Source organism: Chaetodon auriga, chromosome 5 (genome assembly GCF_051107435.1).
Source record: "Chaetodon auriga isolate fChaAug3 chromosome 5, fChaAug3.hap1, whole genome shotgun sequence".
Taxonomy (NCBI): Eukaryota; Metazoa; Chordata; class Actinopteri; order Chaetodontiformes; family Chaetodontidae; genus Chaetodon; species Chaetodon auriga.
The window spans coordinates 5,244,103-5,487,895 of record NC_135078.1 but is presented as its reverse complement, the minus strand read 5'-3'; the positions used below and the strand labels follow the sequence as shown (position 1 = coordinate 5,487,895).

Genomic DNA, 243,793 nt, shown 5'->3' with positions numbered 1-243,793 from the left:
AGGTTTGTGCATGGTGGGCAAGAGGAAATCAGCTAGCATTCTACTGAATTTCATTGACAGTGCAAAAAAAGAGTAGATGGGAGAAAATGCTCATGAGAGCAGCGTTATATTGTTATAAGTTACTCACAATCATAGACATTTTTCAATAATTACGACACACAAGTCATGATAATGTGATATTTTGTTATATAATAGTTGCTAACATGCTGTCAGTGTCAATGTATCAACAGGTATAATGTTTAACATGTTTAGCATCCTACTTTAACATGTTAGCACGCTGACATTTGCTTATTTGCAATAAACATAAAGCACAGGTTTGGCTTGAATTCTTGCTTCCTACCATATCTGTGCATAGGCACACTACTTCTTGCACTGGCACTGGATGTAAAATGTAGAAGTTGAGACGAGGAACTTCCCAATATAGACATAAGCCAAATATTTAGACTGTCATTTACATGTGTTGCCACCGACAATCCATTGGGACCTTGATATTGTACTTTTAAACAAAGTAATAGACATCTTTGAGGCAGCGAGCAAGCTTTTCTCTCCTTTTCTGGAGAGCGGATTTGTTGCCCACAAATAAACACACTGGAACATAACGGAAATGACAGCGGCTAGTGGCCTGGATATCACTTTTATGAAATGCTTGCTCCTCAGGAAGGATACGCGAGGCATGAGGAGGGCGAGGGAGCTCTGAGGCTTTGTTTGCAGCTTGCATGGTGTGTATGAGTGTGTACATGAATGTATGTGATAGCAAGAGAGTGATAACGGATGAATATCAGCTGCAAAATCAAATATGTGTCAAAATGTGTATGAAGCCACACAATAACACACATATTGAAGTAATGATGTACGCAGACATGTTTGCAGAAGACAGTATGTTCATTCTTTCAGTTGTCTATGTGTACACAATGCTGCAAACCCTCACTGCATACTTAAAAGTTTTCTTTTTGATTGGCTCAACGGGCATGTCTACGACAGAGGAATAGATTTTATCCATAACTTAACTCCATTGTTTTGCAATGGTGAAAATAAGAGTAGGGGTGGAGGGATGCCCACACTCAATACCTACATAGGAAACAATGTGAGTGTCCTAATAAACTGCTGCTGAACACCTACTGAAATGCTATTAAAAGTTTTTCTTGGCTCATTTGAATAGATTTCCTGTCAGAGAAGACAAGGTGTGGAGGAGACATGAAGCAGCCCATTTACTTCTCACCAACTTTCACCACAGCTGCCTCATATATTTTTGTGAGTCCAGTGATCAATGAATGCAAAGCAGGGGTTATTATCTTTGTTTATATCTCATTTGTGCAAAATGAACATTGACAATCTTGAAATCCCTTCTGCCTATCTATGATTCCAAATCAATTTAATTAGTCCTCATCTTTTCATTAAATCCATCTCAGTGTATTTCAGGCTCTGGTTCACAGGATTTGGCCTTGTTCAGCTAACACAAAAAAAAAAAAATCCAAACTCATTTTCTGATTAGCTGATATGTGTGTGCTGAAGCAAATCGCCACTTGATGTGTAGCTGATAAAATGGTAATAGGCAAACAGACAAAAGGTATTTCAGTGACTCTGAAGTCATTAACTCTTATTTGATTTGGCAGGTTGAAGAGCACATTCTCAATTACAACACACAAAGAGGCTTGGCTGCGAGCAGCAGAAGGGCTGCTTGAACCCATAAATTAACACAAATCAAAACACTGAATATTACACTGCTCATCTGCTAAAACAGTCATCTTGTGCTTTGATTAAAAAGGTCAATCACTGGGGAGAACTGGGAAAGGACATCCATCTTAAGATGTCATCGAGGCCATAGATGCCATTGTCTAACTTTGTATTCTAACGTCTTCATTTCTTTGCAGCGCAATTAGAAGAATCAGGATAACTCTGTTACCAACAAGATCATTCATCTTGATCTAAGATAACTCTTGAAATAAATTAATTTCACAGTGCAATCGACTAAACCCTCACCCTGTTGGCAATGTGAAAAACACAATTAGGAATATAATTATGCAATGAGTAAGATTACATGACTTATTGGGACTGAATTTTGCAGTGACTGTAGGTGGACTGGAGAAGAGAAAGTTAGCTTTCTAATCAATGTCAAGACAAAGTTTTCTTATCGCTTTTTTTCTTACAGTTAAAGTCAGTATTCATAGAATTCTGACTTTGTGACTCTGTGTACATTGTTGGAGAAAGTTGAATTTATCTGATTTTGTTGTTTGCACAGCCCTGACCGCAGTGCCTACATGAACCAGCATGCATTGTGCACAAGTTCTTGACGTTACTTCGCTGTTTGGCTACAACACTTGAAAACGCAGCCAGGAAATGCTTGAGAGGTGCTTGAATTTGACACTGAAATTGGAATCGTCACACACAGTGTCCTTCTGACTGGCCAAAGGAAATCATCAACCATCCAGAACTAATGCTGTTTGCTACTTGACTTGAGGATTTGTTCTTGACTGGAATGCCCCCCCCACCCACCCACCCACCCACATACATACACACAGACACACACACACACACACACACACACACACACACACACACACACACACACATAGAGGTGGAGACGCGAAAATCCACGCTGAAACAGCCTGTAGTTCTTCTGAGAACCAATGACGTCTCTGGTTTGCAGAATAACAACAGATTTTCAAGCAGCACCTCAGAGACACACAGAACACTAAAAAACCTGTCGATGTTTATTACACTGTATGCTGAATTTTGATATAAGGTTGAAAAATCGGCAAAGTGATCCTTTAAAGTGTGGTCATATTAGCCCTTGAAAGAAACTGGTCCACAGGAAGTAATGTCACAGGTGGAACATGGGTACAAGATGAATACTGAGGCTTATGAGCGGAGGGTGCTTTGCATGCTCGTACTGGAGTGCGGTACAAAATGGCATAATGTTAGAATATTAATGACTTCTCCATCTCCAGACACAGTGCACCACTGTTTCTACCGGCCAAAGTTAAGCTGTGACCTGTGATTGGAGAGTTTTTGTGCTGAACAGAGATTGCATTGAAACTGGAAACATCCCTGTGTGTGTAAGTGCTGCAGGCTTCAGTTAAAGTCAATGAGACAAAATGGATTTTCACAGATATTGGTGCAAGTGCTAGTGGAACTGCATATCTAAAAGGTTCGCTGTGGAGTTTTCTTGCACACTAACAAAACTTATATATATTCCATATTATATTCTATATTCAGTGTTACTCACTGTAATGCATCGTGTGCATCCTTCATGTCTGTGTTGTCCAATACATTTTCTGCCTTCCTACATTTTGTATATATCATGCTCATGCATACATGTGGCATTCCTGCCAATGGTTTCACACTATTCCACTGATCTGCACACTGAGATAGGCTGCAATGTGCCAACAAAGGTAGGGAAGAAGACTACTAGCAGTAAACATGGCTGAGTAAAGCTGAATGTAAACATAACTTGTTTGTTTATAAGAAAATTCTACTTGGTTGGTCTGGTGACTTCATGTCTGTTCCCTGCATACCTCCTGCCATCATCACTCAGTGGAGGTCTAAACAACAAACGGTTATTTGGTTTGGGGTGAAAAATCTTGTAATGATTTGGCAGGTTGATCAGGGGATAAGTAGAAGGAATACTGCAGAGGTCAACAACCCAACTTGTTGGATAAAACAGTTATTATTCACTTGTACTGGAGGCTCTTTTGTCATCATTTACTAAAAAAACAAAACAAAAAAAGCCCACAGTGCTCTTGTGTGCCAGAGTTATATGAATAATCAATGTAGTGTAAATGATACATGTATTATAAACCACCGCATTAATTTGGAAAAAAATAATGACATCGGTCTAATTAGTGTATCTGTCAGTGATCCATGTCTTAACTACATCTTTCTAATTCTCATTTTGTGTATGTGAACGACCTTTGCTTACAAATCAAACAGCTGAATAGGAACATTTGAAATGGCTGATCATTATGGTGTTTGTTCTTCTGCACTCTTTCCTACTGTCTGTGGACTGAATGCAGTTGATTTTTTACAACTCCTTTGTGCAAGATGCTGACACGTGGAGCCAGCTGCTCATCTGCTGGCGAAGAAATCAGAGGCAACTGGAACAAGGGAAATTACTCTGACAGAACAATAAAAAGCTTGTGTTTTGACAAGGCTTCCAACGGAGATTTGACTTAACTCTGCACTAAAGAGACCTGCGTTTTCAACAGATTTGCAAAAACTGAGCGCAGATTACTAGAAAAGCTACTTCTGACAATGGGCAGAAGGAGAGAAAGAAAGACAAAAGAAAGAAAATTTGCATCTGTCATGTTGGGCAAGGGTCTGTGAGCAGGCAGAAGCCCTAACTGCTTTGGATGTGGAGAGAACAAGGAGATAACAAGAGCATGTAGGATGGATGAAAGTCAGCAGCCATGTGGCTTCAGTCTCAAGAAAAGTATGGTACTGAGGCTTCAGTTGGCTCGGGATCACAACAGTTTTATATCATACAATCCCAAACAATATAAAAGTCAAGGCAGTATCGAGTAAAAAAAAAGTCAACTTGAAGCAGTCTAATAAAATTCTTTCCAGTCCCATTAGGTGCAAAGTTGGCAAGTCCAAAACCAGTAGGGAAACACAGCAATAAGCCCAAAATGGCAAATGGCCAAACACACAGGCCAGACAGCACTGGTGAATCAGCAGGCATTAAATCTTGCTCAACAGAGGCCATTCTTACAACCAGCACCAAAAAGATGACTGTGTCTCTACTGCAGCTCAAACAGGAGGCAGGAGTGTGTTCCACTTCAACATGGGGCTGCTCAGCCGCATACACCCATGAGGATCACTGCGGTACAGCCACACACACTGAAGACAAAGAGACAGTTCTACCACATGTTCACCAGGCCTCAGACAAAGAGAGGCACTAATTAGCCACACCTGTCTTTATAAAGACAGGAAGCTCTGTCTAAACCCACCTAGAAGGGGCAGTGCTGTAAACCTAGATGCTGGCCCTCACACTTAACAGAGCTGATACACCCTAGACATTGTTTAAGGTAGCAAATACTCAATAACAGTCCAGCTGAATATGTAGGATGTGTGGCCTTATTTTCGTCTATATTAAGTCTTAGGTGGAAAATCCCAAACACGTAGCAGCTACTAGGCATAAAACAACAAAAAGGAGAAAGAGTTTTTTCAAATATCCACATGTGGGCCTGGATATGTGACAAATCCCAGCGCACAGAATCACATTTTCAGCGCAAGTGCTTGTTCCAAGGCCAACGCTAAAATATTTATGACAGGAGATTAACTGCGTTCTGTTTGTTTGACATTATAGCCCGGCTGACAAATCGTCTGTTATCTCAGTACAATTCTTAAACAATGAGGGAAGTGTTTTTATGAGCGACACACTGTGAAATGAATGATGAAGATCTGGATAGGCCTCACCCCCCCCACACACTGCCCCCACCCTTCTTCTCCCTCCTTGGCTTCTGCCTGATGGAGATGAGATGTGTAGGAGTCGTGGATGGAGCTTACATGATTCTAACACTGAACTGAATCCCCCTTTATTTAAAAATGGAGTGTTGCAGGTGGTTTGCAATAGGTGAGTTTGTATGTTTCAGCTCCAAACTTTGAATGTCAAAAGACAAAACTCTTGTTCTTGGTTCATCATGCAGACATGCTTTTGGAGGACATGTGAAACCCTGGTCTCTGGTGTGCTTCTGAAACATCCTTCCCCCTCACATTAATAGAATGTCACATTTCTAGAAATATGTTCCTAGTTACCAGAGTATATAAACCCATTTCGTATGGGACAGAGTTTACAAGAGGATATTTACAGCTATGAAAACTCCCAACAGTAGTAAAGATTTCCTGCCAGTGACCAAACCCAACAGCACAATATCATATTGGTGAAGAGGAAAAATGTATGGCATCTGAGAAAAAAGGAAAATATGTCTATGGATCCAGCATAATCATAAAAATTGCATACATCTACATTAATAGACCAATAGTAGACCAGGCAGTGTGAAACCTCACATCAGTACTCAGCACTGATTACTGTCAAACTTTTATCAAACATTCTACAATAGAACTTGAATTAAGACGGGAACCAAGCTAAATATAGAGTGACGTTACATCTTGAACACACATAAAGAACATGTTGGGGCAGGTGGTACTTTATCTTATGTGACTGATTGTGGTGACGTTACCTTACCTCTACGAGTTTCCTCAGGTTTGACATTGAGCATTTTGATGTTGACGGTATTTTCCCTTCAGGTAAACAAGCTTTACACTGTGCAGTAATGTCAGAGCCCCTTTCTGATAGCACAAGGAATATATAGTTGAATTTCAAGCACTGCATGGCGTTCATGTTGGACGACGCGGCTGCAGGCATGGCAGGCTCAGGTCACCTTGAGCAATGCAAACTGATTTGATTGGCAGTGCCAATTCAAACAGGAGAACCAATCAAAAATAACACTCAAAATTTGAGCACACACTGTCCATCCTACCCTTGATGGTGTTGTAACGTTGCCCAGAAATATTCCAAAAAAGGCATTCCGACAGAATGAATGCTATCTTATACATACAAGCTTTTTACAGAAAAGAATGTAATAGTTCTTTGGAATCACCCACATACACATAGACACAACTAGAATTTAAATAGAGATATTTGTCAGTAACTATAAAAAAATTACATTATTATTATTTGGTAATTGAATTACATTCTCGTCCTAACGTAAGTAGTTTCTCCCCAGCACTGTTCACTGTTAGCTTTGGACACCATGGTTGTTGCAGCACTAGCAAACTTATATCATAAGTATGTGATGAATAGATGACATCAAAAGTAAATCTGTGACTAACATTTCCATAAGAGACGAGAGCAAGCTGAGGCAATACTGAACATTATCTGCTGCTGGGTCATAGACAGGAAACTTAGCTTTTAGGTTGCTATATATCTGATAGTGTGACTACTTTTACACATAATCCTCATCCTCATATGTATATGGTGATAGTTTCTATTTCGTCTTTCTTTTATAAAACTGTCTTATGACTTATTGCTGAGCTGACCTGAATTCTTGTCCAACACATTTCATTTTACAATTGACCCTGTGTTAACCTACATATGACCAACAAAACTGAAACAGAACTGCAAACTGAAGCCACTTTCCAGCGTGCCTCTTGTAATCCAGATCAGGGCCTTCACCTCCCCTGCACTCAAACATGCTCATCACTTGACACCCATCTTCAGCAGCATCTTTTCCTGAATCTTTTCCTCACTCTGTTCCACTTGGCCTGCTCAGTCCTCTCTCTGTATTAACCTGAAACATAGAATTTTCTGAAAAACTTGCTGCCTTGGCCTTGAGTCTGCCACACATCTGCACTTATGGTACAATGTTAGACAAGATGGGATGACAGTCGGAGTAGTTTTGCCTTGAGTTAAATCATTTAAACACCAGTGGGGTGCACTCCACGGACTGGGTGTTGTTGCAGGAATTGAGACCTGAATGTGTTGCTCTGAAGGTCTGGCTGTCAGCACCACCTCATCTCGGCAGCTGTCAGGTTTTTGAGAGTCATATCACCTCGACATGTCAATCTGTCTCATTAGTGAAATTCTTCCCCTCTTTGAAATAATGACACAATCCAACAGGCTACTACAATCTACAAATTATTTTGCTCACTTTAATGCAATTGCAATCACCATTCTACTAAAGCTAAAGAATAGAGTTGCGTCCAGCCCATATTGCTAAAATTACAGTTGCTAATATTTAATGCACTGAAACATAGACAGCGAGTTAAAGACAATCATAGCCAACGTATATGAAGCATTATTCTAAATTTCATATGCTCTGGCAATGAGAGACTTCTCCTGAGGATTCTGTTGTCTGTTCTACCTGTACACTACGTGCTACACAGTAGACGGGTCATGAGGTGTGTGGGGGTCACAGAGTGGTTTATGCCTCCTTGCCCACCCAGAGAGGTATCCACATTTGAGCCTTCTCTGACTGTCTTGACTCAACTCAAACTGTTAGACATTGATGGCTTTATCTTTATTTGCGCCATCTCTTCAAAAATGAAATTGTTCCAGTTAAGATCCCAGTTACAGAAATCTTTTTGCTCAGCCCTTGATATTAACACCAGCCTCTGGTGGTTGGACAGCACCTGAGAAGCTTATATTTTTTTTGCAGACGTTTCCAAAATGTAGATTGATGAGGGAAAAATGAATTTAAATGATTTTAGCTTTAGGCTGCCATGCAGCTTAACAAAACGGGAAAAAAGACGCTTTCTGAGTTTTTGTAAACAATTGAGATGTGCATTTACAATAAAAGTGCTCCCAGAGATTTGTCTCCATTAAAGTGAAATAAAATACTTTTTGTACGGACAAGAGCAGTGTATAAAACCATAAAAGGTCATAGTTATGTGCATATGTCATACTTACAATGTCATCTTTGTAGGAGTGCATGAAGAGTTTTTTTGGGTGATGAATCATCTTCTTATGTTAATCTACAAACTGCTGTTCTTTTGCTGCCTATTCAGACAAAAGAAAAAAGAGTATTTCATACATATTTCAATCTTGACACACCATTTAAGCAGAACTTGCTCTTCCCTTGGTAATCAGAGTGAAATGGTCAAAGTCCACTTCTGTTGCTTTGCTTAAATTAGTAAATTGGTAGTTTCACACTGGATTTCACAGATGGATTGAAATCATCTAAAAATGTCCAAAACTCCATAACATTAGATTTATCACACTGACAACATTACATTACATCAAGGTATGAATTGACAAAATTCTGTTCAATAAACCCTCTGACACTAGACTACATCAAAATACGATTACCTGAAAACAGGCGGCATTCTGAGAGACATCACCTGAAAAGTTCCCTACGTAACTTTAAGTTCAGAGCAACACATTTTCCAGTGAGACATCACAACTCAGAATGTGCTCTACCAAACAGCTGAGAAAACCATTAAATGGTTAATGAATCAAATTTAGAGTGAAGGACTTCTGCTGAACACCTGATATCTGCAGCTGGCCTCACAAACCCAGGCCTGTGCCTTTTCTCTTCCCATTGAGCACTGTGTGATCCCTGGAATAACAATGCAAATGAACAAAAGAATCACCAAAATATGAGACCCGAGGGCTTCACATGACAGCAGTAGGAGGCCCCGTCTCAGGCAGTTTCTGCATACTTAAGTGCTGTGTTGCATTAGTCACAGTGGCAACTGTCAGCAGGCATGCTGCATTTACCTAAATCCACTGAAAGCTTTTCATTAATGTAATTTGCTTGGCATCAGTCGCTCCACTTCTATGAATTTATAATTGTATAAGGGGACAGCTGCTGTTTGCCATTCCTTTACCAGCCTTTTATCCTGGATGATTTCATATATGCAATTGTTGCTTTCATGAGGTATTCCATGTTTTTCATTGTGATAATGATCATTGGGAGGTACAATAAGTAAGATGAGCAAAAGCTGAATTTCAAGGAATCGCTTAACATGTTTGGAAAAATCCATTTGCTTTCTTACCGAGAGTTAAATGAGAAGATTGATGCAACTCTCATGACATTAGATTAAAGATGAAACTACTGCTGTAGCTGATTGTCTTAGCTTACCATAAAGACTGTAAGTAGGGGGAGCACAGCTAGTTTGGCTTCGTCTAACCAAAAGAAACTCCAGAGTCATAGTGCCTGGCCAAGAAATAGTCCAGAAATAGCACATAAACCTCCAAATAACCACATGTTGTTGTTGTTATTTGTATGGGTTAGATGCTTCCCCTTGTTTTCCAGTCTTTACGCTAAACTATAATAATCAGCTGCTGTCTGGTTTCACGCCATAATAATGGTTCTTAATAATAATTCCAGATGCAGAGTTGATATTTGAATTTTGCATCTTTTTTGGGCCATCGTTTTACTTGGGGAAGCTTCAGCGGTGCCTCTGAGTGTGCAGCACTTTGTCTTCCTGACACTTAGCTCTATTCTCTATCTGCGCCGCCATCTCTCCAGGGAATTCCTTCTGTTATTTGTCACTACTGTGTACACTGAGCCAAAAGTGCAGACAGTAACTCAACCGCTGTCAAACAGCAAATTGTTTTTCTTAAATTCCTTGAACAGCAGCAGTTTGCCATTTGCCCTTCATAGCATGAAAAACACCTCTATGGGTCTACAGGGAGCAAGGGTGGTGGCTGTAAATGTATATGGTGAATTAGTGGCTTGATTCTCATTGGACTGGGATATTACATTTAGTGCCCCATCTGTTACTTTACAACAAGGAACCTCTGATGTGGCAGCTCTGGACTGATGCATCTCTCTGGCTTTGCTAATGCTGGTCTGTGTGTCAGTGATCAGCTGAGAGTAATGATGACGTCTATTGATTGCTGTGTATCTCTGGGTTAAAAGATTACAGGACAAAGAACTTTAAAACAACCTCTTTTGATGGCAGTGAAACGTAATTTTATAATCTAAGAATGATCCTTGCTGTTCAAGAGCTGTGGATTGTGAGAGTTTGATTCATCACTTCCTGGTTGAGACAACACCACCTGACACCTTCATCCAGCCGAATCAAAGAAATAATTCAAAACGTCAGTGGAAATGTCAGGGCCAGGACATGTCTGTGGGAAGGTACTTTAGAGCAAAAGTCAAGGAATTGCCAAAGTCATTAGGATACTGGGCATTATATCAAACAACATGGCGGTGCAAGACATTTTATTAAAAGCCAGAAATGTCAACCGACTGATTTGGAGAAGTCAGCAGGATGCATCTTCTGTGGACTATGAAAACCTGTGCTACATTTCCTGGTAATGCATGCACAGCCTCCATATTTCATTTGAAAGTGAGGCAGGTCACACCAGAGGTTCCTCGGGTTGTTAAGTACTATCTTTCCACACCAGACCTGAGAGCTTCATTCTTTATTCAGGAAAGGAACCTCCATCATGCCGGAGGTGGACAGCACTGGCTGGCTGATGGCTGATATCTAATAAAGATGTCAATATCACCCTGTGATATCAGCAAATCTGAATATATATTGTTGTGGGAACAGTGTGTGGGTGGGTGTATGTGTGTGCATGTGTAGAGGAGTGCAGAGGGTTGTGGTGGTGCTCCTGGCTGGTTATTATGTCCTGGATGTGCGAGGCAGTGATGCTGATGACAGTGAAGTGAAATGATAGTCCTTCAGTTAGTCTCTGGAGAGACGCCTCCCAGGATCCAAGACCCCACTCAGCTCTCCACCACCTGCCTCAACTCACACACACACACACACACACACACACACACACACACACACACACACACACACACACACACACACACACACACACGCACACTTACACCATCATTAATGCTCAGACATACATACTAATCTCATACAAATACACACATATACGCATGTTTTTAAAACTAGTCTTCACTGCCTGAATGCCATCAGTGGCATCAGTGGATTCACTCACAGGGGGCGAAATACAACTGTGGAACTCTTCTTCGCACCAAACTTAAATTTGGTGAATCTGCTCCACGAATAGTTTGCTTTGTGAGACAGGAGTCGATTGTTCATATGTGTGTGATTTGAGGTTGTTAAATAAGTATATATATACATATATAGGGTGAGTGTGTTGCAGCAGGGTGGCCTTGTTCTCCTTTAGGCTGGCAGCGGATGGAGTAACTGCGGCGAATCAACGTATGCGCAAAAATCACACTATACGCTGATATACGCTGTTGTGCTAAACGTCACGGCTCTTCTTCTTCCGGAACACCCTCTTGCCATCTCAAATCACACACTGGGGCAGTATTATGCAGGTGTTGCTGGGTTCTGTGTGAAAAAGCAAAGCTCGTGTGATGACGGGCCTTCTTTCAAACCTGGCCCCACTCTGACACCCTTCAAATGTGGAAGAGCGATGGTTGAGGAAACTCACCATGTTCCGTCATGAGCTGCTGGCTTGCAGAGTGCTACCCAGGGACTGATGGAGCACCTGAGACGTGATAATCAGCCTTCATGAAAACTCACATTTTCTATCCCCTTACTTCCTCCTCCCTTGTTTTCCCAACATCTCTCTATCTCTCAGTCTGTAGTCCCTCCATCTTGTTTCTTGTCACTTGCTTCTCTCACTCTCTGAACTCGCACTCTCTCTCTTTTTCTCTTCTCACAGTATTTCTCCATCATGTCCCCTTCCACCAGCTCCCTCTCTCTTGCGTCAGTTGTCTGCTGGCTCCTCTCTTGTACTCCCCCCTCCTCTTCCTCTCTCAGTCCTTCAATCTCCTTTAGAGTTTCATGTTGTCATTAATAGTTTGGATCTCCTGCCATAATCTTACTTTGCTGCTCTCCTTTTGATATTCTGTCTACTCTAACTGTCCCTCGGTGCATTTGTTACGCAGCCTTGGCTGATAGCCAGGCACAGACATCCAATTACTGTCTAAATGCTGATCAGTGTCTAAGTTAACGATGGAACTTTTCAATAACAGGAATGGAATAGCCTTCGTAAATTATAAGATAGGTCAATGAAAAAGTTGGTGGCTGGCGTATGTCATCGGACAAAAGTATATATTCTCTGGTGTAATGGTTATGGATTTTAATGTCAAAGCAATGTCACTGGAGTCGGTGTTGACCTCTGTGGCTCACTCTTTATCTCTGCTTGAGACCAGCAGCTGCTGCTCGCTTAACACACTCAGAGCTCTGGCTAAACTGTCAGTGGTTGAGTTGCATTGTGGGTACTTGAGGTGCATGTTTATATTTTCAGTCATCAACTGCTGAAGTGGTGGAGTACCATTTTAACGTCAGCGTGTTTGAGAGGAAGTGGGGAAATAACACCAAGTTTATAGCCTGAGCTACTTGAGGCAGTCACATTCAGTTCACTGCAATACTCACGGAGCAAACTGTTCTCGCTGCAACATCCAATGAGTCTCCTTAATCACTGCAACGTGCTTACGCCTTCAGTGCTGTGCCCGCTCTTTTGCTGCATGCCTGCTGCCACACTGCTCACCTGTATTGCCTTTCAAAAGTGCCACTTCCGCTCCAGCGGTTCTCTCTGGGGGGATTTATCATTGTCAGTTTCCTTGTAGGGAGCCAAAGCACCAAATGTCAATGCTGTACATATTCTGCTGTCACAGAATAATCAGTTCCATGGGAGCTGGCTGGCTGAAATAACTTTACCATACTTTGCAGCACCATACAACCTGATTTCCATTTAATGCTTTCTACCTTTCTTACCTCCATTCAAAATATATGTTTATTTTTTGCCACATGGCTAAACTCTGCCCTAACACTCTGCTATGAACATTGATTTTAAACAATCGCACACCGGGTTTTGTACTTGTTCTCCCAACAATCCCACCTTCTGAGTAAAGTTTTAATGTGGAATATTAATATGGAATAAGGATAAAAATGTGGGAAGACATGAGGAGAAGCACAGATGGTGCTACCTTGAGGTTTGGGCTCCTCTGACAGACTTCAGACGTTTGCCCACTGAATTTCTCTCCACTGGTTTGGGAAATGACAGGAAGCAGTTGCAGTGCAGGGCTTAGCTTCCCAAAAGCTGACAGCAGCAGCAGACCTGACCTTTTATTAAAATCACACATTGGCTGTGGTGTATCTCTCATATGATTGGAGGTAATCCCCTGGTCCAGTGATCAGGGGAGGTTATTCAAGGGCCTTCCCATCACTCCAGTACATAAAGCCTGCAATAAAATGTCCCTCTCCATGTCCTAATGAGCTGCAGGCTTTCAGTGGAGACATTTACACTCCCAAGATGGACCGAACTCAGTTTTAGATGCTTTCATATCCTGCCAATAACACTATTCTAGGTGAAACACTGAATACGTTGGGGAAATAAAATGACTAAATGTAATCACATTAAACATTAACACAAAATCAAAATGAATCAGCAGCTTAAAGAACCATACTACTGGGTTTGCATGTTTCAGCTATTTTACTGTGCACTACATGTACAGCACCTTACATTTTTAATCCACTCTGCTGTGTTTTGGATATTTGAATGTGTTTTTTCGGCTTTACCAGGCAGCCGTTGGTTTTCATTCATTTCCAAATCAATTAGATTTAATGTGTTCAAAGTGGTCATTAAGCCTGCTTTAATTTTTGGAAATGTTACACGATAGATAAGATCTGACAGGGAAGACTTTTCAAATCAATCTGCTCTTAATGGGAAAGTTTGAGATTCATGGAAGGTGCTCAACTGCTTTTGTCAGTCAGATGAGAAGATTGACACCACTCTGATGTTTGTGCGCTTAATATGTTCCTTTGAACTACACCATCACATAAAGATGATTAAATGAATGTATGAAAGTAGATTTGAAGCTCACTGTGATGGATAACACAACCTGAGCAAGCTGAATCTGCTCATTGATTTTTATTTTGTATAGAAGTGACTGGAAACCAATGGCAAAATACACCAATCTCACAATCTCAAACGCATCAAAAATGCATTCAGAAAGTGTCAATTGGCCTTCAGCATTCTTTTCATGTAATTGTTGTGTTGATCAAATCTAATCTTACAGTCCCACATACGTGACTGGTATTAAAACTGAAGGAGAATTCAGGCCCATGAACTCAGCTAAGCTGCTCATTACGCATGCAGTGTGCTCTGTCTAAAGGGCCATTACAACACAGGACATGTTCTTATCTGACACAAGCAACACACTCAGCCTCTGTTGTTTTACGCCTGTTTAAACACACACTCATATACACTGCCTCCTGTCCTTGCTCATTCTTCCTCATCCTCCTCTGTCTCACGTCTGTGCACCCGTACTTGCAGGTCAGGACTCACAAAGGCAGAGAATGAGCAATGGTACATCTACAGAGAAAATTGTTTTTGGCCTTCTCCCTCTCTGATCATTACTGAAGCTGTACAGCACTTTCTGTGCCAGCTGCTTGTTTCCACCCCTTAGTCCCAACTGTTGTTTGATCTGGAGAAAAAAAATAAAATAAAAAATCCACACACTCCACTATTGTTGCTTGAAATGAACACACACCAGATGTGGTGAACTGTATATCAATACTGTAATTACTCTTTTTCTTTAATAGAATACATTAAAATTGATAACCTGGTTTCATCAAAGAGCACAGATAAAATCACTCACTGTACAGTAAATGTGACTTCACAAATGGCAGGTAACAATGGAGGCAGTAACACAGTCACCTCAGAGCAGTACTCACACTGAAAAGATACACAGGATTAACTCTTTTTTTTTCTTTTCAAATGGCTAAAGCATGATTGAATTGGAGAAACAGAGCCATTTAAAATGTTGTCTCAATCTAAATCTCTTTCAGTAATAAGGAAGCATGATAGAAAGCAGCAAAACATCAACACAGAAGTCAGACAGGCATACTTGGCTGTGTCTGAAAAGTGTCTGATAACTACATAGTGTTTCAGATTTATATCTCTAATCCAATTCGTCACATCCATGATCACATACTGCACAATGTCAGTCCACGCTGTATTCCAGCAAACTGGGCTTCAAGTGAAATGCTAACTGTGAGGTGAAAGTGCTGACTTTCAGCTTTAAGGGTATTTGAGGGATTTAAAAAACTGGGGAACAGAAGGAATTGTTGTCCTATATCCTTGGGGAACATGCATTCAAAGGGCTACAAGTTCTGTATGGTTGATTGTATCTGGATGTAATCACCATCAAATTAAAGCTGAGAGTCAGCATTTTAAAGGATAAGGCTGTGGTAAACTGTGTTTTTCTTCCTGTCATCAAATCCAGAGAAGTCAAAAAGTGCAAGAATACTTCCTGACTTCTCTAACGTGTCTGCGGCACTCAGTCAGCCTCAAGGTTATTTGTTCCAACTAACGATGCAAATCTTTAAATTCATTTAAATTCCAGCTGCAGGATGTGTGTGTAGCGTTACTTCAAGATAGACTAGAGTTTGTGTGTTCACTGTAATAAAGGAGCACATCACTCTGGGCAGTGGTGCGGCTCACTGATGCTCACTGTGTTTCTAATTCATTTGGCTTATTTCCACTGCATGTGTGGCTCAGCTCGGCTCGGCTCGGCTCGGTGCAACTCGACTCATTTGGAACCGCTCTTTTTTTTGTTTTCCATTGGTAAAGTTATGTGCTGAGCCAAAACTAAAAGGTGGAGTGCAGACCACTCATTGGTCACAGATAACTGTCAGCAGAATTATCATATGTGTGACATGGAGCGACCAGAGTCGTCTCATCGTCTGCACTTCGATGTAGGATTTCCCAAAGGCTTTCTTCAGCAGTGTTTTTGTCTTGCTGCCTTCAGCGTTTTCTGACTCTAAGTTTGCCTCCTTGCTGTGAATCAAGAACACCATCCTTTCCATAGCCTCAATTCTTCCTATGTTTGTGTGTTTTTGTCACATTAAGGATGATGTCAGCAGTTTCACGTGCCATCACTGTGACGATCAGCTAACGATCTTGCCTGCATTGAGGTAGTACAATCTGCAGTGGAAAATAAAATCTAGAAAAGTATCTGGTACTAAAAGCTCAGCTGTACCGCGTGGGGGAAATTAGGCTTTTGTTGGTTTTGGTCTTTCTATGGATTCATTTAGCCTGGATCTAAACCTCTGAATCACCAGCTACATCTCCTGCCAGATCTCCACTTGTTGGAGAGACAGTCGACCAATCAGAGTTTAGTAGAAAGGATTAAAAATGGGGACATCATCTTCCTGCTAAGCCTCCAGGAGCAATGCTGGGCTGCGAGGTGATTTTGGCTTGGCACATGATGCACACTACAGATTGTGAATGATAAGAATTTGATCGATTAGTTTTAATAATCAGCCATACTGGACAATTGCAGCAGATGGCTCAGCCATGCAAGCTCTATTTTTGCTGAAGTACTATACTACACATGCTATATGCAACCAAAAATGAGGACAGTGGCAGAAACCTGAAAACTTTCTTCTTGTGCCCAGTATAGAAATTTCTTTGGAATGAATTGGTGGAATGAGGTACATAGTTCTTATTACACATCCATGCCAGCAAGCCACCAAGCTATATCCATCAAAAGTAGCAACAGAAAAATTGTGACAAATGTGAATGAGATTGACACAATCGAATGCACGAGTACAGAGCACAAGCAAAACTGTCTGGATATTTAACACATGGTCACACTGACCCTCAACCGTCTGATGAAATTGAGGACATAATTACCAATAAAGCAAATCCAGCATGGCTTTTAAATGCCACTGCCAGAAGGCTAAAGTAAGGATAATGCTTGTAAAACTAATGACAGCAGAGGCTCACCCTATCTGGAAGAGAATTTCCCTTATGTGGCAGGTTCAGTAAAAGCAGTTTAGTTTTCAGACACAGCCAATAGCATGACGAGGAAGAGGTGCAGTATATGACCATTGGTAGTGGAACAGGCACTACTGTAAGAAGATGTCTCTTCATGGCACAGACTCGGCATCTTTCCCCAGAGTCCAAATTTTTCTCCCAAGACACACAGTCCCATGTGCTGTGATACTGTGCAGTACGTCTTTCCATGGATTCATTAATTTTACAACACAACACAGATACAGACATTTCAATATCACAGTTAAGAGAGAGATCTCTTTTCAGCTCATAATCAAAATGTCACATTCAGCAGTACAGTAGAATCACAAAAGAGACCACTGGAAAGGTTGGCATTTGTGCAGATGAAAACAAACAAACAAACAAACAAAAAAAAAACAGAGAATAGGTAGTTAGAGTATTTTCACAAAGCAACAATCTTTACATTGATTTTTTTTTTTATATTGCAGAGGCTGTTCCTGTTTACTGCTGTTTAGTTTAAATGTGCGAGTTGCTGGGGTTTTGGCCCTTGCAACTGAAAGAATTTATCTTCGTATACCGATGCACATGTCATTTACTTTGGATGAAGCATCATCTGTGTACACATTCTTGTAAATGACATCTATTTTTCTCAGAGAAGTGCACTATAAGTGATGGATCAGTGAATGCAAGGACATTGAACAAGTAGCTATGTGTGGCACTCTCTAAACTACTTAGGTCACTGTAGCAGATAAGTGCACCAATCTGTCACCTGCGCAAATATGCGTGTGTGTGTGTGTATGCCTGTGTATGTGTGTTTTTCGGCTGGCTGCCCTCTCCACTTCTTTGCTGTAATTAACATGATTGGAGAGCGAGGGATGGATAGAAACACAGGAAGAGATGGTGCTGATGAGGCTATTCACCCCGCTGTGTAGCCTGCCTGGCGTCTCTCCTCAGCAACAAGCTGGCATCTTTTGTCTCCATCGCTACCGCTCTCATCGGCGTGTTTGTGCGCGTGTGTTAGAGAGGCAGAGAGAAAGAGACAGCCTGCAGTACGCTCATTTGAGGGGCACTCACTGAACAAAGTTGATTACACATTAATTAAAGCCCCAGCATCTCGTTCAGCCGCTCCACTTGACCTGTCCAAGTGATGGGCGGATGAGGGAGCATACTCTGCATTCAGGACACAGGGTGTGGATTATCCCTGCTTGCTGTATTGGGATGCTGCGGTCAAATAAAAAAATAAGTAAAACGATAGTGAGATGATAAGATGGGTTTTTGGAGTGTACGTTAATAGTGCTCACTCCTGCATTCTTCACACTGGCTCAGACAGCTGATGCTACATTTTAATGGATACTCTGGATATGTTATAGAATAATAGGCCTAATTGAATTTGTTGTGCTCAGTTGGGAATCAAATTCCATAGGAGTTTTTCACCTAGTACTGACAATTCGCATGAAGATTAATTTCACTTTGACATGCTTGGTTAAACCCTGTTCATGTTGCTGAATCACATCCTCTGCCTGCAAGTGAAAAGGAAACTGTTGCTCTGCACTTCAAGCAAACACACGCAAACATTTGCATTACTATCCTTGTGAGGACCTTGAACAAATGAACCCGAACACAAGCCTAAACCTAATTCTCACCTAACTTCTCTGGCGAAGGCTTTCTGAGAAATCTGTGAGAAATCCACAAAATTTGGTTTTGCTTTCTTTTTTTTTTAACAATAGTTTCACCTCCTCAGGCCTTTAATGATTATTCAAATGAAAAATCAGCTCACAGCACATGCCTGATGAGATGATGGGTCACATGAGGACAACAATTTGCACAAGTGGGTTGTCAGTCATCACCAGACCCCAGCATGGCCGAGCTCGCACTGCATCTCCAGTGGGAGGGAGGATCCAGCGCTGTGGCTGGCTGTGTGAACGGACGGCAAGTTGCACGTTGAAACAAACTAAGCTGGATTCATAGCAGTTGATGTATGAGGTAAAAATTCTGCAACACTGCAGCAGTTAAGCAGTTAGTTATTGTAAAGCTGATGGTTTATGGTAAGCTTTGCAGTTACACACAGGAATGTGGCAGCATTGACTTCATGACTGACTGCTGCTGCGGTTGTCATTGTGACAAGCTGTGGTTAAAGCCTTGATCAGTCTATGCAGGCTGTACATGTGGGAATTGCTGGGATTATGACAATGGTAGTAGCTATGGCTGTGATGCATCAGTATTTAATATTGTACCACTAATAACATGCTGGTACAGTGAGCTGAAAAGGTTCTGTTACAACAGTGACAAACAAAGTCATTTGCACTGTTGTACACTTACTGTATGAGCTAATTTACTTTCAGGAGGACATGAAGACAAGGAGCATTTCCCTATCAAGCTCACTGACTCCAAATCATCACATCAGGGCAGGAGGCACTGAGAGTGCAGGTCTCGTTCATACTCTAATCAGATAACTATGCTCTAATGACATCAACCGCAATGCTGTCGTTCTCTGCCGGCTCACTCTCTTTGCGGCTGTGTGGTTAAAATGTAATGATACTGAGAAGGTCTGCTGTCTTTCTCATCCTCTCTCAATCCATCATTTGAGGCAGATTTGCATCTTTGAATGTCTCTGCTCTAAAAGCAAAAACAAGGTAAAGCATTGCTTGCTTGAGTGATAGAGTGTCACAGCTGCTGCCAGGAGAAGCTATGAGGGCATGTTTTTTTCATGCTTTTAAATAAATTGCACATTTGACTGGATTTGGAGATTTGAAAAATTAAAGCCTTTTTCTTCTTCTACTCAATGTAAATAATGGGATCCCACATGAACCCAATATTTTCTTCCAAAGTTAGTAATAGCTGTGGTTATTTCACAGCTGGATTTCAGTGAGCTCTCCTCGCTGATTTGAGGTGGGCAGGGCTCAAAGCTCCTGCACATCAATCAGGATTTAGCAGTGAGGGTTGTTTGCTTATTCTGCCAGGGTGCTGTCATTCAAATATGATCAAGCCCCACCCACACAGTCCTGCTGAAGCAGCTTAGCTGAGTTTGCAAGTGTTAAACTCAAACAGTGTTACCTATGGAATCAAAGTTGGATGACTGTTGCTTATTTCATTATGCAGGGTTGTAGTGGGCTCTGAGACAACACTTTTAGCATACACACTCTGCTAGGTTATAGAGGACACTTTGACACGTACTATACAATATTGTATGGAAATAAGCCTTCCTGCTAACACTTCAGCATAATGCAGGTGTTGTGTCTGTGCATTTCTAGTCATGAAGGTCATCAAGGCAGGTCCCATTTCTTAAAATACCAGCTCCCCAAAATCTGTTGCAAGGCTTTTGGTTGTCTTACTGCATTCAGGACATCAAAATTGGGAAATAGCATGAGATCTGGCTGTATTTATCAGGTGTTTACTCAGGATGTTACTGGTCAATCATATTAACTGGAGAATGGGAAAAGCCACAGTAAGCTGTAAATGATGAAAATCAGGTGTAAACACCAGTGTTTGTTCTTATTAGCACCCTGCATATTGTTATTCACAGAGTGTTTCTAATCACCAATTAAAAGCAAAGCTATTGGATGATTTGTTTTTCATATCATTATATTTTTAGCTTACAATTGTTTAGGGGAGTTGAATATGCCTCCATCTATCGTAATCTGCCTCATAAACATACAAAGATAAGCAGGAACAGGAGGGAAGCTGGTGGAAGGAGCAGAAATGAACTGAATACAAACACACACTTGGTACAAAATTCACTTCCCCCTCTGTCTTCACACACCTTTAGAAGAACAAGGTATTAAAGAATTAAAATAATTTACATAGAATGAAATATTTTATCCACATTTCTTTTTTATAGGACTGCCTTACAATAATATATTTGATCAATGATATGTCATTAAATGATATCACTACATTATATAATCATTTTCAAAATTCATGAATCTTAAAGGTATAACCACCTCACAAATGTGTTTCATAAATGCCAATTCAAAGTACTTGAATGAAAGTCCCATACTATTACACAACACAGTGTATGTTAATGTGTTTCCAGATCTATGAGTTTGATGTTCTCATCATTGAAATGACAACTTAGACATCAATTTCCCAAGCGCTCTGTAGGATGTATTGCTTTTACACTCCATGAAAATGTGGCGGTGACCAGTCGATTTTTTTTTTTTTATGTTCTCTAAAGTCTGTTGTCTGTGCTTCATTTTGTCTTTGCACTGAATGTGACCTCCTGTTGTCCCTGCACCATGTTTGTACTTACATGCTTCCTTGTAACCAACACAGTTTTTTCATGTCGTACTTGGTGAATACAGGGATATAACACTGATCGCCACTGTGATTCCATTAAGTCATGTTGCTTCACGTATCGTCTGCTCCTCAGGTTCATGTCAGCTGACACTGGAATTTATAACAACAGCTTTTGTGTGCTGAAAATAAACCAGGAGTCAGGAGGGGGGCCGTGGGGGTGTGTGTATGTGTGTCAGAGCAGCATGATTGGTGTCAACAGGTGATCACTCTTTGCATGTATGTGTATGTGTTGTGTATGAACGCTGCAAAGAAGATTCACCTTGAAACATTCATTAATCAAGAACTGAGTAGCATTTTTCACAAAACACATTGATAAAATGATAATAGTGAAAACTACTGAACTGATTTCCAATGCTTAACAACTGGAAAATGTTTCTCTAGATACTCTGTGTGTGTGTGTGTGTGTGTGTGTGTGTGTGTGTGTGTGTGTGTGTGTCAGCGTCTGATAGATTACAGCTTCACTGTCTGGTGGATGTGTGTAGTTAAAGCCTGTGTTTGTTCTGCAAACAGCAAAAATGTGAATCTTGAGGATTTAGTTATTAAGCTCACTGCAGGATATTTGTAGTAAAACATTCCAGCTTCCATTAATTAACTCCACTTCCGTTAAGAAATTATGAAGAAAAAAGAAAAAAGGTTTTTCATAACCAAATGAAACTTGTGGGAGTGCTGACAGCTTGACTAAGTGTATCCTGAGACAAGCGTAATATGCTTTCTCTAAAATCCCATGCCGAGCAGGTCGTTTTTTTAAACAGTGGTTTCTGTGCATACGCATGTGTATTTGTGTTTCCCACTGTGGGAGGTTAAGACTGTTTGTAACAGTGGGCTTCCGTAGCCCCTGTTACCTAACCTTCCATTTCCTGGACCCCAGCAGAGTGAGATGAATCTCCGCTCCCCTCACCCTTTTACAGACATTATGCTACGCAGCAAGGCACATCACTGCACATTAGAGAGCTACAGCTAACAGGCTGCCTGTGCACATTCGAGGCTGCGATGTCTACGAGCCCTTTAAACCTGATATTAACATGCATCTTGTATGACTGGATTACATGTGGGTGGAGCGACAGCATATAAAATGTAGATATCTGAAAGTACAAATACAAATACAAAGACAATGCACACAAACAGGCAACAATAAATGTAAGTGTGTACTGGAGATACATCTGTTAGGTAGAACTGTAATCCAGCCAAATCGCATTAAGACACAGAGTGCATGTTACTTCCAGGTGGACGGGTAGAGCAGCTAATGAGAGTTAGATAAATATTTCACAGTTTCAAAGTGGTGCCTTGCATTCAGATCATGACCCGGTGTCATGTGTCTGATAAAGGTGGGTGAGCAGGTTGCACAGGCAGGTAGTTAAGGGGACAGTTACTATTGTGAAACTGTATTGATTCTGTAGAACACTGGATCATTTCATCTGCTTTCCATTGCAGACTGAGCTCTAAGCTACACACCAGTGTTGTGTGGGTTTAGTGGTGTCACAGAGGCCTACATCTGGGATTGAGGTCTTAATTTGGGAAGTTTGGATTTTACCTTTCATTTGACGTTCGCTATTGCCTCTTCAGCATTTGAAGCATCTCTATGTTTCAAAGACGATGCTCTCAGCTTTTGAAGTCAATATTTAGCCAGATGAAAGCTGAAGTAGCTGCTGCCACCGTTTGCGGTGATTGCCAGATATTGTCAGCAACACCTGCAGGGGATCCTCAGAGCACTCCTTCAGCCAAACAGGCACTCGCCTTGCACATTGGATTGCTCGGGAAGTCCTGCTCAGGGAGATAGAGTTGGTATTCTGATCAGCTCGCACACACACACACACACACACACACACACACACACACACACACACACACACACACAGTCATACGTGAGAAGTTCAGAGTTTATGCTTTGTTGTTTTCCTTCTCTCCATCACCTGTGAGAGCCTTCCAGCTGGATTCACACATCTGTTTGTGGTTTAAACATGTGTCTTCTGGAGAGAGAGTTCTGCGAAAGTCAGGTTTACCCCATTAGAGGGGTAGAGACGTTTCTGAAAACCCGTGGTCTCCAAGCACTGTCTCTTTGCAGAGAACACCCCTGTTAAAATGAGAAGCTGCCGTGTTCACAGCATACTGGTCTCATGTTATAGCTCCACTCCACCAAAATAGACTGTGAAGTCACACAGCTTGTGTGATTGTGGATGTGTGAACCTTCATTCTACACTGAGAGAAGGCTGGTGTGACGAGCAGAAGCTGTGAAGATTGGAGGCGCTAGCGTCTGTTTCAGTTTGGCTTTTGAACTGTAATATGCTCATGTCGTTGAAGTGCTCGTCATCACTTTTTGGCACTGAGCAAACATTTCTAATGGCAGTTGATCATTAACTGTGAGCAGCATGAATACTTTATACAAGGGCACTGTGGGTGAAGACAGCGCTCAGTGACCAGGGACTTTGTCTCACTTGCAAATTACCTAACATGATGTTCCAGTGAGCACACTGGAAATGTATTCATCAAAAACTCAGCCACAGTCACTGCAGACAAAACTCACACATTCACGCTGTACTTTTGCAGGAATACACACAGGCAAAAGCAGCAATGTGAACAGTCAACTCACTCTCTCTCCCTGCTGTCCAGCAAAATGCCACCTATGTTCGACTTCTATTCCTGCAGGTTGTTACTGGAGTAGAAACTGGACGTCTCTGATACCGTTTTGGAGACGCTTCGGGACGATGACCCATTTGAGGCGAGATCCAGGGAGGAGCTGTGTGGTCTGGCTCCAACTGCAGCCCCGGTGGGCCCTGGTCCTGCTGTTGCCTTGACCTTGGACTGCTCCATGTCGTCCCCAACTTGGAGAACAGTGGACACGGTAGTCTCCATCCGGCTGGCCTTGTAAACACTTGTCTGGGTCTGAAGGTAGCGTGTGGACTTGAGTTCCAGTCCTTCGTAAGAGCCTCGAGGGACGCAAGGACAGCAGTGGAACGCTTGTTTAAAACCAGCACGAAACCTGTGCAAAAAAAAAAAAAAGAATTAGTATTTTCTTCCATTGTGGCAGCAAGGAGTAATTACAGGATCGTGGTAAATGCTAATAGCGCTAGTAAATGCAAGTTAGCAAACTGACAGTTTCTATCATAAGTTAGCTAGCATGTCCATCATAAGCTGTTAGTGTTACCAGATCAATAAAGACTGTAGCAGCTAAGTGTGAAGATGATCAAGGGTATGTTTGATTGCTTGTGAATTCGAAATCTGGTTTTTGGAAAGGCAAGGCAAGTTTATATGTATAGCACATCTCATACACAGAGGCAACTCAAGGTGCTTTACATAAAGCACATGGAGTTTAAACAACGCACAGGTAAGAGGAATAAAATAGCATAAAACTGCTTTTTCACATGAAGATAAGAAAGACACAGGTGACAGAGAGACTGACATTTTTTAGTGCGAAACTAACAGATAGTGCAGTTTCAATTAAAAGGCAGTCATGAAAATAAAAGTCTGCATTAACAGTTGGTGCAAATCTTAGATCACTGTTTGCTAACACATCAGCTATATCAACTTTCTAATGAAATTTGCCTTTACAGCTTGTTGCACTGCCCTCAACTGGACAAATCAATTGCAAAAATCAATTCATACAGGCTTAAAGGACAAGTGCAATATTTATCTTCTTATTATGAACAACATCAGATAAAATTCTTTAACATCCAACGACAACAGATGTTATAGATTTAAAAAACCCCACACATGGCTCACACTTTAGTAAAGGATTACTTTCAAAGAGCATGAGAAGGCCCACAATGTTAACTCCTCACTCACATTACCTGTCAATAGAGTGTCAGGGATAAAGATCACAGATGAGGTCAGGTGCACAGATATACTACTGTTTTTTACTGGCCTTGGACTGAAGACTTATAACCTAATTTTCATTTAAGTAATATTCTAACGTAAATAGCACACTTTTGGAGCAATGTTATTTAGCCCAGAAAAATAAAATCCCTGGACAGTGATCCTGAACCACATTGGTTACATATTCACCACCGCAACAGACACTTTAACACTGACTGATACAGAATTTGCATGCTGATTGAGAGTCATAAGTGGCTAATAGAGATGTAAACACAACAGGCAAAGACTGTGTGCAACTGAAGCATTGTAATGCTAATCAACACTAAATGTTGCATGTGACATTTGCGACTGACCTTTATTGAAAGGCTAATTTCACAAGCACTTGATGTTGGGCAGGTGTTGATTTTAGATGCTCAAATTAATTTCAAAATGTTGTATAGAAATGGCAAAAACCACAGAAGAAAGAGATGACAGATATAAGAATTGTGTGGCTGAGATGAAGGCATCACAAGACACACCTCACCTCAGTAAACACACGAACACACGCACAGCCGTACAAAGCCCAGACAGCGAGTGAGAGGTGAAGAATGGGCGAGAAGGAAAATGCTAATCACTGAGAGCAGGAGGGAGATGAGATGAGATAGATGGGAAGTAATCATTTGAATTTAAATCAGCTGAGCTGATAGAGACAAAAGCCTCTTGATATCCTTAACAGAATGATGACTAAACCTCCGCTCACTGTGGTCCAACCCACATATTTTCATTTTCAGGACTTTATGAACTTCAGAGGTGAAAACACCAAAGTGTGAAATCTCATTTCTCAAGTAACAGGTGGCTGCAATGGAAGACAATGGCTGATGGTTGGTAAAAGACAACAAGCAGAGTTGACCATCTGTCAAATCATCATCTTTAGATTCACTGACATTCTTCTAGACAGGAAGGATGCTAACAGTGTCACAGTCAGAGAGCAGGCTGTTGATGTTCACAGTGGTCTTCAGTCACTTTGAGAGATCGCTTTAAAAGTCTGAAGTTTATTCCAATTCAGTCCATGTGTGAAGCCTTTGAGGTGCAGAGTTTCTTTACAGACAAGTGATCTCAAAGTGAGCATAAGCAGCCTCTCCACAGTGGCAGCTGAGTTTTCAACAGCTAGTCACTAAGGCAGCACTGGAGGATGGGATATTGCTATTCGATGGGTTTAAATGCCTCTGTGTGTGTGTGTGTGTGTGTGTGTGTGTGTGTGTGTGTGTGATAGGCTGCAGCCCTGCAGGACAATATGATTGCTGCTAAACAAGAAAATAAATAAATAAATGAAAAAGGTGGTCATATTCCTGCTACCTATTTTGACAAAGGGCATAAACTGTATTGGACATATAGATATCTTTTGTCCTAGCGACAAAAAGGGAAACTGTCTTTTTGTGCCTTTTAAACATACATGAGTAAAGAATCACTAGTCAGTGGGCTAATTTGGAATTTTAATCAATGGATGATGAGATAATTCAGCTGATGAAGTTATGAATAGTGTAATGAAACACTGCACAAAATGAGGAAATTAATTAATGATAAGTGGTAAGTAATGATACTTTGGAAATTGTTTACAGGTACTGCAAATACTCAAATAAAAGCCTGTATTCAAATAATGACTGTTACCCAAATATCATCAACAACAACATGAGTAAAATCAGTTTGCTGCTCACAGCAGAGGGTTGTCCCAAACACAGACGCAAACTTCAGTGCAGAGACTTCATGTCTCCTCAGAAAGTGAAAATCCTCAGGACGTACATACAGTTCATAGAACTCGAACAGGGGGAGGTTGTTGTAGCCACCGAAGCTTTGAACTCATCGTTGATCTGCAGCTCAATGACTTCATGTTGTAGGTTGTCAGGCACATCAGCCGGTTCCACATTAAACGGCAAATATATTCAGTTCCTCTTGTTTACTGTCATGAAAGCTTCCACCAAACGCCTGAAAGAGTTTTCACTGTCAGCAGCATATTCAGATGTCATGGCAGCTTCTGTTCTTGCAGAGCGGGAACATGCACAGTGTTTCCTCTTTGCAGTTGCGCTTGCCACAGCTTTTCAGTTTTACTTTGGTGTTAGCAGCTCCACAGCAGCAACGAGGCGCTCCTTCACACAGTCTCCCTCTGAATGAGGTTTCAGCCTCTTAGCTATGAGCTCGCTCACCACAGGATTTGCCTGCAGAACACTGTCTCTGTCAGAATGTGGTCTGTGAAAGCTGCTTGTTGGAAACCCAAACTCCAGCTTTATCTATGTTTCAGGCTGGAATGATGCTCCAAATTGCCCGTTTTTAAACATAACCACTACGCGTGTGTTGTGTTCAGGGAACACCCGGAAAGATGTGGTAGTCTACTATTTCATATTATTTTCTTTCCCCACAGAAGAAAAGTATTTCTTGTCTTGAGACTTTACTTTATTTTCTGAGTTACTTTTTTGTATTCATGACTTGCCTTGCAGGTTTTATCAGAAGGTCTCGCAGCCCACAAAATTTTGAAACTTTTACATTGAAACTCACATTGGCCTGCACTGAGCTGTGTTTCCATTTGCTCTGTGTCAAATTAAAAGCGTACCAGAATAAGGAGGCATTATGCCATTACTATTGCTGGAAAGATTTACATGTGTGACATGTATGCAGGAAGTGTTATGTTTAACACCAAACATAACAATGAATGAATTATTGTGAAGTGTGCTGTATTTCTGTTGTTTCTGTGAAACAACACAGTAGCAAATTACTACATGTGCAAATCAAAGTTGGAGCAGATCATAAAACAGGGAGGCTTTGAACTAATATATGATCACATATAATGTCTCAGTGTCTAATAACTGCCAGGTTCACACTGAAGCCTTGTTCACTCTGCAGGTCAGGGAAATCCTGGAGACCTGACAGTAAATGAGTAATACATCAAAATAGTTGTGTGTGTGTGTGTGTGTGTGTGTGTGTGTGTGCGTGTGTGTGTGTGTGTATGTTTTGACTAACCTGTCGTTGAGGCAGCAGTAGATGATGGGGTTGTACATGGTGGAGCTCATGGCCAGCCACATGATGGCCAGGTAAAACTGCTGGATGAACCTTTCTTCAAATATGTCAGGAAAGAACTGGTGCAGCAGGAAGTAGACGTGGAAGGGCAGCCAGCAGATGGCAAATGTACACACCACCACGATCATCATCTTCACCACCTGATGGACATATGACAGCACCGTTTTGCCTTCAGTATTACTGTTCTGCTTCCACCTCCATTCTGTCCACTTGACTTTTCAGATTACATCAGACCGGCTGAAGGACTGTGGAATGACAAACTGGTATTTCCTATATACTGGAAAAAGGCTTCATGAAGCTAAAGATCTTACCGATTTTTGTTTATTGTCAAAGTGCCAGACATCTCAGTACAATGAACAAGGAAAAAAGTAAACTTGCTCCATAAAAATATGTATAATACATGTAAAACCAGTTCAGTTCCATCAGTCACAGCAGCTAGTGCTGTCAGTATCGTGCTTGTTTTAGTAATCTTTTGATGATGAGCCATGCTGCACTGCACTGATGGTCTCCTCTGAGGACTGAGCATTCACCTTTTCTTTCCTTTAACAAGCTTGTTAAAGTGGGCTTCACAAGTAGCAACAAATCTGTCTGTCCAGAAAAACTCAGCCGCTTTGAACTTTCTGTCGATCATAACGGAAATCTAAGGCACATATGGCACATCATTAGCGTTGTCAGTAACAGACAGTGCTCACTGACAATGAAATGAAAATAATGTACATGGACAGGCGTAACAGATCTGTAAGGCTGCCTCATTAGAGACAGAGGTGGGCCGGTGTCCTGCAGGGGTAGCATGATTCAGGAGGTCCAGCAATTAAAAAGGAAGGCTGAAACAGGTAAAAGAAAGGAAAAAGGAAATGGAGGCTTTCCTCTTTCAGAGAGTTTGTAGTGTGTTTTTTTTTTTTTTTTAATTGTTTTTAGAATTTCTGTTGACCACAGCTTTCTCCTACATGCAAGACCCCATTATAAATGTATGGCCAGCTGGAGAGAAGAGACTAAGTTTTGGAGGAAGTGAAGTTTTGATCTGATGGTAAATACAAGGATCACCAAAATTACAATAGGAAAAATCTGTCCTGGGGGAGACATGAAGAGTTGTTGAGACATCTCACCCATAATCACCTCATTGCCAAAGGGGACCTCTGTGGACCATGACTGTCTGTAAAATATTTCTCTCATATCATCCAGAAGTTGTTGAGATGTTTCAGTCTGAAGCAAAGTGATGGACCAGCTGCCTGAGCCACATTGCTATCCACTAGCATGGCTAAAAATAAATAAATGACCCAAAGCAAGACATAAAATGACAAAATACAGAAAGCTAAAGTAAACTAGGATGAAATTCAGTAAGTAGAGTCAACGACTATCAAACTAAATGTTCTCAGCCTGGCCTGCAGGGACTGATCTCAACAGCACGGAGACACCTTAGTAAATGTATTTGTGTAAAGCCTCATAGGATTCCCATTTCATGTTTGAGGGTCAGAAAGGTATGTTTCTGCAGCAGTCTTCATTAAGAGAGTGCTCTCTAAGGAACTGCAACACTGAAACTGTGAACACACCTGACAAGCAGGGGCCATGAAAGATGACTGAAAAAAGAAACCATCGCATGGAGGAGAGTTGATGGAGAAAACAGAAGATGACGAGTTTGCAGTGGGCTGAAAAGACAACACATAGGCTGCAAAATGACCAAAGAAGAGAGGATGAAAGGAGGGCCGGGATAAAGGTTCATGGTGCTTTGATGATAATTTCATCAGTGGAGGAAACGCAGGCAGACATGAACATTGCACCTGTTCAGGGCTGCAGTGTACACGCGTACACGTAGAGTAATCTGATTACAATAATAGTAATTGGTAATCAAAAATCTTTGGGCTGCTATCTAAAATGCAGGTTACCTTGCGTTTGGCAGTCAGCTGCTCCTTGTAGCGATCAGAGGAGTCTCCAGGGATCTCACTAGCCCAGAGAGTCAGTCCCACCACCAGATAAGCACAACCCATGACCAGCAGAGGAAGGAAGTAGAGCAGGATGGCCACACACACATAGTACCTAGAACAAGACATACATCCCATACCACATATAAATCATATACACTGACTGAAGCAGAGCTGCTGGAATCAGACTTTCAAAGATTAATAGAACTTTTGGTGGATGTTTTGCAATGCCGTAGCAGGAATGGCAGAGGTGTAACTGGTAACTTTATTTTATGGCTGCATTCCATCAGGGGTGTCAAACTCAATCGCTGCAGGCGCCATCTCAAAAAAATCTAAATTAATTTGCAGGCCAGACAAGCAGGGGAATAGCCAGAACTTTCCTACTGGGGTGACCAGGTCAGACACTGATTCTACTGGAGTGGCAAAGCATAGCTACTTCACAGGAAATGAAAGAATAATGAGCTACACTTGTGAAATCTCCTGTCACACCTCAGGTATCTAAGGTACACACCTCTGCGGATGTTACTCTTTCTGCAACAAAAAGAGTAGGTAGAGAAAAACTAGAAAAAGTAGGGGTGTCGGGGGGCCATGCTCCCCTAGGAATCTGTTTTTTAGATGCTGGTTTTGCACATGCTGGTTCACTGACTGAGAACCATAACATTGTTAACTGGCCATGCTTTTCCTACTATGACAAGTCAGAGTGTCTGACTCTGATTCTGAACATATGAAATCGTGAGTAAGCTAAATCCTAACGTGATTTTGGGTAACTGAAGAAACAACATTGGGGGTAAGGCTTTCAAAGTCAAAGTCAGTCAACTTTTTTTGTCAATTTCACAATATGTACAGGACATACAGAGGAACTCAAATACTGTTTTCACAGTCGCACAGTGGTTTCATGATAAACTTTCTGACAGCAGACATTTGATGATGTCATAGCAGGAACTGTTGTGTTATCAATGACATTAACACAGCTCTGTTCTATCCAAGTGTCCCAGTAATGACTGGTGCACAGCAGAAGATATTTTAGTCTTAACTGATTTTAAAAACATGGAAGTCCACATAATGACAGATTTAACCAATTTTTCATGTACTATTCATAAGAACAAACATTAGACATTAGAGAAGCAGTCGTACATACACATATACATATATACAGTACATATACATATATATGTGTGTGTGTGTATACACAGACACACACACACACACACACACACATATATATATGATTGGAAATCGAGGAGACGCCGATCCAGTCGGTAACGTTAAGATTATGCCTGTAAACCTCTACACTACCTGATCATTCGGACAGATAATCTGTTCAGACTGGCATCGAATTGGGAGCGCCTCAAAAAGTTGGGAGGAATGAATCAGAAGATCTGTCCAATTATCCTCTAGTGTGCGTCCAGCATGACAGATTCACTGCATTTACATGCACTTGTACGCTCTGCTCACACACTGTTGTTTTCAATTACTTTGGCTGATTAAATGACCTCTATAGACCTCTATTCAGGTGGAGGTTGGGTGGTGCTATACAGGGAAAATGTGACGTCGCCAAACTCTATGTATTAATAAGAATGATAACAGGGTGAATTGTCCCACACAAACAACAACAATAAAACAACAGAAGGGCCAGAAGAGGTCTAACATGATAGATAGATAGATACTTTATTCATCCCTGAGAGAAATTCACAAGTTCCAGCATATTCCACAAATTTTGAGTAAAAGTAAAAGCACAGCAAGCAAGGAGTTAAAAGTTAAAGATAAAAAATGTAAAAATGTCTCCATGTCCAGTGAAATAGGACTAAAAGTACAGATGTCCAGTGCAAACAGAATTATAATTAAACATGTCCAGTGCAACAGAATTAAAGGTAAAAATGTCCAAACAGAAGTAAAATTGAAAATGTCCAATGCAACAGAAAGCAAGTTTAAATGTCAAGTGTTTAAATGAGTTTAATGAGATGTCCAGAGTTTAAATGTCGAGTGCAAACAGAATGCCAGTTAAGGTGCATGTTGAACAGAGTGTTGTACAGATATCATTGAGATCATTGAGGAATGTTGACATTAATGTTTAACGTTTCCCCCCCTGAGTGGAGTTAAAGAGCCGCATGGCGTGGGGGAGGAACGACTTCCTCAGTCTGTCAGTGGAGCAGGACAGTGACAGCAGCCTGAGTGGATGACTGAAATCATCTGTGTGGGCAGACTTTAGGTTTGCAGGGTCTTTAAGTGAGCAGGTTAGTCAACTTTCTCCAGTATGGCTGGCTATACATGGCTTTAGACAAACTTATGGATTATTGTTGGCATTAGATTTTAATGTTATGGACATTGCAGTTCAGATTCCTATGGATTCTTTTTAATAACTTTGTTTTTTTAATATAAAAAGTTTTCAATTAAGTTTGTCACATATAATCATAAGGTAATGTAGGCTTTTTGTTTCTTGTTTGAAATGAAATGTTTAAAGCTTGCTCTAATTTGTCTTATTCATACTGGTATATGTTTATATAGGTGTGTAGGTGTTGGTCCACATCTTCCTCATTTAAAAGGAGCTACGACAACTTTTATTTCACCTCATCAGGCTTCATGCGTCTTTCGGTTTAGTGCCATGTTTCAGAAATGTCGCCCGAGAATTGTCCTTGAATGAGTTTTCCATAAATTCCCTTTGAGACATAAGATCATATTTGTGCCTGATCAGCTCAGTGAAGAAATGTAATCAAATGGTAAAATAAACAGACAATACACAGAGGAAAAGCATCAAGAGCACATTATGGCAGATAGCAAATGCGCTTCAGAGCATTAAAATTGATTTCGAGTTTGCCAGCCACCAGGAGCCTTGCTAAACGTCATCCCTGTTGCAGAGAAGTAATCTGATAATGGAAGGGCAGTTAAGTGCTTCGTACAACAACAGAAGGAGACAATTAGGTAAAATGGTGCTTCACATTAGTGCTAAAAGAGCCAATACAGTAACTAAACTTTGAGGACACTTCCAGGCAGCACAACAAGCTGTAGTTGCAACATTGATGGATTATCACGTTATGAAGTTGATAGAATTTAGTTGCCTTTTTACACATGCAGCTATATAAGCATTATCCACAGTGCCGAACAGACCCCACTACAGTTTAATGTTTATCAAGTTACTCATTCGAGTCAGGGAATTAATTGTTATTCGTGTGTGTGACAGAGGACTGAGAAATAGTTTTGCATCATAACACGATTTAAGATATGAGGGATGGCAGTTAGACGCCTGCTTCAGTAAGTGTCCAGTGAATTTCAGGCCTTTATGAAATAATTAAATATGACAGTTTCAGTATTTAGCTAATGATTTGGCAATCTATCACAGACACAGCACATGAACCTGTTAAGTCCCCGTTCAGTGTGTGTGTGCTGGTTAATATGTAGAATGTCATTATATTTGTGTGTCATAGTCTGCGTATGTGTGTGTGTGTGTGTGTGTGTGTGTGTGTGTGTGTGTGTGTGTGTGAATTAGTGTCCATTAAAATGTGGAAAATTGTATTATATCACTCTGAGCTGTGCAGAGGGAACACACAGTCTGTGTTCAGAGAGGGAAGACCCCCTGACTCCAGCATGCACACAGGGACAATCTGTTTTCCCCTCTGGGAACACTGCAGATGAGCCTGCAGACCATTTCCTTGGCAATTAACTACAATTATGTTAATCCCAATGAATACTCAGGAGCTTTCATCAGAGTAAAAATGACCACACACTGAGAAACACAGACACACAAACACACAGCGAGGAAAGTGTGTTTTAAAATCAAGGAAGAACATTGCATATATGACTCATATCAGAGCCTTAACGTTAAAGGCCTTACTGAGAAGTACATAAAATAAAAAAAACCTTCACTGTAGAGACGGCCAAAGCTAAAATAAGGGTAATGCAGGGAGGTCCGGTATGCAAAGTCGGTCAACAGTACTTATGGATTAGTATACGTAGTTTGGTTTGTGTTGCTTACAGAGGTAATAAACAAAATGTGACAAAACAACCATGGGTTTAATTTTCAGAACATGATAAATGTGCCTCTTAAGGCCTCTCTGTGGGAAATGAGTATTAAGTAGTCTGTTTTTCTGTAAGCTTGCACTCGACTCTTCTTCTTCTCAACTACTTCATCCAAGTCCAATAATTAGTATTGGATTGCCTCGACATGAAGAGGATATAAAAACAAAGAAAATCAATGAAGTCGACTGAATGTGCTTTTAAGGGCTTATTAGTTTGGACTCCAGGAAGGATTGTTTGCCTGTTTAAGGAAAGCTGTCTATAGCGCTTTACAGTCTACATTCATTCAACTTAAAGTCATGGTTTAGGAGATGTTCTGTCATTAACTTTATCGAATTTTGAAGGTTTGGTTTACAGACATTGCCCTGACAGTCCAAACAACAGACTTTACTCAGACCACCCTTAGTTTGAACAGTTCTTTTCATTGTCATTAATTGTAGATCCCTCTTATTATTTATTTTTTTTACTTTGTTTGCTTACTTGTACATATTACTGTCCCTGTGCTGCCGTAACAACAGAGTATTCCTGCTGGAGATCAATAAAGGTTTATGTTTCCTTACCTGCTCTCAGTGACTGCCTGATTAGACACACCCTCAGGTAGACGCCGGGCAGAGCTATGCAGGGGATGACATGATGTCACCAAACTTCATGTAACAATAAGAATGTCACAGTTGTAACTTGTGCTGCCTACAGAATTAGGGCACCCTTTGACTCTGCAGCAATGATGACTTTGTGAGTTTATTGCATGTCACACTGTGCGATATGGGCCTAACAAACTTGGATGGGTGTCTTATTGTACGATATCAATTGTCTAATTTGCATACAGGATTTACTATCAACTTATATTGCCAAGTACAGGTGTACACAAGTACAATTTTGACTAACAGGAAATTAGGCAATATGTGCAAAGACAACCATCAGCCAAAGTCTTTGGAATCCCACTGCCTGTTGAATGTCATAAAAATAAAATATTACATCTTTATCTTTTTGTTATATGTCTTTCTTGTGCGTGTGCGTGTGTGTCTGTGTGTGTGTTTCTGTATGTAGTTATGGGGGCGGGAGGGCTGGGTTTTCTTCTCTGTCGTTTTTAGCCTCTGTGAGGCACTTTGTGTTGCTTTTTAAGTATGAAAAGTGCCATATAAATAAATAAAGTTTGAAGTTTGAAGTTCTTGAGTTGTTGCCACCATGTCTTTCAGCTGTGGGCACCACCTCTTCTTCGTTTCCTTAGTGCATTGAATCTGCTGCACACATTTTTTTTTTTAACGTGCACAGTCACTTTTTGTGAGTATTTTTTAGCTTTTTCACTCTCTACCACATACTCAAAATTAACCTAAAATCTGTATGTAACTGGGACACAGCGATCATCGCTGGTGCTGCGCGTCAGTTCGCTGGAACAGCTCAGTGGAACCAGTCACCATTGATGTGAACAGTGACACCTTGGCTTTTTTCACCTTCTTTCTTTGCCACAAGTGCAGAAAAGAAATGCAGTAAAAGCTAATCTTGTCTTTAATTAAACCAAGAAGTGAAGCACTCTGCCACACCGGCATAATCAAACACGATTTAAAGTGTTAGCTGCAGCCAATGCGTGCAGGAGGCGTCACGCACGCTGCAGAGTGCGTTTACCACGAGGCTGAGGAAAATCAATTCAGAGAATACAGAAGCTGCTGCAATCCAATTACTAGCAGAAATGTGGTAAGCACACAAGTGCCCATAGGAGTAATGAGCTTAGAGGAAAACTCTTGAGTGAATCCTTTTGTTCATGTGTGAGTCTGGAGCAGCTGTGGTTGAGTGTGTTTCTCAAGAGCTCAGACTGAACAGGACTGACAACGTGCCGTGTATGACATCTGTTAATTGTTGAACGCAAGTTTGGAAATGTTAAATTTATCTTTTGCCGACTGTGTTTGGGATTTGTTGCCAGAGAGGTGCGAAATTGCCTGTAACAGCTTGCTAATTCCCTTGCATGGAAAAGAAGAGAGTGGAAACAGGCTTAAAAAAAAAGGACAACAGCTAGTCAACATTTGTAACAGAACACAACAGCCTTAAGAAGGCGGAGATCGGAAGGCCGGTTAATGTATCTCGCTCTCGTAAAAGCTAAAGGAATGCAATGACTCTCCAAACTGGGACGTTAAAAGAAGAGAAGCCATCAGACCCCATATTTCCATTCTTGGCTCTCTTGCAGCTGAAGCGTGTGTGTTATTTCTCAGCTCTCAGGCATCTTGCCTTCAGCAGAGCCGCTGTTATAAGCAAACCTATTTCCTTCCTTGAAAAAGCCATGTCAGCGTGACCTGCCAGGATCAGACTGTGGGCGGTCATCAGGGTCAGTTCTCTGAGACACAAAGAGGTCCACACCTTCCTCACTGTATTTCAACATTGCCGAAGAGCCACGTCTCTGCACGCATGACCTCCCTGACAAAAACGCTGAAAATGACACATGACACCAGATGGCGTCACTTTCTGAAGTGCCTCTTCCTCCTGACTCCTCCAGACACTGCATCACGAAGCAGGAGAGTAAATCATGCAGCGAGCTGATGGATTAATTTACATGATCCTCCTGATTTGCATGATTAAAGTGGCTTTGTAGGTGGTATGATGCTTGGTACCACATCCCGCACCACTGAACAAAAACAGTCTTCGCTCAGCTTTCGGCTCTTCACATTAAATCTGCTTTGATTCAATGTTGTATGACAATAAGACAAAACTTCCGAAGGGGGTGGATACTTGTTATAGGCACCGCATCCTGTAATTTGTTGTCATATTGATGGTTTTCATCTCATTTTCTCGAGTCAAAGAAGGACACACTGTCTGTACTCAGTTATTCTAATGTCTATTTTAATCCACAATTTAGTCCAAATGTTTAATTCATTCCAGTTGTACAGTTCTGTCATCACACACCTCTTTGTCTTTAATAACTCCACAAGCACAAGGCTGCTGCAGGTGTCGAGGTATTTTGAGAAACTCTTTATAGTTTGGAAGATTTGTCCTGTACTCACAGCAAAAGTAATCAAGTAGTAAACGTTGTGGAATTGTGACAGCTGAAAAAAATGTAGGTCAGGCTTTAGATCCATTATTCCCACATCTCACAACGGCCTCTCAATATGGTTTGGTATTTTTCACAATTTCAGATGTTTTTTTTTTTTTTCATGTGGTGTTAGGGGATGCTGCACATGCATTTCAACTGCAGAGAACAAATAATGAAAGGAAGCCAGTGTCTTGTGATGTTTCTGAGATTGGAAATATTTGTGTGGTTTTAAATGCTCTCTGTTGACCAATTTGTCACAGAGATGAAAAACGTGTCTGTGCCAACATTTGTAGACACACATTCCCAAGACCTCTGCTGTGCTGCTGTTGCTGCTCACAGACCAACACAATCAGCTACTATTGATGAAAAGCATCGAAGGACCAGAATACATATATAGGATTGCAGTCCTATTGAATTTTTATGATAGCGGCAGTTTCGGTCTCGGGCCTCACCATGGCCCGGTGCGTTTTTAGACCTCTACTCTTCGTTCATGCTCATTCTGCAGTTTGAAGAGCATTTTCACATGAAAAAGTCATTATAATATGTGCGCTAAGAACCAAGTGCCCACACAGGACCTTTCTCAAATGGCCATGAACATCTTTCTACTGACGGCCAAACTCTGTTACCTGATGCCATATTTTGGAGGGAGGTTGGGTTGCTTCACGTCATCAGCTTGTGTCTCTCATAATCATCGTTTTTTCCTTTGAAAATGTTTGCATTGTTCAAATCACATCTTACAACTGCCATGCACTCAACAACTGTATTATGCGCTTCTTCACAGATTAGTTTCTGCTACAGGTGCCTTCAGGTCTCTCCATTGGTCACGTGACCCTCACATTGCCGGTTCACAGCAGTCAGTCGACTCTCGTGAATGCACATGAGCACAATGCACAGCTGTACTGCTGCATGAACACAATTCCACAGTTACATGCCAATAAATATAGCAATGGAGGGACAGTACATTTGTTAGGCCTCAAGGTTACGCACACTGTGTTCTGGTGAAAAGTTCTGTGAATGTTCTGTGAACAAAAAATTTGTTTGCAAGATATCTTTGCAGGTTACTTCTAAGCCTGAAGATACTGTGAGCCTGACTCTAAACAGAAGGAGTTTTACTTGTTACTTGGCTGGAGGAAACTGAAAATACCCCTGTCTTATTGAAACAGATCTGGCTTATCTGATCATCCTGTTTGTGGAACAGCCATCAGATTCATGTCTTAATGAAATGAAACACTGCACTCTGGAGATCCAAACATACTCCAAAGAAAAAGGGTAACAGCAGCATTTCAGGAGTGAAGTAAATTCAACAGAGAATATGACATAAACGTGTATGTAACTCACATAGATTTTGAAGCTAAAATAAAGAATCTTTCCTTCATTTTCCTTCATCCAAGAAAGGAACTGAAAGCTGCACCTGTAAATTCATCTGAATGAATGATCTGAGATGACATGGATCTTTCCAGGAGTTTTCAATTTTTCTTCATTTACAACAAACTAACCATAGCTGAAGAATTACCTTATAAGAGCCCTTCTCCCTAAGCTCCAGCAGACCTTCATCTCCCATTGATGGATGACGCTTAAGGGAACAGAAGCTGTGCTATGTCACCTTACTGTCATACAGGCTAAATCAATACAACCTCACTCAACAAAGGCCACAGACTCATTGACGAATTATGCACAGTAACTTAAACTGTTTTAATTTCTAGGGCTGCTGCCTCTTCTCTTCCCCAGCGGACAAACATGGCTATGTTAAGCCAACAGTTTCAAACCTTGGTTTTAAGATGGACAGTGATTTTAGATTGGACCGGCAAATTAGTGCTGTAGTGAAGTCCAGCTTTTTCCAGATTAGGCAACTGGCAAAAATGAAGCCTTTTCTTGCACAACAGCACTTTGAAACAGTAATCCATGCCTTTATCACATCTCGGCTGGATTACTGTAATGCACTTTATTTTGGAGTCAGCCAGTCCTCCCTCGCGCGCCTCCAGCTGGTGCAAAACGCAGCTGCTCGCCTCTTAACTGGGGTGCGTAAGAGGGAGCACATCACTCCCATCCTAGCCTCCCTCCACTGGCTGCCTGTGCACTTTAGGGTCCATTTTAAGATTCTTTTATTTGTTTTTAAATCCTTACATGGTCTCGCCCCGCCCTACCTCTCTGAGCTCCTTCACCCCTATGCTCCTGCTCGGTGCTTCAGGTCAGCTGATCTACTGCTCCTGGAGGTACCGAGATCAAAAAGAAAGCTCAGAGGGGACAGAGCCTTCTCTGTGGCGGCCCCTAAATTATGGAGTGAGCTACCGTTGCTCATTAGACAAGCCCCATCACTGTCCACTTTTAAAACTCATCTTAAAACCCACTTTTATTCCTTGGCTTTCAACCCCACATGAGACTCTGCCTTGTTTTAGTGTTTTATGGGTTGCTTTTATTTATTGTTTTTGATTGTTTTAAAAACAATAAAACATTCATTTTAGTGTTTATTTCTGTTTTATTTTACTTATTTTATTGTTTTTATTGTTTTGTCTATTTATGTACAGCACTTTGTTTCAGCTGTGGCTGTTTTTAAAGTGCTATATAAATAAAGTTGAGTTGAGTTGAGTGTCAAATGTCTTTGTTTCTGGGCTGTTGTTTTGTGTGTGAATATGCAAGTGTGAATGTAATGTATGTACCAATGTTTTATACCGAACAAATATTTAATGCATGGAAACAAACAGGAGAGGCTAAGCCCTCAGTTCAATGTCATATCCTGAAATCTACTGTATCAATATCTATTCTGTGGTGTATGACTATTGAAATGCATGTTAATATCAGTAATTAAATTGTGGATCCGCCTGCTTATTTAAACCTTGTGTCAGTATTCATAATTAATGAATGTGTGTGTTGGGAGGAAGGGCAGCTGTTCTTTTGACTTTGTCTGCCAGCAGAGGCTGGTGAGTACTGGGGGTAACAGGACGCCTCGCTACACGCTGCCTTACTGGCACTAATCTCAGACTCATGTTGCGCAAAGCCCAATTTAGTGGAGAGAGATCACAGAGGACAAGGTGTGCTCAGTCTGTGATTTCCTCTGTGTGTGAGTGTGTATCTAACACTGTATGTGTACTCACTAACCGTATCTGTGTTCGTTGGTTCTCACTGCTTTCATGGTGTAATGTGGTGTGGGTTTACTGTTAAAATTAGATCTTGGATCAAGGTTTATTTCAGAGTAGAGGTTAAAAGGTTAGGGTGGACAGCATAGGTTAGGTTAGGGGTCATAGTATGGTAAGTCAATAAAAACCCCACTGAACAAGCTGCCACACATAACAGCTGATTGGTACCTCTGTGCTTATGCATATAACTTACCTTATGTAACACCTAACCATGTAGCTTTGCTGCCTAAATCTAGTCAAACTGACCATTTCACAACATGTATGGAAGCTCAATTATTACCATGTTGTCAGGTACTGTGGTGCCTGCAACAGACATACCTCTCTTGGGGTGACATTCTGTCCATGAGTGGAAGAACCTGGTCTGGTCTCATGTTAAGGTCGACTTGGCATCAAAGTGTTGATCTAGGTAGCAATGGATCTTGTGGGATGCCACCCAAACCATTAACACCTCCTGCACTGTGTAGCTGTGTCCATGCACCCGCATATTATGGAATCTACCATTGTGCTACTGAAGCTGGGAGCAGGATTCACCATATCAGACAGGCTTTTTACACTTGAGACAACCAGTTGATACCATTCAGTGTTATTTTGAATACTATTATGTGTGCAGTGACGTGCAAATATCATTTTTAGTCGACAGGAGCAAAATTTTAACAACTTTATATACTGTTGGGTAGTATGATCTATAACAATGCATCATATTTTGGAAGATGATCATCATGTAAAATCCTAATGTGACCATTAAAATAAAAAGTAGAATATCTGCCTTGAATAAAGCATCATAAAATGGAAATACTGGCTCTTAGTACTTCAATGGATGCAGTTAGTTACTACACAGGCTTGAAATGTTCATTGTGTGGTCTGGAATTAGCAGTTGTACTTCACATTGGAAATGTGATTTAGTGTTGTGAACTGGCGATTACTCGTTAGAGCCTCTCATTGTCTCTCATGTTTGTGTAAGAAGTGCTGCATCCCACACAGCCAATAAGTCTTCCCGTCTTCAAAAAGCCCAGCAACTCTCTAGCCATAGCGGCACACAAGCCTGAAGTGAATTGCCCCCTATGATTGTCATTTTCAAAGTTTGTTACCTCAATCTTAGTAATCAGTTGCATGCAACGCAAGTGAGGAATTGAAGTTGCTGTTGCAGGCTCCAGTATATACAGACATGCAAATGTAAAAGGAGTCACGTCAAATCAATGTCTGTAGCACATAACAATACGAGCTGACCAAGGTCCTTAACAAACAAGGAGGGCATGGGAGGGTTCCTAATCTTCTGCTCACTGTGTCTTTCTGCGCATAGAACAGTTATCTATGTAAAGGTGTCTCTTATGAGACCTTATTTACTAATTCCCACTGACTGTGAAGGCAGCAGACAGGCCATCAGAAAGGGTGTAGACTGTGACGGACAAAGCCCGGAAAGAAAGACTTGTGGGATCTGACCCGGGGTCAGCCTTAATCAGATGTGTCATTTACAGCTTCAGCAGCTGAGCTCGATGACTGCTGCGTTCTCACTCAGCTCCTGTGTGTCACTGATTACAGTTTCATTAAAAAAGTAATAAGTGCAGCAGGCATCCCATCATGAACAACGAAATTGCCGTCGCACCGCTCATAACAAACTATATTTCCATGGAGAAATGTGACAGAGGCAGTAGAAGGGAAAGGCAATAGCAGGCTGGCAGCAGAGCAGGGTAAACACTGCGGCTGATGAGCTGAGAGGTTGCCATCAGCAGAGCTGTGATCAGAGCCGTGTTGCTGTGTGTCTGAGTGCTTGCATATGTGCGTCATTGCGTGGGCGCTTCTCTGTGTTCACTGAACGAGGATTGTGTGTGCATTTGTGGAAGCGTACCTGTGTTTGTGCCTTCATGTGTGTCGCCCAGTTCTGCCAGTGGGATTACAAAAAGACAAATGTAAGAAATTGGAGGTTACTGGGGTGGTGCAAAGTGTGAATAAATCAATTCCAGGCATGCAGAGTTTATCCTTTTTTTGCTAGCTGCATTTGCAGCTTCAGAAGTTTTTGCAGAACAGCAAGGATTCAGTGCGTGAGGATTAACACCTGCATCTGTGCAGCAACACACGCCCCTTTGATTGGAGATCATGGGGTGAGGGGAGATGAAATTGATAAAATCGGCAGCAGTGGCAGCTTTTGCACAAGCAATGCATAAATACAGTGTTAAAATGATTCACATTAATGTTTAGTCACTGGTATGATATGAGAGGCCTTTGGTTCTATTTTAGCAGCTCAAAGAAATATGATATCTGGAGCAAAGGTGACGAGTCAACCCTGAGTGCCACCGAGCTGCCAGACCAGGCTAACTGTGTGCCTGTAAATCATTCCTGTGCTCGTTTCAACCCTCTCTAACCTGTTGTATCACAGTAATTACGATGGTGTCTGACAAGCGTCTTGCCAAACCTCCATGGCGCTCAGAGTTTACAATGATTTGCAAAGAGTGGATGTTTGACTCTAGGAGGCTGTTTTCACATTCATCTGCTGACCTGTGCTCACCTGAAATCTGTCTTTAAGGGCATTATCAGTAGTTCTTTTGCTTTGCTCTAATTCAGGGACTAATTTGATTCCACTGTTGCATTTTCCCCTTAGTTTGTTTGTGTTCACATGGCAACGTTCAAGAGCGGTCCAGCAGCGTTAAACAAATGCATTGCATGAGCCAGTTTTTCTCTCATCAGTCAGAAATATTACAGGGAAAATCAGCTTCAAAACACTTCCTCCTCTTTGTTTATTTCTTCTTCATTATGGAGCTCCAGTTTCACGCTAATTGTCTTAATTTCCTTTATGTGGTTTATATGCCAGTGTTCATTAAATGAACAAAATATCCAGTTCCAAAAAGCATCTTGACTGAGACTAGAAAACAATGTCCTGATGCATCTCGTTAGAAGACATGGGGCCTCAAGAGCTCGCTGTTGGAGATGACGGGTGCTTACATCACACACTCGCACAGCGATTGTTCTCCAGACGGCACATCAGGTAAACCTGATTAGATGATCTTTAGTCATAAATCAATGCACAAGTCAGTTGTTTCAGATGGTACCTTTGATTGACTAGGAGTGGAGGCGAGCTGAGCTGAGACCACACTCTGTAGGGGGTCTTGGCCCACTTGTTTTGCCCCACATCGGAGAGTGATTGCTGTGTTCACGTATACCCAAACAAACTGAACGGGGGGGGGTTGCTTCAAAATAACTGTTGCAAAGGGAGCTCGGTGTGAATAGATCAGAATAAAGAAGCAGGATTTTATAACACCACAATGAACAGACTGCAGTGAAATAAGAGCAGTCTTTTGCCCAGAAGATAAACTTGAATGAACAATGTTTGCATAGTCATAGATTCTGTATGTTCAGTGAGGGAGAATGAGTAATGATGTAATTTAAGAATTTCTTACAAAGTGATTGAACTTTTGAACTTTTTTTGTGGAAAAAAACAAATCTGCCAGAAATGATTATTTGTGTCTTATTTATGTCTTTCAATCTGTCTGGAGGGAATCTTTAAAGAGTTGTGATATGTGGATTTATTGTGGGGGGGCCCCACCTCCTGAGGCAAAAATAGTTGAAAATATAATTCAGCTATTGTACTGTACTAAATTGCTAACTATGCTTCTTCTAAATGGCCCATTGGAGAGTGCACATAAAAAGATGAATCATAGAGATACAGGTTTCCTGCATGAAGGAAAATAACCCAAATCAAAGGAAGCAGAGGACAACGCTGTAAACTAAAGGAGAAGAGGAGTCGTTTAATACACAGCAGAAGATCAAACTTTGACCCTGCACACTAAGAAGACTAGTAAGAATAAAATCTCAGTGCTCCTCGTAGTTTAGAAATGTGCATTCGGTTCAGCTCTCTGGCTGAGCTCTTTAAATCTCTAATTGAAAGAAATGACAATTTACAGTCATGTCTGTATTTGGTTACTTAAGGGAATGATTAAACAGCCTCTTTTATCTATAAAATCAAGGCAAAATTACAAAGACGGACGGCTGCCTTTCAGCACACATCCTCAATCCACTGTAGCTTGATAAACAATTTAAGTCCGCCAGGTGGGCATACAGGTCTCTGTCCACATTACGCTCTTCATATAAATCAGATTCTGCTTTGGTGTTACACTTGAGACGAGGTTTGCCTGAGTGCTGTCAGACTCAAGGTTTTTATTTATACTGCTGGCTAAGAGAGAGAGTCAGAGAGAGTAAAGGCCATGGGAAGGTTAGTGAGCTAACATGAGCGTGAAAAAATGAGCTAAATGGGAATCATAGTTCTCATGTTAGACCTGAGGAGAACTGATTTATAAAGAATTGAGCAGGCTCAGGTGGAACTGAATGAGCCAAGGTTTATCCACTATTAGCAGTGATGACGCCGAACGTTGACGACTGAAACGTTTCTGATGGAAAGCTGAAAAGCAAAATTGTTAAAAACAATAAAAAGTGTGCTTGAACCTATTTATTCACACTTGCGCTGTCCTATTTGTTGCTCTGTAAAGCACTTGTTAAACTGCTGTTGAGAAGCATGCAGGTATTCCTCATCGTGGTAGTTGTAGTAATAGTAGGAATGCAAAATGAATGGCGGAGTGAGGCTTCAATCAAATCTAATTTCTTTTCTTCCCTATTCGTTTGCCTTTCAGCAGAGGATGAACACAAATGCCCTATGATGTGCATTCAATTTATTCACTACAAAGCACAAAAAGCTTCCGTGCTTTTCCCCCATGCTCTCTCATTTACACTGAATACAAACAGCATCCTCCTACATTTGCTGTCAATTCAAAAGTAATTAACAGCATTTGTTGACTGTTTGAATAGCTGTTCCAAAGAGACTCACATCTTTTTGAAGTCGCACACGCTGTACTCAGGCCAGTCGATGTAGCACACCACCCGGTCGGGGAGCTGGTCTGTGGTGGAGTAGTAGTACTGAGGGAAGGCCAGGAGCAGAGCCAGCACCCAGATCACTCCCACCACCACCTTGGTCTCTGTAGATGACATGCGCTGCTGCAGAGGGTGGATGATGGCCATGTACCTGCAGGGGTGAAGGGGAGAAGACAAAGGGAGAGGATGCTGAGCAACACCTGAGCCTTAACGTTAGTCATGCTAGTCACTGACATAATGCAGCTTGTATGATCACTCATTAATTAGCACTTTGCTAATCAGAAACATTTTTCATCAGCACTGATGCTGATGAAAAATGTTATGCATGTAAGTATGCATCAGTATCCATCTAAAATCTACACATAATTAGTGTCAACTGACGATTAGAAGAATAGTTTGAAATACGCTTATTCATGATTTTGTTGGGAGCTGGATGAGAATTGATATAATGCTCATTAGTGTATCTGTTCTGTTAAAATGAAGCTACAGCCGGAAAGTTCAGCTTAGCATAGATACTGGAAACAGCTAGCCTGGCTCTGTCCAAAGGTAGACTGCATCCAACCAAGACATAGTCCTGCACATAACCCCCCATGAATCCATAATTTTATCAATTTCACACTCTGGTTGTCAACACCTCAGATTAAAGGCAAGTGTCAGCCCTTCAACCGTATCGTCACTGTTTCGGTGCAGCACAAAGCTAACACAAGAAATTATGTGACTATCCAAATGTTTTCTCATCGCTTAAGAATGGTCTTTTCTGTGGTAGATATGAATATAGAATAAATTCATGTTATTCAAAGAAAGAGAATTTGTGTTTATTCAGTGTATTTTTACCATATGGTGTCCATTAACTGGTGTTCACATTTACTCACCTTGTGCATTATATCAGAGTAAAAAATATCGCATGCATAACGACTGCAGTCATTTAGATTCAAAAATGTGACCCCAATCTGTCACAGTAACTGTAGCTGTAGCAGAGTTGCCAGATTACTCATATAATGCTCAGAAATTGGTTTAAAGATTAAAAATACAAACCAAACTGCAGCTCACTGTAAATCATCTCTAAACGAGTGAATGAGTATGAAAGTGTGTTCAGTTGTTCACCTAGAGGCAGACTGGAGGAGAGGATTAAGAGTTGTACAGATGGAGGATTCATTGTTCAGCGTGTGATCACAAGTTATTTAGGTCCTTGTAGGGAAAGTGTAAAAAACGCTCATTTGTTTAAGAGTCATAAACTTAAAATAGAGCTCCTGATCTCACACTGCACACTGAACGACAACCTGCAGGATCTGCTCATTCACACACTTTCGCCCACGCACCTGCATGTCAAACATTTTAGAGGATCCTTCTTTTTCTAAGTGTAATAATCAAAGAACACAGTAAGCTTTGATTTGCCAAAAGTCACACCGATAAGAAAGACAAAGTTCCATGGATACATTTTTTTTGGATGTGCACATGCTCATAAAAGTGTGCTCTCTGGAGAAAAACTACTGGCATGAATAACATGACAAAGGCTGCTATGAAGGAGAATTCTCCTCAAACGATTCCCCTCACCATTTGAATAATCGTTTCACATTGTCATAATCATGCTCCTAATCGGACAGACGATGGAGCATTTAAAATAACTTAAAATGACCCCGGACATCATTAACGCTGAGCCTCGATAGGAAATTGGTTTAAAACACTTTTGCAGGCAGAATCCATTTCCCTTCAGTGAAATATAACACTTCAGAACATGTGGCGAAGGTCATTGCCACTTCACCTCATTTTTTTAACCCTATGCATTGATTTTTGACTGAAGTTCATCAGAGATTTAGTTGAAATGATTTACTTTGATTTAAATCTCTTAAACATTGTTTGTTCTTCCTAATTCTTCATTAACCCGGAAGCTATATTTATCCAACAAAGGGATTCAAAATCATTTCTCACATCTATACTTCATATATGAAAAACCCTGCACTCTAACATTATTATGGCAGACTGTATACACTCTGAATATGTGTACTGCATAATGTATATTCATTTCTACAGATCATTAACACCAGTGTTATTAATTTTTTTTGGCTCTCTTTTAAGCAAAACTCTCCAGTGAAAGCCGTTGTGAGCCAAAGAGGTCTAATTAAAGGCTTAATCCCACTAATAACCAAAATGAATCTGCTAAATGGACGCTCTCCTTCTAATTATATCAGAGACAAGAGGAGGCCTTTGAAATCAAACGCTCCCAGCGGTCTCCTGAAAAAGGGAGATCACGGCCTCGGCTTTGCTTTGGCTCAACTTCAGACAGTGCTAGCAGCCATGAGGCTTTTCTTCATGTAGGTGAGTCACAGTCGGGCCGTTGATGTCAGAATCAAACACACACCTGCAGAGGACAGCAGCCTGCTCGCTCACCAGCCCAAATCATCATCAACCCCTGCTGGCATGCAAGCATTGTCCTCAGATTTAATGCATCCTGGGAGTCAGACCAGACAACAATAGAGGTTTCATCACAGAATTCTTTCATCATTCGTCCACAATGATGCAAGAATCTCACCTGTTCACGTGGGTTCCATATGGAACCTAATGTCATTCCATTTGAGAGATGTGTTTCAGAAAAGGAACACAGACCCTGTTAGGATTTGCTTTTTGTCTTCTCCCAGTGTTTTCTCTTTCCCTTTTTCCCTTGTGTTCCCCTGTCTGTCTGAGACTGGGCGGGTCTTCCCTGTGTTCTGCTGCTCCGCCTAATTACCTGCACACCTGAGGTGTGTTAGAGCCTGAGTGCTGGCAGTACTTAGGAGAGGCTCTCTGGATTCGTCCTGATCTCCACCATGTGACCATCCTGTTCCTCCTGTGAGTAATCAACCAAGAAAACCTTTGACAGCCCTGCCATTTAGAACAGTCCTGGAGTTTTCCAGTGGATCTTTTGTTGCACTTTGGGATTTAATGCTTCTGTTTTTGCTCTTCGTTTCAGTGTTCTCAGTGTCCCGCTCGGTGTGTCTCTCAGCCTCAGTTAACAGCGTAGTTCTTTGTTATTTCCACTCAGTTTTGAGTGCGCCTTTTGTTCCTCCTTTTTGTAAATAAATTAATTTTTGTTTTTGTGACATTGCCTCTGTATTGGTCTGCTCATTTGAGTCCTGAAATATAACTTAATTAAAGAAAAACCTTAACAGACCCTTTGTTCAAAGTCAGAAGAATAACCTCATGAAACAGAAAGAAAAGAATCAAATATCTGCCTACCAGCACTTCTAAACGTCACTAATTAACATGTTATATCTTGTTTGTGTAGTACGTACAAAAACCAATGGGTAAACACAAACAAACACAGCAAGCAGGCAAATTCACAAAATGCTGAACAATTAGTTGAAAATAGTTAAATGAACAAAAGCGCAACAGGGAGATTCTGCTAAAACTGACTTTCCCCAGCTGAAAAGTCAGAACTCTGTCAGTCCACTCAGGGTTGTGGAGCTGCGTTCCAGAGTAATGTTTCTCTTACCTCACAAAGGATTTTCTAATGAGACTGGCTTGCAGAGAGCGCAGACAGTTTTATTTTAGCCATTAAAGCATTAAGGTTAATCTTCTGCAGCTGGTATAATCTGCTGCAAGTGATGTTTGTCATTTCAACTGGCAAAAACGACAGTCAGCACCAGCTAAAAAGAGCCTAAGAGTATTGGGTACTGGGTTTTGTGCTAAATCCTAATGGCACTGTGCTTATAGAGCTGCGGCTCTGACGGTGATTGCAGAGTTGGTGTTTCAGTTCCTGGCTCCTTCTGTCTACATGTCGAAGTGTCCTTAAGCAAGAACCCCTGAACCACTGAACCCCAAAATTACTCATCAGTTGTATGCGTGAATGTGTGAAGGACTTCTTCACAGCTCTAAAATAGTGGACCTGATCTCCAACAGATGTGTGGAAAACCAACCAGAACCTATAGGCAGCAGCATGATGATGATGAATTAAAATGCAGCCACGCTCGAAGAGAGCAGGAATATAACAATTTCTTAAGCATGAATGTAAAGTTATAGAAAATAACTCCAAAAATAATTTGTCTGATCACCAAGATTCTGTAGCCCACTGTGTGATAGATACACAGAAGACAGTAATTTTCCAGGCAGTATATTTGTATAAGCCTGAACTATTTTGTCCCGCAGTGATTATGGCGTACTTGCTGTAATGACTTTGCACATTTATGGCTTTATATAGGGTTGTCGCCAACTGGGGTGGGAACTTGATTTCATGGAACACCAAGGGGAAAATGAAAGTACTAGTTAAATAGCTAAGAACCCCTGAGGGGGGCAACAGTGGGAACCCAATTTTGAGTTAATGTGAAAAGCTTTAAGTTAGTTCTACCAAATACTATGAATTACTTGCAAGAGCTTTGTGACCATCTGCTGTGCACATCCAAACCCTGTCCCACTTGTCATCCAATTTCAACATGTTTCAGTTCATTTGCTGAGTTTGATTAACTTTACACCCGGCAAATAGGGGAAAATTTATACTCTAGCTCGTCCGGCGTTGCTCAATATGAACAGATGTTTTATTCGTTGTAGTCAACGTTTCTTCACACATTTAAAAGTGTCAGTGTCAGCACTGTAACGACGCTCTTGCAAAAATCTTTTGCATGCTTAGGCCTGTAGTTTATTTCTCATTCCATCCTGTATTCACTCCTCTCACTCACGATCACTCATAATTTCCTTGCTGTCATTTCCTTGATGTCTCAAGTCTCTTATTTGACACTTCTGGCCTGCCATCTGGAAGCCAAAGCTCCTATTTCTGCTCTGAGGATCAAACATTGAGGTGGGATCTGTGAGAAGCCATGAGCGAGGATATGCTAGAGCAGCCTTCAAAGGAAGTGTTTTACCAGCCAACTCACCCCCTTAATGGATGTCAGTTATTGATTGTACACTGCAGCTGACCGGACTCATCTGATTTCATCCCAAGGTGAAGGCAGATGACAGATTAAAGTCAACTGTATGTTGATATGGTAACATAACTTTAATTTCCCTTGAACATTTAACCTAATAAAATATTTCCAGTGTTCAAAACACAATCATATTCTGGGTTATTAAATAATGAATTCACAATCAGAATATCAATAAATACAAATGCAAATAAGAAATAAATAATATATATGCATTCTGCCAGTAGAAATGCCTCCTGTGCCTCTGAGCAGGACACTGTACATACTGGACTGTACTGTAAACACAGAATGAAGGTTGCTCTTCATGTGCAGGTGTTTGCCAAAAAGGTGACAGGCTACAGAGAGAAAACACTGCTGCTCTGACACTGATAAGTGTGTGTCTTTATTAGTATGAGCACAGTTCACGTATACAGACACAAATTCATCAGCCTCAACAGCTGTCTAAACTGACTGACAGCTGGTCCAGCTGTGATCAGCTGCCGCCATCATGAGAAACAGACGTGGCCTCACAGGAAAGGGTCTCATTGCTTTGAAGACATGCTTCCTCGTCTCTTCTTTCCCCACATTGTTTCCTGGTGTCTCTCCATGCATCCTCAGTGGGACGCACTAAAGGTACAGACACAGAGAATCCAGGGAGGATACATCTGAAAGCTCCACCTGGAGGATGACGTAGTGCCAGTTGTGTGGTGCTTAGTTTTGGCTTGTCCAACACGGTCACAAACTCGCCCTGTCGTATCCATCACAGTCACATAGGATCCATCAACTTGACATCCTTCAATGGATCCAGTGTATTTGTACCTTATGACACAAGTAAAACATGCAAATGTGGGAGACGTGGATACAATTTAAGAGACAAGGGATGTTCCCATTATCTGGTGTTGTCAATTGAGACATCAGCTGTTTTCATCAGCTGGTCAAATCTATCCAATAGCACAACGACACACCTTCACTGGAAGCCTTTCATCTTGCTGCTGTCTTTTTGAATGTGATTCTCTCTTTGTACCTGAGCGTGTTCATGCTGCTGCTATGCTGCTGTCATTTCAGTGCAAAGTGTTCCAAATGTCAAATCAGTTTCTCATTGTCGTAACAAGCTAATGTCCGACTCCTCAGCCTGAGAGGAGAAACGTCTCCTCTGCTCACGCACAGCTTCGTTTGCTGTTCCAGGACATTCTGCTACAGCTGTAATCAGCACCCTGATCACCACCATGCAGTCTCTGGCTAAATTCAAGCTATCCATGTATGCCTTCAGCCCTGGAAAATGCTTCAGCACCTGCTGCATCAGCATCCCTCATCGCTGCATGTCTCGTGTGCAGTTCAACAGTGCTTTACATCCAGTGCGTCAGCCTCTGAAGCTGCAGTTAAATGCAGACCACTGGTCAGTGAGACTATCACCAGTGAGTTCCTGGTAGCTTTCCACACCTGTTGTTACATTGTGATTGCAGAGGTCTGTACCAAACAAGCATGTTTCCTGATGTCGAGAGAGTATGATTTGTAGACTGGGACATCTCTGTAACAATGCTTCATTTATCCTGGTATGTTGTGACACATTTTAACTAAAAAAAAAAAAAAAAAAAAAAAATGCAATTTGCATGTTAAACTTGCATTTTCACAACCTTAAATTGCTACACTGCAAGCAGGGTATTGCTGTCCTCTAGCCATTGCTGGCTAAGCAGAAAAAAGTAGCTGTCCAGGTCAATACTGACCTAACACACAGCAGGGCGGGTTTTGTCTCTGTTTATTCATTCATGGTGCTGCTTTTAATCACTTAACCTCAACAATTTCTGTCTCGTGCTGTTTATTATGTCTCACCTCTAAGCAGATTATGCCATCTTTGTTTATTAAAGCATGGGCTATTTCATTCCTGCTTGATAAGTAAGCATTCTTTAGGGGAAATAACAGACTTTATTCTGAAGGGATTTATGTTGCTGCTGCTCAGGGCGATGCCCGTCTCCCTGTTGAATCTAAGCCCTGAAGGCTTTCTGACATGACTTAATTATCTTCTGTTATGATAAACAATTATCTTTACGTCATTCACTTGTCTCTCCTGACTGAAGTGTCCAAACAACCACTGCTGCAGCTGAGAGGTATTTCATTTTAAGGATTTATCAGCAGAGAACTCGGCTCGCCTGTGTTCCTCTGTCTTTAATTTCACATCTTGGAAAGGACACCTTTGAGACTGTGTTCTCCAGATATCTGTCTGTGGGCAATATCTGATTCCTCTCAGTACGATACCTTCTCACTAGGTGGCAGGCAGCATTGGTAGCTGGTGCTGGATTGCATGGGTGACATACACCTCCAATTATCCACAAAGAGCAACTAAACTGCCATGGCAATGCAGCGGTTCGATATAAACACCATGAGGCTGCTGCACTGTTTTCCAGAAGAGACGTGATTAAGAAGGAAGCAGCTAAAGCGGCAGATGAAATTGCCTGCCTTCAAGCCTGCCAGTGATTTTTTTCCCTTTTTTTTCACCTCAAAATTGCATTTGAAAGTAGGTTGTGGTAATTTGATCATGAATTTGTTTCCTCTGGTTTATTGGCTTCTCAGGGGGTTGTTGTTGTTTTGAAGAAGGTTAGGTGAAATTCCCATCAACAGTTGGGAGGAGATATGCCGGGGGAAGGTGGAAGAGCCTGGGGTGTGTGTGTGTGTGTGTGTGTGTGTGTGTGTGTGTGTGTGTGTGTATGCGTGTTGAGGGATGGGTAATTTGAAATGTTGTCACTGTTGTTTCCATTATTGCTGACATGCATACATATGACTCCTTTGGGCACCTCGGCCTCATCAATAACCAGCAGACACTCCTGTGTCATGGACAAAACCAATATCCACCTCCACCCCATAGCATCACCTCCTCCCTGAGTGTGTGTGTTTGTGTGGGCACACAGAAATGCTCTGGTTAAGCAGTGTGTGTCCACTGTGGAGCAAGATGAGCTTGCTTGTGGAGGTTAGCCTAATCTAATCTATGTGCTGGTGAAGGTGATAATACTAATAATACTACTGATAATAAGAAGAATAATACAAAGACTAGGGCTGTCCCAAGCCGATCCTGTAAATCAGTAACGTGGCAGATGTGGGCACATTTCAGTGGATTGGCTGTATTGGCTGAGATAAAGCTGATCTAAATCCTATCCTTCTCCTCTTGACTGTGTTTTGTCATCTCAGCCTGCTCGTCTTGCACTGTTGCTCTATTACCACAAACTGCTCTACACTGCAAGCAACTCACTGCATATAAGAGTGAAAATTACAGTATGGGAATGTGAAAAATGGTTTGCTTGCACTGGTGGTTGAATCTGTTCTGACATCCAGGTTGGCACAATATTTGTTAAACTCAGCAGGGAGCCTTGTGCAAATCATTCAGACGGCAGCTTCTCATTTTCAGCTGGCACTGATCGTCACTTTCACCAGTTAAAATGACAAATGACTCCGGCAGCAGGTCGTATCAACAGTCCCTAATTGACGTTAATTCCATGAGTAACTTGATGGTTGGACAAAATTAAACTTGGCTGTTGTCCAGTGTGTGTGTTCTCCCTGAGAGTGTGCACTCTGGCAAAGGTTGTTTCTGAGGTGGAGCGAGCATCACTGCGTAACACAGCTGTACCATTCTGAGTGTTTTTGTTCTGTAGCTCACACAACAGGATGAAAGTCTTCACCTACTGATTACTTTACATTAGTTTCAGGAGTTGCACTCTCCCAGTTAAACTTTCATTCATATCATATTGATAATTTAAGCTTATCAGTGTAATAGCTTTGAATCAGGTGTGTCTGGATGTGTTCTGTATTCGGTTGAGTTTTCTGTATTTGCAGTGTGCTTTTGTATTTGGTTACACTTTCTGTATTTGCAGCATTTTGTTTTCTAAATGTTGCACCTGTGTTGCCAAATTGATGAAGATGTTTTCTTCATTTGCTTGAGTTTTGTGTTTTCCTAAATTGCAGTGGAGTGAGCATTCACCGCCACCATAATTATCACTTCATTTTTTGTAAACAATTAAAACAACTGCTTAATGAGATCAAATAAGAACGCTAAATGAAAGAACATCACATCAGTAATAACTGGATCCACCAGTAGGCTAAGTGCCCTGGGACAAGGTACTACCAGTCTCAAAGCCATTTTTCAAACTCTAATCGGGGCTGTTTTTTCAGTGACAGGCGATGACAAGTGTTGATTAGAGTGCTGTTTATTCACTCAGAGGTGACATGGCTCTGAGGCAGCTGTTCAAAATTATCTACATGTGTGACACTGACTCTGATGGATGTGAATTTATAGAAGCACTGACGCTGTCTTTGGAAAGTGAAATTAACAGTGGAAATTTTGATGAGTTCTGGCTCACTTCAGGCAAGAAATCCTCCTGTAAAATGTCTTGTGTTTGCAGTGACCTGACCAGTAAGACAACAAACAGATTCAGCCTTAAAACAGCAGGGACAGAAACACAGAAACAACTCCATACCTCTGAAACACAGATTCCACCTTCATGTGGCACAATTACATGATACCATCAAGCATAATGTGAACACTGGAACTTAAACTGGATCTCAGACATCTGTGACATGAGTGCCAGTGAACTCAAGTTTCTGTTTGGCAGAAGGAGGCATTTCAAAATTTCTATTAAATGAAGAAATGCACATCTGCAACAAGAAAGGCTAAATCTAGTTATTATTAATACAAATTAAAATCCAGCAAAATCCTGGAAGGCAGTGAATTCTCTACAGCACAAATCGTCCCTCTGATTTCCTCCTCTCCCCACAGCTGATGAAATCAGACTATGAAGAGATTTGTGTAGCTTTAATAAACATTTAGCAACTGCTGGTAACGTGTTTGATCAAACCCTCTGTCCACTACTGATTCTGGAGCCCAGGTAATGTCAAGGCCTTCACGTCACAGCTGTTCTCTTGTGGTGGCCTGGCCCAATGCATTATGAGCTATATATGTAAAGAACTTGGTTGACATGGATAAACTTGATGCTGACTTTTTACAGCTTGCTGCACCAATGCATTTTTTAACTTTCACTTTTAACGACTGTTTATGTAACTCCTTTAAATGAAGGCAGTGGAGCAGTCCAAGTTAAAAACTGCAGGTCTATTTCTACATGATCATGCTGAGCAAAAAATTATATTATTATATTATTATTGTAATCTCTAATGAATAGTCCACTTAAATCATTCCTCTCAGTAAATTCTATTCTAAGCATTAACCAATCAAGTTTTAGAGAAAAGCAAAGCACTGTCACTGCCCACCCTTGTTTTAAATGACGTTATTTCAGCTTAGGATGGAGGGAAACCCTGTGCAGCTCCGTTTATTGATCTTTCAAAGGCATTCCCCACAGTCAATCATGCTTTGCTTTTAAAAAGGCTTGACAATATCAAATTTGATGAAATTGCTTATGAATGGTTTCAGAGTTACCTCATGGACAGAGACCAGTGTGTGACCATTGGAAATGTTAAATCAGAATTTGTGCAAATTGCAAAAGGTGTCCCACAGGGCTCTATCGTGGGGCCTGTTCTGTTCTCTTTATATTGATTCATATTTATGTCAATGATACTATTTTGTACTGCATTGCAGACAGTGTACATTCTGCTGTTAAGGTCCTTCAACACTGCTTTGCTGATTTGTAAATTGCAGGCAATAACAATAAATTAGTTCTTCTAAAATATAGTTTATGATAACCTGTATTAAGAATAGTGTAAATACTGAAAGAGTCCCAGAGTACTAGTGTCTTAGAATTTGGATCGAATAGAAGGTCACTTTTAAATATCATGTGACTGCACTGGTGAGCATATTAAGCAAAAAAAATGGTTGCTTCTATCAGAATAAATCACGTTTTCCTCCACACTGTAGAAAGTTTATTGCGGCAACTTTCCTGTCAGTCTCGGATTATGGGGACATCTTATGCACGAATGCTTCAACTCTGAAGTCCTTGGATGCTGTTCACTGCACAAGATTTATTACTTGAGATAATTATAATGCTCATCATTGTGAGCTGTATAAGGTTAGATTTAAGGTTCGATAGCCCTCTCCCTCTCTCTGGGGTGTGATAGATGCAGGATCTAATTTATTTATAAGGCCCTTACTGTTTTTTACTCCCTAACATGCCTTCTGCACTGTCTTTTAATATGGGGACTTTTCAAACAAGCTGAAATGATTGGATTACCTTGCAGGTGCTGGCTGCTCATACTGAACTTAGAAAATCCAGTTTTCTCATTGTTTAACATGGAGGACAATCTAAAATTTACCTCATTTTTGTCCTTGGGACAAGTTAAATTTTTCACCTCCAGCTGTTCGTGTTTGTAGTTGATTAATCTGCTTTAAATTTTAATTTCTTTATTTATTCCTAAGGTTTTATTATTTTAGTGGTTTGGCTTATCATTAATTTTACTTTTTCTTCACATTTTTAACTAAGCTTCCTATTAGTGTTTCTTGGTGTCTATCATCTTTTGTCTGTTTTTTACTTGGCTATATTGTAAATGAGGTCTTTACATTAATGTATGGATTTACAATTTGACTCTTGTTTAATTTTATATTACATGTTTCATATCTCTCTTTTAACATCTTGGGACCATGTTGGAAATAAATCATTTTTAAGTCCACCTGCTTCCTACATGCCCACTTATTTCATTTCCAGTTTTATGACACAGGCCTCCTGTTTTAAGAAGAAGTTTTAAGTCTCAAACCCCAGCGTGATGACATCATCTGGGCTATCTTTTACATTAGCATTAGTAAAATTTTCTGATTTGTACTATTTAATTGTGTCAGGACCACTGGTGCAAATTAACTGTTGAGCTAGCCATTTACACTGATGTTGTGAAATATCTACATGTTATTAAGTGTGAACTGTCATCTATTAATAACCAAATAGCCAATCTTTGGAAATGTCCCTTCAAAGTCACAGATCATATTACACAGCAGTTGTTATGGGCCTGTCATGATGGATTAACTGAGCTTGATGTGAAAATTGGTGGGATACCCTTGAAAGCTAGAGCAGGTAATAAGTAGGTATTTTAGAAGCATTTCTTCTTTGTGTAACAACAGCAATCAATAAATCAAATGCTCTGTGGAAAAAATCTGGTATCTGTGTCTGTTGCATGCCTGTAATAAACCCATGAAGTCATTTGACTCGGCCTGAATGAAATGATTGGATGGCCTGCCTTCCTGTGTGCACTCTGCCTGTGTGCTCATTGCACGTCTTCCACAAGGCTCTGCAGATGTATTGCTAAAGCTGTGTGGATCTGCAGTTTTCCCCTCCTTTTCCCCATTGTGTCTTTCTGTTTCCCTCTGTCTCCTGTTTTTCATGTTTGAGGATGTTTCACTGCAGGGCGTGGCTGACAGGTTGGGTCCAGCCTGCTCCTCTCCTGAGCATACCCACTCACAATTTGACAATCATGACTCACCTGCTGGCAGTACATAAGCACCTGTATTCCATCCAGTATTCTGCAGATCATCAGTTCATCTGTGTGGTAACGACTGAAACCTGAATATACCCCTAAGATTTTTTTAATCTCTGTTTTTCCTGTCTGCTCCTTGACTCTTTTTTGTTTTTGTTTTTTGTGCTCAAGTGCCTTATCCTTACCTCCATCTCCGTGCATGCCCTGTCTGTCTGCATCTACTGAAAGGATTAGATTCAACACTCGTCTGGCCTGTTCCTCCTCAGTCATCTCCGAGCTCTGTGATTCTTCTGGATTTGTCTGGTTGCACGTTCTCCATATATTCATTAAAGTCACCTACTTTTACTGGTCTCCTGTCTTCTCTGTCAGTGTGGCATTTTGGGTCCTTTAAATACCAAAACCTAACAACAGCTTTTGTGAGCTAGTTGGACAAGAATGGCAGAAAAAGTGCAGCTAAAATTTCCCACTACTAACATGCTGGCTGTGAGTCCTAACAGTAGCCATGTCCATTCATTATGATAATGTTAGGTGTTTTCTTACATGCACATAAGACATGAGGTAGTTGGATATGTTAGTGATGACAACGTTACACAGCCCAGTACTCACATCCCTGAGCTGACTGGAGCAGCGACAGCCTCTCATTCAGCAGCTAACCCAGTAACACAGAGCACACACCCACAGCAGTGAGCAGGAACTGCTGGACCGGATAACTGATCTGGACTGAAAAGCTGAAAGGTATGTTTGTGCATGTGTTTATATGATTGTGGCATTTAACAGAGTTTTTAATATATTTATTTAAAGATCATCACTCATCACTACTCCTCTCCCAGCGCTCTGTTGTGGAGTGCTCCTCTAGCTGGAGTCAGGCTGTGCACATTCATGTTTTCTGGGGAGTTGCTAAGGGGGGGGGGGGATTCTTCAGCTGGACACTTTCAATATCGACTTTGCTCTTGCTGGTTTCTCCAACATTACCAACTCCAGCTTTGACATGTTATCCCTTGGCAGATAGATAGATATCCCTTGGACTGGTACATTTTTGTTCCTCCATAAATAAATACATGTGCTTATGATAATGACAAAAACCTCAAAGCCACATGGGAAAATTTCACTCACAGTCAAAATGTTCATGATGGCAAATCAAAATTCCCATGCAGAGAACTGAGGTAAATTCCTTTTCCTGCACACATCTTTGCTGCTTAATCCATGCCACTGTGCTCCTGTCACATAATCCTTTTGTAGAGCGAAAATACATTCTTCCCATTTTTCATGCACAGAAGATGAGTTACAAAAAGAACCAGAAAGAGAAGTGTAGCAGAGGCCAGAATAACTTCCCACGATGATCCCTCTGGGGACAGCAGATGGAGGAGGGAGACGAAGGAAGTGGAAATTGGAGGAAGGAGGTGAGAGAGGTGGAGAGGCCACCATGGGCTGTCGTTGATATGCTGCACAGGAAGTCATCTGCTGCCGTGACCTGGTCTAACTGGGACAAGATGCCTGTGAGCTTCGGCTGCAGTAGGTGAATATAAATGGTCGAGCACTGAGAAGCTCATCTTTTCATTTGTTCCTCTGTGTGGCTGTGTGAGGGGCAGCTGAGGTCAGAGAGGAGCAAGTGGTCACAAAGCAGATTGTGATTACCTTGGTTAATGTGTAACACTCTTTATTCTCAGCTACTCCCACTAGACGGCACTGATATATATCATGAGTGTGACAGAGTGACATTCAGTGTGCTGCAGAGCAATGCCCTGGAGTAAAGTTATTTCCCAGAATGCATTTCAGTAGATGTGGAGATGGAGTGTCTTATAAGTTGCAATCTAGCCTATTAAGGTTACTGAAAGCATGCTTTACAAAGGGTTTACAAGTTGTTGTTGTTCTTCATGGGTAATCATCATTTACGAATACTTCATAGATCAATTATACACTATTCATAATAATAAGCAACTTTTGGTTTCCCAGCTTGCGGCAGGCTCATCACACTTGCTTTGTCTGTTTAGCTCTTAAATTCATTAGGTAGAGCCTCCAATGGAATACTTAACCTGTGTCCCTCTGGCTTATTAAACAGAAGAAAAATGTGACCCTTAATTAGTGAGTGTAATATTTGTAATACATCACTAATAGCTTATTATCGTTCAACCGCAGACATGTTGGCTTGCTAGGAAGTGAGAAGCTGTTGCTACTTTTTTGGTCCCAGAACAAGCTGTAAACACAACATTGTCATAAGCATCCACACACACACACACACACACACACACACACACACACACACACACACACACACAGCATGGTATGTTGCTGAAGTGATTAGTAGGGCATCAGTCCCTTTTTCAAACATGTGAAAATAAAATGCAAATTGTTCTACAGGCATAGTTTTCCTAAAGTTCCTGTTCCCGTTGTTGTTTAGCCCTCTGGCTCACTAGCTAGTATATTCTTTTTAATATTGTTAAAGGAGAGCTGTGTGAATCACTTCTGTGTGATGTCAGAACAGTCTCATCTGTGCTCAGACTGCTTCCTATGCACTGCGTAAATGCGCAAAAATACAGCTATTACCATCTTAGCAGGTTGCTTTCATCTGTGGCTTTATTATTTATATGTTCTCTAAATTGATTTCCTTTTTATGTGAATGCATGCCCCTTAGATTTCTTGGGTGCAACAGATGAGATTTGGCTCACTTCATAAAAAGTGGCAGCAGTGTGTAAGCTCATGTTGAAGTGAGTGAATAAGTGAGTGTCACTTTACCCTAATAAAAAATAAAATGAAGTCTTCAAATATTTTCATATATCAATTGGTAGAACATGGCGCCATTATTTTCTTTCCCCAACACCCCCGTTCTAAAGGACCAAACTGAACTGCAGGATATACATCCCTACTTCCTGGTCCCCATAATAACAGCATGGGAAACTGTCAGTGCATTCACAGGTTAAGGTACTGTAGAAATGGGAGAGAGGCTTTGATTGCACTGAGCAGCAGTGCTATCAGCTCTGTTTCCCCAAATCAGCTGATCCAAATGTTGCTGTTACTAGATCAGATAACATTATTCTAATTTCCCTTACTGTATATACATGATACATACATGTGCTAATTTGCATATAGGTCTCCTTCATCCTGTCCAATCAGCCTAATGAAGGGCATCTTTACTCAAATAGGCACTTGAAAATGCACATTTGCGCCTCCCCACCAGCTCCTTCTGAATGATCAGTGTCTGTAATTTCCAGCTGTCCTCTCAGAGTATACCAGGAATTGATCAGTTCAATCATTGGTAAAGAGTGAACACGAGGGAAAGTAATCATCAGTGATTCATACAAAGGGCCAAGAGCAGCTATCAGTGGCAGCCTCGTGGAAGACCGGAACTAAACGGAGGAGAAATTAGTCTCGCTAAATGAGACAATAATGAATTTCAGTCACATCCTTCCCACTGCACTGCACACATTGATAGATTGTAAGTATTAAAAATGTCTGTCAATCCACCCTCTAAACTCTGTAACCACTGGAAGCTGGAGCCTAGCCCTGGATGCCTCAGGCAAAAGGTGGAGAAATCTATGGTCAATTGCAGGGCCAATACTTTCACTCAACATTACAGTATTCACACATGCTATACAAGCTATTTACCACTTTCATTTGACTTGAGTCACATGTCTGTGGACCAGGGGAGAGTGGTTCACCTGTAAGGAGTTGAACCAGCTATTCCGGAGTTTTTAACTATTAAAGCAGGGGGCATGATTAATGTCTTAGCTAGTAAAGACTAAATTATGTGTAATTTTGCTGTCCAGTCAAAGGCAATCAAGTATCTAAATAGAAAGTCTTCCAACAAGACTAAGAATCAACAGCCATGTTAGCTGCTCTGTCAGGCTGTACTTAAATGCCACACAGACTAGCTCTTGCTAGTTGGCTACTAGATATTTACACAGCAAACTGCTGGAACTGTGGAGCAGTATTGAAAATACACATTAGCTCGCTAATATATAAACCATTTAGCTTGAAGAGTAACTATGGTTAATCCATCTGACTTCACACCAAATGGTGGTTTAAAATAATGTAATATACCTCAACTTACAAAACATTATAGGCATAACATAGCTACACGGGCTCATGACTGTTAGAGAGTGTAATCGGACATCCCCACTTCTTCTAAACCACATGAACACTTCTATCTCTGAAACACACTTATTCCTCAATGTCGGTACATTCACAAATGTTTTGAGATTAGCAGTTACATGTTGTATTTTGTTATGGCTTGAGGGATGGCACAGTCTGTCTTTTGCACCACTTTGGTCAAGACCAAAATATCTCAACAACTATTGAATTCGTTGTAATTGAGACTGAGATTTCACACATGTATACATTCATGGTCCCCAGAGGATGATGACTTTGGTGATTCCCTGACATTTCTTCAGCACCACCAGCGGGTTGACATTTTACTTTTTTATTAAAATATTTTGAAAACTATTTGCTAGATTGCCATGAAATTTGTTACAGGTATTCATGGAATCATAAGGACTCTGATGATCTGCTGAGTTTTCCTCTAGTGCCACCAGTGGATCAATGTTTTTACTTACCCAGTGAAATATCTCCACATCTGCAGAACGGATTTTGTTTTGACTGTTCTCAGATGCAGTATCCTACTTCCTATGGCAATCCCCTGATTTCTTCTCTAGAAAGACCATAAGATGATACGTTTATGGTTTGGAGTGCAATATCTCAATAACTATTTGTATGGATAGCCATGAAATTTTGGGAATACATTGATGTCCCCCTCACGACAAATTGTAACAAGTTCATTAATCCATTCACTTCCCCTCTGCCATCATCAGGCCAAAATGTTGATTTGTCAAAGACAAGACCAAGTACCTGCAAAACTAACTGACATTTCCGTCATCCTCAGCAGTAAGTGTGTTTATTGCTAATTAACAAATATTAGTTTCTAAACATCAGCACTGTTCTTGTGATCTCATTAGCATGAGTTTAAATTAAGCAGCTTTAAATCTCCTCTTTGTAAAGGCTTGTGATAAAACTACACTAAGTTTAAACTCAGGTGAGCGAGCCATAATCACCCTAATACTGGAGGATATGATTACCTTAAAAACTGAGCAACTTTTAATTCTTTGTAATTCCATTCATTTAAGTCTTTTCCCCACTAGATTTGTCAGATATTTTCAACAAACAAGCCATTCTTATACAAAATCCAATTTCATTAAAAGACAATCCAGCGTAAAACAAATAGAAAATTAGATTTGAACAGAGATTTTGTGAGCCTGGATGCGGTTCGGGTGAATATTTCAATAATGCTCTGTTTTTTTCTAACCTACTACATTAATACAATCAGCATCGGAGCGAGCGCACTGACATCAGCACTCAGGTATACGTCTGATCGATGGGTTGTGTGGTACACGAACACCATGGGAATGATTGCAGCAATTATGAAGATAAAAAAATGTCTTATCAGCAGCAGCACAGTGCCCCAACCCCCTGCAGAGCACCTGCAGATTTGATGTCTAGCAACTAATGGGAACTCTTCAGTTTGCCCAGGAAGTGGTGTATGAAAATGAATAAGTGAAACATTAACTGGTGAGAGATGGCTGCGAGTGATGGGTCACAGTCGGTGAATCTTTTCCTCACCTCCACCACCATCATCCTCTCCATTTTCAGAGATTTGGAAATACCTTTTCCTACCACAATCACAAAAAGAATGATGCTGTCCATGTGAATTTAATGCTTCTCTGGGTTTTTAATAACATCTTTGTGTTGCATGGACAGCAGTGAGGAGAAAAGAACCAGATTTCTACATCTCTTGCACAGCAAATTTGCCTGAATCACAAACTAACAATGAGCAGGTTTCTGACTGCCACAAGCTCTGGTGGTTTAACTTAATTTTGGAAAAGGTCATGGCTTTCCCAAAAGAGATATAATCTGAGGGATTACAGGCCATTATCTCTTGAGATGTCGAGGTATAAAACACACAGATGTTGCTGCAATCAGCTTGAGGCAGAATGGACACAGTTTTATGTGTTGTTACAGGAGGAAGTGGCTGTCCGAATCAAACAAATGGATGCATGTTTACCCCTGCACATGCAAACACAGAGGCAGGGGTGCGCACACGTATGTGCACCACACACTCGCACGGACATTCACGCTGTACTATACATATTTGCATAGAGACACACACAACCACACTGTACGTGCATACACACAACTGTGCACGCAGGGATGCATACATAGAAACAAATGAGACAACACACGCAGACACATACCCATGCTCAGGCACACGCACACACACACATACATCACAGTAGCACAGGCATTTTTATTCAGCCTCATTGTCAAGGAACCATCCAACAGACGAATAGGGTTTTTTCATGAATGCTCACTGAAAGGAAGAAAAGCTTTCGATTCACAGATAGAAATCTCCCAAACCTCACATTTACCCAGCGGAGTCCCTAAAGTACTGTAAAGTCTCTCGTGGGCAGATAAAACCTAACACAGATGACATTCGTTTTATTTTTTCTAGGATATGATCCAGAAGGCTATGAACCATTAACTGTAATTGTATGGGTGGGTTGTTCCACTCACTGAGCTACACAGAGCTTCCTTCAGCATATAAGATAAGAAGGGGTCCTCTGGAGAGCTCCAAATTACAGTTTTAACACACATTTCTCAACACTAAGTACACTTTCTCAAAGCTCATCAGACAGTCAGCAAGACAAAAGACAGTGTGAACTGATCTGTGGATCGCTTTGCTTCCATGTAAAATGCAATCAAATACCACATTTCTCAAAATCCATGAACGGGTTTCTCACTCAAACTCAGCCGCAGGATTTTTCTTATCTGACTCAAGGTTTAAAGACAGGGGGTGTCCTGTGCTGCAGCCTACTGATTACAAATGCCCTTGAGGCAAATTTGTGATTTGAGATATTGAGCTGTATAGATAAAATTGATTTGACTTGACTAGAGCTGTCTGAACAGCTTTGAAATGGTGAACTCAGTGTTTTGAGTATATGGGTGCATTTTAGAATAAAAGTTTTATTTGACATTTTTTGAAGCCCTTTTCAGTCAAAGAGCCCTCAACCTCAATGGTGGAGAGAAGCAAACTAATGCACAGCCTGTTCTTTATATCACCTGTTGGTGATTAAGGATTCAACATAAATTCTCTTTGATAGCAGTTTTGTTTTCTAGAATATTGCTCTAAACCTTATGAGTGGGCGAAGGGAATTCAGCAGTGTGGTGAGTGTAAAGTGATCCTATAACTTTTTTAGGTGCCACTGTAATATTCTCAAAATATTGATGCATTTTGGTTTCAAAAACTAAGGAGCAAATTGTAAAGAATTACGTTCAATCATTAATTAATAGTAGTTTTATTGTGCGTTTTTAATGAATTCTTAAATTCATGGTGAATGTGGTGGATTGGACAACATGAACCAAAGGCTTTCGGATCTTTTTCAGTAAAGGATGACTGGCCAGTCTTTCGCCATTTCAAATGTACTTATACAACAGAAACCCGTGGCTTACCTGTCCACAGCGATGGCAGTCATTGAGTAGATGCTGGCAAACACAGCCGCGATCGGAAAGAAGTTGTGGAAGCGGCAGTAGACTAGTCCGAAGTACCACTCGTTGTGCACGGCGTACGTGAAGTTGATCACCGTATTGAAGGCGGACATCGAGGCTTCGGCAAACGCCAGATTCAGGAGAAAATAGTTGGTGACGGTCCTCATACGTTTATGCGCCATGATAATCCAGATCACGGTAAGATTGCCTACCACGGACACAATAACTATACCACTGTACGCAATGGACCAGAGCACAATCCTCCAGACTGGCTGCACAAACTGGTTCCAGTACACCGTCCCGTTATTGGTGTCGTTGGAGCCGGTGGTCCAATTTGGCGCGTTGGTGGTATTAAATAAAGGATCCATTTTGCTGTATAAGACCGAAAGTCACACTGAAACTTCTGCTTATGAACTTAATTCATTACACAACAAAGTTAAAGATCCCGGTGCCAATTGCAGCTAAAAGTTTCACAAAACCTCTACCGCCGCACGCTCAGCTGGAAGTGTATATATTCTGCAGAATGCACACTTAAAGACTTTGCTGTCTAGGAAATAATAATTTCAGGGATTCCGTGTAAGTATGTGACATTTCGATATCAATCCATTAGTATCTGTTAATCGTAAACATTTATCGCTGTGCGTAAAAACGAAAACGCGCATTTTACGCGCCGCGCCGCGCAGGACAAGACCGAGTCTGCGTTCCTCTAACTGCTCGCACGTATCTGAGCTCTCTGCTCCGTCTCTCTCCCTCTGCAGCTCTGTGCTCTCCCTCTGCTCCTCTGCTCAAACTGAGCGGCTGCACACCAGCTTATGAAGCGAGCCGCTGCGCACCCGTCCAATAGGCAGTCCCTGTAATTATGATAAGAGATGAGTCCAGGTAAATAATTCATTCCATCCGACTCCGAACGTATGGGCACGTCAACAGGGTTGTCATGCCTAAATACCTCTTATCTGATTTCATTTGTTCACAATATCTTTGTAGGCAATAACAAACGGCACACAAGCAGGAGAATGCATGGACGAATTCAGACAAGCGCACAAGTGATAATAAACAGGCTAATAATAATGATAATATGGAAGTTGTGATAATAATAGAACTTGTTGTGGTATAGCAGCAGCAATGTCGTTTATCTAGAATGGATTTAATCTCCAGCTGACTGTGGTGTGTTATATGATGAGGAGCCACACAGAGTGAGTGTCCCTGTCTTCCCACTCACTGCCCCCTCTTGTGGACTCACAGACTGGTCTGTGTATTTGGAGGTCAGCTGTCTCATAGGATGCAACAAGCTGATGAAAAAGATCACTTGGCATAATTTAACATGCTTCAGAAGGCACATGTTTCACAGGAAAAGTTCTGTGTTATTATAATACTGTTATACCAAGTAATAATTGAATAATAACTGGAGTGAAGAGAAACAAGGTAATGTAAAGACTGTTTATGATACAGTGAACTGACTTATATTGAGTTTTTACTGATAATGTACCTTTAAAACATTTAATGACAGGGAGGCACAGCCTACACTGTCTGCACAATAAGCATGTCTGAACCACAACATCAGAAATTCCTCCTCAAAGTCTCCCCAGGAGTCTGCATTATTTTCTGGTTTGTAATACAAAGCTCCATATATTTTATCAGAGCTTTGCTTCAGGCTCCATTCTTCATATCTCCATTCACAGGGTTCTTCCCAGAAGATGTGAGAGGATGACTGAGGTCATTAAGAGGGCTACTTCCAGGCTTCTCATTGGACTCTTGTCAACACTAAAAGACTGGAGAGCGAAAAGTTGAATGAAACTCAACTCCTTTTATTTTAACTTAAAAACAAATATGTGTATGTTGTGTACGGATGCCAGTACATTGTACAGATTGCATTATGATCCAAACACACGGCAATCCAGACTACCGTCAGACGTGGTCAGGCAGATCCAAAACCCTCTCCTTATCCAGATAACGTATCTGGATACACATTGTGCTGTAATAGCAAGCGTAAATGGGGTCTTAATCTAGCTCCATGGTAAGGTCAAAATTTCAATCTAATACTTCAGTTTCTAACTAAATACCTGCATAAATAACAACATTCTCATCTGCCTCAGCTGTGCTTTGTGAATGTTAGCATGCTAACACTAGACTAAGATGATAAACATGATAAACATTATACCTGTTAAACATCAGCAATCTAGCATCTTTATTCTTGTTGAAACATCCTGTCTGCTAAATCAAAGAATATATTTGAAGAAATCTGAACCTATTAGGGCCGAACTTGAGTTGAATGCAACATACATAATACAACTTTTGCAGTTTTAAATTCTCTAGAGGCTGAAATTTACATCTACACATGTTTAGGTTTGAATAAAATGTAGTTTTTCGAATGTCTTCCTTTTTTTTCTGAGGGAAGAGTTCCCTGTGGGGCTACAGTGTTGACTGACTGCATGTTGACTCATTGAGATGCTCATAAGAGTTATATGTCCATGGGCTTTAACCCCATATGGCTAAGAAGACTGCTTTAGAAATAAAAAAAAAAAATAGGATGCTCAGAACACCCTGTGGCTTCCAAATGTGAAGAGGCTCTAATGCAGAGTTTCCCTACACCATTTTTACCAGAAAAAAAAATCTCAAAGAAATCCCATGAATAAAGTTACTACTTCACCAGGTTATATAGAGAGAGCCACACCAACAAAGATATACCATAAATAGGGAGAAGGTCAGTATAAATTCACTGTTCGAAGCGCTGCAGCCACATTATAATCCCATACAGAGAATAAGACACACTGGCTCCATTGGAATAATATTGGGAAAAGAACAAACAGAAGCTTTTTGTCGTGCACTGAGGCCATAATTTACTACATCACTGACAAAATGTAGAAAATCACACAATTCACATCTTTGACTCTTAAGCATTTTCTGCCTCTCTCTTCAGAGCTCTCCTATTTATTGCACTGCAGGCTACTGCTTTCATACAGGCTCGTTTTGTGTTCATGCCAAGTACCCAGAACGGCATGCACCTCTCCTAGGAGCCTTTTGTGGGTCTTGACTAAGGCTCATGTGGAAAAAGGGATAAAGTCACTATTTTTCATGTGAATACTGTCAGTAAATGAAGAATGAAAAAGGCAGATCGGCAGTCAGTCAGTCAGTCCATCCCTCCATCTGTGTGCTCAACACTTTCGTCTGGAGAGATGATATCTAAAAGCTCTTGACCAGATTGCTATGAAATTTCCTATAATTCATGGTCCTTAGGGTGGCCAAACCTTCTTTGATGATAGCATGTGGTCCCAATTTCAACCTTATACACAAGATTTGTAACAGTTATTGCAGACTAAACGATGCCTGCTATAATTTTCAAGAAGGAAAAGTTAAAAAAAAAGAAAAAAAAAATATTTGCATTGACTGTGTAATAGAAATGTCAGTGAGCTTATACACCATATTGGGGCTTGAGAAAGGGGTTTCACTGTCTAGAAATATCAAAAACTGTCTGGTGGATGTTCCTGTCTCTCCTGCAATTTTCTGCAAATGTCCGTTTTTCACATAATATCAGTGAACTGTATCCTGCGCCCTCAACAGTTCTTCAGTGACCCCAGCAACATACTAACCAAAAATGCTGTGCCCTTCAAAGACAATTAAATAATAGATGGTGTCCAGCCACGGCAGTTATGTCCCTACAACACAAGGACGTTGCTTTTCTCTTGGGACAAGCTTCGATCTTCTCTGGGCTGTCCTCTCCATCACATCTGTCAGGGCTCCATGATGGAGTCTAAACTGCTTGGAAGGTGAAGCAAAAGAGGTGAACGACACCAGCCTCTAGCACACATACTGATAAGATATTCATGTTCATTTCACCCTATTTCCAGCTGCATCCCAGGTGGACTGCACAGCTCCAGCCATGAAATTACCAGGTCAGTCACAATAACCTGTACGTCTGTGCCATCAATGCACCATGAGATACTGATTCCGAGTCCTGTACTTTTGCTAACACAGTGCACTTAAAATTTCTTACTCATGATGAAATTTGGCTGCAAATAAACATAGATGATTACCTGTAATTGTGTAAAATGTTAAGACTAACCCTACGAATATCAGCGTTGTACTGAAGAACCAGTTATCACCCCTAAAATGTACAGACGTTTTTACAAAGCCAGCACTAAAAGAGACTCCCCTTTGCCGGTTGTGGGTGGAGTTGTTTATTTCCCAAATGAAATCTATGTTTTTCTGAAAACAACTTTGTACATTTCCTGAAATGCTTGTGAACTTTCATTTAGTCCATGAAGACAGACAAAGCAAATTTGACCAAGAGGGAGTTGACATGTTAGAACCCTCCCAGATCCAGTCACAGAATATCATGTGGTGACCTGACGTGTGCCTCAGAGCAAAACAACCAGAAGGCCACCACACTAATGCAGTTTTATCCTTAATAAGAAAGCCGACGTTAAAATGAACTCGCACATTTCCTTACAAAACAGCTTGCCTTAACATTGTCAGGTATTTATTGTTCCTGCAAAATAACTTTAAGGGAATGCTTTCGTCTTATTATCATTCTGTTTTTAACATCTATGTAATGCCACACTCAGACGATGTTTGCTGACCCCTGCTCTCCCCCTTCAATTTGCCTGACAAGACGTTCATTTTCTCCTCACTGAATCAGTTGCCACTTACAATATTTCTTAATCTGTCAGACATATTAAGTGCTAACACAGCCATCTTCCCAACAAGGTCAGTGGACCAAATTACACTGAGGTCAAATCAATTCTGACCGCATCAGTATTTAATTTAAATCATCCAAACAGATTGTTATTACATGTCTGGGCCTTGTCAAGGACAATTCAATAATTAATTCTCCGTTTTCATTTCATTTTCATGTTTGACAGCACGTTATTATCACAAATGAAAACAAAGTTAAAATAAACAAATGAAGATTAACACTGAAAAATCATCTGTAGCGTATTTCAAAGTATTTCCTTTGCCTGTTTCGAATATGTGAAAGAGACTTACATAAAGGTTGTATTTTCTATTTATCAGACAAAATCCAAACTGGACTTGAATTTTTGAGACTACGTTAAGTGAATTATGACGAGTTCAATCAAAACATGCATACAACATACAGCAACTTTATTGCTGCTAAGGCACGATTCAGATGAATTTAAGGGGTTTGCTAGATCCAAACACAGCTAACAGAAAAACAAGTTAGTCTGAGGTGATGCAAATGAGAATGATTATGATGACAAGTTGTTTACTTCACCACTCCTGATGATATAATCCAGCCCAATCAGCATATCCCCAGACTGCTGAAATTTATTCAGCCATTTTGTTCCGTCTGTCATCAGGAATTGAAACTATTTCAGGAAAACGTGAGTCTATCATATCTGTTTTTACAAAGAAAAGCTGGTTTGTCTTTCGTTTCCAAAAGCTGTCATCACTGACAATGTGCATCCCTTCATGACTGCTGCCAGTTTCTCACCACCTACTGTTGTGGTAGACAGGAGCGTTGAATTAGTCTAAGGTGACTACAACACAGTAAAAGGGGCACGATATGACAGCTGTGTCTTTGTTATGAGAGGTCATAATGATGAACCTGTAGCTTTAAAATGGCTGTCAATCATTGAGCTGTGTATTTCATCACTATGAAACATCACTGGGCATTTTATGTTTTTATTACAGCGGAAAGTAGAGAGATGGCAGTGGAGGGAGAGATGGGAAGGGGTCCCCAAGCTGGACCCTTAACTGTGGACATGACAGTTCATGGTCGGCACCTTAACCTGTAGGCCACCAGGTGCCCCCTGCGACCTTCATTTTCAGTCAAGTTTAATGAGACTAAGAGCAAATACTCTTCAACCTTACAGTCAAGAGGGCATTCAAAACAGTCAGACATGTATGAACAAGCTATATTCAAGTCTGGCAGCAGCAGTGCTGTTTCTCTTGTTATTATATTACCCAGCAAAATTGGAATAAATGGAGGATAAATATAAGAAAATGTGCCTCAAAGGAATAGCGTTAAGAAGACGTGGAAGTAGATCAGTCTTAAACATAAGCACACACACATATTCACACAAAAAAACATACAGAAAATACAGAAACATGCACAGCCCGGGTGTAGGCAGCAAACGAGGAAAGTACACATATGCACATTTGTAGAGCGTCTTGTCAGAAGTGTTGAGAATGAATCATTTTGAATACAAACAAGAATATGGTTCTTTGCATTTGACTTAAAAGAGTGCTTTGGCATTACCACTGCTGTATAGCAGAACACTGCTGGACTGACAATTGACAGTTTTTTAAAAAGAAACAAGATAAAAGCAGCTGAACTACAGATATTATTTACTTTATTCCATGCCAAGTTCAGTGGGAGATTCAGGTGTGTTATGCTAGTAGCAGCTAATGTAGCCTGGAGCTACATGTCTGTCTTTATGTATATTACATTATTCTATCATTATCAGTGTATAAATAGAATATTACTGTTGCAAAATTCCAGCTCATCAAGTTCAGTGATTTGGTCTGTGCATTGCATGCTACACAGTCCTTTCAGCCTCCATCTATGCGGCAAAAATGCCCTCTTTGCTCCACTTGAGGAATATTGGAACAGCCTGAAGACTGTAGGATAGGGCGGTTATCACTGGTGCCATGACAGTATGCTCAAGGAAGTGTCAGAGGATATTGCAGTAAGGTGGTGGGATGCTCAAAATGAACTGGCATGTACGTGTTCACACCTGTTCTGAACGACTGCAGTTGAAAGTGGGATAAAAGACTGCCATCACAGACAGGGCCAAGATGAGGTGATTGTTAATGTCTGTGGATAACACACACTTTTAGACAGTCTTTCCTGGATGGCATTCATAGTCTTGTACTCTTGTGTACACACGAAGTGTCAGAAATAGTTGTGTAAAGAATGAAAAAAGAGATCTTGAGAGAGAAGTTCGAACCCTAATTTCTTCCCCACCTCTGCATAAGTGACCAATCACTGCATAAAGTGGGCATGATTGTTAGTTTCAGAAATAGTACCAATTCCAATGTTGGAACAATGTGGGGTGAGGAGGTTTTACACGCTGCTTGACCATATGACAAGCACTTCCGTTGCAGCACAATGACACCTGGAGCCATCATTAGTACCGAGTGCTTCCACTTACACTGCAAGTCCATTGCTTTTGCAAGAGCTGTTGAACAGAACCACAGTCCAGGGTGCCCACAGGTCTTACTCACTACAACAACAAACTGGCAGCTGTGTGTGGACCTGGATAGGCAGTTCAACTTCATTGAAACCTTTGCAACAACATCTCTGAGGTCCAGCTGTCAGAAGCCTCAAAACAAGAGATCAAAGACAGTGATAATCAAAAGGAAGACGGTCAGATATCAGGAGCTGTTAGAGCAGAGGCAGAGGAAAGGGTGGAGAGGTCACTACATACCTATAAAAGAAAGACTAAAGGGCATTGCTGGGTGCTCGCTCTGCAGGGAATTCACACTACTGGGCATCACAATGACTGCAAAACAGAAAGCCTTAAAGTCCAATTTGGAGGCTGCTGAGAGAGCCTCCAAATAGCCATGGATGGGAAATAGGAATCTGTGAAGTAGTGCTGCTGGGACACAAATCAGGGCCTGATCATCCCTATTAATGATAAATGCATGTACAAAGAGTTCATATTTATTTATTTTAATCACTGACTATATCAGCAGCACCTCTCCTATGGTCCGTTGATATTGAGTGACTATGTGTGTCATTCTGGCTTTGAAATTGCACCTTCTGACTGATTTTTTTTTTTTTTGGCACTTCCCACAACAGCAGTCAGTTGTTTGCCTCTCAGGTGAGGAAAAATTCATCTCACAGAGCCCGAAGTCATGACAGAAAGGAATAATCAAAGGGCTGCCACAATCCAGAGGTGGTTCTATACAACAAATCAATTCTGCATTGTTGTCTGTAAAGGGAGTAAAGTGATCCACTATATAAAATAGAGGAAATATACTAGCTTTGTCAAATTGGATGATGGATATGCATTATAGTATATAACTGCTTATTTGCATATATATATTAACATGATGGCAGTTTTCAGTCAGATTTTGGTTGAGATTATATCTGTCCCTCGCAGTTATAGTGAGCAAAAAAGGCAGTGGCTTGTGTGTATGTATGCGTGTGTGTGTGTGTGTGTGTGTGTGTGTGTGTGTGTGTGTGTGTGTCTGTGCGTGTGTGTGTGTGTGTGTGTGTGTGTGTGTGTGTGTGTGTGTGTGTGTGTGGTTTGGAGTGTGAGAAGGCAGAGGAAATGCTGGATTCAGATGACTTAACATGAGAAATGAGCTGGGTTTCTGAATTTAAACTCAATTCAGTCCATGCAAACTTCCTGCCAGTCTGGTGGATGATACTAGGAGTTCAGGGACATGAAAACATTTATGAATTCCAAATGTTATTTCTGACTTTTCCATTGATTGGCTTTCAGCAGCTTGGCCTAAATGTTGCCCTACCTCCAACTGAAAATATAAACTCAGGCATTTGTGAAAGATGTGAGACTCTGTGTGTTGCCTTTGATGAGCTGCTGCCATCCTAATGACCCTTAGAATGTGCACAGAAGGTTCACAGATTTAATTCCTCCCACAGAGATCAATGCCTATGATGATGATGATGATGATGATGATGATGATGATGATTTTGAATAGCCTTCAGAAAGTTGAGGTTTGGCAATGTGGTTCTTCCTGAGCACTGCATGATCATTCATTCCTTTCTTAGCGCACTTATTCCTGTTCGTAATCATAGGGGACTGGTTGGTTGAAAGTGGATGGTTGCATAATATTCTATTGATCCTTGTGGGGAAATTCTCTTTTTCATAGGGGATGTCAGATGTCAAATGTCAGGGTCAGCAACAGAACAGTGTCTTGCTCAAGGGGATATAACAAGTATAGATTGTTAGTTTTCACAGAAAGAGAATAACATCAGTTGAAGGACTCCAGTAATTGATTCAGTGTAACCTGATGACTGAGGTGACTCATAGCTTGCTCGTGCTTCTCCCAACGACACATGTAATGGAGTGTACAAAGCAGATGAGGTTGCATATCACCTGAAATTAAAATAATTCACCACAGCTACATAAATGTTACTGTACCTTTCGAGGCAGCTGGATTCGTGAGATCCCGTGAGCCCAGAGCTTGCCAGGCTTCAAGCTATGCGTTTGTGGGCAAACCACAGTTCAGACCAATCAGCGTCCTATGAGGAACCACTGGCAGCTACAGGCAGGCATTGCTTTGGTTTGAAAAAACAATGGTGGCTCTTGGAGAGGTTAATGTAGATGCTGCTGTAGCATCAGTTATATCAGAACTTGGGAGATCTGATTGGTTTAAGTTAGCTCATGATAGACATTGATAGACAGATGGTTCATCTAACCACCGGCCAAGTATATTTTCTTTTTTTTTTTTTTTTTTCCAAGTGCCTGCCCTTTTCCAAACAGTTTCCACACATGACTTCCCAGATGGTTCTGTGTAACAAACCATCTGATGTGTCAGGTTAGCATAAATGGACCTCCTGGACTGAGCAATTCAGGCGGAAGTAAAATGACTGATTCCAATAAAAAGAAGAACAGAAAACATCTTCTAAAGATGGGAATCTCAGAAGAATAAACACGTCTGCGGATAATCACTTGGGTGAGCACATGGCCAGCTTTCTAAGTGTGTAACCTATTTTTGAATGCATCAGTAATGTCATAAGCATGCCAAGTATATCCAACAAGTGGTGTCAACAACTGATGCAACTTGAAGCAAGAGGATTAGCTTTACACTGAGTCAACAAGTAATGCATTACAGTAACTCTTCGTAACTTACATCTGTATTTGCACTTTTTAAAAGCACTTTCGTCATTTACAGTTGCTACACTTTAAGAGAAAAGTAATATAGATAATTATTATTATTGTAACCTATTATTTTGTTACTACTATAGCCCAGTTTATTCAGAGGGTTCATTCAATTTCAATCCTATTTGATCATTTAAAAAAATGTGCTTCTCACAGTTTAAATGTAGGTTTTTTATCTCTCTGTCCACCAAAGTTCCACATCTGTTGTCCTATTTAGGGAGACTGATCTAGCATTTCAGTGTCAAAGCACAGGCTGTGTTTAAATGTTTAAACTTGTTTATACGCTTACAGATTTTAATATTTCTTCAACAGCAAAAACATAAATGTCACGTGTAAAAGCTGAAACTTAACACAAAATGTTGTTAAAAATTAACAGTAGCAGGTAAATCCAATTAAATAATGAGGATGTGTGCACTGCCCCTTTAAGACTGTAGTCAAAACAAAGCGTGGACTGGCCGGCCGCACGGAAGTGGTTTTGTTTCGGTGGTTACCAACATCAGTATGTGAGAAATGAGGGGTGCTACGTATTTAACAATCAGTTAGCCCTCTTAAAAGCGTTTTTCATTTCAGAAAAATATCTTATTTTCATTTATGTTATTTTCTTATCGCCTGAAATAAACGAAGGATAGCTAGCTAGCGTGTTAGCTAGCTTTACTAATACAGCAACCATGCCGCCCTACTCTGAACTGAGGAAAACCAACCACTTCTACTACTTCATCAAATTTACCTTAAATGTCTACTCAATGCTCTTCTCGGTAAGTTTCTCGTCCATTTATTGACATCAGCATTCCATGTGCCATAGTAAGTTTCTCTGAGCTGCAACAGTGTCTGCTAACGGTAGTAGCCGCGAACCACCCAATAGCAGTGAGTCGTCTCTCCAAACTTCATTTAAAACACTTGCATGTACCATCTGCACGTACACACTCATACATACTCATGTTTTGGAACATAATTTCAGGCATATTGCAAATCTATACAATCTACTCTACAATTCGGCATATACCTCAAACAACGGCCATCGCTCTTGTAATAGCAATTTCAATTTTAAATCACGGTTTCGTTTTAAACCGGTGAACTTCCACCTAAATAGCGTTACGGCGTGAAACGGGTTACAACCGAGTTTTTATTGAAATTATGTAAGAGGTGGCTGTAGTAACTAGAAATTAAGGTATGAATTTGGGTTACAGTTTTGTGTATTTGTTGTTAAGCAATGCAATATTAAGGTGCTCTATTTTCCAATGGGATTCGGTGTGGAATTCTGTGGATACAAGCTAGCAGGTGAATGGTTAGCTTACAAGATGGGACATTACCACTTCAGGCACAATGCATCCTGTTAGATTTTAATGTGTTGTTAATACATGGATTGTGAGCAATCTGCTAATAAGGCAACATCCTCAGGTATTACTAATTGTATTTCATATAGAAGCGATACACAGCCATCACTGGCTAGCCAACAGATCGGTGGTGCAGGGCGTTGGATCGGTTAAAGGGACGGTAATGTGGGTAAATAGTTTTGCCGACAGAAAATAAGAGCAGGCTGAAAGGCGGTTCATGTTATGATTAAGATGAACCGTACACTTACAGTATTTATGTATTGATAATTTATGCAGTTATACCTTTGATTCCTACCCACTTTACCATTTTAACAGTCGTATAGAGATAATATTATGCTAACTCAGGGTAAAAACATGCTAGGCATCTTAAGAACATGCAGGTAACAAACAGATATTTGGACAGATTTGGTCCAAAATAGCAAAGTGAGGTACAAATTCAAGCAAGGATAACATCTAGCTTGATATATTAGTTCTCCCAACACTTAATAATGCATTTTTATTTTAATAAGCTACACATAGCTAAGAAAATGCAAGGTAATAACTTTGCCAACCTTTGGAGAGTTTGTTTATGTGACGAGGCTCTTTAGCAGCTAAAGAAATGATTTACGCATGGACACAACTTTGGTCGGCTTTTTTTTTTGTTCATGTTGTTAAAGTGGTTGGGTTTTATTTGTGATCCAGCAGTCTCTTAAAAAGCTGGATGAGCCTTGCCAGGCCATTAAGAAGTAAAGATCCTCAGCCTTCACCACCTCACTTACCAACCCCTGTGCTTTTTCCAGCTTCATGCTTCCTCCATCTCACTCCTACACCACTTTCATCTCTGCGAACATTTTCGGAATAATGTTCAATTTGCACCACCACCAATCTGCCCGACTGTCTGTTTGTTGAATTTATACACCCTCAAGCACATTATTGAATAGGATTCCAAAACATCAGTAGTTTGAATCCATTAGCAGTCCAGAGTCCCTTTCATATGATCTGTCTGTGCTATCTCTCGCTTTTACTGCTGTGATATAGGACAGTGTGGCCCAGTGCAGCTCAGAAGCAAGCTCTTTTGCTCCAAGCTAACCGTGTAGACTTAATTAAGGCTATCTTTGCTGTTACAATGTTACGTTTGGTTAAATCAGGATTCTTATGACAGCAATAAAGCTGCAGGTGTGCAATGTGAATTACTCTGCCTGATCCAGTGGGATATGAATAGGTTTTTCTGAATACTCAGTGTTAGTTACAATCATATTACATAAGCAATTACATTTAGTATTGTATGAGAGTATTTAAACAGAATAATTGCTAGCTTCAGAAGCCACCCTTACTGTAAACCAGGCTGGGACATGCACAGTGTCGTGGTTAGGCTTTTTCCTGGGTCAGTGTGTCTTTGCACAGTGCTACTGTTGAGCAGTTGTTGGCACTGTCAGAACCCATTGGGATCGAGCTAACAAAGCCAGAGACTGCAACCCATCCTGTCTGTCCAATATCCTGGAATGACCGATAGTATGCTAGCAATTCCAGTTTATTTTTGTTTTGTTTTGTTTTTGCCAGCATGATATCAGACTCCTTTCTGCAAAGGCTGTCACTCATTCTTATCTTCATTATGCGGCAGGGGAAGGTAGGAAGGCTGACATTGGATGTTGGAACCAAGCCAAATGTATCTGCCAGTGGTTTATGGAGGGTTGTGAGCAGTAAATGGAGTTGAAGTAGATGGACCCTGCTCTTAAGGTAGATTGCCTGTGTTTCCAATTGAAAATCAATAGTAGACAAGCAAACACTGTGTTACTTCTGTTTTCGTAGCACTTGCATTAGTTAGATATAAACACAGGTGTGACACTCTTTTCATAATTTGTAATGTGCTCTGAAGATATTTTACAGTTTTCGCCGTGCACAAACGGGTGGACATGGATCATTTTGCTTATCATTTTAATGTAATCTTTATGACTGTCGTTCACTGTGAAGCACTGCATTCTAGCGCACTGATCAGGTAGATGCAAAGGTGGTAAAAGTGGTGAAAGTAACTAAGTACATTTACTCAAACCTATCCAATATTTCACAACAAAGCAAAGACTAGTGAAGAAAAAAAAAGAAAGATAAGACTTCATTTATCCCACACCAGAGAAATGAAAAAAACAAACAATCAACAGAAACAAAGTTTTGCTGCTTGCGTATCTTCTTTTCTGCCCCATTAATCTCATGACCAGATTTCTGTTGTGGCCCATTGGATGAGGCAGACACCAAGGTTGGGACCCACTGTACTAAACTGCATCACTATACATTACATAGTAAAAAGTAGCTCCACCTCTAACCAGCTCCAATAGAACAATGATTCTTAAACCTGCGGTCCAGAACTTTTGTCTCCCCCTTTTGCCAAGAAGAGAAATTACTGTCAACATGCTTACTACTGTACATGCCTACTTCAGTTGCTGTAGTCTACTCACTGTGGTTGTGATAATGCAGTCATGTTATGCCAGCACCACATATTTTTCTATTTTCTGTGGCCCTAATCATCCTTTCACATCTTGAAGCCTTTACGCAACATGATGTGAACACCAGGGCAGATTGTGCACCAGGAACAAAAGCATTTAAACCTGCCTGTAATGCCTGAAAGATCACTTATTTCAGGAATTCATGTGAGCACTGTGATGTGGTAATAATGACTCCTGAATCAACGCTTGAACAAGACATGATAGTGAGCTGTAAAATCAGGGTATGCTCGTAAGTATTACATAATACATACCCAAAATATCTGAACAGAACATTTCTGGCCATGTGTTACTGGTGCAACAATTTATTCAAATGAAAGAAGCCAGAAGTGGGCAAACTGATGCACTGATGTCATTGCCTCCCCCATCTTAATGGTGGTGTTAATCCCAATACAGTAAGACCAAAATCAAAAACGACAAGAGTCATGTGGCAAGAAATAAGTCATTAATCACGCTTTCAATTTCGCGTTGCTCTTATGTTTAAACAAATATAACTTTGTATTCCCTGGTGCCACCATGATGCCATCACAGGTTTGTTGCACATCCAATCCGGCATTTTGGACTTCTGCCACGGCCTGTCCCATCCTCTTCATTCACTGCATGATTTCACAGAGTGGGTACAGTTGCATTTTTTATGGACTGGAGCTTTGTCCTGCTTTAAGATGCAAAAATATCCACTTTCATTAGGCTTGATTTCAATGACACATTTCATTGTCTAATAAAAGTACAAATGATGTTTATGAGGCTTTCCCACACTAATGAAAGTAAAATTCTGATGGGAATGGTGATAGTTTCCTGAATTCCTGAAAGAATGTAAAAAAAAAAAAAAAAAAGTGATATGTTTTGGCTTTTATCAGTTGAAAATAAAATTGTCCATATCAGCCTTTAAACTTGTGTGTCAAACTGTTGTTTGGCTACCAAAACTGGTAGTAGAGTAGGGAAACTGACCAGCGACGTTCAGCACCAGAAGGTCTCTTCATATCCGTCCAAAACCAACTGTTACATTTTTATGATGCATATATTAACCCAGAATGGTCTCTTGAGATTGACATTTCATTTTCAAACAAGAGAGGAAATGGCATGATCATTAATAAAACAAGAAGCAGGAGGAAGGATAAAGGCAACAAAATGAAAGTGCTTAAAAACACAATTTTCTCAAGGAAATATATATTTAAGGAACTGTTTAGTGTCTGTTTCAATGTCCAAAAAGATGTATGAGATATAACACAGTATATAGCTCAAAAAACGAATCACTGTTCTTGATACTGAGGCTTTTCAAGGTTTTTTAGCTCATGAACCCCCTCTGTCTCGCTCTCTCTCCCTCCAGCTGATGGGTCTTTGTGTGCTGTGTGTGGGGGTGTACGCCGAAGTGGAAAGGCAGAAGAATCGAACCCTGGAGGGACTTTTCCTGGCTCCTGCTGTGGTGCTCATCCTGCTGGGCCTGGTGATGTTTACAGTGTCTGTGGTGGGCATGGTCGGATCCCTCAGGGACAACAAGACCCTGCTGCACATGGTAGGGAGAAAAGATGAGGAGGAGGGAGTGGAGCCAATCAGTTTAAAGTTTATTGTACACACACACACACACACACACACACACACACACACACAAACCATGAATAAAAACAGAATACAATCATTTGCAAACAAACCACAGTTTTACAAAGTGCTCCTGAGCTCATGTATTCATATCCTTTATACAATCATGTGTTCACAAAGTAGTGAACCTCTCTCCATCCTCGCTTGGGAACGAATGAGGCTTTCCAGGATGCTCCTTTCATACCCAACCATGATACTATCACCTTTTACCAATGAACCTGTTTAATGTTAATGTTTAATGTTCCAAACAGGTGTTTTTGGAGCATTCCACATCTTTCCCAGTCTTTAGTTGCTCCTGTCCAAACTTGTTTGAAACATGTTGCTGCATCAAATTCAGAATAAGCAAAAATCAATGAAGCTGATGAGGCATAACATTAAATATATTGTCTTTGTATTGTTTTCAATTAAGTGAATGTCAAAAAGGATCAGCAAATGATCACATTCTGTATTTATTTATCTGGGTAAGGGTGCCTCTACATACGTGTGTATATTTGTGTGTAAATACATAAATTACAAACACATCAAAACTTAAAAATATTGAGCGTGTTTAAAGTTTGCACAACAGCAGCCGCGGTGCATAACACAGTTTAGTCACTCAGATCACTCAGGATGCATCTTTTCCACCTCAAATGAAAAAGCACAGCTGTTGGTTTTGTCAGAGAAAAAGAGCTCTAAGGGAGCTTGGATATATTGTTTTGGTTGCCATGCAACAATCTAATTAGCCTGAGGAGAGGAAAAGGATGATCATTTCATACTGAGGAAGCCATAAAGTTAATGTTAATCACTGGGAAACATATACAGTCCATTATGTTCCTTCATGCACTGCTTCTTTCAGCACTGGTCACTTTAACTCAGCGACGTTTGCTCAGTTTGACTCCTTTTCTTGTTGGGATGTCTCAGTCATGCTGTTTTTTCGGCCCGGTCATTTAATATTGGGTATCTTCCCATATAGAGTTCAGTACAGTGCTCTTATTTGCCGAAATGACACAGCTGCCCAGTCCACACTCAAGCCACAGCCTGAAAATGATAGAACACTTTATTGTTCACAAGCTACTTAATTTAAATACTGAAGGTCCAGGTTGAAAATGATAAAGTTCATGTGTTCATATCAAGTGGGACAATGCTGCTAATAAGCATTAGCATCTGGTATTAAGTTAGCAAATCCATGTATTTTATAAACCTAAGCTACTCATGCAGGAGCACCCGTATGTTTTCACATTGGTATGCATTCATTTTCACTCGCATATGCAGTGAAGTGCTGCACTGTAGAGGTCGAATATGGAGGAGCTCTGCACACCCAGCGCGCTGTAGACTGCTTTTAGAGGACAGTAAAGGATCAGCATTTGATCAGGTTTATTTTATTTGAAATTGATCCATTAAAATAGTCCTGGATTGGCTCAGGACGTGTGCAGTTTATCAGTGTGCTGTGCTTTGTGTCTGTCGTATTGGAAAGGAGCAACTGTAATGTGGATTTGTATTTGATAGAAGTTTTCTGTGTGTGTTGTTGCGCCACAGCTGAATATTATGAATGTGTTATCTTTCTCTCTCTGCAGTTCCTCTGTGTTCTCTGTGTGCTGCTGCTTCTCCAGGCAATCGCGCTCACCACGGCTCTCATCTTTGAAAAGAAGGTATGTTTGTCTCTGTGTCACATGCTCACCTGCCCTTTACATTTTATTGTATTACGCGTCACTCATAGCCTCCAGCCAAAGTCAGGTCACAGTGACCACCTCTCCTCTGTGTTTCTGCCTCTCTCCTTTTCTTCTAGACGTCTGCCTTGTTTCAGAGTAGTATACGAGAAGGGATTAAACACTACTACGATGATCTGGACTTCAAAAACATCTTGGACTATGTGCAACAAAAGGTAGTATGATCACATGATGACAATATGACTAATAACTGTTAAAATAAGCTGTAAAATCTGGAGGGATTGTTTGATATTGTTGTGTTACAGAGGTGTTTGTCTGTCTGGGTGGACTGGGTAGAGCTGCACAATCAATGCAGGGAAGAACGTTGGCGACTGTTTGATTGTTGCAGCCTGCAGCTACTAAATCTGTCAAGAGAATAAATGAATAAATCCAAAGTACTGCGAGTGGATATTCTGGAAATGTTTCACGTGCTCTCATCTGAGTGGTATCAGCAGACCTGATGTCAGTGTTTCCGCAGCTGAGGCATATACTGTGCAGGCTCGGTGTCTTTGAACTTGAAGCTCAAAACAGATTTGCTGTAATGGATATGTGATCTTTGACCATGAGCTCGGAAAGTAGTCTCTTGCCTCTCAACTGCATACTGTGAGAACGTAGTTAGGAGCCTTTCCTTTCCTGTTTTCAACACCTCCATCAATAGTGAGCAAGAAATCCTGCTTCCTGTCTTGTGTCTGTCCTTTCTTTGGTTTTTTCCCCACCGCTTGTAGAAATGTCTGATCTGCACAGTCAGTGTGGTTTGTGGTGTAACAGCATGCAGCCAAAATGAGGCCATCACAGGGACAGAGATGTCCTTCAACAAACCGGACGCTTCATTGAATTTTCCCTGTGAAGAACTTTGAAATGGCAGCCTTTAATGGATTGTCAGAATCTCTGCAGTCTTCACCTGAGCGGCTGTTTTGACATCTCCACATCAGCTCGAGTGTGCTGTGTGTGAGAGGGCAGCGCGGTGAGTGAGCTGAGGCTCCACTGTGGAGCTGGAACAGGTGTGGGTCGTACAACAGAAGCTGCAACTCAGTGGGCTGTTTCATTGAAGAGACGAGCCTGCTCGGGTCATAACTGCCCTGTCTTTGTATCATCCTGTTTTCCAGTTTTCATGCTGTGGAGGAGACGAGTACAAGGACTGGGGAGTCAACCAGTACCATTTCTGCAATGGTACTGGCCCACTAGCTTGTGGGGTTCCATATACCTGCTGTGTTCGCCGCAAGGTGAGTGCTGGCAACACACACACACACACATTGAACAAACAGGCCAAATGCTTCCACACATCATCAAGGGAGGGAAAACTGATACTGTTTGATTTAACAGGGAAAATCCCTGCATATGCTTTGCTGCATTTGTGTTAGCATGGTCACCAAAACGTCTCGCATAATGAGGTGGTTATGGCTTTGTTACTGATTCAGAGTGAGCAGGTGATTTAAAAGTGGTTACCTTTGGGATTCATTTTAAAATCAGACGTGCAGACAGGCTTTTTGGCCGCTCTGAGTCAAACCATGATTTGTGTTTTGTCGTACCTGAGCTGTACCGTGCACCCAGCCGCCTCCTAGCGTGCTGCAGTGAGATGGGCATCATCATCATCATCATTCAGAGGTGACTCAGCAACGTGCTTCGGAGTAGATGCCAAACAAAATCGTAGCTTGAAAACTCATGATGATAAGTAGCTGGCTATCAACAAGAACGGCACAGTACAGGAGTAAACAGCACCACGGAGGCTTCGGCTTTTCAACTTTAACTTCAACTTCATTCATGAGCAGAATTAGCAGACATTAATACCATGTAATCTGGAAATGGGCCTGCTGCAGAAAGGCGTCCTGCTTTACCAAAGCAATGACAGACACTATCTACACAACACAGACGTAATTGATCAAGCGAGAGAAGCGTCTCGAACAGGAGACACGCTGTGATTCAAAGGTACATGGCCTTTGAAAGTTTCCTCTCTTTAAATGAAATGTTGGTCCCTCGTGGCCCCCTCCACTCTCCACACACCCGCTGTGACTGCTGTCCCTTCGCTCAAAGCACTGATACTGTCTCTGGAAGCAGTGGAGCAGTGCTGGAGAAACGAGTGGCAGACTCACACACACAGATAGAGGAGTTGATTAGAAAAGCTGAACATTGGCTTTTCTTTTCTTCATAGGGTTCTTGCTGTTATCAGGTCCTTCCTGTCATGGCTGCAGCCATTTTGCAAATGCTTAAGTTCACGCTCTGGCTGGCAGCGGACAGGAACACCCCCTTGTGTGGAGCATTACTCTCACGTATGTCTCCGTGGAGCGGTCTCTGGTCGCTTCAACTCATTTAAAGTCTCGTCTCTGACTCTCTCAATCTTCGCTCTTTGCACAGGTTGGAGAGGTTATCAACACTCTATGTGGCTACAAGACTCTGGATAAAGAGGTAAGAGGAACAACTATTGGATATAAAATATGTATGCCTGTGAGAATATTTCACATTTGGTCAGATACTGAATTGGTGACACTAATCTTGGGTGTCCACCTTGAAACTGGGGATTGTATAGATGACATATCGAGACATATATGAATCTGGACAGATATGGATGTCAACTACAGCCTGACTGGTAGGCTGCGATTCTAGTTTGGGAATTACATTACAGTAAGTAGCCCATGTTTAAAAACTGATGAGAACTGTGAATAATACCAGTAATTAACCATTAGAAGCAAAAAATGGAACATTCGTGAACAACTTGACTTCATTTATTTCATGTTGTGTCACCAGTCAGCGTTCAGTCAGTGGCACCATCATCATAACCCAATGAACAAAGAGCAGGTGTGACATCATCCCTGTTGAATAGGATGTTATTCATGTCTCATTTAGTGTTTTATGGCCATGAAGGAATATCCAGAGCAAAGCTGATCATCACAAGTTTTTCTGGCTTTTTATTGTCTCAAAGTCTTTTCCGTTAGGCTCCTTTATGCCCTGTTTCCTGGCCAGGGAAGTTCTTTTATGACTGAAAAACATTACTGACAGAATATTAAGTTAATTTACTGTCTAATTTCTTCATTTACAAACTTTAACAATCATGGTGCGTTGTTCCTAGATGGCAGGAAGTGGCAAACAGATTCTAATTGACTCTGGAGACCTCACAGAGACTGCAAATCAGTGAATAGCTGAAACGTAAATACCTTCCACTGTGTGTGACGACTTTGGACTGTTCGAACTTCACTGGTTCACCTTGCTAGGGTTTTTTGTTTTGTTTTTTAGCGGCAGTGGCTGTTCACTTTGAGTTTAAAACTGAGACTTTCCTCTTGTTGTCCTCCTCTGGTCTGTGTATCAGCGTGAAATCCTGCATGAGGTGATCCATGTGCGAGGCTGCATCCATGCAGTCAACCTCTGGATGAGTGACAACATTGGAATAACCATTGCACTCTGCTGCGCCATTGGGCTGCCTCAGGTAATTGAAAACTCAGCACCGACTCACTGAAACTGAACTGGGTTTAAAGCTTTCCAACCAAGTGCACTTCTCCTGATCTGTTAACTCCCCACTCTCTGCAAGCTAATTCACATTTTCAGCATTTCTTGGCAAATAATTCACATTTTCTATGCTGTATAAAAATCCTGATTTAGCAGTTACTTAAAAGCCCTGTAGCTCCACCCTCACCGCTGCTTTTTTGTTTATTGGTTTATTCAGAGTTTATTTATATTGAACATGTCACATGTCCAAATTGCACCAAAACTTTGCACTGCACGCCCTTTGTTCCATAGCAATACACCCACCAGGTGTGACGTAGATCAGATGAACGGTTCTGGAGATGTGTGAAGGACAGTCAGTGCATACATACATTCCTTCCTTGCTTTTGATCTGAATCCTCCAAATTAAAATGCTCACAGATCTTCCCATGCATACGTTTAGACTTGTCACAGCCCCCTTAAAGTCATTCCAGTAATTACTTTTCGAAAACAGCTGCATAAATGAAATTAGTTTCTTTCCAGCACCACTGCTCCAGAATAAATTGTAGCTCATACAAGGTGCGAGAAACTTAGTCCAATTAAATTAAACACCAACTGTTGCAGCCTTGGCGCCCTCACACCTCTGTTTTCTGGAAGAAAAGTCCAGTTTTCACCTTTTTTCCAGTCCTAATCTTGGTCAATCACAATCTTAGTTAACAGACATGATTCCATTCCTTATTTTCACTTCCAGAACCAGACGCTTTGAGAGTATCTGCTTTAACAAGGTCTCATGTCTCCCCGCAGCTGCTGGGCATCATCCTGAGCTGCGTCTTCTGGAACCTGCTGGTGGACATGAGCGAGTCGGCCGACATGGTGGACTTCAAGCTGAAGAAGGCGGAGGTTGAGTACAGTGAGCTGGACCTGGCCGGCGCCGGCTGGTGTATGTGCCTGCCGAGGGACGGCGGCTACCTGCCCGTCCCCGCCTCTGAACCCGATCTCGACCCCATTGACATTCACCTGGAGAAGCTCAAGAAGCAGCCACCTCGCACGCACGCTCAGCTCCGAGAGCTGCAGCAGTCCAGATCGGCCACTGGGCTTGACGAGGTAGACGTTGGCCGGAAGCAGAAAAGGGAACACTGAGTGGTCTTTTTGCCCTTTCTTGCCTTTTGGGTTTTTTGCCTTTTTTCTGTCATTGTGATCATTGCATTTGTTGGAGTTGTGTTGCACTACTTGATGGTTGAACCTGTCAGTCATTGGATGAAGAGAAATTCGGTCAGATAAAGGGATCATGAGTACTTTGGCACACTGTGGATGATTTTTTTACAACAAAAGTTGAAGGAACAAAATGCAACATTGGCTTTTTAATAAAAAAAAAAATCTTTTGTCTTGTTTGTGACAGTTGATATTCAAGGATTTATGGCATTACATCATATTTTATTTCATTTCTTTAGCCTTTGAAATTGAGCTGTGTCTCATGTGCTAAAGCTTACCTCAGGCTGTTTTGAAAATAGCCCAGTAGTCAGAGGACAGTACTATGTGGTGTATAAATTAATGGTAGCTTGAAAAGACGTTTTTCAGTGTCGGAGAAATAGGAATAGCCAAGTCTTGCGTGTAGCGTCTGTGACGGATGTATACAGTTTGTGTATTATTTGGTTTTTATTATGATTTTGATTTGATTTTGTGCAATCGGTGTACATTGTAAGACTGATAGTTGTGGAATAACATGGGATGCATGTTTTGTACTGTATATGAAGTAAGCTAAATGAAAAAATGAGAAAAAAAAACAGAAAAACTCGGTTTACATGTTAGGCTCTCATCAGGGGGGCTTCAGTCTATTCCATTTTTAACTAAACTTTTTATTCCATCTTTTAAAGGAACAACTAAAGGGATTATCCAGACGACATATCCAGTGAAAAGCTACTTATATGATGGTTTTTGTATCTAAGTTATGCACTGTTTTGAGCTTCCCCCTAGCTCCTGCCTTGTATCAGCACTACTGTTCTTGTTAATAAAGCTGAATTTGTCTACTGATTTTTGTGCTGAGTCTTTGTTATGGAGGATGTCGTATGTTTTTCCTTCTACCAGAGAGGATTACTTGACAGCTTCTCGCTCACGCTTGGTCAAACAAACTTACTCACTGTTTGTTCTTGAGCTCTAACAAATATATTGAATGCATTTCCTTTCTCATAGAACATTTTCCAAACTTATTTTAAAGTATTTTAAACCCAGCATGTTTAAATCCACGTTGACTAGCTTGCAGTCTTCTTCCCCACCTTTGTTGGCACATTGCTGCATATCTTGATGTTTAGAGCAGTGGAATAGTGTAAAACCATAGTGTGTATCACAGGGACCCACTCCAAAAAAAAAAAAAAAACCCATGAAACTTAATGGGTTTAAATCCCACCAAAAATTGTAAATGCTAATTTTTCTTAATCTATTGCCATTATTTTGTCATAAAAAAAGTAAAAACTGACACAAATCATAGAACACTCCTGCCCTCTAAAATACCACTCCTCAGGAGGTCAAACAACTGCTGTCATACTTTAAACTGGAACAGAAAATTTGCAGTATGAATACTGTGAAATCTCAAGTATGCAACAGCAACACGCACAAAAACGAACTAGACTTGCAGGTAAATGTATGGGGATCCAAACACTCGAGATCTTGCAGGTTAAGGTGCACTGACGCAGGGCGATCAGGAAGCCGAGCACGTCGCTGAATAAGGCTAAAGCAGGTGCTTTAACAGACTTCTCTTTCCAGGCTCAGACATCCTCCTGCAGGATGCACTGCCAGAATTTGATCCAATCACCAACTGAACTTTTACTGATAAGGTTTGACATTTTGGAAATGATGCTGATGTATATCTTGCCGATAGTTACAGTAGATTAGATGATTGATACGAATTTGGGGGAAGATAGTGGTGTCAGTCTTCTCATATGTCAGCAAGAGAGATAATTCCCAAAATGTCCAAAATTCTTCCTTTAAGTCTGATTTCTTCACCCAGACTTTTCTCAGTAAGTCATTCATTCATTCATTCATTCATCTTCTATACCCGCGTATCCCTTTTGGGGTTGCGGGGGGCTGGAGCCTATCCCAGCTAGCAATTGGCAAGAGGCGGGGTACACCCTGAACCGGTCGCCAGCCGATCGCAGGGCGACATAGACAGACACACAGACAGTCAACCATTCACACTCACACTCACATAGACAGACACACAGACAGTCAACCATTCACACTCACACTCACACCTATGGACAATTTAGAATCACCAATTATCACCTAATGAGCGGGAGGAAGCCGGACCCAGATAGACCGGGATGGACTCCACACACAGGGCAGAGCCCCCCAGTCCTCCGGGCCCAAGGAGTCCCCAGGACGACACCCCAGCGGGCAGGCCAGACACACCTCCCAGCGTGGAGGCCCCCCATGAGGAGACACTGGAGCTAAAACGTAAAAGACAATGGAATAAAAAGACCTGAAACCTAAAAGACAACAGAATAAGAGACCTAAGACCTAAAATAAAATCGAATAAAACGACCGAAAGGCTAAAGACAATAGGCTAGGATAAAACAGGTCTGAATTAAAAGAATAAAAGAAATCAATTAAAAGCCAAACTAAAAAGGTGAGTCTTGAGCCTCCTCTTAAAAACACCAACGGTCTCTGCGGTCCTGATGCCCTCCGGCAGGCTGTTCCAAAGCCTCGGACCATAATGGCTGAATGCCGCCTCCCCGTGGGTTTTGGTCCGAACCTTTGGAACAATTAAAAGGCCAGTGCCAGAGGACCTCAGGTTCCGCGAGGGCTGGTATGGTAAAAGCTGTTCAGACAAATAAGATGGCCCAAGACTGTTAAGACACTTAAAAACTAATAAAAGCACCTTAAAATCGATCCTGAAACACACGGGGAGCCAATGCAGCGATTCTAAAACTGGTGTAACGTACTCCCGCCCTCTGGTCCTCGTCAGCACACGTGCGGCTGAGTTCTGGAGTAATTGCAAGTTATAGATAGTCTTTTTGGGAAGACCAGAGAGCAGGGCATTACAATAATCTAGATGGCAAGAGATAAAAGCATGCATCAGTACCTCCGTGTTAGCCTGAGAGAGAAATGGGCGGACTCTGGCTATATTTTTAAGGTGGTAAAAACCTATCTTTGTTACATTTTTAATATGAGGAATAAAACTAAGCTCAGAGTCGAAAATGACGCCCAGGTTCTTAACGGATTGTGAGGGTGTAAAACCTTGTAGTTTTGGTAAAAGTGTCTCTCTCTTGCCTTCAGGACCAATAACTAAAACCTCCGTTTTATCCTGGTTGAGCTGTAGGAAGTTCTCTGCCATCCATGACTTGATGTCTAAAAAACAGTTTAAAAGGGTATCAATAGGCCCCGTGTCATCAGGAGACACGGCAATGTAAAGCTGTGTATCATCGGCATAACTGTGGAAACTGATGCCGTGTCTCCTGATGACATCCCCAAGGGGAAGCATGTAAAGATTAAGAAGTACTGGACCTAAAATTGACCCTCGGGGCACCCCACACTTCATTTCACGGGTTCCAGAGGAACATGCATCCAAACTTACATAGAAACAGCGGTCTGTGAGATATGAGTAAAACCAATTAAAAACAGTACCAGAGAGGCCCACCAGGTTTCTGAGTCTGTTTAATAAAATGTGGTGATCTACTGTATCAAAAGCAGCACTTAGATCCAGTAGCACCAGGACTGTGAGTTTTTGTGAGTCTGCGTTACACCTGATATCATTTAAAATCTTTAAAAGGGCTGTCTCGGTACTGTAGTTCACACTAAAACCAGACTGATATTTCTCTAAAATGTTATTAGTAGTTAAGAAATAACTTAGTTGGTTAAAGACCAGCTTTTCTAAAATCTTACTTAAAAAGGGTAAGTTGGATACAGGCCTGTAGTTATTAAAAATGCTGGGGTCTAAATTGCTCTTCTTCAGAAGGGGCCTTACCACTGCCGTTTTGAAGGCAGCAGGGAAGACTCCCGTCTGAAGAGAGCAATTCACTATATTTAAAATCTGTTCCTCGAAGAATCCATAAAATGTCTTAAAAAGTGATGTGGGAATTGGATCTAAAAGGCAGGTTGTTGGGTTTACCTGGGAGAAAACTCGACCAAGTGTCCTCGCATCAACCAGGGCAAAACTCTCCAGTGTTTCCTCGGATAAAATCGCCTGCCCAGGTGTGTTAAAAGTTACGTTCTGATGTGATAAAAGACTGGATCTGATATTGTCGATTTTACTTCTGAAGTGGTCTGCAAAGTCCTCGCAGAGGGCGTCTGTTGGTGACTCTCAGTTCTCTGTCTGGTTCTCTCAATACTTAAAAAGGCAATATTAAACACATTGATGAAGTGAGATAAATATGTAGATCCTTTTTAGGGCTGAATTTTCAGGAGGTTGCTCCTTTGACAAAAGCTGATCCCTCCCTGCTCCTTGCCCTGTTTCACATTCTGCCTGCTCCCTGAATGAGACACACCAGCCATGTTAACTCAGTTCCTAAGCAGTGCCTGAATGCACAGCTCTCTCCTGCAGGTCATCTCTCCTCATTCACTTCTCACCTCTCTGCCCCCCAAAACAAGATGGTGATTATGATCAAGAGACAACGGGTGGAATAATTAGGCCATGGCAAGGAGGTAAATTGTGTCAGCTAACAAAAGAAAACACTCAATGGCCTGAGTGCAGGATGTGCACACATCCAAACAAGCTGTAATTATAATAATATGGACATGAATGCTGTTGTTACGGTCAGCGGGGGACACACACGCAGAGACACGCACTCACACCATTTCCATACCTTATCTGTCAGGGAACAGGCTCTGGTATGTGGAGGCTCAGCATCAACATCACTTGTTGCAAAGAGTACATTTTATTGAGCTCAGATAATCATAGACAATTTCCAGGATTCTTCCTGGAAAATTGCTGAAATTACACTGAGCAGACACTGCAGCACCCAGCAGCACATATTGTCAACAACCAACAGCCATATGGTGGAGAGAGCAGCAGAACGACAGACAGATTATGTCATTTTGTTTTTGATCATTACATCTTTCCCACCATTGTCGTTCCCAGTATTAGTACTATCATGGTCAGAATGTGTTTCTTTTAATGGACGAGGGAGAGCAGAGTTCACGAAACACTAAGGTGTGTCTGAATTTCTGCTGCCAGTGACCAACGCAGACTAAATGCATCTATGACTGATGATAACCAAACTCCAGACTCAGTCACGTGCTCATATGAACACTGAAACCATTTTTGCTTGCTGTTATCAATCCTTGGAAACCTTATCATGCTTGAGTAAATGTACATAGTAACTCCACCGCTGATGCACAGTGCATATGAAGCAGCCCGCACAGCAGAGCAGATCCTGGTTCAGTGTCACATGAACACCTGTGGCGGAAGAAGTATTCAGAACACACTCACACATTACAAGTGAAAGTCCCACATTCAAAGTATTCAAGTAGAGAATTATTATTGGCAAAATATACTTAAGTATCAAAGTAAAAGTACACATTAGGCATCAGAGTGGCCCCTTTCAGAGGTAGAAGCATTCTCAAAGTATCTTAATTGCTTTAAATGCTGGTGGGTGGTTTAATCTACAACGATGCATCACACTTTATAAACTGATCCCATGTTTTGTATATGTAATTATGTATTCATATCACTGGTACCCATCTGCCAAGCATCAGTAATGCTGATGAGGTGAGACGAGGTGTGTGGACAGAGCCCAAAGGAGACTAAGACCCACCACAGCCACAGCCTAATTAACCTGCTGCTGTCTGGCAAGCGATACAGAAGTATCTGCTGCTTCACCACCAGAGTACAGAGCAGCTCCTTTCCTCAGGCTGTATCCAAAAACAATAGTTTTTGGTTCTGGGAGTAGCAAAAAGGGAGAATGAGAAATAAATTAACCTTGAAATACTAACTGTAGTTTGCAGATAAATTTTGTGATATATTGAGTAAAAGGCACAATATTTGCCACGCGAGTGGTGCAGAAGTATAAAGTAGCAGGACAGGAAAATACTCAAGTAAGTACAAGTACCTCAGAACTGTACTTATGTATAGTACTTTAGTAAATGTACTTACTTACTTTCCACTGCTGTTTTAAACACCGCAGTGCCACAGTCAGACTGGTGTTGAGGGAATAAATACAGTAAATTGCCCTCTCTTTAATCTCAGTTTTGTCATCATGGGATTTGTGAGATTCTGCTATTCCTATTGTCATTTTTTTGTCTTGAGCAAAGAACACGGTTGTGTCACTAACATCAGTGTGTGAGGTAACTTCATCTCTCTCTCTTAACATTAGCAGTGCCTGCGCCTGTGTGCTCTCTTGATTGAATTATCTACGTATTTGGCAACAGTTACATCAATCTGCAGTCAATTTCACACTGAACGCTCCATGCGCTGTGGCATAAAGAGACACACTTGATTCTTTTACCAGAAGCTTCTCCCTCGGGGCTATCAAGGCTACAGATTTCCAGCGCTAGATGGTTACACAGGGGCTTCTCATCATATGTATCCAATGTGTCTCATCCTCCTACTTAACCTTTTTATAGTTTCACAGCTGTTTACAGCAGCACCTCTTCAGATCTGCAGTCCCACTCCATTAGGTTTTAACAGACTACCTTTAATAACCTCTCTCAAGTCTTCTCCGCTCTGTGAGTTTGTACAATGTGAGGCGAGGCAATGGGTGGAGTATCATCGATACAATCAAATGCAAGGTTCAACCAGATCTAGTGCTAAGAGCTAGGAGTTTTTTAGGACCAAAAAGTCAGCCTCATTTCTCATTTTGACAAGTTAAAGATTTCCCACTCTCACATACTAACTGTTAGAAACCATCTGCTGTCTGTGCTCGGCAGATATAACAAGTCGTTTTGTAATGAAGTGTAATTTACCTCCTGGATGTCGCTTTCGTTGAATGTGATGTTTCTACCGCCATTACAGATACTGATTTTCTCCCTTTTGACGACACAGGGAGAAGTGTATCAGTTGCTGCTCTCAGTTAAAGATGAGTATGTGACCATGTAAATATATCTAAAAAAGACTGGCATAATGGCTACTACCCCTTTGTCAAAGCACATTATCATCAGCTGTTGTCTCATTATGATGGATTTCATGGATGGATTCCAATAACAAAGATGCCATCCACCTCAAATGTGAATCACTGGCTCACTAGCTGGACTGGCTTGTATTTTCTTCTATAATATGAACTATGATTGTCTATGTACTCATGAGCAAGGCAATGAAGCCCAGCCTGTGCTGAATATACAGAATCACTATCCTGCTTTATATGCTCATATTGGAAATATGCTTTGTGTCCCTTCAGGCTTGATGAATGGTCACCCATTTAACAGTCATTAAGGACACCGTGTGGATGAGTTAGGAGTGACAGTTTAATCCTCCCTGGAGAAATCATTTAACAATGGAACTGGAAAGACCATTTCCAACGATGTCACACATCTTTTAAATATCTCTACCTAAAGCTATAAAACAGAGAAGATTTCTCACATTTGCGGCCAACTAGCGGCCTAATGCTAATGATCATTTCAGAGATACCGGCATTCATTTGAGCCGCTGTTTGTGTTGTTTGGCGAGCAGACATTACTATTTGTCAGTGACCTTTATCTGATTTTGCCACCAAACTCTTCAGTTCAGCTGTGATGAGTTTGTCGTCTAAGTGCAGGATGTCACCATGTGGCCTTCAGTCTGCTGAGTGGTGACGAAGATCAATAACGATGATGCTCTTGCAGTGGTGGAAGGCTGAAAGGGTCAGCTGACACATATCACAAAAAGCATATTTTCCCCACTTACCACTGGTAGTATAGTCATGTAGATAGGTTTGGCTTTCAGATTATTTGTAATATTCTGGGAAATTTGGGAGTCACGTGTAGTGGACAGTGGAGGTCAGAGGTCTTTGCTCTGAGTTCAGTAAGGGATGAAGGCTGATAGGAGTGCCGCTGAATGATTTTTCTAAAATGGTCATATTCTATGATCATTATGAACATTAACCATCAGACTCTGTGAATGCTAACAGGAAACCGTTCTACCATTACTGATCCACCTCCATGTTAAACCCTTTTTCTCATAAAAAAAAAAGTATCCCAGAACATGTACAGTAATACTCACATGCCTAATGACAGCAGTCCCAGTGAGGCCACCCTGTCCTGAAAATAAGTAAGGCAGACCTGGATGAATGTTCTAGTGACTATCATAAGCCTAGAAATAAAAGGAGTGAAAGAGGAGCAAAAATAGAGGTTAATAGCTTGCACCAAACACAGAGCTGAGAGCTTTTTGGCTATCTCTAGACAAACTTGAATCAGGTAATACCTACAGCAGGTCATCATGTGCTTTTAAACTAAGCTGGCTGCAATCAGTCAGTCAGTCAGTCCACCACCTTGGTCCATGCTGAAATACCTCAATAACAACTGACTAGACTGAAATGAAAGTTTGAGCTGACTGTACATCTGGAGGATGAATTCACATAACTTTGGTGACTCCTTGAGTGTTGATAGAACCACATAGTTAAGTGAGAGCTATCTGACGGTCTGCCAAGACATTTGGTACAGACGTGCATGGTTCCAGAGGATGAACCCCAAAAACTTTTAAGAGCCCTTTGCTGTTTCTCTAGTGCCACCATGAGGTTGACATTTGTAGTTTTAAGTGAATCATTAACTACTGGAGGAATTGTTATGGAATTTGTTTCAGATATTTACGTGCCCCTCAAGAAGAGTTTTAATAACTTAAATGGTCTCCTAACTTTTCCCATAGCCCCATCATCAGGTCAAAATTTCTTAAGTGCTCAAACAACAATTCCCATTAGTATTCTGTGTTTAGTGGTAATGAGAAAACGTTGTTTTGCATTGTTAGTATTTTTCTAGGCTGACCTTAATATTAGCTGAAAGGATGCAAAGGTACAGGCTCACAGATGCATGGCTGTAGAAAACCAAAGAAAGAAAGTGTCCTAGAACATATATAGTAGCACTCACATGCTCAAGAGGTTAATAGCTGGCAACAAACATGGTGGACTGAAAGCTTGTTGGCTTTATTTAAACTGTAGGTATTTCTATACTCAGTGAATGCCTACGGTCCCCAGCCAGGAATGCCATCGTGTTCTTTTTGTAAATGCTTTGTTAGTCTCCAACAATACAGCTAAAAAGGTTTTGAAAAAGCCTGATGTAAAAACTGAACAGAACATCAAACATGGAGATCTTTGCTGATCAGATGCGGTTCATAATCACTCCGCTCTCCAGCTCCAAAATCCATTTTAAGTGTTTTTTTTTGTTTTTTTTTCCGCAGTGTTCTCATGAGCAGCCTCCTGTAACTTCCTATCCTTCATCACTTTTTCCACAATGCTATATATTGACCAGCTGCTGCAGAATATTGAGAGATTTTCTATTGGTGGTTGGTGTCAACCATACTCTGAAACAACTTCCTGCCTGGAGCTCTCTGCTGAGTCCTAGTTTGCCCATTATTGAACCAGTCACGAGAGAGAGAGAGACAGAACGAGAGCCAGTCAGTCAGACAGAAAGACAAATGGAAAGGAGTTTTCCTCTTTACTGAGTTTGTCCCATTCAATAGCTTGTTGCAGGTCCACTGGCATGTTTTCATTGACGCAACCCTACAAGCAGCAAAGGCCTTTTCTGCTTTCACTCAGTCCAACTGACAACTAATCCAGGTAGGCTGTCGGCTCCTGTTTTTTCTTTTCCTCTGTCTAACCAGTCATTCCATTTTCTAAGCCTGTTGAGTTAGAGGTGACATTTAGTTCCTCAACTTTTCCTTTGTGCCGTGTAAATGACAGAAACACAGTCTGTGATGTGTGGGGAAAACACTGATGGACGTGTAGGCACTTTGGAGAATTTTGGGCTCTCAAATATGAACAGCAGACTGATATTCCACTGATGTACAGTGACAGTGAGTCTCCATCTGTAAATTTCTAATATTTTCAGTAACAACAATAAGAGCCGGACACACACCTATTTTGTCATGATATTAGAGAAGATGTGATAGTTTTGCGTTTGTGGATTAAGGGTGAGGTTTGGAGGTTGTTTCCCTGCTTAAGAAATGCTGCAAAGTCCAGCAGTGAACAGAATCATATGACGACATCCTCTGTCGAGGGTTAATAAAGTTTGTTAAAGAAGCTTAAAAACTTCCTGAGCAGTTGATGAGACGCAGAGTAATTTCTTTAAACTTACTGAAGCATTAATGAGCACCACTTAGCCTCTAACGTCTCTCTCTCTGTATCTCCATACACACACACAGGCATACATGCACACATGCAATTTAATAGCTGCACATATATCAGAAGTACATTTTAACTAGCTGCACAAGATCTCAAACCTTTGAGGGACTGGGGTGTGTGTGTGTGTTTATACACACTACAGATTATAGCTATGCTAGTGTGATCTTGTTTAAGGAGTTTGTATTTTACATTGGTTAGTGTATCGCTTAGCAACTCTGCACGAATGAGCATGATTCGTACAAAAAAAAAGATTAATGCTCAGAACTGAATCACATCGCCTATTTTATGCTTAGAAGTAGTCAAATATTTGTCACTTTGGTGAAATAACATCAGGGTCTTCTGTAGATTTTCATTTCCTAGATTGTGTTCAGATGAGGCTGAAATTTTTACTGGTGTGAACAAAATGCCATAAAACATTGAACGAGGTAAATTATCCCACCAGACTAACTCGCTCGGCAGAATGACCCGGGGGGGGGGGTTTCAGAGTACCATGTGCATTTTGCCTGTTGGTATTTGCCAGACTTGTGGACATTTGTGTGCACACTGACAGAGCACATGAACACATTATTCTGTGCGCACGTGTACATGTTTATGTCTGAGAGTACGTTAGTGTGTGTGTGCATGTCTCTATTAAGCAGTGTGGGGGCTTTGGAGGCAGGGCGAGCCCATCGATCGGGCCGTGAGGGGGGCAGCCTGCAGCTCTCGCTCCAGCTGCCCACTGGGTGTGAAGGACACTGATGTGACAGCACTAATTACAGAGGCAGGAAGCCAGCGCTACAGACATTCACAGCAGCAGCTCAACTGGACTCCGCTGAGCAAAACCAGTCCTCCACCAGCCACTTTACACCTCTCATCCCTCCGGGGTTGATTGTGTTTCAAGTGTCAAGCCAAAATGAGATATTATCCATGCAGAGTGAAGTGAAAAGAAACACTGCTTTGCCTGACTTGCTAGGAAATAAGAAGCAAACTCTGCCGTGAAACAGGAATCAAACCCCCCCACAGCAACTTGGACTACTAAAAACAGTACTTTACTAATTTGATACAAATTAATTACCTTGGAATTTCAAAACAGATGAAACAGCAGTAGAAACTATTACATCGATCTCATTAAATTTCATGGTGTTATTTCTAACACTGGACATTTTTTAACTAATTAAGAGTCAATGTGAATCCAAATCTAAGGTTAGTTTTGCAGGACTAATTTCTGGTGATAGGACAGATGTCTTAGGTATGAAAATAAATTGGATATTTGTTCTGTGCTGGCAGATGTTTGTACCCTCTACTTCAGTACCAGACCAAGTACACCCAGCTCACTTTGATTTATATTGCTATATTAAAGCTAGCTGTAGATTTTTGTCCAGTTGAGAGCAGTGCAACATGTGAGAAACTTGACATATTACCACCATATAAAACAATGTGTTGCTTGTTAACATGTTGTGTGTCTGGCCACCTGACAAGTGTTCATTTCAAAAATCACTCTTCTTCACCAGCTCCTGCCAAAATAGCTCTTTAGCCGCTAAATGCTGCATTATGTTCACCAGGTAGCTTCGAACTGTGTCCGTCTGCTGCCTGAGCATACAGTAGGTCTATTAGAGCTTTTTTGATGATAACAGCTGCCTGATGCACAATACACGCACCTGTGGAATGTGAAGCTGTAAGACTGATTAGTGCAGCTTTAAGTTTACATCATTTTGTACTTAAGTTTGGTGATTTGCTAGGATGTGGCTCACATGAATGTGAGCAATAGACCTTGTTACAACAGACATTTTTCCATGTCATAGCAGGAAAAGCACAACTATGATTCATAATATTAATAACGACTGCATTCTGCAGCAAATAAGTATAATAACTTGAAAAGAGAGCTGGGCCACTTGACAATGACTCGCAGGGTTCTGCGATAGATTGATTGTGCATACTTGGGACACTTACTGGAACATTTAGCATTACTTACACCTGTGCTTTTCTTGCTGTGCCAAGACAAAAACTCAGCAGTGAAAAGGGTCTGTAGTTAGCTCAATACCATAACACTCAGAGTTAAAGTTAGTGGCTTAGAACTCCATTACTCAATATTTATTATTTAAGTACTTATTCAAATGACTGTGTAATTTGAGAGTGGGTCAGGCACTGTTTCATAGTTGCATATTTGGCTCAGGCAATGCACCAGTCCTGTTTCCAGCAGCAGCAGCAGCAGGCTGATTTTTTCAGGTAAAAGGTCCACTGCAGACTACCTGCCCAGCATCAAATGGCAGTGAGTTAGTGGCTAGCTGGTGAAGAAAGTTGAGGTCATCACGCTAAAATAAAATTAACAACACTTAAAGGAGACTGAATAATGGACCAGATTCATTTGGCAGCCAGAAACAAATATAAATGCTAATGTTGCTTGTTTTGAAGTTCTTCCCCTCCAGCAGCAAAAATTGATTAATGCAGCTTTGAATATTTTAGGCAACCAACCACGGCCTGTCAGACATGTTTCTTCCTGAAACTGAACAATATCATCCATGTGTTATCCAGCATTTTTTAGCTTTTTTTTAAACCACTTATAATCTCTATTTTTGTGGACACACTTATATCTTTGAAAAGTGGGAATAACAGTTTCATGTTGGGATAACCTGAACCACTGAAAAATAGCCAATCCACACAGGCCTGCATCACTATCTTATCTTACAATAACTTGAGCAAGTTTCACTTCCCATAAACACATTGGCTGATTCCAAATGGCTTCAAGCCCTCGTTTACAGGACTGTAAATAATACAGTGAATGCACGTATATACTCTCTCTAACCTCTCTCCAGCAAGAAAAGGGTGGCTTAAACATTGCTGGTGCCATCCAATGTGTGAAGTGGTGCCATCAGTGCGATAAGTTAGCCTCACATTTGTTTTAATTAAGCACATTTCCATCGACTTGGCCTCCCTGGTAATTATTTTCCCATTGATCTGCACTGTAACCCGACATGCAGGTCAGTGAACAGGAGCTGTTGCTGCTGCAGCTGCTGGAGGCTCGCATGCCAGAAATAGAGCAATCACACACACACACACACACACACACACACACACACACACACACACACATACACACACACGCACTTAAATCACTGAAACACACATGCACACGTGTGTAAAGAAATGACAACAATAATAGACATGTACAAGGACATGAAAAAGGACACATGGACATAGAGGGACATAGGTGAGTACACACACACACACACACACACACACTTTTACCATTTGAAATAATGGGCAAACTTGTCTCTCTTCCTCTTTACCAGGATGGAGCATGGAGACAGAGGAATGGGCGTCTCTCAACTTCGCTATGAGGATGAGGAGGGTGAGTGCGTGTGCTCATATGTGTGTGGTTTATGGTAGATCTATCATAGACTGGCCCTCTGCTAATAGAAGCAGGAAATTAAGTCATTACACCCACAAGACAGTTGATTCATCACCCTAACTTATAGTTAGTAATTTGTTTCTTTGTTTCCAATTTGTTCTGAGAGTTTGTGTGGGTGATTGCTGTTAATGGGCTGCAAATGAGGAGTGAAGATTGTGTGCCTATGTGTATTTATGAGTGTGTATTTGAGGGCTTGGGGAGACCTATAAGAATGCTTGTGTGCGTTCTTGTCTTCACACTAAGCTGCAAGTTTCTTTTCCCAAACATCCAATATTGGTTTGTGTTTCCCTGTTGTTTAGTTAGTCCTCATGGAGTTTTGTGTGCAATTACTTTTAAAACAACATCTTAATTGCCGGCAGATGATCAAACTCACATCATCCAGGACAAAACAGAGATAATCCAAGCCATACACTGAAATCACAGGAAAGCTACAGGACTGAGTGATTCTGAATAGACTTGATTTAATTTTATTTGGGACTGTGCCAGAGAATGCTGCTGTTGTTAATAAGCAAACATGATGTGAAACACAATTTATTTCGAGTTTGTTACAGTGATTTAACATTCATGAAGAAGATCCTCTGAGAATGAGGGGACTAATGAAATATCTCAATAGACATTCTGCCAGCGTCACTGGCTGTCAGTCAATTATTTTGGAGCTTTTCATGAAACATTTACTTTATTTGGAAAAATGTTGGTCTTATTAAAGTTTCTCCTTGAAGTAAATTGCCGTGGTACTCTGCTGGAACCCGTAGTGGTGATTCACTTTAAATGAATGTGTCCATTTGTGCAGTGTGGTGCATATTCATGTAACCATCCCGGAACCATCCGTATTTGTCCTCAGACCATCAGTCCATCTACATTGGCGTCCCAGTGCCTCGAGGATATCGACGCAAACGCAGGCGAAGGCGCTCTAGTCGTGAGGCTTCTGACATGGACAGGGACAGACGCTACAGCCACCATAGACACCGTGAGCCCGACCGCTACAGAGACATGGATATAGAGGACGGGCTGACGGATTCAAATGAGCAGAGTCTCCAAGACATCAGTCGCACAAGTAAGTCAGTGGCCTGATAGCCATAAAATGACAGAGGACATCAGAAAAGTCAAGAACCTCCTTAGACAGCTTTAACAGCGGTCTCATTAGGTCAGGCCTCATGGGAACTTGTCAGTTTTCACCTGTGTCTCTCTTCCTGCTGGGAAGGGTCATTACATCATAACACCACGGTTACATGACAGTAGCTAACAGGCTCAGAGCGAATTCAGTTAGTGTATTATCACAGTTTAGCTAACTAACATTAGTCTACTAACCTTAATCACACATGCATAAGAAGTCTCTTATAAATCTAACATAACATTAACAGAATTTGCATATAAATCAATGACTGAATTCACACAGAAACAAACTACTCCTTGAAAACGCATGAAACATGAGCTAATTATTGTTATTTTGAATTGTATTATTATTATTAAAGCTTTATTTACACAGATAATTCCCAGAAGATCACAAAAACAGCATTTCAGTGTTTCAAACTGCATACAAGTGAGCATATGCATTCATGCAGTGACCTGATGACCCTTCCTTCATTTATAGTTGCTTCCTTTGCAAGACTTAATTGTTTGAATCTCATTTCATGAGTCAACTTAAAGACAATTTTTTTTCCCTCCCCATAAGAACAGCGGGGTCTAATACTTGCAACAAAGGGGCCACCAGTCTTACATGTCACTGTTTACTCATGGTTTATCAGTAAAGCAGCTGCATAATGTCTTCTGTTACTGTGGAGCTTCCTCAAATGTGAGAAAATAACCTTGATGATGTGATTGTGATGTCATCAGGGTCATCTCAGCTTGAGCTGAGACGTGGTCTGTGGAGTTTGAAGACATATCTGTCTAGAGGGCAGTGACAGTCTAATTTAAAAGGCATTACTGTGTTGCTTTATGGGAAATGTAGGAGTTTTGGGGGCTTGACATGTACTACGAATTAAATGCTAGAATATCACAACCTCTGCTTTATTGATTTTGATCATTCTTTTAAAAATCTGCCTCTTGCAAGTCCTTCAAATTTATGGAGGTGTGAGGCTAAACTGCTGCAGTGCCCCTGTGACCAGCCAAACATTGACAGTGTGCTCCTATCCACCTGTCTTTCAGTTACACTTTATATAACACAGAAATCTGTGGCCGTAGAATAAAAGAAATGTGGCAAAAAATAGAGCAATGCCAGGGTTAGAAAATAAAAATTGAAGAAGATGATAAAGGATGTTTTTTTTTGTCAATTCTTACGTAAGGCTGCACTCTTTTGGACACAGCTCAAGTGAAGTCTGGTGTACGTAACATGTTTTCTGCACACAGCTGCAGGGTAACTTTTACTTTAAATACTTCATAAAAATGCTCTCCAAAAGATTGGCACAGACACAAACAGACTGTGTCATGTATAACAATTTTGTTTCACTCTCCTAGCTCATGCTTTTGATTTGATTTTGCTTGCTTCCAGCACTTTTAACAGTGAACAGCAGGAGTCTGAGACACAGCCTGAGAGTGTAGCTTCTGTTTCAGGTTGGAGTAATGAGCAGCCTGGCACAACACTTGTGCTTTGGCTTCAAAAGACTTTGGCTGGGAAAGTTGTCCACCTTACTAAATTGATGTGGTGCAATCAGTGGCAAGGCAGCAGAGGTGTTTACTTTGTCTGAACTGTACACACAAATACAGTCATTTGGAGCATGTGGGCCTCAGAGCATGAATATCAATGATGCGCATAGCGTCATTACCAGCAGGAGGATTATACCAGGGAAAATAAAGATGTACAAGACAACAATGGGAGAAAATGGTGTCCGGTGAGGGAAAGTGAATCATTTAGAGAGCATAGCAAGTAAAGTGAACTCTGCTGATTCTCATTCTGAGAGTGAGAATGAAATTAATTGGACTCTGGTCATTTTAGTAGCAAAAGAAGCTAATGAGTCTTCACTGGGCTCAGAGGAGTTAGTATACTAAATGGCAGCCTCTACATCAAACATGTAGTTAAAAAGGTGTCAATGCTCACAAATGTTGTATTTTGCTGATTCATTTTTTTCTATGGTTTTACATGATTTATGTCACCATCGCTTATCATTTAGGAGTAACGACAAATAAGTGGAATTCTCTGTTCTTTGCTGTCAATAAAGCACTTCAATATAATTGACCCACTCCATGTACAGTAATCACCATACAGCTCAGTCCATAGGTTAACAGCACAACGGTCAGCTGACAGCTCATTACCCTGCAGCACCATTCATGAACATGGCATTCAATTCAACCTCCATACCACACTGAATGAATGATGAATGGATTGTGAGTATGGTGGGCTCATGATTGAATACCTATAATCAGGTAGTTATGTGTGATCTGGATGTAGGCTTTAATGTTGCAGTCATTATCAATAGAGGACATATACAACAGCCTACATCTGGCTGTGAACAGGGTGCCAGCGAAAAGATATCTAGTTACAAATTGATTCATATTGGAGATCAATATTTACGTTCATAAGTAACCGGTCAGTTTGACTTGACCGCCCTTTTAAGGCAAAGGGACAGCCTGTTCCACTCCTAGAGAACCTGCAGGCTTACAATGCTGCAGCTCAGAGGTCACATAAAAGCCATGTAATTACTTTTTCTTTTCAACATTATATTTTGAAAGAGTTGTATAATCCTCAGGCCAGTAAAGCCTGTTAAAACTCCATAAATTCATATCACAAACTGTAAACGTGTCTAAAAGCTTCTTTCATTCCATCAAGTGTCTCCAGCAGCGGAGCGGCTACGTTACATCCTGAGTGAAGACGATGACATGCCCACGCCGACGCTCTTCACTGAGATGGACACTCTACAGCGAGAAGGAGACGAGCTGGAGTGGAAGGAGTCGGCCAGGTGGATGACTGCACTCGCAAACACGCACGCACAAACTCAGGCACAGCCCACTCACATGGCTGCTCAACAAATGATTCAGCCTCTCCAGAATACATATCAGTATCCACTGTTGTGCTGGTTAAGAAAAAAATGTTGTTTGTTACATCACTGAAAAGTAACTAGATTTCTTTACGTGTTACTTTGCCAAAAAGTAATTTGTTACTGGGATAAGTAACATTTTAGTTACTTTTTGAATGTCTACTTTGAGATGCTGTCATTGGTGATAGGGCTGTGTAATATGATCTCCTACCCCAGTATAGGTCATTTCATGAACAGATAAAGATACATATCATAATATAGCACCTTTTCTGTAAATGAATGAATAGTTTCTGTTTAATGACCACATGGAAAGGCCTATTTCTTATTATGTTTTAAATTCTGCACTCCACAACAAAAGATACTGCCTCATATTTGATTCTTTTTCTCCTTAAGACCTATATAACAAAATATGAAATATTAACATATAAGATACAAAAAGGTAAAAAGAAAATGCTTTTCAACCATAATTGCAAACTAAAAAAGCCCGTTCCTGAGTCTGGGCTTTGTTTTGAACACTCCACTGTACTTTTGAGGCTCTCATCCGTAGACTCTGCCTTTATGAGTCTTGTGTAGGTGGTAAAGAGGCTGCTGGTGTTTCAGCCTGTTATGGGGACCAAGTATGGTTTTCTGGTCCGTGTCAGACTTTTCACACCCAAACCACATCCATGCAACAGAGGAGGCCTGTTCGAGCTCCTTGTGTTGTCTTCGCTGGTTGGAGTCCTTCACCTGTTCTGAATTACCCTGTTCTCTGTCACTTTCACTCTTTTTTTTTTTATTTCCTGCTTGCAGTGCAGAATAAAGCAGAGCGTCGTCCAAATGACCAAGCGACCAAACATTTCCTCATCATGCATGCCTAGTGCTACACTGAGTAATTTAAGTTGTCTGTTCCAAAAAGCAGATGTGTCTGTAATGGTCCATTCATAACATGGTGTTTATTTTTGTGCTGGTTTGTAGTTGTAAGCATTAGTGACATGGCTGCTACACCTCTTGACTCCAGCTGTGTTTTACTACTATTAGTTAGTTCCTAATTACCATCAATAGTAATGGAAGTACTGTAATGCATTACTCCCAACACAGTCAGTATCAGACTGCACAGACCATCTTCACTGCAGACATTTGGACTCGTCAAACACAGGTGCAACATTCCATTTGGTTCAGTGTCCTAGCATTGAGTTGACTCAGAGGCATGGGATCGTGATGCAATTAAATGCAAGGGAGCCATGATTAATTTTATTAGTTCCACCTGTACTTTTCCTGTTTTGACAAAGTCTGCTGCAGAAAAGGCTGATGTTTTTATAGCTGCATGACTCATATCTCAAGTCCGATTCATTCAGAAACCGATTTTGTCAGATAGTTTGGATGAAATTTGATGTTTCAAGAATGGCTAACATGTTTATTAGCTTTAAAACTAGAAGTAGAGACCAAGGACAAGTCAGAAAATGGTGCATTTGTACAGTCAATTAACAATGCAGGAAGCACTATAAACCTTCTATTGCTCAGTGCACAGTATGATGCTAAATCCAGCCTCCGACCACACACTCTGAAGTGAAAGCCAGCTTGCCAGCCTGCAGAGGGGTAGAAGATCAAACTGAGAGATTGTGGTACTGGGAAAAGTCATACAAGTGATTGTTTGACACACGTAGCAATACGAGCCAGTGCACTGTTCCTCTGTGAGTGAACTAAGGCCTGTGCTTCTGTCCACACACACCCTGTGTCACACTCACACTGTATCATACCTGAGAGACCACAGAAATCTGCCGAGCTCACAGGATTCCCCACAGCTGTGTGTTCATCACCTGCTCCTTCTCTCTGTGCTGCTGCCAGGTGGGTGAAGTTCGAGGAGAAGGTGGAGGAGGGAGGAGAACGGTGGAGTAAACCGCACGTGTCCACGCTGTCCCTGCATAGTCTTTTTGAGCTCAGGACGTGTCTCCAGACGGGGACGGTGCTGCTGGACCTGGAGGGCTACTCACTGCCTCAGATAGTTGGTGAGATGTTCGAGATTCATTTCTTTTTCTGCTGTTTTCATGTCAGAATTCAGTAGTTACTGTTGATGTGTGTTCAGCCGCAGAGGCATTATTTTGTTAGCTTGTTACTTTACCTCCTCCCTAGTTAAGTGGTGAACTGCACAGGAAGTCAGCTGTTTTCTAGGTCATCCCAAATCTAAATACTTCAGAGCACTACAAATTTTGCTCCCTTCAAAGCCTCAAAGTGCAATATTGTTGTGAACATCCTTGCTCTTTATGCTCAGACTGGAAGTGACAAAGATCACAGCATTTTTAGTGAGTCATGACACACCTGTAGCTCAAATGAATCTAAATTTGATTTCACAGAGGTGTACCAGTTGACAGCTCTCTAAATGACTCCCCTAAGTTAATTAATTTTATTAGCTACAGCTGTTTTCCCCACTCTCCTCTGAGCTGAACCTAGAAACTGACAGAACAAACTTTATTAGCAAATGTAAGTATTGCCACAATTTGAACAATTTTCTTTTTCTTCTCAGCACTAAAATTTAGTCTATAGTCTAACAAAGATAATGCTGTTAATGTGCAATCATGTTGCTAGTTTTCAACTTGGCATGCATCCCAGTGTTTATCACATCAATTACCTTACCTCCGCTGACCGTATTCTACATTATACTATGTGTATCACTCTGCTGTCTACCCACTAAACCTGGGAGCCATTTGAGGCGCACCCTCAGAGCATGCTCTTAGAACTGCTCCATGTATGTATGGTAACAAGCTACAGTGCTACTATGTGGGAATGCTTTCAACACACTGGATCCATGGATATGTCAAATATCCTCATGTGAAATATAAATGTGTCCTTTCCCAGATGACATCATTGAGAGACAGATCGAGGAAGGCATGATATCTCCTGAGCTGAGAGAGAAGATCAGTTTTGTCCTGCTGAGGAAACATCGACACCAGACCAAGAAGCCAATCCACCGCTCGCTAGCCGACATCGGCAAATCCAGCTCTTCTACTAGTGAGCGTCCAGTTCTGTAGCTATCGGAAATGATCATCTAGTTCTATTTGAGAAAAATAAAAAGGATTCATAGGACCACTATTCCCTCTAGGATGAGAGTTGACTGACCTAAAGCACTGACAATCATCAGATCAGTTATCAGACACTGCTGTGTTTCTTTTTTTTACTCTAAATCATATCTATGATTAATGATTCTACATACAATGTTGGAAAGCATGTATTATGACATACCATCACATGAAATAAGACTCTGTCTCCCTGAGATATAGCAATTTCTTTATCAATCTTTGGTCCAAGAAATTTATTATGCATCTATTTGACTGACTTGGTAAATGAATGAACGCACTCCTGCAGTCAACACAGCTCATATCCTCCACAGGGGATGTATTAATGTTTGATGAGTTAATTACCGCCGTAGCATTTCCTCATCTCATCCGGGCAGGGAGCATACTGTTAGATAAATCATAAAGGATCACCTCCGACCGCTCTGCAACAGTTTGTGGTGGTTTCTGTTTTCCTTCCTCTGCCAGATCGGAATGCAGGGTCTCGAGGTGCTCCGGTGCCAGTGACCAACTTTAACCGATCCACAGAGGACCTGCGGATGAAGCAGCAGTCTGCCAACTATGGTCGCCTGCGTGAGTGTCTGTCACATGCATGGCTGTGCTTTACAGCCACACATCTCTCTCTCTCTCTGTCTGTCTGTCTCACTCTGTCTTTTTCAGAAAGTTTCACAATGTTTTGAGGGTCAGGGTTTGTTTTGTTTTGACCATTTCCAACATTTTGAACATTTTTTGGGCAGAAAATCCCCTGAAGCATAATTTAAATCATCAGAACTCTAAAACTAATTGACACCCAGTAGCTTTGACATAGACACACTTTTACACAGTGACTCCTATCACTGTGTGATGCTTTTTTGGCTAGATATTTGATATAAAAATCATGTATTGATTAGCTGTAGTCAGGAACAAATCTCTCTCTTATCGGAGGCATTTACTGCCCCATATCAAATCTATGTACTTGTTTACTCAACGGCAAGTATCAGCCAGATTGATCTGCTAAAGTGAACTATTCATACTGGGAATGATGGACTCAGCAACGATGACTGAAGCCCTTCATCAATTCGTCCCAAAGCAGACAAGGACATTTGCTTACTGACCTTGGCTTTTGAGAGTTCTCAAAATTCCATAGTTCTCATTCCCTTTTGGGTTAAAACACTACAACGTGTAACATGTAAGATGTTCTAACTGTTCTTGTTGTTTTGTACTCCAGGTCACGCCCAGAGTAGGAGTATGAATGATATTGCAGATACTCCCAGCACAGACCAGGTGACTCATTTCAATCTCCTCCACATCTTTGTACACAGCCCACTTAAGCATTAGACAGTGAAACTGAATGAGGTAATAAAAGATCACTTGACATTACAACCTCAAAATCAACATTTCTTCAAATGGGTGTGAAATGGGGGTAAATAATGGCCAAATTCATGTACCTATCTTTTTTAATAGCAAAACGTCTATTTATCTGCATGGAAGCTATCTCTGTAGTGTGTCCTCATTTTCCCCTGTGTCGTGTTCCATTATTGGTGAGATTACCTACGTCTCAGTAAGATGCTGTGTTGCATTGAATTGATGATCCTGTGGATTGGTGATAGCCAGCTCTGTCGTAAGTGTCACCAATCTTTCGTTGCAATTGCTAGCGAAGGTGACAGCTAGTGATAGAGGAAGCGTGTAAACACATAACTCACCTATTTGTGGGGCTGACGCAATAATGTGACTTAAACCCAGTGACACATGCTTAGACTGATGCAAGGACGTGCTGTTGGTGCTTGGAAAAGGATGCTGGGCTTTGAAACAGACAGGTCAGGATTATGCCATTCAAAGTGATTATGAATGAACAATAATAAATAAATGAGAATTGTTTGATGTCGGCTATGAATTTCATTTGTTAGTAAAACTGCGAGGACAAATTCTGGATATTCATTTTTAAGTACCCCAGTTTTAAGTGGTTGGCTGGATGTTCAAATTGTATTTAGAGGCCTACAGTGGGTCACATGTGACAATGGACAAGTGATAGTTTGTTTTAGTGTGCGTTTGTGTGTGTGTGTGTGTGTGTGTGTGTGTGCCACATTGTCTGTGTCAATATTGAGCTGGCACAGGGAAAAACATGGATCTCATCGTCCAGTCCTCGTGCTTGGCCCTCACATGTAGTCACAGATTGGGGATGTGGGGTATTGGCAAGGCTCTCCATTATTGAGTGTTATTGTGCTGCTGTCCAATTTCCTGCCACACCTTTACATGCAATCAGACAGGTCAGGTTAGCTTGCCGTCCCTCTTCCAGTCACAGCTGCGTCAGCCCACATTTGTTTTGCCTGTCTAGCTGCTGCTTCTTGGGGTATAGTGCTCATGGAAAAACACAGTGCTGTTATCTTGCAAACATGTGCTGACGCCCTGCCAGACTGATCTGAAGGTTTAGACAGACTGTTAGTAACTAATGATACGAAGGTGAGACTTTAATGATCCCTGTAGGACGATCCGGTCATTGCATCCACAAATGCTCAAAGAACACACATGACAATTATTTTCATGATCCACCAACTGGGCAGTTATTTGTTGGTTAAATGTTTTTTCTACAGAATGGCAGTAAACAGGGAAAAATCCCCATTGTAACTTCCCAAGTGCAGGTTTTATTCCTGCAGTATAGTCACTTAACAGAGACAATTAATTCATTATCTAAATAGTTTGCAATTAATTTCTGCCTGATTATTGCTGTTTTTAAAACATTAGAACACATATGACTCAAACTATGGAAAAGCAATAAATGTAATGAGAAAATAATCCTGCAGATCACAGAAGGAAAAAAAAGGAAACAAATTAGCTAAAACATGAATTTACCAAAAGCAAATGTGTGAAATGTGAATTATCCAATAGGAATGGCACAAACACTATTCATGAAAGATGTCTCAAAATGTTCTCCTTTTGCACTTTCTGTAGCTAAAAAATAAATTCATGAAGAAGATTCCCAGAGACGCAGAGGCGTCTAACGTCTTGGTGGGTGAAGTGGATTTCCTCAATAAACCCTTTGTAGCCTTTGTCCGCCTGGCCCAAGCTACAACACTCGGAGGTCTGACTGAGGTCCCTGTTCCCACCAGGTGAAATAATGTGCAATAATGTGTTTTTCGCTTCTTCATCTTCACTCAAAAAAGCCCAGCACCTCATATTTGTCTTATCCCCATCCAGATTCCTGTTTATTCTGTTGGGACCGCAAGGAAAGGCCAAGTCCTATAATGAGATCGGCCGAGCCATAGCAACGCTAATGGTGGATGATGTAAGTGTTTGTTTTGAAAATGTCTCTGTGACATGTCTTTATTAGACAGCACGTGCTCATGCTGACACTGTCTCAGTAAAGATGTGGGGACAGAATGTGCCATTTCCTGTAGCTGAGCTGGAGTTGAAGCTGAAATGTATGTGGCATGTGCTTCAGCCTGCCGATCCACTGGGATAGCCTGCTATTGTGTGTTAATTACATCTGGAAGTGATGCTGATTGCTAAGCATCAGTTAGGAGCGGGATTTCTGTTGGGATAATAAGTCACCCATGGTTTGATAATAACAGTGTTTTTCTTTCTCCCAAATGTAATTTTTGTTGTTTTAATTGCTTTCTATATCACTCAGCATACAGCCAAATGTGCTATGTCAATAGCAAGTAGTAAATATATTTTCTCTCAAATTGAATTCCATTAAGTCCACGCAAGAGCCACAGCACAAAAACAGTATGTCCATCAACCTTAATCAAACACTGACAGTAGGTTGATGGTTAGTAATCAAAGGCTGACCTCTGTTATAATCTTAGTAGGAGTTAAGTCTTCCCTGTTAGACCCCAACACCATCCTACCTGAGCTAAGTAAGATTCAAGAATTTTAAACTCTTCATTCTCTTTTAACATAACATCACACAATCTGCCAATGGACCTATGGACAACTTTAATTAAATTTAAATTTCACTGTAGCTACATTAGCTGTGTGACAGCAGTGTCAGTCTGAGGGTTGGTCCACTGTTGAGATCAGATTTTGTTCAGATCTTCACGGCGCCCAGAGGGTCAGTCCTAATGACGTTGGTGATCTCCTGACTTTACATCTAGCGCCACCAGCACAAATGACAATTGTGTCCCAACAACTATCCACACTCATGTCCTGTTCAGAACAAATACGTGTAGGGATAGCCAAAGTTAGCCCTCCATTTACCTACATTTAAATCTATCCAGGATTATGACTAAAGACCTGCAAAACTAATGACATTCCCATCAGCCTCAACTGTACTTAGTGCTATTTAGCAAATGTTAGCATGCTAACACGCAAAACTAAGGTGATGAACACTGTAAACATTATACAGCCTACAGCCATTAGAAATTTCAGTCTGCAGTCAAAAAGAAGCTCCATGTCATTTATTTGTGGTGACTGTGGAGGATGAGTGAAGGAGTCTCACAGCCTGAGGAAAGAAGCTGCTCTGTAGTGTAGCGGTACAGCAGCTGATACTTCTGTATTGCTTGTCAGAGAGCAGCAGCGTGAACACATTCAGTGATTGCTCTACAGACCCAAATCAAGCTAAACTGTTTGTGTGTGAGACATGTGGTCTGTGCAGCGTGCAGTGACCACTTATAAAACTAGAACTGGACCAATGCCCAAGTCATCGCCAATTAAATCAGCCCTTTGATTTTTTTTCTACATTATGCTCCTGTGCACTTCACTCACAGTGTTTCTAGGGCATGATTAGTGACTGACTGACAGTTGTTTTTGAACGTAGTCCAACTGGGGTCAAAACATCGATATGGCTTCCATAATTTATGTTTAACAAGTCTCCAGAGGCCATCAGAAAGGATGGGATTTCTAAGTCAAATCCCACTTATTAGAGCTACATACTGATCCCTATCACCATGATCTACAGCCATGAGATACGGTGAAATCCTCTCCCTCTATCTCTCTCCCCCACTCCCAGCTCTTCAGCGATGTAGCCTACAAGGCCAGAGATCGTGAGGACCTCATCGCTGGCATTGATGAGTTTTTGGATGAAGTGATTGTCCTTCCACCCGGAGAGTGGGATCCCAAAATCCGCATTGAGCCTCCCAAGAAAGTCCCCTCGGCTGACAAAAGGTTAGAGCTTTACCATCCACCTGAGTAATGCTCATTAAGCTCCCAGCTTCTTTGTCTGTGACACAATGAGCAACACACGTTCAGTGATTGTATGAAGTTGAACTTCTCCAAATCTTGTTTTGTAAAGATTTAGGATAACAGCAAAAAAACATTGTTTCCTGAATGAAATCCTGCAGTTCAAGCTTTATGCAGCTTTATGCTTCATACAATAATCCTCCATGTCAAGCACTGGCCAAAGCTCAGAGGGGTGAAAAGCCTCTGAAACAGCACTCACAACAACTTTAATATACAATATGTACTCCCATCTGTATCTTTCCTGCAGGAAGTCAGTGTTTTCCTTAAACGAGCTGGGGCAGATGAACGGTACAGCAGGAGGAGGAGGAGGCCTGGCTCAGGATGAAGAAATGCCAGAGCAACATGAGCTCGGAGAGGAATTGGCCTTCACTGGACGGTAGGTAGTCCAGTCCACATGGCAAACTGCTGAGAGGTTTGGATCATATTTAACCTGACTTTGGCATTTGGAAATTTGAATTTGAATTATCGGTAATCAACATTTGGCAAAGTAGGTACAAATTTAGCCCCAAAAGATGCCGATCGTCCCTAATGAGCACTTTAGCGAGGCATACAGAAATTAATGTGGTCAAATTGGCAGTGTTTGCTACTCGGTTTCAGCTGTGCCTGAAACAACAGAACCAATTAAACCAAATGTTCCACCCATTTGTTTTGCTTTACAGCAGGAAACATGGTATAAAAAAGATTCAAAATGTGGTTAGTACCAGTTGCATTGTGGAGATGAAAAAAAAAAAAATCAATCAATCTTGAATGTGTACGTTTCAACAGTGATCGAAGTCTATTTCATCTCAAAGCACAATGCAGAGGTGTCTTTTTTTAACGTTGCAGAAAAGAGACTCGAAAGTGACAAAAACTGATGTCTCACGCCTACATGTGTGTCTCGACCAAATTTTAAACCACTGTTAAAACATCCCATCCACCCCCACAAACTCCCCACTTTCCTGCTGCAGACAAAGTAATATGTGTTAAGCAGAGAACTCGAATGTGCGAAGCAGTCTAACCTCTCCATCTGTCTGTGCACAATAGCTTCTGTGGTGGTCTGTACCTGGACATAAAGCGGAAATTGCCGTGGGTACCTAGTGATTTCTATGAGGGTTTCCACATTCAGTCCATCTCCGCTGTGCTCTTCATCTACTTGGGCTGCATCACCAATGCCATCACCTTTGGTGGCCTGCTGGGAGACGCTACCGACAACTACCAGGTAAAAACAGAGTGGCAAACTCAGCAAACAGAACAAGTCGATTTGTAGTGGTCAATTTTTGTAAACTTGGTTTATCAACCGAATGTACACTTTAACCTAAGAGGGTTTAAATAAGAACAATATTCTTTCAAGATAATATTTGCATACAAACATTTTGCCACTGGTTTTGTTTGGGATAATCTCTTCATATGAAAAACCACCTTTCATTAAAAAAAAGAACATAATATTGCAATTGAAATTTAAAGGAGTAGTTTGTCACTTCGAGAAGATCAATACCCTCATTCTCATGTCTATCTGTTGCGTATACGCCTACAGCTAGCAGCTAATTAGCTTAGCTGAGCATTAAGACTGGAAACGGGGAAACAGCTAGCCTGGCTCTGTCCAAAAATAACGTAATCCATACAAAAGCAAGCTTTATGGTGGGGTTGTGTGTGGATATGTTTCCTGAATGGGAGCAGTATTCAGAGTGAGGTTCTCAGGCATCCAGCAGAGACTTAAGGAAATGGTTACCTCCAGCTGAGACATAGTCCAACTTAGAAAACCACAGCTTGTGCTTTTAAACAAATGAAATACAGTGTGTTAATGAATGAGCTCTGCAGGTGCTGGTAGGCAGATTTTCTTAGGCCAATGTAAGCTAATCAGCCAATAAGCTAATCAGCTGCCAGCTCTAGCTTCATATTTATTGCACAGTACAATTAAATTCATATGTATGAATGTAAAAGATTGTTTAAAAGATTCTGTATTTATTATGCATGTTCTGTTTTTAGTGTATGAGTGTCAGTGTATGAGTGGATAGATTATTGTTGCTGCCGAGTCACAGTCAAACTTGACATGGCTAGGAAGTCTACAGTGAACCAATCGTGAACACAGGCAAGAAGCAGGAGTAGATTAAGATCAACTGGTGTCAGCCCAGGAAGTTCAAGTGTAATTTGTGTGTCATATTTATCAGGTTAGATCAGATATATTTACAGTCGTATGTGCGTGCAGCTAGTTTGTCTTACGTTCAAGTGACACTGTTTTCCTGGTTTTAATTTTGTTTGCCCTGAATTGAATAATAACCAGTTCAGCATGTCAATCATCCCTATGTGTTTGCATATTAGAAGAAATGAGAAAAACTACAAGACATCTTCATTAATTCAATTTTAGTGCTCAGTCGTAAAACAGTGATGTCACTGACTCTCCAACGTGAACTTCTTGCCAGAGAGTGTCTGCCTTCATAAATATGTCTCAGGGTGCACCACACAGTGACAGTGGGACTATTTTTAGCTCCTTTAGGTTCCACATCACATCATGTCTCGCTTTTTCTATTTGTCCATTAATACCTTTACACCAACAGACACACACACACACACACACACACACACACACGCACACGCAGACCCACAAAGGAATCATTTCAGATAAGAGCATTGGCTGGCACTCATTCTCTGTCAAGTTGAATCACAACTTCTTGGGCCTTTTTTTAATGTCTCATGGACACACAAACACACACACACACACACACACACACACACACACACACACACACACACACTGTATTTTTGTTTCCCATGAACTTGGCCAGGGACTCTCCACCTGTGTGTACAATAACGCTCTTTCTCTGCTGCTCCTCTCCCAACAGGGCGTGATGGAGAGCTTCCTGGGTACAGCTCTGGCCGGCTCTGTCTTCTGCCTCTTCAGCGGTCAGCCCCTCATCATCCTCAGCTCCACTGGACCCATCCTCATCTTTGAAAAACTCCTGTTTGAATTCAGCAAGTGAGGTTCTTTACAGTCAAATAATCTTGCAATAGATAGAGTGCAGTGTGGATACTGTGGCGTGCAGTAGACACTGTCTTTAATGCCAATTAGAGGATTATTTTATAATCTCATTACGGAGGAAAACACAACTGAATCTACTGCTCAAGATTTTTCATGATTCTGTGCATGGCTTGCGTTCAACTCTCATGAGAGTGAAGAGATTAGTTTTAAAATGCAGCTCATGTAGCAGCTCTCAAAGTCTATACACGTCACTTATTCCAGCTTTTATTCCCTTCAGCCTTACATTTTTAAACAAATCTGCTGATGGTCTGCATCGCTCAGTGAATAACGGTCAAACTTCTGAAACCTTTTTACCATATCTGTATGCTCACTTTACAAGTACAGATACTTGCAGAAGCAGCATTAGATATGTTTGAGTGGATGCAGGAATGCCCTTCATCAATGCATCCATTATGCTTCTCTGGCTTCTCACTCCCAAAGGAACAATGGCATAGATTACATGGAGCTGCGCCTGTGGATCGGCATCCACTCCTGCCTGCAGTGTTTCATCCTGGTAGCTACAGATGCCAGTTACATCATCAAGTACATGACACGTTTCACTGAGGAGGGCTTCTCCAGCCTCATCTCCTTCATCTTCATCTCTGATGCCATCAAGAAGATGGTGGGCTCCTTCAAATATTACCCCATCAACACTGACTTCAAGCCCGACTATGTCACCGCGTACAAGTGTGAATGCCTGGCCCCAGACCCGAGTGAGTTCACCCCTTGGCTCAGGGAGGTACAGGGGGATTATCCACAAAGAGACAGTGACTACAAGATGCTCTTTTTGGGTTCAATAGACTGGTTCCCCAGGCAGGTTGTAGAGGAAAGTAAATGCACCTGTGTTCAGCTGACAGAGCCCTCAGAGTCATGCCTATTTTGCTTTCGGAAATTACATTAGGCAACATTACATTAGGCACTAATCAGCAGTTGTATCTTAAATAACCTTGTCAGTCCTAATAAAACGAACACATATATTTCACAGGATGTAAGACGACCTTTCTAAATCAGGTTCTCGGTCTCTGCGAGTTGATTTTTGTACAGTAGTGAAATACACACAAATCAATGGCTGCCAATCTAAAACTTTCAGGTATATACTGGGAAATGGTCAATGGTCAGTAGGTTAAAGCAGAAGCTGTCTATGCACAGAGTAGTTAGCCCCCCTCCAGGTGAAGCTGGACATTTCAATATTAGGTCTTTGGTCTTTTGTCTCTATGCTATAAAGCATCCCCCAGCTATTCTGTGTTTGTAGACATACAGAGTTTCTTGGCATTCATAAAGTCACACACACACAGGTGACTCTTACAGTGTTTTAGGTTGCCAATATACAACGTTTGGCCACATCAGGTTAAAGAAAAATGTTTTTGTGAGAGTAAAACACTGCAAAAACTCAGCTCTAAAAAACGAGAAAAAAGCAATACAATGGGGGAAATATTACTTAAAATAAGCAAAATTATCTGCCAACAAAACAGGAAAATTTCACTTACCAAGACTTTCAAAACAAAGTAGTACAGCCACACTAAAAACAAGCACATTTGTCAAAATCTGACTTTGATGAAGCTGTTTTGTTCTTGTCAGTGTCAATCAAACAGCTTTATGATTCTGGAAGTTCTAGTTTCAGGCATTAAGTTAGTCAGAACCAGTAATAAATCTCAGTAAGAAGTCATAATGAAATTAAGTGAAATTCTCTAACATAAAATCTGCCTGGTAAGAAGATAAAAAGAGAAGCACTTATTGCCTTGATTGAAGATCTTTTAACTCACAGTTTTGGATTTTATCTGTACTTGTTATTTCAGCCTGACAGCTACACGAGCTGCTGATATTACAGCGCTGTTTCCAAAAAAGTTAGGACTCTGTGTAAAACATGGATGAATAGACAAGAAATCATGTGTTCTCAAAGTGGTGAACTTTGCCTCTTCTTGTGAATTACTGAGTCTTTGGACGATGCTCCTTTCATACACAGTCATTACTAACCAGATAAAAAGGATTCTTTTCAAACATGACACTTTCAAAAATGCTCCAATGTGAGTAGCATATCAAATATCTGTCGACAGCAGCTGTCTATGTGATTATCAGGCTGGAGTAATCAACTTTAACTATTCTTTGTGGGGCGGCGTAGAAATGACAATAAACATTAAATTAGATTCCTTCATTCTTCACATTCCCACATGTTCACTCATGTGCTATCTGTTTTTGAAAATGGCAGTGATTTGCAGTATTTCCTGTCGACATTGATTTCTGTAACTGATTTGTCTCTTGTTTGTTTTCACCACGCACAAACAATTTGGCTGCCGTCTCTTGCAAGTGAGTACCTCTTTGTTTGTCTGCGCGGGCCTCAGAGTGCTCTCTAACATCCAACAGCTGGATTCTCATTATGTTTTTGTGTTTCTTTTTCTTTCCCTTCCGTTCTCCCCCTCGCCCCCTCTTCATTTTCTGTCTCATCGCCTCCCTGTCTCTGCCTGTCTCTCCCATTCATAAACAGTGGCTGCAATGATCTTCAATGGTTTAGTTCCAATGCCAGATAACAGCTCTAGTGTCTCTGGGGTAAGTACTTGTTTTCATTCAATTTTCATTGTTTGCCTCCATTTCGGTACATTGTGTTTTAAGTTGAATGTTTATAGGCTCAGGAACATTTCAGCATTTCCCAGAATGAATTACAGGATGTTTAAAAGCCCAAATGACAACGCTCAGTCACTATCGTCTCTGTTTGACAAAGAAGTGGCCTTGCTCTCCTCTTCCTCTCCTTTGTTTCTTACCATCCATCCCATCATCCTCTCTCATTCTCCTCCGTGGATTATTATTTCACATCTGTGGCGACAATTTTCTCTCTGTCTGCGTTTACATTTTCCTTTCGCGTCTTTGTCGACACACGTCACTCTTCATCTCTTCGTCCTCTCCTGTCTCCCCACCAATGCCACCCACCATCCCAGTTGAATGTGACAGCTCTGGACTGGAGCCAACTGAGCAAGAAGGAGTGTCTGAAGTACGGAGGCTCTCTGGTGGGAAAGTCCTGCAAGTACGTCCCCGACCTGGCCCTCATGTCCTTCATCCTCTTCTTCGGCACCTACTCCATGACCGTCTCCCTCAAGAAGTTCAAGTTCAGCCGCTACTTCCCCACCAAGGTGACAGATCTGTCTGGGTATCTTTTTAGATTCACAAAACTACAGAATGCTTTGCAGAATAAGTTACAGTCCAGTTAAAATCACCCTGTGTAGCCTTCATGTAAACAAAAAAGGTATGTTCACATTCACTAAACCCTTGTAATCGCTCGTTTCAGCCACCTGTTTGAGAGGATTTGTTCATTCACATAATCAGTGCGAGTTGCTTTGTGGGGCTACCTGCTCTGCTCCATTTGTGTCTCAGTTTTATTCATGAGAATGTTACACATAATATAAAGAAACTGCAGAGCTTCAAGTCCTGCTGCCCAAAATCAGCAGACAAAACTATAACAAATTCAGCAGTGTCAGTATCACGAGACCTGAAACAAACAGACAATATTACTATAGCTGCCAGTGATGTGCCAGTTAGTATGCTGCGACAGAAATAAAGAGGAAATGGTTGGACATGAAGTTCGATGCCAAAAAACTATTATAGCAAAGCGGTCCACAGATGAAAGGTCAAGGTTTTGTGACAGTCACAGAAATAAAGAACAGGATTTTACGCAGCAGGTCATGTTAGACTGACAGGTGTGACACTGCAGGATGTTCCCTAAAAGTGACCTGCGTGAAGACCCCGAGGCAACGGTGACAGCGAGAGGATTCTGCTGCTGCTGTGCTGCATTATGCCAATGAAACCACGAAATCAGAATGTTAACATAATTAGTTTTAACAGTGAATACATAAAGAAGAGGAGTTGTTGATTGTATATCCATGTTGGTGCAGTCCTCTGAGGTCCAACATGGCACCGCTGCTCACATCTGTCCTGTGTCTGATCTCTAATGGGAAGTGGATAGTCAAACAGACAGAAAGAAACAGATCTCTTCTTCCTCTTTCCACGCAGAAAGATGTTATTTTGACTCCACTGAAGGCAGACACACGTCAGCTTTTTCAGTATTTATAAGCTGCGTTCTATTAGACCTCGACTCTGCTCTCAGTTCTGCAAACAAATGGCTTCTTTCTCATTTGAGCTGTTTTGTTTCTGTTTGTCTGTGGCACCAGCTGAGGAAACTCATCAGTGACTTCTCCATCTTCATGTCCATCATGACGTTCGTGGGGCTGGATATGTTGATAGGACTCAAAACTCCCAAGCTGATCGTCCCCACAGAATTTAAGGTACAGCAAGTGGTTTTCAAACTCTGTTTTCGACACAAACCAAACCAAAGATGGCACTTGAATAAACAAGTATTGGTGGCCATTTACTGCTTTACCACTCTTATGTCAGCCCATTAAATAATGGCTGGAACCAAGAAACAGTCAACTTAGAATAGCACAAACACAGGAAGCAGCTAGCCTTGCTCTGTCCACAGGTCAAACAAATCTACCAACCTGCACCTTTAAACTTCAAGCTTGTGCTTTTAAGAACGAGTATTGCTTCACAACGTCTCGGTTGGGAGCAGTTATTTCCTGGACTCTTGCAACTTGTACATTGTTCATGGGGCAGGCAAAACATCAGAAACACCTCTCAATATAATGCAGTCCAGTTCAGCACGACTGCAAACTACAGCCTCAATAATAAACACAGTTAAATGAATAGTGTCAATGAAAACTGAACATATGGCTTAGCTTTTGTATTAGGTTGAATTAGATTTTACAGGTGTACCTCATAAAGTGGCCAGACTATAGCTGTTTCCCCTGCGTCCTGGCTGGAGCGTCATATTAAATGGATATGAGAGTGGTATCTACCTACCCACCTAACTTGCTACAACAAAGCAAATTTGTTGTAGTAAGTATTTCCCAAATGTGAAACAATTTTGATACTGATTGTAATCATCTTAGTCTTTCTCAAATGTTCATACTCCGCTGTGGAAATGAATTGCTCAGTTATTGTGAATCTCAATCCCAATCTCCCACTAGCCAACTCGGCCGGATCGTGGCTGGCTGGTGATGCCATTTGGTAAGAACCCGTGGTGGGTTTATCTGGCCAGCTTTGTCCCTGCCCTCCTCGTCACTATCCTCATCTTCATGGACCAACAGATCAGCGCAGTCATTGTTAACCGCAAGGAGAACAAACTGAAGGTAGGTGTGCAACTGCTATGCACTGCTTACCACTGCAGAATTAACAACTTCACGACTGAGTCACGGATGGACATTGGATTTGCATTTGAGTCGTCTTTCATCACATTGACGGCTGATACACATCTTTCAGAATTATTGTAAAATGGCACCTCTGATATGTTTCCCTTTGGTTGAATCAATTCATCAGTCAAATGTATTTTTTAAAGAAAAAAATATCACAGCCAGAGAAGCATTCCAAAGATAACAAAACATATTCCCATCCGTCCATTCATCCCAGCCTCTTACTGTGTTTATTAGCCTGATGTGTGTCTGCTTTCCCCGGCAGAAAGGCTGTGGCTACCACCTGGATCTGTTCTGGGTGGGCATCCTCATGGCCGCCTGCTCCTTCATGGGCCTGCCCTGGTACGTCGCCGCCACCGTCATCTCCATCGCCCACATTGACTCACTGAAGATGGAGAGTGAATCAAGCGCTCCTGGAGAGCAGCCTCAGTTCCTCGGGGTCAGGTTGGTCCACGCTGAAATAAAAAGCAAACTGTAACTTAATCCTTAATCTTTAGCCTGCCACCGGCAATATCACAGTGTGAGAGGAATGTCTCGCTAAGTCCTTTGAAGTTGAAATAGAAGGAAGCCTTGTGAAATTGACTTGACAGCCTCTTGTGTATATGTCATCAATGTCCAATATACAGAGAACAAAGAATGACAGGCATTTTGGTGTTTGCTCTCACTGGAGTCTCCATCTTCCTCGCTCCAATACTGAAGGTATGAAGTACACCGAGGATGAACTACATGTGTTTGCTCTGTTTTTTTTGTTTTTTTCTGTCCAGCATGACCAATACATGGTTTTGTTATGTGTGCTTGTAATCGGGGTTTTAATGGACGGCAAAGCCATCTAAAGTCAGGCTGCTCAGCACTCAGCACAAGACGAGATTAAACACACGCTTTCCTGAAAATATAACTGATTTTTCTTCATATTAGTGGTCTTTTTTTTATGATTTTCTACTCATGGTCAAGTTGATCCTCTTTGTTGTTCTTTCCACAACACAACTATAGAACCCCAATGGTAAGTGATCAAATAAATAACTGAGACATTATAGCTTTTTTTGATGGGATAAACTATATAAATGAATGGACAAATTGTGAAGAAATTATTCCAAATTACTACAATTGAACTTATTTTGATGAAATGTTTCTTAATTATTTCAGAATTCCATTGGAGTTTGCATTTATTTGATTGATTCAAAATGCCCATTTTCAAGTCTTTAGTGTCCATTTTTATTTTACTTTTGTCAATGGCAACTTTTATTTCATGTCACATTTCATGACAGGGGGACCTTCCCTGACCTCAGCCTCATGCCCATCTTAAGAAAGTAAATGCAGTCAGTTCGTCCTGTTAGCCAGAGCAACAGCAAAGCCAAAGTAATTCTGACTCAACCAGCTGGAGGCTGCAAATAGATACACTAACACAGTAACTAACCTCTTCTTTTACTGAGCTTAGAAAGGCTTAAAAGGGGATTATTATTGGCCATCAGTGTGAAAAGCCAGTGTTAAATGCAGCAGCTACATCCTCCATTCAGAGTATGTAGCTGCAACAGAGCAACATTTTGATGCTAAAGATCAAGACAGACAAACAACCTTGTAAAGAGCAAAACACGGCAGTTTCTCTCTGTAACAGGTGTAGGTAATAATCCAAGCTCACAGCACAGCTATGCTAGTTGGCTGACTACAGATAAGCAGCATGTACAACCTTGTTAAGATAAATAAAAGGAGAGGTTAGTTAGTGTGTTGTTGTGCTGTATTTGTTTACAGCAGCAGCTCGTCGGTTGATTCAGTCTAACTCTACCATGGTTGTCGCTCTTGCTAAGAGGATCTTACTCCCTAAACAAGGTAGCATTTAATGAGCTTGCCAGCTTAAGATGGACATGTTATTGGCTGAAAACTGGTGCTATGAAGTAAAGTGTGACATGAAATGAAAGATTCATTAGGAATGGTACTATGAAGTAAAAACTGACTTGAAAAAGAACATTTTGGAATAAAGATTTCTCTGTGTGGAATGAAAAATGAACCCCAGTAGAACTCATGAAAATGAGAATGATGAAGTAACATCGTTCTCCATAATAACAAGTTGTCTTCCTGCTGCTTGCAGTTCATCCCCATGCCTGTGCTGTACGGTGTCTTCCTCTACATGGGCGTAGCTTCCCTCAGTGGAATCCAGGTACGCCCGGTGCCAGCTGTTGATGTTGTTTATCATAAGAAATTATGTTATTGTGGATGAAAATCTTACTGCATTTTGACAGAAGGCGTTAAGTGGCTTATTTAAAGCTGCCAAGCAAAAAAACAAGCAGGCAGACAGGCAGACATGATCCTTACAGCCTGCAGAGGCAATGCAATCACATGGAAAAGAAAACTCTGGGGGATTTTGTTACAGGCTCCCAAAAAGTGCTAATTATTTAGAATGGAGAAAAAGATTTCAACCCCTGGGCTGAATATATAGACTGCACCCGTGGATGGCTGCACTCTCTGTGTCTCTTTCTAATAATGAAAATCTACACTTAACAATGGCAAAAACCTACATCTTGGGGCTTAGTAAGTTTGTGCTTGAGCAAGTGCTCCACACTTACTTTACTTCAACTCACTGCATAGGCAAGCTGAGCTGTGATGCATACAAATCCCCCAAAAACCATTTGGAATTAATCAGACGTGTACTGGAGGTCTGCATGTAATTAACCTGTGCCACTCAGATCTTTTGCTCTTCTCTTCCTCTTCTCATCATCCGTCACAGTTCTGGGACAGGATTAAATTGTACATGATGCCCTCCAAGCACCAGCCCGACTTCTCCTACCTCCGTCATGTTCCCCTGAGGAAGGTACACCTCTTCACACTGGTCCAGATCTCATGTCTGGCTGTGCTCTGGATCCTCAAATCCACCTTCTTGGCCATCATCTTCCCCGTTATGGTATGTGATAAAATGGCTTTTGATGAATCCTGAGTTGTTGTATCAATAGAAGGTTTTAACAGGTATCCTGTATGATCAGATCATGTGATGTATTTGTTGGCAAAAATGCTCAAAATCAAAGCTTTATCCAGGCGTCCAGGATGCTTTGAAGATGGTCCAGTAATCTTTGTTTTAGAGCTCTAGCCAGCATTTTTAATGGAATATCCATATCAAAAGTGATTGTTGGGATGTTAGTCAATGCAAAGAAAGACGACAGATGTTTAATGCCAGTTTTAAAGAGTGTAGATGTTAAAAGAGGAAGTGATCTGATTTCACTGTGTATACCACTGATTCATGTTAATGTCACTGACAAATGTCAGCCAGCTGAATGCTCTTCAGACCATTACTGGGGTATGAGATGAATGTTAATGGAAGTTAAAATGAGGCCTGTGTGTCTGTGTATCTCTGCGTCAAACCCACCAGATCCTGGGTCTGATGGTCGTCCGAAAGATGCTGGACATGGTCTTCTCCCAGCACGACCTGGCCTGGTTGGACGACCTCCTTCCTGAGAAAGAGAAGAAGAAGAAGGAGGACGATAAAAAGAAGGGCAAAGAGAAGGAGAAGAGGAAGCCCAAACAAGACGACAGCGAGGAAGAGGTGAGAAATGTGAGCTTCTGCTGCCCCCTGCTGGAACGACAGCTCATGACACAAGTTCCTGATGATATGTGTGTGTGTGTGTGTGTGTGTGTGTGTGTGTGTGTGTGTGTGTGTGTGTGTGTGTGTGTGCTTGCTTGCAGGACAAGTCCCACGCCTACTCCAACCACTCACCCAGCTCAGAGTCAGACTTGGATCGCAGGTACTGTGTCCTCAAACTGCACATCCCCTACAAAGATCTCATCTATCCTGATGTCGTACAGTCTCAGTGGGGAGCATACTGCCAGGCTGCTGCCACACACAGTGCTCTTTAACACACACACACACAGACACACACACACACACACACACACACGCACACACGCACACACACACAGACGTAGACAGATACCTTTTGTGGTCATATGTGCATGGGAAGATTTGGTCGAACACAGTCAATGTGCAGAAATTAAGGGGTCAGTTCACAAAAATGACAAAAAGAACATACATTTTCTCTACAGATAGTTAGCCATTAAGATAAGTTTAGTTTCACAGCAGGTGGATGCTGCAGTAGAGGTAGGGCCACAGTAAGCAAGTGGCAACACGGTTAGTGGTCAGGTGAGCCGTGTGGCGGCAGCCATGGCAGCCATGATTAAAGGGATGCTTTAGATATACAGCATGTTGCACAGTGAAGAGTATGCCACATGAGTGTGGCAGCAGCCTCGAGTTGACTGCCAGAAGGAGTTTGCAGGCTTTTCTTGATTTGCCCAGCTTTTGACATGATAACCTGTGACGTCTCCCAACACAGTGGAGGTGATGGGATTTTGTTAGTGGTGCTCTCAGCAATTAAAAAACACATTTAATTAATGAGCAGCAGCAGCTTTTTCCAGAAACAGTGTCCCTCCCTGTTATGCTATATAATCACACAGAACACACAGAAGAAAAACTATTGTTTATGGTGGAGCATGGAGGATAAATTGAGGAGCGTCACAGCTTGAGGAGCTCTGTAGTCTGACGGCTGCTTCTGTACTGCTGTCTCACCTGCGCTGGTGGCAGCAGAAATCCATGAAACAGGTGTTAAATACTACAACTCAAACATTCTGCATGGTTAGATACCACTACAGGTAAGTTGGAATATGTTTTTTGTAATTTGGGTGAACTGGCCCTTCAAAAATATGCCCCAAACTGTACATGTTTGTCTCCTCAGATAGTTCAATGATCACACACTAAGTTTAACCTGTTACTTCAACACTGTGTTGGTTATTTGCACATTAATTGATTGTTTTCTGACGCCCTCTGACGAGGAAATGCCCGTCATTGTCTCTTCATAATTCCTTCCGTCGATCATTTCCACACTTTTAGAACAAACGTAATCATAAACATGGTCACTTTGGTGGGTGGACATGTGCTTCCACACTCAGATTATTTCCACATAACATTGTCCTCATAGTCCAGCTCCCTCTCGTTGTCATGTTTGGGCTCTGTCTCCTCTCCATGCACTTTAAGGCAATGCAGATCATTGTTAGGTTATTACCTTTGTAATCCTGCTGCTACTCTTCATGTGCTAAATGTCTCACAGTACATGCACTCCGCTGCCCTTTGTACACACAGCTCAGTGTATTGTAATTCTTCTTTCATGTGTGTGTGTGTGTTGTTAGTTCTGAAACACTCTGAAAGGCAGTGACTGTGAGGTGAAGGCTGATGAAATGCATGCTGTTCAGTTTGCTGTGTCTCAGAGCCATTGGTCAGGGTTCTTTGTTAGAATAATGTACATGGAATTGAAATAGATGAATAAAAATAATGTGTGCTATATTAAGTCTGTCGTATATCTAGTACATGTAGAGGATTTATTGTAGGCCAATTCGTATAAAAGTGTATAATCATCCACATGCAACAAGCGTCATTGTTTTGGTTGTTTCTTTTTCCTCCATGTGCTGAATGTCTTTAGCAAATGTGTGATGCTCACACCTGCATGTGACCCGCAGCCTGACCCTCGCTTTTTGCTCTCTGAACGAGCCTCACCTGCATTGCAAGTGCAGCTGATGAGGCGTTGCTGGTACACCTTTCCTCAGTATGCTGAACATTTAACCACAAATACTTGTTTGACTTTGTTTTTCCTCCTTTGTGGGGGATTGATCATTTCACACATCACAAATTGCCCATCATGTCTGCATTGCTTTGAAAGAAGCATGGTTTGGAATTGACTTTTGATTATTGAATAATGTGAATTTCTTTTGTGAGATGTTTTCAAATGTGGATGTAGCTCAAGAAATTTGCTCTATTTGATTTTTTTGTAATGAAAGCTTTGTACCTGCCTTGAATGCATTTCTTTCACCAAACCCATTAGTTTTTTTTTGTTTTTTTTTTAATGATAGAGCTCTCAAATAAGATTTTGCTTCCAGTCATTTGTGAAGCACATAATATTCCAACATGTTCCATCCAAACAGTGCAAACGGTGTATGGTTAATGAGAACTGTAGCTTCATGTATGAACGATTGTCCATTTGGTTAAATTTAGTCATCAGTGTCTACATTTTTTATGTTCATTTTGAATTTTTAACTGTCTGCATTAAGTCAAGATATACTGTAGGTTGTATTCTCCTATTTTCACTAGTCACCTTGTATTTTCTTGATAATATAAAGGTCCTCTGCCTTTAAAAACAGTTAATTTGGCAATGAAACGGACGACCTGCTCCACGGCTAAAATACTATCGGACAAGTAGAGAAAATCTGCCTTGATCTTTGCTCCCCGTCTGAGAGTTAAAAGTGGGGTGAAGGTTTGCAAAGGGCCACAACTAACTGATCCCCATGTTCATGGTATAGAACTTTTCCCAGTCTCCATGCTCTCTATCCACCAGTCCCAGCCTTAACCAGAAGGCACTGTGTCCTCAGACAACCACTACAGCAGCTCATTTCACTCCTCAGTCCCATTTCTGCTGCTTGTCACTGACATGTGCTGCTGTTGTGTCTGTCTGGGGTCATGGCGCCACATGGCTGAGCTCCTACACCCTCCCTTCACCCCCTCAGTGTTTTTGGCCGTGGGTGTGTATGGTAACTGGAGCTTGCCCTTCCTCAGCATCACCCTCCACCTGAAGATCTCCTGCCCGTCGTCTCCGGCCATGCCCATGGGCCGAGGGATGGCCTGCCCCGTGCCGCAGGTCAAGATCGAGATGGAGTCGGACTACGACTCGGACCTTGACCACCACCGCCCTCGGGACATGAGCAGTGAGACCACGTTATAAAGCTGAGACTCGATGTCTTGTTGACAGGACTACGCACAAGTAGGGGTGGGCGGACTACTCGATGCAGCCAGTGCTGACCCAGGGACAGTGTAATGTGGCACAGACTGACGGCTGTGAACAGACACCTGAACAGACTGAAATGGGACTGATCCAATCAATACCACTGGACGAGTTTACGTCTCAGTGGCATCTGCTGTTAAATTGATGCATTTTTGACAGATTTTGCTTTAAATGATATATTAAATACTAAATTTATTTATTTACTTGTATGATGTAAATAGCCATAATAAGAGAGGAGATATTTATCTGTATGTGCTGTATAGGATAATATAATTGATGTGAAAATATTCATCTGAATACATAATAGCTACTATATATTGATACAGTATTATTAATTCAATTACTCCAGATCTAAGCTAATCGGTACAATGTGCATTATTGTACAATCATTTTACGCCAGCCTGTGTCTGCAGGCAATATGAAGACAAGCACCATTTTAGTAACATAACTATTTACCACGAGGTTGTGAAGTGTCCTATACAAAGCCATGCATTTACTGTATGTTTATTTGTGTTGTGGTGTTTGTTTGAATATGTTGTAGTGTGTCTCTGATCCCAGAGAATCACTCTCCTTTCCCTGTTCCCCTCCAGTCCAACACTCCATATTGGCACATTAACCTGGAACAAAAAGAAACAACCAAAAGGTCCTGATGTTCTGATGTTGCTGAAATGTATCGATTTATTCTGCAAAATGTAGCGTACAGGTTCATATTTGTGTTTTTACTGTCAAGGACTCTGTATGAGAACATAATTAGCTTCCACCACAACACTTCACGCATATGACAATCACAACAAATGCACGATGTTTATTCATGACTTGACAGATATGATTTATGTCATTAAAATTCCATTATTCCAGATTGTGTGGCGTGTCTTGCGTTGAACATCCCTCAAACAGAGAAATGTGTGATTTGGTGATGTCAAAATCGAAATATACACATCATCACAAATGGGTACTCCATTCTTCCTGATCTGGAACGCTGATTAATCACATTTCACAAAAACACTCAACACAGTCAGGCAGTGAGAAATATTACACAAACAAGCAGACGACACTGGCAGAGGAACGGTTTAATGTTAGCAGTGTTGACTTCTGGATTTCTGAACAAAAGCAGATGTCAGCAATCACTGAAAACATCGTGGGGAATGACAATGTACTGGATGTATTCGTAAGAGGGATACACTGATCTGATTCGCCCATGAACGCAAACACAGGCTATGTTTCCATTCACTGCCTCCCACCATAATGCATCGTGTGTGTCCTTGAGCTCTGAGAAACATCTTCAATTTATCCCCTTCCTTTTTTCAAAACAGCGTTTTGGAACATTCTGAATCCTGCAGCATTTACATCCATGTTTGCTAGCTTGTTGTCTTCTCTGCCTTTGTTGGTACAAGGCACCACCACCGACTGGTCAGCAGGAATGTTTGGCATTGCCTTTGTGCGTGCACGGTGCAGACAAAGCCGGGACCCACTTGTGAAATATTGCTTTGTGGTGCAACTAGAGGTCAAAAACTAGTAATGAAAGAATGGCACAGTGGTGTATCCTCAAGCTTTTAAACACTCTAATATTAAACTCTTTTGCACAAAGTGCAATACAGTAGTACTGTATGTAAAGATGGGGGCTTGACTAGTATGTTTCTTTTTAACTTAACTTTTATATTTGAGACAATAAAGTCATAAACATATTCATTACAAAGTGTGACAATACACTGAGTGTCTGTAAAACTGAGTTATACTACCATTACTATTATTAACTATACACACAATTAATATTCATCATTCCAATTTGGAATACAGTCAAAAAATAATTCATTCCATTTAACGGCTATCCAGTCACCCAGTGTGGTCCTGATTAACTAACATGATTAAACTGCAGCATATCTGTCCATTCAATCACATCACCTGACTGAAAATGTAAACTGAAGTCACCACCTGGGGACAGCAAAGCCGCAAAATCCAGAGGCTTTATTAAAGGCCAATGGCAGCTGGACGCGTCATGTCAGCAGACATGAGGTATTCGGCGAGTGTTTGGTGAACCCGTCAGCAAAGCCCTCTCCTTCCACCAGCGTCGGCCTCCTGCTGCACATGGGGCACAGTTTGTTGCGCTCCTGTGAGGCTCTCATCCAGATGATGAGGTTCCAGCGCTGGCCGGAGGAGATGGGCAGAGCCCCGTGCATGTGTTGGCCCCGGTGCAGGAGGCCCTCGGTCACCCTGTGTTCCACCTCTGAGCACTCCGTCTCACTTAAAGGCACCTGCCGGATGAGTACACACTCTGACTAGTCTTCATGGACAAATGCCATGTACACAGATTCCCCCCAACAACTGTACAGTGTAGATTTGTAACCACATCCTCACCTGTTTCATGTCTCCAAAATAAAGGTTTCCTTCCGTGAAATCCTTGCCCAGGGAAACATTGAGGGTGACCTCTGCATTGTCGTAGTGGTAGCTCAGATCCAGGTCTTCCTTCATGTCATATTTAACAACAAAGGCCTTGTGGCTGTCCAGGCAGCTCCCCCCACAGTCCGGGAACAGCAGGGAGGTGAGCGGGTGCAGGTAGTGCTCGCGGAGGGGCGTGATGAAGCCCTCGTCAAAGCCCAGTTCATTCAGGAGGATCTGGAACAGAGAGAAAATGAGAAGAACATCGTGAAAAAAGGACTTATGGATGACATGAAATGCAAGTTTAGATCCCTGAATACACATATGTAAGTCAGAGCTCTTTCATGGCTTCAACATTTTCGATCTTTAGAATTTAATTTAATCTCCATCCTGGCTGACAACAATAGAAGGCCAAGCATCCAAATCTCATGGTGCAGTAAAGATGAAACAGATGATTGAGCAGTGATGAAAAGGTGCTTTAAGGGGTTGAGGTGGATACTTTACCCCGTAATGGTTCATGGTGTTGGGTCTTCCTTTAGGGGCGGAGGACTGTTCAAAGTGCTCCAGCTCCTCCACCAGCTCCTCACAGAAGCTTTTCTCAAACACAGGGAAGCGATACACTCGTACCGCTTCAGAAGGAAGATGAGAATAAATTAAAGATGCTCCATGTGGCACTCTCATACGTCAACACTCTATATTGCTGTCTGACTGTGACAATGTGACGCCAAAAAATATACCCCATGTCAAAATCCTCATTAAGACCATTGTGAGACAAAGTATTAAGAAAATATATCCAGCATGCCTCACTTATGGGCACTCTCTGCCACCAAGATGACATGTAGGCAATTTGCAGCTCACCTGCCTCTTCCTCCAACAGGTCGAAGAGACCTCCGTCACTGGCGTCCCTGCTTCGACTGTACTCAACGATCTGCTTGAACTTTGGTGCGAGGTAGGACTCCTGAGGAGAGGTGGTGTGCAGGTGTGTCTCAGCGAGGTGTCAATGGCACATTATTAATGTCTCTGGGGCTGTAATTACCTGCAGATGGTAGACATGAGGATGGAGAGGCTGGTACGTGTCTCTTATGGCAGCAGCTCTCTCAGCAGACGTCACACCGAGACGTCTTCGCCTGTCCACTTCCTGTGAAATCTAGACACGGTAGTCAAACAGTTGGGTTACGGTATGGCAGAAATGTGGGGCTGTCTTCAACTGATAATCAGGCGAGTTACCTCATGATCACAGCTTCATTATCTTGAGTCATAACATGGTCAGCCCTTCTACCTGAGTCCTCTGCTGTTTCAGCTTGATTTTCTACTGGAGTGGATGGTCTCCATGATGAATCCAACAAGACAATCAGCTACATATATGTACAGACCAAATATTCACTTTCACTTTCAATTATGATAGTTTCTGATTCATTCTCTGTTGGCCAGCTAATCGATTATTCATCTAATTGCTTCTGGTCCATGACCGCATACTTCACGTGTAAAGTAGCATTATCAGGGAGATGATTGACAGGTTTATTTCACACATAAAGAGACCATCATGGCAGAGGAGGAGGGACTCTGACTAGTTGGGAGCACACACCCACCCACACACACGCAGTATTAACCCACACACACTCTTACCTTGTTGAGCACATCCTCAAACTGTTGCTCCGTCACGCAGCCAAGCTCCCTGAGCAGCTGTATGACCACACACACACACACACACACACACACACACACACACACACACACACACACACACACACACTGGTCAGCCATTAGCAAACATGTCACTCCAAACACTGTGTGTTTTAATAATGGAGCTAACGTCAGTGTCCACTCACTGCCTGATAGTCCAGGCTGAACTGCTGCTCCGACTCAAAGCGGACATGAAGCTTGTAGTCCTCCAGGAAAATGTTTTCAGTTGTGAAGCAGTTACAGATATAAAACTGAGGACTTCCGTCTTCCTCGTTTGTCATTACTACTCGTTTAAAAGAAAAATGTATACAAATATATAGAATATCACCAAGACTGTGACCTGACAAGCAACACAGCTACTACTATGTTAGCAGCAGCAAAACAAACACAACACTTCCGGTTCGAGGTCCTCAAAATTAAGCGTCATCTACACGAATTCAAAGTTAACTGTTAAACGCCATTATTTTCCCGGGTGAAAATCTAACATCCAACCATATCATCCTCATAGTAATGATACTAACCAACATACACAGAATACAGGAGGTGGTTGACGTTGCTGACTGACATGTAATCTATTACAAACCGTGTTCAGTGTTACCATTTATATCAGTAAGGGTGAGCAAAATAACACAAACACTTCTCTGTATAATGCAATACAACTGAATCAACAGCTCTCTGAAACAGTTTCAACAAAGACGGAACATTATAACCTTTATCACAGGGAGATTTAATGCAAAGCTGCTACTGGCGAATAAACCTCAGGAAAATGTGAATGTCAGTGAAAGTGTCGCATCCTTGTACAGTAGAAGGCGCTATACGGGTTTCACATTGGTTGGTATCCGCCTTAAGACACGAAGAAGAAGAGGATTTGTTTACGTCTGTCTTTTTTGTAAACGTACGCTTTCTCTTGGTATATCAAAAATACTTAGCCTTGCCTAATTATTGGTGATATTTAACCAGACGGTCACAGTATTATGATGCCAGCACATGGCTAGTTATCATAAGCTGTTAGCATCCAGTCGTTAGTAAACCAACGGTGCTAACATGCTAGCTTGTACATATTTGCTGCCACTTCACCAAAAAGTTGTTTTTCCGGCTCTTTAAAGCGACGTTAGCTGGGGTGGTGTCACTGTAGGGCATTCGTGCATTGTACCTCATTCTCATTGCAGAAGACACTTAATTTATGAGAAACAAGAACACTACGTCCGCTGTAGAAGAGGCTACCAGCAGCTACCTGCTCCTCATGTTAACTTTACTGTTGAGTTGGATGTTGTGTTCATGTTTTTGTGGTTAAGACGATCTTTTACACTGACGTCGATGAGGCTGTTTTACAACTTTGTCGTTTTTGTTCGCAGTCAGTGTTTTCATTTTGAACCACTCTCTACTTGTTTATATACTGAGTTATATTGTATTTTTACTATATGATTATAATATTATTATATAATATGTATTATAAATTATAATACATATTCTATAACTATATATTGAGTTATACTTAGTTATATTTTAACAAACTGCTGTTATTCTTGTTTATATATTTTGTTACATTTTTAAACAGTTGTTGTGTATATTTTGTGTTTGTCTGCATGTTTAAATTGTTACTGCAACAGAATAATTTATCCAAATCGGGATCAATAAAGAAAAAGACTCTCTGCCTGCCTGATTGCAGTGCTGGAAACTCAGCACATTTACTCAAGTATATTTAAGTACAACTTCAGGTACTTTACCTCCATTGTATTCTTTCTGCTTGTACCCTACATTTCAGGGAGGCATATTGTAGTTGTCACTCCACTTACAGCTACTTTTGTTTAAAACTATGACATATTGTTACAGATTAAACCAAACAACAGTATATGAAGAAGTTCAGACCTGCTACAACATGAAATGCTGCCGACATTGTCTCTGCAGGGCTGTATGAGAGGTGTCAGTTAAAGTGCACAACAGAGCTCTTATCATATGTGTCTCTGTGGGGTGATTAAGAAGAATACCTCTTTTGAGGTATTTCTTGAGGTAGTTCACACAGTTAAACACACAAGTAAAAATTTGCACATAGAGTTAAAAGACAATAAATATACACAGAGTTTAAGATGATTGGCAGTGATAGAAGTGAATTGTTGACTATTTGATGATGCAGGCTTGGAATGAGTGAAATATTTACACTGCTCATTCATTCAAAAGTCAAAGTCAAAAATCTTGTGTATAGAGCTGGTCCATTGTTCCACGGCCAGGATGAAAACCGTATTGTTCCTCCTGAATCCGAGGTTTGACTATCGGCCGGATCTCCAGTACCCTGAAATAGACTTTCCCAGGGAGGCTGAGGAGTGTGATCCCCTGATAGTTGGAAAACACCCTCTGGTCCCCCTTTTTAAACAGAGGGACCACCACCCCAGTCTGCCAGTCCAGAGGCACCGTCCCTGACTGCCACGCAATGTTGCAGAGCCATGTCAACCAGGACAGCCCAGCAACATCCAGTGACTTGAGGTACTCGAGGTACACCTGTTCTACCATCAGGCTTATAGGCAAGGACAGGTAAGCTACTAAGCATAAATGAGGTCATTAGGAGTAGATCCATACCTGTATTGATACACATACAGATACAGATGAAGCCCTAAAACACATTTTAATCTAAAACCTACAGCTCACAGGTGGATGTTACTTCACCTTAAAGATCAGCTCATCTTTCATTCACAGTTGGAGCTCAGTTTTAATCAAGTCAGGACTCATTCAACGCTGCATGAACACTGTAATAACTGGTTTAGCTTTAGGCACTGTGGTCACATGACCTTCACATGAAAACACACTCCTGACCTCTGACCTCTGTGACCCTCAGCAGAGACATTCAGACATATTATGGTTGTGAACCTGTGCGTGGCAGATTCTCCACGTGTGTTTTTCCTCCACAGAGGTCACAGCAGCTCATTCAAACAGTTCTTAGAGTTTATAGGGAGGGGAAATGCTGACACCTGGTGGACACATGTCGCCATTGCAGCTCGTCTAATCAGCTGTTCTGTGTGTGTTAGTGTCTCCAGAATAACAATGTACCAGTGGTGAGGCTCCCTGATGGATTCACCCAAAACCTGTGCTGTGTTGGACAGGCGTAAGTAACACACACACATCAATGCAGAGACACACACGAGTGAACACAGAGACTGAGTTTCAGTTTGCATCGTCACGCACACGCTTTCAACTGTCTGATGCGTTTGTCTGTCTCTCTTTACCTGTGTGGGAATGGAGAGCTGTTGGATGAGCTGTATGAATAACTTATTATAGAAAAACTTCATGGAAAAAAAATCTGATTTTATCAAAATATCAAAGGGAACAGTTTTGAAAGCCGTCATATTATTATTTAAACACTGGAAAACAGCATCAAGAAAAGGGAACAGCAGCCACATGTTGAAACAGGCCAACAGGCAACTGAGCAACATATACAGAATACAGGAGGTGGTTGACACTGCTGACTGACATGTAATCTATCACAAACCATATTTAGCAGTGAGGGTGAGCTAAATAACACAAACACTTCTCTGTATAGCGCAATACAACTGAATCAACAGCTCTCTGAATACACTCCGATAGGCATCTGTCTAATAGCACAGGTATTACCACAGTAATACGGATACTACTCCTGGGTGTATTATACAACCTTAAGCTCCTGTAATACACCCATGATGTGTGAGTATTATAAGTGTCCCTGTCAATATAATAACTGCACAATCTACATCAGTGATAATAGATGGAGAATGTGCCACTCCTGTAGTAGTACTGATCATTTCACTGACAAACTAGTAGCTGTACCTGTGAGGCCAGAAACACATTACTGACCATGATATGTATGTCAAGTTTCAAATGTTATACTACTGCTGTTGTATTGTTATTTGGTAAAGTCTTGACATTTCTAAGTGTGGTACGATTTAATAACATGATTTCCAATCCAGAGTGTACAGTTGTAATTGCCGTGACCACTTGTGGACGATAAAACACTCATTAGTCAAAGTTAAACATAATAGCATAATTTCACTTTCGGTCAAGAAATACAAAATAAAATTTTTAACTGGACAAAAATACCATAGATTTGTAGAAATTGCCCTTCCATTGACTGAGAGGAAGTGCCATTTGTTGTCCAGAAAGGGGCGCTAATACATAAAAATGGTTCCAAACCGGACAAATGCAAAGGAGAAGAAGAGAGAGAGCAACCGGAGCGTAGGAAAAGCAGAAGGTGGCGGAAATGGCGTCGCAGCGGGAGTCGGAGAGGGAATTTGAAACAGAAGACACGAGAGGATTTGAAAATAGAGAAAGAAGCAGCAATGAACTTTGTGGGCAGCGACACAAAGCGACGGGACTTTTAAGGGTCCACACGAGGTTTGACTTTTAAGAGGAATGACCAGAGAGTGTAGTGTTGACTGTGTGCTACAGGGTGACGCCGTGTTAGAGGGCTCTTTTCAGGAAGACGGACATGTTGCAGCAGTTTGTGGAGGAGTCAGACGATGTGAGAGATGTGGACGAATGGGTCTGGGTATAGAATTGACAGTGTCGTGAATGGGATGGCTTTGGGTGGACACCGTTATTAGTGTTGACTGTGGTGCTGTTACAAACCAGTAGGTGGCGGTAATTCAATTTAGGTTGATGCCAACCGCCATAAAAGTCTAGAAAAAGAAGAGAAGCCAGGCACACGCTATGTATCCTCGCCCTGTTGTGGTTTTGTTGTGGATTATGTGTCTTCGTTAGCAGCAGCTAGCGTTACTGTTAAATATGCCGGTTGACAGACATCATATGCATGTTTACTGAGGTGTGTAACCGCAGTCCGTTTTACTCATTTGTTAAGTCTAAACCAAAATGTTAAGCGTGGAGTCGTTGCAAGTGGCTGAGGAGGAGGTGGTTGAATCCAGCTCCAATAAACTCGGTGACATTTACACTTTCGTGGCGAAAGGCTGCTTTCCTCAGACGATGAATCCTTTACGGAAGAAGAATCTCAAAAGATACGCCCAGAAGTTTATCATCGACGGTAAGGGTCGTTTCAAGACATTCATTTATCAGTGGAAACACCTCTGAGAATGCATTGCTTTTCTGTAGCTCCAGTAGCCATCTGCTGGCATCACGAACTTCCATTTAAAAAACCTTCCAATTTGAATATATATATTGTTTTGTATCTTATAGGATATAACATAAGATATTGTATTCATCTGTATGAGACTGTAGAAAATTCGGCTCACTAACTGAGTGGTTCACGATAACCACAACTGTATATCAGGTATATTTCAACTTCTGAAATGATGAATGAAATATGGGAATAACACTCGATTATTTCTAAAAGTTTATATTCTCTGCAGACAAGAGGTGACTCTGAGTTATGTTCTATCTGTATGTCCATCTCTAAAGATAGGCAAGATAACAAGACAATGGTGTGCCATTCTCTCTGTATGCCACAAGTAATGAAGGAGTATTCAGAATACTAAAAGTGTGTCTGAGCCTGTTCCACCCATCAATCATATCTTCATTTCAGATGGCAAACTGTACTATGTGGGACCCAAGAAAGACGAGAAGAGGGAGGTGGTCATAGAGGCTGAGAGGAAGAGGCAGATCTTTCTTGACTGCCACTTTAATGACATCGGTCATCACCTGGGCCAAAAGAAGACTGTCCACAGGATACAGAGCAAGTACTACTGGCTGGGCATCATCAAGGACGTAGTTGATTGGGTACACACATTTTTATATATTCAGTGGACATCTCTGGGAAATATTGATAATACTGCCTAACCTTAAACACGACTTTTTGGTGTTTCAGATTAAAGTATGTGAGACCTGTCAGCACACAGAGAGGAATAAAAACCTGGCAAGGACTGTCCGGCCTATCAAAGTGGACGCACCGTGGGATATTGTCGGGATTGATGTTATAGGTTTTTACCTCACTTCAGTTCAGATGTTTTTCTTTCTGCTGTATGTTTTCTTTCCATACTTTCAGACCTGCTCTCTTTCTCCTCTGTTCACCAGGACCTTTCCCAGAGACCCAGCAAGGCAACACCAGTGTCATACTGCTCATCGATTACTTCAGTAAATGGCCAGAAGCTTTTCCAGTGCTAAAGACAGATGCTCTCTCTGTTGCAAGATGCATTTCCAAGTGCATATACAGGTGAAAACCTTCCACAGAATCTTTAAGTTTTACTGAGATTGAAACAAGGCGTTTACCAGTATCATCCACTGATGTATTTAGATGCAAGTTGTATGTGTCATTGTGTGCTCTGCATGAGCTCGTTTTCATGTTCCCCCAAACCAAATTATTTGGTGTCTTTGACAGAATTTTTAAGCCTGAAATTGAACTCATTCCTTTCTCTGTTCGATCAGGTTTGGTGCCCCTAAAACAATAGTTTGCACGCAGAATGCTGACGTCTGTGATGAGGTGAGATGTGAGTCACTAAGTTAGTTCAAATAGACAGGTCAGTCAAAGGATCAGAGTTCGTAGTACTGTTACGGCTCAGTAATATCAGTGCTCGTGCTCTCTAGGTGACAAAGCTGCTGTGTGAGAGGTGGAGCATCGTGCAGAAGGTTTCTCCTCTGGATCAACCTCAGCTCAACCCGCTCCACGACTGCACGAGTCCTTTACTGAAGGAAGCCATTCTGCAGATGGTGACGGAGAAGCACGGCGAATGGGACGACTTCCTGGACCCTGTGCTGTTTCTGTTTAGGACGTCCACCAACCCTACGACCAAGTTCACCCCTTATTCCCTCATGTTCAGCAGGAAAGCTAATTTACCAAATGAGGTCCAGACTCCACTGACAAGGAATACATTAAATAAATTCTCACAGTGTGGTTAGTTTCTGCTTGCTAATTTTATTTCCCTCCCTCTAGACGTCATTGAGCCTGCTGAATTATGACGACCAAGAGCAGGATATGTTTTCCACAAAGGAGAAGGCCTCGACGCATATGATGGCAATGCAGGAGCAGCAGAACTCCATGAAGCAGCTGGTAAGTCACGTTGATTTGTCTTGTGCTGTTACAGGGGGTTTTCTGGCATTTTGGGACTTTGTGGGTTTTGACAAAAGTTCAGTTGTGATGATTCTCGTTGCTGTGTATTTAAAGGTCCCATGAAATGACGTCGATAATTTGCTAGCGTGATACGTTTTCTATCGTTTATCATATCTGTCATTTAAGGTACAAACGCGGGTTTGTTAGAATGTTTTATTGTGAGGTCTTTTGAATCCCACAGCATGAGGTCACTGCTGAAGATGCAGTTTTAAGGAGCACTTAAATGGCTGAATGCATGAAATCTTAGAAGCTGCATTAACTAATTAATTTTATTTATTTTTGTTTACTTGAGGTAGAACGTGCTGAAAAACACTGACGTGTTATTACAGTATCAAGTTGTTGTGGTGAATATGTTCTCAAACAGCTGCCTGTTCATACATCAGGCAGCCACAGAGAAACTTAGCATTGGTTTGGAGTCATAGTTCTGGCCACCTGACGAATGTAAGTCCAATTTTCACTCTCTTTTTAGCTTTGTTTTCGGGCTTTTCCTGCTAAATGCTACCCGGTGTTCACCGGCTTGGCGCTCACTTTGTCTTCTTTCTCACTGAAGGCAGCTGTTAGGTTGGTGAGTGCTGATGATTGGCCAGAAAATCAAAACGCTGAGCTGCAGGAAGTGAAAAAGCTCCTGACGGTGTTTGAATGACACCTTTCACATTACACAGAGTTGTTTAATCCAATGTCAAAATAAAGAACATATTAAGTGCAGCTTTAACATTTTTCATTCATTCACTTATTAGCCACAACTCATAGTGTCATTTGTGAAATCAACCCGTATGTTGGGCTACAAGAATTGAGAGGAAAGGGCTTACCATAAATATGAATATTAAACCAAAAAAATCAGTATTGCAGCACACAGCAGGATACAAGGATATTATGATGTCCTGCTGTGTGCTGGAATACTGTTCTTTGTGTGTGTGTGTGTGTGTGTGTGTGTGTGTGTGTGTACTGTGGTTTACCCTGCACCAGCTGGCACCCAGGAGTGAATCACTGCCGTGCACATGGTGTTTTCAGCTTTTTTTTTTGGACAATGAATCATGACATGTTGGACACAATGTCGTCATGGTGATGTCTATGCAGCATCCCTGTGAGCACAGCCTATTACATGACAGGAACCTGATTCTTGTCACTGAATGATTGAAGTACAGACTCAACTCAGATATTTTCTTGTTTTTTTTTGTTATTTTATTTTTTTTATAACATCCCTTCTGTTTTATGTTTGACTATGTGTGTTTCCCTTCCAGGTGCTCGCCAATATGAACACAGCCTACAAACAAGAGAAGAAGAAGAACGCCAAACGGAGGACACATAATATGCCCTCAGTGACCTTTAAAATCACAGATCCTCTGTTCGGCACGGGAGACTCACCCTCCCCGAAAAAGCTTAAAGACAGTTTGTATTTGTCTTTTCCTGTTGAGACGGTGCTGGCCACCGAGCAAAGCGGCTCAGAGGACATAAAGACTGAGTTAGCGTATCACTTGGCTGAGTCTGACGTCCACTGAGGGGGACAGTGTGAAAAGACTGCAGAGAGGACTCATCGGTTGAGCACGTCTAAAGTTTTGGACAGAAAAGATGGAAATCCAGACATCAGTGAAACACGCTGCTGGCGTTGATGTTTCACGTGTAGATGAGCCTCACACTTAGAAACAGAATGCAAAGGCCAAAGACATGACAATAAGCACTGACGACATGAAGTGTTGAGCTTTCCCTTCAAAAGGCATTGTTGTTGAAAATGATGTGAACTTAGTTGTTTTCACTTTGTCATACAAAAGGTTTTCAGGTACGCTGCTTTAAAATAAAGGTGTCGCTTAATTTTTAAGCCCTGAGCATTTGTTAGTGTTAGTGTACTAAATTGATAATATGCAAGGAATTTGTTAAAGACATGAGCCCAATGCATTCGCAGTAACGGAGTGTGAGTTTCCAAATTCCAGCTAGCATAGTCAGTCCGTGTAGATAACACCAAGAGCCACTCCGTGTCACCGCCAGCATCGACGGCATACATACATGGGTTAGTGCAAACGAAAAGTTTTCTGAAAACGGACACGTGTGCATGCTGTTTGAAAACAGAGAGGGTCAAATGTCCGTTTATGAAAATAGCCGGCTATGTGTAAACTTAGTGTAAGTCAGCTGCTGCCTGTGGAAATGATGTGGATGAGAGCAGTGAGACTGAACCAAAAAAAACGATGCGCTGAAAGACACTTTGTTGAGATGAGGGGAACTGCAAAGCTGTGAGTTAATTCTCTTAAAGTTTGTCACTGCCATTGGTCACATTTCACAGTCGTTTGACCCATTGCCAGTATACAAAATATTGCTTATTGCAGCTTTAAAGTGGAGTGGGTGTAAGGTCTTGACATCAGCTTTAGATATTCCTAAGTCTAACAAACATCACATAGCTGTGTACTATTCTTTTAAATACATTAATTATTAATCTATATTACTCCTGTGGGAACATAAAATAGCCCTCTCTGTTTAATGCCCAGTGTGAGTTTTAGTGACAAACTGTCCAAACAGAAACGTTGTCCACAGATGTTGACCCATATTATAACTGGTTTGCAGCTGTGCTAATATACGAGGTTTTACAAAACACCACTTTGACTAAAAACAGTCCCCCCAGTGGAGATCGCTGACCGGTTTCTCCGCATTTTCTGGGGGGTTTTAACCTGCAGCTAGTGAACGCACCCTGAGGTGCCTAGTGGGAGGGGCCTCGGCACAATCACTTCCGCAGCAACAGAGGTAAGAGTAAATATTATAAGAGGAGTCTTTCTCTGCTCCCTCTTTCGAGTGGGATACATGTGGGAGCGCGTCTCTTCATTTTTGGGAGAGAAGGAAGTTTGAATGCGTACAGGGCCTCAGAGAGACATGGGAGCTTCATGACCTTTAAATCGCTCATTGACCAGGTCCTGAAGAAGACTCAGTCCAGTTCACACAGACCGCTATAACAAGCATACCGAGAGGACGCACGAAATTATAAAGAAGTGGACTTGGTCAAGTTTACTTTTGAAGATTTCAGGACACTCGGCTAGCTGGGTTGATTGTCAGTGTAAGTTGTCTTCGCTTTTTAATGTCACTGATATCATTGAAGACATTGGTGCAAAGTATTTACATATAATACTGACATCAATTTCAGTGGCTCCTCAGTTGTCCCAGTGAAGAGGCTAAAGACGACCAGCTGCTCGGCACATCACTACTCATTTGAAGTTTCCACTGCTACCTGGTTGGTGAATGAGTTACACTCAGTTCTGTCATGTAAATAATTAATATCACACACACACACACACAAAAAAAAAAAAAAAATCAAAAGTGTATATTACATGAAGCCGTCATGTGCATGCCTGCGGTCATTTCAGATAATGGTCCCTATCGTCGTTCGCGATTGTCAGATATCTTCAAAGTGTGACTCCTCTTTACAATAGACGATCTTTGACGCCGGCGGTCGCTCCAGTCTGTGGAGGTTGGGTCAATCCCGACTCATTCTCGCAAACTTACCTCAGCTTGAGACGTGAGTGCTGTCTCCAAGCAAGTAACGTTAGCCACCATATTTACGTTACAGTATATTCTGTTGTGAAGACAGAGATACTGTCGTGTATTATTTAATGTTCCCGTGCACAACTGGCTTTAATAACATGGAGGAATTTGAAACCTGACGCAACGCAGCTCACCACTTGGTAATTGCTTGCTAGCTAACTTAGCTAGCTAATGATGTGGTGGAAAGTGTTCAGCTGAGGAGCAGCCTTTCCTACAATCATTTACAACAAGTGACAGATTACCTCTTATTTATTATTTCGTATGACTACCTCATAGCCGAAGGCGACCGGAAGCTCATTCCTTCAAAATAAAAGTAAGTGTAAAGACAGACTTCTTGTTGGCGGAGTCATTTCTGCTAAATTCTGAATGATCTAAAAATAACCTAGAATGATTTTTGTAGTCTGAATCTGAATTTAAGGCTTTTAAAATTTAAAATGTGACCATATTACCTACATTTTAATCTATCTGGTAAAAACGTAGAGTGGTTAGACAGTGTTTGTTTTTACCTGTGACAGTTTAACATTGGCAGTACTTATCATAACTCTCTGTATAACTCTGTTCTAATTATCAGCATGGGCATCAAAGTAGCTGTGAGTTGCACTGTACTGTACATCCTCCTGGACGTGGCTGTCACCACTGTCTTATACATACATGGATCACACTTGAGCATATTCAGAGAGGACATCCTGAACTTTAACATCCTCCAGTCAGTGTTGGACCTCTGGGGGACTGTGCTGCCCAGAGCCTCCCTCCTGCTGGGAGCCACCATAGGAGTGTCATGGAATCGAGAAGATGGCCCATCGAGGGTTGCTAAACTCAGCACCCTCATCACAGTCATCTGTCTGATCATCTTCATCTACGCTACGGCGAAGCTGCTGATGTTGACTGAGCTGGGGCCTTTGACCCAGCAGCCCTGGTCCCTTAGCCTTATATGTTGGACCTGGGCCTCCTCTCTGGGTGTCATGCTGCTCTGGAGGCTGTTGGAGAAGGAGTCCAAACTGGGGAGCAATCACAGCAGCAGCAGTCGTGGAGGCGGAGGGCGCTCTGAGGACAGTGAAAAGCTGTTGGAGACAGCAGGTGATGAGGAGCAGGAGGCAAAGTGTGAGAGGAAGAAGACAGGAGGAGGGAAGGAGGAGGAGGAGAATACAAACTCTGGGGCAACGCTGGGACGTCTCCTGTCCTACTGCAGAAAGGATAGTTGCCTGCTGTCTGTTGCCACCCTCTTCCTCCTCATGGCTGCTGTGTGTGAGTGCCCTTCACATAGTCATATAAACCCATCCAATCAGAATGTGTCATCGCATCTATTGCGAAGGATTGCAACACACACGTGAAATAGGTCAGCAGAGTCTTTCAATGGCAATAAGTACTGAATCCATCACTTATGACGGCTTTACTCATTCCAGATTATGCAACACTTTTAGTATTGCTCTCATGAGGTGCAACTGAATGCAACAGCCAAACAACTAAAAAACAGCTAACTGTCAAAATTTGGTAATAGAAGGGTTTTATTTCCTTATTTTTATATCACTGACAAAAAAAAGACACAATTGGAGAACAGAGCAGAAGTAGAAGGACTTTATAGCACCTTACTGAAGATGCAGTGCATTTATCTGGCCAGTGTTTTCCAGTACGTATTACACAGTAACTCACATAATCAGCTTCAAGACAGTGCTCCAGAAAGTGTGGACTGAATACCAAAACAGGTCTGTGAAGTATCAGAAAATGAAGAAACACGGGCATCAAAACATCCAACAGCCCAAAGGGACTTCTTCAGAATAGTTTTCTTTGCCTCACAGTCCTAAACCCAAGGACATTTAGGTTATCGTTACATAAAACAAAGAAAAGCAGCACATCCTCATAACTAAAAAGCTGGAATCAGAGAATCTCAAAATTACTTCAAAGAAAAAAAAAAAGATTCTCAGATCAGTTTACAGTTAATTTTTTGATGATGAACTAACTGATTAATTGACTTATTGTTTCAGATCAACTCATCACCTGATTTTACTCACTAAGCTAGTTTTCACTAAGCATCTTGATCATTGATGACATGCAGGGAAGCTCATAACATGTATGAAAAGTCAGTTCCACTAACACTCAAAAGTATGTGGAGAGCGCTCTCACTCTATTCTGGTCTCTCACCTGCAGGTGATGTCTTTATACCTTACTACTATGGGAAAGCCATAGACAGCATTGTGGTTCACCAGAGCATGGATTATCTTGCTAAACCTGTGGCCACACTGACAGCGCTGGTCTTAGCCAGGTGAGTGTTTATGGGTGGTCTTCTGATGGTGAACTCAGTGGTGAGTGTGTGGTTGGGATGGAAGTCATCAGTGTGGGTCTGTGTCCATTTTCAAAAATACATAGGTGGCCTCAGAAACACTATAATTAAGATCAATATAATGTGATGGAGGCCTTTGTTTATATGAGAGTGTTGCTAATTGGGACTCTTAATAATAAAAAAAAGAATGTGTATAACAGTAATTACCATGTCTTGATAATTTTCCATTGTTGAACAATATGCAGAAGTGGGAAGGATCAGGAAAGAGAGTGTGATATGACATAATGATATATGACAAAGTGAGGATGTTGCATATGTCACATGTGGCAAACCAAAAAAAAAAAAAAAAAAGCACATGACACCTTTACCCTCTCCTCAGCTCAGTTGCAGCGGGTGTGCGTGGAGGAGTCTTCACCCTGACGTTTGCCAGGTTAAACCTGCGGCTCAGGAACCATCTTTTCAGATCTCTGATGAAGCAGGAAATTGCCTTTTTTGATGAAAACCATACAGGTGACATAGGAACACTACACATCCGCCCATCCTTCCATCTGCATTATTCATTTCTCCCTCTATGTAGGTCTGCTTTCAGAATGTTGTTAAATGCCTATATCACCCTGCAGGTGACATCCTTTCGCGTCTGTCGGCCGACACCACCCAAGTGAGCGACCTCATCTCCCAGAATGTCAACATCTTCCTGCGGAGCGCCATCAAGGGCACTGGCCACTTCATCTTCATGTGTGTAATATCCTGGAAGCTCACACTGGTGACCGTCATGGGGTTCCCTTTCATCGGCCTTGTCTCTAAACTTTATGGCAAATACTACAAGGTAAGGTTGTTTTGTTACTGCGTTGATTGTTTAAATTGTGTTCAGTTCACCTCTTTGTATTTCTTTTTTCTTTTTTTTTTTTTTTTTTCCAGAGATTAACCAAAGACGTGCAAACAACCCTTGCAGAGGCCAATAAAGTTGCAGAAGAAACCATTTCATCCATGAGGACAGTGCGGAGCTTTGCCAATGAGTGTGGGGAGGCTGACTCCTACTACGCCAAGCTTTTAGTCATGTTACAGCTCAACAAGAAACAAGCGCTGGCCTATGCTTGCTACATGTGGTCCAGTTCTGTAAGTACCAGCAGTTGCCCCGTCAAGTGTCCATGTAAAGCTCTCAAACTGTTTTGGAAAATGTTTTTGATTCGTTGATACCTGGGGGTTACAGTGTGGGCATCAATTGGGTTTGTGTGTGTTTTTCAGATCTCAGAGCTTGCTCTAGAGGTTGCAGTCATCTACTATGGGGGCCACCTTGTAGTAAGCGGTCACATCAGTGGTGGCATCTTGATATCTTTTTTCTTATACGTGCTTGAATTGGGAGAATGCCTTGAGGTATTTCATCTATTCATCTCTTTTATCATGTGTATATGAAAACACTTAGAAGACATTAATCCTCTAAACCGAGGCCATGTGTGGTTTGTCTTACAGAGTATAGCATCGGTGTACACAGGCCTCATGCAGGGAGTTGGAGCTGCTGAGAAGGTTTTCGAGTACCTGGACAAGGAACCCACACACCCAGCTGATGGCACAGAGGCTCCAGACACATGCGGCGGTCTGGTTGAATTTAAAGACATCACGTTTGCATACCCAACACGCCCTGACAATGATATTCTCAAGGTTTGTTCTGAGGTGCCACAGTGTGTTAATAAACTCTATAGAACACTTTTCAACACTATTCAAAGCTGAACGGGCAGCAGAGTATGGAGGTCAGGTCACTTCTGATTCACTCAGATAACACTGATACCGGATTAGACTGATACATTGGATATATTTGCTAAAGAAATCACTTCCTGAATCGGGGTGTTTTGCAGGGAGTGTCATTCACTCTGCGGCCAGGGGAGGTGACCGCCCTGGTGGGACCTTCAGGCAGTGGAAAGAGCTCCTGTGTGAGTCTGCTGGAAAACTTCTATCTTCCTCAGCAAGGCCAAGTGCTGCTGGATGGACAGCCAGTGCACTCCTTAAAGCACGACTACCTCCACTCCAAGGTCAGTCTGCATCAGTGTAAATGACTGAGTTCAACGTGTAGGAGAGGCTAGAACATGTCCTTTTAAAGGATAAGAATGGCATTATTCTTTATTTATTTTCAACAAATCTCATGAAAAAATCAAAACTAACGTGTCAGTATGTCTCTCAGTATTTTCAGCTTTCCCGACTACTCCTCTGTTTGAGCCTGCTGGTTCTTACTGAAGGTGTTGAATTCTAAGATCGGGTCACAAAAAATGCATTTCATTTCATTTCTGAACAGCTGAACACTAATTTTTAGCAGACATTGCCTATTTGTTCAGGACTATTTTTGGTTTTATTGTTAGTCGTGGTTTAATACACCTTGGGTGAGTATTCATGGGCAGCATGACGATGCATCAGACATGGACTCAAAATAAACTGTCACCTATTAGCCAGTGCAGCAGCGTGGCTAATTGATGTGTTTTTAATAGTTCTTGGACAACAATGGAGCTCTGTTTCACAGAAGAATAACCAGACTTTGCTACACACTATACTTGTTATTACAATCAGTTCACTGTTGGTAAAGGTCTATCACACATAAAGCCATCCATTTGTCATTTTGTGTCTGCAGGTTGCTCTTGTGGGCCAAGAGCCTGTGCTGTTTGCCCGGACGGTTGAGGAGAACATCACCTATGGCCTGACTGATACCTCCATGGAAGCTGTGATACAAGCTGCCACCAAGGCTAATGCTCATGACTTTATTACCAGCCTCCCTAAAGGCTATGAGACAAGTAATTACTATATGTGTTCATTTAGAAATCAGCCACTGATGTTGTTATAGTCATGAAAAAGGTAGATAAGCTTGGACGATCAGCCAGTGATTACCATAATGTGAACAAACACTACTGACAATTATTGCTCTGTTTTTATGGAACACACACACACATGACCACACGCATGACTAGATTGTAATGAGGGTTACATACACAAGTTACATCTCAGTTATTACTTTTTTGGAGGTGTTGGAGAGAAAGGCACCCAGTTGTCCGGGGGGCAGAAACAGCGAGTGGCCATCGCAAGAGCTCTCATCCGCAACCCTCGTGTTCTTATCCTGGACGAGGCGACCAGCGCCCTGGATGCAGAGAGCGAACACATTGTAAGTGAAAAGCTACATCTAGTAATGCCAAATGAAATCTGATGTTCAGGAGGCAGACAAAAGAAACAGTAATCCAGTAACACGGCCCTGTGATGAATGCTACATTAATGAACTTTTTTTTGTTTGTTGATTCATCTCAGTGATAGTGTTATCAGTCTCTGCTGTATCGATTACAGGTTCAGCACGCTCTTAACAACGTCATGAGGGAGCACACGGTGTTGGTGATCGCCCACCGGCTCAGCACAGTGGAGAAGGCAGACAACATCATCGTGGTCGACAGGGGCTGTGTGGTCGAGCAGGGGACTCACAGTCAGCTGATGGCCAGCGGGGGGCTGTACAACAAACTGGTGCAGAGGCAAGTCCAAGGCATTGAGATAGGGGCAGAGGTCCTCAACCCACCCCAAAAACTTAGCTGGAAGTCTGATGGTGGAAGGCAGCAGAGACGACAAAGCAGCAGCAGCGGCGGCAGTGAGTCTGAGTTCAACACGCAATACTGAGAAGGAACTGCAGTGTGGAAAAGGGATTGGACTGCTGAAGGTTTTTGAGGGTTTAAAGCATTTTAGGATACTTTGGGATTCAAACCATATGCACTGTAGAAAATACTCCGTACTGATATTCAGTAGCCTAAAGTCTAGCCAGGAGTATAAAGGTCCTTAAACAGAATTTAGACGGCAGGCTACTTAAAATACTCCAGGATCTTAAGATATTTTAATATGGAATTTGATGGAATTGCTGTGTCAGAATCTGTTCATGTTACGATGTACTTATAGACAAATTAAGTAGCATTAAGTTAAATCTATTGACTTGAATGTATCAAATCATATCAAAAGATGTGTTTCTTTTCAGAAATGAATGCTGCTCACTTATATCATTTGTAAGTCAGCGCTGTAATGACTCCAAAGACAAGACCGATGCCTTTGTCTGTTGAACCATAGAGATTTGTGATGTGTGTGTCTGTTGTGGGGGTAAATCAATGAATGACACGCCAGATACATAATGCTGTTCTATAAACTACTGTAAATGGAAATTGCATCTAATGAACACTAAAGAAATATACTGCATGTTGGCCTTTACGGAAACAAACAGGTTGGGTTTATACCAAATGCTGCATTTAATGTCTCCTTGTAAACCCCTTGTCAGTTTTTGGTAAAGATGAATTGTGAAACACTAGTAGTATTTTGAAGCATGTTTTCTCTACTAGCATCTCTGTGCTATCTCATTATTGGCATGAGTTGTTTGTCATTGCACAATGAAGATAAGGTATATATTTTAAACCAGAAGAGTGGCAAGCATTTCCAAATTTTGATCCTTTTGTCATTGATGTAGTGTTTTTTTCTGCCTACTGTTAAGCTAACCATTACTTTGAAGAAAAGATGGAATACCACAAACATTGTGTGCAGGAAGAATACACACACACACGCACACGCACACACACACACACACACACACACACACAGAATACATATTCCTGACAATATTCAGTTGTGTAGTTGTATGACATAGCGTGATAAGAACTAGCTGACAGTCGATTTTTTTAAGCGGTTATTTGCTACACCTATTGTTCAATTGACGCCCACTGTGGAGTTTTTTCCGGGAATTGCAATATTTCTGACAGCACGTGAAGGCAGCACCGGGCCTGTATCTCCTCTGACTACTTCCTGTGAGGGAAGCTCAGTCAGCTGTCACATTCTGAAAGGCGACAAGAGCGATCACAGGCGAGGAGAAGCACACAAGAAGAACGAAAATGTCTAGTTTTTCCAACAAGTTCAGCGCTTACACGATGGCTGAACTCAACGAGTTTCTGGAGAACGACGAAAAACTCACAGAAATGGTCCAGGAGATGGAGGAGGTATGTTCAGCTTCTCGCTTTTGCAGTGCAACGTTAGCTAATGACTCCTTTTTCTCGGTCACTGTTTTTTTTCCCCTCAACCCTTTGTTGTGCTTTCCCAACACACGCTCGGTACAGTCACTGAAATGGTTGCCTCGACTCCTGTGGAGGATTTGGTCGTAAATAAGTGTTAACAGAACTTCAGCGTGTCGAAACCTACAACAGGGACCAAAACGTTAACCTTGAGACGGAGCTCGCACGAGCATTGTCTGAAGTTTTAACACACGAGGATTCCCAGTTTGCGACATTGTTCCCAAAAAAACTGCACTTCCTCAGACAACAGACGCTCGCCCGTGTCCAGCAGTAAGCAGGAACAAGAATACATTTTAATGGCCAAACTAATGCTGAGTCATTTTCAGAAAACATTTAAATGTAAGCAACGGCCTAGCTTCGACTCTCTTTCCAGACAGGTCGTCATGCCAAACTCCGCTTACAAAACGGCCAATTTATGGCCGACATTTCTGCTGGCACAGGTAAAACGATTCCGGGGAAAACAGAACTCAACACCTAATCCAGGAAATGAATTATTAACCAGCTCAATATACACGCAGAACCATAAGCAGTACTCACGGCCATATAACAACAGAGATGTTGTTCGTATCAGTTGCTGTATTTATTGGATGGTGAATTAAATGCTGAATTCACCTGCCTATTTCTGCATTGGCCAGGTGAAGCGGATGTGAGGCATCTGGCAAAGTAACATGAATTGAAACTCAGAGTTGCTTTCTCTTGTCGAGACTCCGCGTCCTTGGCTCTGAGCTCAAAAATTCTGTCATTTCCAGTTAACGTGTACCTGCTTTGCTCTATATCATTTATCTACCCTTGTGATGATAAGCAGCTGATAACCCTAATTTTTTCCGTTCTCGGAGCGATTACAAACCATAGTCTGTACAAAGGTTTTCCACAGACAGAAATTTGCCATATCAGGGAGCGCAGACAGATCAGACCGGTTTTATATACAGGATTTGTGCTTCTGATCATTTCCAAGCTGCTGCTGCTGCTTTCCAAATGCTCATTTCCACTGTAGGCTTTAATCTACCTTAATGTCCTCCTGCTGAATCAGCTCCACCAGATCCCCGGTGGTTGCAAGAATTCTCCCACAGTATTCATTCTTGTTTTGTTTTTTGATGCAAACTCCTCAGGAAACACTTTCTTCCTCCCTTTCTTACCCTGCAGCTCGGACCTGTTCAGTAATTACAAACATAAGACACACATTTTCAGCAGACAGGGATTTTTCTTGTCTGTCGTCATAGCTCTGTGGCTTTCGCTCTCATTTAAGCTCATTTTGCGTTCCAGTGAGGACTCACTGCCTAAATTATAATGAAAGCCCCTCTTCTCAGACATGAGAAACCAGAAGCTACTATAGCTGGACTTAAGTGCATCAGATCCATTTCACGTCGCTTAAGCAAGAAGAATACAGTGACTTTGGATGAATGTTGCGTTGTCATCCGGCCATTCGTGTTGTCAGTCCTGTTTTTGATCCACACCCTCTGTGATTGTCTCCATGGTTTCATTTTCCTCTTCCCGTAGGTTACAGAGAGGGAGGGACTTGTTTACTGCAATGACACTGTAGTCGTTGGCACAAGTTAGTCATAAGACTATGGGAAAGATGGAAGAGACTGGCCAAGTAAAGACATGCCTGAGCCAAAGGTGGAACTGTCTGGGAAATTCTTTCTTAAGAATACACTGGATGGGAACAAAGGCAGTGGGTGTCATAAGGCGTGGAGAGAAACCTGAGAGTGCTGAGAAGCTCTGAGCGTACAGATGTAGTATACGGACACGAACCCTTCCTGAGATCGAGACACATGCTTCGCTGCAGGCAATGATTGTCTCATTTTGCAAAACACTCACTGAAGGCACCACGTGTTGCCTTTTAAATAATGCAAATAGTGCTATCATGCATTTGTTTAGATTCAGTGTATCCTGTTGTTGGTTTTTTTTCCATATGAATCGACCATAAATATGTTGGCCCATGTGTTGTTAAACTTGCCGGATCTTTTGAACAACATTTTTATGCAGCTTCCCTTTGAGTGTCCACTGGGCTAAAGTCAGTATGATCTTGATTTGTGGGTGACCCAGTTTTCTAATGTCCCCACACAATGCGTCAGCTCATTGAAGCTTTCTGTTGTACTTTACACTCTGAGCTAAATTAAGATTAAGATGAGCTGTTCCTTTTCTTCTTGAGTCCTTCACTAATCCAGGAATGGGTTTTACAGAGTGTGTGTGCTCTAGTAGAAGCTCTTTTGTATCAGTTTCTAACAGAACAGATCTTAAATGTCTTGGTACTTCACTCAGGGGCTGTTTAATTGGGGTAGATTGAACCGTTTTCGTGTTTTGCTAATGAGATTAATTATAGCTCCACAGATTTGAGGCTGATATTAATATCAGTGTTTGGGAATGAAAAAAAAAAATCTGAAACCAATGTATCTGTAAAATAACATGAATAAACCGTTCTGATTCACATCTTTTTAGATTTTTAAAGGATTGTGACTGAGATTGAGTACATCAGCGGGAAAATCAGCTTGTCATTGTTCTCTGGTGGACATTGGACAAACTATGAAACGCTCAGTTTCTAAATGATAGACCTCATCAGACCCGGTCTGGCATTTCTGAATTGAAATTTCTTTTCAGTTCTATGTCGACATGTATATGATATATTTGCAATCAGCCAATATCGGTCAACGTTTGTTGGTCTGCCGCTGATAAAAATATTTAGGGTGTCTCCACACGTCTCGTTTGGAGCAGTTGTTTTGAAAACCGTAGCGCTTCCTCTCAAAGGTCGCTTCGCTTGGCCATACATGAACACAGCAGTCGCACTCGCAGGTGGGGCCTGATGACACCTAATTTATTGTCCTGTAGTCTCCTTTGGCTCCTGATTGTCATAACACATGGTCGATTTGCATTCTAATAATGCTTCCAGTCAGTTATTTCATGGGTCCTGATGATGCAGGATGACAGTCGGCAGAACTGTCCAATCAGCGAGTCACCTGTCAGTCTGTGTAACTTGTTGTTTACCCGTCTTGGTTTGTAGTAAAAGTCAGTGTGAACAGGATCCAGACCAGAACTGAAATGCAATAATGCATCATTTTAGCGCTTGAATGGTAACACAGCAAACAAGCCTCATGTGTGAAAACACCCTGCAATACTTTTTTTGCCTGGAGTGGGGACTCAGGAGAACATCACATACTCACTATTCCAGTGCAGTTCTTCAGACATAGTTGCATTTCAGACTCACACTGCTTCCCGCTCATATAGAAACTCTGTATATAATTACAGGTTATTACTCTAGCTCTCCAAAATTCATGTCTGTGGTCCATCCCGACAGGCTTAACCTACATTTCCTGTGATTATTTCAGCCTGTATGGAGAGAATGGAGCGTTGCAGAGCATTTCCCCAGGCAAACAATTATGTGTTTGGTTTGACAGAACAAGCCTGCAGTTATGGATGCTATTTTAAAGGTCTGCTTCTTCAGCGGGCCACGATGAATGAGCAGATTGGGGCTTGCTAAAGGAAGCCTGGTCACCTCAGGATATGATGGTGCAAAGTGCAGTGGTAATAGACATATTTAGCTGCTTTTCCTGTCTGAAATGTTATTTTCCCCCTTCAGTCCAACAGCCAAACAAGGCCTGCCTCTGTCACTTTCAGAAACTATTCCATAATCACAACCACGCTGCAGTGTATTTTTAGTGTTTTCCTGCATGTCCTGGTTGTATTTGCAAGAACAGCATGTTGGTTGATGTGTGAAATGAGTCATTTGAGAGGCAGCAGGAGACACTTTTTTATGTATTCCTCCACAGTTCACAGTGTAGCATGTTGTTCCTCCCACCTGTCCTCATGGTTTCAGTTCAGACCGACAGTAATGGGGCACGCCATCCATTTTTACTGGGAGTTCTGTTTACCTGTAGCAAGGAGTATTACCTTTAAGTATTGCGGAGGTTTACAAAGCATTTCTGCAGCTTGGCCTGTACTAGGATCTGAAAGTCAGTCTCGACCTCTGTTGCATTTTGTGAGTCCCTCAGTTTTATGGAAGCTAGCGGCGCTACTTGCCCAGTGTGAAACACAGCAATCAAGGAAAACCTGGAAACAGAGATTTTTCACTGCAGACATTTTGACTTGTCACAGGAAAAATGCTCATTACCCCGATTTGGGATTGTTATTCCAAGACGATGACCTCCACTGCTGACCTCACAGTCACACCATTTAAGCCAGAATTAGCTTCTTTTGTCAAGTATTTGTAAACACTTGTCAACAAGTGAAATCAGGAACAAACTCTTTGAGTTGATTGGCAGAAGTCTAATCTAATTTTGATATCTGATTCATCTTTTGGTTATTTTTCAAGCAAAAAAATGCTGAAAAAATGCTAAATGTCTCTGCCAGTAATGGATGCTTTCGCAGCTGTTTTTTTTTTCCAGCAGTCTGTCGACGTTTCTGTAGCTGTTCACACCAAGCAGGAGATATTCATAGCTGTCAGAAATTTCAAATATCTCAGTTGTGGAATTACAGCTGGGAGGCTGATGTGAACACTTGTAATTACACCGTGAACAATACGACATGAATGCAGCAGAACCAGAAACGTTGACGGTGGGTGATAATGCTAAGTGTCCACAATGCAAATTCACAGCTCACTATAGAGCAGTGTTTCCCAACCTTTTTGAGCCACGGCACATATTTTACATTAGGAAAATCACTTGGCACACCACCAAACAAAAATGTAAAAAGTATATTTATTGAAATAATATGAAAATGTAGTCTCAATTTACTCAATTTGCTTACTCAGTGTGAAACCTGGGCCTGTTCAGTTGAACACAAAGCTGATATTCTTGCAGGAATTGAAGAAAGATTTCACCTGATTGGTGCTCTAAGCCTTAGAGCACCAATCTTCCACGGCACACCTGATGATTTCTCACAGCACACTTATGTGCCATGGCACAGTGGTTGGGGAAACACTGCTATAGATTCAACCACTGAGTGTCATATTGGGAGTGTGATTTTGGACACGCAACAGCAGGATCCAGGTACTGGCACGCCTGAATGGAATACAGCTATGATCAGTGTTATTGGATACACTTGTGGCTTTCCTCCTATGCCATATTAAAATATCTGTCCTGAAAAAGGTCTGTTGTTTCATGACACAGTAGCCATCATGCCTTATTTTCTTAATATAACCAGATAGGTCACACAAAAAAATTGTATTTTGTGTTTAAAATTTTAAAAAATGAGACGTATCACACTGCTGAAGTCAGATAATAACCAGTTGTAAAAGAGTTTTCTTTTAAAGCAAAAGTGTTAACTCTGACTGTGATTTTTCTTTCTAAACATGTGAAGAGGCTTGTGGGAGTTGTGTGAAAATGATTGTGATGATTCACACTTTGATCAGTTAATATTCACTGCTTTTTCTTTCTTTGCTACAAAGAATTCATGCAAACTGTAGACAGGGACTTCCCTCATGGTTGAATTTGAGTCTTACTGGATGTCAGGGAGAAGCCTGGCCTCTTTAGACTCTGGCTGCTGTGAGTTCTACATTGATGGAAGTGCAGAGGTTATACCATAAACACACTGCTGACATGTTGTCTTTTTTTCTTTCTAGATGCATGAAGTCCAGCAGAGCAAGGAGACCACACTGATCAGCAACCGAACCCTGGCAGAGCAAAACCTCGCCCTGCAGCCCAGACTGGAGCACAAGAAAGAGCAGCTGACCAAGCGTTACAGCTGTCTTCAGGAGAACTTTGAGGCCTATCAGCTTCGCAAGTCCACCTTAGGTACGGCAGCGGTACAACTTGCACATCTTCACCCCTTTTGATCTCCTTGACCTACTGGGTGACCCATTTCACTGACACCTTTGTACCATTTAAAAAAGACTGTAACTAACAATAATCTTCATTATCAGTTCATCTTGTTGATCACTTTCATCATTAATCAGTGAATTGCTTAGTCTGTACAACATCAGCTAATAGTTAGAAAACAAACATCATGGTTTCTAAGAACCTAAGATGATGTCTTCAGACGCGTTATTTTCTCTAAAAGTCCAAAACTCAAAGCTATTCAGCAGAGCTGCAATGAGTAGTCGATTAATCAATAGGTGGATTAATCATTTCAGCTCTACATTAATACCTGCGGTATGAAAACAGTGATAATAAAGAGACTTCAGGTGATCACCCTCAGTTTAAGAGTGAACCTTTCCATACAGCCGCTGTCGGAGGAAGCTGAGGTGCTGTGTTGTGTTTTCCCCCATGTTGTTTGTTCTTCTACTGCGTGACCTGTTCCACCAGTTCTCATGTTCCCCATCATTGACCAGAAGCCCTGCTGTCACACTGCTGCAGGAGTCGCTGTTGTTGAGCTCTGTTCCGGTCGAGCGAGTTCTAAATGTGATTTGCATCTCCACTAAGGACTCAGAGGGCTGTAATATCCCTTGCCGACACACCTTCACAGCACTTCCTGGTGTGTGAAGAAGACGGAGTGACGATACTTGTGACCTTGTTGACGCAGTGGTTGCCAAGCAGCCGTCTCAAAATAGCATGCCAGCCATTCACTACTCTAACAGCAGCGGACTCTAACAGCCTGCTGCTGTCATGTGTACGACACACACGAAGGTTGGCACGGACTTTGTAAGCTTCAAGTTTTGTAGTTTTTGTTCATATAAGGCCAAAATTGAAGTTACAGAGTTTAACTAATATTTACAGCAAAACAGGGCTGGACTAAACATTGGTTGGAACGTGTTTGGATATATTTTGCTCGTTGGTTTTTCATTGTTTCAGGCTTTCCAGTCTGAATTCCATACTCCTGTCTCTCATACAGTAGTCACTCCAGTGATGCAGCTCTGCAACTGTAGTCTTGTCTGTTGTCATCAAGCAGTGGCTTTTGCCAAATGTAGGTTACCCGGTGCCCCCCCTCACAGGCACACACACACACACACACACACACACCCACACACACACACACACAATTCCATGCACTAGCCGCCCTAGTTGTGGATTTGCAGAGCAGCTGGGGAAGGACAGCGATGCTCAGAGCTAAGAGAAGCGTCGCTGTTTGACCCAGATGAACGATCCGGCGTACAGTGCTTTGCTGTGTTGTTGTTTGCAAACTGTGACACCACCAGCACCTCCCTCCCCAACTCTTTCTCCTGGAAGTGTCTCTGCACCACACTTCACTGTTCGTTAGGCTCTGGAGGCCAAAATGGCAGGGCAGCCCCATCACCACCACCATGCACTGCCTCTGACAACGGCAGTCCACAGTGGGCCATTGTGCTGCCGGGCAAGCTGGTGTAAAACAGCCACAGTGGGTGGGAGGGAGTGGTGGATGATGGCAGCAGACAGGGAAGTTGGAAGGGTGGGAGAGAGAGAGAGAGAAAAGCAGTGAGGAAAGCCAAAACTCCCCCCTCAGATTCGCAGCAGAGGTCGATGTGGATTCATTTACTAAATGGCCGTCTGATGATCTCCAGGCTCAGACTGTGCGCTGGGCTCTCGGCAGGCCCTCTGCTTGGCCAGAGAATCACAGCTTTGTGTGGAGGAGTGCTGCTGATATGCCTGAGAGTGCGCCTTGTTATGGGAGAGTGAAACAGAAAGGAATGGGAATTCACCCTGGAAAAAGGGCTGTGTCAAGAATGAGGCCTCTGTCCTGGAATGTTTTTTATTCAATTTAAGCTCCACCAGTAAAATTTGGCAAACCAGCGTGAGATTTAGGCATCTGGTACCGGCAAATCAGAGATTACATATTTGATTACCAGTTCATTGGCCAATTTGACAGAAAATTTGGTCTTGCCAAAGTCCTAGAATCCCTCCAAAGCATTTTCTTTGCTTATTATTTGCCGTAGCCACCCAGTGTGGAAAGAATACAACAAGTTGTGTGAGTTCTTTTAATGTCAGGTCAGTGTGCTGACACGTTTAACAATAAATGTGGCTTAGCTGCTCTGTATGTAACATTAATCATCCCATTCTGTGATGTGAGGCAGAGTATGTGCCATCAGGGACCTTGTTCTTATGTCTGAGTCCAGCAAGCGAAGCATTACAGCGGTGACTGCAGCCAGTTTGACAGACTTGTTAACAGGTTGAACATTCAGGCGTGCAGCTAGTAATTTAAACCTTGTCTGACTGTAAAAGTGTTGATGCATATGAATACTTACAAGTAAGATTTCTTTAGATTTAGTTCTGGTTTTATTTTCTGCCCTTTTGTCAGACACAGGCAATACTCACTGTTCTATCAGTAAGTTCAGAGCAGGAAGTGAGTCTGGCCCTTCCACTCTTGGCGTGTTGTTGTCAAGGCTGTTTACAAGGCGTGTCACTGACATTTTAACTGCGGCCCTGCGTCTTTGATGCGCTTTATTGGTGCTTCCAATTGCGGATATCAGACTTAACAGTAACGGCAGAGTGAAAAACTAGAATTTCCTCCCGAGGGCTTCACAAAGTTTGCCCTCTTCTTCTTCTTCCTCTTAGAGAAAGGGTAGCCTGGCCAAGCCTTGTGTCAACACCTTGCTTTCATGTTTTCGTTTGCCTTTCACGCACAGTGTTGATAGGAGTTGGACAAACAGCGACAGAGAGCTGTACTCTGGCCATGCTTGAAGTCATGAGTTAAGGGCATACCAATGACACCCTTCGACAGATTGTGATGAACTCACTTTTGCTAGTCATGTATAATCCCCTTGATGGAGGTTCTCACTGCTAATTGGCATATGTCAGCATGCTATCATGCTAAACTAGCATGGTGAACATGGAGAACTGCTAAACATCAACATGTTTTTTTTTTTTTTCATTGTCAGCGTGTTAGCCCACTGACTTTAGCATTCAGCTCAGGCGCTAAGTACAACCTCACAGAGCTAAAGATATTCCACATCAGTGATGGAAATTTGAGTGCAGAAATGTTGTTACAGATTGTAAAAATCTAGGCTGACGTATGTTGCACTCAGTGTCCTCTGCATGAATCAGTCTAGATCTTTGTTCACTTGGTTGCTCTGTACAGAGGGAAGCCTCCAGCAGAGTGAGACTGGACTCTCTCCTGTAATTAGAGAGCCACTACATTGTGTCATCATCTGTTGAGTTGGGAGATGAAGGTGAGTTGACAGAGGTGTAGAGAAGCTCAGTAACTAGTGGTGTGTCAATTGCCAGTGTGCCACGAATGTGTGTGTAATTCCAGCTCCGGTTGGTGTTGACTTGCAGTCCTTCTTAGGAACACAAACAAAACAGGCTTCGTCCTTAGAGATACCAAGTTGGATTCAGTTGACTCAGTGGGGCTTTGCAAGTTCACAGCAAACAGAGAGGCGTTATGGTTGTTTGGACGTGCCAGTCACAGGCCCATGACTGGCAGATTTCACAGATCCCGCCTCAGCTGTGTGTGACAGGCGTATTCAAATCTGTTAACACGTTTGTTTCATTTTAAGGAAGGGGCTTCTTGGTTAATTTAGGCATGGATTACACTTAATCCACAATGCATCTGTGTTGCTTCGAGCCCTGTGTAAACAGTACACCGGTGTCTTGTGACTCAAATGTGTTGAAAAGATTGTGTAAAGGAGGTGATGAATTGTAGCTTTGTAACATTACAAATGTTGAAGCCCTGGTTTATGGGCAAATGGGCTCTTGTTACAAAAGCAATGAAAATGAGTAGAATAAGACTAGGTGTGGTGCGTATACGCATTATTACAATGAAATTATTATAATGAAAAAGTATAAAAGAATACTAACATTTATGCTTTTCCTTTGTCTTCTTATTTAACAGACCACAAGTCAGGAAATACCTCCCTGGACACTCTGCTGGCCCTACTGCAGGCGGAGGGAGCCAAAATAGAAGAGGAGACAGAGGTGAGCATTATATCGCTTTGTCCATGGATGACTCCATGTGTCCCTGTGACACCACGCAGTCATTCCTCTACCTGCTTTTCTAGTTGCTGATGTGCTGTCCTACAGAGGCTTCATTGTCCAAATCTAGGACGCCTGTAGACAGCAGAGTGGCTGACTAGCTGAGGTCACAGTTTTTGTCCGAGCAGTAGCTACCTGTCCCGTCAGTGCTTTCGAGCTGTCAATCAAACGATTCCATTTCTTCTTCCAAAATGTTTCAGCTAATGCTGCATCTATGCCATAAGAGAAACACTGCTAAGGCACTAACTGTGTTTGCTGATGGACCGCTGTTTCTTCAACCTCCTGAACTAATCAATCAGTTGTCAGAGTGGCTGGCAATTAATTTGATGGTTGAGAACTAATCGATTCATCATTGCAGCTCTAAATAGAGTCTGTCAGTGAAATTATGCCATTAAAGCCTCTGTTTCGCCGTGTGTCTTTAGTGCTGCACCACTGAGCGTCAGTGGCTCATCATCGAGATCCAGAGGATCTATAATCAATCTGCATTAATAATGAAGTTTTGATTGATGATTGATTGAGGCACGTGTATTTTCTGTTATGCTGAAACTGCAACAGTAAAAAAATCTAAGTTGAAACAAAATCATAATCTATAAGTTGCATTCAAGTGCTATTGAACCTAACATCTCATTTTCTGTAGTCATTCTTTATTTGACCTTCACGTTAAGTGCAGTCATGTCTTATTTCTTCCCGTATTGTATCTTCATTTATTTCTCTTCAGATAAGCCACTTGTTGAGGGCTCAAATAAAACAGTTTGGTTTAATTTTGGACAGGTGGACACAGAAGAGGCGAGATTTATCATTGTTCTTTGCATTTATGGACAGTTCCTACACATGCGTTTACATCTTGTTCCACGCATGTTTTGGTAAATGAAGCCCCAGATCACCTCATCAAAATAAATGTTTCATCAAAAAATAAGCAGATCATCTTTTTAAATGTTAATTCCCTCAGCAATGTATGGCTGTCTGGCTTTGTGATTTTCTCCCTTTAAGAATCTCTTTACGTCTTTGAACAGAATATGGCCGATTCGTTCCTGGATGGCGACATGACCCTGGAATCCTTCATTGATGCCTACCAGAACAACAGGAAGCTGGCTCACTTGAGAAGGGTGAAGATCGAGAAGCTGCAGGAGATGGTGCTGCAGGGCCAGCGGCTTCCCCAGGCGTCGGTGCCTACCTCACGATCTCAGGATGTGTCAGTGGCAGCCAGACCCTCGTCCTCCTCCCTCCTCACCGAGGCCGGCAGCGGCTCTTCCCCTGTCGCCCAGCCCAGGAGGAAACCTCCACCTCCTCCATCCCAGCCAGCCCCAATTCTAAATCCAACTCCAGCTCCGACCGCTGCCCCTCAGCCTTCTGCCTTCTACTCGGCATCGCCATACCCGCCAATTCCTCCAAGAACAGGCCAACCCTTCCCCAGTGTCTCCTCTGGCTACCCGAACCACTTTCTATCTCAGTACCCCCCTGCTTTGCCTCAGAGGCCCGCGCCTCGAATGGCCCCGCAGCCTGGGTTCATTATGCAGTAGATAAAAGCAGTTGCCACTCAGAGGACGCAGTGTGCGTGTCGTGGACCTTTCACTGCTGGAGCTCCTCTGAGAACAATTTTTCTACATCGTCGGCCTTCTTGGAATAAGACCAGTCTCAACACAAGAAGGCGGACCTCCGCTGGCTGGTCTGGTCACGTTCAGCTGAAGCAGACCTCCAATAATCTCTGTGGATTCGCGCTCACCTCTCACGCCCATCAACACTCCCAACAAAAAAAGACGTGACAAGATCAGCCTCGAGTCTCGCTAACCTGAGTCCTGTCTGTGGACGGGCCCGCTGCAGGCCTGTAGTGAAACAATCTGTGGGTCACTGAGCCGGGACCTGTCATTTATCAGCACTTTCTGTCTCCTGGCAGTGCCCATTAGTTTTCTGTCTCTCACCTCCCTTCAAACATGCTTTTACACGACACTAAAGTCTTTCAAATAAGGGTTGAATTAGTCATTTCCATCTGCAGCATACTAATTTAATGGTAATGTATATGCAAGCAAAGAGAGACCCTAATTACTGTGCAGTTTTGATGAAAATATTATTTCCCAGAATATATTCAGGCGAAACTGCATCTATGCTGTGATTTTTTTATATATAAAAATTCACAAGGTACATAGAAATATTTCAATTTCAGCATCTTTTTATGATATTATACTAATGGAGTTATGTTAATAATAGCCAGGATAGACTGATTAACATATGTAAAAGAGGGCTTTGGTTGGTGTATCTCCAATGTGTGAGAGCGTCTCATGAGAGTCCAGACCTGCCTGATTCAAGATGGCTGACTGTTGTACGTGGTCCATCTCGTGGCAGAAGTCGAAGGGAGCTGAAGGAGAGGATTAGTGGCTGAGCTATTGTAACAAAAGACGAGGCCCATAGAGCCTTTCCTGAAATGAAGGATTTATGTATAGCCATACAGTACACTCCTGGTGCGTGTTGTTTTCTGTGGGTTCCTGTTGTAATGCACTCCTTTATGATGTCCTTTGTCTTTCACGCCCTCAGTTGGGATTGGAGATGATGCCACCACTTCTGTGGATCTCATACATATGATTCTGTTTTCTGTCACACTGAGCACCAAAGACTTCCCACATCACTCTGTGTTCAAACTCTCTGCTGCAGTCTTTATGTAAATGAGACATTTAGTGAGGTAATCTATCATTGTTCCCAACATATCTATGTGATGTTGAGCTCTTTTGTAAACCTACAAGCCACATTTGTTCAAGAGGAACTTGCAAGATCAACCTGGCTTTGGGAGGAAGTTTTTCCTGGTGCGATAGAAATTCACTTTTTTCCTCCCCACTGCTGTCGCTGTGCACTGTTGAAGAGCCGCGAGTGCCTACACTTGAAGTGACGTTGATCACGTCCTGCTGACTACTCCATGTTTCTCTATGCTCAAGCTGTCGATGTTAGAATCCCCACCCCAGCCCCCAAACCTTCAAAGCTAAAACTGGCTGAACATTTGGTTTTCTCCCCCTGCTGCTGATTTCATGTTCCACCATAAAGTAGAAAAAGGCAGTGTGTGACTGTTGGTCTGTCAGGCTTTGCCTTATCTCTTGAGGCAGAGGGCCAGAATAGAGCGATACTGACCATGTGCCAGAGAGATAAGAGACACCCCCAGGCTGTGTGCCTAATGGTGCTTGTGCTTCTCTTCCACTCTTCCTCCAATATATTGAGGTTTTCCTGGGGTGAATTTTAGAGATTTTCGCATGTGTCGTTGCTGTTTTTTCCTTTTTCTTTTCCCAATCGGTAAAATAACAGGGCTCTGAAATGTTTTGTGTCATATCTTGGTGATAATACTTCACCTCAAGGCAATGAAGTGGACCACAGAATGGACAAAACATACTTGTCAGCAGGCAAAACTACAAATAGAAGGTAAAGCATCAACGCCTCAATGAACCAGCATTTCTAACAACTAACAAAGGATAATTCTTGTGTGCATGGCCTTTGCTCTTTGTGTTCATTCTGAAGATTCCTCTTTAATACTTTTTTTTTTCTTTTAGCTGTTGAGCTGCTTTTTGAACTGATCCTCTGTATCCATTGTTTTATATGTGACTGGTGATATTTTCAGTGTAATGTTGTAGGTATTTACTTATAATGAATGTTTAAGTGGAATTTAATGCTATTTTCAAGTTCAATAAATCTCAGATTTTTGTATCTGTTTTTATCCAGTCGCTTTATTATTCGACAGTGAACACATCGCCCTTCTCAGTTAATGTCTCACCAGACCCCAGCTGGCCTATGCAGCCCTGAGTCATAGGAACACACTGCTGTTGTGCACTGAGCTCCATGTTTTTGAAAATGAAACAAGACAGCCACCTAGTGTTCCTGGGTTGATAATGAATGAATGTTTTCTCAACAAACTTGAAAATCCAGTTTCATAGCATGGTGTTGTGAAAAGGTTAATAGCCATCATTTATAATAACTACTAAAAGTGTATCTAATACTTAGTGTAGTTATATCCAATATCAACAATAATACATTTCATGCTGATCTAGTGTTAAGTGCAAAACCGGTCCATGCACTTATGTATGTATAGAGACTTTAGAAATGCAACAGAGTACTTGAGTAACTGGTTCTCCTGAGTGATTGGTTTAAAAGCAATTGCCTGTGGCTCATACTGTCAAAAGTGATATAATTGGTAATGGATATGTTATGTCACTCAGTGCACGTTGCAGACTGGTTGTCTACTGCTATGTGATTTATTTTAATACGCTACATCAATTAAACATGCATGAAATAGCTTGAGGTTCTGAATGAATCCCTGCGTCCGCAATGTTGCATTAAGGTCCCACATAAAGGATGGAATATTGAGCCTTTACCATGGCAGAAAAACTTTCCGAATACTGATGTTACAGGTAAATCCAGTGAATTAGATGTATAGATTTAAAATACACAACAATGTGCATCTTCTAAACTAATTTTCCATAGCAGCATCGTCATTAACAGAGCGAAGACTTTAAAGGCACTCCCGAGGCACGCCCACTCCAACAGGGCCTTGTTTTAGAATGGGCGTGCCTTGTGTTTTGTTGGGACTAAACAAGCTTCAGACGGACTCACTTTGCACACATTGTTTCTTTGTTGTCATCGGACACCTTTTAATTGAATTTATCAAATCAAATGGAGTTAAGCGTAATTCTTTTCTTACGCTAGTTACGTATTCGAACTTTCAAGTCGACTGACTTGGGTCAAATCAGGAAAACTCATGGAACGTTCAGGGCAGGTAGGAAAATAATAATACCAAAACAATAAAAGCAAAAACTACAAAGATTATAGAAAATTGTGTAACACACTTGACACAGCACCTGCTTTAGAAGCTTTTCTCCAGTGCAGCAATATCTAGAGGCATTTGCCACCGTATATATTCACAAATGTGGGAGTAGCAGCAGCAGCAAAGTCTTGTCACTTCACAAAAAACGTTTGTGTTTTTAACGCACCCCTAAACCACGTGCTACGTTTCCATAGTCACGTCACATCGACTCCACCATGTTGTAGGAAATCCACTGCTGCTCCTCACTCTCTGTCAGATTACAGTTTAATCCGAGGAGGAAGATATACAGTCAGAACGGTGTCTGTGTCTTGGAGAGACTGTTGCTGTATACGCATACTAAACAAACGCGACTTAACGTGCTTCTCTCATTTTTCTACAAGAAACGGCCTGCACGAAGAAGATGAAACGCCTTTCTTCCGCGGCTGTCTTTGCCTGTCCGCCGACTTGCCAATACATTAAGATGTTAGCTGGCTAACTAGCTGAAGAAGAGTAACTAAATCGGATTAGCTGCTAACGGCAGCCTCCCTCTCGGTAATATCCAAGTAGTGCTTGTTGTACTTGACAACTATTACACAGCAGTAAACGGCCTCTGTTCTGTTTTTTAATGTTAATTAGATTCCTGCGTTTGTGTCAACATTACTTCTTTGTGCTGTAATTAGTCGCTGGAGTACATGTTGCTGCAGGCTAGCTAGGTTATTAGCCAGTCAGATCACAAGAGCTGGGGCTCCTTCGCTAGCTCATCTTTGCTTTTTGTTGGACAGAGCAAAGACAAAATTAGTGCCTCCAACCACAAAGTCAAGACGGAGCTGACGGCCACGCTGATGTGCTAGCTTGTCCTCGGGCTAGCTGGCAAGAGAGCTGCAGAAGACTTTATCCCAGAAATTAGCCCTCAAACGAAGCAAGGATGTCAGGAAAGGATAAAGAGAAAGACAAACAGGAGAAACAGTCCACAACGGAGCGGCTGATAAAAGGTGAGTCAATGTTACACGCGGACAGGACTCGCTTTAGAAATTCTGTGAGTGGCAGCTGACACACGGATTGAAAACCACCTGTAGCTTTTCTAATAACTTTGTCTAAGCCCCTTCCTGTCTAAAAGGCGTAGTATACATTGTTATTGTCGCAGGCAGTGGCCAGTGGGTATGTAGTAATATAATGTAAAAGTTATATATAGAGTGATTACTAATTTTTCTGTATATTCTACTGTAGTCATTTCCATATGGGCTTCTATGCCGTTTTACCAGGAGATGCTCAGATATCTGTGGATGAGAGTGATGAGAGGGCATCATTTTTTATGATCACCTTGGATAGAACTTCTTAAAGGTATTATTTCCATAGTTTTTCACTGGTATATATATATAACACACCACCTTATAACAGAAAGCAAAGGCAAGAAGTCCTATATCGGTGCCCAATCTCCTTGACATTTAGGATGGATGAAGTCTGAATTCATGAGGCTGTTACTCACTCATGGGAATACCCAAAGTCTGCTCAGGTTACCAGCAGAGCTTGACAAGATGGATTCCTTCACACTGAGGTTGTCATGGCTTGTTGGACAGACAGGACACCATTTGTTGTGTCTGCCCAAGATAGGACAGGCAGAGCCAAGTCTGATGTAGCTCCTACGGGAGAGAATCCAACCCCACCCCTGCTACCACCGCCACCACCTCCACCACCACCCGTACTACTTAATGCCAGCGCAGCCCACATCCCTGTCTGTCTGCAAGGGCACTGGGAGAGTGTCCTGCCAGGGGACTGGAATGCTGATGTGTGAGCCAGTAGGGAGAGGGTGAGTTAATTGTGGAAAGAATCTCCCCAGTGATGTTCCCAACATGGCCAGCCACATGGTGGAGAGAGAGAATATAACCGTGACAGGGAAGAAGAGACAAAGAGGAAATGTATACGGGGGTAAAGACAATTTCGCTTTAGGGTGGGACCTCAAACCAGTGTGGGTCCTGTATTAAAAGTCAGACAGTGGTTGTTGTTATCCACATAATGCATGGTTCCCTTTTGTTTGAGCACTTGGTTTTGTAAAATTGATTAAAAGCAATAAAAACACATAAAAATATTGCAGTCTATTTATGCAGAATTAAATGTCACTGTAGATGTATTCTTCAAAATCTGCATTAGTTGAGCCTTGGTTTATGCTGGTAGGCAGCCACAGTGATGTTTCCAGTGTAACCGGTAGCTGTAAGAGGGCTTAAGTGGTAGACTACCTAAGACTAAAGCTCTGCTCTGGTTGTGTAAGTCAGAAAGTGAAGCTCATCCACCGCTGAGTATTGCAGTTGACCTGGTAGCTCAGTAATTTGGTCATTTGATCTAATGTTTTCTCCTCAGGTGGTGCTGAACATACTGTACTCTAATAGTTGTATGGTACCATCTATACTTACTGAAGACATTGCTTGGCTGGTTTTTGAAATACCCATTGCTTGGTGTGACACAGATTCATGTCACCTTTGATGTGAGTGGAATTGTAGCCGTGTGTTAAATCCCATCTTCTGTGTCTGAAACAAAATCGGAGATATATGACGTATATAGAGACAGTATAGGGAGAATAAGCCGAGGCCTGGCTATTTAGCTTGTGAGGGTAATGCATTCACTGATAATTAGAGCAATCTGAAGTGCACTTCATGATTCATCCAGCCACAGTCGCCATTCATCTCTACCCAGCCGCATCTTTGTAATTCAATCCCCCTCTATTGTGTTGATTTTGAAACAATAGTGAACATATTCTAGACCCTGGCTCGTATCACTATCCACAACATTATCCTCGGTGGGTAGGACGGTAGATAGTAGTGTCTTTGTTTCTTGAGTCGTTTGTTGTCATGCCAGACAGTGTGGGTGTTGATGCAGTGCAGCAGTGGCCCAATGTGTGAGTGTGGTTTTGAAGAGTTCATCAAACATTAATGCTAATTAGGCCAGGCAGTCTCTAATAAGAAGCCAGTGTCAGGGCGGTGGCAGCTTATTATTTTTAACAAAACATTTTTCTTCATCGGGTAACGTGTCGGAAAAATGAGTGGCTCACTTCGCTTTGTCTGCACTGTTGTTTTCTTTCGCCGCACAGCGTCGTCTGTTTGGATTGAGTAATGCTGTTTACTGGCAGCCACAGATTCATTTGTATCTGTATTTGAACAGACTGGTCCAGCCTCGATTGTACAGGCAAACCGCCCAGAATTTATTATTATTGTTGTTATTATTATTCGAGGGCAGGGGGATCATTCCTGTTAAGTTGGTTGGAAGGAGCTTTCAGTTCTTTGGCATTGAGACCTGCTATTATTGTCCAGCACGGGTAATTACTGGCAGCCTCTGGGCAAATGCTCGTAAATTTGGTAAGCATGGCTGTTGCCTGAGATGTTTCACGGTCTGGTTATCTCTTGCCCATTATGTATCCTTTTCAGTGTCATCATTTTTTCACAGTCTGCTGTGTTCGTACTGGAGCCTTCCTTCACTTTGACAAGGCTTTTAAGTAAACATCCCCTGAATCTGGAAGCCCTTGCTAATAGAGGCTTTACCTAATCTGTTCTTAAGGCTCGTACCTCAGCTTACAGCTCTCTTCACGGCCATGCCTTGTAGGCCTGGGAGCACTTACTGTTTATTTATACCACACTGGTGAACGCATGACAGCTTGTCCTCGGCATAGACTAGCCAAGCTGGAACTGTGCTCTAGCTTTTCCATTGCAGGCCAGGCTATAGTCTGTGGCCTAACTAATGTCAATTACCTGCTGCTCCTGCACACAGTCAAACACCACCTGCAGTGCCACACAAGCAGCCTTTGATTTACTGCACCAGTAATACATTTAACAGGGTGTGTCAAATATTTCTTGAAAAAGCTACAAACACATCAGTGGGCCAGCTTCTAAACTAATATGTTCCTCAAGTCCAGGATGAGACACAGTCCTCAGTGAGAAATACATTGGCTACTTCTGCACTCAGGCACTGCATCACTGATTAGCAAATGCACCCACACACTAAAAACTCATTAACGCTTTTTTCACATTACACTTTGATTTCCTATGTGTGGGTGTGACAACATTCTCAGAATGCCTCTCTCTCCTCTTCTTCATTGCCCCTGGCGCAGCTTATCACATAAGTAGTGCTTATTTCCACAAGCTGATATATGTATTTATGTCACATTTGATGGCACGGGGTGTCTTGTGCACTGACCCGTGGATGGATTTGATCATATCAGGAGTCCAGGATGAAACCATCAGTACTCGTGTATACTGTGGCAGGGTTTTCTGCGGTTTTCATGCTCACTTTTTTAGCTGTGCAAAAGCAATAATTTATAGCAGTCGTATTACTTCTGCATTTGTCTATGTAATGTCTCTGCATGCCTTATAGACAGTGTTGAAAAACATACCCTACTAGCTTTACACAGTGCTTATTTGATGCCATAATGTATTTGATTTGTGCCTGGCCCATTATAAGGCGTACCAGCTTGTAATCCCTTTTACTTAACAAGCCCTAGAAGTGAGAGAGCTTGGATCACACTTTACTATTGTTTTGAACAAGTGCAGCTTAGTCGGCAACTGTCTGCTCCGGGAGTTTTATGAACTGGTGAAGCTGCTGCCAGTGTTAAAGCACTAATCAAAGTGGACAGCTTCGTGCAGTTGAATTTTAACTGGTGTGATAGTGATAGTTATACCACGTTTCATACCTTAACAGGCTGAGTTTTTCCTTTAGGGAATATCACTCTGTATCTGATGTCTTTACTTCACCACTGTCCTGCTGCTGAATCCTCTCTTCGATGGTGATAAATTTTGCAGTTTTAGATGCAGATGTCGGACACTTGACTGTTTTGATCACGACGCTCTCAGGTCTCACCCTAGAAAGCATTGACCTTTTGTGATAACGGTAAAAGGATTGTGTAGGTGGTATCGAGCAGATTACTGAGGGAGGGTGGGTCGAGTGAGGTGCAGCGTTCTTAGTGGCTGTCTTGCGCATCTCTTGCATTCCATTATCATGTAGGTTTATCATGAGGGCACCCCTCCTCCTGTGCCAGTATCTTCATCTCGGCTCAGTCGTTGCAAATGTCATCTCTCCTGATTACAACTTGAGCAAAGGCAGTCTGGAATGCAGAACATTTCTTCTGCTCCACGTTTCTTTCAGGGGTCACATCTTCTAGTATATGGTTTCAATTTGAATAAGCTACTTACAAACTGAATCTCTCAACAACCAAAAAGACATAATAATTTCAGATTTGTAAATAGCTCTAACTTATTTATTCTCATAGACAATGTCAATTTTGTTCTCCAACAGCTGTGCCATACCCTCCACAACATAAGCTGACTGTAAAAGAGCTCTTTGAAGATGGCAAGCCCAATGCTGAACTGCTCCGTAACCACCTCGTCAAAGAGGGCAGGGTGGAAGAGGACGTGGCTCTGAAGATCATCAATGACGGAGCCAACATTCTCCGCCAAGAGAAGTGCATGCTGGAAGTGGAGGCACCCATAACAGGTAGGCTGGCAGATGCTTGTTACGAGCCCACAAGAGACCACCTTGCCAGCAGGCCTGGACATCTCCTGACTTTCAGGTCTGGGTTTGCTGGTTGACACAGTAGCAAAGAGGGAGACCATCCGGCCAGGGCTCAAACTCTGTGGTGTATTTAACCACCGAATCACCGAATCACTGTCAGTACTAGCTGTGCTGTTTTGCTGCCAATGTATGAGATCACCCATGCAGGCTTGTCCACTATAGATTCTTCCAGAGCTACCCTGTTAGGTTTTTTGAAACTAACTTTTGAACACCAAATACATTAGTTATGCCAAGACAGCATAGTAAACACAGCACAACCGAGGCATTATTATGTCATTGCAACACAAACACTCTCTGTATTCTATAGCTTGAGAACATGCCACCATCACCTCTCTTTGCTATTGTCATCTGGTGGACAGAAGAGCTGGTCCTTGAAGTACAGCCTTTATTTTTATTTCTTATTTTGTATGGTTAAAACCTGAGCAGATGAAAAAAACTTCATACTGCGAATACTTTGACAGATGATGGGGTTTTTGCCGGGGTCTGTACCAAACAAGCATGTTCCCTTCACGTCTGGAGAATAGGATTTGTAGGCTGGGGCATCTCTGTAGCACACAATGCTTCATTTATACTGGCACGTTGTGACACATTTTTCCCTTTGTCCAAAAATTGGAGCACTTGCGTACACACTATTTTGTGTCTTTTTTTAGAGTATTGTTTGAAACAGAATGCTTCATCTCAAACAAGGATGTAATGTAGTTATAGTTTTGGTTCATCATTACTGAATCAAATCCTGATTTTACAAGAACAGTAAAATTTGGCCTATAATGGAATGGAAAACTGTTAATGTACAGAATGCTTTGAGGCTGCTAGTTACTAATAAATATAGAGGCTTCTTTTTGCTTTATCCAGACAGAGAAAACATTATTCTAAAATATCAGAATGCCTTGTAGTAGTTGTCACATATGTGAGAAACGAACTGTATTGTGTTTGTCTTTTGACAGTGTGTGGTGATGTCCATGGCCAATTCTTTGACCTTATGAAGCTGTTTGAAGTGGGAGGATCACCCAGTAACACACGGTATCTCTTCCTCGGTGACTACGTAGATCGAGGATACTTCAGTATTGAGGTAAGTTGTTATTTCTCAACATTGTATTAATTAGAAATGATTTATTGTACAGTTAAAGAAGGTTTGGGTTATATTGTGAAGAGGGCAGCTAGCGTTTTGAGTTCTGTTGTCAGTGAATACATTACACAGTGACAAAAATACAAATTAGGTGTTCAGGTTGGTTCACAGATGATTTGAGATGTGTGGGGCTGAACAGGCATCCATCACTCTTAACACTCCTTGGCTCATTTTACTGGAATACTGTTAAATGTGATTTTTGTCTTTTTAGCCTTTGCTTTGGAAGACTCATTATTTGTTACACAGACTATATTGTGAGGCTGTAACATTACAAAGACAGGAAGGGTAGAGCCAGGGGAGACAGTCCATGAGTTAATTGATTACAGATGGCATCGTTCTCTTGGATGGATCCAAAAATAAAAATAAAAAATGCTACAAGGGGCTGCTAAAAATACTTTGGCAGCTGATAATATACATGGGCCTGGGAAACACTTGCTCATTGAATATTGAGTGTTTCATGTATTGTTACAGTCCTTCAGTCTTGGTGTGTGATGGGTTAATAAGATGTCTTTATCTTAAGCTCCTTAGTTTGACCTTCGCTGCAGGTTTAAACAGTACTTCTGTCATAGAGTCGCATCATAATGTAACCTGACCTCCTGGTGTGGTCTTGGTTTGTGACACTCTGCTGCTTGTAGAATCTGCAGAATCTGTAACCAGGCTGTTGGTAGTTGTGTTGCATTGTGGGTAATGTCTGCACCAAGTTTTGACATGAAGAATGCTTGAAATAAAAAAAAAAAGAATGTCTGGTTCTGCTGCATTGATCTTGATCATTTTTGTTTTTACACTGCCCATTGAATGTCAAATCAGTGGAGTACTCTCTTAAGTTACATGAGATATTTTTGGTTAGGTAGTCCAGATTCATCCGTTGTGGTTTAGTTTATTATTAATTAATAACGTTAAGGAGGCGTAATGCCAATGTTGCACTGCACTGTGTTTTAGAAGCGGGCTGGATGTAAGAGTCAACAAAGCAGTGTGCTAACTTTGTGACCACCCTGTGGGGGATTTTGATGGGTGCTGGATAGAACACTGAGGTGGGTGAAATGTCACAGATGAAAGGAGCAGACTGAAACAGCATAGGGAACGATGGGCTGTGAGCTGATTTCGGGTTTGAATCCACTGAAGACCACAAGAACTGGCACTGAGATTTATCTCCCCATGTATAGAAAAGAGACACTTTAAGAACTCCCAACCCCAAAGAAATGAATGACACTGCTTGAAAAGCAGTTCAGCTTGTGTGAGCCACAGCACTTATCATTGTCACTTTAGAGCTCCTCCACTCTGCAGATGAAGCACAGGTGTGATCAGAGAGGAGTGCCTAGAGTATACATACTGCTGCCAGCACTTCATCATGTTGGTGTGCGTGCGTGCGTGTGTGCGTGTGTGCGTGTGTGTGTGTGTGTGTGTGTGTGTGTGTGTGTGTGTGTGTGTTTCAAGCGAGATTACCTTTTTATTTCCATCTTTGCCAGTTTCAAAATAGCAAAAATTGAAAAGGGCCCAAAACAAAAGTTTGGGCATCCTGCATGGTCAGTGTTTAGTGCCACCCCTTTTGGCAAGTATCACAGCTTGTTCAGTTTTTTGTCTTTGAGTTCTTGTTTGGGGGATTTTCTCCTATTCTTCGTTGCACGAAGCTTCTAGTTCTGTGAGATTCTTGAGCCATGCACTGTTTCTTTGAGGTATATCCATAGATTTTTGATTATTTTTAGGTTGGGGGACTGTGAGGGCCACAGCACATCCTTCAGCTTGTGCCTCTCAAGGTAGTTCACTGTGTATTTTGGTGGGTTTTAGACTCATTGTCGTTATCCTGTAGTAGAGGCAATCCTGTTTTCATCCTCAGCATTTTTGCAGACGGTGTTTGCGCAGACTCTGCTGGTATTTAATTGAATCCATTCTTCCCTCGACCAGTGAAATGGTCCCTGTGCCACTGGCTGCAACACAAGCCCAAAACATGATCAGTCCACCCCCTGCACCCTGTTTTCTCCAAACATACCTTTGCTCATTGTGGCCCAAAAATTCTATTTTAACTTCATCAGTCCACAGAACTTGTTTTCAGATCAGGCTTGTTTAAATGTTCTTTTGCAAACTTCTGACACTGAATGTTGTGCACCACCTCTCTAGAGTCTACTAAATCTTCATGAATGTTTCTAGCAATCCAATGAGCAGTTCTCTCAGAAAGGTTTCTTTGTCTTCCAAACCTCAAGATGTTTTGCTGTCTTCTTATAGCTTTGTGGGAATCAATTAGTTTGAGTTTCAGAGTGCTAGGCAGCTGCTTAGAGGAGGACATGGCTCCAGATTGTTGGGACAATATTTGAGGAGTCAGAGTATTTCTAAACTATTAAAATTTGCATCACCTGGCCTTTCCTAACAGTGATTGTGAACAAGCCATAGCACTATCAAGCTGATTAAGATCAGAGACTGTGGTAAGGGTTATCTGAGAGCTCAAATGCACTGTATACTATCTATCTATCTATCTATCTATCTATCTATCTATCTATCTATCTATATTTATATATATATATATATTTATATACATATGTGTGCGTGTGTGCATATATGACTAGAGCATGGCATCGTATGCGTGGAATGTATGGCGAATTCTCTCTGCATATCAGAGGAAGCAGCTTGGCCTGAATTGGTGATGTAAAGTCACCACCAAACAAAACAGAGCCTAAAATCCACAGATTCTTGCTGCTTGCTCTCACTAGCAGGACTGAAAATTCTCTGCATTTTAAGGGGAGGCCAAAGAGCTCACTTCAGGAACACACAAGACAGATATAGGAAAATGGATTTCTGGATGGGGTTGCCTTGGTAACATAAAGAGTCACTGTAGCCTCTTGACGTAGCATCTTACCTTTGCCGGCCAGTAATTTGCCAAAGTCTAAATTCAGTGCGTGTGAGCAATCTATTTCGTTCTCGAAGCTCCTCTTTATCTACTTAAATTCTCACTGATCCAGGAGGATGTGTCTGTGGCCTGTAAAGGGTGTGTTCAGACCAAACATGCAGTGAATTTCCGCCTCATGAAGTAAAGTGCATTTACCATCCAGTCATCCGTCAACATGGATAGAGAGACCAATTACAAAAACCTGACGGTGGAGGTCTACACCTTCACGGCTCGCTGCTGCAGACATGTTGAGAAGAGCGACAATAAATCCACATTTTAATCCCAAAAATCAAAAAACAACACTATGCAAAGCCCCGCAATATGTGCAGAGTTTTCACTCAAGTTGAATGTTTCCAACTTCAGGCAAGATATGAGGAAACTGTGATCCACTGTATCAAAGGCAGCTGAGAGGTCTAAAAGCATAAGAATAGCAGAATGCCCTGAATCAATGGCTAATAAAAAAAAGAAAAAACCTTTAAAAACCTTTAGTGCAGATTCAGTTCTGTGAAATGCTTTAAAACCAGACTGGAGAAACTCAAGAACACCATGTGAGTTAAAAAGAACTGCCGTTGACAGAGCACAACTTTTTCCGGAATTTTTGATAAAAAAGGAAGTTTAGAAATGGGCCTAAAGTTTGAGAGGACTGAGGTGTCCAGGTTAGGTTTTTTTGATCCGCGGTTCAACAACTGCATGTTTAAAATTAGTTGGAACAACCCCTGAGGCCAAACTGCTGTTTAGAATATACAATGTCCAACAGTCTCACAGATCTCTCACAGAAAGTGAGAGGGAACAACATCAGTGGGACAGGTAGAGGGTTTCATGTGACCAATAACCTCCATTAACTGGGAAAGAGACACAGGCTCAAACTGCTGAAAGACAGCAGAGGAAGTGACAGTAATGGAGGGGTCATAGGAAGGGGGAAAGATGTCTGCTCTGATGGTCATGACCTTATCATTAAAAAAGTGGAAGAATTTTTCACAGATTTCCGGGGACACAACAAGGGAAGCAGATGGGGGTATTGAGAATAAAAGGGGCGAGAGTGTCCAGGATGCTTTGGCAAGTGGAATAAAAACGTGAGGTTAATTCCTCTGTGTCTAGAAAGACGGTGGACTCAGAATGAGTGTCAACAGCACTTTAGAAAGTGGTGGAGAAATGAACGGAAGTGGAAGAGTTAAATTTACTACGGCGGCGAGCAGTAGAGGATGGATTAATAATATGACCAGGAAGAGAAACCTCAAATAAAACAGGCATGTGATCAGAAAAGACAGCATCGCACACTTCAATATTAAAGACAGGTAGACCACACGATAACACTAGATCTAGTGTATGGCCGTGCCCTTGAGTAAAACCTGTCACAGATTGAACAAGGTTAAAAGAGTCAATAAGGCTTAAAAAGTCTTTGACCAGCAGCTTAGTTGGACAGCAAACATGAATATTAAAATCTCTGACGATTAAGACCCTGTCAAATTTTGGCATAGCCAGCCAAGAAATTGGAGAAGTCGTTCAGGAAATCCTTATTATATTTGGGTGGTTGGTAAACCACAGCACATAGTACTGGGTGGGAGCAATCCCACTCAAACATACTTAATTCGAAGCTTGAGTAGTCTGACGACGGGTGCCTACAGTGAAACAGTTTCTTAAAAACAGTCGCTACTCCTCCTCAGCCGGTGGTTCTTGGTGAGGTTAAATATAAACAGCCTGGCAGCAAAAGTTCAGAAAATGAGCTCAACTCACCGACACTCAGCCAGGTCTCTGTAACAAACAGAAAATCCAATCCATGGGAGAAGAAATCATTCAGGATAAATGTCTTATTAGTTAGAGATCAGGCATTTACCTGGGCTATCCTGGTTGGAGCCGAGTTGACAGACATGTCGTCAGCCGTCTGGGGTGCCCGACCCAGCGGCCGAAGGCTCCGGGGATTCGGCCCACCTCTACGGAGGTGAGGTGAGCGAAGGCGGGGGATCAGGATCTCGTCATCTGGGCCGACAACAAGTACCAGCGAGGTATATACGGGATCCAGAGAGCGCCAGGAAACATAGCACCGATGATCCAATCCATATTCAGCCAGAATATGGTGGGGATTAGGTCCAGGACACAGTGCCAGGAGGAATTCTCACCAGCAAGCCACCGCACTTACCACGGCGTCTCTGACGCCTCCTCCGGGGCAGTGGAGCTGAAGCACAGCATAGCTGGCAGGTACATCTGATAAGAACTGAGGAAGAGCTTTCTGTCCATCCAAGTTGTATTTAACCAGATTATCTGTAGCAACTAGGATGTTCAGTAGTGCCTGCCTGGCAATCATAAACCAGTGTAGAGTTGGCATTTCTCGTGGTGAAAGACAAACACAACACAAACACAAACAGAGCTGACAGCAGCTGTGGGCAGGCCACACACACTGGCGCCATGACACCCTGTCCAACAAAGAAGAAAATCATATGTGTCGCCCAATGCGAATGACGCGAATTGACTTTGTATGTAATCACACCGTTCGAAAAACTCGCCTCGCATTTGGTCTGAACACTCCATTACTCTCCTTGCCCCAGCCTAGGCGCGATACACAGCAGGCACAGACTGAAGAGTGCGTCTGAGTTTGAGGTGAAGGTCGCCAGCACTCATGTCTGCCACACAAAGCTTTGTGCCATTTCCTTTGTCTGGCTCCCTCACTCCAGCCTCGAACACGGAGTGGCTGGCTAAAAGAGAGCAGAGGCTCTCATTAAAAGCCATGTCAGCCTCTAGTCACACCAAGCCGTGTCCCTTTCTCCACCTCCGCACGAGACATGGAGTCACACTGACAGCCCCCCTACACATTTACCTACACTTCACACTCCACTAGTCCTCCTGACAGTGGAAGTAAATACACAACCTTTTTTCTCACGTTGTCAGTAATGTGAATACACTCCTGCAGACTCTGGTTACCTTGGCATCTTGTTCCAGCGACTTAATAGCAGGCCATGGTTGGTGCATGTTAAAAGAGTGGGCTGAGAGTGGCAAGTGGCAGCTATTGAGCGGTGCCTTGTCTGAGCACTGAAGAGAAGCCAAGTTCATTTGGATTTTAAATGCTGGCCTGCTTTTCATAGAGCTTTTGTGAATTCAAATCTTTAAAATGCCACAGGAAAACATCCAGTTGCTTCTTAGATGAGGCGAGTTTGCGAAGGAAAAACACATTTTTCTGTGGCAGGCCAGAGGTAATTGTATCTGTGTTTGAAGCATATCACAGGAATTCATTTGCTTCCATTTTTTTAAAATCTCCTGCAGATAATACGAAGCATACCTGGCAGTTAAGCTAGCTCGCCTTGATCAAGGTCATTGTCAAACTAAAGCACAGACAAATAAAGCGGAGACAAGCGTGTGGGAGTATGTTTTTTTTATTATTTAAAAAGTTCCTGTAAGTGCAGTTATGTAAAAGGAGTGTGAACAGTGCGGCTCTGTAACAGCTTGGAGCAGAGTGTCTTGGTGGGCCACTCTGCGAGAGTCCAGTTAACACCTTTAAATGAGTTTTGAGCTCTGTGGTCGTTCTGCCGCAGATGACCGCGTCCACGCTGGAATGTATCTGCTCAACTCAACTCATGAGTCAATGTTTTTCCCCGCCTGCAGATCTCACTGTGATTGGCTACATTCTGTCCTCCTTGTGCTGAGTTGTAATACGACATTAGACCATCAGACAAACTTGAGATTGATGTGTGATAGCAGCAAAACATTTAGTTGGTTAATAGATAAGTTGCTTGACAGAAAACTTAAATTATTTTGATAATCAATCATTTCAGTCTCTTTTTTTTTTTCAAGCTTTTTTCTGTTTTATGTCATTGTGAACTGAATTTGTGAGATAGAATTTTAAAGATATCACTTTGGGCTATTTTTGACACTAAAGCAACCAATTCATCAGCAAAATAGCAGATTAATCACTAATGAATGATTGTTAGTTACAGTGTGTTATGTCCAAGAAGAAAGTGAGACAAGGATTGTCACATTATTTGAAATCCCAGAGATTCTGAGATGTGGTCAAACAGGAAACTGAAAACTGACTATACAAGCACTGTCAGAGTTAAAATTTTCAAGGTCTGTGCATAATCGTCAGTGCACATCTTTGACTTTTCCTTCTTCTCCCCTCCTGCCACATTTTCTCTCTCACTGTCTGTCCTCCCAGTGTGTTCTCTACCTCTGGTCACTCAAGATCAACCACCCCACCACACTCTTCCTCCTGCGTGGGAACCACGAGTGCCGGCACCTCACAGAGTACTTCACCTTCAAACAGGAATGTAAGTGCAGTGCTTCTCTCAACTACATGAAGGAAAGTCTAACGTGCACCAGTGCTCTTTGTACTTCCTCAGAGTGGCCTGTATCAGTCAGGTTTCAGATTTCAGTCAAAGCCTGGATATGATACTCACAGGATTGTTCTTGCAGTCATTGTTCCAGGTTAATTGATCATCCTTTTATTTCTACACACACAAAGCATAAATGAGGAGTTTAAAAAAAGTTGCATTGCTGTTTCCCTGCCAGAGAAGAAGTGTATGAGGTGACTGACTCCCCTTGATAAAATGACTAGCTTCCCTTAAGTAGGACATGTTTGTCACCCAGTGTCTGTAGAATCAGGAAGTCCTGTCACAAGATGTGGCAGTTTATCAGCCTGACAGACTCCGCAGAGGAGATGGAGCCTTTTCCTTTTCGTGCTGCAGACGATGAACTGCTCGAGCATAGAGAGCAGCCAGGCATGCTGCTGATGCTTCTCAGACAGTCAAACACACACACACACACACACGCTGATTTCAATCTGTGACAACTGAGTGTGTGAATTTGTCTGTCTGTATGTGTGCACATGCACGTGTGTCCGTGAGTGTGTGAAGCAGGTGTGGAGGCACTGTTATGCAGTCTCAAACAAAGACATTTTGGCAGACAGCAAAGACAACCTTGCCAGCTGCAAATAGATTTCACTCACTGCATCTCCCCCCACTCCCACCCACATACCACCTCAGCTGCACACACACACATACACACACACGAACTGTGTCACCACACACTGTGTCACCTCTCAGTTGTTTAGGTGGTGGTCTCTGGGGGCAGGGTGTAATCTTCCAGAATTCAATCTTTTTCCTTTTCACAATGAAAGCAGTTAAGAGCATGTTTGTGATCTGGGTGAGCAAATAAAGCAGTGGGGTAGGAAAACAAATCAATTCTTAGATGAAGCAAAGTCACTTGGAGAGGAGGGAAGAGTCTAACAAGCTTGTTGATGTTGTTTAAACACTGCTCAACTGAATCATTTCAGCACTGTGGAATCACATTGGATCCTATTGTAGATTTGTCCTTGAGATTAAGTGTTGAAGTTGAAGATGATTACAAGTGTGACCACAGCAGAGAAATTTGATCACTGCCCCTTTGACCATAACCTGCCTTGGCAGAGGGGTTACCTATAGAACACATCGTCTTAGAGCAAAAAACACTTCCAAACAGGTGTTTTTGGAGCGTTCCACATCGTTCCCTGTCTTTTGTTGCTCTTGTCCCAACTTGTTTGAAATGTATTGCTGCATCAAACGAAGTTGAATGGATGAATGAAGTTGATGAGTTCAAACATTAAATATATTGTCTTTGTGCTGTTTTCAATTGAGTTTATATCAAAACGGATCAGCAAGTTATCACTTTCTGTTTTATTTTTTTTTATGTGTTACACAGAATCTGGCTTGTATCTAGTCTCAGAGTAGCCTACACACTGGTGTACTGCAACACAACAAAATAAGAAACCACATAAATAATTCCATAATTACAAAAAAGAAAACTGATATTAATGATCAAAGAAAACTGAATTCAAATTTCCCTCAGGCCACATGATAAAACGATGCTCAGTTCAAGTCCAAAGCTTGAATCTACAGACATTTGTCGATGACCTGAATACAGCACTCACTTGGTGCTCGCGCATTGACGTGTTCAGTCTTTACCACCCACCTTGAACTGTCCTGCCTGTGTTCTGGCTGCTCCTGCCCTATAAGGAGTCCACTTCCTCCTGCCCTAATCTGACCCGCAGTGTTGTGCAAGCGACACTGCAGAAACTGCCTGGAAACGATCATCAGTCCCGCTGCTGGCAGAGGAGCTGTGCTACGTCTTCACAACACCTCTGACTGACCTTAATATCGCCTGAATAAGCAGACACAACAGAATGTTGGCCATTTGTGGCTATATTTTCGAAAAGAATTATAATTCTAAGAATTATTGTGATGTGAGAGAGCTACAAAAATTAACCGTGTTTTGTGCTGTGCCATGTGTTTGCTGCAGGTAAAATTAAATACTCTGAACGGGTGTATGACGCCTGTATGGAGGCCTTTGACTGCCTGCCTCTTGCTGCCCTGCTCAACCAACAGTTCCTGTGTGTGCATGGCGGACTCTCACCTGAAATCAACTGCCTAGATGACATAAGGAAAGTAAGTGATCAACCAGTGACCCAGGAAATTATGGTGAATCTCAAAAGTGAATACGCACTGTATATAAGCAGACATTTTCTCTGCTAAATGTGTGTCTGTGTTTTGGGCTCAACAGTTAGACAGGTTTAAAGAGCCTCCAGCATTTGGGCCAATGTGTGACCTGATTTGGGCTGACCCCGGTGAGGACTATGGCAGTGAAAAGACATCTGAACACTTCAACCACAACTCTGTCAGAGGCTGCTCTTACTTTTTCAGGTACTAGATAAAACTGTTGCCTTCATCAAACACAAACAAATACACCACTTTATTGTAATATAAACAATAGATTCTTTCAAACTGTGCACTGGTTTCTGACCAATCTCAGACAAATACAAAAATAATGATAATGATAAGAAAATCGAAAATAGGCTGCATCACACAGGTCAGAGGATGTAGCTTCACTTTTTTGTAGGTCAAACAGCTTTTTGAGGCACTTTCAAAAATGGCCCTCTCAAAACAGGTTAATGGAAAAAAACAGCGTGTTCAAAATAGGTTAACACATTAACTGTGGCTTTTACAAAATAGGTTAACTGCAAACAGCTTGATCAGAGTATATTCAATGAAAATAGGTTCAGAAATGGTCAACAGGCACACATCTTCATAGCACATACAATGGCTTATTTGGAATTCTGTATGTCAGCAGATACAAACTGCTTATTCAGAAAGAGCAGTCAGATATTTATCTGTAATGAAACAGAATACCAGCTGCACAGGCAAGCATGTCAACATGTTTATATCAGGAGGCATTTTTTGCTCCTGTCTTTCTAAACATTAAACAGTATATGGTGCCAAACTTACTATGATTCAGGTATTGATATGAGAACATCTTCATTTGTTTATTTGAGTACAAGTACTTTGGAACTGGTCTGCCACCTGATAGTACAAGAAATTGTGAGTCTGCTGGACTCTGAGTTGAGATGGACTTCATCAATTTCCCTGCAGCTTGTTGCAGCAGTTGTTCAAACTTAGCCTAGTTATAATGTGTTTACTAAAGGGAAATCTACACTTCACCAAATTAAAACATGTTTCACCAATTTATAAAGATGGAAATGTTGGTAGGTCCACCATTTCAACCAAATACCCATAAAACGAATGACTTTCCCATTAGCCTCAGCTGTACTTTGTGTTTAGTGCTAATTAGCAAATGTTAACATGCTAACAGGCTTAACCAACTAAATGGTTAAAATAGTAAACATTATACCTGCATGTTAGCATGCTGGTGTTAGCATTTAGTACTGCTGTGCCTAGCCGCAACTTAACAGAGCCGCTAGTGTGCTGTGGATTCTTGTTACACACATAAACAGTGTAACTTGCACAGCTGAATGAACTAACAAAGCTAACTTTAAGTTGCTAATATATTATAACCCGTGTACAGTAGAACAGGAGTAAAAGAGGTCATTAAAATGCTTAAAAGATTCAAATGCTGTTTACAGTATAAACTGGGAAGTTTGAAATTTACATTTCCTGTTCTGTTAAACTGAATGACCAAATCATTCCAGGTAACTTCGTAATATCAGATATTTTCCATTCCAAACACACATTTTTCTTTGTTTGCACATACAGTATAAATAAAACAAAGTCATACCTACATTTATACAGTATTTGCAGTTATGTTTAATATGTCATTTGGCCTCTTGAAGCTTGAGGTGCTGAGATGAGATGCCTTCCTGGTTGATTGTTGGTCATTTTTTTACTGGACAGTGCTGCAGATGTTTCCTCACATCTGAGTTACACCTCAAGATATATGATGCTACCAGATGTAGCAAATCGCTAGCTAATAGTTAGAAACTATGAAGGACTTTACAGACAGTCTTAACAATGCATTCAGGAATGGCTGGTTCAGCTGAATCCCACCTTGGTCTGAAGTTCACTGAAGTGGTAAACATCAGACATTGTTCATCTTGGCCTGATGGTGACCTGTGACATGTAGATTGCTCACTCATTTTTCTTGAGCATTAACTACAAAAGCAGTTAAAACCTTCAGGTACACGTATCCATCTGAGCTTGTCTGCTCTTGCCTTCTTCTGTCTGCTCTGGCTGGAGCCCCCAGCTTCTGGAGAGGCCAGCAGAGTCCTGGCTGTGGGTGCTCAGCATCTTTAAAGCCCTAGCTCCACAGGCCAGAGGTCATGGCGCGATGAAAATAAATCTGAAAGTATTTCCAAAGGCAAACAACAGTCAGCGAAGTCCTAAGTGGCCTCGTGCTGTTTTTGTAATGGTTTAAGTTTGAAGAAGCTTTGACCTCCACTGGTTTTAACTGTCTCTCTCTCCACTCTTTGTTCTCTTTGTAGTTACTCAGCAGTTTGTGACTTTTTGGTGAATAACAACTTGCTGTCGGTAATAAGAGCCCACGAAGCACAGGATGCGGGGTAAGCAGGGTTACAATTTTTGGATTCATTTCCAGCACATTATGATTTAGACTATGTGTGATGGGTTGTTTTGTTTGCGGCAGGTATCGGATGTACAGAAAAAGCCAGACCACAGGCTTCCCTTCATTAATCACAATCTTTTCAGCTCCAAATTACCTAGATGTGTACAACAACAAAGGTTTCTGTCTTTTTTTTCCCTCACTCTCATTGTTGAATTTCCATTTTTTTTTTCAGTCCTTGAATCTCTCCTCCCAATTCTTTCCCTCTGTCAATCCTAGCTGCTGTATTAAAATATGAGAACAACGTGATGAACATCCGACAGTTCAACTGCTCACCCCACCCTTACTGGTTGCCCAACTTTATGGATGTCTTCACATGGTCTTTGCCTTTCGTTGGAGAGAAAGGTATATTTGTTTTTTTTTAATTGGGAAAATGTGGACGGAGAGCCAAAAATAAAGCCTTCATTGCATTGCCTATGGTTCAGTGACTTTGTGGAATATGCAGACCCAGGCTTACCCGGAGACTGTCTTTCTCTGTGAAGTCATGGAATAAGAGTGAATTTTATAAATCATGCTGTTCAACAAGGTTTTGATCTGCAGCTATAGCTCACTCTGAACACAGCTGGTAGAATTTTAACACTAAGAGATGAATAAATAAACAATGAAATGTTTACTGGTAAGATGTTGCTTTTTACTTCTAAATCACTCAAAGGTTCAGGCTTTTTTTTTTTTTAAATCATAGATTGTGTTTCTGTTGTTGCATGTGTTTTGCATTCTGGGGACTTTCCAGCTAAAGGCTCTTATTGTATAAAAGCCTTTGTTTCTATAGTTGCCTAGAAAGCTGTTTATATTTAGGGAGAGCATTTAGACATACAGTAAATTACATACATTATACTCTTTAGACAGTTATGAACTGAAAGTCCACCTAATCACAAACATTTGAATTTATTGCTTCATGGAAATGTACTGTTCCAGATAGAGATAAACCAAAGTGAAGACAAATCCAGCCTCAGACATGTGTTTGGTACCAGTCTCAAGTTTTAGCTTGGCTTCTCTCCCCCACAGTGACGGAGATGCTGGTGAATGTTCTGAATATTTGCTCTGACGATGAGCTCATGTCAGAGGGAGATGACCTATATGAAGGTAAGCTTGAGAGAGCAAAAGATGCTGTCTTGCCAAATGTGATGCACACTGCCTGGCATGTTGTGTTTGGTGATCAGCGCTGTGCCTGTTGGTTCATTGAAGTTCTTAACTTGAGTTTTAATGTGCCATTTTGATTTGATATATCCCACAAAAGTTTGAATCAAACTTTGAATTAATCAAAATTCTGCATTCTCAGTGTACAGTGATGGAAGAAATACTGTTTGTTAGACACCATCCTGGCAAGAAAAAAAAATCTGGGAACAAAGGCGATTTTTTTCACATTTGTGTGATCATTTTGAAATTTAAGCATGCAGCTCAGCACTGAATATCAGCTACTGGTTGCTTCAGTCTAAAATTACACGCAGTAGATGTAGTAGATCTGCTCATCTCTGCACTGATCTGATTGGGTTGTAGATCTCTCTAGAATTCTCTCCGCTTCTGTTTTCGTATTCTGTAAATAGCATTTTCAGTTTAGTTCTTAATTTTGATGAATTGAAAATGAGTCCTGGCACACAATTAATTGACATGATGTTCCACATGCCTGATGTTAATGAAGGAGTTCTGCTCCCTGGAGTACAGCCGCTATGCTCTGAAATACACCATTAAACCCTCAATTCACCCTTTGTTCTCTTCCCACAAGGCTTTAATACCATATATTGTTCTTACTAAGTGCTAAGAAAGCCAGTAGCAAATGATATGAACAGCAGTATTGAATACTCAAGGTGGTATAATGAGTCTTAACCTTACATTCTGGATTTGTTCCAGGTGGAACCACAGCGATGCGTAAGGAGGTCATCAGGAACAAGATTCGCGCTGTGGGGAAAATGGCCCGTGTCTTCTCAGTGCTCAGGTCTGACCCTGTCATTAATACTCTGCCTGTGATGTGCCTCTTCCTTTTTCATGATAACACTCTGAATGGAAAAGGCTCCTGTACGTGTATATATGGATCACAATGAGCTCAGTGGCACGGGGGTCAAATTACCAAACTGAATCGCAGGTCACCGTGCGGCCAGGAAGATGATCGAGTGCTGCTGATATGAATGGAGTCAGTTGAGTGCACAATGAAAGCGTGTTTGAAAACACAATGTTGTTCTGCCAGGATTAACGAGCTGGCAAAAGATTAGTCATGATGCACCTAGACTGTATAATGACATTAGACATTATTCCAGATTAATGCTGTTGCTGCTACCTTGTCACACTGCTGCAAGGGGGCACGATGTGCAGCAGCCTGTCTTTCAGGCCACTGTATGTGGGTCAATGGTTTTGAAGGATTTCACAAACAGTGAAATGAAAAAGAAAAAGTGTAGATGTCATTTGGCTATACAGGTTTGTCAGGTTGGACTTCAATATTATTTGCCGAATTTTCAAAATGAACACATTGAATGAATATGCATACATCACATTTTCAAATACATTTTAAAAGCTATGCAGAATGCCTCATTTCCGTTGTTTACCCCAGTTTCTTTTGACTCAGTAGGAGAGAAGAAGATGGATAATATTAAAATTCATGTGTTAACACTACATGTGTTAACAATTGTAAGCGATCCTTAAAAATGTTGCTTCAGCTGCTAAAAATGACACAAGTTGTCACTGACCCACTTGCAGAACCAGGACACATGTTAGCAGTTTGGCTGCAGGCACTTAGAGCTGACAGTCCATCACTCTGTCAATACAGTGAGTGGGCACAGGTTAAATATCCAGTAATGACTGAACTCCTGACCTCTTGGTTACAGAACAGTCTCTTAACCACCAGGCGTTTGTGCTGCCTCCGTGCTTCCTGAAATGTAATCTGTGTGTGTGCCTGTGTTTTGTTTGTGGACTAGGGAGGAAAGCGAGAATGTATTAACACTCAAAGGCCTGACCCCAACTGGAACTCTTCCTCTGGGCGTGTTGTCAGGGGGAAAGCAGACCTTACAGACTGGTAAGTGAGTTTTATACTCAATAACCCTCTTCTTTGATTCCTCCTTGCTAACTGCCATTGAGCACCACCCACACCCTAGGGAGATTTCCTCATCCCTTGTCACCAATTGTGTGGGTTTTTTGTGCTGTGAGCAAACCTTTTATTTTTTTCTTCATGGCAAGAGGTGGTGTTCTATTGCTCCTCTAGCACATCAATACAGAAAAACACACAAGATTGTAGATAATTGCAAAGCAATAGCATTATTTTTATGCTTTTTCCTGTATTAGCCATACCTATAATGAAAGATGCATTGGTTATAGTGCACTGTATGGTCATAAAGCTGAAAATACACTTAAAATAAACAGTAAATATGTAGCTGAAGGAATTACCCAGTTAGCTTAGCTTAGCAAGACCGGAAACAGAGGGAAAACCGCTAGTCTCTTCCAAGGTAATAAAATCTGTCTACTAGCACTTCTAAAACTCACAAATTAACAAATTAATCTGTGAGTGAGTGTGTCCTGTGTTAATGGTGGCTATTTCTTGGCCAGGAGCACTAACTTTCTGAAATATCCACTGGCCGCCTCGCAACTGCTCCTGAATGGTAGCTGGTTTTTGTTACCTTTGTACACTCTGGCTAGCTGTCTCCCCCTAGGCTTTCCACTCAGATAAGCTAAACTGCTGCCAGCTCCAGCTCAGATTTACAGCATCTGTTGAACAATGAGTGGTATCAATTTTCCCATCTAATGCTCTGTAATAAGGAAAAGAAGAGTATTTCCCAAAATGTTCAAACCATAGCTAGCAATTAAGTGTTGTTTGTTTTTGCCAAAAGTAGATTTTTTTTCGATTGCAGAAAATATTCTTATCTTATCAATGATCAAGTGCTCCCTTCGTAACTCATGACTCTTCAGTGTTCACAAGAGTAACACAGGGACACGTCCAGTTCCAAAAGAGGCAAAGATTACAGTTCCTGTGTAGACACTACTCTCAGTTCCTGATGCAATACAGCATGATGATGTAAAATGCATCGACCCGTTGAACCAACTTGGTACAGAACACAAGATCGTTCTTCTTTGCAGTCTGTTTTCCTTGACTTGTGTACTTTGCTTGCACTTTTAATCATTATACCTACAAAAAATACAGCACCAAGAACTCCCTTCTCGCCGGGTCGCAAAAGGGCAGTGTGGGTGGAAGTGTTGGTAATATTTAACTGAAGTTGATGAGACAGCTTTAATAGAGTGTGTACACCAGAAAGTAATTTAACACTACACATATCACAGAATCCGTCCATCCCAGCACCGCCCTTACCATAAATGATTACTGGATATTATCTCCATTGGTAAAGCTAAAGCTGTTGTTCAGTTTAGAGACTAGCCTTCCCTAGTCCCTTTGAAGGGCTCTAGATCAATGACAGCGTGCCCACCTCAGGAAGCGCTGCCACCCCCTCTATGCAGCAGAAAGTTTTCAGGCTCTGGCTGGTCGGGGGGGTCAGCCTGTCACCTGGAAGTGTCCACTGACCCTCTGATCTAAAGGTCAGTGCCTGGCCTCGTCCGCCAGAGGACATGCTGGGAGTCACGCTTTGCCAGGCCGGAGGCTTACAGAAATTGCGGCGCAATCGAAGGAGAAACCACATGTTGGTGACCTTTTTGGAGAATGTCATTGTCCATGTCCGCTCCCCTAGCCACAGCTTTCAGATCAGCTGGGCCTCTTTGAACAAAGGGAGGGCAAGTGATAGTGTATTTTTGTCCATCCTTCTTGATTCCTCACTTTGTTTTTCTCGGTTCCACCTGTAGTTTTTGAAGCCACTGTACGACCGCTGGCACTGTTTGGAGGGGGTGCTGCTCACTGATCTTTGAAAACTGATTCCACCTAAGAGTATGCAACACCTCGCTAAAATAAGAGCAGACATCCAGTCCATGAATGAACCCCTCTCTGAGGACATTAGAGATTTAGCACAGTCGTTTTCCAACAACCAGAATTGTTTTGCCAATCTGGCTGCTGTGAGCTCTCATACATCTTGAGTGTGCATAACCATTTCTCTGAGAAATGAAATGTCATGCGCTCAGATGAGTGTCTACACTGAGAGATTGAATTAGATGATTCTTTACACCTGCACATCCAATAAAAAGAGAACATGGCTGTTTGGGTAATCAAATATGAAGAGTTCCAAAATGCCAAACATCCATTTTAAATGAGAAATATTAATCATGTAAAGTTCACCACTGAGCATTCCTAAACTCTGCTCAGTTATGATCACACGGACGTACAATTTGGATTGAACGTGTGTGTGATTAAGTGAGTGTGTGTGTGTTTGAAAGAACATCTGATTGCATGTTCACTGCAGCTTTGCCTTCATGTAAGGCTGCACTGCACAAATGCGTCGTCCTGCCTCGTCATTGTTACGCAGCTCGCCCCAGTCTTAGACTCTTAGTGCTCAGCCAAATCCCCCCTCAGCTCTCCACGCCTAAGTCCTCATGACCCTTTAACACCCGCACCATCTTAACTCTCCTGCAGGTTTCTTCCCTCTAACAATCTCACCCACTAACTAATGTGTTTTAATGAAGGTTTTACAGTTGCTTGAATTTTGCATCCATAATGTGCCATGGGTGTTGGCCTATATTCTGCCATCTGTTTCCCCTGTTTATTACACCCGGGTTTACAGTTTGATATTACTGTTGTATCTGCTGTCTCTGGCTGCCTTTGACGACTCCATTTTTTCCCCCCTTCCCTCAATTCCCATTAACATAGCTACGGTTGAGGCAGCTAAAGCAAAAGGTACGCATGGCTGTGGCTTAAATCTCATGTCTCTGTTTTGTGTGTGCCCCAACTTTAAAATTTCTACTTTTTGTCTTGGTTTTAATGTTCTTTTGTGTCCCCACTGTTTTTACATCACTGATTATTGCATTACTGTATATTACTTAATTGCTGGTTGCTCTTGCATTATCAAAATCTGTTGGACTTTTTAGTTACGGGGTGTCAGTCAAGCAATAAGAGAAACACAGATAAGATATGAAAAGACAAACATGAAATTGAATGAGAAGAAGCTTGTTTCAGACTAAAACTGGTACAACAAACATTGTTTTTTGGTGCAAAAATTAAATGAAATGCCCTATTAGAATGCCTTCAAAGAGGTGCATGTAAACAAGATTACTCTTTCCGGCCTTGGTTGAATCACGCTTGTCCGTGTACATCAGAAAAGTAAAGCCTATGCTACAAAAGAGGAAGTTATGTGTACCATGTGTGACCTGGCTTGACCCTTGTTGACAAGACTTTCCCGGCTGTGGTCACATTGGCTTTTCTTGCCAAGTGTGGCTCCCCACACAGAAAAGCCTGCTAAGACCTGGCTGAGATAAGACCAGGGACATCCCTGCCTGGGATATTTTCAGAAGCTAATCCTGTTACACTATTTGGCTGTTGTTACGCTGTCTGCCCCTTCTGGTTGATAGTGGAAGTAGCTTGAGCCATCACAGTCATTTATTTTATCAGATACATAAAATGTGAAAGGTTATGTCGGGGTGGCTGTGCTGCAGAGCACATCAACAGACGGGGAAGTAGAACTTAACAGACAAAGCAAAGTGGAAGTGCTGTCAGCCTGCATAACTTTAAGCAGTGGTTTCCAACCTTTTTTGACTGATCTGTCCCTGCATCCCCATCAGATATGCTCAAATACCCTCTCGCAGACCTAGTGTTGTTTTTGGCGGCTTGTTTTAATTTTAGTCTTAGTCTAGTCTTTGTGTCAAGCTGTCGTTTTAGTTTTTATTAGTTTTAGTCACATTCATCCTCTTTTTAGTCTAGTCAAGTTTCAGTCGACTAAAAGTCTGAGCATTTTAGTCTTATTTTAGTCAGAATTATCCGTGACTATTTTCGTCTAGTTTTAGTCGACGAAAACTGATGACATTTTAGTTTTAGTCAATGAAAATTGTATTTTAGTCTCTTTTTAGTAATGCAATTCTATTTAACCCAGTCAATAATATAATATAATATAATATATAATCAAGTATAAGTAACTAGTAATATAGACGAAGCCAAAATTTTCTTATAGCCAAACCCATTTCACAATTCAAACAAGGTTCACATTCCATTCTCGACGAACCCTCGCTGGCATGTTCTCTGTGTCAGTTGTCTGTCTTTAACGCTAACCTACCGCAGCTGCATCTTCTAAATAATGCCACGAGTGGGGATTTAGGAAGTGACGTTGCCTGCAACTGTGCATTGTGACCTGATGCAACCCCTGAAGTGAAACACAGGAAACACAAATACTGCATAATAATGATAACAATGCAACTAAATGAGACAAAGTAACGCTATAATATTTCGTCTTGTCTCGTTTTAGTCAACGAAAATGAAGAGACATTTTAGCAGAGTTTTTATATTGCAAACCACATTTTGTCTCGTTTTTATATGTGAACAATATTACATTATATATGTAATTATAGTTATTGTCGCATGACCAGCATTTACGTTGCATCTCTTCTCGTTTTCGTTATGTGATAAAGGTAAAGGTTAGTCTTAATTTTCGTTGATGAAGGCAACACTTCGCAGACTCCATCCATCATGCTCCAAATGTGTTCATTCCAGTTGATTTAAAAGTGCATTTGTTAGTGTTTTTTTCATACAGTTGAATCGTCAGGGATCAGATAGGTTTTATAATGTTTGCATTCATACTTCAACCACTTGAAGTGGCAGAACTTGGTCCCTTCAACCACCTGTTCCTTCATCTATCAATCTTAACAGTTTGTACATTACTTATAGCTAACTGCATTACCACCACTGCTAGCTAACTATTTCAATTGTTATCCATTGCTTTTAACTAATTATTTCGACTGACTAGCCCTGCTGTTAGCTTATTATTGTTTATCCATTACATTTATCCAATTATTTCAATTGTTTAGCCATTACTTTCAACTAAATATATAAAATGTTTGCACAATATGTCTAGCTATTTCAACTGATTACATTTACAGATTACATTTACCTGGTTAATGTTAGTCCATTAGGTTTAATGATATTATGTCACTTATCCGTTAGTTTTAGCTAATGCTTAAGCATTAGCCATTCGTTTTAGATAATTATTTAACTGTTATCCTTTGATTTTAGCTAAGTAGTTAAATCATATGCCTGTTACTTTGGGCTAACTAGCAACTTGTATGTTCGCGTGCTGACTAGTTTTCACACTCAGTCACAACACTTGGCTTCAAGGTATTACAAGTAGCACTGTGAGGCGCAGACTGTACAGTCCGTATAGCTAGGCTAGGTAGCTTGTGGTAATTGTGACAATGAATTACTAAAGATCAGCATCAAAGCAATTTTTAATTCTATCAGAGTGTTTATTTTTCTCCAAAACATAAATGAGTGAATAAACTTATTTGATCAAATCATAATCTTTATTTTTTCAAATGAATGGAGCTCCTCCACAGTCTTCCCATGCACCCCTTGGCAACTGCAGAAACCCCCTTTGGGGAACAAGTGTTCCTGGTTGGGAACCACTGACTTAAAATATGGTTAATTGAAATGAGCACCAGTGCTGCATGGTCACAGATATCTGGTTGTGCAAGAGTACCCTTGGGGACCTAGTTTCTAAGGCTGTAAATCCACCTAGAAAACCTTCACATCAGATTGTTCATTCTCTATAAACTTGATAACTTAAACGACTGAAGAGTGTGTCTGAACAGTACCTTACAAGTCTGCTTTTCATTTGCACACGTTTTCTGTCTGGTTTCCTTGGCTGTATCGGGATGTTACCGTAAGTGTACAGAGTGTGAGGTGTTTTATTGTTGTAGCTTGTCCCAGTGGTGTTTGAAGACTAGGAGTCATTGTTTACCTGTGCATGTGCTGTATTCACTGATCATCTCTACTGTACTAGGCTGATACTGTGCTCTGTGCTTATCAAATGAAACTTCACATAGAATCCACTTTGAGTGAAGAATATGGTTAACAGCAAATATTTTCAGGGACGGGAGCAGGCAAATTACTCAACTCCACTTTCTGATCATTTTCTCTCTGCTTTGTCCTCTGCCCTTCAGCCATTCAAGGCTTCTCTCCCACGCGGAAGATTCGTAACTTTGAGGAGGCACGCGGCCTGGACAGGATAAACGAGAGGATGCCTCCTCGCAAAGATGGCCAGCAGCCAGACGGCACGACAATCAATACCAACACCCCCAACAAGAACGGCACTGATGGATAGGCAACAAAAACTACACACTCCCGTCTACACACAACCCACACACATCAGAGCCCCCAGCCTCTCTCTCTCTCTCTCTCTCTCTCTCTCTCTCTCTCTCTCTCTCTCTCTCTCTCTCTCTCTCTCTCTCTCTCCCTCCCTCCCTCTCTCCGTCTGTCTCCTCTACTGAAACTGCCTGTCCATCTTCTGCTCACCCTCAGTCAGGCATGGAAAGAAGGCCACATTGCATTGCTGAGAAAATAACTTCCAGCTGCTGAGAAAAAAAAACATATGGTGTGTTATCTGGGGGAAACCCTAATCTTATTTATTAAAAATGAAATATATTAGATATATTATGTCATAGCAACAAATCATTGAGTCGAGACATTTCGCAGTTGTTCAAATGAAGTCCTAACTTATACATGTCAAAGTTACAAAGAACAGAATTTTCTAAATTTGAGTTGACGGTTAGATGAAGCCCTCGTTATCCAGGAGTTTTAGTCACTTTAAGGTTTTTTTATTGTCGTTCTCCATGTGTTTGGTAAGGGAAAATTTGAAGTACAGATACGATAGCCTCGACAGCCTCATGTGGCTCTTGCAAGGTTTGTGTCCAGAAATGTTTGGCACATGAGGTTATACGTACAGTGCAGTGTTTGCTTACGTGTGTCAGTTGAAAGATGAATTATCTATGTATTGAACTGAGAAAAAGAATAAGGGAAGTCAACTGTATCAGAACAATTATTGCAAATTAATATTTTATACTTAAAGCAGAAATTTAATCAAGACTTATAGTCTTATTTATACATTTTCCACAAACCTTTGATGAATGGACTTTTGTTCAGTATTTTGTTCTTCCTGTGTTATTATTTGTGAATGAAACGGTTCAAGTGAAGGATTAATGCTTCGTGTGCAATGATAGTTACTGTTGCTGGCTGTTCTGTGCTGGTTATAGCTTGTGTTCACTTGATGGCAACTAGGATGTTCTCGCTCCGCTAAACCAAAAAAGGGACACACAGTGCATCATGTCTTATTCTGTCACCACAGCCAGACCTGTCAGTACTCCCACGTCCTGCTTGGAGGCACCTCTTCTTCTCAAGCACCGGAGTAAAGCCAACCTCACTGGGGTTGAGCAGGTTGTGGCACAAGAAACCGAGACAAAAAGGACAAGTTTTTCTCTTCATTTGACATTTTGGACAGAGAGGACATATTTGCTCAGAAAGCAGAGGAACTGCTGGCCATATGTCCTCAGAACAGACTGATGTTCATTACTGCTTAGGAAACGTCAGTGTATTTAACAGCATTCTGTGGGTTTGAGTTGATGTTTTACTGTCAAAAATATGGGGTGTGCTTCTTGGGCTTTCCTTTGTTTCTAAAGCTGTATTAGTGTCTCCATCTACTGTTGATTATACAGAATGCAGATGTTTTTTGAATCGTGGTAAACGTGCGTATCAAATAAGGGAAGCATCTGACATTCAGTGAAATGACAGCACTTTGACGATGCTGTATCCAGACACAATGGACTGAGTCATTCCCCTCGGCAGGGATGATACTATAAAAGGTGCCGCTGCCACACTAACAGCTGTCTATTAAGGCCTGACAGTACTGTAATCATCTCAACCATGGCTGACTCATATATTATACAGTATATTATTTTCACAAGTCGTGGTCACACCAAGATGAAGACTATTAGCACTTGCTGAGGTTGCTGGTGTGTGTATGCTCAGCTCTCTTCTGGCCTCAGCACCTCCTCAGCACCTCCTCTCTTCTTCACAGGCACTCCCAACCCTTTAAGACCTGCTTTTACTCGGACACACAACCAACTCAACTGGTGCTTCGACACACCTGACTGTAATTCTTTCGTCTTTTTGTCACTCAAGAAAGGAGGAGGAAATAAGCTTTAAGATTTGCTATTTTCTTGTGAATATACCTTTTTTTTTTCTTTTTTTTTTTAATGAGGCATTTGTGCTCTTGTGCCATGCCACCTTGGCCACACATGTCAAGATCTGTATGTGTGTGTGTGCGTGGATGGTGAACTGAGTCAAGCCAGGAGATTTTCAATCACACACAATTAAAGATTAAATGTCTAATATTAATCTTCATATCTCTAAAATTTCCAAAATATTGTTGTTTGCTGTTATGTTCCGTAGACTTCTGGGGAAACTTCCTAAACATTAAGTATTTCGGTTTACATTCATAACTGTGATGTTCAATTTTTCTTTTTTTTTTTTTAAGATAAAGGCTTTATTGGGTGAGCCATACAGTATACTGACCTCCTGTTAGGTCCTATACATATCTTGCAGAATGTAAAAGATATTGTTCATTGAGACTCTTATCATAGCTGTAAACAGGGGTGAAAAAACATTACCGTACTTGTCATGCGAGGCCATGAAATCTTTTACGTAGATGTATCACTTGAAAGAAAAGAATAAAATTCAAATACAGTGTTTTATTTAACTCATCTTGGATGTTGCTTCTTGTTATTTCAGATCACTTTGGACTCCAAATAAAAGTTTCTGAATTTTAATGCCTTCTTTACAAAGTGATAATACTGGATGTCAGTGTTGTATTTACAGGTTGTTCCGCTGCCCCCAAGAAGACAAGACAAAACAAAACAAACAAAATCATAAATATTGCTGCAGCTTTCATATTCTTACAAATATGCAATTTAAATACATATATATATTTGCACATAATGCTTTTGTACAAAGGGTTTATTTCCTTTATGAATTTACATGAAGCATTTCTGTTTTAAAACTTTTTCAGTGACACATAGTCATCCTGGTGCTCCCAAACTGGATTATTGCAGTCCCTTCTCAGTCTGCCCCAATAAGTTGCTAAAGAATCCAGAACACTGGATCAGCATTCAGACAAAACCTAGGAGAAGAGACCATGTCTCTCCTGTATTAGCCTCTCTGCACTGTTTCTCTGTAAAATCCAGGATAGAATATGCAAACCTTACCTACAAAGCTTCAAGCTTTGAAGCTGTCAGGCACCATCATATCTTACAGAGCTCATAGTACCTCATTTCCCAACTAGAACACTGTGTTCTCAGAATGCAGACTAACGTATGGTTCCTAAAGTCTCCAAAAGCAGAATGGGACCCAGAGCCTTTAGTTATCAAGCTCCTCTCCTGTGGAACCATGTTCCAGTCTTAGTCCGGGGACAGACACCCTCTCTATGTTTAAGGGCTGGCTCAGGCTTGCCTTGGACCAGTTCCTAGTTATGGTGCTACAGGTGTAGACTGCTGTAGGACTTCCCATGATGCACCAAGCCTCTCTCTCCTCTCCATCTGTTTGCATTCGTGTTCCATTAACACGTCTTACTAACATGGCTTCTGTTATTATTATTAGTCACATTTCTATTCGAGAAGACTTCTGTTATATGTTATATAAATAAAACTGAATTCCATTAGAAGAGTCTGGACTTAATGCCTTGCACAAGGGCAAGCTGTCAAAATAAAGAGGAGCAATAATTCAGTCAAAGGCCTTCTGACCTTAAGATTACATCAGGTGTCCTCACTGTTCACTAATTACCAGTTTTGGTTAGCAATGCTGCAGCATGTACGCTGCTATTTTATGGCATGCAACATAAAAAAACATCTTCTTGCTCAGTACTGAACGTGAAACCTGGATATTGAGCTCACTAAATGTTATTTACATCCTGTACCTGTTCACTTAGTGAACTCACTTGAAACAAGCAACAAAATGAGAAGTGTGTGTGGCAAAATTCTATTTACATCAACCAAATTAGTGATAATAATGCAGTACGAACTGTCAGATGTTTTGGTTAGATATCAAACAGTGTGCTGATTGTAAATGAAAGGAAAGTACTGTGATCTCGAACCTGCAGCAGACAACATATATATTTGTCTTAACTCTGGATTCTGTCATGGTCTTTGTGTAACATACTGCATATAAATGTAACTGACCGGCCTTTCTAGAGTATAATAATCAGTGTTTGTGTTAGTCTGAAATCTTTAAGGTGGTATTTCTAACCCACGAAATTTTAGAAAATCACATTTTTTTGCAGTCACTGCAGTCACTGCATACTATTTGACATTGAATCCATCTTTATGGACTGAACAACACAACATGTACAAAAAGATATGGCTCACATTCAGGGCCAGAGCTGCGTCTGGTTGTACTAGCCCTAACCTTAAAGTATTAAAAAGTGCCTTAAAAAACTAAAAGTTCATCCCTGTAATCACACATCCTCCGTGCATAGCATGCAAGTAACAGTTTAAAGTCCAGTTTGTCCCTCCTGCGCTCCACACATCACTGCTACAAACACTGCATCGTGCCTCTGACAGCACGGTAGTGGAAAAGATCTGCAGAGGGGACAGTGGTGGCAGGATTGCCAGCAGCCTCTGGTTGGGGACAGTGGATAAAGGTGAAGCTCTGCAGGCTTCCTGACACTGGGTCAGACATCAGACCTTTGGTGGAAGTACTGGCCTCAGAGCCTACAGGACAAACCAAAAGCATGATTAATTGACTAAATTTTAAGGAATTGTCGACATTCTCTAGAATACACTAACTCGCTTTCTTGCTTTAACCTCTTCGGGTGTACAAAAATATAATTTTTGGACAGTCTGGCCATCCACACAGATAAGAGATTTTGCCCACAGGAGAAATGCAAAACTTAGGATGTCATCTGTGCATTTCGTCTGCAGCTTTAATAGAGAGGACAAACACGTGAAGAGCCAGCTGTTGATGGGCACATTTACCTGACGTGCAGCTATGTAGTTCTGGCCCACCGGTTTAGGTCTGTTCCCTGCGGGTGGTGGTGGAGGTGGAGCTCCTTTTGGCTTTGGCCTTCCAACCTAAAATTTGAAGTGTTGTCAGGAAATGAGTTGACAAGATATATCTCAATTCAATACCTGTAATACTTTATATTCCAACCCATTACCTGTCGCACTGCCATGGGTTGACTAGGGGCTGGCCTCATGTTTAGGCGGTGAGCAGACTGGTCCACTGCTGGCTGCTTCCTTTGGGTGTGTGTGCTGTTATATAAAGAGAGATTTAATCTGCTGGCTCTCAACGCTTCAAAGACGAGTTTAAGGTAACATAGTGGTGATGACTTACATTGGCAACATGGGACTTTGTCGTTTCTTCCAGATGAACCCAACCACACCAGCAACGATACCTAAAACCACTAGTATCACTGTCAGCACGATGGCAATAGTTGCTCCTGCAGAAATGGAACACACGTCAGATTTGTTTGGGTGCAGCTGTGCAACGCCAGTGATACAAATTCAATATTAGCTGTGCAGAGAGTAAACATTTTTTAATATGCTGTGTATGCTAATGAACAACTTCAGGGAGGCCTTACCAGGAGAAATGATGTTAAAGGCTCCATCCTTTGAGCTGCAGCCAGGAGGCATCCAACCAGGCTCACACTGACACTCACTCTTGTGATTGCACACCTGAGGAACACAAAAGATCAAACGCTCAGATCTGCTCTTCTTTCTGTTTCCAATATAAATGCATACGTATTTAACCTGCATTTTTTTATCTGACAGGGTCAACAAATTCGGTAATCCTCAGATATAACACCAGACAGGTATCTTAATTGTGTCTTTTTTAGCTTTTGTATGACATATGGACTTCCTTTTTGTTTTACTGTCAGCACATATTATTATTGTTTTTTCTGTTTTCTGTTTTCCTCAATTTAATGTGTTTTTCTTTATTGAGAAAATCTAATTTTACTGTTCATTGTTTGTGTTTTTTTTTGTTTGTTTTTTTTTGTTTTTTTGTGAGTTCTATTCAAAAGACCATTTGGGCTTTAAGTACTTTGAATCCTTCAGTGTAATACATTTGTAACCTAAATAACCAAAAAGCTAAAGTAAACTCTGAGCAGTGTTGGCATGTACTTACAGCATGGCCTGGGCATTTTGCTGAGCAGTTTGTGTTTCTGTAAGCTGTCTCGAGAGTCACACACTCATTCTGGCTGCACACCTTGAAAAAAAACATGTCAGTGACAAACACATTGTAGAGTTAGTGCTGCAACATTCGACATTCAGCTCAACAGGTGGATGTTGAAGTGACTGCAATCATGAACACAAAACACATTTTCAGAATGAGTGACTGTAAACAAAACAACTAAATAGAAACCGCAGCCTATTACCTTTCCATCCCCACATTTAGTCCCAGTGTCCACCTGACCATAGTCTTTGGTGTAGTCTTCAAAGAACGCTGCCTTGCAGTCACTGACCCTGACCATGCGGCCGTAGTTTGGGTTATCTTTACCATTGTGGCAGAACAGCTTCCCACAAAACTTGTCTCTGTAAAGAAAAGGTCCAGAGATATGCTCACATTCACTTCACAGTCAATATTCCAACGTATTGTGCAAATACAGCACTTCAAGAACATTTATTCTACCAAGAATACTAATAAGGTCCATTGCAGACTATGCTGCTGCAGTGCATGTTGCTGAGACTCACTCTCGCTGGCAGGGGATGAACCGGTCGTTTGAGGGACGCTTGCAGAAGGCATAGTATGTGCCTCGGGTGTTGTGATCATAGCAGGATGGACGGGCCTCGATAGCACCTGATGTCAGGAGAGGATTATGTCAGAATAGAACCCTTTATCTGTGTTTGGGGTCTTTTTAGACAGCAGGGTGGCTTTCTTTTCAAGCTGTGTAAAATAAAACAAAAAAACCCATGTATACTCACTTGCTCCATACATCTTGACACACTGGTTTGGCCTCTGTGGACACTGGCCATTGTAGCAGTACCCCAGGCCTCCATCACATGGGATGCCATTCACAGCAAACATATCCTCAGGACAGGTGGTGCTCTTCCCATCACAGTATTCAGCCAGATCGCACTCATCCTGGGCCCTGCGGCACTCCTTGGACCGAGGTGAGATCTGTGTGGACAGCATGTTCCATCAGATTACTTATCATGGCAGAGATTACTTAATGTTTACAAGTGTACTGCTCTGCAAAGCACTATCAAACTGCCTCATTGTAGCAACTGTGTCAAGCCTTACTTTAAAAATTCAAACGTTTTTCATTTCTAACGATTAACTGCTCGACTCAAGAAGCAAATTCAGTTGTCATTTGTAATACCTTAATTGTCCACTAGATGACTCTAGCAGATCAAATAACCACATCAAGTGTGCATTACCATTTTAATGAAGTCCCCTCTGGGCTTCTATAGTAAACCATGAAGGAAGATTTAATGGGAAGACAGCAGCATTTGCACAAAGCTAACTTAAGTCATTGCAGCAGTACGACAGCATTTCTTTTTTCAGATTTACTCACCTTGCAGTCTTCACAGCATTCGCCTTCGCCACACTGTGCTCCTTCTCTCAGGGTGCAGGTGGTGGCATTGCAGCATGGGTTGGTGCACTCCTGTAAAGACATCATAGAGGTAATGAAGCTGCTAATCCTAATGTTTATTGTTCATCCTTCTCTTTATTATGTCGTGTTAAACTTCCTCATGTTGTGTTCCCCTCAGGAAAGTTGTTCTAGATTTATTTTCAGCTGCATGCTTTCATTTTATTCATTTCCTTTTTGAAAACATGAAAACGCACATGAAAAAAACATATGATATAAGGTAAGGACAGTGGTGCATTACCATCCCTGGAAATCCTGGAAAAAACACAGATGAGTTTGTGTGTCTGCTGAATACCAGCAGAGGAAAGAAACAGGTCTGAACATATTCTCAGCTCTGCGTGACTCTCACTGGAACTTTAAACTTCTGAACACTGAGTTTCTCAATGAACATTACAAGTTAAAAGCTGCTTTCTGGTGCGTTCTGTGTCATTCAATTCAGTCCAACTTCATTGTCATTATATTTCTGTACAGTAAAACACAATGAAGATGATTTCAGTGCCATACAGTATATGCTGTGCGCAGTCAGTGGCTAGCTGAGGTCAACTGAATAGCAGCCTAATGAAAAAAAATGTTCTGTTTCAAGGATGTCGAGGCTCTTAGACAGCAATACTTTCCTTACCAAAGAGTTTAGAGATTTCATATGAGTTCACTGTGTTACTGCATCTGTATCTGCTTGCATTCACTTTGAAGAAGATACAAATAATTGTTCTGCTGCATGCCAGACAGCCTAATTATCCTATTACCCCTGGGCACCAAAACAAAGAGAGTCAAGATCAGACAAAGAAACCAAGGCGTTGAGTCTGACGCTTAAAAAGCAATGACCAAGAGGCAGATACTGAGTCAGGCGTGTCTTTTTCTTCTTCTGCACTTTGACCTTGCAGAGGAGGGTCAAGTTGGAGAGTAAGTCTCCTCCTGAGGAATCAGTGGAATATTACAAGGTGTAATTAGTCTTTGATGAGTGCTCGTTTGCTTCATTTACCTCCACGGAGCCGCAGTCACACTGCTCTCCTTTCTCCAGAAATCCATTCCCGCAGACTGAAGGAGCCACCACACTGTTGTAGTCTGGTACATCCAGCAAGCAGCTGGGGCTGCGGCTTGTCAGGTAGTTCTCGTAGTTGTTGCTGCTGCAGCTACTGAAAGTCCGAGGGACATCCCAGCTGAGGGAATAAACGACAACCGCGTTAACTCCAACATCACATCTATGAACTACAATTAAAAAAAAAGAAAGTTTTTGGAATGCTCCGACGCCTTGTCAGCTTCCTCTTCATTTCGCCTTTCGACAGATCCTCTCAGAAAATGTTTTGGGGTGAGTAGTGACGTCATTTTCAAGATTATTGAGCAGGAAGTGTCCTCTTGTTTCAACAAATCAGTATCAGTCCAGCTTGCACATTTAAGATACACCTTTTGATTGAGTCTTTTTAACAGCTTTTCTTACCTGAGTGCTGCAGCCATGATGCAGCTATCCCCAGAACAAGCACAAGCACTGGAGTCATCGTGGTTCATGCCCAGGTTATGGCCCATCTCATGAGCCAGTGTTGCTCCAACTGCAATGGCTCGGTCATTGTGATCCTGAGAGATGACAAACCTCCAATTATATGAGCAGAACTCTTTAAATTTAGGCCCTTTTTTCAGCTTTTTACAGTCATTGAAAGCAAGCTTGCACCAGTTTTTGCCTGCCAACTGGTGATAAAAACATTTCCCTCCAGCTTCCTGTTTCTTGATTTCCTGACCACTATCATGTTTAGGCTTTTCGTATGTGGTAAGAAAGAGCTCTATATTCCCATGACAGAGTCTAGACGTGGCCAAAAAATGTATTACTTCCTCTTTCAAGAAACAGCAGAAGGTTGGGATTTTGATTACTTATTGGTTATAAGAGAGCTTGGCTGGCAAAATAATGACATGTTAATGAATGGAGTTTTGACTGTTTTCTGATTGTAAAATAAACATGCAGAGGCAGGGAGCGTCACATTCACTTACCGAGACACAGATCCGCTTCAGTTTTTGCAGTTACTGAGATTTTGTCTGCCTTTGTCTCGTTACCCCTGCTACTGTCTGTGGTGAGAATGTCTGTGTGTGTGTGTGTGTGTGTGTGTGTATACATTTAGTTGAGGGTGTGTGTTAGTACATATGGAGGGTGGGAGGGTTGGGTTTTTGGTGTTGTTCTGTTTTTATTTATATTGTTTTTAACTCTTGTAAAGCACTTTGTGTTGCATTATGTATGAAAAGTGCTATATAAATAAAGTTTGATTTGATTTGATTTGATTTTACAATTACATGTAGGATAAACAAGTCTAAAGCTACAATATTGGTTCTGTGAGGCTGTACTCAATGTTGCTTTGAGCTAAAGACTAACAATGACACTAATATGCTGATCTTTAGTGTTTGCCATGCATTATACTTTGTTAGCATGCTAACATTTGCTATTTAGAGTAACCACAAAGCACAACTGAGGCTGGAATGAATGTCTGTTTTTGCAGGTATTTGATCATAAATCAAAGTAGTGGACAAATTCAAATGATGACCTCATGAAGAAAGCTGGAAGAAAAGTTTAAAATGTGTGTCTAAAATCTCATGTTGGGAGATTTGAGCTAATGCAAAAATGTTAAGTCACTTTATAACTTTGACACCTACAGATGAATAACTCAACTGTCATTTCAACACACAAGAACATCCCCTGTTATCAGAGCATGGATTGTAGAGGGACATGATTTTTGGTGGTCTGTGTGTCTCACATGAAGAGCTTACCTGTACCACTCCAACAGAGTGTCCTGAGCAAAGAGTCCCAATGAAAGCCAGTCCCACGGTTGCTCCTTCAAAGTCAATTCCACTGAAAGACAAGGACAATAGGAGAAACACTTAGACGGACATTGTGACAAAACCGCATCTGTTCATCCACCCACACAGTTCTCCATTTATACTCTAAACCACTGGTTCCCAGCGTGGGGGTCCTGTCCTCTACTAGGGGTCACTGACGCTTCGTGAGGGTCATGAGGCCTTTTTCATTTTAATGGGTGAAAGTGAACTTGAACAAATGAAGCATGTTCTAAAATGTTTTCTTTTGAATGTTTGTTGTGGGGAGGAGAGTTTTCTGTGGCATCAGCAGCTTTTGAACAGTTTAGGTTTTGAGCTGAACATCCAAACACATGATCAGTTCATTGAGACACAGCTGACACACCTCCTCCTCACGGCTGGAGTGATACAGACCGATGTTTAGCTGCTTCTGTTAATGCTCTCCGGATCTGACATTCAAATTCAATCGACAAATAAAGACGTCTGACACAACCGGACTGACGTGTTCCTTTGTGGAACCGTTGCTATACAGACTGAAATTTGACTTTGAAACACATTCAAACATTATTTGCGACATCAAATCTAGTGTTGAAAATGCATGCAAGCCCCACAAGCACGATGTGGAAACTTCCAGTTCATCAAGAACTGATGCACTGATGTGGTTAAACTTGTGAAATCATACATCACTGATGGTGCAGTTTTAAGACCTAAACCAGAACTCGCAACTTCCTCCTATGTAGGACGAAGAATAAGCTGAGACAGGGCCAACTAGCCCAAGAACAACAGTGAGTGGGAGAAAAAAAGAGAGCGGGAATCAGTATGTGAGGACCAACAGACTGAAAATGTAATTTTAAGAGATATTTTATTTCTTCGTATCATTTGAATGACTTAACTAGAGATTATTTGGTTCTATTGATACAGACTGTTCATACCTGATGAGATGTGCATTGTCATGCTTCTTCCTTTTAATCAGCTCAGAGTTTCTCCAATTCATGAAAGCATCCAGGTTGGCCCCAGCTGGAGGGGTCACAGAGATCAAGTCCCGATTGGACCAGATCTCCAACCCCACCAAAGCAATGAAGGTCCTAAGGGGCTTGTATGCCTGCAAGCAGCACCAGAAACAAACCATGACATCTACATTGTTCACTCCGGACAGAAAAGCAGAACAAATTATGTGGAAACACTGCAATCACTGCAAATACAGACATCACAAGAGAAGGAACAATACGGCTGTAACAGAACGGATATAATCCAGACACTGAACATTATTATGACACTCAAACTGTCATGGAATTTGCCCAGGAATAGAAATTCACTGACTCACCATGTTGACAAAGTTGACAACTTCAAAAATCCTCTTTCTCAGCTCGGTCTGATCTCGCTTCAGCTTCACGTACTGAAACATCATGAAGTCACGCTACAGCAGTCAGTCACATCCTATTTCTCAGCAGTCGATTCATAATAAACTAATCACATCCACGTGACTTATGATGATACCCTGAATATTACCCAAATAACTAGACAGTATGTGATTCTTGGCAAAAATAGCCCAACATGACTCGAGTTGCTGCACCACACAAGTCAAGTCTGGTCCTGTCACTCACCAAAAAGCAGCTGACTAAGATTAGCTGGAAATTGTTTCATTTTTTCTAAGCTTTCTGGTTTCACTGAAATTTTCCATGTGCATCTTACCTCACGGTTATCAGCAACAAGGAAGAGCTCGATGTATTTCTGTTGCTGGACAATGGATATACCCTGGAGGACAAAAGAATAGAGCACATAAAGCACATTAAGCTTTCAAGCTGCCAGATTTGTCCTTATCGAACACACTGGAGTGAATGATGTGTTGTTTTGTTTATGTGATGGCACACTGAACACCAGATAGCCACATAACCTAATGTGTGCACGATGTTGTGACAGCAGCGGTCTTACCCCTGATCTGGAGCGGCTGCGGCTTGTTGGGGGTTCAAAGTCGGTACTCCAGCTGGTGTTGGTGACGCCACACACCGCAGGTGTGGAGTTCTTCTCATTAAAAGTTGTCACAGCATGATCCCCCCCATCGCCACCAGACAGGGGCTCAATCAGGTACCTCTGGGCAGATGTTCTGAAGTAACCCCTAAACCAAGATCATGCCAGTTAGTATTTTCATTCTACAGACATTACATTGAGGCAGAAATAAACCCACTTGTTGACTCACACCTTACTGAGCTGAGCTACCTGTCAAACATACAATTCAGTACATGGAAAATGCGACACTTAAAGTCGGAATCTTCTCCTTTTCATTTGGATATTTGTGATATATGATCTGAGGCGGTCAGTAGGCTTGTTAGCTCGCTTATTGTAGCCACAGTATTATGGTGAATTTTCATTTGGAATATCAGCTAGGCTAACTATCAACCTGTTTGTACTAGATTGCAAGACTACTTGTAGTGAAGGGGGCTGCTCATAGTGATGAACCTGCAGAGATTTATTACTGACTCTATGGAGCGTTTTAGGCCTACTGTGTCTTTTAGCTCATAGTTTTGGTTTTGCGTCCTTCAGATTCATTGTTTTTGTTGACTGCCACCACTGTCATTTCCACTACCTGTCCAGCACCTAATGACAATTAGCCTGGTGATGACAGGTGAGCATTTTGCATCTTAAGTGCCAGATATTTCCCTCAGGAGTTGGTGGAGACCACAACAGGGCTGAAACGGGAGTGAATATTGGTCTCAAGAACCCTATTATCTTAATCCTCAAAACAACTTGAAAAACTGTAAAGTGAATACGAGATCCCATATGGGAGTGATTTCAGGAACCTTTAATGACAGTAAAGTTCAAGTGAGGATGGTTTGAGGGCTCACCTGAGTCCATCACAAGTGCTGATGCTCACAGATGATTCACTGTCATTCACAATCCTCCCATGATAGTAGCAGTGATCCTGATAAAGACATGAAGATGATGACCAGCTTATCAAATGAGAAAAAGCATCCTTTGAATCTGTTTATTTCTATCTAGCATATAATTGTTGAACAGTCAAAGACTGAAATGGAGTCCTAAGCCCTGTTTACACATACACGGATATTTTGAAAAACAGAGACATTTCCCTTTGTGCCCTTCGTTTACACGCAAACGGAGAATTTGCCTCTGATGCATTCTAAAAACTCCGGCCAGAGTGGAGATTTTGGAAAACTTCGGTTGCACGTTTGCGTGTAAACAGAGAAAAACAAAGAAAAACAGAGTTTTAGGTAGCCGAAGTCACATCATACGGCAGAACTTGCACCTGCGCCAAAAGTGGACCTATGTTTACGTTTTCATTTGGCTATGGTGATCATGGATGCATTCAGAGCAGCAGTTGCATTCATGTTGGTGCAAACCCTTTTCGTATGTTTACATTTGCAAAGACAGCTGCTCTATTATATCGAGGAGCAGAGACGAATGAGTGCTCGGAGGCCAGTCAGCGTCACCGCCAGTGTCGACGGTACGGGTTATTGTAAACGACAAGTTTTCTGAAAACAGACACGTGTGCACGATGTTATTTTTGAAAACGGAGAGGGTGAAATGTCCGTTTATGAAATAGCCGGCTACGTGTAAACGTAGCGTTAGAATCATTTTGAAACCATTCAAATGTGTTTCAGACGCTGCGTGTAGTCTGAGGTGGGTCATGTCTTCTCCTGTATGGAGAACTGAAACTTGTTGACAAAAGCAAACACTTACAATGTCATCAGGAGTTGTGGTAACTTGAGTGTCGTCTTCTCGGTAGTATGTCTCAGTGTAGTCTTTGCTGAGTAATTCACTGATGATGAAATGAAAATAAATGGTTTTCATGTCATACCATGTCACATAAAGTCTGTATTGTAATACACATCGACTGGTCTGTGATTTATTTGATCGTTTTGTGGATGTGTGGAAACACGTCAAATGTTCTTACTGAAGTTAACAGAGTTCAACTTTTATTTGCATGTGTAATATGAGACATGTCATAATATTGGGGAACAGCCACACGTTGTGTTGAAAAAAGAGGTGAAACCAGGAAATTACACTCAAACATTTCTTTAAACATTAACTCGATGCGTTACCATGATAACACCTGCTTTCAGGTATCAGGCATCAAGGTACAGTAAACCAGTTTTTCATTCATGTCTCCTCTGAGTGACAGCTGACTGTTCCTCCTCAACAAGTGATCAGGCTTTTAGAAATTCTTGAACACTGATTACCTTGAAAATTAGTTATATTTCCATCATGTATTTGTCTTTTTGTGCCTAATACTTAGGACAGAAATACCTTCAGAGAAATAAGAAAATACTTACTTATTTTTTTCAAGTTGCATTTCAATGTCTCTTCCTCCCACCGTCATTGCATACTTGAGAGTCTCTGGCCTGAAATTCTGTAGTGAAGAAAGGTTCTTTTTTTAGTAATTCCTCCTTATGTTCATAGCCTGTCTGTGAATGCAAAAGCTGCTGTTTGAAACTGACACTGAAATTAGAAAAAGAGAAAAATGTACCTCAGCGTGTCTTTTTCGGACCGTGTGAAGTCTGACAGGTCGAACCACTTCATAGTCCTTCGCCTCTTCAAACTCATGACTATGGCTTTCTGTGGAGATACAACACGCATCGTGTTACTTAGCATGAGAAAGAATATGCTCGAAACAAAAAACACATTGTTTGGTATTGCCTTCCAATCACAGGAAACATCTGTTTAAAAGAAGAACCACATAGAAAAGGTTAGAGAAAGATTGTCGAAGTTGAGCAAAACCAACACTGACATACAGTTTGTGGACTCTTGATGTCCTGGTTTTGACTCCTTTCCTGCATTTTTCACAAAGTGAAAACATAGTTAACTTTCTTTTGACATTGATAGCTCTCTGTGTCCTGCTTTTGGGTTCTAGTCCATTTATCCAGAGACACTGTAGACCCCATCTACATACAGAATGACCCCTACAGTTTGAGAAACTGTACGCCAGCGTATGGCTTATGCATGAAAGACAGAAAAACTATGAAACAGTCTGAAATCCCAAAGATATAAGCTTACTTTAAAAAAGAAAAAACAAAAAAAACAAAATAAAAATAAAAATACAAGAACTTAGCAAACTGATTCACAGTCTGGATCCTTTAGATGAAAGCTAGCTGCAGAGAAACTCTTCATTTATCACCCTTCATAGCAAATTAGAAATAAAATCAGGCAGATTAGTGCAAAGTTGTCTGCATGCCCGCTGGCGTTTCTGGCTGCAGCTCCAACACTTGGGCAACCAACCTGTACAGTAATTATAGGATTTTCTATTGGCTTTGTTTACCAACCCATGACACATTAATATGGAGTGAAAAGAGTATCAACACAGTACCTGAAGCTATGTCATGGCAACATATTATCAGTGAAGGGACCCTCTGATAGCCCTGTAAGCAGGAACACAGAGGGCTTTGTGAGCAGGAAAAAGTCTGTGTCTTTGTCATATAATGAACTGCGGATGGAGGGACAGGGAGGGACATGCCCCCTCACTTCTCAAGATCCTCTTTCTTCCCTTGTTACTTTTATACTTTCTCATTGATTTTCCAACCAGGATCTCTTTGATCATTGTTCTCTTACTGCTCTGTCACTATAGGCCAGACGATAGGAGGTCGTGATAAAAATATTGATATTCACTGAGTCACCTGTCAGTCATCACCCTGCAGTGCACTCAGAGCAGTGTAATGTGCAGATTTTCTGGACGTCACCTGTTAGATTACACACAGGCTGCTCTGCCTTGTTGGTGAAGGTGGTTGGGGCTGTAAACAGCCTGAAAGGAATATGTGCACCCGTTATTGAGAGAGTCAAAACCTTTACCGCTTGCTCAGCGTGTTTCTTGGATGAAAGGAAAAATGAATCTGTATTTTCACTCAAAGTCAAATAGATGTTTGAATACAACATGAATCAAAGGGAGCAAAGCACGGAGTTCCTCGTGACAAAGATGAGATGCAACGTTATCGTCTCTGTCAATGAAACGACATCAGTTTAAGTTGGATTAACAATACAGCAGAAATCAACAGAGAATTTTTACTTTTTACATTTTTTTGTTATACTCTCATTTATATGGAAATACAATGAATCATCATCATTTCTTATGTGCTAGATTGATGTAATGGTAACTATGAATACAGCAAGAATACTGATTTGATCATTTTTCTTAGTCAGAAAAAATGCTGAGGAAGGAATATTGATAGAGTATGTCCAAATTTCTTTTTTCTTTGTGTCTCATTCTGAAACCAAACCTGCATCTTTATAGTCATTTAAATTGCGTTTCCCATGATGACAGTTTTATTTCACTGTAATTGTGAAACTTGTCAATGAGATCTCTCAGTTGCAACTTCATTTTCAACTGTCTCCTACTTGCCAAATCAATAACACTGTAGGGAAACAAGTCCTACTCCATTTTTGTGCTCTCTGTACATTTCATCAGTTCCTCATTTTGACATTTGGAAATGTTCTATCTAAATTTGTGGGCATCTTCCACCTCAGCTTCACCGGACGTTGTCTCATCAACGTAAAGAAACCTTTTAGCCAAAGGTGGCACTTCCCAGTCACCGAAACAGGCTCGTAAAGGAAATGACTAAGCCATTCTGAGTCACGGTCACCTGTCGGCCAGGTACGCAGTAGCACCAGAGAGGGTGTTGACTGTGTTGTCAGCTCTGAAAAGTGTGTCACATCAGCAATGTGTTTCAGTAAGTCCCACTCATTTTGCTTGGCTTACGAGGCATTATCAGATGGTAAAGAGCGTGCTTACGATATAACAACAGCAATTATGTTGTTTCAGAGCAGGATAAAGGTCCACAGTCTCTCTGTTTGAACATTCGCTTTCTAATCATATGCTGCATAAGCAAATACATTAAGTCCAGTGTACATGTTGTCACAAAACGTTCTATTATCACTGTAAACATGGTTATCTCAGTCAGTAGATCAAACCTGTTTATAGGTAGAAACAGATATCAGTCAGTGTAAGTGCTCACACTGATGGAAATCACATGTGTAAAGTGTCTAAAGTCTTTAAAGAACACCCACATTCATTTTATCTACGCTACAATATATCATATCAGATTTGGTCAGCTGTTTTACAGCACTTTTTACTTATTGCCCTGGAGCAGAAACCCACAAGGTGAAGTGCTTTAGATAAAGCTAGGCTTTAGTTATTAATTAGCCACTGAGTTGAATGGAGGCAGCAGTATCCGGTGACTTACCTGAGGGCTTGAGCGAGGCATTTAGGATGAGGACCCACAATAGGAGTGTTGTCGTCATTGTCCAAGTGCAGACAGTCACTGTAACAGACCAGATCGGTGCTCTGATCGAGCTTTATGGGGTCTACCTGCATGCTGTGTTGCTGAACTTGTGAGGCCACACCTTCGCTGGCTCTGCTGGACCTGTCACAGCTACTTCCTCATTGATAACAAAGTTAGAGCACGTTCACAACCAGCCTGAGCACGCCCCTGCTTCTCAAAGAATGCAGGAAAAATACCGTCGACAGAGTTGTGGTCAAAGCTTGACTTGCAGTCTCCCACATTAAGCTTCATGACATACTTCCATGTCTTCCAGTCCTCAGGATTCATCAGCGGTCATTTAGACAAATAGATGATACACATTTTCTGAAAGTAGATTTCCTACTTTTTCTGTTGGATGAAATTTTACCCACTTCTTTTTTTGTTGCATAAAAGCCACAAATCAGCAGTTTGACTCATGCTGTGTTGTGGCTGGTTGACTCACAGTACTTAAGCCATATGGTAATTTCCACATACATCACTTGTCACACTGTTGTCACCACATCGTAAAGTTTCACACAGTTTGCCAAATAAAGACATTAAAGCTGAGCTCCATGTGCAGCCGTGTGGATGCTCCTCTCCCTGCCCCTCTGTCCCTCACCCACAGAACACATGCTTGGAGTCACAGCCGAGAGTGTCAGAAGACAATAAAGCCAATGTGGACGCTCCCTCAGCGGCAGACCGGGACAATTCAGGACACAGATCAGTGTGTGGCTCAGTAGGTGGAGCATGGTGGAGTTAAAGTAACATTGAGCAATAGTTTCATACAAATAAATTGTCAGGTTTGCTTTCTGTGGCCTATAACACATCAGTGATTATACTGACAGCCAGTTCATGCAGCTGTCTTTCTCTTAACAGTGTGTGCCTTGGTGGTTTCCTGGTGCAGTTTCAGGTGAATCATATTGTTAGCACTGAAAGCCCTCATGGGTCAATAGATAAAAAAGCAACACACACACACACACACACACACACACACACACACACAGAATCTCAACAGATGAGGAAGAAGATATAATCACTGAACACTCACTGGAACGAGAAATCAGCTCTGCCTGCTGAGAGCCACACTGTGTCATATGTGGGGTAAACGTTGGATGGTTGGATGAGTTCCATGTCAGACAGAATCCTGCTTCATTCACGTAAATCCTGCTAATAAACTGTTGTTTATGCAGTTTTATAATGCTCACTCATTTCATGATGCTCCACTCATCGAGGACATGACCTAACTGAACAATCGCCTCACTGTGAGCGTGGTGACCACACTGCACTCAAACCCAGTCTCTGGTTTTCCGGCTGTGCACTCTCATTGAAAACATGTCTAACATGAATTCAGAGCCTATGAAAATCTTACTACTAATACTGGTTCTTAATTTAGCGGGTTAGCATGCTAACATTTGCTAATCGGCACTGAACACCTGACAAAGTACAGCTGAGGCTGATGAGAAGTTATAAACTAAAGTTTTGGACTAATTATAAATTGTAATTTATGATGGCACCAAATAAAAAGAGTTTATTCATCCTGTGGAGGACATGAATCTCTTCCCAAATTTCATGGCAGTCCACCCAAAAAGATGGCTAGAGGAAAAGTCAGTGTATTCAAATGCCAAAGTCATTTGAATACACTTTCAGTGCACCATGACTGTCTGTGCCAAATTTGATTCGAATCATCCAGTGTTTGTCTAGATATTTGTACTTGTGTTCTAAACCTACAGGTGGGTCGACCAACCAAAAAAAACTGATGCTGCCGTCAATAGAGCCACGTCGGCTTTTTAAGAACCATTCAGATATCAGCATTTGAAAGCAGATGTAACACTGCCAATTCAAGTTATTGTTCAGCATTTGTGTGATGTTTTACAGTATGTGACATGTACTGCACATGATGCAATCCTGCTATGAGTGAGTCTTACACAGCCTCACACACATGAGTCTGAGCTCTCCCATGTGGTGAAATGTTGTAGAATGATAGTCTACATATATAAGACACTTGTCTTGTTGTGTGTATTATGGGAGTGGCTAATGTAATGTAATCTCAGTTGCTAGCCTCTAGCAGAAATCACACAGCTCCCTCTGGAGCCACAAAACACTTCATGCAACTTGTTTCAAATATATAGCAGTGCTCCTCAACAACTGCACCCAACTAAACGTTGATGTTTAAAGTTGCTGGAGTTCTCCTTTAACAAGAGCACAGAGTCAGTGACCAGGTTACAATCGTATTTTTCTTGAGCTGCACTTGCACCATCTATATGAAGTGACAGAGAGGATCTATAGCTGCTGTAGTTTTGCAATTTGTGCCACCTGCAGGCAGTGAAGATGTAGTGTTGTTTCTTATTTGCTCCCTGTGTGTGTGTGTGTGTGTGTCCCGATATTACTCATGTTGTGGGGACATAAAGGTTTGGCTAAGGTTAGATTTGGGTCAGGGTCAGGGTTCGGCAAGTGGTGGTTATGGTTATAGTTAGGGTCTCCAGGAAATGAATGTAAGTCTATGTAATGTCCCCTAAAGTGATGAAAACCTAATGTGTGTGTGTGTGTGTGTGTGTGTGTGTGTGTGTTTAAGGCTGCATGTATCATATTTGACACCTGCAAAAGGTTTGATGTTTTCCATCAACCTCAGGTCTAATCGGTGTGTAACAAAACAGAGCGGGCTGCCAGGTTGTGACTCAGTGCTGCTGAAAAAAGATTCATCAGCAGCGTGCTGTTCATGCGATATGCCTGTCCTTATGAAATAAATAAAACATTGCAGACAGTGTCTCAGTGTGCTGCACAGGCCCACAGCAGCAGTGGTTCCTGACCCAGCTCAGGCTCAGTCAAGGTGAAACTCCCTGACAGCGGTGGACAGGAACAAAGTACATTTACTTGAGTACTGTACATAAGTACATTTTTGGAGTATCTGTACATTACTTCAGTATAATCTTTTTTTGAGAAACTTGTGACTTTTAGTCCTCACAATTTGAAAGACAAATATTATACTTTTGACTCCACTAGATTTCTATGAAATTGCTGGCTTCATATTTATTGACTAATGTTCTTTTCTAAAATGTGGCTATACGTTGTGTTGGTCCCAGCAGAAAAACCGATCGAGGTAACTCCTCCTCCTACACCTGTCAGTCAAGTTCAAAGAGGTTGCTGCATTTTTTGAACTTAGAACTTGTGATGATGGCTGCAGGAGATCAAGATGATTCCTCACCAGCAGAGCATCGCGGCCACATCTGAAGTCTGAGGTTTTTGAAATGAAGAAAGAATAATTTCGTTTTAAATGCTCGCTCTGTCTAAAGGGCACAAACTTCATCACTGCCTATAAAAATTTACCATCCACAGAGAGAACGTAAACATTTGTTTAATTGCAGACAAATGAGTCAAATCAAATGAAATCTTTTCTTTTCCCGTCAAGTTGTCATATTGGGACTGAGTGTGAATCCCCTGCGGGCACATACCAACAGTTAGCCAACCGAAATGTTGAGTTAACAGCAGCAAACATCTGATTGTACAAGTGTTATATTCTACAGGCTCTATAAGCAGGTCAGTAGGTTGTTGGAGTCATTACATTCTTCAAATACAAGTCCAAGAAAACAAGCCTCTACGAGTCACATCTCAGGCTGCTCGCTTTACCTTAAAATGACTTAAAATATCTCATCACTGTGTAATATATGAAGGCTGGTTGTCAAGAGCAACAAGAAGTGATCGTTTGCTAAAGGTCTCCTGCAGAAGCTGCCTCAGTACATCACTTCTCAGGCCTGTTTAACTCTAGTTACCCCTCAATAATGAAGTAAATAATGAACTTGGAAGACTGCCATCCAGTACTTTGCACCTTAAATTTGAAATGAATTACAGAGGATTTTAACACTTGAATGTCTCACCCCACCGGCTGATTGACATGACTGTATCTACCTGTGATACCTGTGATTGTCTCTGATGCTGCACTTGCTTTTATTATGTGGTTATGATTGTTGTATGCATTTGTGCATTAGTTTTATCTGCCTATGTTTGTTCACCTGAGAAAATGAAGTTCACATGTCTCCTCAATCATTTCACACCAGCTCCACTGGCACAGTCAGAGCATTCTGGCAGGTCATGCTTTGATGCATGAGGAGAGGTATTATCAGTGATCCTCTCTGACCTTTACTGGTGACCACTGGGAACAACAACAACAACAACATTCATTTTCTTGGTGAACCTGTTTCCTGTTCTCCTGTGATATCTTGCCTCACTAGATGAAACTGGTGTTTTTATTGTTTGTTTATCCCCATGATGATGAAGATGATGATGGTAACGACGGTAATAAGGAAGCAGTAAGGAGTATGATAACAGTAACAAGAATCTAATTTAATCTTTATTAACCACGAAGGGAAAACTTGTTAAACAGTCATGTAGTCACTTCACAATTATATATGAAAATCCCCTAGTCTTAAAACACATCAAAGATAACACACAATCCATAAGAAACTCATTACAAATATGAAACAGCTACTGATATCAGTGAGCTCTTAACATGCAACCTGGAATAACTCAAAATCGGTAAAAGGTATCTAAATATTCCAGAGCCACAAAAATAGAAAAATAACTTCAAACTACAAGCTAGAATCAAACTGGAATTGAACTGCAAATTACACAAACAAAACTGTCCAAATGATCCAAGTGACATCATTTGAGGCAATTCATCAGATTTCACACAGCTCCCCCTGGAGGCGTAAAAGGCTTAATACAACTTTCCCCTTGGGCAGGAGTGCACCTGGAAATGGACTGTGGTGGAGCTGAGCCACATCTTTGACATGCATGCCACTTCAAAAGAAAGAAAATGCCATTAATGCCACTTAAAGAAGTGTTGACAATACAAAATGAAGCAGATAAACTACACTTGTGCACGTCTTATGTATGCCAACTGTGCTGGTTGTTTCATTTTGGGAAAGTTGCCTATACTTGAATGTAAACCTCAATGAGTGAAGAGGTGACATTAAAGTGAGGGTGAGTGAAACCAAATATTTCAGACTGCTGGTGAGGCCATCACAAAACCATAACCTCCTAATGATGACTTTTACATAACAGCACTCTATGATAATATGCACGCATTGTAAAGGAAAGACACCTCAGCTATGTATTTCATTTATTATTATCCTTCTCACTCTCATTTTAGAAGCAGATCTCGTAATGGAGGGCTGATTCATCAGTGACAGTTTGATGATGGTTTAATTAAGACTGACAAATATTTATATGAATATCTGGTGACCAGTAATGATCTCTCCCCGTAGCATGCACACATGAATCATCCCTCCGTGCCAGTTAAATCTTTTCTTGATCTCTGGTTTGCACTTCACAACATCACCACCAGAGAGCGACCTCTTCATTTCATAACCACCCAGCTGCAGTGAACCGAGCTGCCTGTAGGACTCTCACACAACATCAAGTTCACCAAAAGTCATCTGCTCTCACATGGAGTCCTTAAATCTATCTTAAATCATCTCATACGAGACAACAACATTTCTCACCCTTTGCTTGAAACAGTGTAAATATATTGAAATAGGTGTAAAATCGCACCACCATTATCAGCAAATCTGTGATTTGATCTCCAAACAGGTCATATTGTTCACTGTCTGTGTACAGTGTCTGCTCTGTCTGCCAGCTGCCACCCTCAGGGTTGATGTTGCTGCTGAACTTTCAGGCTGTGGGAGGACAGCTGGCTCGTGTAACTGGGTCTTCGTAGAAAAATGTGACTTTATTGACGGCACACACAGAAAGTCCAACAACGTAAATGGTGAGGCTGATGGAGTCCTGCCAGGGACACCGCAGTCTGTTCCACACCGCTGGGCTGACCTTGACGATCAGTGATGAATCAGGTTATATGATTTTCCGGTTTCGCTGTCGGCAAAGATCCATATCACACTGCTGCTGTGGAACAGCTAATTAAAATCAACCTTAATTTCCAAAAAATCTCCAGAGACCTCCAGAGTCTCCTGACTCACACCACCATGTAAAGCCAGTACAGGCCAAATCCCAGCTACTGGCATCTCAGCCTGAGAGAAATTGTTGTTAATGAACCCACTCTTTAAGCCTTATGGAGAGGAAGTGATTTAGAGATGCCTCTACATGTAGTTTACATTCCACTGTTTGCGCATCGGCTTATGTTTACATTTACAGCAGTTTTTAATTATTTAAACAGTTTAAACTATTTTTTTTTGGTTGCATATGTGCTATTCATGTAGTCTTGTGTAGGTGTGTGTAGCCTTAGTTGGCTTTGTGTAGCTTCTTGTGTTGTTCTATGCAGCACCAAGGTCGTGGAGGAGCGTGTCTTTTCCTCTGTGTACAGCTGTATAAGGTAGAAAAAGACAATAAATACAGTCTACAGTTACATATGCACATGGTCGTCTACAGGGTGGGACCTGACAGTGTATTAACACAAACAATATTCCTGGGTTTCTGTATGCACTTTAGCCTCCATGAGATTTAGCCCAATGATACTTTTATCTGGTTTTCATGGTCAAATACTCATTTAAATAAACATAGCAAAAGCTCAATGTAGAAATATAAAAAAAAAATAGTAAAAATCATGCCTTCAAAATATTACCTAAGTAAAAGTACAGAATACAGATGTATTATCATCAAATATAGCAAAGCTGTCAACAGCAAAAGTACAAATTACGTAGAATAAACTCTTTTAGAACTCTATATTATTATTTGTACAATGTAATTGGATTGATATTATCAATACATTGATATGTATTTTAATGTTGTAGCTGGTAGAAAAGAAGCTGATTTCTCAGATCCTTTCCTCCAGTAAAAGTAGCAATACAACAATGTAAAAATAATCTGTTAAAGTAAAAGTTCTGCATTTGAAATTCAAACTCGAGTAAAAGCGGAGAAGTGTGAGCAGCAAATTATTCTTAAAGTATCAAAAGTAACGCCTGACGCAAAGACATTTGTTTATCTTGTGCACATTATCACACAAGTTTTTACCTTGTACAACAGGGTAAAAAAGCTCTGAATTAAATCTATCAGATTTGTGAGTTATTATTACATAGTATTTATACATATGCAGCACTTTAATGTAACTGGTTGAGCTGGAGCTCATTTGCACTGTTTTATTAACTGTTGAATTGTTCAATGAACCCACAACAGTCGTATAACTCCCACAGGTGTTTCAGTTCTTTTGCCCAGTTTCCAGCTCTCTCACTCCTTTGTTGTGGGCCAAGTTAAATCTTAAATCAACACCTGGAGTCAAGGTGACCTCACATAAATCACTGCATAGCTTTGCACTCCAACCTGACCGGATGTAACTAACCACAATACCTGCAAACACCTGTGTGCTGGACCTTTAAGTTGTGATAATGCATCATATTTTACGTTATTTTACATTGTACAACCCTGATTCCAACAAAGGTGGGATGCTGTGTAATATGTAATTACAAACAGAATGCAGTCATTTGCAGACTAATTGTGTTTACCAATAATGGTTTTACAAAGTGTTCCTGAGTCCATGTAATAACATTCTTTATCCAATCATGTGTTCACAAAGTGGTGAACCTCTCTCCATCCTCGCTTGTGAACGACTGAACCTTTCCAAGATGCTCCTTTCATATCCAATCATGATACTATCACCTGTTACCAATCAACCTGTTTACCTGTGGAATGTTCCAAACAGGTGTTTTTGGAACATTCCACATCTTTCCCAGTCTTTAGTTGCTCCTGTCCCAACGTGTTTGAAACATGTTTATTCAGAATAAACAGATATTTATAAAGCCAATGATGTTGATGAGGACAAATATTAAATATATTGTCTTTGCACTGTTTTGCACAATTGAATTTATGTCAAAAAAGATTAGAAAACTCTGTTGATTATGCTTTACACAGTGTCCTAACTTTTTTGGAATCCGTGTTGTATACAAAATTAAAGAAACTAGTCATTATGGGTGTTAAGTAAATGTAGTGGAGTAAAAAAGTACAATATTTTATATTAGAATATATAGAAGTATAAAGTAAAATGAACTGAAAATACTCGAGGACACGTCTCAAAATTACACCTAAATGCAGTACAGTAAGTATATTTACTTCAGTAAGTACATTGACTTAAATGTAGTTACTTTCCACCACTGCTGGTGATGATTTAATGTATAACTTGTATAATATCATTTCAGATTATCATCATTCTGCAAACCTATATGTATATATAATAACTTTAACTATAACAAAGTAAGAGCAACAAAAGTTTTACAGTACAGAAGTATTTACAGTACCTGTTTCAGAATAGTATACAGCTTATTATTATAGTTTAATTATTATTATTAAAGTGTTCATCACTGTAATGTTGATGCTGGTAAAGGTGAAGTTGAAATGCTTTAAATCCTGATGAGCATCTTAATCTACAAAAATACATCATCATGTATTTGTGCGTTATGCTTTGTATTATTAGTCTTAAAGTTATCAAGTAAATGTAAAAACATATCAACGGAGAATAAGGTACAATGCTACATCTCTGCTGATGATATGACCTGATCATTTTTGGTTGTTATAAATAATAATGCAATGTCATCAATCAGGGCTCCGCTGATGAAAGCTGCTCTGGGTGGTTAAGCTGCAAATAACATGAAAAGCAGGGACTTTGCCTTACAGCTTAGGCTTTAGTGAAGTAACGTTCTGAGTTCTTGTCATCCAACATCGAATTCGCTCTGCAAAAACAGCAGAGACAAAAATAAAAACAAAAGGAAAATGAGTGGAAGCTCTCTTAAATCAGCATTTTCTCTTGCCTGGGTTTGTTGTAATCGCGTTGTAAATACGTAACACCACACATGCTGCATACATCTTTGTTATTCTTTGTTTTGACATGCTTGTGTGCAAATCATTCCAACACATTCCCCCTGTGGGCTTCACCTCTCAAATGGTTGAAAGTCTGTATATTTATGACCTGTCCTCCAGCCGTTCTGGGGTTGTTTTGTATCCTTGCCTTTTCTTTAGCTGTATAATAACACATCAGGAAAAATGATGTTTTCTTATTTCTACTTAATCTCAGCTGCAGAAATGTTGTTGACAGCTTGAAGATGAAGGCTCGAGCTGCATTAACTTACACACATGGCTGTCATTTATTTCTGCCACGTGCTGCTGCCCAAACTGGAGCATGAGGGATGATGCCTGCCCTGCTGTCCTTTCTACTGCCAAACACGGACTTAAAATCAGCACTCCTTTAGTTTCATGCTAGTTCTTAACCTTGTGACTCCATTTGTATTACAGTGTCTATGCAGCTTCCCTAATGCTGCAGAAATTGCGTGACTGTTGACCTAATTTGTGCCTTTCAATCTTTATCTCTCACGTGCACTCTGACTCCCCTCTGCTGCCCCCCTCTTTGTTGTTGTTGTTGTTGTTGTCACATATTTTATGTTGTGTTTCACGTGAGGTCAAGTGACCCCAGCTCAGATAAGGGATTTGCTTTTCCCCACTGATATTTGCTCTCTTGCCACCAGCTTCTCTATTATCTGCCTTGGACATGAATAGACCCTAGTGGTGAGCTAACTCATCCACAGGGCTGATTGCTCTTACTGACAGACCGGTTTGAACCAGCCTGAAGCTGAAATGAGCCGAGCTCTCAGTTCCATATCCAAGCGACCACAGTAAGCACTATTAAACCTCCCTGAGCTCACAGAATTTCCTAAATGACCAGCTGATAGACTTCCTCTTAGTCACTCTAGTTTCACTATTCAACACTAATAAATGTTACATAGGAGTCTTACTTTTTTGAATGTTCTATTGTGTGATTTTATTCATGTCTTATTAAATAGATCCACCTCGTGTAACTTGCCTTTGAGCTCTTTGTATTGTTTGGCAGCCCAGAAACTGGGATTGTCTCACAGGAAGAGTCTCTTAAAGTCACCCCCGACCTTTCAGACAGTACCACTGCAGGCTGATAAATGTCTAATGGCTGTAAATAAGCTGTGTTTTGCATAAGTGATGTTTTCCTCTCTGTCTCAGCAGCAGTCTCTGTGTGACTGAGGACGTCTCAGTCTGTCTGTCACGCCTTTCAATAGAGGATGACTCACTTTCATTCTTCCCATGTGTCTGGTTTAGATGGAGAGGTGTGGTGCCAAGTTCAAAGAAATGCCACTGCTTTCATGTGCTTTGGTCAGTTATTTGAAATGACACTTTCGAAAGCTCTTGTCAAACGACAGCAAGTAGGGGCAAGGTTCATGAAGGCGCATTCAAGCGCTTCAAATCAACAGTATAAGAAATGGCTCAATATTCTGGGAAAGTTGCTTAGAATTAGATGAGAATGTTGATACTACTCTTGTATCTGCCCATTCAATATGAAGCTACAGTTAGCAGCTGATTAGCTGAGCTTACCGATTGGAAAGCCAAAGCTAACTGCTAGCCTGGCTCAGACCCAAAGTTACAAATTTTGCCTGCGAGCACCTCTAAAGCTTACTAATTAATGTGCTATATTAAGATTAGAGTTTAAAATAAATGGAAGTTTTATATATGATAACCTTTGGACGCCAGGCCAGCTGTTTCGGCTGGTAGTGAACTTAACTGGTTGTTAGTTGTAGCTTAGCATACAGACATCAGAGTCGTATTAATCTTCTTATCCAACTCTCAGCAAGAAAGTGAGTAAGTATATTTTCCAAAAATGTTCCTTTAAATGTATTTCAACACTGCATCTAAATGTAGCCTCAGGCTACCTCTGCTTGAAATTTTTATTTTGTGCACTTCCGACCCCTTAAATTTATGCTAGCATCGCATTCATTAGGCTAAGTGTTTAGCTGGAAAGCAATATAAACCCCAGGCAAGACATGCGGGAACACTCAGCGTGACAGTTCCTCTCAAAGGGTGTATTCTCTTAGATTCATCAAGACTCCTGCCACAGATGACTTGTGCATCAATTCAGACTTGTGTGTTCCTGTCTCCGGTCTCTCCAATATGACCTTGCCCTCCCGCCACGATGAACAATGGGCCTGCTGTCGGCCGGCTCCAGCACTTTCCTTTACCTGGCGCTGGACCAAAGCCCATCAATTCATGTGCTTCCAATTGTACTGTTAACTTAATGTGGGGTCAGCACATTTGACCATCTCACATCTGTCCATTTATGTAGTAGTAGACTAGCACAAGACTGCGGTTGTACTCGAAATCTCCAAGTCTGTGAATCAGTGGAGTGAAACACAGGTTGGTGGAAGAAATGAAGCAAAAAGTAGAGATGAAGATGTTAAAATGTTGTTAGATGAAGTGACAGTTGAGGTTGTTCATGACACCTATATATTCTACAAACCAAATTGTGTGTAAAAACAGTGACGGTCTACAAATGAGCACCTACACACCTAATTTGGGAATATAAAATACCAAGTAATTGTACTGTCACCTTTTCTGGTGTGGAGCGTGAGACTCACCCAGGCTCCATGGAGATTGTTTCTCCCTCCGCTATAACAGGACGTTACAGTTCCTACAACACACTGAGTCACTGCTTGTTTGCTGGTGCAGTGTTATGGTGATCCTGGCATTATCCTCCCTGTCTCTCCACCTCCACCCACAAACTCGCTTGTTGCTCTCCACTGTATTACCATGGAGACAGTAAAGTATCTGAGCTCCTGCTAAGCTGTCAGCAGCAGCACACCCAGGGCTGCCTCAACCCGTGGAGGAGAGCGCTTTACTGTACTACGCTGCTCTGCAGGCTAGGCTAATGATAAACAGAGAGGGTAACAGTGTATGTGCTGTGTGGGGACGTGTGTGTTTTATAGCTGCTTTGATATCCATGCTGATCTGAGCTTTGAACTGTGTTGTTGTGTAGATCACACCTGATCTTTAACCATCAAGCCTCCATGATCAAGACCGTCATCATGTGTTTTCTGTGTATTTATAGCACTAAATTAAAGCACACACTGCTGTTTAACATGTTGTAGAGAATTACTTCAGACCAGGACGACTTACAAACAAGACGTGGAGCCATTCTAGTGGTTCTGTAAGGCTGTTTATCTTCTAGGGACCTGTAGCAAATCTTATGGTAATCCATCAAATAGTTGGATTCCTCCTGTGGGCAACATGAATGTCTGCACGACAAGTGTAGATGTCAAGCTATTTCACTTAATAAGAGAAAGATTTGACCTGTCGGTGGTCAATGGAATCTGGGGACCATGAATGTCTATACTAAACTTTATATTCAATTCAAAGGCTGGATTGGCTGACTTACTTTGCCATCCATTAAAATTGTTCCCACATCATCTATTAAGTTTTTAAGTATTTAAGATGTTGTGACGACATTGTGCTCATATAAAATAATATATGTGAAAGACCACAAAAAAGTAGCAAGCAAAAAGCTATGGGTGTATTAAGGGTAACATCAGAGCTTCAATAATCCACCAACCTGCAGGTGGGGAAGGAAGCCACAATGGTCTATACTCTCATTGACCCCCCCCCCCACCAAAACACAACCACTCTGTAGACCAGTGACCTTAATATGATCCACCTGATTCAGTGGGGCCTGGACATGCAGGCGCAGTTCAGGATCCTGACAGAGGAGCATCGCGTGGACAGATGTACAGTAGATTTGGCCTCAGGCTCCTGTGGTGCAGCCAGCCGTGAACCGAGCAGCAGTAGCCGGATTGAGCCGGTTCAGTGTAATGGTGCCTTGGTGGGCTCAGCACTCAGTCACTTAATCTGCATGCACAGCCTGGTCCCTGAGGGGGTGGTGGATCAAGTGAGAGAGGGAGAAGCAGAGGAAAGAGGAAACATGAACTCCGCTTTGCGTGCAAGCGTTACCGCTCGGCCTATTGTGGCTCTGATGCTGCTCACACCAGCAGGTTGTGAAATATGTACCACTCCACCCCGCCTCATTAAAAGAACCTGGTGATTCCTGTGAAGCCTTTGTGCAGCTTTCAAAACAATTAACTTTCTGTGTAAGAAATGAGCACAACATAAAAACAAAAGACATGGGTTGAATATTTTATGAGGCAGCTGTATAGCTCATACTTTAAATTAATTGCATTTTCTGAGTTGGTTTGATGATTACATTGTACGAAATTCAAGCCATGCTGGGTTTATAGTCCACTTGCAATGTGTCATGGTGCACTTCAAGTAAAATGTTACCCAATTTTACCCTTTTCTGGGAAATCTGACACTGATTAGCATTTTGCAGCTATTATTTCCAGCTCTTATTTACCATAATTGGCCCGCTTTTTATTGCCTCAACTGGACCCCCTGCTTCCACTTTGCCCTTGCAACTACAACAAATTCTCTAATACTATTGCTGTTTTTAAGTGAGTCAAAGCTTACCTGTTACCAACAGGCAATCACTCACCCACAGTGCCAGTTAAATTTGAGTGCCAGTTAAACATTAAAGTAATATTAATGTGCTTTTCAAAAACTTTGGAGACACACCACAAGGATCTGTATTCACGCACAAACACTAGTTCCCTAGAGACTTGCTCTCCCAAATGTCCTTCCTCTGCTGACGTTACATAAGCAGCCACTTGTTAAACAGACAGGCTGGGTGTTTGCTGCCTGTGATTCCAGTAAGGTCGTGCAGTCAGATATAAACACAGGCCTGAATAAAGACATGCATACTCTTGTAACCACAAAGCCTGTGGGGATTCATTATTCATCATTAGCAGTGGATGTTATCATGCTACATACTATAAGACGCCATGAGTCATTTAATTCAGTTTACAACTATTGAATGCTGTAACAGCTGTTAGTTTGTTTACATCTTTTACACCCAGCATAGAGTTGTTTTCTTTTTTTTTTTTTCTCATTATTGCACTTACTGAACTGCATATTTATGTTTCTTGGACCAGCAGATTCCCTTCTCATAAACTGAATCAATATTTACATCTTCCTCATATTGTATTCCTAATAAGGGCAAATCAATATAGCGTTCTTCTTCTTTTCTTTTTCCTTTAAACACTCATATGTCTGTGAACTCAGAGCTCAAAGTTTTACCAGAACTGTGAACCATCTAATGCTAAAACTGCCTCTGCTTCCCCAGTGTGTTGAATACTGAGACGTCGGGGGCATGTGCAGATTACACAAGGAGAACAGCAAACAGCAATTGAGGCATTTCCAAAAACACTGCATGTCCATTTAAGAGAAAAGTAAACACGCTGTAAATGAATTACAGTGGATGTAGTGACTACAAATGCTGTCATTCTGTCCTCACCCATGGCTTCAACAAGCACCACTGTTTGTTCAAAGGGTTCAAAGGGTTGACACATGATTGAGATTAAATTATGATTGTACTAAATGCATGTTGTAATGTTAGTATCTATAATGCTAATATCTATCTGTACTTATTTTGACTTTATAGAAAAGAGCAAAGGGAAAATGTAGATGATTCTGCAGCCTTTATGGCATAGTTTTGGGAAATAAACATATGCACAGATAGAGTGAATATGTGATACGCATATTCACTTGAGAAGACTGACAACACGCTCTTATCAGTGTGTGACGTAGGAAGCTACACCCAGCAGTTGGAAACACGGGGAAACAACAAACATGGCTTTGACAAAGGCTTTCGAGACGCCTTGCAGCATCTCTAAAGCTCACTGACAATATCTTGTTCTCCATCCATACAAAACCTGCTACAGTGTAAAAACAATAAGTTGTGGTTTACAAGGGGATTTGTGCTGGACTATTTAACAGCTAACTGTCTCCTGGCAATTGCTTCATATTTCTTTTCTGACAAGTTTTTAAGTTTTTATTGATATTTTAAGGGAGAGTTGGCACACGGCAGCAAGGAGACAATATCATTTCAGGGTTACAGGAGTAGATGCTATTACAGGACAAAAATAAATAGCAAATACAGAAGTGAGAGATTCAGTCTACAATAAAACAAACAGAAAATGCAATTAAATCGTTAATGGCAATTATTTAACACTTAATCATCAACTAGAATTTCATGATCATGATACTTGTACTTAAAGGATTTTTGGAGCTCCATCATTCAAACATAAAACAAACAGGACTGGACTGATTGGTGAGCCAAACCAATGGTCCAGGACTTTCATCACTTTGACCCAGAATAGTCTCACTAATGTACATTCTCACATAGAATGCAAGAAAGTTCCCATTTCCATTCTGCACCTCCAAAACAAACAATTCTGTAGCTTCATATTTACCAGAGAGATATAAGAGCAGTCTCCATCTTCTCCTCTAACTCCCGGCGAGGACGTGAATAAACATGTTTCATAAAAACTCAAGCTATTTCTTTATGCACAGAGGTTGCTTTTTACATTTTGGACTCTTACCTTTCTGGTTTAAATCCAATATTTATAATGTGCAGACCAACTGATAGTAGTTTTATGAGCCTTCTGTCTCCCAGCTCATGCATTAACCTGCCTAGTTATCAGTTAACAGTCTCTCTCCATCTTAGATAGAGAGTATTGGCTCAATTATGAATGTTGGGCTCCATATTAAACAGGGCAGGCTGTAAAACCATCTATGTCTGGCTACCTGGTGCATTATATAACCTTCCTGTGGTATCCCAAAGGGTGGGGTGACACAACAAGAAGTCAATTTTTGAGCCTTTCACAACCTATCCTCGATTTGGAGCTGAAAGACTTTGCAAGAGAGGATGACTGACACCTTCTTGTACCTGAACACATCTCATGCCAGGCTTCAAATAATCATTCTGGAGGTGCTCTCAGATACAGGTGTTATGACATTTTTTTTTTTTTTTTTTTACTGAAAGTGCAGTACACCCATAAACAAAGGCGAAGAGGAGGAAAACACAGCAAAACTGCTCTAGATAGATAACACTGAACATTGACCGTGTTATTTAATCAGGAGGGCTCCTCAGAATTGGTGCAAGCAAAGCACTCTTATCTGTGACCTGAACTCTATTTTAGGGCCATTTGGGAGTGTTGTTATGTAATTTAAGCTAAACGTTTAACATCTGTGGACGAAATCTTATCTTCAAGCCATACACGAGGGAGTTAAGTCTGCTGTCTCCTGAGAATTCCTCCCCATGTGGAAGACGATGACAGAACTTTGACCCCTGGTTAAATTTAGTGTCCCTTTTGTTGTGATAAAGTCTGAATGCTTGGTGTGGACAGGGGAGCAGGATCAGCAGTTCAAGGCTCAGGTTTCCGTCTACCCGTTGAAATCTCATTGTGCATTGCTCATCTCTCGAGGACAACTTTGGAGTCGCATTCATACCATTTCCACCAGCAGACACTTTTATTTGTGGAAATGCAGCGATTTTCTCCAGTCATAGCTGCCATGCTAGCTCGAGGCAGACAGGTATCCTGTTGCGACACATTGTTCACTCAGACCTGGAAAACAAAGCTGTCAGCAAGGATCTGGGTATTGTTTCACTTCAGGCTCAGCAAGGATCTTTGGTTTATTGTTCGTCGCAGCACACATACTCAGTGCCACATGCCGGGCATACTGTGCATGAACTCCATTCTGCAAGCCTCTGGTGGAATCCACTTCCTGAGCCACTCACATACGGCCATTGCTCCTGGCTGCCTTTTTTCCATGTAAGGGAGTAACTGGTGGTCACACTTTTCAAGGGGACAGTTTTTTAGGAAGGCATGAAAGTTACTCCACCATGAGATTGACACTCGATGTTGTTTATGAGAAGAGCCGAGTCACAAGGGGGAACTCCTTGCAGCCTTATCTACACAGATCAGCGAGGCTGTGTGGGCCACAAGTCAGCTCCAGTTGTAAACACACCTCACTAACCCCCTCATCTGAAGGCCAAAATATAAGCCAAATATTTTTAGAACTCAACTGGAGAAGGCAGATATAATCTCCTGTCGCAATTTTGGGTACAGAAAGCACACTTTCGGTAACCTACATGACTAAATAATGCTAAAAGGAAATTAATTACAGTGTGAATTTCACTTCAAAAAGTGTTTGTTTGAAGTCTTAACACAGTACTGTAGGTACTTTGTATATAAAAAAAATCATCAGCATATTGGAATTAAGACTATGTTTACATCAGCGGTTCAGCCAGTGTGCATGGATGTCCCAGCAGGAAAAGACCACTCATTCAGTAAACACACAGAGAACAGACTAACAATTTTATTTAGCTTAGTCTTGGTTTATAAACTGTTTCTCTACCCTGTTAACTGACTAGAATAACAAATCAACACTCACAAGTGAGTCAGATGAGCTGAGACATCGCATCTGTGTCCTACATATCACGTCCTTGGTAAAAACAACATGTCATTATACAGATATACCACATGTCATCATATATTATATATATTAATGTTGAATGTTTCCTTTCTGTTTATTACAAAGTAGACCAGTGGTGGAATGTACTGTGCTTAAGTATGCTTTTCAGGTGCTTCAACAAGTATTTTCTACTTCACTGCACATTTAGTCCTTCATATCTCACTCACCTCACCTATTCAGCTATAGTTACCTGTTGCGTTGCAGACAGATTTCACATTAAAAAAAATGCATTAGTTTATAATACACAACGCTTAACCCAACAGCACACACAGCAGACCTACTTGAATTTAGCACCACCTTGGGTAAAAGCAACAGTAAAAAGATGCTAACACATAATAATCCAGTAATATATTGCCTATGTACTAAACGTGTACAGCAGCCCTTCTTCCCCATAAGGAATACCTTTTTGTTTTTGTTGATTATACTTCTGAATGTTTATGGTCTTTCAGTACAGTTTTTAATACAAGACTTGTACTTGTAGAATGTTTACACTGTGATAATTCTACTGTTTCCTGAACTCAATCTAGTTCTTAAACGCATCATATCAGAGCAGCAACAGATATGGTGTTAGTCAAGTTGATTTATTGGTAAGTGTTGAACTGCTTATCAAGAATCTAGACAAACAGTTCAACAACAGCCATAAACTGAACTCTTGATTGATAACAAAGAGTCAAAGCAGTCACTCGAGTTCATTAGTGAAATCAATGTATGCCGAATTCATCAGGGACACCACTGGAATGCATCTTATGTGGTGTCACCATGAATTTGATCTGTGTCTCAGCACTAAGATCTAAGTTGCCTATTCGTTTACTTGAAGTGCCCATCAGAGAGATGGAGTGATACTTCACACAGCGGTTTCATCACACAGACTGTCGTGCGTATTTGGAGAGCAGCTGCGGCGGAGCGCTCCGGGAGAGGCGGCGCCTCTGTCTGCTTCACGACTGCTGATGTCACCGCAGGAAGAGCGAGCTCTATAAATACTCTCATCCTCAGCGGTCCAGCACTCACTCGATCAGCCGACAAAGCCTGGAGCTGCTCCTGCGAACCAGTGCGCACCGAACAACTCATCCTTGCCGAGTTGGAGGGCCACTCTTGGAGCAGAAACACAAGCCATCCAGCGGAGAAACAAAGAGACAAGATGTCGACCTACGTGTCCTCTGAATGCCGCCGCGTCAGCCCCTCGGTCCACGGCAACAAGTTTGACACGGCGCACCGCAAGAAGGCCGTGGCCAACATTTTCGATAACGTCAACCAGGACGCGCTGATGAGGCTCTTCCAGAAAACGGGCGACATGAAGGCGGAGGAGAGAGTGAGGAGCATCTTCTCCTACACCCAGGACCCGGAGGAGACGGCCCGGGCCCTGATGGCTCTGAAGCAGCGAAAGAAGGACAAGTTCCTCCAGATCGCGGGCATGGTCCGGCAGCTGCTCAAGATGCGCTGACTGTGTTTCCCCAGTCTTCTACCGTCTGTGTCTCTCTGTCGGCTCATGTGTGAGCCGAATGTGAAAACACTCCCAATATGACTGGGTTGCTGCCGCAGGTGCGGCTCACCTGTCGCCTGGAAAAGAGGAGAATGTGCAGCTGACCGCCTGGAGGAGAACATGCAGCAGTTGTCGCCTTCTGGACGGAGGCGTCAGCGGAGAGTCCCGCCCGGAGCGGATGGAGCAACATGCACTGTCTGGGAATATGAAGGGCAAACACGTCTTCCTTGAGACTAAAATTCATGAATGCATTCCTGTGGATGCCTGACTGAGAAGCAGCACCTTGTAGGTCTACAGGTGTAGCCTACATGACTATGTTGGTGATGGTGCACAGCTTCAATATAGTGCCGAAGAACCTGCCTGAATGCCTGTCCTGAAAACATGCCTTGTCTCAGTTTCACTTTGTTATATGAACACTACTCATTAGTGGCCACTAATGTGTTATTGTCAAAAAATGTTGGAGCACAATGATTTGCATTTGTGATATGTTCCTTTGTTTGTCATTTTTAATAAATTATTACATTCTATACAAAAGTTGAACCCTTCTATGTCCTTATTATACACGTCATATGCATGATGTTCATTTGTGTGGCATCAATGCCATTATTGGTCATCACATCAGCTCATGAGGTTTAGCTATGGCAGATTAATTTCTATTAGTTGAGGCTTAATTCAGATTCTATTATGTTGTTTTTAAGTACATGGGGCAGCTTGAGTGGCATTACAGTGGTGTTGACCTTTACCACTGAAGAATTAAGTCAAATTATGAGGATGGACTGTAAAAAAAAATGAAAAGAAGTCCATCTTCAGGTATTTTAAGGAAACAGTAGTGTTAGCATATCCAAGTGAAATAATATTCCAGTTCTGGCACAACACAGGACTTGTTTTTACAAAAACAGAAGGTGTGGATCCAAGATGAAATCGCTTGTCAACATTTTTTCAGCATTTTTACTCAAAAAAAAACAAAACAAAACAAAACAAAACACCTTAGCCATCTGCTGTCTAACAGCTGTGACCTTTGTGTTGGTCAAAAACAGGGAAACCCCTCAGGTGAAACAATCCAAGTCATCTATAGGAAAGTGATGTGTTGACCTCATCTCTGTGACATTAGGCAGCTCGTGTGTAGAATGTTGAGTCATGTAGATTTACATTTATTTCACGGTGAAAAAAAAAAATAGACACATGGTGAGCACATTTCTGCCTCTATTGTTCTTCATTCTGACGCAGCAGAGGGCATTCGAAGGGAATAGAATTACTCATGAGAGGATGTGGTTAACCTTCATTGGGTTTCCCCTCACAGGGCTGTACGCCTCCCAAGACCAGCGTGAACCAGTTTGGCTCAGTTTGGGCGGGGAAGGTGGGGGGTGGACGGCTTTCTCTGCGCAGCCTGTTTCTGCTGGAGTCTGTTTAATCATCCCTGCTCTCTAGATAAGAGCCTGTCTAAGTAGCATTACAGGGTTTAGATGGGTGGAGGCTTGCCTTCCTCACCCTCTGATTTTTCACGCTCAAGAAAGGCATAAACGACCCCTCCATTACTGCAACCCCCTTCTACATTTACACCCCATTTCGAAACCTTTTTGGTTTATTATGCAGTGTTTCATCAGTGGCTGGGTGTGTACGTAGGCTTAGCTGCAGACACACAGATCACTTGAGTGGATGCCTGCTAATCTGCTTGCTGTGATAGTTCCTCTACCGGCTCAATCCAGTTCCCTGGGTTGTTGTGCATGATGACATCTGACTGGAGGCACTCCTCACATGTGCTGCTGAGAGATATGGGAAGCTTGAGTATCAGTCACCCTGAGGTGCGGAACTCTCAGGTGAATAATCACCTGTGACTGGAAGAGGGAATGTTTGTGGGCTGAAGCCAGAAACAAATTGCTCTGTGCCGCAGACAGCCAGACGCTCTGAGTCTAATTTTAATCTTTAAACTCTCTCTACAGACAGCTTTTAAAGACGAGGTAGAAAAGGCTTCTCTGGACAGAATGAAATGTAAGAAAAAGGGAAAAATATGAAATAATGAAATTGACAATATATATAAAATGGAGATCAATTTAAAGCCAGGCTGTTTAAATCAATACATTTTGATGTTTTAATGACAAATGAGGTGTACAATGAAGGTGTTTGACAGATTTTACATACACCCATAAAAATGTATTATTTTAAATTTAGTGGGCACTTAACTTACACTGAAACAGCTAAAATGGCTATTTTTATAATAACCTTTTATGATAACCTAATGGCAATGTGAAAGGTGTCGCTCGTAATGATGAACCTACAGAGAATTATCAGCTGAGCTCCCCTCGGCTAGCCGATATTTGGCTCTTTTTCTTCAGAGGAAATCTGATGTTTTTAAAAGGAAGACAAGCATTTAACTTCATGACACTTTCTGAGAATATGCTCGATTTCCCCTGAATTAAACCTATGACTTCAGTCGAGGTCACAGAGGTTACAGGTCATCCACCTTTAAATTTACCACTTTATCGCAGTTTGTTAATCAAGCAGTCTATTTTTGCTCTGTTATCTCTCAGCTGTCCCTTTTGTTTGGCTCGTGTATGTCACACCAGGCAGCGTTTTTTATTGGCCCCCTTTTCCCTTTTAGGACAGTCCAATTGTTAATGAAAACAGGCTAAATATCCAAGGCAATTGTCTTGGCTGTCTTTGCTGTGTTGGCAGCGGTGTGCAGCATTGGACGCAGGCCTGTCCTCTCCCACCCTCTTCCTGCCTTTCATCAACCTTAGAGACGGTGAATGCTTTGATGTCAACAGACACTGTGGCAGACAGCCTTCGAGCCTGGAGGACAGTAACCACAGAAAGAGGAAGATGCAGGGTGGAGGTGTGTGTGTGTGGAGCGCAGGCAGAGGTACACAAAAAATTACATAAATGAGGACATCAGAAATAGTGTGTAAAACATAAAATTAGTGTTTAAAGAACAAAAATGCGTTCATTTATTTGACATGAAAATGAAAAATACTGACATATATAACAAATACAAGCGAAATGCAAATATCTTTGTCCCTTTCTTGGGATGTCTTTATATCTAGAAAAGGGTAGCTATAATTAAGGATGCTTAATACCAAGATGAAAGACCAGAATATTCAGAATTCTTCTGTGTCCTTGTGCTGTCTGTCTTCTGAAAAACATGAATATTGATAACAGAGTATAGGACCACACGCCCACAAAAGGATCCACGTCGTCCCAAACAAAGGGCAACGGCTACAGTTTCTGTCTGTAAGATCTGGCCTCCTCCTTGAAAGGTTAAACATTAATCTTTTTCTTGCGACTGCACCCAGCGGGGGTTGGACAGAGAAAGAGAAAGAAAGAGGTGAAATTGAGAGGCGCTAGGTTCATGATTACAGTGCAGGGAGTGGCAGTCAACTCGATTCCAGCGCAGACCGGTTCAAACCAAGGTCTGTGATGAGGAACTAAGCATGAGCTGTACACAGGCTTAGGATTAGTCAGCATTCGGCTGGAAGAGCCTGCCATAAAATCAACAGCGCTACATATAAGTCAATGTCTCATTGAAATAGTGTGAGCTGTCACACTTGGCTGGTCTCACATTAACAAAAAGTTCGTCTTAATTCTATATTTAGCCTGTTCTACCATAAAACAAGCCAAGCTGCTGGATCGCTCCTCAAAAAGGCAGCAGAGAGCGATCCAAAAAAAGAGCCGGTGACTAAAATGATTATATTCCCATTTATCAGACACTGACATTTGGTCACACTGCTTATTTTAAGAAGCTTTTTTAAAACAAGTGGGGGAGGATACCATCAGTAACCAAACAGCTGCTCAAATTTCTGCTTTGACAGATTACAAGCCACCAGTATCAATGCCAAAACACGGCATTGGTTTATAATATGAGAATAGATTTTAATGCTCTGCACAGGTTCTATATTTGTGGTGAAAACTGTGAGAGAAACAGAAGAAATGTGGTGTTCATTTTACAGACTAATGTACCAGGAATGAGCTTGCTCACATTTCAGTGGCTGGTGAAGCGCATGGCCCGATGACATTTCATCGTGTTCCGGCAAAAGTTGAGTCACACTGCTTGTGTGGCTAAGCATGGTGTTTGGGATTAAAATGAGTTGAGGTTTAGGCCTTAAGTGATATATTTTTTTTTCCTTAACAGATTTTAATGAGTAGAGATAGAACATGTGTGGCACTTATAACAAGCTATAATTATTGGGGTTGGTCTGTCTTTGAAAAGCACCGTACGACGTATGTACGACAGCGAAGGTATCAGGTGGATCTTCTGAGTACAGAGCCTCACTGGAACCTGGTGAACTTGCAGAGCAACACTTGTCAAGCCCCTACTGCTCGACTGAGTAATGACAGCAAAGTGAAAACAGAGCCTGTCGTGAATGACTGTTTGGTGTGCCACATTCAGATCCTTTATAATCCTCAAGCACCCTTCCCCTTAGCTCTGATTGACAAAGCTGCCTCCTTTCACGCAGAGTGTGTTTGATAGTTCAGCCCAAGGCACTGCCCTATTTTCTCCACCACGTGTCAAAGGCAGCTGGCTGACTGGCCGTTCAGGACAGAGCAAAGGTCAAGCAGTTATGGTGATGTAACAGCCATACAGGATACCCAGTCAAATAAGTGAGAAGAAGAAGAATGCAGGAAAAGAATGGGCACAGAGTGTCAGAGAGTTTTCCTTGAAGCGCCGGCGTGTCTGACTCACAGCTTTTCCCACTGGGGCCCCATGTGTGTAGTAGCATCATCCGGATTAGCTCATGATGGGAATACAAAAGAGACAGACTGAAAATGAAACACATTCCTCGCCGTCAAAGATGGACTCCTGGAATTTGGCACATTTGCAGTGTGTGATTGTCTTTGTGCAGATGTCATTCGCTGGGGAGCAGAGCTGCGCAGTCTGAGGGCCACCTTTGTTGTTTTTGGATGAGTCAGTGTATTGTGCAGGCTTGCCCTCGCTCTGGTGCGCAGTTTACTCAGGCCTCACATTAACACCACTGTACATGTTGCGTCACGGGTCTGCGTCGGAGGTGACCCCTGCGACCTGGACATCACCCACAGAGGGTTCACGCAGACACAATGACGCTTCACCAACATCCCAACCAAAACATTTGAAACATGGTGGCAGTTGAGGATCACACCTTGAATTGCGACAGCGGTGCATCCTGTCGCTGCAGCTGCTTCTCCATCTGACAAACATGGGATAGATGCAGATGGTGGGAAAATGCGACCTTATATGGTAGAGGTGGTGTTGTTCCAAGGAAAAGGAAGAGTTTCCATGTGGTGTGTTTGCAAATCAAATTCCTGTTCTTGCATTCTTTGATTGTACTTGATGTTTTTGAGGTTACACCAACTTTAAAGCTGCATTTGACAAGCAGTCTTTGTTAACAGACCCATCTTAAACTTTCATTAAGAGAGACTGCAGACCCACTTTGATGTGAAATGACGAATTAAAGCTCAAGTCTGGCAGTATACGCGTACACGAACTAAACTGCTTCTGGCATATTCCTCAAAGTACTGTCAAACACTCTGCTGTGAGTCTGTTTGTTCAGTGACCAAATGGTGAGAGCAACTTCTTCAAAACAAGAGGTAAACAAGCTAAAACCAATTTCACAGGATGGATGTAAACCAAAAGTATGAAGCTCAAAGGATGAAACATAAAAACATGAAACATAAAAAAGAGTCTGCAGCCATGCTAACAGTTGCTAACAGGCACACAATGACAATTAACATGCTATTATACAATTTTTTGATATGTTCTCCCTCTTAGCTCAACGTGTTTTTGCTGCAATAACTGATTTCTTTTTCATGCCTTGAGGGTAGCAGAAACAAGTGAAGGCAACATTGACATATTATCATAGATGATAGATGATACTTTGCAGACATTTGCTTATTTATGCAATAAGGAGTTACAGAGCAGCATTGTCATTCATTTGGAGTCATGTTTCTGGTCACCTGATGAATGTTACTCCAATGTTAACTGTTTTTGGTATCTACCATCTTCTCAGAGAAATAACTGGCTTTTTATCCACTAAATTCTCCACCATGTTAACCAGCCGGTCTCTAATTGTGTCTGTCTTCTGTTTGGGGCTGAGTAGCTCGTGTCCAGTGGATTTTTAAAGCTTTTTCACTGAAAAGAGTTGCCTGTCATTGTGGGTCAGAGTGCTAAACAATGACATGTAATTCACTATAGGGTCAATCCATGTCAAATCAGACATGGAGGTTTTTGTTAATATTTAAGATTTTATGTATCTGAAATTTACCAGCAAAAAATGAATTCTATGAAATAGTTTTGCTGAACTTCGAGAATTGCACAGTTTTTTTCTCCCAAGCAATTTTGTCATTTTTGCACAGTAAAAAAAATCTTAGATGGGAAGCCATGAAATACATGATTGAAAGACACAATCAGATGTCATGACAATGAAAAAGAAATGCAAAATGGGTGATTTAGGGGCCCCAGGCAGTCCCTCAAGATATATACCTGTAGGCATGCATGCATGTTTCCACATTTCCTGTTAAAATAATAACTGGAGTTACATATTCAAGTGATAATTCTCTGTAGGTTCGTCACTGTGAGCAACCTTTCACGTACACTGCTATTACAGAAATATAGATTATAGCCTTTTTAGATAGCCTCAATAGATAGACAACAGAAAAGGAGCCAGAGAGAGATAAGAAAAGAAGTGCAGCACTGGTTGGAAGCGAATTGTGGACATTGTGGCCTCAATTATTGAATATTGCACAAATTTGATTTTTAACCTGCTGATGGCACCAAATGAAAAGTTGATTGATTGCCAAAGTCCCAATTCATCACAAGGTCATGATTCTTTGTTCCAAATTTCATTGCAATCCATCTAATAGTTGTTGAGACATTTCAATCAACCACAAATGCAAACCTGTTGATAGTGCTAGAGGAAAAGTCATTAGGATTCATCCTCTGGAGACCATGAATGTCTGTGTGAAACTTGTTTTTGCTGAGATATTTCAGTTGTCAGATAATACAGTCTGGATCAGTCTTTTATTTGCAAACCACCTAATTCATTTTTGTTTTGCATACACTTTCCAGTTTCCAGCACAAACCATGAATGGCCTTGAGTATAGAGGAACAGAGAACACTTGCTCACTACCTTTGAATCTTATCACCCATTTGACACAATATGAAACATCGAGTGGTGCCTGATTTATAACAGAACAGTTTGTTGGTAGCTGATAGTGAGTGCTTTGAGATGACCAGTATGATCGAGGTCATACTGGCTGTGCAGCTTTATATTTCAGACGATGGTTTACTTGAATTTTGAGATAAATGACAGAAACTGGCCTTATCTGGTCATAATCCTGAGCACCTTGGAGAGTTAGTGCTGTGTAAGCAGACAGCGAGTAAGCGCCAGAGCTGGATCTTCTACGAAATGTTCTGACCTTTAGTAACCTCTGCCTTTGTAACTATAACTCTCCATGACAGAACTGTCTGTTCTTTGAGTTTGTGTGAGATGAGTCCCTGGAGTTACAACAGAGTCATGTCCAGGGCTTGGTCAGGATAGGGGCCTCTATTGTTCGCATTTGTCTGTATCAGTATGTGTTTGTATTTTCTGTAAGTGTGTGTGTGTGTGTGTGTGTGTGGGTGTGTGTGTGTGTGTGTTATAGGCAGCTCTGGAGAAAGCCCTTTCCTGTGTGGCGCTGGAGGTTCCTTCTGGGGCTGGGCGGCCGGCGGCCCTGCAGACATGCTGTCTCGCTCCAGTTCCACCGCAAGGCCTTGCCATTGTTCTGCCCCTCACTCCTTTTGTCCTGTTCAGTCTGCCAACCCGCCAACCCCCACACCTCCACCCTCTCCTCTTGTCTCTTGCCCTGCAGGTGCAGCTGATCCATGGCCCGGAGAAGGAGGAAGTGCAAGCCTAGAAACAATAGCAGACCTCAGCTCCTATTTATATATCAAGACTTTGTTTTATCTATGCATTTGACTGCTTATTTCTGGGCGTTGACATCAGTTTGTGCAGTTTTGTGACCACACTGGATTGTAAAACCCCCTGTGTCAGCATACAAACATGTTCAGCCTATTGATGGTCAATTGGGCTATGGGAATCCCCCTTTGAAATGAACTTAAAGTCCATTTTATACTGTACCTATGGTTGTATTGACTGATTTTTTGGTGCTGTGGAAATCACCCATATCTCCCAAAGATACTATTTCATATTCCAGTTACATCATTGTATCATAGAGGAATTTAACAAATAGCTGCAGCCCATCTCCAAAACACTGGCTAGGCTTCCAGCAGAACTGAGGCACAGCAATAAATGTATGATGGAACGACTGGATGTTGGTGCAGAGCAAAGGCTCGACACTCTCAGCTGGTCAAGTGCAATGTGTCAGTGATAACATCCTTATGAGTGTGCCGAGAGCACTTAACAGATACTGCTGGCCAACACTGATATAATACAGATCAAAGTGCTTGGCTGGTAAAATGTGGCAGACAGATAATGTGTAAGTGCAGGTGAATTTTGAAGGCTTTCTCAGGTTTACTGGACTCTGGCCTGTAAATCACTGATAGTGGAAAGTGAGATTATTGCTTGTTCACACTTCAACTAACAACAGCACACACACGAGCCACTCAGTGACCCCTCAGACACCTACTTAACACGTCTCCAAAATAAAAGGATATCTTGTTAACCTTCGTTTTGAATATCACTCATTTTCTCATTTTCTCCCGCAAATGAATTTGGCAGCCAGAAAATTGTTAAACCATGCAATTTGCAAAAAGGCAAAACTATGAACTTGTGTTTTCAGACTGGAAGGCCTGTGCTCACTGTGAGGAGACATGATATGATATAGACTTGGAATATTGTGAAAGATTAATTTCTCAAGGGAAATGAAGTGAAATGCATCTGAATAAAAGGTGAGCTTGTCAAAACTCTGCAGCGCAGCAGGAAAACAACATGAAAACTACTAGGGAAACAGTCTTCACTGCAACCCTGTCTTAATACACTGAAGCACTCTAAAAAGTACCATTGCACAAACATGTCCTTGTGCACTGTAGACAGTAGAACAATCTCTGATGACAGACATGAAAATCCTGGCAACAAAATTTGCCACTCTGGTTACCTACACACAAACATAGCAACATTTGTACTAATGTAATGTCACTTGCTTTGACATTTGCACTGTCAAAGCAAGTGCTTTGACAGTGCAATATAGACTGACCAAAAAGTCTGTTTGTTTACATCCTCAGCCTCTCTGGATATTGCTCTCAAACAAACGCATATATTCACAGTTCCAGAGTGACATGAGCATAACAATAGCTGCTAACAAACACACAGACCTGCCCAACATCCATCTGCTGACAGGGAACTTGAGAAAGAAAAAGGAAACTGATAAGGCTCAATTGCTCTGTAGCTGATCCGTATCGGAGCCGGCAAACGTCAGGCATTACGCCACTGGGAGGGCAGATATGTAGTCTGTCTGCTGCAGTCACGCTTTGCTCCGCCTTTGGTTTACGTCCATACTCTACCTTTGTGATAATGTCTTAAACAGCTGTTTGGCTTAGTTCATTATGGCATGCAACATAATAGACATCCTAGTAATTTTCAAAGGGACAATGCCCTTTGTTCACTTGTGATATGTTGTGCATCATTTACTTCTTCCCATTATCTTGCAGTAAAATCAGGTCATATCTGCTCTGCGATCTCACACGTCATACAACACATTTCATAGCTTCTTTTACAGACACAATGGCTCTCTCAGTGGCCTGGGACTGAACCCTTGGAGGTTCAGAATGACACTTGTCCAGATGTTATCCTCATTAAATTGATCAAAGCTTCATTGCAGGACATACATCTCTCTCTCTCTCTGTCTCTCTGTCTCTCTCTCTATGTGTGTGTGTGTGTGTGTGTGTGTGTATATATATATATATATATATATATGCACGTATATGTATATATATGTATATGTATACACACACACACACACACACACACACACACACACACACACATATATGTATATGTATACACACACACACACACACATATATACATTGCTCACCTTTGATAATTTAATGTTACAGCAAGATACAAATCAGCAAGATTAAGAGTATGCAGCCATGCAACAAGGCTATAATTCAGTACAGCAGTGAGCTAAATGCTTGTGTTGGCATGGTAACATGCTCATAATGATAATGTTAGCATGTTGGTGTTTAGTAGGTGTAATGTTTACTCTACCTGTCTATCCTAATTTGACAGGTTAACATGCTAACATTTGCTAGTTAAACATAAAGTACAGTGAAAGCACATTGTGCAGGTATTGGATCATAAACACATCTGTACATGGTAATCCTTCCAGTAGTTGTCAAGATCTTTCAGTCTGGACCAAAGAGGTGGACCATCCAATAGACTTTGCCATACCAACAGCCAAGCTACTAATATGGCTTAAAATCAGCACTGCTTCTATTATCATGCTAACATGTCAAAGTAATGCTCCAACAGAAAAAAAAGAAGTTGGACACAACATTCCCCTTCTTTCTACCACTAGCTGGACAAAAACCAAAAAGCTGATCTGCCAAAAGAAATCAAGGGAATTTATAACCTATTGTCTCCAATTCAGACCTTCAGATCCAGTGCTGACCATGCTGGAAGTGTTCAGCATTCAGACCATTATTGCCAAACTAGGCTCAACTTTCATCAGTCTAGGCTGTACTTCATCATTCTCTATTTCATCGCCTACACTAACTGATTTTTTTTTCTGTATTTTTTATTTCTTTTACTAAAATGTTGTATTTTATCCTCCTTTTAAGTTGTTTTGCAGCACAGTACAGAGACAAACTGGCATTCATTTAAAGTCATGTTTTCTGTGACCTGATGAATGTAATTACAATATTCACACTCTGTTGAGCTCTCCACAACCTCCTGCACAAAGTATCTGCTGTTCAACTGCTAAGTGCTCCACTGGGTTCACTGGCTAGTCGCTAACTTGTGTGCTGTTGGTGATGGGAAGACAGTGTACAGTCTAGCTTCAGAGCTTATTTTTCTCTGAAAACAAAAATGACGCAATGAGAGTCGTGAATGTAAACCAAAAACAGTTCAGTTGCCAAACCGATGACCTGAAAGATGCTGAAATACTCCATAGAGCTGATCGGAGCTAATCATGTGATCCACTGTTGATAAAAATATTAGTTATAGTGTCTTTCACTCAGCTTCTTCATGCAAATGTTAATATTTAATATCTAATATCTTTAGTTTTAGATGTATCCAGTGTAGTGACAGTAGTTATAATGTCTACAACATTCAACAGGATTCATCCTCTGGGGACCATGAATGTCTGGACCAAACCCACACAGCAGCAGTGGAGATACTTCACTCTGGACCAAAGTGCTAGAGCAACATACACTCTACACATACACACATACCGTAGCTAAATCCTCCTTTTGACCTAAAATGTGTGTTATGCCCATTCTGTCTGTCAGCCCTGAATAAAATTACAATTAGCAGAAAGAATGTAAAGCAAGATAATTTTTCTCACTGTCCCCTGCAGTTGAGCACTGAAAAACACCAAAACCATTGGGTCAGTTTTTCAGAACCCTGCTCAAATATATATTCCGTCCTCCCTCCTCTGTTCTGTTCTTCCGCTGCTGCTCAGATGTGAGAGGCGGTATTTATCCTAACCTATAATCAAGATCACTGTGACAATCAGAGCGAGAGGGAGGCAGCCGGTAGTTGTTAGCCTGTGATGGTGGGCAATAAGAGCTCTTAATCTGGCTACTGATGTCAGCTCAGTGCAGCAGTGAAGATGAAGGCTTTGGCAAACCAGCAGGGCCACATGATGAGAGTATGACTGGTACAAGGAGTAGATTGCTGTGAGAGGGTCCTTAATGGGGTCAGTACAGCAGGTAGTCAGATGTAGCAGAATGACACTGACCTCTCCTCTTTCCAGCTGGAATAGGAAGAAGTTTCAATCCACAAACTATTTCATGCACAGCACAGACAACAAAGGCAACCATAGTTCTTATCATATGCCCGAAACTCATTTTTTTGAGTCAGTGTTTCCATGTTTTCCTTTGACAAAGAACTCATACATTCATGTGAGAGTTTTTCAGTGTCAGTGTCAAAAGTGGCTGTGAATAATTCAACCGTAAAATAGAGTTAGGACTTTCATGTACTTGTAAAAATGAAAATAAAATCTCTGAAGTATGACTTTCAAAAATGAAAAACTGATTTCTTTCAAATTTATTTGCAGGACAAAATTTAAGACAACACTTAAAAGTCTCGATTAAAAGTACATCATTTAAAGAAAATGAAAAATACTGCTGCAAAGGCTCTGTTATCAAAGGAGGGTTAGATTTAAACATACCTTTGCCTCAATTTCACACATCAGTTGACATATTTTTAGCCGTTCTAGCACAATGGATCTAGAAATAGCGATGTTGATCGGCCTGAATGTGCACCATTTTAGTCCAGACTGAAATATCTCAACAACTACAGGAAGGATTGTCATTAAAAAAAAAAAAAAAAAAAAAGACATTCTTGGTTCCTAGAGGATGAATCCTACTGACTTTGGTGACCCTCTGACTTTTCCACTGGTGAGTTGGATATTTTTGTTTTTTATTAATATATCTTGATGACTTTTGGATGGATTGCTGTGAAATTTAGACATGAACGGTCCCCAGAGGAGGAATTGTAATAACTTTGATAAAGCAACATCACCAGATAAAAATGGCCTTCTGTTCATCACTTTGGTTTAGTTTCTCCAGCAAAACCCTGCCAGTAAAAAGTGAGCCGAGGACACAGGAGGCTTTTAGGCAGCAGGGAGAGAGCTTTAATGCTGGATCAGCATACCCAACAACAACAACAGTGCGTAAAACCTACAGAGTATCTGCCTGCATGTGCTTGGACGAGGCTGGCTTCCACGGAACTGGCTTCAAACCTGTTCAGATTAACCGTGTAGGTCAAAGCAGAGGGAGCTGGAGGGAGCATAGCAGAGCACACCACACCACACACTGCTTTATCCAGGCAGCCTGGCACCTACAGTAAAGCCTATAAGCAGATCAGCTGTCAGCCGGCCAGAACAGACATACCGCACCATACACCAAGCAGTAACCTCTACTGAGCGGGCTGAGTTTTGTGTTTTATTGGCACAATTCTGCGATTCCTTCCTTGGAAAGCTTCATTTTTAGAGCCTTGTTCCCTTATTCAGTGTTCAGATCCAGTGAGAAGTGCTTGCAAAGGTTCATGCTGTAATATTTAAAGGTCTTGTGAGGGGACAGTCAGAGATCATCGTTGTCCAAATCCTGCTCAGCTTTATGGATCAATAACCAGGCTGAAAGATCAAACTCATACATCATCACTGACTCCATTCCTTCAGATGATGAAGGAGTTATGTGCTTTGGGTCAGATTTAGAGAGCTGAGAACACACAGGTGCCACAAGAAGTTAGTAACACTAAGCTTATTACTGCCAACAATTATGAGTCATTCATTTACTGGAGTTATGTCACAGTGCTGGAGGTCAGCTTGTTCAGCACACGGTTCAAAGCTCATGGGCAGCTTCATTGGCTGCAGTGTGACATTAAGTTGATTCTTAGCATTGTTTTGCCCAAATTATGCTTTCAGTAATTAAATATAACAGACTTTTCAGTTTATGGCAAGTTTTTGTTGCAGGATTCTTTGTCTGTAACCTTCCTCCCCACCATCACAAGCCATCAGGAGCTTTCACGCACCGTCTGTTTGGCTGGTGTAGTAATTACTTGGATCTATTTGCTGTAAGTTAGCCAGAGCATGGAGGAGAAGGGACTGTTGGCAAAGTGAATGAAAGAGAAGTTGACAGAGAGAGAGATAAGTGTGACCTTCTTTGTGTCTTTGTGTAGCTGCTGACTAGCTGGGGCTTGTCTACTACCTGGAGCAGGTCAAACACTGAGATGAGAGGGGTGAGATTACTGTTGGCATCCACATGGAGGCATGAAAACTGGTTCTAACCAGTTGTCTCGATTTTGCATAGTGTCCTATGTTCTGTGCTGTTGCATGAACTTGTGTGATCTGTGTATACAAGGCAAGATCAGGATCCAGCTTGCGTTTGGAGTGACATTTGAGTCAGCTGAAAGTCGCTGTAACCTGCTGTGTTTATCATCAGAGGCAGAGCCCTTTTGGATCATCTTTATGTTATACATAAATACATTTTGTTTAGATTGGAATTTGTTAAATGTTCATATTACTACAACGTAGTCTGTATGAACATCCACATATTGGATCAACAGTGGAAGAAACTATCTTTTTACAGCAGTGTAATTTTATGACTTTTCCCCTATTATCATTTACATCACAATGACGTCTGTGAGGAGGCTGGAGGGAGATTCATCCCTCTGAGGCTAATTGGCATTTGGACTCAGGGACAAGGGAAGGTCCAGAGCACTTCCATTGTGCTGCAAAGTGGAGAGCGCCATCTGGTGTTTCAACAGCATCACGGGTTTACTAATGTTTGTCTGAAAATCAGTCAACTTATTTGCAAGATTTTGTAAAATGTTCTCATTTCTCTCCACAGTCACTGTATGCATCATTTGTTCTTTTTAAAAGTTGGATATTAAAGTCTTCAGGTGAAAATTTCCGGGTAGAAATTCAATCACATATTGATATCTGGCTGTTATTTGTGTCTTTGAGTACAAATGTGTATGTAGAAACACATATATAATAAAGTATAAATATAATAAAGGCATAACCTGCCAGAGATGAATCCCACGCATTTGCTATATGATGCATTGAAAAATAAATGTTTCACTCCAAATTGCATTTATAAACTGTATCCTGTGTAGCGGAAGGTCACATCTTTCTTTCTTTCTTTCTTTCTTTCTTCTTCTTTTCGACACTATGTACTATGAAATAACCCTATCAATGCTGCAAAGGTGGGTATCTGTTTCTTTGGATTATGGCCCCACCTAGTGGTCAATACATATACTTCACCTTTGTTCCTTTGGAGTGTGCATATGCCACCAGAGCCCTGACTAGAATTAAGTAAATATTGACTAAAGACATACTTTTCTTGTCCTGCAGCACGACAATGATAAATTGCTGCAAACAAAACAAGAGCGTGATACGAGCATGCGTTGCCCTCTGGGTGGAACAATAAACAAAGGAGCTCCCTGTGAGGAAAGAATGGCACTTCCTGTGTTTGCATCCAGCAGCCAGAGCTATTTTCTCTCCATTTGGCATGCAAATTCTTTACATTGTGCTTTGTTCAGATTCCAGTGGTCATTGTTTTTCTGTTAATTCCGCAATTTGTCATGAGCAAAGCTAAACAGATAGACACAGGGGGAAAAAGTCCAGAACAAACACCAAGCTTATGAGTCACTGTGTTTGATGCTTGCTGGAGAAAAGGGAAAACAATGCTTTGATATGCTGAAAGGAGAAACTACACCCTGACTCATTTTCTATTATACCCAGCATCACAACAAGATGCATGTGATAACCAACAACTCATTGACAACAGTGCACAAACAAATCTGCTGAGACTGTGCTCAAAAGAGTCTCAAATGATTCCAACCTTTACTTTGAATATATATTGTGCAATTAAGGGTCTGTTGAGGAGCAACAATGTTGTTTAATTTCTTAATATTACGTATCACCCCTTTAAATCAACATCAGTGGAAATCCCCAGAAACTAAAGAAATAGTACTTTAAAAAAATGTCTGATATATGAACCTTAAATATGATATCACACATTTCATTTAAATCATTCATTTGATTCTCAATCAAAACTCACCTCAGAAGACTGACATAAATATACAATAAATAGGCAGTATTACAGTACAGTACAACAGTAACTGAACTTTTGGTAATGGGCAAAACATCTTCATGCGTACTTGTGTGGAGGCAGAAAAGAAGTCAAATCAACTTGACTTTGGACACACCAGTGTGGTATTAACATATACTCATATTTATTCAGCAGCAGCAGGATGGTGAATGGGATTTAAAAGTCAAGCTTAATCTTTTCTTAAAGATGTTTCGTTACGTAGTCACGATTGATCAGATGCCTTTGTGGTGTGTGTTATTGTGTGTATTTGTCCTTTGTGAGTTTTCTTGTTGAGTTGTGTGTATTTGTATAAAAACTCTCATGACTGAAGACACAACTAGTAGAGAAGGCTACACAACGTGCATGTACTCTATAAAGCCAAGGATAAAGGTTTGGTTTCAGACATGTGTGCACTGATTTCCTGCATTTACACATTTATATCAGTCTGGTAAATTAATACACTTAATATGACATTGGTTATCAGGCTTTCTGAAAAAACAGCATGACACTAACGCTACTTAAACATTGCAATTACATGAATTATTTGCCTCTTTGCTTTACTGCCTTATCTTTGATTAATGTTCTACAATGTCTTACTGAGTATAAATAATGTGACATATGTATAACCACAGAACATACACAGGAGTTTCAGTGCTTTTACAGCCCTGACTTGCACCTGCAGGTCTTCTTCTCAGGCTGCAGTTACAACCTTTACTA

The 243,793-nt window shown here is 41.5% G+C and overlaps 10 protein-coding genes across 14 annotated transcripts; 7 read left to right on the top strand and 3 right to left on the bottom strand.

Moving 5' to 3' along the window:
- Positions 1 to 23,742: 23,742 nt before the first annotated feature.
- On the bottom strand, positions 23,743 to 65,783 carry tacr1a (tachykinin receptor 1a). Its single transcript, XM_076731620.1, has 5 exons — positions 65,049 to 65,783; positions 45,242 to 45,436; positions 30,229 to 30,379; positions 28,289 to 28,485; positions 23,743 to 24,464 (listed from the first exon to the last, which is right to left on the bottom strand). The coding sequence occupies exons 1-5, from the start codon at positions 65,450 to 65,452 to the stop codon at positions 24,119 to 24,121; spliced, it is 1,293 nt and encodes a 430-aa protein (XP_076587735.1). The 5' UTR covers positions 65,453 to 65,783; the 3' UTR covers positions 23,743 to 24,118.
- A 9,545-nt stretch (positions 65,784 to 75,328) lies between these two features.
- Positions 75,329 to 87,430, top strand: LOC143321356 (tetraspanin-15). Its single transcript, XM_076731659.1, has 8 exons — positions 75,329 to 75,651; positions 80,032 to 80,217; positions 81,854 to 81,928; positions 82,066 to 82,161; positions 83,092 to 83,208; positions 84,338 to 84,388; positions 85,287 to 85,403; positions 86,204 to 87,430. Exons 1-8 carry the CDS (start codon positions 75,565 to 75,567, stop codon positions 86,537 to 86,539), a joined length of 1,065 nt encoding a protein of 354 aa, XP_076587774.1. The 5' UTR covers positions 75,329 to 75,564; the 3' UTR covers positions 86,540 to 87,430.
- Positions 87,431 to 95,942: 8,512 nt separating this feature from the next.
- Positions 95,943 to 127,909, top strand: slc4a5a (solute carrier family 4 member 5a). The gene is made up of 26 exons (XM_076730658.1): positions 95,943 to 96,075; positions 99,909 to 99,967; positions 100,869 to 101,081; positions 103,791 to 103,920; positions 105,823 to 105,983; positions 106,831 to 106,983; positions 107,514 to 107,618; positions 108,253 to 108,308; positions 109,974 to 110,131; positions 110,220 to 110,307; positions 111,973 to 112,127; positions 112,450 to 112,578; positions 113,226 to 113,400; positions 115,022 to 115,155; positions 115,639 to 115,910; positions 117,707 to 117,741; positions 118,128 to 118,319; positions 119,355 to 119,468; positions 120,210 to 120,371; positions 120,697 to 120,875; positions 121,058 to 121,130; positions 122,515 to 122,583; positions 123,151 to 123,324; positions 123,787 to 123,960; positions 124,101 to 124,159; positions 127,012 to 127,909. The coding sequence occupies exons 2-26, from the start codon at positions 99,910 to 99,912 to the stop codon at positions 127,175 to 127,177; spliced, it is 3,384 nt and encodes a 1,127-aa protein (XP_076586773.1). The 5' UTR covers positions 95,943 to 96,075; position 99,909; the 3' UTR covers positions 127,178 to 127,909.
- Positions 127,910 to 128,293: 384 nt separating this feature from the next.
- Positions 128,294 to 131,714, bottom strand: ogfod2 (2-oxoglutarate and iron-dependent oxygenase domain containing 2). Its single transcript, XM_076730659.1, has 7 exons — positions 131,443 to 131,714; positions 131,240 to 131,296; positions 130,650 to 130,760; positions 130,472 to 130,571; positions 130,118 to 130,242; positions 129,593 to 129,850; positions 128,294 to 129,489 (listed from the first exon to the last, which is right to left on the bottom strand). The coding sequence occupies exons 1-7, from the start codon at positions 131,575 to 131,577 to the stop codon at positions 129,232 to 129,234; spliced, it is 1,044 nt and encodes a 347-aa protein (XP_076586774.1). The 5' UTR covers positions 131,578 to 131,714; the 3' UTR covers positions 128,294 to 129,231.
- A 3,751-nt stretch (positions 131,715 to 135,465) lies between these two features.
- Positions 135,466 to 140,133, top strand: LOC143320587 (gypsy retrotransposon integrase-like protein 1). The gene is made up of 8 exons (XM_076730386.1): positions 135,466 to 136,298; positions 136,797 to 136,990; positions 137,079 to 137,190; positions 137,285 to 137,423; positions 137,636 to 137,690; positions 137,795 to 138,052; positions 138,141 to 138,257; positions 139,559 to 140,133. Exons 1-8 carry the CDS (start codon positions 136,130 to 136,132, stop codon positions 139,814 to 139,816), a joined length of 1,302 nt encoding a protein of 433 aa, XP_076586501.1. The 5' UTR covers positions 135,466 to 136,129; the 3' UTR covers positions 139,817 to 140,133.
- Positions 140,134 to 141,020: 887 nt separating this feature from the next.
- abcb9 (ATP-binding cassette, sub-family B (MDR/TAP), member 9) lies at positions 141,021 to 148,461 on the top strand. Of its 2 annotated transcripts, XM_076730384.1 has the most exons (13): positions 141,021 to 141,354; positions 141,442 to 141,528; positions 142,411 to 143,084; positions 143,985 to 144,099; positions 144,497 to 144,627; positions 144,738 to 144,943; positions 145,036 to 145,233; positions 145,363 to 145,491; positions 145,588 to 145,776; positions 145,971 to 146,144; positions 146,735 to 146,894; positions 147,123 to 147,259; positions 147,436 to 148,461. In XM_076730384.1, the coding sequence occupies exons 3-13, from the start codon at positions 142,412 to 142,414 to the stop codon at positions 147,754 to 147,756; spliced, it is 2,433 nt and encodes an 810-aa protein (XP_076586499.1). In that variant the 5' UTR covers positions 141,021 to 141,354; positions 141,442 to 141,528; position 142,411; the 3' UTR covers positions 147,757 to 148,461. The 2 variants fall into 2 exon arrangements, with proteins under 2 accessions (XP_076586499.1, XP_076586500.1); XM_076730385.1 differs by lacking the exons at positions 141,021 to 141,354; positions 141,442 to 141,528 and adding an exon at positions 141,780 to 142,152.
- Positions 148,462 to 148,939: 478 nt separating this feature from the next.
- vps37ba (VPS37B subunit of ESCRT-I a) lies at positions 148,940 to 162,672 on the top strand. Its single transcript, XM_076730383.1, has 4 exons — positions 148,940 to 149,108; positions 154,735 to 154,906; positions 158,856 to 158,938; positions 160,009 to 162,672. Exons 1-4 carry the CDS (start codon positions 149,004 to 149,006, stop codon positions 160,513 to 160,515), a joined length of 867 nt encoding a protein of 288 aa, XP_076586498.1. The 5' UTR covers positions 148,940 to 149,003; the 3' UTR covers positions 160,516 to 162,672.
- Positions 162,673 to 163,982: 1,310 nt separating this feature from the next.
- Positions 163,983 to 193,795, top strand: ppp3cca (protein phosphatase 3, catalytic subunit, gamma isozyme, a). 3 transcript variants are annotated; one of them, XM_076729908.1, is made up of 14 exons: positions 163,983 to 164,761; positions 169,047 to 169,244; positions 170,267 to 170,391; positions 177,471 to 177,582; positions 179,588 to 179,733; positions 179,849 to 179,988; positions 182,061 to 182,138; positions 182,222 to 182,316; positions 182,417 to 182,542; positions 183,203 to 183,280; positions 184,046 to 184,130; positions 185,104 to 185,201; positions 187,926 to 187,952; positions 191,210 to 193,795. In XM_076729908.1, exons 1-14 carry the CDS (start codon positions 164,695 to 164,697, stop codon positions 191,359 to 191,361), a joined length of 1,527 nt encoding a protein of 508 aa, XP_076586023.1. In that variant the 5' UTR covers positions 163,983 to 164,694; the 3' UTR covers positions 191,362 to 193,795. The 3 variants fall into 3 exon arrangements, with proteins under 3 accessions (XP_076586023.1, XP_076586021.1, XP_076586024.1); XM_076729906.1 differs by having other exon boundaries at positions 191,201 to 193,795; XM_076729909.1 differs by lacking the exon at positions 187,926 to 187,952 and having other exon boundaries at positions 191,201 to 193,795.
- Positions 193,796 to 193,968: 173 nt separating this feature from the next.
- adam28 (ADAM metallopeptidase domain 28) lies at positions 193,969 to 208,776 on the bottom strand. 2 transcript variants are annotated; one of them, XM_076729904.1, is made up of 23 exons: positions 208,653 to 208,760; positions 206,786 to 206,837; positions 205,949 to 206,037; positions 205,755 to 205,831; positions 205,162 to 205,240; positions 204,309 to 204,385; positions 203,398 to 203,581; positions 203,158 to 203,220; positions 202,790 to 202,861; positions 202,398 to 202,567; positions 201,421 to 201,502; positions 200,111 to 200,244; positions 199,655 to 199,832; positions 198,601 to 198,690; positions 198,008 to 198,203; positions 197,777 to 197,882; positions 197,461 to 197,617; positions 197,211 to 197,291; positions 196,666 to 196,759; positions 196,419 to 196,524; positions 196,243 to 196,336; positions 196,061 to 196,156; positions 195,642 to 195,796 (listed from the first exon to the last, which is right to left on the bottom strand). In XM_076729904.1, exons 1-23 carry the CDS (start codon positions 208,671 to 208,673, stop codon positions 195,764 to 195,766), a joined length of 2,331 nt encoding a protein of 776 aa, XP_076586019.1. In that variant the 5' UTR covers positions 208,674 to 208,760; the 3' UTR covers positions 195,642 to 195,763. The 2 variants fall into 2 exon arrangements, with proteins under 2 accessions (XP_076586020.1, XP_076586019.1); XM_076729905.1 differs by lacking the exon at positions 206,786 to 206,837 and having other exon boundaries at positions 193,969 to 195,796; positions 208,653 to 208,776.
- Positions 208,777 to 225,701: 16,925 nt separating this feature from the next.
- On the top strand, positions 225,702 to 227,880 carry tcima (transcriptional and immune response regulator a). Its single transcript, XM_076729879.1, has one exon. The coding sequence runs from the start codon at positions 227,005 to 227,007 to the stop codon at positions 227,305 to 227,307; it is 303 nt and encodes a 100-aa protein (XP_076585994.1). The 5' UTR covers positions 225,702 to 227,004; the 3' UTR covers positions 227,308 to 227,880.
- Positions 227,881 to 243,793: the final 15,913 nt, after the last annotated feature.

Excerpts from the sequence above, each read along its gene's own strand:
- tacr1a (XM_076731620.1), bottom strand. The coding sequence starts at position 65,452 with ATGGATCCTTTATTTAATACCACCAACGCGCCAAATTGGACCACCGGC. Across the intron at positions 28,486-30,228 it reads AGCTGACTGCCAAACGCAAG|GTGGTGAAGATGATGATCGT; the intron begins GTAACCTGCATT and ends TATGTCCATCAG. Across the intron at positions 24,465-28,288 it reads TACTGCTGCCTCAACGACAG|GTTTCGTGCTGGTTTTAAAC; the intron begins GTTAGTCAAAAC and ends TTTTTTGCACAG.
- LOC143321356 (XM_076731659.1), top strand. The coding sequence starts at position 75,565 with ATGCCGCCCTACTCTGAACTGAGGAAAACCAACCACTTCTACTACTTC. Across the intron at positions 81,929-82,065 it reads CTCTCATCTTTGAAAAGAAG|ACGTCTGCCTTGTTTCAGAG; the intron begins GTATGTTTGTCT and ends CTTTTCTTCTAG. Across the intron at positions 84,389-85,286 it reads ACAAGACTCTGGATAAAGAG|CGTGAAATCCTGCATGAGGT; the intron begins GTAAGAGGAACA and ends TCTGTGTATCAG.
- slc4a5a (XM_076730658.1), top strand. The coding sequence starts at position 99,910 with ATGGAGCATGGAGACAGAGGAATGGGCGTCTCTCAACTTCGCTATGAG. Across the intron at positions 119,469-120,209 it reads TCGTCCCCACAGAATTTAAG|CCAACTCGGCCGGATCGTGG; the intron begins GTACAGCAAGTG and ends ATCTCCCACTAG. Across the intron at positions 121,131-122,514 it reads TCCTCGCTCCAATACTGAAG|TTCATCCCCATGCCTGTGCT; the intron begins GTATGAAGTACA and ends TGCTGCTTGCAG.
- ogfod2 (XM_076730659.1), bottom strand. The coding sequence starts at position 131,577 with ATGACAAACGAGGAAGACGGAAGTCCTCAGTTTTATATCTGTAACTGC. Across the intron at positions 130,572-130,649 it reads CTCATGTCTACCATCTGCAG|GAGTCCTACCTCGCACCAAA; the intron begins GTAATTACAGCC and ends ACCTCTCCTCAG. Across the intron at positions 129,490-129,592 it reads ATTTTGGAGACATGAAACAG|GTGCCTTTAAGTGAGACGGA; the intron begins GTGAGGATGTGG and ends CTCATCCGGCAG.
- LOC143320587 (XM_076730386.1), top strand. The coding sequence starts at position 136,130 with ATGTTAAGCGTGGAGTCGTTGCAAGTGGCTGAGGAGGAGGTGGTTGAA. Across the intron at positions 136,299-136,796 it reads CCAGAAGTTTATCATCGACG|ATGGCAAACTGTACTATGTG; the intron begins GTAAGGGTCGTT and ends TCTTCATTTCAG. Across the intron at positions 138,053-138,140 it reads AAGCTAATTTACCAAATGAG|ACGTCATTGAGCCTGCTGAA; the intron begins GTCCAGACTCCA and ends CCCTCCCTCTAG.
- abcb9 (XM_076730384.1), top strand. The coding sequence starts at position 142,412 with ATGGGCATCAAAGTAGCTGTGAGTTGCACTGTACTGTACATCCTCCTG. Across the intron at positions 146,895-147,122 it reads CCCTAAAGGCTATGAGACAA|GTGTTGGAGAGAAAGGCACC; the intron begins GTAATTACTATA and ends ACTTTTTTGGAG. Across the intron at positions 147,260-147,435 it reads ATGCAGAGAGCGAACACATT|GTTCAGCACGCTCTTAACAA; the intron begins GTAAGTGAAAAG and ends TATCGATTACAG.
- vps37ba (XM_076730383.1), top strand. The coding sequence starts at position 149,004 with ATGTCTAGTTTTTCCAACAAGTTCAGCGCTTACACGATGGCTGAACTC. Across the intron at positions 154,907-158,855 it reads GCTTCGCAAGTCCACCTTAG|ACCACAAGTCAGGAAATACC; the intron begins GTACGGCAGCGG and ends CTTATTTAACAG. Across the intron at positions 158,939-160,008 it reads AAATAGAAGAGGAGACAGAG|AATATGGCCGATTCGTTCCT; the intron begins GTGAGCATTATA and ends GTCTTTGAACAG.
- ppp3cca (XM_076729906.1), top strand. The coding sequence starts at position 164,695 with ATGTCAGGAAAGGATAAAGAGAAAGACAAACAGGAGAAACAGTCCACA. Across the intron at positions 164,762-169,046 it reads AACGGAGCGGCTGATAAAAG|CTGTGCCATACCCTCCACAA; the intron begins GTGAGTCAATGT and ends GTTCTCCAACAG. Across the intron at positions 177,583-179,587 it reads CTTCACCTTCAAACAGGAAT|GTAAAATTAAATACTCTGAA; the intron begins GTAAGTGCAGTG and ends TGTTTGCTGCAG.
- adam28 (XM_076729904.1), bottom strand. The coding sequence starts at position 208,673 with ATGCCTCGCTCAAGCCCTCAG. Across the intron at positions 205,241-205,754 it reads ATGCAACTTGAAAAAAATAA|TGAATTACTCAGCAAAGACT; the intron begins GTAAGTATTTTC and ends TTTCATCATCAG. Across the intron at positions 195,797-196,060 it reads ACTACATAGCTGCACGTCAG|GCTCTGAGGCCAGTACTTCC; the intron begins GTAAATGTGCCC and ends TTTGTCCTGTAG.
- tcima (XM_076729879.1), top strand. The coding sequence starts at position 227,005 with ATGTCGACCTACGTGTCCTCTGAATGCCGCCGCGTCAGCCCCTCGGTC.